The 231,143-nt window shown below is 43.8% G+C and overlaps 11 protein-coding genes and 4 long non-coding RNA genes across 20 annotated transcripts; 8 read left to right on the plus strand and 7 right to left on the minus strand.

Moving 5' to 3' along the window:
* Positions 1-2,423: 2,423 nt before the first annotated feature.
* LOC134288480 (syntaxin-19-like) lies at positions 2,424-6,177 on the minus strand. Its single transcript, XM_062853468.1, has 5 exons — positions 6,010-6,177; positions 5,011-5,106; positions 4,861-4,949; positions 3,676-3,932; positions 2,424-3,603 (listed from the first exon to the last, which is right to left on the minus strand). The coding sequence occupies exons 1-5, from the start codon at positions 6,175-6,177 to the stop codon at positions 3,095-3,097; spliced, it is 1,119 nt and encodes a 372-aa protein (XP_062709452.1). The 3' UTR covers positions 2,424-3,094.
* Positions 6,178-8,426: 2,249 nt separating this feature from the next.
* LOC134288483 (uncharacterized) lies at positions 8,427-13,772 on the plus strand. The gene is made up of 2 exons (XM_062853479.1): positions 8,427-10,916; positions 10,983-13,772. The coding sequence occupies exons 1-2, from the start codon at positions 8,427-8,429 to the stop codon at positions 13,770-13,772; spliced, it is 5,280 nt and encodes a 1,759-aa protein (XP_062709463.1).
* An 8,706-nt stretch (positions 13,773-22,478) lies between these two features.
* Positions 22,479-29,672, minus strand: LOC115264499 (syntaxin-1A-like). Its single transcript, XM_062844671.1, has 4 exons — positions 29,353-29,672; positions 29,199-29,291; positions 28,782-29,136; positions 22,479-28,583 (listed from the first exon to the last, which is right to left on the minus strand). The coding sequence occupies exons 1-4, from the start codon at positions 29,383-29,385 to the stop codon at positions 28,138-28,140; spliced, it is 927 nt and encodes a 308-aa protein (XP_062700655.1). The 5' UTR covers positions 29,386-29,672; the 3' UTR covers positions 22,479-28,137.
* A 20-nt stretch (positions 29,673-29,692) lies between these two features.
* On the minus strand, positions 29,693-61,356 carry LOC115264498 (syntaxin-4-like). Of its 3 annotated transcripts, none has more exons than XM_062844675.1 (6): positions 48,404-48,783; positions 47,540-47,620; positions 30,565-30,654; positions 30,246-30,497; positions 30,105-30,178; positions 29,693-30,049 (listed from the first exon to the last, which is right to left on the minus strand). In XM_062844675.1, the coding sequence occupies exons 3-6, from the start codon at positions 30,608-30,610 to the stop codon at positions 29,729-29,731; spliced, it is 693 nt and encodes a 230-aa protein (XP_062700659.1). In that variant the 5' UTR covers positions 30,611-30,654; positions 47,540-47,620; positions 48,404-48,783; the 3' UTR covers positions 29,693-29,728. The 3 variants fall into 3 exon arrangements, with proteins under 3 accessions (XP_062700659.1, XP_062700657.1, XP_062700658.1); XM_062844673.1 differs by having other exon boundaries at positions 30,565-30,661; positions 48,404-48,780; XM_062844674.1 differs by lacking the exons at positions 47,540-47,620; positions 48,404-48,783 and adding an exon at positions 61,242-61,356 and having other exon boundaries at positions 30,565-30,661.
* Positions 37,044-39,965, plus strand: LOC134284976 (uncharacterized). 2 transcript variants are annotated; one of them, XR_009996039.1, is made up of 4 exons: positions 37,044-39,177; positions 39,246-39,316; positions 39,374-39,461; positions 39,547-39,965. It is a non-coding gene; the product is annotated as an uncharacterized LOC134284976 (long non-coding RNA). The 2 variants fall into 2 exon arrangements; XR_009996038.1 differs by having other exon boundaries at positions 37,044-39,461.
* A 4,226-nt stretch (positions 61,357-65,582) lies between the features above and the next one.
* On the plus strand, positions 65,583-65,908 carry LOC134285037 (uncharacterized). Its single transcript, XR_009996103.1, has 2 exons — positions 65,583-65,644; positions 65,701-65,908. It is a non-coding gene; the product is annotated as an uncharacterized LOC134285037 (long non-coding RNA).
* Positions 65,909-77,129: 11,221 nt separating this feature from the next.
* LOC134285040 (uncharacterized) lies at positions 77,130-91,964 on the minus strand. Its single transcript, XR_009996105.1, has 5 exons — positions 91,670-91,964; positions 91,360-91,598; positions 90,918-91,298; positions 90,107-90,480; positions 77,130-77,291 (listed from the first exon to the last, which is right to left on the minus strand). It is a non-coding gene; the product is annotated as an uncharacterized LOC134285040 (long non-coding RNA).
* Positions 91,965-96,237: 4,273 nt separating this feature from the next.
* LOC134285041 (cell division cycle 5-like protein) lies at positions 96,238-99,274 on the minus strand. Its single transcript, XM_062844952.1, has 2 exons — positions 99,079-99,274; positions 96,238-99,002 (listed from the first exon to the last, which is right to left on the minus strand). Exons 1-2 carry the CDS (start codon positions 99,121-99,123, stop codon positions 96,342-96,344), a joined length of 2,706 nt encoding a protein of 901 aa, XP_062700936.1. The 5' UTR covers positions 99,124-99,274; the 3' UTR covers positions 96,238-96,341.
* A 7,953-nt stretch (positions 99,275-107,227) lies between these two features.
* Positions 107,228-116,592, plus strand: LOC134285042 (uncharacterized). The gene is made up of 4 exons (XR_009996106.1): positions 107,228-107,470; positions 107,545-108,018; positions 108,089-108,610; positions 116,037-116,592. It is a non-coding gene; the product is annotated as an uncharacterized LOC134285042 (long non-coding RNA).
* Positions 116,593-118,077: 1,485 nt separating this feature from the next.
* LOC115256331 (protein cramped) lies at positions 118,078-154,056 on the plus strand. 2 transcript variants are annotated; one of them, XM_062844677.1, is made up of 6 exons: positions 118,078-118,299; positions 145,587-146,224; positions 150,619-152,295; positions 152,358-152,465; positions 152,611-153,297; positions 153,424-154,056. In XM_062844677.1, the coding sequence occupies exons 2-6, from the start codon at positions 145,589-145,591 to the stop codon at positions 153,526-153,528; spliced, it is 3,213 nt and encodes a 1,070-aa protein (XP_062700661.1). In that variant the 5' UTR covers positions 118,078-118,299; positions 145,587-145,588; the 3' UTR covers positions 153,529-154,056. The 2 variants fall into 2 exon arrangements, with proteins under 2 accessions (XP_062700661.1, XP_062700662.1); XM_062844678.1 differs by lacking the exon at positions 118,078-118,299 and adding an exon at positions 145,347-145,511.
* A 110-nt stretch (positions 154,057-154,166) lies between these two features.
* On the plus strand, positions 154,167-160,201 carry LOC115257010 (uncharacterized). Its single transcript, XM_062844676.1, has 4 exons — positions 154,167-155,243; positions 155,555-156,734; positions 156,917-158,674; positions 158,735-160,201. The coding sequence occupies exons 1-4, from the start codon at positions 155,155-155,157 to the stop codon at positions 160,199-160,201; spliced, it is 4,494 nt and encodes a 1,497-aa protein (XP_062700660.1). The 5' UTR covers positions 154,167-155,154.
* A 6,691-nt stretch (positions 160,202-166,892) lies between these two features.
* On the minus strand, positions 166,893-202,185 carry LOC109406862 (activating signal cointegrator 1 complex subunit 2). Its single transcript, XM_029854673.2, has 5 exons — positions 201,996-202,185; positions 201,829-201,906; positions 201,615-201,772; positions 171,990-172,374; positions 166,893-168,484 (listed from the first exon to the last, which is right to left on the minus strand). Exons 1-5 carry the CDS (start codon positions 202,014-202,016, stop codon positions 166,961-166,963), a joined length of 2,166 nt encoding a protein of 721 aa, XP_029710533.2. The 5' UTR covers positions 202,017-202,185; the 3' UTR covers positions 166,893-166,960.
* Positions 172,585-174,560, plus strand: LOC109406863 (probable cytochrome P450 6d5). The gene is made up of 2 exons (XM_019679866.3): positions 172,585-173,331; positions 173,402-174,560. The coding sequence occupies exons 1-2, from the start codon at positions 172,708-172,710 to the stop codon at positions 174,293-174,295; spliced, it is 1,518 nt and encodes a 505-aa protein (XP_019535411.2). The 5' UTR covers positions 172,585-172,707; the 3' UTR covers positions 174,296-174,560.
* On the plus strand, positions 180,528-187,275 carry LOC115256347 (probable cytochrome P450 6d5). Of its 2 annotated transcripts, XR_009996040.1 has the most exons (3): positions 180,528-181,227; positions 181,295-185,930; positions 185,994-187,275. XR_009996040.1 is itself a non-coding variant. In XM_029854674.2 (2 exons), the coding sequence occupies exons 1-2, from the start codon at positions 180,604-180,606 to the stop codon at positions 182,186-182,188; spliced, it is 1,518 nt and encodes a 505-aa protein (XP_029710534.1). In that variant the 5' UTR covers positions 180,528-180,603; the 3' UTR covers positions 182,189-187,275. The 2 variants fall into 2 exon arrangements, 1 of the variants encoding a protein (XP_029710534.1); XM_029854674.2 differs by having other exon boundaries at positions 181,295-187,275.
* On the minus strand, positions 195,344-201,586 carry LOC134284977 (probable cytochrome P450 6d4). Its single transcript, XM_062844679.1, has one exon. It carries the CDS (start codon positions 201,266-201,268, stop codon positions 199,766-199,768), a length of 1,503 nt encoding a protein of 500 aa, XP_062700663.1. The 5' UTR covers positions 201,269-201,586; the 3' UTR covers positions 195,344-199,765.
* Positions 202,186-231,143: the final 28,958 nt, after the last annotated feature.

Below are 231,143 nucleotides of genomic sequence, written 5' to 3' on the forward strand. Positions count from 1 at the left end.
GTGCGCCCTGTCGTGTAACATCATCTGGATCTGCGATGCCTGCATGGATCTGTTCTATAAGATGCGAGATAGAATATATGCCGATGCAACAACGAGCACGACTATCGCACAACCATCCCGATCAGTTGACGACCAAATCAACGAACTCAAATGCGCTGTGACCGAAATCGCCAACACTCTCGCACACGTGATCCAAAAGCAAGATGTAGCTGCTCCGTTTCTACACTCCACTCCCGTATCATCGCATGTGCTGCTAGATGGAACTCATGAGGATGAGATGAATGAAGACCTATCGAGCCGTGCAACAGAGGAACAATCGTCGTCGCCTCTCCAACCACCTGAATATTTCTCGTTGTACCTAACAAACATTGATAAATGCGCCACCGAAAGTGATATTAGTATGATGGTATCACGTTCTTTGAATGTTCCATTAGCGTGCTGTACTGAAATAGTGAAGCTTGTTCCAAAAACCAAGAATACTAGCCTGTTAGATTTTGTGTCATTTAAAATTTTATTGAATACGAATTTGAAACCACTAGCGATGTGCCCATCAACATGGCCCAAGGGAATAAGATATAGAGAGTTTGTGAATCGAGTGAATGAAACATGGAAGCCTCAGACACGTACGTAACTGATCAAATAGTGCTCGTTTAAACTATGTAATAAATCGTTTTCATATTATGATTGTGAATTGAAAAATGCTTCTGGATGTAGTGTCTGTTTGTTATTACAATGTTATATTTTTTATTTGTAAACTGCTGTTAAAATGATATTTATGTGAGTTTTTATATTTATATGGTTAAGAGATTTGCTGTTAAATGTATACTAGTCTTAAGATATTCAATAAGACCTATAAGGGTCAGTTGGATTAAATCAAATAAATAAATAAATAAATAAATAAACTCATACAAATACTCATAAGAAACGAGATAGAAATAATGTCCATCATGGCAGTTCCCGTTTGCAAAGTAAAAACTTCTTTTGTTATTCTTTTGCCATTCCACATAAATAGCGAAAACTCAGAAAAAAATGGGTTGAAATCGGTTGAGAACTGATTCCGCAATCGTAGTCACCGCATCGACGTTTTTGGGAAAACATGATTCCGAGATAATCGCGTGTAAAGTTTCAAATATACACTGCGCGCCCGTAAGGGAGCGAGGTGCAAAACGCTATATCTTGGCTTCTACTGCTTGAATCTTTATGAAAATTTGACACAGCATTCTTAAGAACCCATACTTTGAGAATAAAGAATAAAAAATATTTCGATTTTTTGCCCGACCTCAACATATACAGCATTTGAAAGAAAAAAGTAAACATTTGCTGCTTTCCATACAAAATAGCCATTTTTGGAGGTCTATATCTTTGATGTCTATGAACCGATTGAGCTGGAATTTTGACACAGAACTAAGAATTACCTGTACTTTTGATTTCTATTAAGTTCGAGCCATTCCAAAGGAAAAAAGTACAATTTCTGTTGGTGCCATTTTTGAAATAAAAAAGTAAACAACCATGACACATTATAACTCAAAAACCAGTCGTTCAAAAAGAATGCCCTTGTGGCTCGCTTCTAGTCTTTGTAGCCCGAGAATAAACGGCCATGAGATAATTTCAAAATTATTTTTGTTTTTGAGTTATAGTGGGTCATGGTTGTTTACTTTTTTATTTCCAAAATGGCACCAACAGAAATCGTACTTACATATAAAAATTGCTCAAAACGGTAAAAAATACCGAAAAATATGTCCGCACGAATGTTTTCGACTACTGTAATCAACATCCTCATTAACTTTAATAAAACTGCCTTTAAAGGCCTGTACCAATTTTTCTAGCATAACCAATAGATGCTGTTAGTAAACAAAAAAAAAACAATTTGTTTATATTTTGCTTACACATTTTTCTAGCTCACTTCAAAAAAGTCCATTTTTTTAATGCAAACGTTATTATTGTGTGGTTTATCTACGAATGAGTGACAGCATGCACTCTAAGATGTATTCACTCAAACTATTCTTAACACTTATGTGGCCGGCAGGGTACCAGTGTACCTTTTTCGATTTCAAATCTCGATTTTTAAATGATTATTGAGATTAGGAAGTTGAAACTCTGGTAGATCTTAGAACTCGTGAATATATATCTATTTATGGTATTGACCGCATTTTAAAGTGAGGAGGGGCAAGGGGAGGGTCTCCTGCATTTTTTATTACGTGGAATGCCGGCAGGGTACCCGTGTACCCACGAAATTGAAGTGATCATATCTCCGTCAATTTATCATCTATTTTAGAAATTTTTGGCTCGTTCAACTCAGAAACTTATAATCTATCATGAAAATATTCAGTTGGACCGATCTGACCACCGTGGTTTTCGGCAAATCCAAAGTTTTGGGAACATGTCCTTATACCATATTGAAACCCACATTGTTGAGGCTTGGATGTTGGCAGATTCCAGAATGCGGCAGTGGAATACCCAAAAGGAATTTCAGATAGTTTGTGGAGAAATCACACACGAAGTTACTTGCTAAAACAACTTGATTTTAATGAACGTAAAGAGAATGCAAAAGTACAGTCTTGACGCGGTAGCGGACGACGGACGAATGCTGATGTGCGCACGAAGCAAGGCTGTAGGGGTGCGCACGCGGATGTTAGTGATAGGGTTGTGCAAAAGGCACAATGGCTGTATTTATTGTAGAGGTGAGCATTGCACCCTCCAACATTGGATACCTTAAAGTGTTTATGGTCAACCATGGCCCCACGGGAAGCGTGTTCTGAAGTCACAGCTTCAAATTCAGCGTGTTTTATGATTCCAGGCTGGTCAGATACTATTTGCTGAAGCAATTTTAGGATGTTTGGTACCGATGTTGCTACTAACCTACCGAAAATCCGGTACATTGTATTGTATAAAAACATGGGTCCAAATATCCGGATTTTTCGGCACCCACGGTAATCGGATCGGTCCAACCAAATATAATGAGTTTCTGAGGTGAATGAGCTATACAGATATATCTGTACTTCCGATTACTTAGAAAAACAGGGGGTCCATTCCTCCAAAGCTATGGATTTCTTTTCTTGCCAAATGCAACCTTTAACAAAACCTCATATTTCGTTCAAAACAAGAACTTTTTCATCGCCAAATAAATGGCAATCGCCACCAAAAAAGCCAACAGCACCAACAAGCCGCAAGTCACATCAAAGCAAAGCCACTTCCGGCCGCCCACCTTCCGGTAGTAGTAGTGAGCCTCTTTGATGTCCGCTGCTGCGGTGGCCACATGCTGGGCCGCATCCTGCACTTTAGTTTCCGCCAGATTCAGCATACTGCCGTGCTCCATCACCAGGGTCGAGAACAGCACAAACAGATCCCGCATATCGACGAGCGTTCGCTCCAGCGCCTGCAGCTCCTCGTGGCGTTCCTCGACGGCCTGGAGGGTTTCCGTTACGGTTTCCTGCCCCTCCTCTTCGACGAAGATTGTAGTGGATTTTGGGAGATGAATCTGTTCGTCTAGGGAGTGGCGTCGAGAGGGATGTTGGCTGGCATCTACGTCGTCGTAATCTGGAGTATTTTTCGGTTGTGCGATGTCGCACTGTGACGGCGTGGTAAGAGATTGATGTGATGATTCTGCGAAAAATATTAGAGAAGAAGGGCTTAGGTGGACCTCAAGTGACGAATGGGCTTGACTCTCTCACTGACCTACAGGTCTCCGCTTCCTGACCGTTTCCTCGTAATTATGCACCAACGAATGAAACCGCCAGTACGCCTCGAAGTAGGCAGTTTTCACACTCTCAAACTGAGTGCTGCGCACCAGGCTAACGAGATCATCGCTTTCTCTCGGCTCAATACTCTCCTCATCTTTCTGTTGCCTCAGGTTCTCCAAATCTGCCTGTAGTCCCTTGACAGCGTTGAATATCTTGTGGCACAGAGTTGCATTATCGCCTAGCTTTTGGCTGCCCAACTAACAATCGCAAGCCGCAAACCAGCATGCATGCTGAATTGTTGCTTTATAATAGTAATGATAGCTGAACTAAAATTATGCTGTACACATTACTGTACAAATGTTTTTTCAATTGAAAAAGTAGCCAATGTTCAACCTTTCGTATCGGTATCAACAATTATAAATTTAAACACTTTTCAAGCGTTTAATAATATTTTTATTCGACTTGCAGTTATTTCTTTACAAAATAGTTTAACAAGACCTTTTTCTGCTTCTTGTCAAGTACATGCAAAAATTAGAACATGTATCTGTACAATGTGTTTTTCACAAGTCAAATAAGCGCTTTCGTTTCATCATACTTCGACTCAGTGTACAGGATGAAAAACACGTGTTTTTTTACTGAACAGCAGCTGAATTAACGTGTTCTTCAGTTGTTAACCATAAACAGAACATTATTCACCACTGCTGAATAGGAGTCAAAGTGTAATCATTATACAAACACGGGAAGTTTATGTTTTGATTTGAGCGCGTCAATTCATCATCTCTAGGATGGCGCAGATAGGAAGGCAAGCGGCTGGCAATCGATGGGTCTCGAGTTCGAATCTTGATTTAGGTAAATGTATTTGTAGTTATTATTTCACAATAGTCGTTCATTGCATAAAGTGTCAATCATAAACTCTCGTAGAAATTGAAAATTTTTGCATTTTATTTTTTAAATCATTTTTTGCAGTAGCTGAATAACAGCCTTACTATCAGTTTGTAAAATGTTTTAAACAACAAACAGTTCAGTTGGTACATAACACTATGCTTTATTGTTTCTCCAAATTTGTGTGAACAAAACCCGAACAAAGGTTGTGCCTGAAAATTATCCAAATGTTATTCAGCACTAGCTGAATTAATTCGTCGTAAAGGTGCTTGTAAAAAGAGTAATTGTTAGTTGGGTGGCTTTGATTGATCCTTGGCCTACAAGTTCTTCCTCGATGGCCTGAACATTCTGCTGCAAGTCACCGATCCAATGGGATATTTTCGAGAACTGAAACGATCGCATTGGGATTCTATGGCTTAAACATTTCCGACTTTTCAAGCACACTCACTTGGCTGAGATCCTGAATGATTTGCTTCTGGTTGAGCAACGTTTTGTACTCATGCTGTTGGGGAAGATTCTCCAGAGATTCCACGAATTCGCGTTTCTGAAACGAAAGTCACTTCAGATAGTCCAAATCTGTAGATAACAGTATACAACTCACGAACCTACCTTAAGCAGAGAATTCAAACGATCCCGACCCATCCTGGCCAAACGCGAACCGAAATGGGCCAAAACGAGGTTAAATATGTACTTCACGCACACGCTCACGCGGCCAGCAACCGACTAAACCATAACCATGTGTGGTCGATTACCAGGAAGAATGATCCACTTATCCGGAAGATAAACTAAACAAGAAAAAAAATCACACCAAACGCCGGCAAGTAATAGAGCGCCGAAATGTAAGCTATACATAATTTGTGCTGAATGTTCTATTTTTATCTCGAACTCTTTCATATCGGAAGCGAGAGGTTGATTTTTTTCCTCGGTAAGAATGTTTTGATAGCATTTTTTTTATCTTTTCTCCAGCGGTCGCACACAGTTTGTCGAACATGGACCGATAATTTCCAATATTGGATAAAATAATACAGTCAACTCTCCACAACTTGATATCCAAGGGATCATCGAGGTATAGAATTATCGAGTTATAGAACATATGGGGGGAAAATTCTCACGACCAAAAACCTCGAAATAAAGTTTTCTTGATCTTTTAAGTTGTTTGAGCTGGAAATTGTAACTACAGAGACTTACAGGGCTGCTCCGCAGCCACAGTGGCTCCCAAATTACTCCCGGAATCAAGCTCAGTAGCATGAGACCCCTCGAGCTGGGTCTCAGGGCCGGCATGCTACTTGGTAATCGGAGGGGCTTCGCGGACTAAGTATGAACACCAAAGAAGATTCACATTCTTAAACAGTTTATTAAAAACTTCCTAGTGTGTCGTGTGGGTGTGGGTATGACAACTTGTGTGTGGCGTGTAAGCGAGACTAGGGTTTAATGGTATTCACTATACCGCTGCTGCAGACTCTTCTTCGACGCTTTGGCCCACACTACCGTGTGGCCTGCTTCCGCCGCCGGGGCAGCTCGGGATCGAAGTCATGGCAGGAATCGGCCGGTATTTGGCCGTCGGGACCAGCGGGCGTTGCTGGGGAATGTTCGGGCGGCAGGCGTCTTCCCTCATGGGCGCAATCGGCCGGCCGTGGCATGGCCACCTTGGACGGCCGAGAGGGGAACTCCTCCTTGACGTTTAAGGCCATCGGCCTGAGGAGATCGTCCGGGCTCGGACGATGGCGGATCCTTAGCAATTAGGCTCGGAAGCCATATTGACTTCCGAGCCGCCGTGTGTGACCGTTTTGTATAAACGATACGAGGTCCTATGGAATGATATGGAATGGGTTCCGTCAGGATGGTCAAATGGTTCATGTTGGACCTATTTACCTGAACGGAGGCAGTCTTCCCTTCAGCCCTTTAACCAAAGGGGGGGGGGGCGATTCAATGATCAGCCAGTTTTCACTGCATTTCACTTTCACTGGTCTATACACATGGACGCCTATTACAATTCTGGCCAATCTTCCGCATTCGAAGATGGCCGCGCCCATTGGCACTCATCTCCTAGCCGATTCCTTCCCAGCGTCAGGGCGCTGCCATAGTGACGCGTCAAGCGAAGCGTGCGCGTGTGCGAAACCCGCAAAGCAGAATATCAATAATAGGAATTCCTTTGATCGCAACGCGTTCGCGCCCGCAAACGCGTCACTATGGCAGTGCACTCAGACATCTTAGCGCTCTTTATGTGCGAGCTCTCATTTTTCCCTTTAGCAACGTTTGGTAGTTCATGGTAGCGGTATGACTTCTCGCTAGGGTGGTGTGACCTACTGTATTTATATACTAAAAACGTGAATTTTCTACAAACATTCAGTCATACACAAACAAAAACCTAAGAACTGGAACCAACCGGTTACAAAATGTTGTATACAACGATTCTACTTTTTAAATGAAAATAAATGAGCATTGTACAGTGACCCCAAAGCTGTATCTGGCTTTTTTTTATAGTTTTTAGACATTCTTTTCAATATTGTGAGCTTGGGGTGGTCCAAATAATTCTCAAGACCACAATATCAACTTTTAGTTTTTTTCATTTGAAGCAATCAAATGTTCCCTAAAGCTGAACAGCTTCTTCTTCTTCTTTGTAGCTCTACGTTCCCAATAGAACTTGGCCTGCCTCTTTACAACTTAGTGTTCTTTGAGCACTTCCACAGCAATTAATTGAAGGGCTTCTTTGCCTGCTGTAGAAGCGAGAGATCAGATAGTTCGACAGTTAGATTTCTTGAGCATCCCTACTTCTAGTTTAGAAAAATGTGTTACTCTCCAACTGGTTCGCTCTTCTCTTTATATACTCAGCTGGCTGATCGAGCCAGCTGTGTAATACATAAGCGATCAGCAGTAGGCAGAATAGGAAAAACAGCTGTTTGTAAATCAGTCTAAATAAATCGCCGCGGAGGAAACATCTCCTCTTGTTTTCGCTACTGTAATAAATCAGTTTGGTGTTCGCGTTAAATAAATGTAGTGTTTCCATTCGTAGAAGTGAATTTCTTGCAAGTGTCCGAAGAACAACCCGCGGCGGGCGCGAACATTTGGTCCTTCGAGCCGGATCAGTGGACACTTGGACACTTGAGTGCGGTTCCGTGTTAGGAACCCGGCAATCCCCAGTGCAGTGTGGGTTGCTGTTTGCCAGTGCGGTGAGCGGTGTTGTGTGAAAACGACGACGAACTATAAGTGCGCGAAAGCCGTTGCCAATTAATTTGCACGGCTCGGAAGATTGCGGAGGGCAATTTCCCGCCGGTGAACATTTATCGCGAAGAAAAGTCTGGCAGGGCCAGTGAATGCTTCCGGCGCCATCGCTGCATCAGTGGCGCAGTTCTTTGTGTGACCAGTAGCGAGTGAACCGCGGCGCCATCGCGAAGAACGGCGCACCAACGACGAGGACATTTTGGACGAGCAGGACGATCCAGAGCGCCATCGAGGAGACGGAAGAAGCCCATCGGAGGACGGACATCTTTGGGAAGTATAGTGCATGTTGGGTGGATTATTGCATGTGTGGCTTTTGGTGACAATAAATGATTGAAGTGCATGCGAGTTGCTACTTATTTTATTGGAACGTAGCCCTGAGGTGTCCGCTACGCTAGTCGTTTTTTGTCTCGGTGTTCGCTGGATTTGTCAGCTTGTTTGGTCCTCTCTGGTCGTAACCCCCCTCGCTGCTGTCTACATTGTCGTCGAGCAGTCAATCTGTCTCTCGAGGTCGCGAATTTTGTGGAACGTCGAGTCGATCGCGAGTGTTTTGGTGCAAGTGCTAGTGCTGTGCAGTGTATTATTTTGATTGATTGCGTTTTACGCAGTTAATCGCAGTGCAGTGCAGTGTTTAAATAGTTAGCAATGGCCGATCTTCGCGCCCTTGCTAAGAGTGAGCGACGTGTGCTGAATACGCTGGAAGGTCTGGAGAATTTCGCACGGAGGTACGATCCCACCCAGGACGAACCACAAATTGCAGTGCGCCTGGAATCCCTGGAGGCAATCTGCAAGGAATTTTACGCGATTCGAGAACGGATTGAGCTGCTGACGGACGAAACCGCTGAGGATGAAGATGACAAGGATTTCCGAGCGCGCGAAAAGGCCAACATGTCGGCACTTACCGAGTTCGAGGAGCGGTATTTCCGACTGAAGGCCAGTCTCACATCGAAGCGAGCTCCCCTACCACCAACCGCGACGACATCCGGGATTGGTCAACCTGGTGACCGGTCAGAATCCTCTTTTTCGAAGGTGAAGCTGCCAGAGATTCGCCTTCCGTCGTTCGGTGGGAGGATTAAGGAGTGGGTTCCGTTTCGGGACAGCTTCTGTAGCCTGATCCATGAAAACAAGCAGCTCAACGACATGGACAGGTTCAGCTATTTAAAGTCGGCTCTTTCCGGAGAAGCGTTGCAGGAGATCGAGTCCGTGGAGCTTTCAGCTGCAAACTACAGCGTGGCTTGGAAGGCGCTAGAATCTCGCTACGAGAATAAGAAGCTCATAGTGAAGGCCCACCTCGATGCTCTTTTCGCCGTGGAAGGCATGAAACGCGAGAGTTATGACGGCTTGAGCAACCTCATCAGCGGGTTCGAGAAAAACCTCCAGATGCTGCAGAAGATTGGAGAAGACACCGCTGCGTGGAGTACAGTTCTGGCGTACATGGTGTATTCCCGGCTGGATCCTGCCACGCTACGGCAGTGGGAAACGCACCATAATTCTAAAGATGTGCCATCGTACCAGAACATGCTCGCTTTCCTACGCAGCCATTGTGCCGTACTGCAATCCGTCGCACCCGTAAGTTCGAAGCCGAGCAGTTCCGATTATCGCTCATCGAAGCCATCCGTGTGCCATACCACCGTGAAACCATCGAGGAAGTTCCCATTTTGTGGAGATTCGTGGCATCCCGCCTTCGTCTGTGGAAAGTTTCAGCAGTTGCAAGTTGCGGAGCGGCTAGAAGTTGTTTCCAAGGCAAAGCTGTGCCGAAACTGTCTCAGCCTTGGCCATTGGGCCCGATACTGCGACAAGGGAACCTGTCGTCACTGCCAGCAGAAGCACCACACTCTTTTGCATGGCGCACCAATCAGATCCTCCGTTCCACAATCGCAGTCAAATCCTCCGACACAAACCAGACAACAGCCACAATCTTCGCAACCAAGACCGAACCCGAGACCACAGACATCAAACGCTACACCCAGCAACTCTCAACGACCGAGCACTCAGTCACCAGCCACCAACACTGCCACATCCACCACTCAAACACACATTGCACTCCCAGTTACTCCCACACACAACATTCTGCTCTCCACCGCCCTTGTCAGGGTTCAGGATCGTCACGGCAATACCATGCTAGCACGAGCCCTGCTGGATTCGTGTTCGCAGCACTGCCTGATGACGAAAGAGTTCTCCAGCAGAATGAATTTCTACGCGTCACCATCACTCCTCTCCGTTCAAGGAATCGGTTCGTCGATCAGCATGTCGACGAAACTCGTCAGCGCTGTAGTTCGGCCAAGGTTGGAGGACATGTCAGCATTCTCGCAAGAGATGCATTTCAACGTTCTCCCGCGGCTGACTGTTTCGCTACCGACAGCCAGTGTTAGCATCAGCGGATGGAACCTTCCCGAAGCAGCCTTTCTCGCCGATCCGCGTTTCCACGAACCAGGACCGGTAGATATCATAATCGGAGCAGAGTATTACATGGACCTGCTTCGAAGCGAGCGACACAAGGCGACCGAAGACGGTCCTACACTACAGAACACTGAGTTTGGCTGGATCGTGTCCGGCAAGATACCCGATCACCCTGTTGGTGGATCGCCATCCTTGACATTCATCTGCTCGACGAACGATCTTCAAGAACAGCTCACGAAGTTCTGGGACCTAGAGACCTGTCGAAGTCACAGCACACAGTCACTGGAAGAGTCGGCTTGTGAGGCGTATTTCAACCGTACAACCATACGAGACGAGACTGGCAGATTCATTGTGACCCTGCCGAAGAAGGAGAGTGTGATCAGTCGGCTAGGTTATTCCGAGACAACAGCGATCAAGCGACTGATGGGAATGGAGAGACGTTTCGCTACTAATCCCGAGCTGAAAGCGACGTACGCTGAGTTCATTCGGGAATACCTCGAGCTAGGGCACATGAAGGAAGTGGAAGAGGAAGCAGGAGAAGGAGTCAGGAGGTACTTTCTGCCGCACCACGCAGTTCTGAAGCCGGACAGCACGACCACGAAGCTGCGAGTGGTTTTTGATGCTTCGTGCCAGACGTCGACCGGCGTTTCCTTAAACGATGCTCTGATGGTTGGTCCCGTCGTACAGGACGACCTGTCCAGCATCTGTCTGCGGTTCCGAACACACCGGATAGCCGTGAACGCCGACATTGCCAAGATGTACCGTATGATTCGAGTCCAGCCCCGGGATTATCCGTTGTAGAGTATCAAGTGGCGGTACGATCCATCTGAACCTCTTCGTTCGTACGAGTTAATCACCGTGACGTACGGCACCTCGTCCGCTCCGTACCTGGCTACGAAATGCCTACAGCGGCTAGCGGAAGACGGAAAATCGTCGCACCCCGTCGCGTCCAAGGTCATCGAGAAGGACTTCTACGTGGACGACATGCTCACAGGAGTTGACACAGTTGACGAAGGTCGGCAGCTGGTGAAGGAAGTCATCGAGCTGTCAGATTCAGCGGGTTTCACGTTGCGGAAATGGAACTCCAACAGCGCGGAGCTTCTCGAAGTCGTCCCGGAAAACTTGCGAGATGAACGTTCCATCCTCGCGCTAGATTCCGCCGAAACAGCGATAAAAACCCTCGGTTTAGCGTGGGAACCAGCTGCAGACGTCTTCCGTTTTACCTTCCCTTCGTTCAACTGGACAGCGATGATTACGAAACGCATTGTAGTCTCCGATGTCTCGCGCCTCTTCGATCCGCTAGGTCTGGTCGGACCTGTCATCATCCAGGCCAAGATTTTTATCCAGGAGCTGTGGCTGCAGAGTTGCGGCTGGGATGACCCTCTGAGTCCCGAGTTGCAAGAGCAATGGCAGCAGTACAGACGCAATCTAGCTGGACTAGAAAACCTAACTGTTCCCCGCTGGGTAGGAACCGGCGGTCACACTACTGCCGTCGAGCTACATGGCTTCTGTGATGCGTCGAACAAGGCATACGGTGCCTGTTTCTACGTGCGAACAATCTCCGAAACGGGGGAGGTGTGTGTGAGGTTGCTGACGGCGAAATCACGAGTCGCCCCACTCGACAATTTGAAAAAGGGGAACAAGCGTCTCTCTACCCCACGGTTAGAGTTGTCGTCTGCGTTGCTGCTAGCCCACCTCTTCGAAAAGGTCGTGAGCAGCCTTGGAATACGTGCAAGGTGCTTCTTCTGGACGGACTCTACCATCGTCAAGTGTTGGCTATCGTCATCGCCGTCAAGATGGAAGCAGTTCGTTGCAAACAGGGTTTCGGAGATTCAGCATATCACGAAGGACGGCGTCTGGAATCACGTTGCTGGACTGCAGAATCCAGCGGATATTATTTCCCGCGGGATGAACCCCGTACAGCTGCAATACGAATCGCTCTGGTTCAGTGGGCCGTATTGGCTGAGTTCGGACGAGTGCAACTGGCCATCAGCCCCACCGGTCAGCGAAGACGATTTCGATCCTGTGGATCTCGAAGTCAAGAGTGTCTCTGCAGCACTTCCAGTCATCCAACCAAGCGATATCTTCAGCCTCCGATCATCGTTCAGCGACCTCCAGCGCCTCACTGCCTGGATATCACGATTCCGCTACAATTCGCAAACGGCCAACCGAAGTACGCGACGCCAAGCATCCCTCACGAAACTAGAACTCGAAGAAGCGACGAAGGTGTTGGTTCGCCTCTGCCAGCAAGAAAGCTTTCCGCAGGAGTTGGCAGACCTGACGAGCGGCAGAGAAGTTAGAGAATCGTCGAAGATCCTAGCTCTAAACCCGCAACTCGAAGACGGAATACTGTGCGTCGGCGGCCGGCTTCGTCACGCGTCAATCACGAACCGCCGCAAGCATCCGTACATCCTCGATCATCGACATCCGTTCGCTTACATCGTCGTCGCGCACTACCATCGAAAGTTGCTGCATGGCGGACAACAACTGATCATTTCGACCGTCCGAGAACGTTTCTGGCCGACAAGCGTCCGGAATCTCGTGCGGAAAGTGCTTCACGAGTGCGTGCCCTGCTTTCGAGTCAGGCCCAAGATCCAGGATCAGCTCATGGCTGACCTTCCACCGGAAAGAGTCACTCCTTGTCCACCGTTTCAGCGCGTAGGAGTCGATTACTGCGGCCCGTTTCAGGTCGCTTACCCACACCGACGTACTCGGCCAGTGAAGATCTTCGTCGCCGTTTACATCTGCCTAGTTACCAAGGCTGTACATCTGGAGCTAGCGGCAGATTTATCCGCTCAAGGATTCATTGCGACCTTGAAGCGCTTCTCCTCCCGGCGTGGCATGCCGGAGCTAATCATGTGCGACAATGGCAGAAACTTCGTTGGAGCGAGGCGTCAACTAGACGAGCTTCGTCGGCTGTTCATCAACCAGCAATTCCAGTCGGACGTAGTCAGGCAAACGAACGAGGAGCAGATGGAATTCCGCTTCATCCCAGCGCGGTCGCCAAACTTCGGCGGACTGTGGGAGTCAGCAGTCAAATCGTTTAAGCTGCTGTTCAAACGGACGATCGGCACGCGCACGCTCCTGTACGACGAGTTTGCAACGATTTTGACCCAGGCGGAAGCAGTACTGAATTCGAGACCGCTGACGCCGCTCAGTAATGACCCGGACGATTTCGAAGCGTTAACTCCCGGGCATTTCCTGATCCAGCGTCCCCTCACGGCCATTCCGGAACCAGATCTGGATGATATTCCTGAGAATCGGCTGTCAGCCTTCCAAAAGGCTCAACGGTACACACAGCAGTTGTGGAAAAACTGGTCCAAGCTTTACCTGTCGGACCTCCACAATCGGACAAAATGGACTGTACGTCGGAACAACGTTGTAGTAGGGACCATGGTGGTCCTGAAGGATGAAGAACGACCGCCTCTGAAATGGCAGCTCGGCCGGGTGACAGAGGTTCACGCTGGCGAAGACGGGAATGTGCGGGTCGTAACAGTCAAGACCAAGGACGGCAGCTACCGCAGAGCAGTGTCTAAAATCTGCGTTCTGCCCATCCGTGACAATTTTGCATCGTCGAACGGGGAGAATTAATTCTCCTCCACCGGCGGAGGTCGAATCCATCGGCCTCCGCACACCAGTTAATCACGATCGCCCCTGGCTCCGGTCATCCGGAGCAGTCTCCGACCAAGATTCCAATCGAGCCCGTCAAGCGTACCCCTGTCATTCGAGGTCTGTATAGTTTCGGTGGTGGTCAGATGTTGCATGGAATGAAGTTCATCCAGCATGAATGCTTCAGCGGCGTCCAACGCCAGCGCTCCGGCGCCCCGTTAGTCCCGTACTTTATTTGGTACCATCCTTGACTATTTTGAGGTAACCTGCAACCGCATCTGATAGAGGGCAGAAGTGCACATTTTGCCCTTGGCGTGCTACAAGTGGTCGTCATCTAGCTTGGCCAGTGAGATCGACGCTCGCAGTACGTAGCTTCGTCAAATCAGCAGCAGCCCGTAGGTAGTACCCAGAAAGTCACCGTAGCGTAAACAGTGAGAGGGATTCCGATGCCAACCGGCGTCCGCGGAGGCCACGATGGCCTCCGTTCCAGGCAAGTCCTTTCGTAATTTGGTTATAAAGGTAAAAAAGCACCCTCTCATCTGTTTCAGCGATAGCGAACATGCAACCATTCTTCATCACCGAAATGTGTCAGCCGAGCAACCGAAGTTCCGATGGCAACCCGCCATCCCAGCACGACAGTCCGTCGTCGCAGTTCCAGTCAGCAGTTCCGACGGCAGTCCCGTCCCAGCACGACAATTCGTCGTCGCAGATCCACATTCACCAGTACCGACGGCAGTTCCGTCCGAGCGCGACAATCCGTCGCCACAGATCCACAGTTCCGACGGCACATCACCGTCCCAGCGCGACAATCCGTCGTAGCAGTTTGCAGCCCAGCCTGTTTGTCCAGCGAAATTTCGTCCATCACCGTAGCACCAACCCTGATCCAACGACGGATCAACCCAGTACGAGAATGAGAGGGACATCGGTACCGTCCGGTACCCGCGGAGGCCCGTTGGCCTCCGTTTCAGGGAAGTCATTCGTTAATGTGATTATCAAGATGAAAAAGCACCCTCTCATTTCTTTCAGCATTTGTATTTCGCAATCTCCATCAACAATCACAAGATCCGACGGCATACTGCCGTCTGAGCACAACAATCCGTCGCCGCAGTTCGATAACCATCCGTATCGACAGAATTCCTGCTGTCCTGGGCGGTATTCCGTCGTCGCAGTCCAGTCAGTATCGCTTGTTTCCTTCAAAGTACTCCAGTCAGCACATCTCACGGCCATCGCCGGCAATTCGCCAAACGTCTAACGAGAAAACAGAAGCAGAACCTGAAAGAAGAATTCGTTTATCGATCAACTTGTCCATCAACAACCGATCATCCCGATGCGGAAAGGATCCATCTGTGCCACCCGGCGCACACGGAGGCCAAATTGGCCTCCGTTCAGGCAAGTCGCTTGAATTTATGATTATAAAGGTAAAAAAGCACCCTTTCATATTTTTCAGCGACTTGACCTTCGTCCAGCAGCAGACAACCCGGTCCGATCGGCGTCCAACTTTACTTACCCGATGGCAGCCCACTAAAATTCTTCAGCATCGATGAATTATCCGTCCAACGTCGTCGATTATGCCGAAATCCACTCCGTCCTCCACGTCCGATCAGCAGCACCAGTACCAGCATCAGCCTGTTGTCCATTCGTCCCGATTCAGTAGAGAAATCACTTAGGTATTTCGCACCCGACTTGCAAGATTCAGAGTAAAATCGTCATCAGTCGTCGACGCTCATCTACGAACCAAAACAACATCGCGAATGTAGGTCAAGTGTTTACAATCAACCCAGCTACAGAAACTAGGTCAGCAGTGCGACGATCAATCCTGCACCGAGTCGGCTCCAGCTATATAATATGAAATTGTTTTTATATACCACACACCGAATTGTACATAGCACATTGGTTACGATCCATCAGATCAAAACAAACTAAAATTGTATTGTTCGCCAAAGGCACATGTGTTAGAAGAGGATAGTCAATTGTAATCAGAGATTCCAAGGCGGCCGGCATATGTAGAAGCGAGAGATCAGATAGTTCGACAGTTAGATTTCTTGAGCATCCCTACTTCTAGTTTAGAAAAATGTGTTACTCTCCAACTGGTTCGCTCTTCTCTTTATATACTCAGCTGGCTGATCGAGCCAGCTGTGTAATACATAAGCGATCAGCAGTAGGCAGAATTCGCCTTGACGGAGGCTCTCTGAGAGAATTGCGCTGTGCGTGAAAACAATTTTTTTTAACATGGGAAAGGATAGGAGCTGCATTTTCAAATGCTTCTAATTCTTTATAGAAATTTTTTTAAGCAAAACGTTCTTAATGTTATCGAATGAGATTTTGATACGCTATATTATAGACATAACATTGTGATTTAAAAACATTTTGTCTAAAACCAGTTATAGTGTAGCTAATTGAAAGTATATTGCAAAACATTAACTCTTTTTTCAATCTGAAGTCCCTAAAATATTTTAGAAGCATTTGAAAATGCAGCTCCTATCCTTTCCCATGTTAAAAAAAAATGTTTTCACGCACAGAGCAATTCTCTCAAAGAGTTCCGTCAAGGCGAATAGGAAAAACAGCTGTTTGTAAATCAGTCTAAATAAATCGCCGCGGAGGAAACATCTCCTCTTGTTTTCGCTACTGTAATAAATCAGTTTGGTGTTCGCGTTAAATAAATGTAGTGTTTCCATTCGTAGAAGTGAATTTCTTGCAAGTGTCCGAAGAACAACCCGCGGCGGGCGCGAACACCTGCCATTGCATGAATTTGTATATATTGCAAAGCAAGCACAATGATGCACTATACCCAGGGCAGTCGAGAAAACTTCCTGACCGGAACGGGAATCGAACCCGCCGTCTCCGGATTGGCGATCCAAAGCCTTACTGGAAACAAAAGTAGAAAAGGACTTGATTCGAAATAACTTTTCCGAAGGAACTATAGTTTCATCTCTTATGATTCAAGAGATATTATTTAAAAAAAAACAAAGCTAGGGTGACACCTAAAAATTGTGTTTTTTTAGAAAGTGAACAACTATGACAACTATAACTCAAAAACGAAACTTATTTAGAAATAATCTCAAGGCAATCTTGTCAGGTTGCCAAGACTAAAAACGAGCCACAAGCGCATTCTCTTCGAAGTTCTGGTTTTGAGTTATAAGGATGTTGTTTACTTTTTTATTTCCAAAATGGATCCAACAGAAACTCTACTAGCTGTTTACATTCTACTATTCTGAGGTATTCAGTGGTCAGAAATAGAAGAAAACCCTGCATAATTTTTTACCTTGAAGACATAGACCTTTGATGTCTTTGGAAAAAAAAAGTTGAATATTGGCTGCTCTAAAAGTGTTCAGAACAAAGTTTTTGCGAGAAATCAACGAATAAAAAGTCATTAAAAAATCACATTTGATATCATCGTAACTTTTTTTTTTCTTTTTAAAACTATCTCTTGAATCATAAAATATAGAACTAGGGTATCGCGCCACTTGGGCGGTGGCTTCTATATTCGTCTGTTTTTCACTATAACTCAGTCAATTTTATGCCCAGCATTTAAAACACGTGTGCAGTCAAATTTAATGCCCGTTTTTTGAATTATAATAATAAAAAATACTAAAATATAAAATATGTCGAGGAAATCTGTTGAGAAAAACAAGATATGCATTGGCTTTTTACATAAAATATACGAAAATCGCGCCAAATGTATATAGGAATTTTGCACTAATTAACACAAAAAAAAAAACGTTTAAACCCGATTTAAAAAAAAATCATCAAAAAACATGTCTGTGAAAAAAAAACTACATGAAAGCTAATGTATTTTTTGATTGATTTCCGGTTGAAAAACTTGCCTGAAATTACCAGACTGCAAAAATTCAAAGAATTCAAAACATACACCGCTTCAGAGCAAATTTTAGGTCCTTTTTAACAATTTTAAGGTTCGTGTGCACTATATTGACTGTAGAACTGTCAATATTGCTCCGATTCTTGATATAATTTGACAGCCTATAATAGTTTTTTTTTTTTGGTGGAGCGGATCTGGTGTAATGGTTAGAACACTTGACTATCACGCCGAGGACCTGGGATCGAATCCCACTCCCGACAAACTCACAAAATGTGGGTTCTTCCTTCGGAAGGGAAGTAAAGTGTGGGTCCCGAGATGAACTAGCCCCGGGCTAAAAATCTCGTTAATAAAGATAAAAAAAATATAAAAAAAAATAGTTTAGGACTAAACAGTAAAATGTTTACATTAAAATTTTGAGCCATTTTGGCTGAAAACTCTTTGGAAGTTAGAAAACGTGTAACTCGCTAGCTCACGGCATCGGGGATTGGATTCTACAGGGTCGTTTAAGGACATTACTATCACACCCATACACAAGATCTGGATTATCAATCCGAGCAGGAGCAGATTACGCGGGAGCTCTGCTCACAGAGGACACCGATACGAAGGGCAGGCAAACAAGAAGCTGAAAGGGGGGGGGGGCTTACTAAGCACAACAATGATCCTAGAAGGAACGAGGCTTGAACGGTTCCTTTATGAACCCGGAAGACGACACACAACGAGAACTTGGTGAAAGGCCTAATTACTCTGGGAGGCTCTTTTCAATAATTAGCTACACTGAAGCTAGCTTTTACAAATTTATTTGTGACGTCACTCTCTTGGGTACAGGGCATGCATGCGGAGCTACAAACACTTGTCGTGGTCGGAATTTTCGGCAGTTTCGCCACCCGTGAGGTGGGTTTTGGCTATGGTTGGCCGACTCGGCCTGAACTTGTTGAAGATGGCTGGTTTAACTTACGGTTATACGGAAGATGGCGATGGCTTGGAGTGGTAGCTCGGGGATTCGCAATGGCGAACCGAGAACGCCGCACAGCTGTGGACGGGCAGGCCATTGATCTACAGGCTCAATCCGGCCATCTTGCTGCCGGAGTCACTGCTCACTCGTCCGGGAATTATAACGGTCTCTCGTTCACAGGGCTCACTCGTCCGGAAGGCACAGCACCGGAACCACTCTCAAGAAAAAGGATAAAAGAAAAAGGCCCATTGACACGAACCTTTTTCTGCTAACTTTTAACTTGTTTGTTCGTTTTTCGTTCTTATTTGTCGTTTTCGTACTTGTTTGTCTCATACTTTGTTCTTTTAACAAACTAACATTTTAACAATCACTCGGAACTACTATATTTTCGTTATAACAATTTTTAACATTTTTACAACTTTAACGACACTGATCCTCTATATTATGTCGAATTCGTTTTTGAACCTGGGTTGGAACTGGATTGGCGGAAAATGTGTAAACAAACAAACGTCAAACAAACTTTAGTACAAGCGAAACCGAAGTCGGGTTGGGGTTGAAACTGTGATCTCATCCAGTTCCAACCCAGGTTGGAACTGAATCAAAAACGAATTCGACATTAGACAATTACACACGCGCGCACTACTAATTCTTTCGAGGATCACGGCACAAAGAGAATTGTCCCCCGTCCCGGTTCCCTTTTTATTACGCGATTTAGCATAATGTTGCGTTTTAACGGTTATGCTCTTTTCTTATGCGTTTATGTTTGTCCACCCTGTTGTACATGTGGTGCCCTCTGTGAGTGAACACAACGACAACAGGGCTGTCCGGTCTTTTGCCCGAGCTCAAACTGCTCGAACTGTCTGTCACTTGGTAGGGTGTGAAGGCGGAACACGCACTCACTCGTGTTTTGCATCCAGTGAGTGTGCACGTTCCTGTATTGTAGGGGAAAAGGGAAAGAAATGGACTTGCGGTGGAGCCAGCAAGTAAATATTGGAACCAAACGGTTACAAACGTTGAATGTCTCAATACAGTTAAATCGGTTTACGTATTGCGATTTATGGACACATATACGACCACAACTTTTTAATGGTTAGATCAAATCAAATGAAACTTTCAAACGATTTTCGTACATACGTAATCCGCCTACAGAAAAAAATCATTGCAATCGGTTTAGTTTTTCTGTCCCTAGAGATAGATCTCTAACAAATATATTTTTTCGTAACTCTTTGTTTGCACAGGACTCCTAAAATCTAATTTTCTCGCGTCGGAGGTATCTCCGTCAATACTTCGCCGATTCTTTTGAAATTTTTATGGTCACACAATATACTGTTAGTGGTTAAAAAATCAGCTATTTTGATGCACGCAATCAAAAGTTATACACTATATTCCGTGACGCAATTTGATTCCGTACACCCTTTATTTAAATTTGTTCATCAATCATTTTATTATAGTAACAGAGTTTAGGGGAGTTGAATACACTTTAACATTACTTTCCTTAAAATTATACGGACAATATTTTTTTCTGAAAAAAAAATATATTTTAGCAATAATCATAAAAAATCAAAATGTTTTCGCCTTGAAAAATCAATATCCCAAATATAGGTTTCCAGGAAAAATATAAAAGTGTAGGGATGTTCAAAAATAAAAATTAGAAAAATCAAAAACCAAAATTCACAAAATTGCGAATTAAAAAATATCACCTTCCAAAACATGTTAAAATCGATTTTAAATGACGAAAAATGATATTTAGGTCAAAATAAAAAATGTGGGTATTAGAGGGTTAGATTGAAACTGATAGTTGTGAAAAAGCCACAGTTTTCATTCAAGTGCAAAGCAAGTTCTGTTCCAGCTGGAACATAATGCCAACATAAAAGAAGAGGATTCACTATGCAGGATTGAAATATTAAATGAAATAAGTAACTGAAAATATCTAATGCATCGATTTTGCGTACACATTCTATAGTGGGACTGTTATGCGTAGAATTTCAGTTGTGGGACAATTTGACTTGAATTGCTTTTCATTGAGTCCTCGAACGAAGAATGTTAATTTATGATGTTATATGAAAATATACGTATAAATAGAGCGCATGATGCAAAAAAAAGTCAAAATCGCTAAAAGGTAACATGTGACAACTATGCGTGGAAAGGTAGTGAAGCACTTTTAAAGGAACTCTCTCAAAACATTTCTGGAAAAACTCCTAGAGGAATCTCTGAGGAAGTTCCTGAAGAAATCCATGGAAAACTTCTTGAAGGATTTCTTGGAGAAAAAAAATGATCTCAGGATATATTCCTGAAAGAATCACAGTACGAATTTCTGAAGAAATTATGTACTTTTCAGGAGCTGCGGGAGGTATTCTTGAAAGAATTCATGGATGGATTCCTGAGCAAATCCGTGGATGAACTTCTATCTATTAAATTATCTTGAAATATTCCAATACAAATCACTCAAATCCTTCAAGGAATTAAAAAAAATCTGCAGTTATTCCTGAAGGCATCCCTGGAGAAATTCTAGGGTGCATCCCTGGAAAAGATAATGGAAGGATTTCTGAAATTTCTGAAGAAACCCCTGAATAAATTTTTGAAGATATCCCGGGAGGAATTCCTGGTGTAATCCCTGGAGCAAATTTCTTGGCTTTAAGAATTTATACACTGTTAGAAATAAGTATAAAGACAGAGCCGATTTCCATACAAAATAATCATGTTTAGGGATCAAAATCTCTGTTTCTAGCTATTCGATTGTGATAGAATTTTGGCTGCAACCTTAAAATAGCTAGCATTTTGACTATTTTAAAATCATGCAAACGTTTACATAGAATTTTCAGATTTAAATAAGTATAAAGACCCTTTTTGGAAATAGTGTCTTTATACTTATTTGAATCTGAAAAGTATATGTAAACGATTGTATGGATGATGATTTATAATACTATAGCCAAAATTCTTCTTATTTTATGGTTGCAGCCAAATTTCCATCACAATCCAATCGCTAGAAACAGAGATTTTGACCACTAACATGATTATTTTGTATGGAAATCTTCTTCTTCTTCTTCTTGGCGTACCGTCCCAACTGGGACAAAACCTTCTACTTAGCTGTGTTCTATGAGCACTTCCACAGTTATTAATTGAGAGCTTCCTCTGCCAAGGACCATTTTGCATGTGTATATCATACCACACGAAGATACTCTATGCCCAAGGAAGTCAAGGAAACTTACTTTACTAAATAAAAGTTCTTGGACCGACCGGGAATCGAACCTGTCACCGTTGGTCATGCTGAATACCCGTGCGCTTACCGCATCGGATTTCCTCGGGCTCCGTCTTTTTTTCTGACATCTAAAAAAATCCTTAAGCCAGAACCATACAGCGAGATGCAAAAATTAACACGGACGAAATTCTGATGCTAAAAAGCCGGACACCATTGCACAACACTTTATTGCCTCAAGCAATTTAGATGACACTATGTACTGTTATAGCCCAACGGAACCAGTTGATTCGATGATCAATTCAAACTATACTAGATATGTGCCAAGCAACGAAGAGGCCACCCTCGACGAAGTAGATGTCTTGAAAGCTCTTGAAAGTAGCAAAAATTTTAAATCTTGGATTCATTTCCACTTGAAAGTAATCGTGTGTACTCTAATCGACTTGACCAATATTAGACTGATTCATATGGGAACCTGAAGCAAGAAGCTATAATAAAAAAAATCCAAGTGATTTTAACTTATTTTTTATTTATAACAGTACAAATCTTGAAATTTTCCAAGATTTTTCACGTTTTTTGTATTCTTTACAAAGTTGTTGAGCATACTAAAATACACAATTTTCCTGAACATCGCAACTTCTTCATCTTTTAAAATGAAGAAGTTTTTGAAAAATTGTTATATTTGATGCTTGCTCGTTTGATAAGGCCTGTACTCGAAAAAAATGCACCACTGAAAAAAGTGTATAACGTTTGATTGAACGCATCCAAACAGCTGATTTTTTGAACAGTTACCGTATAGTGATGATGCCATGAAAATTTCATAAAAATCGGTGTAAAGCATTGCCAAAGATATCTCAGACGCAAAAAATGAGATACACAATGTTGTGCACCACTGTAAAAAAATGGTTTCGGCTATAACTTAACTGTTAGTTTGTAAAAACGTCTGAAAACTTGACTGTAGGTTAAGGGAAGTCGCTGCGATAGAATGAAGTGCACGTAGAGTTAGAGTGGTGGCGCAATTTCTTCTGAAATCACTTGTAATCAACGTGAATAAATCTTTGTCAACGTTACATCATGCAGTGGTTGTAAAAACATTCGCAGTGCTGGTGTCATATATCTGTTTTCACCATCAATAAACTCTACAAAACCGATTAATCTGTGCATGAAGTTATCATCTTGTGAAACCACGCCATTTTTCGAGTAGTTTTCGAAGTGCTTGATTCGAATCAGAGTGTTCGTGCATACTATGCCAACTTACGAGCATCTTCACAATAGTCATCCGAGTGATATGGCAATCTCGGAGTTAGCAGCTTTGCTACAGTCAAGGCTGGGTGATATACAACAACGCACACAGGTAGATGTGGAGTCTATCGAAGCTACTGTCAAATTGCAGATGGGCTCTTTTTTGTTCAAACGTTGCTGCGGATATCAAGAAGATGAGAGTAGAGAATGTCCAGGCCGCTAACACACTGAGAGCAGTGATCGACAACCATTCGGAATTTGTCAGGAGATCCATGGAGAGATTTCGTCGTCAAAACAATCTCATCATAACTGGGGTGCCTTATTCGAGAGGAGAGAATCTCGCTACATACTACTATGCTTGGTGCCGTGCTCTGGGTTACTCATACGACGACTACATTCATGTAGCTGTTGCTCACCGACTATCGAGAAGGACCACAACTGTTAATCGACCGACTGCTATTATTCTACGATTTGCGATTCGCACTCAGTGAGATGAGTTTTTCTCCCGTTACTTGCGAGCTTGCAACCTTTCGCTGACTAGCATCGGTTTTTCGAGCAGTAGCCGTATTTTTGACAACGAGGACCTGGGACCCGAAGAGAGGAAACTGCGATCGATGGCTGTCAAATTAAAAAAAAAACATGGAATCTTCCACTGTGTGTTCTCTCGGAACGGAATCGTCTTCGTGAAGCTATCATCAACCGATGGCTGTGACTTCCGAGGCTTCGCTGGGAAAATTCCTGGTCAGGATGAAAAACATCAATTTACCTTTCCAAAAATGTTACTCTAAATCCTTCCAATCCTCTCCGGCACTCCTATGACTCCTTCCTGAAAGTCAAATATGCCAACTAGAGTGACTGGAAGGGAGAGTGGCGTCATGTTCCAATTTTGACAGGTCTCCTGCTTGTTTGGAACAGGAATTTGTATGGATTATGTACAGATGATCGTTGTTCCAATTTTGACATTGACGCCACTCTCCCTTCCAGTCACTCTAATGCCAACGTAACGTTGATACCTTTCCAAATTATGCTTATCTGTATCCTTCCAATCCCATCAACTTATCCTATGATTCCACTTCTGAAAGTTAAATCTACACCGTTCGCTACCGTTGTTGCTGCTGTTGTTGCCTGTTGCTGCCTGCTGCTGTTTTTGCTGTTGGGATTGAAGGACGTTCATCTATTGCTGCACCATAGGTTTTCTACAAGTCATTGTACTGTATCGAAATACTGCCTTTACGTTGATTACTCTAATTTTCTTTGTTTTTCTTGCGCCACTTGTAAAATTATTAGTATGAATATTATGTTATTTTTCGAGGGGGTAGTGTTCACGATACATTTCTTTCTTGTTCAACCTAAAGTTTTTAAAACTGTTGTTAATTATTAAATTATTAAACTAATTATTAAACCTGTAACCCATATTTTCAATTCGATTATCATGACCAATACATTTCCTAAATCTTGGAAAAATGCTAAAATCTTGCCAATAAAGAAAAAGTCGAAGGAAAACTCATTGGAAAATTTGCGCCCAATAAGTATATTGCCTGGACTATCCAAAGTGTTTGAAAAACTTTTAAAAATCAGATGTGTTTCTACATTAACGAAAACAACTTATTGAGTCCGCATCAGTCTGGATACAGGCCTAAGCACAGCACAAAAACAGTGATGCTCAAAGTGGTTGACGATATCGGAATAATGCTTGACAAAGGTAATTCTGCCATATTGATGCTACTAGATTTTTCTAAGGCATTTGACACGATCTCGCATGGTATCTTATGTAGAAAACTTCAACATAACTTTGGTTTTTCATGTGATGCCGTACTCTTGATGAAGCCGTATTTATCAAATCGTTTTCAAGCTGTGCATGTTAATAACGAGTACTCTGAACTAACTTCTGTTTCATCTGGTGTACCGCAGGGATCAATCCTGGGCCCAATATTATTCTCGCTATATGTTAACGATTTGCCAAATGTTCTTAAATATTGCAAGATAGAGATTTTTGCAGATGATGTGCAGCTGTACTATGAGTTTTCAAGTTCTGATGCGGCAAATATAACAAATAATATCAATGAAGATTTAAAAAATGTGTTTAATTGGACCATGAAACACACTTTAAGATTGAACGTAAATAAAACTCACGCTTTGTTCATAACTACCAACAATACCAACGTCTCTAAGCCAGTAATTGTAATAAACGGCAATGTAATTGAATATGTTCAATCGGCGACCAGCTTAGGTTACACAATTCAATCCAGTTTAGATTGGGATCCTTTTGTACAACAGCAATGCGGTAAAGTATATGGAAAATTAAGATCTTTGCAATTGCAAACTTATTTTTTGTCAACAGAAATGAAGCTTAGCCTATTTAAAAGTCTCATATTACCTCACTTCTTGGCATGCGACTTCTTGATCATGCAGATCTCTACCATTGCACAGTGGGAAAAAATAGGTATAAAACGCGAATAAATTCAATGTCTCTGCTCGGAGTGGATGGATTCGACTGAATTTTTGACACAAACTGTAAAAATCCCTATTGTTTCAGATAAGGTGGGTGTCATTCGCCGCACGATGCTGGAAATCAGTGTATTGAGCTCGTTTTACCCCGATCTCTCTCACACACCTTTTTGAGAAAATCCTCATCTATTCCCGACTGGCGTGCAAAATAAATGCCTTATTTGACTCGTGTTTGTGTAAAAACTTCCATAGTATCGGGAATTTGACATAAGGTTGGTCCTGCTCTTATCAATTGCGTTCCATTCCGGGCAGAGATGCATGTGAAAATTCAAAGAAATAGGGAATATCGGGGTTATTTGAAGATATTTCAATGTTTAACGCCGTGCGGTGAGCCAAACCAGCTCCATTCGATACTACGGAAGTTTTAACACAAACACGAATTAAATAAACCACTTATTTTGCACTTCAGATTTTTCCAAAAAAGTGAAAGAGAGAGAGTGGGGTAAAACGGGTCCGATACACTGATTTCCAGCATCGTGCGGTGAATGACACCCACCTTATCTGAAACTATAGAGATTTTTACAGTTTGTATCAAAAATTCATTCGAATCCATCCACTCCGAGCAGAGATATTGAATTTATTCGCGTTTTATACCTATTTTTTCCCATTGTGCATTGCTTTCAATAGATTAAAAATTGCTTTAAACGCTTGTGTAAAGATCAAAAAAATTCGTCATTCATAGACACTATACTGCTAAATATAGTAAAAGCTTTTTTGTACGAGGTGTTTCTTATTGGAATACTTTGCCAAATGAATTAACTCTTATATCATCGGGGGCAGTTTTTAAGAGGAAATGTATCGAACACTTTAATTAAATTATGTATTGTAATTGTATAAATATTAGTTAATTAAAATGAATTCAAAACAGTGGCACTTTTTCTATCTAAATGAAACAATTGTAACGATTTAAAAGACGTATGTCTTATGTTACTGAATAAATGAGAATAAATAAATAAATAAATAGGTTCCCAACCTAATAAATATTAAGTGGTAAAAATATCATCAAAATCGGTTCGGCACTTTTAATTCTAGAAATCAAAACTCAAACCGCGTCAGAGAAAATTTAGGCATTTTTTAACAATGATAAGGTCCGTGTGCACTGCTTCGACTGTAGAACTGTCCATACTGCCCCGATTCTTATCAAAATTTGACAGCGTTAAACTATTATATTAAACTGTTCTCAGTCAAATTTTTAGCCATTTTGGATGAATACTTTCAAAGTTAGAACACTTTGAATGTCACAATAAAAAAAAACATGTTTGATTACCCGAGCAAAGTTTCATAATAAACGGATAACATACTGTGTTATCTGATATCAAAAATTATTAACTAAATTTGTTCTCAGTTTGGCTGAATAAACAGGCAACATAACAAACATGATAACAACCAATTATACCCATGATATCATCAAAATATCTCATTATGTTATCATGAGGGGCATCCTGATAACAACTTCTGTATATCAATTAGATTGATCTGATTGAAAACTTGTTTTGTTATCAGAGAGATATTTTCTCGGTCATTGATAACTAACTCCCGATGTTTTTGTCGATGATGATGCTTAGAGTTTGACAGGTATGGTAACATGAATTATCAAGGTAATAACACAAAAGTGTTAAATGAGTTCTGGAGCGAGCACTAGTTATCATTTTGTAATGGGGCTGTTATTCGACTTTGCTCGGGTATTGCGACATTTGGCCACATATACGACCACAACTTTTTATAGGTCCGATCAAATTGAATGAAATTACCTCAAAATGTTTCCATGTACATACTTTACTTACAGAAAAAATTTCATCGAAAACGGTTGAGTATTTTCGGCTCTAGAGCTAAAAGAGAAACAAAAAGGAATTCTTTTTTTAATCTTCGTTTGCACAACATTTGAAAAATCTCATTCTTTGCGTCTGAGATATCTTCGCCAATACTTTAACGATTTTTATGAAATTTCCATGGAATCATCTACACATACTATACAGTAACTGTTTAAAAAAAAACAGCTGTTTGGATGCGTTCAATAAAAAGTTATACACTATTTTCTGTGGTGCATTTTTTTCGAGTACAGGCCTTAACCATAATACATCACAATACTCTTATATACAAAAGTATCAATTATCTTTATAAAGCAGAAATACAGTACTTTAATAGTTCAAAGCGATTCTCTGGGCCATATTGTACCGATAGAAGGTGAATAAGTAGTTTTTGGCACAATTATCGGATCGCTTTACGGTCTTCGACAAAGTTTTTCGGTACATTCAATCATCATCGGTTACATAGTTTGGGTAAAAATTACGTTCATCATGAGAGAAAAGTTAAAAAGTATGTTTTTTTATATCCTTTACAAATTTCGAAGCGCGAAGACGTAACCAATCGTACCCAAATTTGTTCATTTTGTAGCAGTCGCTTCTTTTCTTTTGTGATTCATTCAAAAATGTGTTTATTTCACGGCTTGTGCGCTATAAATATATATTTCAAAGCATTTCTACGTACATGTTTTGATAGTAGATTGTATATCAATCAAGTACATTTAAAGGCGCTGCACGGGTTTGATTTAGCAATTTCATGTATAGTTAAGATCAATTACAAGAACTGTACTCTACTCGAATTTCTTTCTCAAAAAAATAAATAAAACAGCTCAGAATACTAATTTTTTAACCGCTATGCAAACCACAACCCCCACCAGAATCACCAAGATTACCACCAAAAACCCAGTCCCGCTGAAGCAGAGACACTTCCGCTTGGTCGCCCGCCACTGATATTCGCGAGCCGTCTTCAGCTGGACTACCGCGTTGGCCACATACCACGAGGCAGCCTGGACATTAGTCTCTGCCAAATTCAGTATGCTACCATGCTCCATCACCAGCGTCGTGAACAGAACGAACAGGTCACGCATCTCGATGAGTGACCGTTCCAACGCTAGGAGATCCTTGTGACGCTCCTCGATGGCATCCAGGGTGCTGTAGGCTTCCTCCAGGGACTTTGAGCGAAGCAGCTGGTCACAGTGGGATAGTCGTCGGTGCTGGATTGCAGATAGAAGAGGATCCGTTGCGTCAGTCGAGGGGCACTCATTTGGGATGGGTACTGAAAGGGGTAGAATGAGATGTGAGTGGGGATTGTGACAAACATCATTGATGCGTTGAGTGCCGAATGAGTACCCTGAAATTATCCATGGATCACTGTAAGGAACTCATTCGGAACTCATTCTAACAAAGAAACGGTATTGCAGCGCATATCTTCCAACTTTGTTACAGCTCTACAGTTCTGTCACCCCCAACATACCAACCAAACTACTCCGCCTGACGGTATCCTCATACCGCCGTACCACCGCGTCGTACTTCCAATACGCCTTTGTGTAGGCAGTCTTAATGCTTTCGAACTGAACACTTCGCACCCGATTCACCAGATCGTCTTCCTCACCGTCACCATCCGCTCCACATTCCCGACTTGAAACAGCCTTCTTCTTGCCATCCAGTTCCCCAGGCAATCGCTTGACAGCTCCGTAGATTCGATAGCACAGGTTGGCATTCTCCCGTAGCTTCTGGTACGCTTTGGTCCACCCTTCGCAAAAGATGTTCACCTCAATGTCCGTAATGTTCCGGTGTAGCTGACGGATCCAGCCGGCGATTTCCGAGAACTACTGATTTGAAAGATCACTGCTTATGACCTGAAAACTGCGCCTCTGTAATGCATTCTTACTTGATCAAGATCCTCCAGAATCAGATCCTGGTTGTACCTCGTCCGGAAATCATGCTCCAGAACGTATTTGTATTCCTCTACGAATTTGCTTTTCTAGAAAGAGACATTGTAGCTTGTAAAGTGGTGATTGGAAACGAAAGAACACTTGCTGGACCTCTAACAGCTCTTGGAGTCGATCCTTGACCATTGTTCGATCATATTCCAAACCTTCGCATCACTTTAGGGCTTATTCTTTACAGATTTCCCAATCATCTAGACTCACTCTTCACAAGCTCACTTCCAACTACAAACTGGGCCAAAGTCGCAAAGCGGAGCCATGGTTGTAACATGTTTTGCACAATTTCCTAATTGATGCTAATGACTAGCGATCATATCGTGTGTGGGTTTGGCAGCGAGTATGCTGGACACGGCTTTGCGATCGCTAATTCAATTTGTGAGTCTACATGTAGGCGGAATTTCTCTCAATAACGCTTAGTCTACCCGTAGGCGAACCATTCTATTGAACACTTTTACTCAGTCCTAAACCTAACCTAAAATATTATCATCAAGAGCACCAGAACGCCCAGAATTATCACGGCCCACATCAGCAACCAGGTCTTCTTCTTCAGGGCCTTCAGTTTGTACTCGCGGGCCTTCTCGAGCTGGTGCGCTCCGTGATCGGTGTTCAGCGAAGCCTGCTGCGCGTAGTACTCGATCACCTGCACCAGACTGCCCTGTTCCATGACCAGCGTTGATATCCGCACGAAAAGATCCCGAATCTCGACCAGGGACTTCTCCAGTTCGACCAACTGCGAGTGCCGCTCCATAATGTCCCGAAGTTTCTGCCGCTCCCGTTCCGTTTCCTCCAGAATCTGCAAAGAAAATCCCCATTCATTGACGGTTCTTCAAATTACCCAAAAACCTTACATTCCCCACGAACGGAGACATCTGATTGCTGGCAAGCATCTCTGCCGCTTCATCGTCCGTAATGTTGTAGCTCACTGAAAAGGCGAAAAATCCCTAAGTTAGTCCTGAACATAGCTCTGAACCCCCGTAATACCAACGGACTTGCTTTCGCTTCCATCTTCATCAGATTGACCACCTTGTTCTCGTAGTAGTTGACGAACTCCTCGTGCTCCCGGTACGCATTCAGGTAGTCGTCCTTGATCACCAGAAACTGGGTGTGCTTGATCCGGAACAGGACACTCCCCCGCCGTTCCTCTTCTTCCAGTTCCTCCTGGAGCCGCTTGATGGCGGCGTAGATCTGTTTGCACAGGCCCAGACTATGGTCCATCTTGCGCTCGACCTTTTCGCGGATCACTGGAATTGGTTTAGAATGTATGGTTTTCGGTGGGATCGAAGGCATACCTTCAGGAGAATTTCGCACCTTTGTCATTGTAGTGGAAAGATGGCGTCGAGATGGCGCTGCGCATTTCCTCTATGTTGGTCCGTATCGTGCGGATCCATTCTGTTAGTTCTGAAAACTGAAAACGGTTTTAAAAGGCTTTTTAAATGATCAATGATTATTGTTGAATTAAATATCTTAACCCTTTGAAACCCAAATGATTTATTCTGATCTGATATTTTTTTTTTCGTCGACTCGGCAAAGGCTGAGTATTGCGTGATACAGTTCCGCGTGGCACCGACAAATATATCCGATTTTCATTCCAAAGTATCATGGGACTTTCAGAAGGCTTCCACGTGGTTCAGGGATGTTTCAGAGGAGTTTCAAACAGTGTGTACGCAGTGTACCCAGAATATAGGTTTCTGATGGGTTTTAGGGCGTTTCAAGGCGATTCAGGGCGATTCAGGGCATTTCATGGAATTTAGGAGTAAGAGGGCTTGAGCTTTCAAATGAGTTCCAGTGTAGTTTCCGAGGGGCTTCAATGCATTTGAAGGTGTTACGGGTGGTTTCGTAGAGGCTTCCTGGATTTTCGGAGTGGTCTACGGGAGTTTAATTAGGTTTTAGGGAGCCTTCAAGGAAGTTTCGGGGGGTTCAGGGTCGTTTCAAGTGGCTTCTGGAATTTCTGGATGCTTTCAAGGAGGTTTCAAGAGTTTAACGGGTTTTTAGTGCAGGAGTTGGTTGGATGGTCACATTTGCCCTCTATACAAAAAAGGGCATCGACTGGAGTGCGCGAATTACAGAGGTATAACGCTTCTCAATTCAGCGTACAAAATTTTGCCCGGAATTCTGTTTAATAGGCTGAGGCTGATTGAGGAGTCCTTCGTCGACGAATATCAGGCGGGTTTTCGTGAGGGCCGATCAACGACGGATCAGATGTTCACCCTGCGTCAGATTCTCGATAAATTTCGGGAGTACAACTTGCAGACCCATCATCTGTCTATTGATTTCAAGGCGGCGTACGATTCAGTGAAGAGAAACGAGTTATGGCAGATTATTATCGAACATGGTTTTCCGGCGAAGCTGATTAGACTGATTCGTGCGACGCTTGACGGTTCGAAATCAAGTGTACGGGTTGCGGATGAAATTTCGTCATCGTTCGTAACCTTAGACGGACTGAAGCAGGGTGATGCTCTTTCGAACTTACTGTTCAACATAGCGCTGGAAGGAGCGATAAGGAGAGCTGGTGTGCAAAGGAGCGGAACCATTGTCACGAGGTCGCATATGCTCCTGGGCTTCGCGGACGATATCGACATCATCGGGATCGACCGTCGGGCCGTCGAAGAGGCGTTCATACCTTTTAAAAGGGACACTGCGAGGATTGGACTAACGATTAACACCACAAAGACCAAGTACATGATTGCTGGTGGTCAACGTCGGTCCGGCCGTGGTAGTGGTGCCGAATTGGTGCTAGGTGGTGAAAAGTTTGATGTTGTGGACGAATTTGTTTATCTTGGTACTCTAGGAACGTGCGATAATGATGTTACCCGCGAGGTGAAAATGCGGATTGCGGCTGCGAATCGGGCCTTTTTCGGTCTGCGAAACCAGCTGAAGTCCCGTAGGCTGCAAACGAAGACAAAACTCGCGTTGTATAAGACTCTTATTCTGCCGGTCGCTTTGTACGGCCATGGATGTTGAAAGAAGCACTCTAAGCAAAGACACGAAATGTGATGATTATTACTGATGATGATGTTTCCTACGTCATCACGATGACGACGGCGAGCAATGCATTTAAAGCGCGATTGACAGGTCTCCTGCTCGATTGGAATGACATTGACAGTAAATTTGGAATTCCAATTGGAACATTTCGTGTCTTTGCCTAGAGTGTCTTTACTACGAACAATACTCGGCGGTAAACTGGAGGACGGCATCTGGCGGCGTCGCATGAACCAAGTATATAAAGAGTTGGATATAGTGAAGCGAATAAAACACGGCAGGCTGCGGGGGGCTGAGCACGTAGCTCGTATGCCGGAGGAACGACAAGCTAAAACCATATTCAGCAGAGAACCAGGAAGGGGCCGTCGGCTTCGTGGTAGGCCACGCACACGTTGGCTTTTTCCAGTTGAGGAGGACCTGATGGCTCTAAACATTCAGGGTGACTGGAAGCGATTGGCCCAGGACCGAGACCAGTGGAGGCGAATACTTCATTCGGCGTAGACTCACCGCTACGAGTTGTAGCCCATCAAGTATCAAGTAAGTAAGTGGAGGAGTTTAAGGGGCTATCAGAATGCTTCAGGGATATTGCGCGCAAACCCCAAAATATTATTTGCGCCTTTGGGTTTCCGCACTGAAGACCCAGTGCCAGATACAGCGACAAAGAAACATGATAGCAGACGCCGGACAGATAGCAATCCTGATAACCAGCTGATAACTAGACATCGGTCATCCGTTAGTTGTGTGAGTGGATTGTTGTCATGCAAATAGAGCATTTTACTGATAATATGTATGTTTTAAATTATTGTTGACGAATTTCTTGCTGTGTAAGTGTGGAATTTACGCGATTTACTGTAGCGCGTAAGACTTCGCTGGAAGAAAACGTCATGCAATTGGGTTCTTTAGGGGTATCCAGATTATCTCATAATCGGATTCTCCACACTCAGATTCATTTTTGTTGTTCGGTAATTATTTTGCTGGAAAAATTCGGTAATGCGTAAAAAACACCGTTTTTCGGTAATGGAGAGTCATTTTACAAAAGTTCGGTAAGGTTATTACCGATTAGTTTGTAATTTGATACTTTGACAGCATCTTCTGTCAAATAATCTACAGTACGTACGGTAAAATTGAAAAATTACCGTATACTGTAAGAAACACTACCGAAAAGCTTGTAAATCACACCTCACTTTACCGAAGTTCCGTAAAGTTGCCAGCAACCTCAGCGAAATGTCAAACTGGTGAGAGTTGGAATTCCCATTCAGATCCCGGATTAGTGTTTTCTGAAAAATTTTATAATCTAAAAATCTCGTCACTTGAGATTTGTTATCACAATAAGCGACGCAACGTATTTGCTGAAGTAAAGTAAGTATTCATTCATGTATTTTCTCTGGCCTTCCCCCAATTAAACAACCAACATTTTGTTCCAGCTTTTTCAGGTGTCTATGAGGTGGAACAGAATGGCGACTTGCTTCGCATTCACGCTATAAATTAATGCCGAGACGAGATGAATAAAAGCGACGAAATTTGTTCATAAAAGTATTAAAATGTATCGGAAAATAAGGCGAATAAAAATATTCAAACCCTCTAGACTGCACCTTTCATTTTTACAAATACCGAAAATCTGTAAAATATCAAATAGTAAACAATGAATCACCGAAATCCTACGGTAATTTTGAAACGCAAATTACCGGAGAAATTCGGTAATCTTTGACAGCATTCGAAATAGTTATTTATGCAACGAGTTGCAAAAAGATGATTTTTTCAGCACGAGTCGTACATTTATCCAACGAGGCTTGCCGAGTTGGATAAATACGAAAAGTGCTGAAAAAATCGAGTTTTGCAACGAGTTGAATACAAAATTTTATGCAATGTTTTTTTCATTATACAACTCATTTGAGTTGCATAATGTTCATTATGCAACCCAAATGAGTTGCATAATGAACATTATGCAACTATTTTTCATAATGCATCTCATTTCAGTTGCATAATGAACCAGTCACGAAAAGTTGACCATTATGACACTGAAATGAGTTATATAAAATGAAAATTATAATACTGAATTGCATAAATGTATTTTACCGGATGTTCGGTACCCGTTTCGATTACCGGATTACGGATTACCGAATGTTCAGCTGTTGAGAATTCGGTAAAAAATTACCGAATACTGTAAAAAAATCTGAGTGTGTCCGTTGAAAAATAAGTCGAAATCCAAAATTTCATCATTTTTGGTGCCCGGGAAGTATTTTTAAAAGGCATTTAAAGTTTGTATGGAGATTTTTTTATCCACTATCGTTACTCAACCTATCAAGACGTCTTTCAATTTCGATGGGTTATGAGCCCAGCGAAACGTGGCATTGTCAGAAGATTTTCAAGCAGTTTTATTTTAACGGAAGATTTTCTGAAGAAGTAGTGAAGCTCTTTCCATGATGGTGAATCTAGAAGGCATAGAAGCTGGAAGCGGAACGAGATCGGGATCAAGCGAAGCTGGAAGCGGAACGAGATCGGGATCGCCGGGTCGCGCGGACCGCCGGAAGCAGTGTTGCCTTCACGTTGGAGAAGCTCAAAGGAAGAGAGAACTACGTGGCGTGGACGTTCTCGATGAAGTTGACCCTGATCCGGGAAGGAGCCACGGCAAGGCGAAATCGTGGATGAAGACACGAAGCAGCGGGCGTTGGCCAACACCTGTCTTAGCTTGGAGAAGACTAACTACAGCTTGGTGATGACCGCGAAGGACGCAAGGGAAGCTTGGGACCAGAAGCTCAAGAAAGCCTTTCAAGATGACGGAGTCTACCGGCGGATCGGGCGGATCAGTTTGCTGCATCAGCTTACTTCGATTCGGTTGGAAAATTTTCAAACATCCGAAGCGTACGTGGATGCCATGGTTACGACCAGTCACAAACTGGCGAAGATGAATTTTGCCGTAAGCGACGAATGGATGCCATCGTTACTGCTGATGGGGCTGCCGAAGTACTATGCTCCCATGGTAATGGGAATGGAAGCATCGGGCCAAGCTTTATCGGCCGATGCAGTCAAGTCGAAGATCCTCCAGGATGTGATGCCAAAGCAAGAACCAAGAAGCAGCAACAATAAAGGTGCGTTCTACAGCGGCGAGCAACACCAAAAAACGCCGTAGGGGCGGCGGTTCGAGCAAGGGTAAGGACGATTGCTGCTTCAAATAACCCTGGCCATTACGCTGCAAATTGTCCGGACAAGCCTGGATCTTCGAAGCGCTACAAGGCAAGGGGCGCGCAATGTGTGCAGTTTTTGCGATTGGTGATGTACAGCAGGAAGAATGGTACTTCGACTCCGGAGCAACCACCCACATGGCGCGTGTGGGAACGGGTTTTGAGGACAAGCGGGAATTGGCGTTTCAAAAAAACGGGACGGCGAACAACGGTAGCATGTGCTCGAAGGCGAAAGGAACCGTCCATTTGGAAAGCGTTGAAGGTGACGTTGCCGTACAAGATGTGCTGGAGGTACCAGATTTGGCGGCCAATCTGCTATCTGTGGGTAAAATTTGTGACAAGGACTTCAAGGTGCTGTTCACCAAGGAAGGGTGTCAATTGCTAACTCAGGACGGAGAAGTGTTCGATTCGGGCGTTGCGGAAGGAGGTTTGTATCGTCTCAACCGACGGAAAGTCAACAAGGCGTACACAGTCACCGACATGACAACGTGGCACAGGCGACTGGGGCACCTTAACAAGCAAGGTTTGAAGAAGATCCAAAAGTTGGCGGATGGAATCTAGTTCAAGAGCTCGGAGGATTTGGAGTGTGTTGCGTGTATCCACGGAAAGCACACGCGAGATTCGTTTCCCTGTAGTGACAGTCGAGCCACAAATAAGTTGGAGTTGGTGCACACGGATTTGTGTGGGCCGTTTGAAGTTCCCTCGATCGGTGGCAGCCGATACTTCATGAGTTTCATCGACGATGCGACAAGAAGAGTGGCGATGTGCATGTTGGAGATGAAAGATCAAGCACTAGAGGCATATGAAGAGTTCAAGGCTATGGCGAAACGTCAGACGGACAAGAAGCTGAACATTCTTCGCGGCGACAACGGACGTGAGTATGTCAATTCTAGATTCAAGGCCAGCATGGCTCGGGATGGGGTGCGACATCAGAAGATGTGCCCATACACTCCCGAATAAAATGGGATTGCGGAACGGATGAACCGCACCATATTGGACAGAGTACGGAGCACATGACGGAGCATGTTGAACGACGCGAATCTACCCAAGAGATTTTGGGCTGGGGCGGTCAACACAGCGGTTTACCTCATCAACCGCAGCCCAACACGAGCATTGGAAACAGAAATTATCCCTGAGGAAGCATGGACAGGCCATTTGAAGGTATTCGGAGCAACGGCAACGGTACACCAACCGAAGCCGAAGCGACGGAAGTTGGATGCGATGTCGATCAAGTGCGTTTTCATGGGATACGCTGAAGATTCAAGGGCTTCCGGGTGTACGACCCGAAAAGAGACAAGATCATCATTAGCCGTGATGTCATCATTGTCAACGAGGAACGCAGCGATTTCGGAGCCCAGGCGGATGCAGTAGAATTTTTCGAGATATTGCTGTGTGCGTTAGAGATGCAAACGTTGGCTAAATGCGCTCCAAACGCGGTAAGCAGTGTTACCAAGGGCAACTTAGCAACCATGGTCGATGTGCGTTACCATAGGTGCGGGTAAAGGAAACTAGTCGCCTCTTTCATTCCAACGGCGTTCTTATGTGAGTGACGTCAACTTTACAATTTGCAAAGTTGACGTCACTCACATAAGAACGCCATAGGAATGAAAGAGCCGACTAGTTTTCTTTTGCCGCACCTATGGTAACCCCACATCGAACCATGGTCAATATCACCGCCAACCAAGGATACAAAAGCTCCCGTTGACATCGGGTTACTTGTTAGAAAATCTTACCACATTTGGTGCTCCCGCATTTGATATTTACGTTTTGAATGCACACAGCAATAGAATTTCCAGAGAAGATTGAAGAGGGACAAACCAATCCGACCGAGCCGGAGATGATTACCTTGGATCCGATTTCGGGAGGAGCGAATACGTTGGCAGCTGGATCTGTGAGCAGTTCAGCTGACGAGTTCGTTAGCGCGGACGAAGACGATATCGACAGTGACGAAAATGTGCTCCCACCGCAATATGTAGACCCAGCTAACCCAGAGCATGAGTGTAACCGTCGGTTCCAAATTCTACTTGTAGCTCCACCACAAGATCAATTTTCCATCAAATTTTCCTTAAATTCCTTTTCCCGTTTATTATCCCAAAATATTCATGCCATAATAACACGCCCTTTTCAGATATTTCTCCCACTAACACTATCAGGGAGCAATGGCTGCACTCAGCGGCTTGATGAGTGTCAGAGCGTTTCTCCTCTTTCATGTTCCACACTGTTTTGGTGACAACATACTCGTATGCATAACAGTTTAAGCTGTCAGGCCAAAACATAACTGGGTCAATCGTTGTTCACTCACAGATGGAGCCAGCAAAAATAGGGTGCTTGTTCATATTTCCGGCATTAAAGGTGCATACAATGTAACTTCATGTTATTTGTATGGAAAATGTTAAATGTATGTTTGACTAATAGAGCTAATAAACTATAGAGGAAGAATGTCGCTAGCGACGCCACCGCTACATCTCTTGCTGGCGGAGATAGGGAGGGATATAAGTGTCAAAGCGAAAAAGTATGCAGTTTGACAGATAGATGTGGTAGCCGACGCTCGAAATAAATTCCGACAAACAAACCAATAACTTGCCGTCACAACAGGTGGTGACCATTCGCCGCAAAAGCCGTTCACAAACTGAAAAGCTGCACTCAGAATCAAACCCATCGAGGTAACATGGCACACACACCATTATCACCCTGTGCGACACTTCAGTCACACCATTCATACTTCTGTGTGTTGCCCGGGTTGCCTGAGCATGCAGCTACTCGCCTACACTAATACAGAGAAGCGCCGTCATCGTCGAGTGCGCATCATACTCGAACCGGTTCACGCAAAACTCGAAAGCAAACCGCGAGAAAGCTTTCGCTTGCTTGTCAAACTAAAAGCTCATCAGGATTGAGCGCACGGAGGGAAAGCATCGCGACATAATTGAAAACGATTCCAGTCTGCAACATTTTCTATAATCCTCACTTCATTCTCCACAATAGATACCCGACATGTTTGCGAATGAGAACAAAGGGAACACCAGCGACATTCGTCCTCTATAGTTTATTAACTCTATTGTTTGACTCAAGGTGTTTTTAAGGAAGGTGACAGCGTATAAACAGTCAGTGGATGCGGGGCGTGCGGGGAGGTGGAGGTGACAGCTGGCTAGTTTGTGTATGCTGCAGAGCGCTACAGAAGCGTCGCTGCGCTGCATCGGCCACAACATTCTCAACACGGAGAACCAATGTTCGCATATTCCCATGGCACACATAAAATGAGTAACATTCACCCAGATTTTAAAATTGGGCGTGCCTTCACATTTATGTAAAATATCTTTTTTTTTTTGTATACCAAGGTGATTTAGAAATCAAACAAGATTGCCATGCCGAAAGTATTGCAAAATATACGCTTATGTGGGTGACAAACTGATTTTCAATTTGGGTAAGTCTTGCACACTCTATGCGTGCCATGAAATTTGGCCGATTGTAGTGCTGTGTAAGTTAAGCGTGAATGGTTTTTGTGGGGTTGCTACGTTGCTAAGGCCCAAAGTTTTTGCTTGCCATCATATTAGTGAAAACAAATCAAACACAAACTTGCCAGCTGTCTTTCGGTTTTCCAATATGGCGGATTGTAGAATCTGACATATTGGATTACCTTCCTTTTACTTATCTTGGTTTGACTCGTCTATAAAAAGCTCAGAGCTTCCTCTCTGAGTTTCTTTTTTTCGATCGTGATCTTCGAACAGAGTTGTAGTGCGCGCGTGTGTAGATTGTAAAGTTTGTATGTTAATTGTTAAAATTTGAATATGGTGAAAGTTTTATTATTCAGTGTTGTCTCTTTTGTCTTAGGTCGAAATAATTGTTAGTAACGATTAGTGCATTTAATGTTATTCGGAACAAATCATGCAAATATTAGTACGGTTAGTGACTAGAAAGTTGTTAGAAAGAACTTAAAGCTAATTTGTTATTTTCTACAGTTACTATTATGCTAAAAGCGAAACACGAACAAACAGCACAACGAAGAATTGAAAAGTGTGTGAGTGTGAAGAAACTATATAGAAAAAGGTAAATTCTTAAGTTTATTGTTATAGTACGGCAATTTATAGGGCTTTGCATAGTGACGTCATGAGGTGCTAATAAGTGTGGTTAGGTCCGTCAATTGGGCCTTTTTCTCTGTATTTTTACTCTACCGCCGACAGAAGATCCCCGGGAACTACTTTCCCGGAAGTGTATGCCAATCAACGATCGGAAACTGGGTTTCGTGACAAGAAACTGCGTCCCGTCGCGAGGTGATGTTCCATTCCACCAACGACCATCTGTGTTCGCCAGCGCGCCGATAGGAGTCGCCATTGCCATCCATCGGTCCCGCCAGCGTTTGCCGCCATCGCTATCCGCCGGAACGCCTGGCGTTTCCCGTGAGCAACATCAGCTATGGCCGCCGGTAAAGTCGAACGGCTACCGAGCGCCTACCAATGAAGATCCGGATCAAGAAAAACCACTAGCATGCAAGTAGCCCTATTGTGTGACGTCACCACTAAATAAACTATTGTAATATGTAAATTGCCTCAATGTTAGCTAATTCATTTAGAACGCAGCCCTGGGTAGTGACTTTTTCACCATTTTGTGTTTTCCGCCTTGTTCCGGACTCATAACGGAGTCTTCAAGCCTCGCTGTTCCCATGATCCTATCAAGCACGACCCTGAGAATCCCATATTCCCTGAGCTAACGAGTTACATGAGTCAAGGCGCAGCGGCCGGGAGCGCCGATACCCAGGCAAGTATAGTGATTACGTTTCGTATAGCACACATACTCGCCAAAACGTTTCCCAACAGACCAACTCGATCCATGAGATAAGCGATCCAACTTCGTACAATGAGGCATTGAAGCGACCAGACCGGGACCTATGGATAGAAGCTATGCGGCAGGGGATCGAAGATCAAGAGGCCAAAGGAACGTGGGAGCTTCAAGAACTTCCCAAAGAGCGGAAGGCCATCCGGAATAAACGGGTGTTTACAACCAAACGAGGCGTTGATGGACAGATCGAGCGGTACAAGACCTGCATGGTTGTCATGGGTCAAGGTTGTTAATCGATAAATTATCGTTATCGTCGTTAGCGATAATTGTGTTTAACGTTATCGCTCACTGCGATGATAAACTTTCGCAAGATTCATCGGCGCTCGATAATTCAACGTAAGTTAACTGCAGTTAACTTAGGGAAGTTTCAATCATAGCAATCTTAGGTGAAAATCTTTGGCAGCAGCTTACATAGGTCCAATAATTCGAAAGTTAAAGTTGTGCTTTCCATCGCAGATAATGAACCTTCGGGAATTATGATAGCTTTGCCAAGGATTCCAACGGGAATCGCCCCAGGGATTTTTAGAAATATTTTGCCAGAAATTCTATCGGGAAATTCGGAATAATGGATTGAACCGGGAATTCTTCGTCATCCCAGGGTAATCTAGAATTTCCTCAAGATTTCTATCGGTAATCTCTGGATTTCGTCGACTGATGAACATGGTTACAATATAGATTTTTTTCTCCAGGCGTTAACATTGGTACATAGCTAATCATGGTGATCAATAATACCACAGACAATACATACACTTTGGTTATACACACGGTACAGGGCAGTCAGTTTAATGACTCCAATGTATTTTTTTTTCACTCAGCTGTCAACAACCAGCGATTCAACGCATTGTTTATCGTTATCGAGGAATTATCGAAAAACTTACGCTCCAGTCGTGAGGTACTCAACAATTCGGAATGGAATTTTACATGACATGTATGATTTTACGATGCATTTTTTCAGTGACGTTCGATTTGTGAAAAAAACTACCTTTATGTCAAAGACTTTTACCTTGCTTTTACCTCCATTTTTATGATTCTCCAAACACTTTTTTTGCCTTGGAGATTCAGTCCTTTACCGAGGAATGTGGTAGGATGTTCTAAACGATCGTTTTGGTTCATACTTTATTCTAACTGGTTGGTCTGTTGGAAGTACCTTTGTTTCCCGGTCTGCCAGTTCAGTTGTTCTATGATCTGGTCATTGGTTCTATGGTAATTAGCCCTGACCATGCGAGGTTAGTGCGCATTCATTCGTTTTTCTTTGGTCCTGCGCGCGGCGTCGATTCGATATCTACCGACCATCAACCATCCATATGTGTCCACTGTGATTTCACATTACTTTATGTCCTGGGACTGGAAACGAAATAACACTTAGTAGCCTTACTCTAACTGGCTCTAATCTAGCTCAAACTGGAACTTTTCCGGAGCCGTGCGAGTTCAGGGGTCAAAAACGAACAAATTAATCCTGCGCGGCCATTGCCAATTTTGACATGTTTATTGAGTAACTGGCTGTCCCGGCAGACGTCGTACTGCCTGCCTACTCTGTTTTTTGACATACAGCTCCGTAGAGAAATGCCCCGCAACTTAATTTGTATGGGAGCCTCCTCTCTAAAATAAAAACTCTCATTTTTGGTTAACACCTTGGTTAACACCCATGCCGCACTTTTTAGTAAACATCCATGCCGCACAATGACTGTGTTGCAAACACACATTTTTTAAAATTGCTCGTACGCTCACATTTTTGCAAAATATCAATATTTTTCGGTATTTGAAGGCGGTTTATAAACCCAGTGAGGTTGCCATGTCGAAATTATTGCAAAATACATGCTCATGTGAGCGTACGAGCAATTTTAAAAAATGTGTGTTTCCAACCCGAATAAAACGGTATTATACACCAATTGTACAGGTAATCATTTTCAAATTATTCGTGTTATCATAAACCGGATTATACATCAATGATACAATCAATCATATCAACGATATCAGTTATCATACTTGGACTTTTAATGATAGACCGAATAGGTTGTTAAGTATCGTTACCATTCAAATATGCCTTTTTTCTCGAACAAAAATTTTGTGGAATTATTCGTCCTATAATCACTTTATCATTAACTCGATGATACAGTGAATGATCAAAACAAAATGGAAATATTTCATCAAATCTGTTTTACCGACATGAAAAAATTACACCCCTGCGGTCTTCGTCAGATTCTGACATTTTCACTGTACGGTGAGTCGTTGTTAGTTTTTTTTTGTTTGTAATTAGTTGCAACGGGAATCGGGCTGCTGTTACCGGGATCGTGTTATTGTCCATCGCGCGACGTTCGAGGCCATATGCTGTAGGTGCTCGCGAGTGTTTAAAAGACATTTTTGTTTCGATCCGTAAGTTGCCGCTCAACTGTGAGTTCACAAGTTAAAAGCACCGATTCTAGCGAGATGAAACGTCTGCGGGGATATTTAAAATCAGCAGGAGCTAGATCGGAAGATTCGCGCAAGGTGGTTCCTGGCCTGCAAATAGTCTGCACTCTAATTGAACTCAAGGATTTGGAACGGTGCGATTGCGCTATTTACAAGTAAGTGCTGCAAAAGGTGCTTGATACCAAACGGGAGGCGAGATAGGAGGAACATCGCAATGTATACCGATGTCGATATACTACACCACGTCCAAGCATCTCCCACAAATCGTGGTCATAGTGCAGCGTAAATCCCCGCGGTTGTACCGGATTTCAGAGTAGATAATAAGGTACGAGCGCAGTTAATAGTAAACTAAGCCGTATTTGCGAAAAAATAATAAAAAAAAAGACGTCGGTGAAGTCATCTATCAAAACTAAATTATTGAATACTATTCCTGTATCATAGAATGTATCGTTATCATTGATACTATGATACTTAAAAGGTATTGCATGGTCCTTAATTTACAACTCCAATCATACAATCATATCGTTATTATTACGTGTATTGTTATCTTTCCCCTTACAGACATCTTATAATATGAACGATTCCATGCATTGTAAAAATCTATTCGGGAACACAGTCATTGTGCGGCATGGATGTTTACTAAAAATGTGCAGGCCGAACACATTTTTGAGCGTAGCCGATTTTGCGTGTCCCTTTCCAGTGGGGGGAGGGTTCTCACACTATGCTACACTGAAAGACGGCTTGCGGTAATGACCAGCATAAAAATGTTTTCAAATTTACCATGACAAAACGTGATCATCGACCTACACACGCTTCTTGTGTGAGTTTTGTTTCCTCTTATTTCAACCGGTTCGATAGCCTTGTGGTAGCGTGTGAGCCTGGTGATCTCAAGGTTCTTGGTTCGAATCCGGCTGCCAACAGAAACTTTTTTTAATTGTAAATCGGGTCCATGGTACAATTGAAAACATTATTCTGTTGAAATGAAACGAAACTCAGTCTGCACGAATTTAGTGGCGTTGTGTATTTAAATTGACCCTGCAAAATAGTAATTTCAACCGCAATCCGTCTTTCAGTGTAAGAACCTTCCCCGGCCCCAAACGCCCCTGCATACAAAATTTCGCGCCGGTCGATTCAGTAGTTTCCGAATCCATAAGGGTCAGACAGACAGACAGACAGAAATTCATTTTTATATATCGACAGTGATTTTTCATTAGGGCGTAACTGACATTATCGATTTCTCTTCATCGATCCTCTCTTTGTGTTATTACAGAATGTGTGTTGATTTTTCTAAAGATTTTTTAGTTGAAATCCGTAGGGGACGGCTACATCTCGCTATAGGAACAAGGAGCATAATGATTCAGTTTGTCTTGATCAAGTTATTAGCAAAAGAGAGAGTCGACGAAGAGAAATCGATCAAGTCAGTTAGGCCCTTATGAAAAATCATTGTCGATATATAGACTAGCTGACCCGGCAAACCTTGTATTGCCCATTTAAAATATGTTGGTGTAGTTTTTTTTTGACAATTATCTACCGCATTTAATATTAATTTTATTTTGTTGTTTTTAAAATTCTTCGCTTCTTATGCATATTTTAGTAATGTCACTTTTTTTAAATAGATTAGTTGATTTTCCCAACTTTTTCTACATCTAAACATAGCCACCCTGAAATCGAATTGAACCGTGCAAAACTCTTGCCGATCGTTTTAATATTTCATCGACTACAAAGGGTATGTAACGTCGTGTATGTATAACAGAACAGAACTTGATTTTTACCAGAGAATTTCACAGTTTGTGTTTGAATTTCCCGAACAAATTTTATCTATGGTTTCATTTTTGTTAAGAGAAGGCCACCCTTTCATAACAGTGTAGTGTGAAAGAATAGCCTATTTTTAAAAGAAGGAAAATCTAAGATGAGCAGCTTGATTACCAACCTTTACTCTTTATCAATGTAACTTAAAGTGACAAATCTCCCATAGTGTTAACCTTGGCGTTAACAATTCGATCGCTAAATATAGATCTTTGATGAAAAGAAGTAAACATTTCGGATGTAATTTTTAGTAGTTTCGTCTGTTTCATTTCTGGAGCTCGATACGACCTGCTTTTGTCGATATAAAATTCGATCAGTTTATTTTAGTTATTGTAGCAATATGGAAGATATTTTGGAGACTTTTAATGCTGAAACGGAAAGCCTGTTTTTGGAGGATTCTGCTGTATGCATCAACTTTGTTCAATTTCAACGGTTTTCGCTATACTAAGCGAATCCAACTGATCGAATTTTTAATCGAAAAAAGCACATACGACCTATTCAAATCGAGCTCCAGATTTGTGTTCCTTTGGGGAGGGGTTTCACACTATTTAAGAAACATTTCTTGCCTTCATAAACCTCCACATGCCAAATTTGGTTCCCTTTGCTTGATTGATTCCCGAGTAATGAAAAAATGTCTTGTATGGATGCTCTTCTTTCCAGAAGAGGCAAGGTTTTCACATAGACTTAACTTCAAGATATTTTTTTCAGGAATAAAACAGTTCGCTCCCACAGTTTATTCGACTGTGTTTCGTAAAATGGCTCATTCTTTATTATGCCATCTAACATAACCTCAAAATATTTGACAGTTCTCAGGTCATTTTGACAGATCTTAAATGAGCACGGTAAAGACAAAAAATATTGTCTACTTGCCGACCTGGTTGCCGTCATCTTTTTGCTCATGTTACATCCGTTAAATGACTGGAACCGTCACAAAATTTGAAGGTTAAGTTTCGAGGTGTAATAAAGAATATCGTAATCAAGATTGCGGTATTTTCTTATTTATATATTTGAACGTCACATATCAACCTGAATGGAGTTCAGGTTTACACCTTCTCTGCACCAGGTCGGGCTACGGACATCAATTTAGTTCCTAAGGTTTCATGACGTGTGACCGCTGTCCTTTGGTGATGGTGTTATGATAGCAGTCGTTAGTCTCCCAGGTTCGGCTTAGATCTTGTTGGTCCTTTCAACCTACCTTGCTTTTGCAAAGTTTAATCTTTTACTGATTTGCACCATTCTACAGAAGTTCTTTTTTATGAAAGCTCAAAACATGCGTAAGAAAATCTCTCATATCGTACCTAAACAAATTGAGTGAAGGATATAATTTTCCATTGCTCTTTGAATTCTCAATGATATCCTACCAGAAGGTTTTGCAGAAGTTTTGCGAGGAATTTCTCCTTCAGGATTTTTTCTGAGAGTTTTTCTGTAGGACGAACTGTTTAAGGAATTGCTGGAAGAACCTCCATTAAAGAATCTAGAGTTCGGAGAGGCATACCTGAGGAAACCTCCTGCATATCTCGTGAAATATTTTATTCAACTGATTCCGACTATCATTTCTTCGCAAGCAACACAGATTTCCGCATAGTTTGCTCTTCCGCTAAAGTCTTGTTATTGAACAGGTAAGTAGTTCCCGTAGCTTGTTTGTTCAGTAGGGTTGTATGCCAATTTTTTGTGAAGCTAGTTTAACATTACACCCCCATTACCTACTAAGGAATTAACGTGATATTTCCAGCAATGATAACAATATTCGTCCAGTGTTTTACAAATTCACTATGGTCGCTTCCACTATGTACTGCTCTTCGGCCTCACACCATCCACCCCTGGTATCCAGCCCCTTTTATTAACCAATGAGTGCAGTCGATCTATTCCAGGGAAGCGATCATCGGTGCGACAAAGCCGCAAAGCAGCAAACCATACCCCAAGCATACATCCGCCATTCGACATGCGTATGCTATAAAATGTTCAATGTTGTTACCGGCGGGTAACATTAGTCTTAAAGAAACCCTTGAAGAAACCCGTATTTGACTGCAGGAAAGTAGGGAAATATTTGTCCAGATAGCGTAATTTCCCAACGGTCAATTCAGAGCGCTACGCCTAGAGTGACAGTGAAGCGCATCGCGTATGAATGGTAAAAATAAGAATATTCTATTATTCCCCAGGTAAAAATGGGTGCTTGAGTATGGTGGGTGGCAACCTCTTCTGAATTCCTACTGAGTGTGGGCGGAAGTAGAGGCACGATCGGCACACGAAATCGGCTAGGGGAGATGCCCGACCGTACAAAAATCAAGCTATCTGTTTACCGGTTACCATTCGCAGGGATCGTTGTTGCCCTGTAGAAGCAGACCGGCGCGAGTAATCTACCGTCCGGCCACCAGATCCGGGTTTTCCGGGTGTAGAAATCCTCATCTCGCGTGGGTCAGAAACCTGCCGGTTGGTGGCAGCCCTCTTTAGCCAGTTGCCCAGCCCCCGGTCCTCCCGGGCCTGTTTCCTCGGGACGAAGTCGGCACACCACGGGAGTTAGAAAACCACGGCCTTCCTGGCCAGCCACCGCCGTGTTTGCCCCACCGTTGTCTTCTTAGGCAAACATTCAATTGGCAATTCAAATTTGACAATTGTTGAGGTCACTGGAGCACCGCACGCTAGATTGGTTTTGTTACTTTTGAGTGTTGAGCTTTTCTCTCAGCTCATTTCTGTTTTATTTGTATGGGAGTCCCCTTTCCAAAGATCCTAGGTGTCTCACACTATGCTAAGAACCTTCCCCGGCCCCAAACCCACCTGCCTTCAAAATTTCACGCCGATCGGTTCAGTAGTTTCCGAATCCATAAGGGTCAGACAGACAGACAGACAGACAGAAATTCATTTTTATATATTAGAAGATAGATTAAACAAAGGATGTTTACAAATTAGAACCACCAGTAGATGGCGCGCAGGTGGGCATGTTTGGGTGGGCGTAAAGGGGTGGATCTTCCACCCCTGACTAAAGAAAGCATCACACCAAATAGTCAATCAGTTAATTTGGAAATATTCATAGAGACTCACAAACCAGTTTCAATAAAAATGATTGTTGAACTCACCTTTTCCAGATTGCAGAAAATTTCCTCCTGCGACTTGGATGGTACCATATCCAGGTTGACATCGCTGGTGTATTTTCTTTTCTAAAAAAAAAAATGCATTCACACTGTCAGCCGAAACATCCTTCAACCATATGCGCGATCACATTAAGTTTCCCTGTCCATGTAGCGCATGATTCATCGAGCATACATATTTGAAACTGGAATCCCCCGTTCATTCTGGTACCTGTTCGACACCGATCGCGATCGGTGTGATTTCCCAGCAGCATCTTTATGATCAGTCAGTACTTAGTGCAGAGAAACATCGCGCGTTCGTCTACCTTGGTCTTGTTCTGATTATCACATGAGGCTCCAACAACTCGCGGCGATTCATGGTCTTTTTATGTGTAACTGTACAAACAGGTAACTTTGATCCTGCTTGAGGTCTTACCAGATGTTTTCACTCAATTTACAATATTTCTTTAATCTTGGAAAACAAATGAGTCTAGGCAAGTTTACTTGTCTTTCATGTCTTAATATCAGGGTAAAAAACTATGAAAAGAATTCAAAACTTCCCCACCTCACGGTATCCACGGGTAATAGTGAAGTGGACAAGTTCCAGTTTGCACTGCGCTACTAAAAGCGTTGCACTCTTCAATGTCCGCGAGCGCGAGAGACTGGCTGAACTGAACTGAATGTAATTGACACTAATTGGTTCGGTCAATACGTAATCCGTGCCGCCGCCGCTAGCCGAATAAGTAAGTACAAGTCTACTGCTGTGCTGATATCAAAGCCTTCAGAACGATTTGAATCGCAAATCAACACCGACCGCGACCAGACCAGACAGAATGAAAGGGAAATTCACTCTCCCTCCAGAACGGCACTTACACTTTTCAACTCGCTCAGACGATCTTTCACCATGGTATTATTCGGCCCTTTTGAGCTATCCGCGCAAGGTTCAGGTTTAATCACTGCTTCCTCGCGATTTGACTAATTGTCTAGGAACATCCCCCGGGATCACAGTAGGCCACCGCTCGTTATTTGCGTTTCTCACACACGTTACCCTCAGTAGGCGATGATGACACTCACCACCGCCGCTACAATCTTATCAATCAGGTTGGTGTTTCGCGATAAAAAGATTAATCAGACACAGCACCGACACGCTGCGCTGGGCCCATAACGTATATGGAAGCAACTAACGCGGAAAATATGTGAGCAGTTTGTGGTTTGAAATAATACTGCCGTCGCCGCGTGAGTCGGCTGGTATCGTTCACGTTGCGCTGCGAGTTGTGTAGCGAGAGCGCGTCGTGGAGATCAGATTTAAGGCTTAACAAACCGCGGAGAAACCGCAATATCGTGGATTCTCTATGCGCTCGCTCAGGAGCGTTGTATTCGGGGTACGGTCACAAGGTGTGATTAATCCACCTAGGGATATAAGCACGAATGTCTGAGGAGCCTAAAACTTTGGGTTTTTGCTGATTGATCCACCTAGTGGACAATTTTGCATTTATTTTTATTCATCAACATTTTTTTCTTTATTAACGAGATTTTTAACGCGAGGCTAGTGTGAATATCGCGTAACTCACCGGAACGATCTGTTCCCAGCCATCTTAGCAAACTACAGTAGAATCACTTGGCATGATACGGGACCACGCGATGCAGACGACTTGCTCCGCCAAAGCTCCACTCCTCAATGAGGCAGCATCACACTGACCACGACGGCGCCGTCGTCATGATGCTTGCTGTCACTGATGCCTGCTAGGGGAAAGACACGCAAGGGAGATGTCACTAATCTTTGTTCACACCCCACAGCTAGTTCAACTCGAGGCCCACGGCCTTACTTTCCTTCCGAAGGAAGAACCCACAATTTGTAAGTTTGTCGGGGGTGGGATTCGATCCCAAGTCCTCTACGTGATAGTCATGTGTTCCAACCATCCCACCAGATCAACAATGTCAACGACATAATACTCGGTTTGCGGCTGCCGCTGCTCTCCATCCTCTGTCACGCTCAACGTTCGCCAGATCACGCTCCACCTGGTCCGCCCATCGTGCACTCTGCGCCAGTGATCCGTATAGTACATTTTTTTCACTATTGTCGCAATGCTTTTGCCGTCATGGCTAATGCTGCATACTACCGTCACACACTACATTCATGCTGCATTCGATTCATGAATGTTATTTGCCATGAATGTAGCATTTGGCACCATGATTGTAACACAAATTAAGATGATGGGAGTATGAAATGACAGTTTTGCAATGTAGACCTGAAGTTCCAGTGGTTCCAAAAACTGCGAAAGAGACATGCGGATAACTCGAGGTAGAACTCGAGAACCGGAAGTGTGAAATTTCTGAGCAGGTTTCAGGGGCGTTTTCATAGGTTCTGGGAGGATTTCGGGGGTTTCGAAAGTTCACAGGTGCGTTACATGGGGTTCGAGGGGGTTTTAGGGGGATTTCGGAGGCATTACCATTTTCGGCGGATCTCAGAGACGTTACATAGGCGTTTTCGGGGGTTTAGGAGGGTCTCAGGTGCTCTCTGGGACCTCCAGTAACCCCTATAATGCCCCCAAAAACCCCAAGCGATATCTTAAATACCAAAGTGGCGTAGGATTTCGGATTCCGACATCAACTCAGTGAGCCAGGTGCGAAAATATTCACATGGCATGAGCCTTTTTGATTTATTATACGTGGGCTGTAACTCTTCAGTTGGGAGCCACTGAATTTTGTTCCACTGCTCCATTGGTGGTTATAACCCTATATACGACCCTCGGAACGCACAATCCGAAAATCAATGTCTCCATTTCCTCACACTTTCGGTTATTTAGTTATCCGCATGTCTTTTTCGCAGTTTTCGGAACCACTGGGATTTCATCAGTTCACTCAATTTGACAATCCACTACATTTTTTGCCGTGATTGAAAAAATGTCACAGTCACCTATGAATGTTTCATCTGGTCATGCGTGAATGTTTTTGTTGCATGATAGTCAACCTCATACACCCATGATTATCATGCAAACAACAGTTTTTGACAGTACATTTTGGATCACTGTGCGCTCAACGTCTTCTTGTGCCGGATCACCGGATCAGTAACCGAACAGCAACATGCCCTGCCCACAGTATCCTTCCGGCTTTGGCTACCTTCTAGATGCTGTATTCGCCGTAGAGTATAGCGAGCTCGTGGTTCATCCTTCTCCGCCACACACCGTTCTCCTGCACGCCGCCAAAGACCGTCCCTAGCACTCGTCGCTTGAATACTCCAAGTGCTTGCAAGTCCTTTTCGAGCAAGGTCTAAGTCTTATGTTCGTAGAGAACCACCGGTCTTATAAGCGTCTTTTATATGGTACATTTGGTGCGGGGTGAACTTTTTTAAATCGCAGCTTCTTCTGGAGTCCGTAGTAGGGCCAACTTCCACTGATGATGCGCCTTCGGATTTCACGACTCACATTGTTGCCAGCCGTCAGTAAGGATCCACGGTAGACGAATTCCTCCACCACCTCGAAGGTATCCCCGTCTATCGTGACATTACTACCTAGAGTCTAAACGGATCCGGTCGTGTTCGGTTCCACCTACCAACATGTAATTTGTTTTTGACGCATTCACTACCAGTCCGAACTTTGCTGCAGGCGTGTGTACAGCTTTGCTACCGTGACAAATGTTCTGGCGATAGTGTTCACCTCAACCGCAAAGCACACAAATTGGCCAGATTTCGTGAAAATCGTACCCCGATTTTTGAGCCAGACTCGTCGCATTACACCTTCCAGAGAAACGTTGAAGTCCCCAGCGTGCTTCGAATGAACTGGATAGCTCACCAGAAACCCTTACGCAGTTTTACAAACCCTCCGTTGTTGCTATAATCAGTCAAGTCAGCTTCCCAGAAAAGCCGTTTTCGTCCATGATTTTTCATAGCTCTGTGTGGTCGATACTGTCGTATGCCGCCTTAAAGTCGATGAACAGGTGATGCGTTGGGACCTGGTATTCACGTCATTTCTGGAGTATTTGCCGTACGATAAAGATCTGATCCATTGTCGACCGGTCATCGATTAACCCGGGAGCGGTCGCGTCGTGTACTGAGTACACGCACCACGAAAAAAGTACGCTTGTGGTACACAGTGTAAGCGTGGTGTCGCCGAGGTTAGTTGAAAACGCGACTGCTCGAGGGTTAAGCCGGCTCGATAACTTCCCATGAATTAATTTGTTTTAGGTGACAGACGACTGAAGATGATCTGGGATACCACTTTATAGGGAGCATTCAAAATGATGATCGCTCTGAAGTTCTCACATTCCAAATGGCCACCTTTCTTGTGAATGGAGCAGATTACCCCTTCCTTCCACTCCTCCGGTAGCTATTCGGTTTCCCAGATCCTGACTATCAACCGGTGCAGACAGGTGACCAACTTTTCTGGGCCCATCTTCATGAGCTCAGCTGCGATACCATTCTTACCAACTGCTTTGTTGGTTTGAGCTGTTGAATGGCATCCTTAACTTCCCTCAGCGTGGAAGTTGGCTCATTTCCGTCTTCTGTAGCGTAGTCGTTGGTGGAGGCGACTGTCCGTCCAGTGTAAAAACCTGGATGAGATTACCGATGCAAAGGAGCTTGCAGTCGCCCTCAAGCAGAAGTGCGAGGTAGATGCACCAAGTGCATCGATCCGTCTTCGGTAAGGCCCGACAGGCTCGCAGATCGCCACGATCAAGCTCCCAGTAGGACGGGGCAGCAGGGACGGTAGTCCAAGGGGCTGACGACCCCCCCCCCCCCCCCCCCCTTCTGCGAGTCAGCCGTGTAGTGCCGGCTAAGAATAGACTACTAACCCCAATTCAAGGTGTGAAGCGGCCCGTGCCAAGGAATGAGTGATCGAGGGGGTGAAAAAGATGCTCGATCGTTAACGGAGCATGCGGGGTACCTGTCTCTGGTACCACAGTACTCTGTCCCTTACCGCGTTAATGCAGGGCTCTGGCGAGGCGGACCTCTTTTCCCATGCTACTCGTGGGATTCAAACATGATGTCAAAAACAAATTAAAAAGAAGGTACTGCAGTAGGTAGTGGAAGTGAGGAGGTCAACCCCTTCGCAAAGAGTGGGTTGTCGAGATATGGATGGGCTCTCTGCATTGGAGGTGGCTGCGCGGCAGCTTACTTATGCGTCCTCGAAGTCGAACATCAGTAAGGACCTACAGCAGGCCCTGATGAGACTTCGAAAGTCTTGAACGGCAGCTATGCAGGAGCATGCTGCGGCAGCGGCAGTGCCCGCGGAGGGGAAGGTGTCGACGTCTACCCAGACGGAGGCCTTCGCCTTCGAGGGTAGCCCGAAGAGAGTGGTGGAAGTGAGTGCTTACGATAAGCACTCGCAGAAGCGCGTGAGGCAACCATCAGGAGATGAGCTCCCTGGTGCTGCTCGCAAGGCTAGGCGGTTAATAACCCCGAAAGCCGGCAGCAATGCTGGTAAGTCGGACCCCAGCCAGGCGTCCCGGAAAGCTGGGAAGGGTGGGTCTGATAAGGCTGCCCGTATAAAAAATACAATACAAAAACCAAACATTGTATTGTAACAGTACTATTTAGAACCATATTTTTACAATACAAATAATGGTAAAAAATAGCAATACAAAAACAATACAATGTAACGTTGCAACCATACAGTAAATTGTAAATTAGATTTTTACAATATGTTATACGGGTTGTTAAGTATCGTAACAATACAAAAAACGATTTCTTTTCATACAAATATTTTTGCAAAACCATACATTTTATTGTAAATGAATTGCTGTGAATTTTGATACGTGGGTTCAAATATACCGTACACTGTATGGTATATGTATGGTTTCATATAATAAAATGTACAGGGATTGTATTGTTTTGAATTGTAATTTCAATACTGGCTGTACATTACATTGAATGGTTTACAAATGGTTCTCTTTTGTTATGTTATATTGTTTTACATAACATAAATCGTACTATGTTACGTTTGTAATTTTGCTCCCGTTAATAGCATCTGAAACCTCCCACGAGCCTGAACATAAAGTGAAATAGAGCAATCTTTGAGCGTTCGGACTAGAAACTATCAAGTTCAACATAATTAAACTGTGCTTTGGAAATTTTTCAATGCGGCTAGAATGACTCTTCAAATATAGGATCATCTACGTCAAAGTGTGGGTAATCTCTAATTGCATTAGCAGTTGAAGCTTAGGCTCCCATGCCCCACCAGCCAGATAACTGGGTTTAGCAAACTAACCATTATTTGTGGCAACACTTTGAGCGGCATGATGGAACTTTGCCGAGCGCGCTAAGTGTTATTAGACCACTAATGTAGTTGCATGAAGTGGGTGATGAGGTACAAAAGTGACATTACAGCGTACTTAACCGTTATTGCAACATTTGAGGCACCCGTTCCACTGAAGCTTGGAATACATAACAAACGTTTGCGTCGAATTATACAGTTAACTCCAATGTTGACTCATTGGAAAACTGATAAGTTTGACTCAAATATAAACTCTGTATTCTAGGCTCGAAGACGAACATATATAAGAAGGCTTTTCAGTGTCTAGTTCGTACGCTAAAAATGGCTCTATATCAAAGATAAATTTCATCAATCGCAATCATCGCAATTGAAACGATTGTGGTCAAAGAAGGCAAGAGAGAAAATTCCCCTAAATGGAAATAGATAGGGATACAGATCGTGTTGAATCTCATTCATTAATTCACGATAATCTTACCTATGGGGCTTTGCGTATTGAACACATTCGCATTCCTTTCCTCACACTGTACATACCTAATCCGCCTTAACTTTTGGACCAAAATGTTGCTTTAATTGTCGTTGACCGGTGTCCAGCAGTAGTTCTTTTGGCACTTATTATAAAATTTAATGCAACATAAGTTGGGTTTTAAACGTTATTTAACTTTCTTTCTTGCTTTTACTTTACGGCAAAAAGTCACGAACATCAACAAAACAAAGCACGGAAAAAATCTAAAATTGAAAACAAAACTAAAAATGCACGGAAAAAAATATTCTGGAAATATGAATGGTTCAAACGTAAGAAAAACAGTAAAGTATATTGTTACATAAAAAGCTGATGTAAATGTATAGTAGCTACAGTACGCAACGATTTTTTCGAACCTTAGAATTACAATACATTTTATTGTAGCTGATACAATGTATGGTACACGAATGGTTTTCACCATATATCATATTGTTGATTTTTATCCGGGTGGCCCGTCCCGGGTGGAAGGGAACAGGGGGCTGCGACCACTAGTTGGTACTCAGCAACCACAGGCCAGGGTAGGCCAGGGGGAGGACCCCCTCTGGACCAAGGTCGAGAAAAAGAAGAGGAAGAAGAAGACGCCGCAGGAGGCTCAGGAGGTTAGGGATGCCAGGCCTAAGAGAAGGTGTAGGAGGGTAGGTGCCAGGCGAGAGAAGGGCGACGCACTCGTCATCAAGACTGACCAGTCGAAGTACTCGGAGGTCTTGAAGGCGATGCGGAGCGATGCAAAGCTCGTGGATCTGGGAGCCGACGTGCGCAGTATAAGACGTACTCGTACGGGTGAAATGATCCTCGAGCTAAAGCGCGATAAGGAGCGCAAGGGCACCGCCTACAAAAGTTTGACGAACGAGGTCCTTGGCGCTGGGGTAGAGGTGAGGGCTCTCACCGAGGAGGTGACTCTGAAGGTCAAAAATCTAGATGAGATCACTGATGCGGAAGAGCTCGTCACGGCACTGCGGCTACAGTGTGAGGTGCAGGTGGCCACCGCAGCCGTTCGGCTACGGAAGGGCCCGGCAGGGACACAAATAGCATTGGTTCAGCTACCTGTGGCGGACGTGAACAAGTCCGTTAAGGTAGGGAAGCTAAAGGTGGGATGGTCAGTATGCCAACTGACCCTGCATGAGCCACCGGATGCTTGCTTCAGATGCCTGGAACCAGGGCACAAGTCGTGGGACTGCAAAGGCCCCGACAGGAGTAAGCTGTGTAGGAGATGCGGCGCCGAAGGCCATAAGGCACAAGGCTGCACGAAGCCACCTATGTGTCTGATCTGTTCCGGGAAATCCGTGAACTGCAGACACCCAACGGGTGGTCCAAGGTGCCCGGCCTTCCGAAGGGCCGCAGCGAACAAATCACAGTGCAGGTAACACAGCTGAACCTGAACCACTGTGATGCAGCTCAGCAGCTGCTTTGTCAGGCAGTTTCTGAGTGGGGGACGGATATCGCCATCATAGCGGACCCATACAAAGTACCCGCCGGCAACGGTAATTGGGTCGTGGATGGGTCTGGAAAAATGGCGGCGATATGGACGACGGGTAAATACCCTGACCAGAAGTTGGTGTCTACCACCTACGAGGGTTTCGTGGTCGCCAAAATTAGTGGGGTCTTCTTCTGTAGCTGCTATGCCCCTCCACGATGATCGATCGAGCAGTTCACGCAGATGCTTGACTGTATGACGACCGTGTTGATAGGGCGAAAGCCGGTGGTAATAGCGGGTGACTTCAATGCCTGGGCCGTAGAATGGGGAAGCCGTTTAACGAACGAGCGGGGTCAAACTCTGCTGAGGCACTGGCCATGCTTGATGTCGATTTGGCAAATGTTGGTACTAAAAGTACCTACAGCCGAAATGGAACGGAGTCAATCATTGACGTAACATTTTGTAGTCCTGGCCTAACAAGTAGTTCGAACTGGAGGGTAGACGACGGCTACACTTACAGCGACCACCTGGCGGTTCGCTACAGTATCGACTACAACAGCAGGCAGCGGGTAGAGGAAGAGGCGGCCAGGCCAAGGCCAAGCCCTCGTAGGTGGAAGACATCATACTTCGAAGACGAGGCATTTAAGGAGGCGCTCCGCCGTGAGCGAAACTTACTCGGTCTAAGCGGGGAAGGGGTGGTAGCGGTGCTCTCGCGTGCGTGCGATGCAACCATGCCTACTTAGGCAAGTCCGCCCTATAAATGGGAGACCACCGGCTTACTGGTGGACTCAAACGATTGCGGACCTGCGCTGCGCCTGCCTACGGGCTAGACGGCGGATGCAGCGAGCACAAACTGAAGGGGAGCGAAACGAACGACGGGCGGTGTTCGCCGCTGCCAAGTTCGCGCTGAAGACCGAGATAAGGGCAAGCAAAAAGGCCTGCTATGATGGTCTCTGTCAGAATGCCAATGCGAATCCGTGGAGGGATGCCTACAGGATCATGATGGCCAAGGCATGAGGTGCAATGGCTCAAACAGAGCAATCTCCAGAGATGCTGGAGGGGATCATCGAGGGACTCTTTCCGCGTCATGGTCCTAGTCTATGACTTACTTTCGTAGGACCGCTGGGGACTGGGGCTGACGATAAGAGGAGGGTCACTGATGAGGAACTTGCGGGGATTGCAAAATCCCTTAGCGTTGGTAAGGCCCCAGGTCCGAATGGAGTTCCAAACCTGGCCTTAAAAGTTGCCATGGCAGAAGCTCCCGAGATATTCAGTTCTGCTATGTAGAATTGCCTGGACGAGAGAGTCTTCCCAGAGGTTTGGAAGAGGTAGAGCCTGGTTCTATTGCCACAGGCGGGGAAACCACCCGGACACCCGTCGGCATACAGGCCAATATGCTTGATCGACACGGCGGGGAAGGTGCTCGAGAAGATCATCCTCAACAGACTGTTGAGGAACACCGAGGGTGCAGATAGTCTCTCGAGCAATCAGTTTGGCTTCCGGAAGGGGAGGTCGACCGTAGACGCTATCTTGTCGGTCACAAAGACCGCCGAGATAGCGCTCCAGCGTAAGAGGAGGGGAATTCGTTACTGTGCGGTAGTGACCCTGGACGTGAGGAACGCGTTCAATAGTGCCAGTTGGGCTGCTATTGCCGATGCGCTCCTGCGTTTGGGAATACCCGAATACCTGTACAAGATTCTCGGAAGTTACTTCCAGAATCGAGTACTGGTCTACGACACGAAGGAGGGTCGGAGTCGGAAGTGCTTTCACATAACCTCAGGAGTCCCGCAAGGTTCCATCCTGGGTCCGGTGTTATGGAATGTCATGTACGACGAGGTGTTGAGGTTACAGTTCCCAGTGGGAGTCGGCTTTGCCGACGACATTACGCTCGAGGTCTACGGTGAATCGATCGAAGAAGTGGAATTGACTGCTGGCCACTCGATCGCAGTTGTGGAGGAGTGGATGAGCTCCAGGAAACTGGAATTGGCTCACTACAAAACTGAGGTGGTGGTTGTTAACAACCGGAAGTCGGAGCTGCAAGCGGTGATCAGTGTGGGTGACTGCACGATTACCTCAAAGCGCTCCGTCAAACACTTGGGGGTGGTGATTGACGATCAGCTCACCTTTGGTAGCCACGTTGATTATGCCTCTAAGAGAGCCTCCACAGCTATTGTTGCACTGTCCCGGATGATGTCCAATAGCTCTGCGGTGTATGCCAGTAAGCGTAAGCTTCTGGCTAGTGTCGCCTCGTCCATACTAAGGTATGGCGGCCAGGCTTGGGGCAAGGCGCTTACCGAGCCAGTTACCGAGGTAAGCTGGAAAGTACTTATAGGCTGATGTGCTTGAGGGTTGCGAGCGCGTACCGTACCGTGTCACACGATGCGCTCTGCGTCATCACTGGTATGGTGCCTATTGGCATTCTTATCGGGGAGGACATAGAATGCTTCGAGATGCGCGGCACAAGAGGCATTCGCAGGACTGCCAGACTGACCTCTATGGTCAAATGGCAGCGTGCGTGGGACAGTTCCACCAAAGGAAGGTGGACCCATAGGTTGGTTCCAAGGGTAGATAGGCGCCATGGGGAAGTAACATTCCACCTGACTCAGGTCCTTTCGGGCCATCGCTGCTTCCGACAGTATCTACACCGCTTCGGTCATGTGGGTTCTCCCGAATGTCCGGTTTGCGCTGGTTTAGAGGAAACGGCGGTTCGTGTGCTCGCGTTTTCGCACAATGCGAGACTGCATGCTTGCCACATGCGGGGAGGACACAACTCCGGCCAATCTTGTCCAGCCTATGTGTTTCATCGGCTATCACCCACATCGTCTTGGAACTAAAGAGGAGGCGGTGCGTGGACTCGAGGGATGACTAGTTCAGACGGTATACAAGAGGTGGTCCAAGGGTTTGGAGTCGGCTTCGTAGGTCAAACCAGTGCTCTGCGGTCGAAATCGTCCCTTACAGCGATTAAGTGGCCGCGGGGAGAGCATTCTGGTAGCGTTGCTGTCGTGGCGTCGGGCTACTGGGTTGGATCCAAGTCCGCAGTTGGAAAGAGGTCCGTGGAAAGGGCCCGGGCAGGTGGAGGCCCTACTGTCAGCAACCTTCTGGTGCAGCTGATAGGGCCTGAAGGGTAGTAATACCCTTGACTTCAGCATGTCAAATCGCGTTGCACGTAGGCATAATTTCTTGATGCCTGCAAAAAAGTTGGGCGCGGGCGTGGTGGTCGACCCTGCCCGCCTTTCGAGGACAAAGGGAGTGGCGAGGACCACTCGGGAAACTGGCTAAGCGCCAGCATGATATCTTGGTGGACTCCCCAAAGCGAGTCATCGATGTTCGTTGCTGCAGGCTACGCAGCTAAGCTTGAGGGTGCGATATGCATTAGCCCCTCTCTGAAGCAATGCCTTCTTGGTGGTTCCGGAGAGATGAAGGGTTTGGCGGCAATAGGAATGCTGTTAAGCGGGTCGGGAAAGAGGTAGTCCTGGCGTGTAGAAGACGATCCCCAACTCCACACTACCTAGACCTCCCTGTCTAGGTGTCTGTTGAGCAGATTATCCTCCCATTTCTTAGAGAACAAAACAAATGAGGAGCTAGATTGAGCTCGCCCTGATCTGACAACGCTATCTCTAAGATTCTGAGTAGCATCAGTCACTCTGTCGCACTGGATTCGATCGTCGGTACCGTACATTGTTGACGACGGAACACACTTGACATATAAGTGCCATCTGTCAATGACCATTTTGAAAATGTACTTATATAGTGTGGCGGGCACGAGTATAATTTATGTCCCAGATAGTCAATTAAATTTTCATTACGAAGTTTTTGAACCGACAAGAAAACGAACCTGTGACCTTGCATTGCCGTGCTGAATACCCGCGCGTTAACCGCTTCGACTATAGGGCCCTCTCATATCGCCCATCATCGGCCCCTCTTACAAGCTTACGTGTATTACCGCAGCTCCAGCTCTCTAGTTTGTAACACACCCCCTGCAGTGCAAAAGCATACAGAACTCATGATCTTTCAGTATACCGTATGCGTGAAAATGTTTGCACCATCGTTAAATAACGTTCCAGTTTTACTTGTGAATACAATATATTGGTTTTCTTTGCAGGTATTTAAGCTATAACTCATGTCATAGTAGACTGTGAATAAAAAATGTTGATTTTCTTAGTTTGACACTTGCACAATTACTAAAGTTGCAATCTACTCGTTATTTGCCCACGCGCTAATTTCGAAAAGTGGCTTTTCAGTCACCGTGGGAGTGTCACAGTCAAAAATCAAAATTTTTGAGATTTTTTTTTATTTTGACATTGCTTAGTAGTGTAGACATTAACACACAAACGAAATTTAATATAACTATTGATTCTGGAATTTGCAACGGCATCGATAGAAAACATGCTTTCGTCGGAAAACGAAAAAAACGGATGTTGCGTTCGGGCAAATTCAAAACTTTCTTACATGGCGCAACTCGTAGCTCCCGGATGCCATTGGTATTCATGTAAGTTTTTTTTTCTATAGTCGAAGGATCATGAAGGACCCCGTAATTTTCCTTTTCGATCTTTCGTGCCGTTAAGTCGCTGATTTCGCGTTTCTTTGCCATTTTTCTCATTTAGCGCCCATAATTCGCTCAAATCTTCTTTTTGATGGCAGCGATTGCCTTCGTAATCCATGCAAACCTTGGACGACCAGTGGACATCTTCGGGAATAGTTGCCCTTGCTTTTTTTTGGTCTAAGATAGTTTTACGGTCCGTCTGAACACTCCTGAAATGTCTTTTTTGACATTTGCGCGTGGACAAATCACGACTACCGCTGCCACCTCTTCATGGTGCAAATTTTAAACTTAAGAAATCGGATTTTTTTACCCGCAGCCTACTATGATATGAGTTAGAGCTCACGTGCATGCAAAAAAAACCAAGACATTGTGTGTGCAGGTGATATGGGAACCTTATTTGTGCGATGGTGCAAACATTATCACGCATACGGTACGGGTGTTTCCAATGAAGTTGGGAAACAGCAATTCCACGCACCGAGTTTCCACGTTCAAGTCTCTTTTTGACACTGGGATCGTCGCCATTGGTTCCAATCCTTATTGTCTTGCATCTTGAAAACCTATCAAATCATCCTCAAGTTTCTGTAATTTTAAATCGTCAATTAGCAAAAACTTAGCATTGTTTAGGAATAAAAATCTGGTGTTGCTGAACGAAGCTGTATTTCATAGCGACCCCGTTGGCAGTCAACAAGTAGAATGATTTTGCGTTCTTCGAATTGATTGCCGTCAATCGATTCGTGCACGACTCGAATCACTCCAATCGGTACAGACGGAAAGTACAGACGTACTCAAACAAGGTCCAGATGACACAGCAGCATCCCATGCATCTTAATGAAAGTTAATTGGCTTGAAACGAGTGGTGTAGAGTATGGTTGTGTAAAGTAACGTACATATAGGTACACAACGGTGTGCTCTTGTCCAAACTATTTATTGAATGATTCACAAAAAGACGTCACAAAACAAGCGAGTACCTATACCAAATTTAGGCTAAATGTACACATGAAACAAATTTGAAGTCAAACACCTACGCGCGTGCTCTGCTCACGCAACCTTTCGGAAGTGGGCGACACACACATTCGATTTCCTAGCAGAGCAGCGCTTCGAACTGTATTATCATTATGACACGTTATCACTGTTATCACATTTGCGTGGTAGTACCACACTATACTAGTGCTATCATGGAGCGTACCTTCAATTTTGGGATTCGTCATGGCCAAGAGCAATCCGTTGGGGTTGAGAGAGATAACAGAGATTGAGAGAGGAGCATCAAATTGATTGTGGTTTTATCGTTTCGGGCTGTGATTATTGAAAGGCATTGGATTCAGTGCATCGCATTATAGTTATTTATCTCCGATCGTTTCAAGGAATATCTGGAGGTATGCTATGACAAAATCCTGAAGAAATCCTTAGAAAAATCATTTTATTTACCGTCGTGCGGGGCTTCTTTATACACTTTTTAATGGTTTTTCAACTTTATGACATTATAACTCCCAGAGTAGTGAATGTATTTCCACAATTTTTACACATAATAATTGTGAGTATGTATGTAGGATGCATGCAAAATTTGAACTAAATCCATCCATAAACAAAAAAGTTGTCCATACATCAATCGGAGACATATCATATAGAACCAGAGGGGGGCTACTTTGGACATTCATAATTAAAACAAAACTGCAGTTATAATTCCGGGTTTATTTAGAATACTACTTTGTACCAATACTGTTGTATACTATATCATACATTATTTCAAAATATATATGCGTTTTTAGGTGGTTCTGTGCTACCTTTGGTTTTATGAGCAGCGTGATATTTTAATATAGACTAAAAGGCTGTCTGGGGGCCATCATTCCATTATTTAGGTGAAACGGTCATTTATATTGTGTATCCATTCAAATATTCGATTGTATATGCTACGTCGATACTTCTTGCACGAATTGAGCAACCCTTTGAAATTTATGAACTGCAGAAACAATGCTTACAGAGCAAATGTTCTGATACGTTATGTATATTTTTATGATTCATTCGATGTTTTTTCGCCTCCTGACAAGCAATAAAGAGTTTGTTTGAAAAACAATTTCAACCAAATGAAGGGGAAAATATTGCGTCATAATAGTCCCAAAGACATCAAACAGATTTGAACGATATTTCAAATTCAAAAAATCCATATTCAAAAGTGTCCAAAGTAGCCCCGTATTTCAAAAGTAGCCCCGCACGACGGTATTTATTTTTTTTTTAAATTTTTTGTATGCTTCGCTTCGACACGTTCTGCAAAACACCCCCTCTCCCCAAAAGCGTGACGTAATTTGTGCAAAGACCCCTTGCGAACACTAGTTCTGCAGGGTTGTTGTCCGGCATTCTCACTACATCATGCCCTGCCCATCGTATTCCGTTCCAGCTTTTGCCGCCTTCCAGATGCTAGGTACGCCGTAGAGTGCAGCGAGCTCGTGTTTAATCCTTCGCCGCCACACACCGTTCTCTGCCACACCACCAAAGATGGTCCTAAGCACACGACGCTCGAGTGCTTGACTATCCAGATCTCGTGCCCGTAGAGAACCACCGGTCTCATCAGCGTACTACTTGCTTGTACAAGGTATATTTGGTTCGTGGGTGAATCTTTTTCGACCGCAGGTTCTTGTGGGGTCCGACTTCCACTGATGATGCGCCTTCGTATTTCACGGCTAACATTGCATTGTTGTCTGCCGTTAAAAAGGCAAGCCTCCGTTAAGAGACCCCCGTCTTAATCCCTGCATATTTCGGCTCGTGGCACGAAGCCGATGCGGGGTGTATTGGGCTTCTTGTACAACTTCCATGTTTCTTGATAACGGAATAGCAGTTCTATTTCCTCGCACTCCGCATCTTCTAGGTGGCGCTTTTTCTTCCGAAAGAAACGGGTCTGCTGTTTCTGCTTCTGTTTGTATCGTACCAAGTTCTGCCGGGTTCCATGCTGCAGCATTACCGCATGCGCTGCATTCTTCTCCTCCAAAGTAGCTCCGCACTCCTCGTCGAAACATTCGTTCCGTCGCAGGCCCTGGTCTGGAAACGCTGCATCAAGATTCTGCGTATATGCCGAGGCGTCATGCGGTTGCTTCAGTCGCTCAAGGTTGTACCATGGCGGTCGCCGCCCAGTACCGTACATTGTTGATGACGGAAAGTTTTGTGTACAGTTAGACCATCACCACACCCTAAACATTTTTGACAGATAACCAGCAAATTTTGCTGGTTTTTGACATGCTGAATGCATTCAGCAATACAGATTGCTGAATTTCAGCAAAATTTTCTGAAATATCCAGCAATTTGTGCTGATAGGGCACCAAGTTTTGCTGGATTCCAGCAAAATATTGCTGAAAATTCAGCAATTCGTATTGCTGGTTTTTGACATGCTGTAAGCGTTTAGTGTGCAGGTAGTGGTCAGAGTCGATGTGAGCGCCACGTCGATAATGTTGGAGAAGTGCCGTCCGTCAATCAGAATGTGGTCGATTTGCGATTCCGTCAGCTGTGGTGATCTCCAGGTGCAACGATAAGGGATGCTGTGTTGGAAAAAAGGTGCTACGTATGGCCATGTTTTTGGAGGCGGCGAAATCGGTGAGTCGTAGGCCGTTTTCGTGCGTCTGCTGGTGGACGCTGAGCTTTCCAATCGTCGGTCTGAATTTGATTTTTTTAAAAGAATGCCTACAAATTTTGACAGTATTTTTGTAGAAATCCTTAGAAGAATTCTTGAAGGTTCAATAGGGAATGAATTGTTGAAGATTCATAAAAAAAAAGTGAAAAAGATGAAAAAAAAAATCCTTCAATTTTTTTGGAGAAATTTTTTTTTCAGAAGTTTGTAACAAGAAAAATACATTCAGAACACTACAAATGCATCGTGTCCCACGTTGAGTGGGAATACTACAAATGCATTTTTATTTTTTGTTTTCATTTCAGGTCCACATTTGGCACCAAATAAAATGGAACCCTACAAATGCACTAAATACAACACAAATTACTAACATGCAACACTTAACATAAATTATGTCCAGTTATTCGAATGGATAACGAAGTCCGAACCCAGGATGACGAGGTTTCATAAGTGTTCTTGGTCCATCAGTCATCCTAGAATTTCATTTTGTTTGGCAGTTCGCCTTTTAGTTTGCAGCATCCGTTGCTGCATTCATAGCTTGTTTTGGTCTAGGAATTACTTATCCTAAGGGGCACCCCGATTAGGGCTACAATACTAGACCGTCTACATTTTGATGTCCGTGCTAGGGGACGATTTGCGCGTCTTGAACTTGATCGTTGCCCAAAACGGTCTGAGCACTATAAATGCTAATCAAATACTAAGGACAGATTCACAAACCAGAGTATAATATATAGCACAAACTAATAAAACGTTCACAAATAAATACAAACGTAATGCACTCCATTCAATAATCAAAGAATTTCCCATGAATCAGTGATTGCGAATCATGGAAAATTCTTAAAACTACTTACAAACGTAACAAGCTCCTGAAGGAAATCTAAGAATGATGCTTGAAAGAATGTGTACTTAAGAAGAGCGTCCAACATAGCTCTGGTAAGCTAGCACAACTCGCCAGTGAGGCGCTGCGCATGATGCTCGAAATCCTGGGACTAAGTGAAGTCTGTTGGCCTAACTTTGGAGAACCCAAGGTACCGTCGGGACAGGTATTGTTATATTTCGGCATTCGAGGCGACAACGCTCCCCGACACTGAGGAGTTGGTTTCCTACTTAGCGCCCAGGCACAGGCGGCGCTTATCTAGTGGGAGCAAATTAATGAAAGAATCAGTACTGCCAGATTCAGAAAACGGGTTCGCAACCTCACAATAATGCAAACTTACGCACCCACCGATGCTGCCAAGCCACAGGACCAGGGATGCCAGATGATGTTTTGAAAAATCTGTATCACTCTTTTCAAAAATCTGTATCCCATACAAAATTTGGGAGAAAAATCTGTATCCCATACAAAAATAAAATATCCTCTCTTGCTCAAAAATCTGTATTTAATATAAAACGCAATCTGTACGGATGCTCAAAAATCTGTATAATACAGATAAATCTGTACACACTTAAAACTGATTCTTGAGCTCGGCAGAAAAAATTGCTGATTTCAAACGGCAACTCCAGATTTTGCTGATATTTCAGCAAACCACACGTTTTTGCTGAGATTGTCCAAAATGGTTTACCGAAATATCAGCAAATTGTTCGAAACCTAGAAAAACTGACAGCATTTTTTGCTGATCCAATCGGTAAACACAGATTTCACTGAAATCAGCAAACGAGATTACCGAAAAATCAGCATTCACCTCATCCATTGCCGAATTTCGGTAAAAGAACTGTCAGATTTGCAGCCACCTGTCTGCTAAAACAAAGACCAAAACAAATCAGTGTTACGTGATGATGAAGGTGCTCTTCCAAACGATTAAAAAGTGAAAATATGTAAGATCTTTCTGTAAGTAATTATTGCAATCATTTTCACATTCAATCTATTACAGGATAGCAAATGCACCTATATGATGCTGTCCTTCGAGGAGGTGTTCGCATCTGGGGAGCTGTTCAATTGTTGGTTGGAGCGAACCTGCAAGCAATCCTGACATGGAGCGAAAAAAACATGAACGCTTCAGGCAACAAATCAATTATGTTTTATTACAATTCTACGGAAACTTTGGATAATTTGCAAGAATAAATCTTTTATATACTGTCTTCTCATGTGTCTTCATAATCTTCATTTTTTTTAATTTTTCTCATTCAACAACAAAAACAAAACAAATTGCCGAGATTCAGCAAATCCAATCCTACTGAAAATTATTTTGCCGAGGTTCAGCAAATAAATTTGCTGAGATTCTCGGCAAAAAATTGAGAGCTGTCATTTTTGTGATTGCCGAATTTCCGGCAAATCTGTTTTTTGCTGAGATGTTTGCCGATCACTCGGCGGTGCCAATCTCGGCAATCGGTTTGCCGAGATTCAGCGAAAAAAAATTAGTGTGTATTAGGGTGCCAATGGAATGTATGGGAAAAATTTGACCATCGAATTTCAAAAACGGGTGTGGCTCAAAAGTTTCGTCTCCTCAAAAAAAGTCCCCATGCAAAATTTCAGCTCAATCGGACTTCGCTAAGGGGTGGCCCAAAGCGGTCAAAGTTTGGCTGTTTTGAAACACGAAAAATATCCATAGGTAGGTATACATGAAAATTTCGAAATCGAAATTTTTTTTTTGATGCCAAATGCCTTAAAAGTGCATGAAACGTCGAGATTTGGTGTTATCTCAAAAAAAAATTTTTGAAAAAAATTGACTTTTTGGACTTTGAAAATTTTTGAGTTGGGGGAGTGAAATGAATTTGAAATGGAGGATTTGAATTTAGTTGCTGAAATATTCATAGCAATAGTACTGGAACATGCCTTATATCATCGTTGGCAACTGCTAGCATATTATATATCATATATCGTTAGGGTGGTTCACTTATTTTGCATTAGGGTGGTCCTTTTTTGTAGAAAAATTTAAAAAATAAGATAATAGTATTAAAAAATCTCTTATATACCTGTAAGTCATATTCAATGTTGAATATATATAATATTTCATTAGGGTGGCTCATTTATTTTTAATTGGGGTGGTTCTTTGAGATGAAAATCAAGAACAAAAAAATATTTCCAGAAAATTTGCCAGTCATATTTTTGTATAGTTTTAAACCATGATCCTTTATTGGCATGTAACACTTTGTTAAGATATTCCTAGACCAACATGTGGAAAGGGCGTAACAACCATTGCGAATTTCTGCTTCTCCTGTCCCTCCCGGGCGTATCCCCAATTATTCATGAAATCTTTTATTTTTATTTTTTAATTTTGAATCATTTTTTTTGGGTGCTTCACTTATTTTGCATAAGGGTGGTCCTTTTTGTAGAAAAATTAATAAAAAAAAAAAACGATAATAGTATTTGTATTTGTATTGTATTTTCCGTTAGGGTAGTTTTTTTTTGGAAATTAAGATCAAAAAATAGTTCCAGAAAATTCAACCAGGTAATATTTTTCGTATAGCTTCAAGCCATGATTTCCTACAAATCTTTCGGTGACTTATTATAGATAATAAGATATTCTCTAATTATTATCTCTCCTCTCGTTCTATTTCATTAATCACGGCATCAATATAGTGAATAAAACCGATTTCTATCTACAGAATTAAATATTGTGGTACGGACTACCAAAGAAATTTATTTACTAGAGAGGTTCATCTCATTGTAAGATTTTGAAAAGTTTTGTGAGACTTAATTCAAAAATTCGAGTAAACATTTATTCAGCTGTTTCTATGAGGAAGAAGAGTTTAGTTTGAAGAATAAAACTGTTTGTTGAACTCCTAAGATGGGGAATTTTTTCATTAATGCGGTATTTGCAGATCTAATTTACTTTTGCAATGGTCATGGCCAAGTATGTCCGTACTGAGCGGATGAAATTTATGCTCTTTTGATTTACCCCACCAAAATTATCGTATTCATGCAATCTTCCTATCTTAACTGATAGAAGGATGTTGAAATAATTTAAATGTATTTTCGAACTGTCAAAAAACCTCAACGCAGTTCCGCACGGAGCGTTAAAATTCACCCGAGTGAAATTCTCTCCGTGTGCTTTCTGGAACTATTTCCTATTAGTTAAGATAGGAAGATTTCATAAATACGATTATTTCGGTGGTGTAAATCAATAGAGCATAATTTTCATACGCTCAGTGCGAACAAGCCTGGTCGTAGTAAAAATGACGTAACGAAAGAGTGGGAACGGTTTTGTGATGTTTACTAAATTCATGCTGATAGGTTTTTGGTACATTACATCGAATATATGTTCTTAAATTACATCTGATTTTTTGAACTTTTGTTTTCATTTTCTTTTTTGCTATTCCTCTGCGTAATATCAGTTTCCAACAAGGATTCCGGAAGAGAGAGAGCACATAATAGTTCTTTTGTGTGCTGACTGCCTTGTACAAATGAGTGCAGTTCAAGTGAAGAAATGTCGTTTGATTCGATTATGGATTTACCAGACACATTTTTTGATTATATGATATCAAAATATGGTTGAAAAGATATTGCGATTACTATCCAAAAACTGCAGATGTTTATGTACTGCTTTGGCAACTTCTTCGTCAACAGCCTTGTCGATTTTGAGCGATCCTATCAAACATGTTTGTGCCTATGAACTTCTGACATTAAATTCGTATGTCGAACATACCATTTCGGTTGGTTATCCGAAAAACATCAACATTCGAGTTGATTTTATCAAATTAAGGTCATTGTTTACAGAAATTGCAGCACACGAAGACAGAAACCAGTTTTTCAATATATTTTTACAATGAATACGATAAATCGTACTAACTTTTATTGCGCTAGCTTAGGTAACGCAAAAGTGTGTCGGTAAAGGAACATTTTTAGTGAATAAATATTTTTTCCCATCTATCTCGTATTATGGAAAGCAGTGATCATAGAGGTCTTTCTTTTGTCATCGTGTGTTTAATTCCAACGTTAAATTATTGTATGTTTTTGTTCGTCCCATCACGTTAGAGTTTAGGTTCACTCACCACTTCGGTATGCTATATGGTAATCTTGTAGCTAAGGTATATTTTGTTTAGATAGATAGAAAGCAACCTACTGTTGTTCTTTCCCCAGTAACGTAACTGTGTTTTCGGAAATGAAGCAGCCCAAGGCCAAGAATTTTTTTAGAAAAGATAAACAAAAAACTTTTGTTGCACATCATCATCGCCTATCAAGCTGTCATAATTTGGATACGTTTAAAATCAGTTTATTATTCCTTATTTTCAACCATAATAAAAATCTGGACCAACATTTGTGTTGCGGAACAACCATTGCAAACGCTTACTTTTCTCGTCCATCCTAGGCGTATCTCAATATTTTATGCAAACTTTTCCCATTAACAGATAGAGGAGAGTCAGCTCTATCTGTTACTGGTAAAATAATCCAGGGACATGAGAAGCAGAAATTCGCAATGGTTGTTACGCCCTTTCCACATGTTGGTCTAGGAACATCTAAACAAAGTGTTACATGCCAATAAAGGATCATGGTTTTAAACTATACAAAAATATGACTGGTAAATTTTCTGGAAATATTTTTTTGTTCTTAATTTCCATCTCAAAGAACCACGCTAATTAAAAATAAATGAGCCAACCTATTGAAATATTATATATATTCAACATTGAAGATGACTTACAGTTATATAAGAGATTTTTTAATACTATTATCTTATTTTTTTATTTTTTTCTACAAAAAGGACCACCCTAATGCAAAATAAGTGAACCACCCTAACGATATAAGATATATAATATGCTAGCAGTTGCCAACGATGATATAAGACATGTTCCAGTACTATTGCTATGAATATTTCAGCAACTAAATTCAAATCCTCCATTTCAAATTCATTTCACTCTCCCAACTCAAAAATTTTCTAAGTCCAAAAAGTCAATTTTTTTCAAAAAATTTTTTTTTGAGATAACACCAAATCTCGACGTTTCATGCACTTTTAAGGCATTTGGCATCAAAAAAAAAATTTCGATTTCGAAATTTTCATGTATCCCTACCTATGGATATTTTTCGTGTTTCAAAACAGCCAAACTTTGACCGCTTTGGGCCACCCCTTAGCGAAGTCCGATTGAGCTGAAATTTTGCATGGGGACTATTTTTGAGGAGACGAAACTTTTGAACCACACCCGTTTTTGAAATTCGAAAATTCGATTTTCATTGGCACCCTAGTGTGTATATATGGCAACCCTGCACAGGACATAGGAGAACTTCTACAGTCATGTATAAAGTTCCAAAAGGCGACATCAGGATCTGCATAGGCGACTTCAACGCGAAGATCGGCTCCGACAACACGAACTATGAACGTGTCATGGGATGTCATGGTCTTGGAGAAATGAGCGAAAACGGTGAGCCATCACCTTCTAATCGGCGAAATCCAGCAATGCGTTGCTCGGACCAGCTGCAGGAGGACAGACTCGGACGACGATTCAACACACGCCGACTAGAAGATCCAGTTGTGAAGAGATCGTTCGTTGACGAACTTGCAGAAGAAGAGCAGTGGACGGCCATCAAGATTGCCTTTATTGAAACCAGCGAGAATAACCCGGGTGAGCTGTGCACCAGGCGAAAAGAGTGGATGACTGATGCAACCTGGCGGAAGATTGAATAGTGCAAAGAAGCAAAGGCCGTGATAGAACGGGCATGAACCAGAGTAGCCAAATACGAGTCCCGTCAACGGTATTCGACTCTAGAAAAAAAAAAGTCAAACGCTGCTGCAGACGGGACAAGCGAGCGTGGGTGGACTCCCTGACTGACGAAGGGGAGAAAGCCGCCACAACCGGCGATATCCGCCTCCTCTACGATATCTCCCGACGCCTGTGTGGGGCAAGGATGAATCCAAATGCCGTCCAGACGCCGACCAGTTGTTGGAGTTCGTGAAGCAGTGCCTGACGGACGAGTACCACCGACGGGTTGAGAAGCGGCAAAGCGTGTCCGAGGAGCGCCACGACCGGGTGCTGAACGTGCGAAACAGACAAAATGAAAGAGTGAGGCAGCGAGTTTGCTACACCTTCCGGAAAAGAATGTGCTCTACGTTCCGGAGCTGTACTGCGGACTGCTGTCGTTTCGGAAGTTGGTACGGCAGGGGCTCAAAGTGTCCTTCGTGGAGTCCAGCCAGGTGCCAAATTGTGAATGCCAACGGGAGAGTCGAAGCGGTCGCGGATCTTCGTGGTGAGCTGTAGGCCCTGAGAGTGGAGAGCGGCAACCGCCGGAAAAATACAGCTGGGCATCACGTTGAGGAGTTTCCTGAAGAAGAATTTTATGATTGTAATGACGAGGGACACCGATACTAAGTGTTAAGAACTTTGTGACTCTATGACTACTTGACAAACTCAACAGAATTTCGAGAACGTAAATGGAGGTGGGTCGGCCACACACGCCACACACTACGAAAGGGCGGAGACGAAATCTGCAAACAAGCGCTGGATTGGAATCCGGCAGGACATCGCAACAGAGGCAGACACAGGGGATGGTGGCGACGAAGCCTCAACAAGAAAATTAAGGAAGTCGACAGGAATCTGACCTGGACCTAAGTCAAGGCTTTACACTTCACACGTTTCCATTTGTTATTTTAAGGGATCTTGAAGACATACTAAAAGAATTCTTTAAGGAAACGGTCTCTGGAGAAATGCCTTAAAGATTACTTGGTAGAATTCCTGAAGGAGTTCTTGATCCTTGACGAAATTCTTGAAGGAAGTTCTGGATGAATACTTGAAAAAAAAAATACTTGATGAAATTTTAAAGAAATTTCTTCCAAAATTTCGTGGAGAAATTTTGAATGATTTTTTCTTGGTGATATTGCCAAGGGAATCTTTGGAGGAACTCCTAAAATAATCCTTGGAAGTATTTCTGAGAAAATCCTAACAGAGACTGAAGGAATTCCCATAGAACTTCTTGGAGGAATTTCTAATGTTGTCGTTTGATAAAACTCGAGAAGAATAATTGGAGGAATTTCTAAAGGAGCCAATGCAAGAATTTCTGATGAATTTCTAGGAATTTTTTGAAGATATCTTTGAAGAAGCTCCCAGATGAATCATTGAAAAATTTCGTCAAGGAATCCAGCTCTCCACGCTCACCATAATGGCGGATGCTCTAAAAAAAATGACAGTACTTGTGCCCCGCACTGAACTGAAATTTTAAGAAAACAATCTCAGCAAACTTTGGAATCCAGAGAAAAAAATGATCTGCTGTCAAAACATAAAAATTGCTTTGGAAAGAGTTTGCCAGGGTTTATAATTTACTAGCTGACCCGGCAAACCTTGTATTGCCCATTTCATTTGTGACTCTACGACACTTTAGATTGGTTTAGTTGAGATGGTTTTGAATTTCTTTTCTTCTCATAAAACTTTTCTCAGTTTTCTGATTTTCTTAACACAGTCACCTTGCAAACAAATTGAACAATTTAAAAATCTTGTTGATCATTTCATTCGTTTATTAGTTATAAAAGGCACGCAATCTTCCTTTTGGGAATTTGTTCCCATTTGTTTTCATAATCCCACAGAATTTCAAACTTCTATTAGAACATGCTTCTTACCTGAGAAACACCGTTCATGCTTTATTTACCTTCATTAATAATGTTAATTTTGGTCGAATTTTTATGTGAAGGTTCACTGTTTCGTAACAGTGTAATGAAAAAGAACAGCCTATTTTTAAAAAAAGGAAAAATCTCAGATGTACTATGCAGTTTGGTTGCAACCAACTCTTCATCAGCGTAGCTTGAAGGGAAAAACCTACCATAGAGGTAACAGTTCAACTGCCATAGGCTACACAACGATGCTACTCGAAGCAAAATCTTTGATTAAAAGAAGGACACATTTCTGTTGTCATTTTCAGCAGTTGAACCAAAAAAAAATGCAACAGAGTGACTTGAAAGAACAGCCTGTTACTAAAAGAAGGAAAAATCTCGGATGAAGTGAGCAGTATTAGCAGTATGTCCTGTGTGACAATGAGGGCATGTTGATAATTCGGCCTGATGGCCTTTTGGTTCAATGGCCATTCAGCCTAGTGTCCGTTCGGGATATTGTGCATTCAGCCGGACACCATTGCCAAACTATGTCTTTCCCCCTTCCACGATGGATTATGCAGAGGTTCCCAAACTTTTTGCTATCGCGGCGCCTTTTGACATTTCCAAAAATGTCGCGGCGCACCTATATATTTTTGCAAAGGATTTTAATCGCAGCTTCCAGTTCACATTTTCAAATGCGTGCAAACCTGTCACTGCCATGTTTTCTAGAAATCCAAATATAATTTGGTTTTCAAAAATATTTTTTTTTTATGAATTTCCCTAAAGATTTCATAAATATTTATAAAGTTTCAAAAGTCATATTGTTTTTTTTTTGTAGATTTATAAAAATATGACAAAAACTTTAGATGTACATCTAAAAAAACGCTGATTCCTAAAATATCAGCGAAAAACATTAAAACTGATGCAAAACTTTGAAATTTTCAGAAGAATTAATATTTTTTTTAGAATCTGTCGGGACGGCTAGTGATGGGTCATTTCGTCGCTTACGTGCAAAGAGGCACAACCAAAAAAAAATGCGATTTTTCAGAACAATCTTTTGTTTTCTATTAGGACTTCCGAAGCACTAGTTCACTTATTTAATTTGTCATTAGTCATAAATGGACGTTGTGAACTAGTAGCAAATTAAAATCAAATTAAATTAAAATTAACGAAGAAAAAAGATATAAAAATATAAATGGACTAACTATGATCATTATGTATTGATAAAGACCCGAAGGACTATCTGTTCTATTTGATTTGAATGATTATTTTTGAACGACTGTTGAAAAAGTTGAATAATTTTGAGTCACGCCTTAAATGCACAATATTGATAAAAATGTCTATATCTTGCGTTCCTTAACCAATTTCGGAACGAGTTTTTGTGAGATAAAAGATAACATAGTTTTCCGTCATTTGCTATCAAAACCTCAAATATGACAAATTTTGAGCTGTACCCTTCTTGCACAAAACCGACAATAGGTACATATCGCTGAAGTGATGTTAGCAAAAAACGTCATTCCGCAAAGTTTGCGACAGCATGAAGACCGGGAGACTGACAGTAATTATTCTGGACAGTGTTGCATTTGAACGCGATCAATTTGCGTTCAAGTTCAAATTCGGCACGCTGTGCTCAAACATATTTGATCATTGTTCAGTTCAAAATTTGGAACGCGAGTGAGCTCGAAATTGAACGCAGCTTGAACAAATAGCGAGAACTGCACCCGTAGAATGCTAACATGTTACCCTGGTACCCGCTTAACTGAAATAGTCATATTTTTGCCATTTTTTCGCCAATTCCAGCAATTTTGGGCTTATTTGATTCAGAAACTCACCTTCTATTGAGAGGGGAACCGTCCGGTCACGCGTGGATTACGTAAAATCCGGATTTCAGCGCAGAATCTTAATCCTTAATGCCCGATGCCACAATGTTCCAGGTCTTTATGACGCATTTTCCCATGCCAAAACGTCCAAGTATGCAACAGATGCGTCACAAAGTACTAGGGAAGCAGGCACATAGGATTTGATGACGCATCCAAGCCTTTGGAAGTTATTTCGCATAAAAACGCGTCATGAGTATATTAGAGGGCCATGTTCCATGCAATCTGAATTTTCCGGAACCCTTGGCGACCGGACCGGTTTATTTGCATGACATATCTACAGAAAAGTGCATAAGAACATTGAGCCGAATGGGGATCTGAACGGGCGCTCTTGAGCAGTGAAAAGCTCTGACACGCAAGTTCAATGTTTACTGCGTTCGCGTTCAAAAAACTGAACGCGTTCAGTTTATATTTGGCTCGCGTTCAGTTCAAATGCAACACTGATTCTGGAAAGAACTTTAATAAGGTTCTTGGAATATTTACTTTGAATTACAAACTAGAATCGAAAACCTAGCTGAAGCATAAGAAGTCGAAAAATAATTCAAAAATCTTTACGAAAATTCTCAGTTCTCTGGATATTTTATAATGTGGTGAAAATCGAAATGTTTGAAGAAGATACCAAAACTGTCATAGAGCAATCGAAGCCTTTAGGAAAGATTTTGGAAAAATACCGTGAAGTGACCAGGGTTCCTGATTCCGACTTTTTATCTTCATTCACATTCGAAACCAGTCAGCAGCGAACGGTTGTCGCTTTTGTTTGTGTGCCTGCTTGTCAGCGACGATAGTAAACATCGGCGAACGGTGGGAAGTCACACTTGGCAATAAGGCAATCCATGAGACAGATGCGATCAGCTGATTTTTTTGTTTACCATGTATTTTTGACATCCGATGATTGGGGTGACAGTTGAACACAAAAGAATTTGTTAAGCACCGACGACACTTGATGAAACTTTGTAAGTTGTACTCACACTGTGTTTACACTTTTGGTTGTCACCCCCCATCGCGAAATGTCACCATGGATTGCCTTATTATTCATTCGTCCTCAGGGTACGGCCAGAGTGGACGCGTCACGCGACGCGACGCGGATTTCCCATACGATTTGACAGCTCCATATTATTGATTGTTATTCCTTTGCGTGCCAATTTTCGCGTCGCGCCGCGTGCCGCGTTCACTCTGGCCGGCACCTCACTCGCATCGCAAGCGATCAACCGGCGATGCGATTCGTGAGTGATATAGGCCTTTTCAGTTGACAGGTCCGTGTATGCCACTGTTTACAACTGCAGAACAAAGGCGCAAACGCTGAACTGTCATTTTCATAGAAGAACTGTCAAAGACCCGAAAAAACAGCTGATTTAAGACGTCAAATGAAAAGGCCCATTGTGCATACGTTTTGTTCATGTTTTCGAATAATATTTATTATTTTCTTTGCTAATCTAGCATTTCAACAACAATGCACTAAAAATGTATGCATTTCATGCAGAATTTCTCATCTAATTATGATAATAGCCGCTTCGATCGCTCTTCGTCATTCTTCACCATTCACCATTCTTCATTCGCTACCGATCCAAACTGCGAACGAACAGCATCGAATAGCAACGTCAAGCAACTTACGCATCGCATCCCACTCCCCTCACCAGTGTGTTTGATCACGACAACTTGTTTGCTGCATCTTTCTCGATTTGCTTCAGCGAAGAGGAGTGAATATGAATGGAATGATGCGAATATACGGATCCTTGGAAGTGACACAAGTTTTACTAATTAAAAAAAACAACAGGACAGGACTTGGGATAGAAGTTTCGCGTTTTGAGTTTGTTCTTTTTGTATCGGCTGTAGATCCTGCGGCGCACCTGAGAAAGGTTCACGGCGCACCAGGGCGCCGCGGCGCACAGTTTGGGAAGTACTGGATTATGGACATTTTTAGCCATCAAAAACCTCCAGATGCTAAATTTGTTTTGTGTTTTACTGCTCATGTTATGCTGTACTTTGTTTGTTTTAATAGGGAATGGTCCTGTGAGATGTAGAGGGGTGCGAACACGACTTTTGAAACATGTCTTGTTTTCAAAAGGCAGCTATATTATCGCTCAATTGAAAATTAGAAATTAGCAAAACAATTGATCAAAATCGCCTAACACTTATATGAGAGAAGCAATAAAAATTGAGGTGATAATCCGCCACGTTTTAAGCAAATAGATGTTTTGTGTGACCTGCCAAATCGAGTTGATTTCCCGACGATTTAGATAATCGGCTGGATACCCGTGACGACCCTTGAACCACGATCGAGAACGGATTCAGGATTTTGTCAGGCGTCATATTTCGGTGCCCTCCTAAATCTCGTGACCAGCAATCACGACCAGCTGCTCCAGTGGTCAGTGTACACCGACGGGCGATCGGGACAGAGTCCCAAGCAATCGTCGTACACAGCAAAAAAAGTTGTTGAATATTACATCGAAATCGCTGCAACCAGGTCGTTACATCGATTGATTAATATTACACAGCCCGATGTACTCGACGGCTGTTGATGTAATAAACAGATCCGATGTAATTATTGCGATGTAATTTATTCGACGTACACGGTACGATGTAATCCTTGCAATGTACCTAAGGAAACGATGTAAACGCTTGCCAATTCTCCTGAATGGATGATTAAATTGAATTTCATCTTTTTTCGACGAAAAAATTTGTGTAGCTGAAAAACCACTAGGGCCTGTCCATAAACTACGTAGACTCTAAGGGGGGAGGGGGGGGGGGTCTGGCCAAAGTCTACGCTCCATACAAATTTCGAAATTTTTGTATGGACAAAAGTCTACGAGGGGGGAGGGGGGGGTCTGAGATGACCCAAAAAAAGTCTACGTAGTTTATGGACAGCGCCCTAGGTTTTTTAAGATACACAAAATTTAAGTCGAAATAGGATCAAATACAATTTAATCAGCCATTCAGGAGGAAAATCAGAAAAAGTATATTATAGAGGGAAATTTTATTTGTATTGTAGAATTTTTTTTATAAAATTTAATTAACTTATAATAATGATTATTATATAATAATTCAAGTTGGTTCTGCGGGCACAAAGTAGCTAGGGCGACCATTCTGACGGCAGTGGTGAATAAAGTACCGCTTGAAGACAGCGGCGTCGTCATTCTGAAATATACAAATATTCATTAGTAATCATTAGCATTAATAATTGTTTGATTAAATTCGGAATGAATAGCTAATTTTGTAGAAATTAGTCAAAGCAAAAGAAAGATGTTTTCCTAGTGTAATCTCGGTGCCTGTTTTGCTAGGAAATCAATCGTGCCAGTTGTTGCTCAATATGCTCAAAGAGCATTAAATTAGGCAAGGAATCATAATTACCCACACTTTTTGCGCCATTTCATTGCAGAAACGAAGAATTTACCTTCTCACCATACTAAAATTTAGCTCATTACTACAAATCTAGTATAGTTTACCAATTGGTCCTATTTTTCTAGGAGCACTTCCCAGAGCTCTTCGCTGATTCATCCAAGAATTCCAAGATTATTCCTTCCTCGGATATTTATGTAGGAGGTCTTCGGGAATTCCTCAAGTAGTTCTTCGGGAAGTCCTGCACGAGTTCCGCGGGAATTCTTCCAGGAGTTCCTCGGGAATTCCTCCAGGAGTTGCTCGGGAGTTCCTCGGGAATACCTCCAGGAACTCCTCGGTAGTATATCCAGGAGTTCCTCGGTAATTCATCCAGGAGTTTCAAGGATATTCCTTCAGAAGTTCCCCGGGAAATTTCCCAGGAGTTCCTCGGGAATTTCTCCAGGGGTTCCTCGGTAATTTCTCGGAGAATTTCTCCAAGAGCTCCTCAGGAATTCGTCCAGAAGTTATTCAGGGATTAATCCTGGAGTTCTAAGGCTATTCCTTTCCCGGGAATATATGCATGAGTTCATCCAGGAAGTCCTGCAGGACTTCGGGAAATCCTCCAGGAGTTCTTCGGCAATTCCTGCAGGTGTTCATCGGGAGTTGTTGCAGAAATTTCTTGTAAATTCTTGCAGGAGTTACTCAAGAATGTCTCCAGGAGTGCCTCGGAGTTCCGAGAAACTGTTGCTCGGAAATTCCACCAGGAGTACCTCGGGAATTTCTTCAGGAGTTCCTGGGGAGCTTCTCCAGCAGTTCCACTGGAATTCGTTCAAGAGCTCCTCGGAAATTCCTCAAGGAGTTTTTAGGGAATTTCTTCAGGGGTTCCTCGGAAATTTCTCGGGAGTTACCTTAGGATTTTCTCGGGAATTCTTTCAAGAGTTCCTCGAGAATATCTCCAGGAGTTCCTCCTCAAGTTACTCGAGAGTTCCTCGAAAATTTCTCTACGAGATCCCCGAAAAATTCCTCCAGTAGCTCCTCGGAAATGCGTCCAGTTTTTCTTGGGAATTCTACGGCAGTATTCCCAGGAGTTCCGCGGTAATTCATCCAGGAGTTTCAAGGATATTCCATCAGGAGTTCCCTAGGAATTTCTCCAGGAGTTCCTCGGGGATTCCTCTAGGGATTCCTCGGAAATTCTCCAGGAGCTCCCCAAATATATCTGCAGGAGTTCTTCGGGAATATCTCCAGAAGTTCCTTGTGAATTCCTCCAGGAGTTCCTTGAAAATTTCTACGGGAGCTCCTTAGGTATTTCTCAAGAATTTCATCTCGAACATTCATCCAGGAGTTCCTAGGATTTTTTCACCATAAGTTCCTCTGAAATTACTCCAGGAATTCCTCGGAAATTCCTAAAGTAGTGCCTCCTGAGGAACTCCTGAATCAATTCCCGAGGAACTTCAGAAGAAATCCCCGAGGAACTCCTGAAGGAATTTCCAAGAAATTCTTGGAGGAATTTCCGAGGAATTCCTTAAGAAATCCCCGAGGAGCTTCTGGAGCAATTCTCAAGGAACTTATGGAGATATTCCTGAGGAACTGCTGGAGAAATTTCTGAGGTACTCCTGGAATTCCCGAGGAACTCCTGAAGGAATTCCCGAGGAACTCCTGAAGGAATTCCCGAGGAACTCCTGAAGGAATTCCCGAGGAACTCCTGAAGGAATTCCCGAGGAACTCCTGAAGGAATTCCCAAGGAACTCCTGAAGGAATTCCCAAGGAACTCCTGAAGGAATTCCTGAAGGAATTCCCGAGGAACTCCTGAAGGAATTCCCGAGTAACTCCTGAAGGAATTCCCGGGGAACTCCTGAAGGAATTCCCGAGGAACTCCTGAAGGAATTCCCGAGGAACTCCTGAAGGAATTCCCGAGGAACTCCTGAAGGAATTCCCGAGGAACTCCTGAAGGAATTCCCGAGGAACTCCTGAAGGAATTCCCGAGGAACTCCTGAAGGAATTCCCGAGGAACTCCTGAAGGAATTCCCGAGGAACTCCTGAAGGAATTCCCGAGGAACTCCTGAAGGAATTCCCGAGGAACTCCTGAAGGAATTCCCGAGGAACTCCTGAAGGAATTCCCGAGGAACTCCTGAAGGAATTTTCGAGGAACTCCTGAAGGAATTCCCGAGGAACTCCTGAAGGAATTCCCGAGGAACTCCTGAAGGAATTCCCGAGGAACTCCTGAAGGAATTCCCGAGGAACTCCTGAAGGAATTCCCGAGGAACTCCTGAAGGAATTCCCGAGGAACTCCTGAAGGAATTCCCGAGGAACTCCTGAAGGAATTCCCGAGGAACTCCTGAAGGAATTCCCGAGAAACTCCTGAAGGAATTCCAGAGGAACTCCTGAAGGAATTCCCGAGGAACTCCTGAAGGAATTCCCGAGGAACTCCTGAAGGAATTCCCGAGGAACTCCTGAAGGAATTCCCGAGGAACTCCTGAAGGAATTCCCGAGGAACTCCTGAAGGAATTTCCGAGGAACTCCTGAAGGAATTCCCGAGGAACTCCTGAAGGAATTCCCGAGGAACTCCTGAAGGAATTCCCGAGGAACTCCTGAAGATATTCCCGAGGAACTCCTGAAGGAATTCCCGAGGAACTCCTGAAGGAATTCCCGAGGAACTCCTGAAGGAATTCCCGAGGAACTCCTGAAGGAATTCCCGAGGAACTCCTGAAGGAATTCCCGAGGAACTCCTGAATGAATTCCCGAGGAACTCCTGAAGGAATTCCCGAGGAACTCCTGAAGGAATTCCCGAGGAACTCCTGAAGGAATTCCCGAGGAACTCCTGAAGGAATTCCCGAGGAACTCCTGAAGGAATTCCCGAGGAACTCCTGAAGGAATTCCCGAGGAACTCCTGAAGGAATTCCCGAGGAACTCCTGAAGGAATTCCCGAGGAACTCCTGAAGGAATTCCCGAGGAACTCCTGAAGGAATTCCCGAGGAACTCCTGAAGGAATTCCCGAGGAACTCCTGAAGGAATTCCCGAGGAACTCCTGAAGGAATTCCCGAGGAACTCCTGAAGGAATTCCCGAGGAACTCCTGAAGGAATTTCCGAGGAACTCCTGAAGGAATTCCCGAGGAACTCCTGAAGGAATTCCCAAGGAACTCCTGAAGGAATTCCCAAGGAACTCCTGAAGGAATTCCTGAAGGAATTCCCGAGGAACTCCTGAAGGAATTCCCGAGTAACTCCTGAAGGAATTCCCGGGGAACTCCTGAAGGAATTCCCGAGGAACTCCTGAAGGAATTCCCGAGGAACTCCTGAAGGAATTCCCGAGGAACTCCTGAAGGAATTCCCGAGGAACTCCTGAAGGAATTCCCGAGGAACTCCTGAAGGAATTCCCGAGGAACTCCTGAAGGAATTCCCGAGGAACTCCTGAAGGAATTCCCGAGGAACTCCTGAAGGAATTCCCGAGGAACTCCTGAAGGAATTCCCGAGGAACTCCTGAAGGAATTCCCGAGGAACTCCTGAAGGAATTCCCGAGGAACTCCTGAAGGAATTTTCGAGGAACTCCTGAAGGAATTCCCGAGGAACTCCTGAAGGAATTCCCGAGGAACTCCTGAAGGAATTCCCGAGGAACTCCTGAAGGAATTCCCGAGGAACTCCTGAAGGAATTCCCGAGGAACTCCTGAAGGAATTCCCGAGGAACTCCTGAAGGAATTCCCGAGGAACTCCTGAAGGAATTCCCGAGGAACTCCTGAAGGAATTCCCGAGAAACTCCTGAAGGAATTCCAGAGGAACTTCTGAAGGAATTCCCGAGGAACTCCTGAAGGAATTCCCGAGGAACTCCTGAAGGAATTCCCGAGGAACTCCTGAAGGAATTCCCGAGGAACTCCTGAAGGAATTCCCGAGGAACTCCTGAAGGAATTTCCGAGGAACTCCTGAAGGAATTCCCGAGGAACTCCTGAAGGAATTCCCGAGGAACTCCTGAAGGAATTCCCGAGGAACTCCTGAAGATATTCCCGAGGAACTCCTGAAGGAATTCCCGAGGAACTCCTGAAGGAATTCCCGAGGAACTCCTGAAGGAATTCCCGAGGAACTCCTGAAGGAATTCCCGAGGAACTCCTGAAGGAATTCCCGAGGAACTCCTGAATGAATTCCCGAGGAACTCCTGAAGGAATTCCCGAGGAACTCCTGAAGGAATTCCCGAGGAACTCCTGAAGGAATTCCCGAGGAACTCCTGAAGGAATTCCCGAGGAACTCCTGAAGGAATTCCCGAGGAACTCCTGAAGGAATTCCCGAGGAACTCCTGAAGGAATTCCCGAGGAACTCCTGAAGGAATTCCCGAGGAACTCCTGAAGGAATTCCCGAGGAACTCCTGAAGGAATTCCCGAGGAACTCCTGAAGGAATTCCCGAGGAACTCCTGAAGGAATTCCCGAGGAACTCCTGAAGGAATTCCCGAGGAACTCCTGAAGGAATTCCCGAGGAACTCCTGAAGGAATTCCCGAGGAACTCCTGAAGAAATTCCCGAGGAACTCCTGAAGGAATTCCCGAGAAATCCCTTGGAAGAATTCCCGAGGAAATAGCGGAGGAATATCCGAGGAACTCCTGGAGATATTTCCGAGGGACTCCTGGAGGAATTCCACAGGAACTTTTGGAAAAATCCCCGATAAACTCCTGGAGGAATTCCCGAGGAACTTCAGGAGGAATCTCCGAGGAGCTCCTAGAGGAATTCCCGAGGAACTCATGAATGAATCCTCGAGGAAATTCTAGAGAAATTCTTGAGGAACTCCCGGATAAATTTCCAAGGAACTCCTGGAGGAATTTCCGAGGAAGAATTCCCGAGTAACTTCTGGAGATATTCCCGAAGAACTCCTGTTGATATTTCCGGGGAACTCCTGAAGGAATTCTCGAGGTACTTCTGATGATATTCCAGAAAAACTTCTGGAAGAATCCCCGAGGAGCTTCTGGAGCAATTCCTGAGGAACTCTTGAAGCAATTTCGGATGAACTTCAGGAGGAATTCCCGAGGAACTCCTAGAGGAATTTTCGAGGAACTCCTGGAGGAACTCCCGAGGAACTCCTAGAGGAATGCCCGAGGATCTCTTATGAAAATTCCCGAGGAACTCTTGGAGGGATTCAAAAGAACACCAAGAGGAAATTCAGTAAGAATTCCCGAGGAACTCCTGAAGGAATATCCGAGGAACTCCAGGAGGAATCTCCGAGGAGCTCCTGAAGGAATTCCCGAGGAACTTATGGAAAAATCCTAGAGGAAATTCTACAGAAATTCCTGAGGAACTCCCGGAGAAATTTCTAAGGAACTCCTGGAGGAATTTCCGAGAAACTCCAGAAAGAATTCCCGAGGAACTTCTGGAGATATTCCCGAAGAACTCCTGCAGATATTTCCGGGGAACTCCTGGAGGAATTCTCGAGGTACTTCTGATGATATTCCCGAAAAACTTCTGGAGGATTCCCCGAGGAGCTTTTGGAGCAATTCCTGAGGAACTCCTGAAGCAGTTTCGGAGGAACTCCTAGAGGAATTCCCGAGGAACTCTTAGAGGAATTCCCGAGGAACTCCTAGAGGAATTTCAGGGGAACTCTTGGAGCAACTTGGAACTGATAGAAAAATTTCTGAGGAACTCCTGGAGGAATTCAGAGGAACACCAAGAAAAATTCCCGAGGAACTTCAGAAGGAATTGCCGAGGAACGAATTCCCAAAGAACTCTAGGAGGAATTTCAGAGGAACTCCTGGTTAAATTTCCGAGGAACTTCAGGAGGAATTCCCGAGGAACTCCTGAAATAATTCCCGAGGAACTCTTGGAGGAATTACAGAAAGCTCTTGGAGGAATTCCTGAGGAACTCCTGGAAGAATTCCCGAGGAACTCCTAGAGGAATTCCCGAGGAATTCTTGAAGGAATTCCCGAGGAACTCCTTGAGGAATTCAGAGGAACACCAAGAGGAATTCCCAAAGAACTTCAGGAAGAATTCCCGAGGAACTCTTAGAGAAATTCCCGAGGAACTCTTGGAGGAATTCCCGAGGAACTCCTTGAGGGATTCAGAAGATCCCAAAGAAATTCAGGAAGAATTCCCGAGGAACTCCTGGAGGAATTTCAGAGGAACTCTTGATGAAAAATTCCTAGGAACTCCTAGATGAATCCTCGAGGAAATTCTTGAGAAATTCGTGAGGAGCTCCTGGAAAAATTTTCAAGGAACTCCAGGAGGAATTCGCGAGGAACTTCTGGAGATATTCCCGAAGAACTGCTGCAGATATTTCTGGGGAGCTCCCTAGAGGAATCCCCGTGGAGCTTCTGGAGCAATTCCTGACGAACTCCTGAAGCAATTCCCGAGGAACTCCAGGAGGAATTCCCAAGGAACTTCAGAGGAACACTGGGAGCAACTTGGAACTGCTGTAGGAATTTCTGATGAACTCCTAGAGGAATTCAGAGGATCACCAGGAGAAATTCCCGAGGAACTTCAGAAGGAATTGCCGGGGAACGAATTCCCAATGAACTGTTGGAGGAATTTCCAAGGAACTCCTGGAGAAAAAAAAATCCCGGGAACTCCTGGATGAATCCTCGAGGAAATTCTAGATACATTCTTGAGGAACTTCAGAGGAGTTCCCGAAAAACACTTGGTGAAAAATTCCTAGGAACTCCTAAATGAATCCTCGAGAAAATTCTTGAGAAAATCCTGGGGAGCTCCCGGAGAAATTTTCAAGGATCTCCTGGACGAATTCCCGTAGAACTGCTGATATTTTTGGGGAGCTCCTGGAGAAAATCCCGAGGAACTCCTGAATGAATCCTTGATGAGCTCCTGGAGCAATTCTCGAGTAACTCCTCAAGCAATTCTGGAGGAACTCCAGAAGGAATTTCCGAGGAACTCCTGGAACATCTTGGAACTGATGGAAGAATTTCCGATGAACTTCAGAAGGAATTGCCGATGATCGAATTCCCAATGCACTGTTGGAGGAATATCAGAGGAACTCTTGGAGGAATTTTTGAGGAACTCCTTGAGGTATTCCCGAAGAACTCCTGCAGATATTTGCAGATATTTCCGGGGAACTCCTGGAGGAATTCTCGAGGTACTTCTGATGATATTCCCGAAAAAATCTGGAGGAATTTCTGAGAAACTCGTGGAAGGATTCTCGAGAAATTCCAGGAGGAATTTCCGAGGAATTCCTGGAGGAATTTGCGAGGAACTCCTTGGAGAAATTATCGAGGAAGTAGTGGAGGAATATCCGAGGAACTCCTGGAGATATTTCCAAGAAACTCCTGGAGGAATAACTAAGTAAGTCCCGGAGGAATTTCCGAGGAACTCCTGGAGCAATTTGAAACTGCTGGAGGAATTTCTGAGGAACTCCCGGAGGAATTCAGAGGAACACCAGGAGAAATTCTTGGGGAACTTCAGGAGGAATTATCGAGGAACTCCTGGAAGAATTCCCGATGAACTGCTGGAGGAATTCCCGACGATCTCTTGGAGGAATTTCAAAGGAACTCTTGAAGGCATTCCCGAGGAATTCCCGAGGAACTCCAGGAGGAATTCCCGAGGAACTTCAGAGGAACACTGGGAGCAACTTGGAACTGCTGTAGGAATTTCTGAGGAACTCCTAGAGGAATTCAGAGGAACACCAGGATAAATTCCCGAGGAACTTCAGAAGGCATTGCCGAGGAACGAATTCCCAATGAACTGTTGGAGGAATTTAAGAGGAACTCTTGGAGGAATTTTCGAGGAACTCCTGGAGAAAAAAAATCCCGGGAACTCCTGGATGAATCCTCGAGGAAATTCTAGATACATTCTTGAGGAACTTCAGAGGAGTTCTCGAGAAAATTCTTGAGAAATTCCTGAGGAGCTCCCGGAGACATTTTCAAGGATCTCCTGGAGGAATTCCCAAGGAACTCCTGGAGATATTCCCGAAGAACTGCTGATATTTTTATGGAGCTCCTGGAGAAATTCCCGAGGAACTCCTGAAGGAATCCTTGATGAGCTCCTGGAGCGATTCTCGAGTAACTCCTGAAGAAATTCTTGAAGAACTCCAGAAGGAATTTCCGAAGAACTCCTGGAACATCTTGGAACTGATGGAAGAATTTCCGAGGAATTTCAGAAGGAATTGCCGATAAACGAATTTCCAATGAACTGTTGGAGGAATATCAGAGGAACTTGAAGGAATTTTCGAGGAACTCCTGGAGGTATTGCCGAAGAACCCCTGCATATATTTGCAGATAATTCCGGGGAACTTCTGGAGGAATTCTCGAGGTACTTCTGATGATATTCCTGAAAAAAATCTGGAGGAATTTCTGAGAAACTCGTGGAAGGATTCTCGAGAAATTCCAGGAGGAATTTCCGAGGAATTCCTGGAGGAATTTGCGAGGAACTCCTTGGAGAAATTATCGAGGAAGTAGTGGAGGGATATCCGAGGAACTCCTGGAGATATTTCCAAGAAACTCCTGGAGGAATAACTAAGTAAGTAAGTCCTGGGCGAATTTCCGAGGAACTCCTGGAGCAATTTGGAACTGCTGGAGGAATTTCTGAGGAACTCCCGGAGGAATTCAGAGGAACACCAGGAGAAATTCTCGGGGAACTTCAGGAGGAATTACCGAGGAACTCCTGGAAGAATTCCCGATGAACTGCTGGAGGAATTCCCGACGATCTCTTGGAGGAATTTCAGAGGAACTCTTGAAGGAATTTCCGAGGAACTCCTGGAGAAATTCGCGAGGAATCGCTTGGAAGAATCCCCGAGGAAATAGTGGAGGAATATCCGAGGACTCCTGGAGATATTTTCGGGGAACTCCTGGAGGAATTCCAGAGGAACTTCTAGAGAAATCCCCAAGGAGTTCCTGAAGGAATATCCGAGGAGCTCCTAGAGGAAATCCCGAGGAACTCATGGATGAATTCTCGAGGAAATTCTAGATAAATTCCTGAGGAACTCGCGGAGAAATTTCCAAGTAACTCCTGGAGGAATTTCCGAGGAACTCCAGAGAGAATTCCCGAGGAACTTCTGGAGATATTCCCGAAGAACTCCTGAAGATATTTCCGGGGAACTCCTGGAGGAATTCTCGAGGTACTTCTGATATTTCCGAAAAACTTCTGGAGGAATTTCTGAGAAACTCGTGGAAGGATTCCCGAGAAATTCCAGGAGGAATTTCTGAGGAACTCCTGGAGAAATTCTCGAGGAATTAGTGGAAGGAAGAATATCCGAGAAACTCCTGGATATATTTCCAGGAAACTCCTGGAGGAATTTCCGAGGAACTCCTGGAGAAATTTGGAACTGCTGGAGGAATTTCTGAGAAACTAATGGAGGAACTCCCGGAGGAATTCAGAGGAACACCAGGAGAAATCCCCGAGGAACTTCAGGAGCAATTCCCGAGGAACTCCTGGAAGAATTCCCGATGAACTCCTGGAGGAATTCCCAAAGATCTCCTGAAGGAATTTCAAAGGAACTCCTGGAGATATTTCCGAGGAACTCCTGGAGGAATTCCAGAGAAACTTCTGGAGAAATCCCCGATTAACTCCTGGAGGAATTTCCGAGGAACTTCAGGAGGAATCCCAGAGGAGTTCCTGGAGGAATCTCCGAGGAGCTCTTAGAGGAATTCCCGAGGAACTCATGGATGAATCCTCGAGGAAATTCTAGAGAAATTCCAGAGGAACTCCCGGAGAAATTTCCAAGGAACTCCTGAAGGAATTTTCGAGGAACTCCAGAAAGAATTCCTGAGGAACTTCTGGAGATATTCCCGAATAACTCCTGCAGATATTTCCGGGGAACTCCGGGAGAAATTCTCGAGGTACTCCTGATGATATTCCCGAAAAACTTCTGGAGGAATTTCTGAGAAACTCGTGGAAGGATTTCCGAGAAATTCCAGGAGGAATTTCCTAGGAAGTCCTGGAGGAGTTTGCTAGGAACTCCTTGGAGAAATTCTCGAGGAACTAGTGGAGGAATATCCGAGGAACTCCTGGAAATATTTCCAGGAAACTCCTGGAGGAATTTCCGAGGAATTCCTGGAGCAAATTGGAACTGCTGGAGGAATTTCTGAGGAACTCATGGAGGAACTCCGGGTGAATTCCCGATGAACTCCTGGAGGAATTTCCGAGGAACTGCTGGAGGAATTCGCAAGGAATCCCTTGGGAGAATTCCCGAGGAAATAGTGGAGGAATACCTGGATATATTTCCGGGGAACTCCTGGAGGAATTCCAGAGGAACTTCTGGAGAAATCCCCGATAAACTCCTGGAGGAATCTCCAAGGAGCTCCTAGAGGAATACCCGAGGAACGTCTGGAGAAATAGAGGAATATCCTGGAGGGATTTTACATAAATGCTTCAGGATTTGGGGAAATACTATTAGGAATTTCCGAAATAACTATTGAGACATTTTGAGAGAATTCTTGAATACATCTTCAGGAAAATTCTAGAGGAATTCTACCACAAATTCTGAATGAATTATTGGTGATCCTCTATAGGAATTCTCATGGAACTCCTTGTAGTATTCCTAAAGGAATTCCAGTGAAACCGCTGAGACAATTCATTGGGATTATCTGATCTGGATGAATTTCCGTGAACCGCTGAAGGAGTTCCTGAATAACTGCTGGAGGGATTCCCGGGAAACGAAGAATTTTTGGGGAATCATTGAAGAAAATTCAGGGTACCTTCTGGAAGGGATTTCCAAGAAACTCTTGAATGAATTTCTTGGGAATTGTCGGAAGGATTTCCCGGGGAACATCTAAAGGCATCGTCGGGAAAGTCCTGGTTGATTCCCAGGCAAATCTTGGAAGAATTTCTGTGAAACTCCTCGGAGAATTCTAAGTGAAAATCCCGGAGGAATGGAAGATGCTGGAGAAAATTCCCATAACTCCAGAAGGGAATCCCGTGGAACTTATTCCTGGAGAATTTCCTGATAAACGGCTGAAATAATTCCCGAGAAAATGCTGCAGTTAAAGATGCGGTTGTTTCCAATCGTACTCCAAAGGTTCCCGTTGAGCGTGACACGAAATTTGTGTTTCATCAATGGATCAGAGTGAACGCTGCATTTTTCTTGAAACTCCCAGGTCACTGCAGCCTGCCCATAACTGCATAACAGTCACATTCGGCAAAAGTAGGCATTGGAGAAAATGGAGCCCAGAGTTTGCCACTTGCGCTAGTATTGGGAAGGATCGAAATTTCAAAAAATTGCCAAAAATTCTAAATTAATTCATTTGCAATGAAATCTTCTACAGCTTTTCTTGTATGCTGGGTGAATAGTTAAAAAAAAAATAGATCAAAAAATGAATGATGGTACGCTATGAGGCCAATGTGTATTCGCAGTGTGACTGTTATGCGGTTACATTCGTGAATATTTGATAATGAGACAAAACGACTTGGTATTTTTTTCACATTTTGTAGAACAAACTTGTAAAGTTCGTTTGGGAGGACGAAAGTACTGATGATTTGTAGATGATCCCCGTTATTAACTCAATATTGACAAAAACTGCAAATGTTACAAATATGCAGTTATGGGCAGTGCACTACACCGATTTCAACGGAAGCTGAGCTATAGAGCAACCATGGAAAAGAGAAAGCTAATATGTATGGTAAGGGGGGGCAGGATGGGTCACCTAAGAAATGGATCCCTGTAACTTTCTAAATACAAAGCGAATTTCTCTGTTTTCTACCACGACTCTCAAATACACTAGTCAGCTATGATATAAGATGATAAAAAGGTAATAAAGTTTTAAACCTGTGTCTTGACAAACAATTTTCAAAACATGACCCATCTTGCCCCACCTCAATCTGACGGGGGCAAGATGGGTCAGCTAACAGAAAACTCGATTTTTCTCCAACAAGAAATACTATATTCTCTATTTTTTCTCTATTTGTCTAAGCTTCAATACAAACAGATTACATAAAGGTAGTGATGAAACATATCGGTAGTTTATTCTAAGAACTAGAACATTTTTGTTCAGGCAGTCGTAAACGGACTTTAAAAGTCAATGTTTTTTGTATGAAAGTTTTAAAATTATGTACACAAATTTTCAGCGCTCTCATCGCCGCCATAATGTATGTCAATGAATAGACTTTCAATGAAAAATAAAACATTTTCAAATACTATGCAAACCTGCCGAAAATTAAGGGTGACCCATCTTGCCCCGCCTACACATTACACGTAGTTATATGGAATGTATAGCATAAGGAGTATAACGAAAAAACATTTTATTTTTTTCTGTGCAAGGAACTTAAAGAAATTCGAAATGAATATATCACTTTTTTGTGGATCCACGTTGGTCATCTGGCAAAATTATTGAAACATTAAAAAAAATATACAGTACGCTTAAAAACGGTACTGACCCATCTTGCCCCCTGACCCATCTTGCCCCCACATACCATATGTAACAATGTAACTTAGGAAATTATAGAACACTGAGCTGAACGAATAGGCTTTGTCCTAGGGGTTGTTAGGCCCGAGATTAGGCCAGATAAAAAATAATAGTCTTTTCTTGACGCTTATTATTTATATGGTAAATTAGCATATTGCATATTAGCATAAAGTGCATTATGCATCACAATTGCAATAACACCACCTCTCTTGCTCGCTGAAAATGGTGAATGTATCGATTTATGTATTACCTATGTAGGTCAATTTTAATCCAGTGGTAAAATCACTTTGGAATGACTTGCACTCTCAGACTTGCACCATTTACCTGCAAAGCACCTCGCCTTTCGAAGCATTCTCCATCCTACATTATCTCGCCTACGGCCAACGTATCAGCAGCGAAGGCTGGTGGACATCCGGTTCAGATCTTTCACTCCCGACAGGACCTCAGCGATTCCATTACCACTGATGTTTACTTCTAGCTCTTGCTACCTCCCGGCGTTTTGTCCTTCGACGCCTTTTCAATGGCACTTTTCCGCCTCTTGTCCGCTGCTGTGGAGGATTTTCGATCTTTTGGACTTTTTGCCCGACGGAGGACGACACTTTTGCCCGATGAAGCCGGAATATTTTCTCGCGTTGCAGTGGCTGATCTTCTTCTCGGGACTTTTGCTTCCGAAAATGTTTGAAGGTTAGTTCCTCGACCTGTAATAAGGGAAATATATTTTAAATTCACAAATAACTTCCCATTGTAATGTTCGTGTTTTACACTAAAGGAGAAAACCAGCAAGGGCGGACACACGCGAGCGGACTTGATACGGGGTTTGAGTTTCACTAGAGGTTTGAGGTTATCACACTATATCTCGGGTATATCTTTCGGAGCTGTAGTAGACTTACGTCTTACTCGTACGGTGTCTGGAATCAAAAGGAACCCGACAGTCGCCGGTCTGTTTATTGACAGCTATTAGCTATAATTATTTGACGTAAGTCAAATACACTGCTATCTGCATTAACGCATAATTCGTTACAATTAACTGATTTAGTTTTATAGCAAATGCACTTCTAAAATATACATTTCAGAGGACATATCACCATATAAGAAAGAAAATTCATTCACTACAATAAAAAACTATTTAACTTACCGATTTGATGTCCTCGATTGCGAACAACCCGACCGACAGTTTGACTCGCACGGGTGATTGATGAAACGCGTGAGGTTCTCCTTGGGACACGTATCGATTGTCAGCTCGGAATCCACCGTAAGGAAACAGTCGAGGAAAGTGTTCTCATCATTCTTGGCCACTTTTGATGTAACCTTCACGCCTGTCTCTCATTGCTGATCGCCTCACCAACGTACTCGATCAAACTGTCCATGCCGGATGTACTCCTGTGCCACCAGTTCCCAGCCCTTCTGTTATCCGCCGGACAGCCAACACGGGATACTGTCTCTTCTCAAAACATTGTTCCTGACAGCTCTCACCATTTACATTCCGGCCCGGATGGCTCGTTGTTTGTTGCTCTTTCTGAAAGTAGCAATGATTGAGTGTTAATTTTCGCTCAACCGGGTACCAAATCCCAACTTACCATTTCTTCCTCAGCTTGATAGGGTTCCTCCAGCGGAGCACACTTTTGCAATGTCCGGAAGTTGCTGTATTGTGATATCATCGGCTAAGAGAGCAACTTTGGGATTTACTGGAACCTGGAACGCTTAATTTGAAAGGAGAAAGCGAAATCTTTCCGGGTGACAGCCGGACTGCCCCCCGTGATCATCCGCTTGGATTCCAATTCCTGCGCTCGTCGGGAGGAGAATGCTTTTTCGCCACCTGTAAATTTGTTCAAAAAGATTATATTAGATATGTTTTGTACAATAAACTTACCAAAATTGCCAAAATACCTCTCAAAAGTAGAAAAAACAGCAGCCACTCTGAGATAAAACAAAAACAATATGGCTACTTGATCGCGAGACTGCGGCCGGTGACAGCAGTGTTGCGAGACTTAATATTGCATCGCAAACATTTGCGATATCACATCGGTTTTGTGTAATCGTACACAACGTTGTCACAACCAGTTGGTTGCAGCTGTTTCTGTGTAATATTCACATTTGCTCGATGTGAATATTACACAAACTCAACGGAAAGGAAAATCGTTATTGTTTTTTTGCGTAATGTTGAGACAGATGTAATTGTGCGCAAAATCGGTGTGATTGTGCATCTGAAAAAAGTGATTACATCGGTTTTCTGCTACATCAGTCCCATTACATCGAGGCGGATTACATTATTTTTTGCTGTGTACCTCAGGCGCTTAGCCGCAGCAGGCCGTTTTCCGGCCGGTCCTCGCCACCATCTCGTTCCGTTTCGGACCAACATCCGGGCAATTCCACGTGCCCGATGCCCCTGGCCTCCAGCGCCCGGCCACCCCGTGAACATCTCTTCATGCCGGAGCCATCCCCATATCAGCCATTCGTTCAGTGCTCGGTCGTCGAAAGCCGGCCATTTTGGAACCAAAGTGCGGGCAATTCCACGTGCCCGAAGCCCCACCAGCTTGGCCTGGTCATCCGTTTCCGGTCACCTCGAGGACGTTTCCTCCGGTCGAAGTCATCACCATTTCGGCCAAACGTTTTCCGCCCGGCCGTCGAAAGCTGGCCATTTCGGACCAAAGCACGGGCAGTGGCGGGGAGCAGTCCAGACTCGAAGAAATGCAGTCGGGCGGCCGAAGAAAGCAGCCCCAGCTACCACTGACTGTCGTTGCCCCGCCGACCGCCTCTGAAGATTCCATCCTGCCTCCGAAGCCACCAGTTCGATACGCCCTGTGACCCGGAGCCAGAAGAGGCCGTGAGACCCACCCTGGAGGCTGCCGTCGGCTCAGACCAGCAGCCTGGGTATTTGGTTTGTTAATGGGGCACGTTTGGTGTAGTACTAGATTTGTAGTAATGAGCTGAATTTTAGTATGTTGAGAAGGTAAATTCTCCATTTCTGCAATAAAATGGTACAAAAAGCGTGGGTATTATGATTCTTTGCCTAATTTGATGCTGTTTGAGCAAAACTTTGGGTAACTGTGTTGTTTAAGTTGCGAGAAATGGAGAAAACAACAACACAGTTACCCAAAGTTTTGCTCAAACAGCATCAAATTAGGCAAGGAATCATAATACCCACGCTTTTTGTACCATTTTATTGCAGAAACGGAGAATTTACCTTCTCACCATACTAAAATTCAGCTCATTACTACAAATCTAGTACGTCACTGTTCGTCTCCTATTCCCTCCGAAACCGAGCCGATAGGTTCCGGGGCCAAAAATAAGGGTGCGGTGGGCAAACATTGAATTGCCAATTGAAATTTGACAATTGTTGGGCGCATCGCAGCACCGCACTCTAGATTGGTTTTGTTTGCGACCGTGTTGAACTTCTCACTCAGCTCATTTCCGGTTCATTTCTTTGGGAGCACCCCTTTCCAGCGACCGGAGGAGTCTCACACTATGCTAAGAACCTTCCCCGGCCCCAAAAGTACCCACATACAAAGTTTCACGCCGATCGGTTCAGTAGTTTCCGAATCCATAAGGGTCAGACAGACAGACAGACAGACAGAAATTCATTTTTATATATATAGATAATTACTTTTTGAAAATTTGCTTTATATTTTAGGTTCAGGAAGCTAGGAAAACTAATTGGATACCTTTACGGACTGTTGTCCTCGGATCCCTTCATTGGTGTTAATTTATAAGACTTGGCCGTGACAACCCAACTTACTGAATGGATGCTCGAGAGAAAGAATCACTTGAATGAGTCTTACTTGCCTGTCTAGTGTATCTACGATATAGGGCACTGCATTGTTTTGATTTTGTATGGGATTTTGACGTTTCTTGGCCTTGTTGTTTACAAATTTTCTGTAAGAGTGAAAGAGAATTTCATGCAGTCCCCTATAGAGAAATGCATGTTACTTTGCTGGCCTGCTTACTCTCACCGAAGATTTGACGTTTGAGCGGAGCGACACCGCTCAAATGTAAACATTTTCTGTGAGATAAAGCAGGCCAGCATAAAATCGTGCAGAGGCTCATAGTCCGCATCGTTTAGAAAAATCCAGACAGGAATAACTAACAGAAAAATAACCAGGTCACAATAACCCCTTCTGTCTCCCGTATCTGTGTGTAACTCTTTATTACAGGCAGGCTCCCAGCACCATAAGCAAATTCCCACGTATCCCATCGTTTTCTTTAAGGAATAAGCAGTACCACCATTATCGGGATTTTTTACTAGATGCTCCAAATGTAGTTTTGTCAGGGAAACTAAGAAAATCGGTATGCCTAAGAAAGTTTCATTAATTCAGAAGCCGCAGGTCTGAAATGTAACTGTGGGAGTCAGGTGAAGTTTTTATAAGGCATAACAATAAGGCATTTTATGAGACGTTTCGAATCAGCTGATTTTGGAGTGTTTACCAGTTTTGAGGTTAAACCGGTGGGCCCATTTATTTACGTTTCTACTAGCATAACATGTGATACAGCCCCATCAATCAAACGGAGCACATTTCTCTGCAAAAAATTCACCGATCCGCCCACTATAATCAATACCCGTAGACCGCAGGGATGTTTTCTCGTCTGCTAGTGACATCGTGCAGCTCGGGGGACCGAAACATGCCACATTAGAAACCGAAACATCTCTGCCAGTAAAGAATTGATTGGTGCTTACCACATGTTATGCTACTTTTCACGAAAACAAAAACATCAAATGTAAACAATAACAATGAGCGGCCCACCGAAAAAACGTCTCGTAAAATAGCTTATATACGCAGAGCCTTAAGGTGAAGATATGACGAAGCCACAGGCAAAAGTTTCAAGAGCACAAATCTGAAGAACCACGTGTCGGTTTGCACTGAAAAGTTGATCGATTGGTTACCCGCTGGTGGTGACCAATCGATCAACTTTTCAGAGCAAACCGTCCAATGGTTCTTCAGATTTGTGCTTTTGAAAATTTTGCCTGTGGCTTCGTCATATGTTCACCTTAAGGCGCTGTCCATAAACTACGTAGACTTCTTTTGGCCATCTCAGACCCCCCCCCCTCCCCCACCGTAGACTTTTTTACATACAAAAATTTTGAAATTTGTATGGGCCGTAGACTTTGACCAGACCCCCCCCCCCTCCCCCCATAAGAGTCTACGTAGTTTATGGACAGGCCCTAAGGGCTATGTTCATTCCATCGGGCCGGATCCCGGGCATCTATGTCTTTTCAACGATATTATGTATGGCGTGCTTCTCACCACGTCACGTTATGCCGCGGACAGGCCTCGACCTGGCAAGCTAGAAGCACGTCATAATATCGTTGGAAGGATACTGACGTCCGGAGCCCAGCCCGTTCCTGGCCGGATTGATTCTTCTACACGAGCAGTGCGTATAACCTGTGTTGGTCACAAGTCGGTCGAGTTTCTCGGGTCACGATTTGTGATGCTGCAGCTGCTAAGACTCCGACTCCATGAATAGTTGAGATAATTTTGCCCAATACTCCGAAAAGGACCTACGCAAGGAATATTCCGTGAAGGTACTCTACAATCCTGAATCCTGATCCTAAAATATAAAATAAATATTAAATGGAAAACGTGAAACAACTTTTTTGGAAGCAATTTTCATCTTTTGACAGCTGAAAGTTTTTCTCTGGATTTCTAAGTTTGCTGAGATTGTTTTCTCATAATTTCAGTTCAGTGCATGGGGCACAAGTACTGTCAAAGTTTTTAGAGCATCCGCCATTATGGCAAGCGTGGAGGAGTTCCTGAATTCATTTCTGAAGGAACGCAAAGATGACTTCTTGGAGAAATGCTTGGCGAAATCGTTGATTTTTGAAAGATTAGAATTATGATAGAATCCTTGGAAAAATCGCTAAGCGAATTCTTGAAGAAATTTTAAAATAATCTTTGGATAATTCACAAGAATATTTTTTGAAAAGGGAATTCTTGAAAAAAAAAATCCTGAAGAATCCTGGTTGTAATTCGTGAAGAAATCTTAGAGGAATCTAATGGAATCCTTGCCTTGCATTAGTCTTGCGATACTTATTTGCCATACCTTCTGCTGAGAGGCGCTGGATATTGAAACGCAACGGTCGCTGAATCCTTGAGTTCACCCAAGATGATAACCGTTCTCGATTCTTACTGACAACGATATAGATAGCAGAGTCGATGTTTGGTCCTCTGAAGGTCCTCACATGAATGACATCACATACGAGAAGTGTCGGCCGTCCACCAGGACAAAGTCTATTTGATGCCATTTGGATGTATCCAGGTGTGCTCAAGAATGTCTTTGCGTGCAAAGTAAGTGCTGGTGCTTGTGATGGCCATCCCTCTAGCTGCAGCGAAAGTCACTAAACTCAGGCTGTTGTTTGCGAATTATTGCCAAGATCCTGAGAGATACCAAAGGAAAACTTCTGTACGGCACAATTGCCAAAGAATAAACTGGAGATTTCACAAAAAATAACTCATTCTGTATTATCCTAATGAAGATTTTATGATCGTAGCACTATTACTAAGTAACTGTTACAAATAGTCGATAATTATAGATTTTAGTTGTAGCATGCCTCCACTTCACGCCCTTACTCTTGTTCCTCATCATCCCTTTGGCAGTCCATCGGTTCCCCATCCTCTTGAGGCTGCTCATCCTGCTCCTCCGGTTGCTGTTCCACTTCTTCCTCCTGCTGCTGCTGTTCCCTCTCCTCGGCAGCTTCCTTCGGCACGGCTTCCTCCTGCTGGGGCTGCTGTTCCTCCGCTACAACCTCATCCACCACCTCCTCCTTCTTACCGTTCTGCATCCTCTGGGGTTGCTGCTCGTGTCTCTGCCGGCGCTGTCGCTGCTGTGGTTGCGGCTGTTGAACCTGCTGCGTCGGTCCCAACTCGTCCCTAAACAGCTCCCGAAATTCCTCGGTCAGTTGTGCGTAGCGTTTTTGAAGTGCCTTCTCACGTTCGGTTTGACGCATTACGTCCTCGGTGAGCGACTCGAGGCGCTTGGGAATGGCCAGATCCTCCTGGGACGCGAGGAATTTGAACGTGGATAGGGCCAGGTTGTTCTGCTCGATCTGCTCGTTGGTGTCCTGGAACTGCTTCACGAGAGCCTGGGCGCGTGCTTGGTAGCCTCCGGTAAGAATTTTGAGTTTCTTTTCGATTTTGCCGCATCGTTTGGCCTCCTTGGCCATGTGCTTGCGGTTGATTTCGAGCCGTTTCTCGGCCGATTCGATGCGGTCCTTTTTGCTGGCCAGATTGGCACGGGTATAGCGGTTCTGGCTGGGAAGGTAGAGGACCTGGGAGAGGCATTCCTGCCAGACTTGGGTGTAGCTTTCCAGGGAGAGGTCACCGTGAGCCATTCCGCCCTTGACGACACCCATTTCCTCTTTGAGGAGGTCTTTGGCGGCGTCCAGGTCCGATTCGTCAATGTCACCGTACGGGTGCTGCTCCAGATAGGCCAGATGCTGGGCCAGGGGGTTCTTTTTGACGGGTGGAGCTTGTGGGTTGACCACTGGATTGCGGATGGCGTCGTAGTTGAGTATTTTGACCATTTCCTGCTTGACCAACTCTTCGGCGCGTTGGAGTTCGGTCAGGCCGTGCATTTCGTTGGAGGGACGAAGGACAGTCATGTTGATATCCAGGGGTCTCGGGAGTTCTCGTTGGATGACCTGTGAGCGAAGGGACAGCTCCTTGGCGTCCCGGGCGCGTTGCTCTTGCTTACGGAGGGCATCAACATCGGCTTGATCCGCCACCCATGGTTCCCCTCCGGTGCCATCGTCCGCCAGTTCGTCCGTTTCGTTGTCCGGGACCACGATTTCGTAGTCGTTCCTTGGAGTTGGCAGGGAAGCAAGTCCTTCTTTCAGAGATGACTTGAGCTGCTTTTGGTAGTTCTTGTAGGCAGCCGGGGTTTCCGTCACGGACATTGTTTCCTCTGCGTTGATGTTCAACTTGTCTCGGACAAAGTTGGGGGTCGCTCCCGGCTGGGCTGGAGTAGCTCCAACCGGAACCAATGCTCCGGAGCCCGGAGTTAGGAATCCTGCTGGGGTGGCAGCTCCATCTGGGCCACGAGTCGATCTAAAAGGAGTGGCCAGCACCGTATTGGGCGTGGCAACGACTAGACTCTGAGGAAGAGCCCCGGAGAAATCCGACTGGGTCAAAGGAGTATTTGCTCCGCCCTTCAGGGGCGTGTCCACGTGTGTCAGCGCCATCATGTTCTGAGCTTCCTGCAGAATGCGATCCGTCACCGGAGCAGGAGTCCTGGGAGTAGCCGCCACCTGAGGAGTTATACTGTAATCTGCCAGCAGGGCATCCGTCGTTTCCACCCCCGATTCCGAAGCCACTTCCTTGGCAATCTCACTGGCCCGCCCCAACTTCACGACCTGCTGCAACTCCTGATCCGAAATCTGCGGTTCCGGCAGCACCAGCTTGGAGCGTTTCTTCGCCGGTTCTTGATTCTGCAGCATCGCCAACGGAACATCGTTCTCCTTCTTTTGCTTCAGCTTCTCTTTATCCTTTTTACGCTCCCTGGCTTCCTTCTCCGTCCTCAACTCCCCGTCCAACTGCTGCTGTCTCAAGCTCGAGAAATCCGCCGCAATCGGAACCACAAATTCCTCCGAAGTATCGTAGAATCCCGGCGCCGGAGTCTTCTCGAACGGAACTTCCGAGTTATAGTCAATCCCTTTCAACTTCCGCTTCCGGTTCCCCAATCCAATTCCCGCAGCTCTCAACTCCCTCCTCTTCTGCAGCGCGGCCAACCTCCTCGCCTCCTCCAGCTGCTTCTCCCGCGCCTTCCTCTTGGCCTTCTTACCCTGCGTATTGGCCAACCTAGCTCTCGCCTCCGACAGCATCTCCAGCTCGTCCTCGTCCATATCCTTCGGATCCGGCCGCGCAGGCTTCGTCTCCGGATTCGGGTCGATCTCGCCCGGCTTCAGCTTCCTCGGATCGTCCATCGACCCGTCCTCTCCTTCCTCTTTCCGCTGCGCCTGGTCCAGTAAGTACTCATACCGCTCCAAGCACTGCGCCGCTGTCCGCCCGATGATCGGCGCAATCGTTCGCCACTGCGTCGGCATCAGCTTCGCCAGATGCAGCAGCTTCTCATCCTCCTCCCGGGACCACTCGGTCTTCTTGATGCTCGGATCCAGCCACTCGTACCACCGGGCCTTGCACTGCTTGGCCGACTTCCGGTGCAGCAGCGAGGCAATTCGCGACCATTGGTTCTTGCCATATTTCATCACCGCCGCCTTGAGGATTTCATCCTGCGGAGAAAAGAAAATCGATTTTCATCATGATCATCTGCATCCAAACGATTGCGAGTGCCGGCGGCACACTTACCTCGGTGTTGCGCCAAACACCACCCTTTATCATAATTCGCGGCATGGTGCGTGTTGTTCAATCACTTTTTCCACTATTTCAAAACCGATTTCTTTACGTTTTCGCCACTTTTTCCACGGAAATTCAAAGAAATTTTCCTCCGCCCAACACGACATGCGAGGAAAAACGCAAAAACACGGTTTGTTTTGAGGATGGAACTGTCAAAGTTGGAGTGCGGGGTTGAGTGCGTGTGCCCGAGGGCAATTTGTGCCCAAAAAGGATGAAACGTCAGCCAATGTTCATTTCTTTAAAAATCCTTCCAGGATGAATTTTGTGACTTTCAGATGCGCGCACACTAGGCAAAATTATGCTCGAAATGGCAAAAAATTGAATGCCGGAATAATACACTCAGGAAAATCGACTTGTAGACTTGTAGACTCGAAGCACAGAGAAACAGACGTCACACTCTACTCGCGGTCCATCGATCACCTTTTTAACAGTGGATTCAAATATTTGGTAGTTGGTCGATTGGCCACTCGCGGCGCTCACATCGTTTTTGCTCCTGTTTGACGTTTGCTCACTACCGCCATCTAGTGGTTGCTCGACCAAGCACAGCATGATTAGTATTTGGCGATTACGTTTTCGTGACGACGTTTTTAACTGAAATTTGTTCCAAGAGTTACGTCTGTTTCTCTGTGCTCGAAGTATACTTGGCCGGGCCAGTGGAAGTTGGGATGAATTTTAAACGTTGAGAAAAAATATATACGCTTTTGGTCAACCAGAACAGAAGCATGCAACGTTTTGGTCGTAGCCAAGGTTTTTTTGGTTTTTTTTCACCAAAAACAAAAAGCGAGGCAAAACAATTTTGGTTTTGTGATGCCAGCGGAATTCTTTCTGGAACCTCACGATTTTTTTCTCGGATACCTTCTGGAACTTTTACTGGGATTCCCTCGTCTGCTCTTCCTGGAATGTCACGGAGTTCCTTCGCGGATTCTTCCAAAAGTTGGTTCTGTGATTCTTCCACACTGAAGAACAAGAGAACCCAAAATTGAGTATTTTTAAACTCACTTTTGAGTTCTTTTTTGCAACCCCTTTCATTCGCTCCCTTTATTGTTGTCAGAGAGTGAATAGCAAAACAACCCAACTTTGAGAGTTCGATGCGGGAAGCCAAAATTGAGTAAGTGACATACTACCGAAAGTTGAGTAATTTTAACTGACGGTTGAGTAAAAAGAACTTCGGCTATAAGTAGTTTGGCCGTATACGCCTAAATGCAAACTACCTACCTCAACATCGACTCCATCAACTCAAAATTGGCTTCCCGCACGCAACCTCGAAGTTGGGTGGAATGAACTCACTTTTGGGTACTTTTGTTTCTCCGTGCAAGCTCGCTTCCAAGCATTCTTTCATGAATTTCTCCAGGTGTTCTTTCTAAAATTCGTCGAAGAGTTCCTTCTCCAATATCTCCAGGAACTCTTTCTCGGTATCCTTTAGAATTCCTGTGATTTCTTCAGAAGTTCCTTCTGGAATGTCTTGAGATTTATCCCCAAATTTCTCATGATTCTTTTTCGAGTTGTTTTCGGGATTAATCTCCGATGAAACATCTGAATAAATCCCAGAGGGCATCTCAGAAGCAACTTTTGGAGGAATTCCCGGAAGACACTCCTAGAAAATCGGAGTAGGAATTCCTAGGAGAATCTCTAAGAGGGAACTCGTGGAGGTATCGAAGAGGAAATTACAGAAAGAACACACCTGACAGAATTGTGATTGGCCCAAATTGGACTGCTTGCCTCTAGACCTGCCTGTAAGATTCTTGAATTCTTGCCGCTGCGAATATTTATCATGATTTGATCATGATGAATTCTAGGAGCGGTCCGAGGAGCGGTCTTAGTGGAGGAATTTCGGCACATGAAGAAATTCCGATGTGAATATCTCGAGGAATTCCGAAGGTCTGGGACAATCTCCGTTAAAATTCCTTTTAGGGGAATTATTACAAAAAGTGCTCAGCGCTAAGAATAATCGATGAATAAATTCCGCTTGCAGGAATCTTCGGAAGAGGACATCCAAGGGGAAGACATCTTCGAAGGAATTGCTAAGAAATCAATCACCTTTGGAATTACTTTGGGGAAATATACGAGAAATTCCTCTCGGGTGAATCTCTGCAGATACTCTTCTTGCTTGGAGCATTTTCCGGGGTGATTCCTCTCTTTTGAACTGGGAAACTCTTCCTCCAGCATTATAACCAGCAACCTTTGCAAAAGCTCCACACAATGGTTAATTTACTACTTTTAATCCTCCACACCAGGGGGTTGGAAACTCTGACACCTTGTGTTAAACACCCATTTCGCACTCCAAAAACACCTTCGAACACCTTTCAAATGTTCCACCATGATTATTTTTTATTTTCTTGGCATCACTGTTCTGCCGATGTTTACATTTCCAAACAACGTTTGCGTCGCCGTCGTCGCTGTGCGGAGCGGACCAGGCAGCAACCAGAAAGCTGAGAACCGAGTACAGGCAGCAGCGGAGGACCAGGTACGTTTTCAGTGAAGAGCTCCGAACCTCCGAGCTTGACGGAGTCGATACAGTATATAAATGAAATCCTGTCCAACCACCATGGACCGCGTATCGGATGACGAGAACCGACAAGTGGAGGGTGATTCTCATTGTGGTTACTCTATTACAGAACGGCCAGAGGGTGAAGAACCGAAGGGACGAACGCTAAAGTCCACCTCCGCATTGGAATCTTCACTTCCAACAAACCGTCCCGGCTGCTCCCTCGCCACCACAGCAACCGAAGCCAATGATGAAGGTGATCCATTTCCAGACTCTCAGCGTCGCCGGTGCATCGTATTCACAAAGAAATGAAGCAAGATAATCAGTGATGAAGGAGCGGAGATCCTGGATCCTGACTGGGCCAATCATCGTTGTGGAACCGTTTTGCAAGTGGTGGCAGAAGGGGCGCTAAAAATGAAGGAAGTAGTCTACCGGAAGCGACAACGAAGGGGACGATGCGAATAGTAGTCACTTTGAGGAAAGGCGGCCTTCGATATTTGAACAGGTTCTTGTTTTAGCACAACATTAGAGTTAGTTGGCTGTTGTAAACGCGGATATCAAATATCTGTTGGAACCGACATGGACGAGTGAATCTCGTTATAACCCCGTATTTATAAAAAAAATCGATGAGAGACCATAACCGTAGACAAGGCGAATTCCATTTGTATCAAATGGAACGATGATTGCGGTTATTAGTATAAAGTGAACATTTCAGGGAAGCAAAATATAGAATAATATTATGTATTTTTGATTGAAACCTGGATTGAAATATAACGAAACATCAGATTTTATCTATATATATAAAAATGAGTTTGAAGTCTCTTTGAGGCAACAAAACTCACGAACGGGTGAACCGATCAGGATGACTTATGCAGGGTTTGATTCGTATTCATGGTGGCTGTGTTTATATGCAAAAAAGGTTACGAAAAACATTTAAAAAGGTATGAAAATTGTGAAAATACTGATTTTTAATGAACCGGAAAGAAAACCAATCTAGAAAGCGGTGCTTAAATGAGCTCAGAAGCTGTCAAACCACCAGAAGATTGGCAAGACAAAGTTTGCCGGGACAGCTAGTTCCAAATAAAAACCATTGTGAGATTTCTATACTCTACGGACAGATTGGTGGTGGCTTTTCCGTGCCTGGTGGATAAGCACCCGCTGATCGGATGCGTTTCAAACCAATTCATCTCAAGCTCCTTCGTCATCGGTTTCCTCTTATAGCACAAACTCAAATGAGTTTGTGGTAGTACCACTTACCAAAGAGGCTCTTGTCAGGTCGCGCCGGTTCTCCGGATGTGCCAGTTCAAGTGTTGACTGTAGTACGGTAGTACAGTACTTCATGGTTTGTTCCGGTGGGAATCGCACACTTTATGATACATACTCCTCTGGATCATTATGCGACGATGATGACATAGGCGGAGGCTGAATTCGCTTCGTAGGAGAACGCATGGTTCCTCTTGACCATTTTTATCTAGGAACCATCACCTTTACAGCTGGAACGTTCGGGCCAGTTCATGATCGCTGCTCAGCTCACCAAATCCTGTCAGCATCCACATCCAATCGAAGGTTAGAGAATCTGGAACATAGGTGTTCTTCTTCAAGTTTTTTTACGGCGATGCAGGCGCTGGTTATATTCCATTTGGCGGGTTCAGAAGCTGCAGATATTGTTTTACAGAATTAGGTACCGCTTCTTTTTCAGACCTCCGAAAATTTCTTTTATTTTTGTGGTAATCAGATTCTCTCTGATGGATTTCGCATTTTTTTACAAGCAATGCAGCAGTGCTGCCAGAAATATTGGAAAAGAAGAAAAAGTTTGACGTCTCGCAAAGATATGTCAAAGTCGCTGTCAAACACACAGAAACACCCAAAAACACCCGAGGAACACCGTTCGACACAATTCAAGGTGTCAGAGTTTCCAACCCCCTGGTTTCGGTACGTTGTCATTCGTTCCACAAATTTTTCCCGGGGTCAAAAAGACCTTCATGACGTTCTAGAAATTGTGTTCATCTTAAAGTAAATAAACAACAACTGCTCGTTATCTTGGTTACGAAATTCCTGAATTATTTGTTTGCTTTGATGAAGTGGCGAAAAAGATGAGTGAAGGCGCCGCTTCAAGCGAAATGAGGTACAGTAGACGTTCGGTCGGTGCAAACGGTTTAACCACAGACAAACAGACGTAACACTCTGATAACTCCCATCGTACACCTATTTAACGGTCTATTTTAAAATTTGATAGTTGGCCAACTGCCCACCCGTGACGCTCGCATCGTTTTTGTTCGAGTTTGACGTTTGCCCACTACCGCCACCTAGTTGATGGTTGGCCAAACTCAGTCCTTTTAGCATTGGGCGAACATGTTTCCGTGACTATAATTTGAATCTGAAAATGTTCGTAGTGTTACGTCTGTTTGTCTGTGGTTTAACTGCAATGCTTTTTAACTGCAAGTCCGGTAAGTGCAACAAATTTGCAGTTATCGCACCGCTAACCGTCAAAAATGTGCGCCAGGTTAGCCCAAATGAAGAGCCGGATGAACTTTACGGTCATTTAACGTCAATTGATGTGTTGTTGACGTCTGTCAGGCGTTGCAGTTATCGAATTTTGTTCGCTAAGTGAAACGTAAACATGTTGCAGTTAGCGAACGTCTACTGTACAGGCGAATTTACTGGGGGAGCAAGTGGCGTCATAAATTGAACTGGATTTATTCCTTAGATTAACATCTTGAAATTAAATCTATGGTTTGACTTTCCCCCCAAGAAACGTCAAAATGCGAACCAGTCGGTTGTGTCCGCTGTCGCCATTATCGCTCGCGGATAGGTGGATTGTAGGTACATAAATACAGTAGGTATTTCGACAATTCCAAGGTGAGTGTGTGGAGCAGGGGGTTGGAAACTCTGACACCTTGAATTGTGTCGAACGGTGTTCCTCGGGTGTTTTTGGGTGTTTCTGTGTGTTTGACAGCGACTTTGACATATCTTTGCGAGACGTCAAACTTTTTCTTCTTTTCCAATATTTCTGGCAGCACTGCTGCATTGCTTGTAAAAAAATGCGAAATCCATCAGAGAGAATCTGATTACCACAAAAATAAAAGAAATTTTCGGAGGTCTGAAAAAGAAGCGGTACCTAATTCTGTAAAACAATATCTGCAGCTTCTGAACCCGCCAAATGGAATATAACCAGCGCCTGCATCGCCGTAAAAAAACTTGAAGAAGAACACCTATGTTCCAGATTCTCTAACCTTCGATTGGATGTGGATGCTGACAGGATTTGGTGAGCTGAGCAGCGATCATGAACTGGCCCGAACGTTCCAGCTGTAAAGGTGATGGTTCCTAGATAAAAATGGTCAAGAGGAACCATGCGTTCTCCTACGAAGCGAATTCAGCCTCCGCCTATGTCATCATCGTCGCATAATGATCCAGAGGAGTATGTATCATAAAGTGTGCGATTCCCACCGGAACAAACCATGAAGTACTGTACTACCGTACTACAGTCAACACTTGAACTGGCACATCCGGAGAACCGGCGCGACCTGACAAGAGCCTCTTTGGTAAGTGGTACTACCACAAACTCATTTGAGTTTGTGCTATAAGAGGAAACCGATGACGAAGGAGCTTGAGATGAATTGGTTTGAAACGCATCCGATCAGCGGGTGCTTATCCACCAGGCACGGAAAAGCCACCACCAATCTGTCCGTAGAGTATAGAAATCTCACAATGGTTTTTATTTGGAATAAAATCTGATGTTTCGTTATATTTCAATCCAGGTTTCAATCAAAAATACATAATATTATTCTATATTTTGCTTCCCTGAAATGTTCACTTTATACTAATAACCGCAATCATCGTTCCATTTGATACAAATGGAATTCGCCTTGTCTACGGTTATGGTCTCTCATCGATTTTTTTTATAAATACGGGGTTATAACGAGATTCACTCGTCCATGTCGGTTCCAACAGATATTTGATATCCGCGTTTACAACAGCCAACTAACTCTAATGTTGTGCTAAAACAAGAACCTGTTCAAATATCGAAGGCCGCCTTTCCTCAAAGTGACTACTATTCGCATCGTCCCCTTCGTTGTCGCTTCCGGTCGTGCTTCCGGTAGACTACTTCCTTCATTTTTAGCGCCCCTTCTGCCACCACTTGCAAAACGGTTCCACAACGATGATTGGCCCAGTCAGGATCCAGGATCTCCGCTCCTTCATCACTGATTATCTTGCTTCATTTCTTTGTGAATACGATGCACCGGCGACGCTGAGAGTCTGGAAATGGATCACCTTCATCATTGGCTTCGGTTGCTGTGGTGGCGAGGGAGCAGCCGGGACGGTTTGTTGGAAGTGAAGATTCCAATGCGGAGGTGGACTTTAGCGTTCGTCCCTTCGGTTCTTCACCCTCTGGCCGTTCTGTAATAGAGTAACCACAATGAGAATCACCCTCCACTTGTCGGTTCTCGTCATCCGATACGCGGTCCATGGTGGTTGGACAGGATTTCATTTATATACTGTATCGACTCCGTCAAGCTCGGAGGTTCGGAGCTCTTCACTGAAAACGTACCTGGTCCTCCGCTGCTGCCTGTACTCGGTTCTCAGCTTTCTGGTTGCTGCCTGGTCCGCTCCGCACAGCGACGACGGCGACGCAAACGTTGTTTGGAAATGTAAACATCGGCAGAACAGTGATGCCAAGAAAATAAAAAATAATCATGGTGGAACATTTGAAAGGTGTTCGAAGGTGTTTTTGGAGTGCGAAATGGGTGTTTAACACAAGGTGTCAGAGTTTCCAACCCCCTGACCGAAACCTTCGGATTGGATGCAAGCGGGGGCATCACGCAGTGGTATCGGTGCACTCTTCCGGCACGGGGCGCGATGTCGGGCATTAACAGCCCTGACTGTACGAATTCCGAAGCAAGGGCTTTAACCGAGAGCTCAGGTGAAATCGGGGAAGATGCAACGCCGTGACGCACCTGAGAAACAACTATTAAAATCTGCCTAGTAGAGGAGCTTTGATGGTGCTTTGATATCGCCTCCCCCACATCTTCCTTGGTGATCGACAAATTGCCGGTCAGCAGATATAGATTCAGATATTTTCCAAGCGAATGCGGCTGACAAGACGGCTGTATAGTTGCTACACCCGAGCTGGCAACATAGGCAGCATAAAAGAAACGTCAGACTGGATCAAAACAAACGACACCAACCGAGAGAGAGCATCTCTCGCACGTGTTGCTCCTACGGTAAACTTGTCAACCCAATTTGTCAGTTTGGCTGCTGTCTCGCTCTTCAATCGAACGGCGATTCGAACGACGATTTTCAGGAACGACGGTTCCGATTTGTCGTGTTCAGTTAGCAAATCCACGCACAATATTATAAAATTAATACTTTCGCCAAAAAAAACTAATTTGAACAAACTCCAAAACTTATGTAACTCTTTTGATGTGGATGAATTTTCAACTAGCAAATAAGGAGCGTCAAAAGCGCCGCCTTCTTGTGTGCATTCAAAAATTATGTACTGGGGGATTGGGGTCATTGAAAATTGATGAAACTGGCGTCATGGGCGAAGTGCCATTCGCATATTGATTGTTGGTCAAACCGATTGCGATCCCCAAAAAAATTCAAAATCCGAATCGGTTAGTTAAGGCTTGTTTACAGTTCGGAAAATTTGCCACGGGATTTGCGCGCGGGATTTGGCACGGGAATCAACACGGGAAATTTTTCCGCCGACTGTTCTCCTCATCTCTCCACAAATAACTTTGACGTTTGTTTACGTGTTTACATCGGTCCCAGAAAAAATGTTTTCTCTAATCGGTCCAGAATGTTTTTCGTTTTTTTGGTGCTGCAATTGATCATTCGTCGTTCAATAGTTATTCAAAAGTAAGTAATTTTTATAAAAGTTATCGGTTTATATAAAAAAGGGCGTTAAATTAACATTTTGAAGTGCATTTCAGGTGTGCCATCCGCCTTCTGCATCTTAAGTTACTGCTGCTCAAACCACCAAAACCCGCACCTGACCGTCCGGAACTGCGGCATGCTGAATAATTCGATTGAAAGCGGTCGCCAAAAATGCTTCGTCCCAGGAGGACAAGGGAAAGTAACGGCACAGCTCGGCTTGTGCTCAGCGGATCGCTGAAATAAATAAACATCGATCAACTCTGGGTCATCGAGCAGCGGCGCACCAAGGCTTCGCTCCAAAAGGCTTGTTTTTACGTTCCCGAAGACGCAATTGCATTGCCGGATACGCCCATTGGGGGTCCGCATCTACTACACTACTTTTCTGTCGGATCCACCCTTGGAGCACGGAAAACAGCGAACATTGGACGACGCAAGCAGAACCATTGCTCGGAGACTACACGGCGTCAGAACCACGGAAGGTGTTAGTTCAATTTCTAAAGCAGTCCGCAACAAAATTTCTAGAGGAATTGGTAAGTATCTTACAGCTTCCCCCAATCTGCTTATATGGTTTAAGATAGGCATTCTTTTTGCTTCTTTTAGCTTTAATTTAAACTTTAATTACTTCCATCGGTTTCGGATCCAAGATCGGCGCCGGCAGACTACGTGACGGGTAGCACAGATGGCTGCCCACGATATGACGACGGCGCACCATGATTCGAGCAAGCTCCAACGGTCGCTGTCGTTTCGTTCCAACGGTATCCCGAAACGTCCCGAAACGCATGGAATTTCACTGGTGCGTGTGAAACCGGCTTTCGACCGACTCAATTGACGACATTATCGAATTGATTAAATGCCCCTCCAAACGGCGGACTATTTTGCACGATGCCCTGAACAAAATGATATCCAGGAAACCCGCTGACAAAGCTGTCGAAAAAAAGTTGACTGAAAAATATTGACGAGTTTCAACGGGACTACGATGTGACCATGCCCAACCGGTTCGAATATGCAGGCCGATAGTATGCACAACAAGGACACGGGATGTTCCCCAGCGGAACTAGCTTTTTATATGGAACTAGCATCGCGACAAAACGATCCAGATGCTCTATAAATCGACTTGTGATGGTGAGTAGTTTAATATACCTTTCCTATTTACAATATACTCATTATTCGTGTAAGCATGTGATGTATTATAAATATGCGCTTCTAGCTAATCCAATCTAAAAGATTGAGGATCCCTCTTGGGATTGTTCCTGGAGTTCTTTTTGGGGGTTCCTGCAGGAGATTCCTATGGTGATTCCTCAAGTAGTTCCCTCTGGAGATTTCTGCAGGAGCTCCCTTTGGGGATTCGTACAGTAGTTTTTTCTGTAGTTTCCTCGTAGAGTTCATTCTAGGGTTTCCTCCAGGAGATCGTTTCTGGGATTGCTCCTAGAGTATATTGTAGGGGTTTCTCCTCAGTTTTATAATATCTACGAGATCATTGTAGGGATGCTTCCTGGAATTCCTCTAAGGATTCCGCAAGAAGCTCTTCCTGGGCATTCACTCAGGAGTTTGTTTAGATTAGAGGATGCATTCAAGAATTCTTCTGGATATTCTTCCAAGTGTTTTGTTTTTTTCTGGAGATTCCCCCAGGAGTTCCCTTCCTGTTCCCTTAGTCTAAATTAAGGATCTATGTAATGCTTCTATATTTGTGTAATAATAAATTTTGTCATACTTATCCTTTACAAATTACAAATATTAAACTGTTCTTTTCTTCAATTTAGATTTTTTTTCTTTACTTAATTTATTACCAATGCAAAGATTTAAACTCCATAAATATTGTAGTATTGATTTTCCAGTACTGAAAGTGCCGGTACTATAGATGATTCAGTACCGTTATTTTCGGTACCAAAATGTGTACTACCGACCGGTATTTCGGTGCCGGTATTACCGGTACTACATCCCCAATGCCAATGGAGTAGTACGACATGCACTAAGGATACGGGTATTGCCACAAAAGATCTAAATACTGGTCGCAGTGGCTCACCTGAACAGAAAAAAAGCTGTTCCCTCTGCGGATTTGTCTAGAAGTTCCCTATGCATGTTCGTCCAGGAGTGCCTTTTAGAGATTCCTCCAGGGGTTCCCTTTAAAGATTTTTCTAGGAGTTCACTCTAGCGATTCCTCCAGGAGTTTCCTTTGAAATTTCTGCAGGAGCTCCCTTAGGGGATCCGTACAGTAGTTCTTTCTGAAGATTCCTCCTAAAGTTCAATGTAGGGGTTCCCCCAAGTGTTCATTTCTGGGATTCCTCCAGGAGTTTCCTCTGGGGATTTTTTCTGGTGATTCCTTCAGGAGTTCCTTCCTGAGATTCCTGCTAGAGTTTATTATAGGGATTCATCCTAGGAATTCCTACCAGAGTTCCTTTTCATGATTCCTCCAGGAGTTCCCTCTAGGGATTCCACCAGAAGCTCTTATGGGAATTCAATCAGGAGTTTGTTTGGGGGATGCATCCAGGAGTTCTCGTGGATATTGATCCAAAAGGATTTTTTTTTGGAGATTCCGTCAGAAGTTCCCTCTGGGAATTCCTCATGGAGTTCATTCAAGGGATTTTCTCCTGGAGTTCATTTTGAGGATTTCTCGAAGAGTTACCTCAAGCAGTTTCCTCGTCCAGAAGTGTCTCCAGGATATCCTTCTAAGGAATCCTCCAGAAAATCTTCCTGAGGAATCCTCAAGGAATTTCTTCCGAGAAATCCTCCAAAAATTCCTCCAGGAATCCCTGCCGAGAATTTCTCCGGGAATTCCTCAGGATTCCATCCAGGATTCGTCTTAAAATTCCTCCCAGAAGCCTAGCTGAGTATTCCTCCAGGAATTCCTCTGAGGATTTTTCCAGAAATTCCTGCTGATGATTCCTCCAGGAATTCCTCCTGAAGATTCCTCCTGGAATTCATTAGAATTCCCTGCTGAGGATTTTTCCAAGAAGACCTCCAAGAATTCCTGCAGAGGATTCCAACAGGAATTCCTCATGAGAATTTTTCAAGGAATTCTTCCTGAGGATTCCCTCAGGAATAACTCAGGATTCCCTGCTGAGAATTCTTCCCAAGAATGCCTCCTGAGGATTCCATCTGGATTCTGCTGAGAAATATTCTAGGTAATCCTTAAGGATTCCTCTAAGAATTCCCTCGAGGATTTTTCCAGGAATTTCTGCAGAGTATTCCTCCAGGAATTCCCCAGAGAATTCCTCCAGGAGTTCCTGCTGAGGTTCAACCAGGAATCTTGCTGAGGAATCCTCCAGGATTTCCTCCAGGAATTCTTCCTGAGGATTCCTCGAGATTTCTTACTAAGGATTCCTCCCAAGAATTCCTCCTGGGGATTCCTTCAGGAATGCCTCAGGATTCCCTGCTGAGGATTCTTTCCAAGAATTCCTCCTGAGGATTCCTTCAGGGTTTCCTGCTGAGAATTCTTCCAGGAATTTCTGCTGAGGAATCCTCTAGGAATTCCATCATGATTCCTCCAAGAATTCCTTCACGAAATCTTGCTTAGTAATCGTCCAGGAATTCCCCAGTGGATTCCTCCAGGAGTTCCTGCTGAGGTTTCACCAGGAATTCCTGCTGAGGATTCCTCCAGGATTTCCTGTTGAGAATTCCTCCAGGAATTTCTGCTGAAAAATCCTCTAGGAATTCTTCCAAGATTCCCTGCTGAGGATTCCTTCAGAAATTCCTCCTGAGGATTGGTCAGGATTTCCTACTGAGGATTCCTCCCCAGAATTTCTCCTAACTATTGTTCCAGGATTCCCTGCTGAGGATTCCTCCAGGAATTTCTGCTGAGGATTCCTCCAGGAATTTCTGCTGAAAAATCCTCTAGGAATTCTTCCAGGATTCCCTGCTGAGGATGCCTCTAAGAATTCCTGCTGAGTATTTCTCCAGGAATTTCTCCTGAGGATTCCTCTAAGAAGTGCTGCTGAGTATTCCTCCGGGAATTCCAACTGAGGGTTGCTCAGAATTTCCTACTGAGGATTCTTCCAGGAATTCCTGCTGAGGTTTTTTCCAGGAATTCCTCCTAAGGATTCCACCAGGAATTCCTCCTTAAGATTCCTCAAGGAATTCCTTATGATTTCCTGCTGAGGATTCCTCCAAGAATTCCTCCCGAAGATTCTCCAGAAATACCCCCTGAAGATTCCTCCTGGTATTCCTGCTGAGGACTGCTCCAGGAATTTGTGCTGAGGATTCCTACAGAAATTCCTGCTGAGTTTCTACATGGAATGCCTTCTGAGGTTTCGTCGAGGGTTTCTCTAGGAATTCTTCCAGGATTGTCTGCTCAAAATTCCTCTAGGAATTTCTTCAGGAGTTCTTATTGAGGATTCCTCCAGTAAATCCTGATGAGTGTTCTTCCAGAGGATTTCTCAAGGTTTCCTACTAAGGATTCCTGCAGGATTCCTCTAGAAATTCTTCCAGAATTCCCTGCTGAGGATTCCTCCAGGCATTACTCCTGAGGATTGCTCCAGGAATTTATCCTAAGTATTCCTCCAGAAATTCTTCCTGATCCTTAAATGATTGAGGTGGAGATCTGGGGATTCGTACAATCGTATTCAAAAGATTCCTCCAAGAGTTCATTTCTGGGATTATTCCAGGAGTTCACTTCAAGGATTTCTTGTGGTGATTCCATTTGGGATTGTCCCTAGAGTTTATTGTAGGTATTCCTCCTACGAGATCATTGTAGGGATTCTTCCTGGAGTTCTTTTTGAGGATTACTCCAAAAGTTTCCTCTCACAGCAAAAAAAAAAACTGTGGAATATTACATCGAAATCGCTGCAACCAAGTCGTTACATCGATCGATTAATATTACACAGCCCGATGTACACGCCGGCATTTGATGTAATACACAGATCCGATCTAATTATCGCGATGTAATAAATTCACGATGTAATAGAAGCGATGTTAAATAAAATAATCCAAAAGCTCCCCAATGGTTTCTATAATTTCCAATATTTTCTATAATCTTAGAATACATCCCAGATGACTGGGAATTTCCGAGAATCTTTGGAGATTCTCAGGAATTATTTAAATATATTCCGTGATGCTACAGATTTCTATGAATGATTGAGAATATTTTCTATAATTTCTAGAATACATCCCAGATGACTGGGAATTTCTGAGAATCTTTAGGGATTCTCAGGAATAATTTAAATATATTCCGTGATGCTACAGATTTCTATGAAGGATTGAGAATATTTTCTATAGTTTCCAGAATACATCCCAGATGACTGGGAATTTCTGAGAATCTTTAGGGATTCTCAGGAATAATTTAAGTATATTCCGTGATGCTACAGATTTCTATGAATGATTGAGAATATTTTCTATAATTTCTAGAATACATCCCAGATGACTGGGAATTTCTGAGAATCTTTGGGGATTCTCAGGAATAATTTAAATATATTCCGTGATGCTACAGAATATTTTCTATAGTCTCTAGAATACATCCCAGATGACTGGGAATTTCTGAGAATCTTTAGGGATTCTCAGGAATAATTTAAATATATTCCGTGATGCTACAGAATATTTTCTATAGTTTCTAGAATACATCCCAGATGACTGGGAATTTCCGAGAATCTTTAGGGATTCTTAGGAATTATAAACTCCTGGAGGAATCCCTGAAGGAACTCCTGGAGGAATCCCGAAAGAAGTTTTTGGAGGAATTTTTGTAATTAATCTTGGAAGAATCCCTGAAGGAACCCCTGGAGGATTCCCTGAACGCACTCCTGGAGGAATCCCTGAAGGAACTTCTGGAGGAATCCCTGAAGGAACTCCTGGAGGAATCCCTGAAGGAATCCCTGAAGGAACTCCTGGAGGAATTCCTAAAGGAACTCCTGGAGGAATCCCTTAAGGAACTCCTGGAGGAATCCCTGAAGGAACTCCTGGAGGAATCCCTGAAGGAACTCCTGGAGGAATCCCTGAAGGAACACTTGGAGGAATCCCTGAAGGAACTCCTGGAGGAATCCCTGAAGGAACTCCTGGAGTTCTGAAGGAACTCCTTGAGGAATCCCTTAAGGAACTCCTGGAGGAATCCCTGAAGGAACTCCTGGAGGAATCCCTGAAGGAACTCCTGGAGGAATCCCTGAAGGAACTCCTGGAGGAATCCCTGAAGGAACTCCTGGAGGAATTCCTGAAGGAACTCCTGGAGCCCTGAAGGAACTCCTTGAGGAATCCCTGAAGGAACTCCTGGAGGAATCCCTGAAGGAACTCCTGGAGGAATCCCTGAAGGAACTCCTGGAGGAATCCCTAAAGGAACTCCTGGAGGAATTCCTGCAGGAACTCCTGGAGGAATCCCTGAAGGAACTCCTGGAGGAATCCCTGAAGGAACTCCTGGAGGAATCCCTGATAGAACTCCTGGAGGAATCCCGAAAGAAGTTTCTGGAGGAATTTTTGTAATAAATCTTGGAAGAATCCCTGAAGGAACCCCTGGAGGATTCCCTGGACGCACTCCTGGAGGAATCCCTGAAGGAACTCCTGGAGGAATCTCTGAAGGAACTCTTGGAGGGATCCCTGAAGGAACTTCTGGAGGAATCCCTGAAGGAACTCCTGGAGGAATCCTTGAAGGAACTTCTGGAGGAATCCCTGAAGGAGCACCTGGAGGAATCCCTGAAGGAACTCCTGGAGGAATCCCTGAAGGAACTCCTGGAGGAATCCATGAAGGAACTTTTGGGATAATCCCTGAAGGAACTCCTGAAGGAATCCCTATAGCAACTCCTGGAGGAATCCCTGAAGGAACTCTTGGAGGAATCCCTGAAGGAACTTCTGGAGGAATCCCTGAAGGAACTCCTGGAGGAATCCCTGAAGGAACTCCTGGAGGAATCCCTGAAGGAACTCCTGGAGGAATCCCTGAAGGAACTCCTGGAGGAATCTCTGAAGGAACTCCTGGAGGAATCCCTGAAGGAACTCCTGGAGGAATCCCTGAAGGAACTCCTGGAGGAATCCCTGAAGGAACTCCTGGAGGAATCCCTGAAGGAACTCCTGGAGGAATCCCTGAAGGAACTCCTGGAGGAATCCCTGAAGGAACTCCTGGAGGAATCCCTGAAGGAACTCCTGGAGGAATCCCTGAAGGAACTCCTGGAGGAATCCCTGAAGGAACTCCTGGAGGAATCCCTAAAGGAACTCCTGGAGGAATCCCTGAAGGAGCTCTTGGGGGAATCCCTGAAGGAACTCCTGGAAGAATCCCTGAAGGAACTCCTGGAGGAATCCCTGAAGGAATCCCTGATAGAACTCCTGGAGGAATCCCGAAAGAAGTTTCTGGAGGAATTTTTGTAATTAATCTTGGAAGAATCCCTGAAGGAACCCCTGGAGGATTCCCTGAACGCACTCCTGGAGGAATTCCTGAAGGAACTCCTGGAGGAATCCCTGAAGGAACTCTTAGAGGAATCCCTGAAGGAACTCCTGGAGGAATCCCTGAAGGAACTTCTGGAGGAATCCCTGAAGGAACACCTGGAGGAATCCCTGAAGGAACTACTGGAGGAATCCATGATGGAACTCCTGGAGGAATCCCTGAAGGAACTCCTGGAGGCTGAAGGAACTCCTGGGGGAATCCCTGAAGGAACTCCTGGAAGAATCCCTGAAGGAACTCCTGGAGGAATCCCTAAAGGAACTCCTGGAGGAATCCCTAAAGGAACTCCTGGAGGAATCCCTGAAGGAACTCCTGGGGGAATCCCTGAAGGAACTCCTGGAAGAATCCCTGAAGAAACTCCTGGAGGAATCCCTGAAGGAATCCCTGACAGAACTCCTGGAGGAATCCCGAAAGAAGTTTCTGGGGGAATTTTTGTAATGAATCTTGGAAGAATCCCTGAAGGAACCCCTGGAGGATTCCCTGAACGCACTCCTGGAGGAATCCCTGAAGGAAGTCTTGGAGGAATCCCTGAAGGAACTCCTGGAGGAATCCCTGAAGGAACTTCTGGAGGAATCCCTGAAGGAACTCCTGGAGGAATCCCTGAAGGAATCCCTGATAGAACTCCTGGAGGAATCCCGAAAGAAGTTTCTGGAGGAATTTTTGTAATAAATCTTGGAAGAATCCCTGAAGGAACCCCTGGAGGATTCCCTGAACGCACTCCTGGAGGAATCCCTGAAGGAACTCCTGGAGGAATCCCTGAAGGAACTCTTGGAGGAATCCCTGAAGGAACTCCTGGAGGAATCCCTGAAGGAACTTCTGGAGGAATCCCTGAAGGAACACCTGGAGGAATCCCTGAAGGAACTCCTGGAGGAATCCATGAAGGAACTTTTGGGAGAATCCCTGAAGGAACTCCTGAAGGAATTCCTATAGCAACTCCTGGAGGAATCCCTGAAGGAACACCTGAACTGAAATTCCTTTCACAGGAATTTCTGAAAAATATGCATGAGTAAAATTCCAAAAACACAAGGAACTTGCGGAGAGAAATGTTCGGGAGGAATCCCTATATAAAAATCCTTAATCAGATTACCCGTTAAACTTAGTTATAAAAACCCCTTAGAGGAACTTTTACAAAAAAAAATCATTTGAAGGAATTGCATAGTATTAATTAAAATAATACTAATGAATGTTCGTATATTTCAGCCGCCGTCTTCGAGTGATATAAAAAAGATTCACCCCTGCATCAAATACACCATGTTCAGGACTCTGATGGACTGGTGGTATTCTACGGGCACGAGATCTGGAATATGCTCAAGGAAGATAGCAAGTGTCCGAGCATCGGGTGCTTAGAACCATCTTTGGCGGTGTGCAGGAGAACGATGTGTGGCGGCGAAGGATGAGCCACGAGCTCACTGCACTCTACGGCGAATCTAGCATCCGGAAGGTGGCAAAAGCTGGAATGAAACGATGGGCAGGGCATGTTTTGAGAATGCCGGACAACAAGCCTACAAAGCTGGTTCGCAAGAGATCCGTATAGTACAAGGAGACCTGGAGGGTAGCATGCAAGATCAGGTGCAGAACGATCTGGCTAATGTAGAACGCGGCCGATGATTGAGCAAATGTGTGCAAATCGAGTGTTGTGGCGAGGAATTGTTGAATCAGTTTTATTGTAATATGTAATACTAAACAAATAAAGGAATGCTATGAAAAATGACCAAAACTGCTGTAACTCCTCAACGAACTTTTTCAGAAAGGCCTTTTACAACTTCTAGAGAAATTTCCAGGAGAATCAATACAAAATACTAGGAGGAACTCCTGAAAAAATACAGGTGAAATCCCAGAATAAACTTCCCAAGAGGAAAATCTAGGGAAAAATGCCCAGGACTCCTAAAGATAAATCCCTACCCGGTCAACCAGTGAAAGATTTTCGATGGCGATCGCTATCGATTAGATATAGAACTATGAAGAATATCGGAATCTGGTTGATATGGAAGGAAGAATTTCTTGAAAAACTAGAACTTCTCAGAATCCTCAGAAAGAGCATTCAGGAGGAACCTATGGAAAAATCAGACCCCAGCAGGTACTCCAGCAAAAATCCCCAGGAATAACTCCTTTGAAAAAAAAAAAAAACAAAGTGAAATACTTAGAAGAAACTAGGAAAAAATTGACGAATATTGGCAGGCAGAACTCCTGGAGAAAAATACCCTAGAATTATTCCTATTGGTAACTTCTGGAGTAAATTCCTAAGGAACAGCTTCCGAAGAAAAAACGTACGATGGGACTTTTGGAAATAAATCATAAGGGAATCTTAAAAAAAAATCACTAGGAAGAACTAAAAAAAACTCCCAGAAATCCCGAAAAAACAGTACACTCATGATCGTAGAAAATATGGATAAGGAACTATAGTTCTAGTATTTCTTACAAATAGACGAAATTCTTAGCAAAAAGGGTAAAACACAATTTAATTGGATGTCCAAAAACAGCGATTCAACCATTCTTAGCGCACTTCAACTTTGTAGCGACCTCGGTAGCGACTCAAACAGATCAAAATGCGCGCGGAAACAATTCGAAGTGAATTCTTTCCGCCGGGAAAAATGTGTGTAGAGATTTTTTCCCTTTCCGCGCCAAAATCCGTGGCCGGGTTTACACTTCGGGAAAATTGACATCCATGTTTTCCGCCGCGGAATTTGAAATTCCGCGCTCCATTTAAAACACACAGGGGACCAAATCCCGTGACACGTTTTCCGAACTGTAAACCAGCCTTTATGCCCGCCGCCGCCATTACCGCTCGCGGATAGTGCTCGTCAAACTCAAAAGTGCTTAAAAGTCAAATGGGACAGTTATGCGAGTGTGTCCGTTTTATTTCAGCATAATTTTGACAATAATGAATCAAAGTTTGAGCGATGCTCATTGTTCGTTGGTTTTTTTTTTCAAAATCCGGGATATCGTAAAAATTTATTTTAATTTTACTTGCCCACTGGATTTTGACCACTTTTTTCCATTTTAACAGCAGAGTGCATCATGTTCATCCTTCCAGTCAGACTGTGGGCGCACATCGCGAATTTTCCCGTTAGATGAAGCGAGCAAGAGAATGCACTCCTCTTCGTTGGAGCGACTGGGACGCCACCAACAACAGGTTCATTTGCGGCGGCGCCGCCTTCGACGAATGACTTTTGTTGTTGTTTGCTGACTGACAGTCGTCACGCACAGTGTGTCAAAGCCCGACGAAAATATTGACACCCCGCCGTATTTAGTCAGTGCCCGTAGTGGAGTTGAGCGCGATTTATTTATCTCGCATCGTTCGTTCCACAACCAAAGAGGAGTGTCCGCCGCGAATTTCCGTTCGTCCGTTCATTGGTGGTGTGAATTTCTGTGTGGATTTTCTTTGGGAAACGATAGGTACGTGTCAGGAAGTGTACCCGCGAGTGTTCTAGAGCAGATCTCCAATCTGGATCCGGATTCGCAGGTGAGTGCACGAAGATTTGCGGGGAATTTTAAAAATAACTCCCGATGAATCTCGTTTCACTCTGGTGGTGGCCGAGGGCAAAAATGACGGGGCAAAGAACTCTGGGTACCGCCATTTTAGTGAAAAAATTAGGTCGTAAATTTAAGATTTTCTGCGGGAAAATTTCCGTTCTTAAGGCGGTGGAAAGTGTAAATTTCCGAGGAAATTTGAAAATAGTTTATGTGAGCGCAAAGTTGCGCCTAATTTGGTTCTGTTCGATGAAGAAATACTTCGAAATTATAGAACGTGAAAAATTCCTATACAACAAACAGAGATAGCTGTACACTTTCCTTGCCTCAGAAAATAATTCGATTCATAAATGAAAATCCCTAAGATTATGTAAGATTTGGTACTAAAATTTTAATAGAACCATCGTTTTCTAAACTGTTCTATCGAAAAAGTCGCAAAAATCGACCGTTTTTAGGAAAACTTGACGAAAATCCCCGCTATGTCGTCGTAGCAATCTGAGAAAATTTTCCCAACAGCAGTAGGCTGCGGATCTAGAGTCTTCTGACTACCAAAAAGTGAATGCCTTCTTGGATTTGTACGTGATTTATTACCTACTTTGGAAGATTACTAGATCAGTACTAATTGCATAATTCTTCCCTTCGTCGATCGGAACTCGTTTTGAACCGGACAATTTCATCTCGAGTTCCCGATCGCCGCCCATCGACTTCCCGTCCTTTCTTTTTTTAATTTTAGACAAGTGGCGTAAAAGTGACCTGGAATGCACTTGCCACGACGACGGCCATTTTTCCTTATTGGGTCTGGTTTTTCTGAATTTTATGAAAGTAGACGGACTTCCGAGATGGATTAGAAACGGATATTCTTCCGATTGATGCGACCGAATGACCGACGGTGGGCGGATGGGCGCGACCTCCGTATCAATGTGTGCAATTAACAACAATTCCATCGAGTCTGGTTGTCTCTTTGTTTGTTTGCTTCCAGGGGGCAATTAGCATTCTAAACAAGCAGGTACCTAGCTAGCGTAGGTGCAGTTTAATGCAGGTTGCTGCTTAGGGAATGCTTTTGTTTAGTTATAATGTGCAATTGGCTACCTGGTTCAGCTTGCATAATTAAAGGGTACGCTTCTGGCAATTGACAAACGAACATATCGGAGGTCAATGTACTTTATGAGTCAAACACTGAAGCTTTAAGGGTGTGTCCACAACTAATATTTTATTTGTTTCAAAATTGTTTAATATTAGATCACTAAATATCAGTACTAGCTTACCTCGATAGTACGTACCCTCGTTAGTACGTACATTTTTCCTCGATAGTACGTACATCAACATTTAGTTATGTTTTTATTTTCACAAATAAATAAAATAAAGTTCAAATTATTAGTAGACGTATAGTAGAGACTCCTATACTATAAATTTGTGTTATGCAGATTCTTATGACACTGTTTAATAAAAGTTTTAAGATTTAGCAAAAGTGAAGGAATGAGAGTCTCACGTGTATAAAACTATTGAACTATTATTCTATTCGCTTTACATAGACAGTTTTTAACTTGGTTGGACAACCCAACTAACATTTTCAGTGCTATACCCAACTAACATTTAATGTGAATGTAAACGCCAACAAAGCTTCCTCAATACGGCTTGACGCTGAGTTACTGTGTTGTACATATAGACGGAAGCATCTATACAAGCCCTATACCAATGAATCTGGCGAACTTAATCAACATGTACATGCTGTGCGATCAGCTTCTATGCCATCAAGTCATAGCTTTGTTCTCGGCTCTTATGTAACACACTAACTGTATAACATCTTGAGAAGGCACTTTTTCAGCCTTATGCCAGCTGTTATATAATAGTTATACGACTACCCCAAATTATTCGATTAAATATAATTTTAGGTTATGATACCTCCCGTTACGCTATTCATGTGTAAATGGAAGCATTGCTTTTAAAATTAGAACAATTAAAGTACCTGCCGCTACTTGGAATCGAACTCCCGATCTCCGTATCCACTGGTCCCGATGATGTCCTTGCTGCCACGCTGTTATATATAAATAGCATAGAAAATAGCCCGTTTTGTTTTAAGTCAGACAAGGCTTTGCAATTGTGCCGCAAAAATGCTTATCTAACTTCATCTAGCTGAAAAAGCATATGAAACGTCAAATGCAATAGACTGTGGCATAGAAGCTGATCGCACAGAATGTACATGATGTTGATTAAGTTCGCCAGATTCATTGGTATAGAGCTTGCATAAATGCTGCCGTCTACATGTACAACACAGTAACTCAGCGTCAAGTCGTATTGAGGAATTCCTCATAATGTTTACATTCAACAAGCTATGTGGTTGCGCTAACAGTTGCTTCACCCCAGCTACTAGTTGAAAGAATGATCTATAAAAAGCTACAAAGCGCTGCTGATTTGCGTATTTGGCAACATTACACAACGTACTGTATAAATGCAGCTGTTTCATTGGTGGGGACTCTTATTCGATTGGCATATCTTCCGGCAACTCTTCCGGAGTTGGATTAGAGTGCAATAAAAGCAACCTAAATGATTTCACAAAACCGAGATGGATAGCTGTAAAGTATTTGTGTTGCAGCTGTATATCCCGCTTGCAGTTTGTTTTGGCAATAATGTTTACATCCGACAAGCCGTGTTGATATACCAACAGTTTGTTTATTACAGCTTCAAGCTGTAATGATATCGTATAACGAGCTTCAAAGCGTTGTTGTTTTGTGATTTCGGCAACATCACAAAGTGTACTGTATAGTAGCAGATGTTGTATTGGTGGGGACTCCTATTCGATTAGTTTGAATGTTTACATCTTCCGGGAAATCTTCCGGAGTTGGTTTATAGTGCAGTAGAGGCAGACCCAGTGACAAGTGATTGATTTCAGAAAACTGAACTGAGTAGTTGTATGGTATTTGTATTGCAGCTGTGTATTAGCTTATGGTTTATATTTGAGTAGCTTCCTTTTTATTCAGCGTTGATTGCTTGAATTCGACTGTTATGCAGCAGAAAGCAAATGACTGAAGCTTATAGCACTGAAAATGTTAGTTGGGTAAGCTTCACCCAACTAACATTTTCAGTGCTATAAGCTTCAGTCATTTGCTTTCTGCTGCATAACAGTCGAATTCAAGCAATCAACGCTGAATAAAAAGGAAGCTACTCAAATATAAACCATAAGCTAATACACAGCTGCAATACAAATACCATACAACTACTCAGTTCAGTTTTCTGAAATCAATCACTTGTCACTGGGTCTGCCTCTACTGCACTATAAACCAACTCCGGAAGATTTCCCGGAAGATGTAAACATTCAAACTAATCGAATAGGAGTCCCCACCAATACAACATCTGCTACTATACAGTACACTTTGTGATGTTGCCGAAATCACAAAACAACAACGCTTTGAAGCTCGTTATACGATATCATTACAGCTTGAAGCTGTAATAAACAAACTGTTGGTATATCAACACGGCTTGTCGGATGTAAACATTATTGCCAAAACAAACTGCAAGCGGGATATACAGCTGCAACACAAATACTTTACAGCTATCCATCTCGGTTTTGTGAAATCATTTAGGTTGCTTTTATTGCACTCTAATCCAACTCCGGAAGAGTTGCCGGAAGATATGCCAATCGAATAAGAGTCCCCACCAATGAAACAGCTGCATTTATACAGTACGTTGTGTAATGTTGCCAAATACGCAAATCAGCAGCGCTTTGTAGCTTTTTATAGATCATTCTTTCAACTAGTAGCTGGGGTGAAGCAACTGTTAGCGCAACCACATAGCTTGTTGAATGTAAACATTATGAGGAATTCCTCAATACGACTTGACGCTGAGTTACTGTGTTGTACATGTAGACGGCAGCATTTATGCAAGCTCTATACCAATGAATCTGGCGAACTTAATCAACATCATGTACATTCTGTGCGATCAGCTTCTATGCCACAGTCTATTGCATTTGACGTTTCATATGCTTTTTCAGCTAGATGAAGTTAGATAAGCATTTTTGCGGCACAATTGCAAAGCCTTGTCTGACTTAAAACAAAACGGGCTATTTTCTATGCTATTTATATATAACAGCGTGGCAGCAAGGACATCATCGGGACCAGTGGATACGGAGATCGGGAGTTCGATTCCAAGTAGCGGCAGGTACTTTAATTGTTCTAATTTTAAAAGCAATGCTTCCATTTACACATGAATAGCGTAACGGGAGGTATCATAACCTAAAATTATATTTAATCGAATAATTTGGGGTAGTCGTATAACTATTATATAACAGCTGGCATAAGGCTGAAAAAGTGCCTTCTCAAGATGTTATACAGTTAGTGTGTTACATAAGAGCCGAGAACAAAGCTATGACTTGATGGCATAGAAGCTGATCGCACAGCATGTACATGTTGATTAAGTTCGCCAGATTCATTGGTATAGGGCTTGTATAGATGCTTCCGTCTATATGTACAACACAGTAACTCAGCGTCAAGCCGTATTGAGGAAGCTTTGTTGGCGTTTACATTCACATTAAATGTTAGTTGGGAAGCCTGGCAGTGAATAGTGGTATTTATTAGTTATTATTATTTATTTTAACTTTTAATTTTGAAAGAGGGAAAAACTCCTTTGAGTGATTTCCTTTCATCATTGAAATCTTTCTCAAAGAGGCACAAAACCTCTTTATCTTTTCAAAAACATTACAATAATAACTTAAAACTAAAGGCTCAAACGGCAATGAACCATAGCAGAGCTACTGGTATTTATTAGTTATAATATCTTCTTTCTGGCGTTACATCCCAACTGGGACAGCCTATTTCTCAGCCTAGTATTCTATAAGTACTTCCACAGTTATAAAGTGAAGGCTTTCTTTAACAATAGATCGTTCTTCCAAAATGAAATAAGTCGGATTCTTTTTGTGTGGTAATAAAAACACAATTTCTCGGCGAAGAATGCTCTCCAGTAAATATATAAACTAAATACAAAAGCTTGCTTATCCAAACCATTGATTTCAGTTCACTATTTCACAATTAGTTCACAATTTTCTTCCATTTTCTAACAATTTACGTTTTTTTACGATACGTATGAAATACCGAAAGGGCTGTATTTTCGACAGTTCTGGACCACCACTCTCCCATGAGCTTGTGGTGAAAGTTTGAACAACCGTGGGTATCATGGCATTAATCTATGGTACCATAGTCAACAGATTGAATCGATGTTGTCGCGTCACCACTCGTCTATCATGAGCATGAGCATGATTGACCGCCCGCGGTTGCTTCTCTGTTATTGCAAGGACAGCTGCATTTACACAAAGAACCAACAGCTGATGCTAGGGATTAGCCTCATCCTCAGTGTGTAAATGCTGGTGTCCCAATACTTTTCAATAAGCAATACCGGAGCAATACCAGCGCCGGCCGCGTCAGAATGCAGGTCAATTAAGGATAGGGAAGGAAATGATGACGTGAAACTCGCTTAGGCCAATAACCGAGGAGTTCTCTGCGTTACTACGAGAAATCACTAGGAGTTTGGACAGGGGAAAGGAAGATGTGTTAAGGATTTCGTTTTGGTAAATGGTTGCAATCAACCGATCGATTTTTGTTTTGTTTCGCGATAAACGATGTCCTTTTCTGGACGGTTAAGTGCCCCACACAATGCATACGTTTGCGTGTGCGTGACAGTAGTTTGACACATTTCCCATGGGAAAACTGTCAAAAAAACGCAAACCTCGACGGAACGGACGCTATGTGTTCCAGGCATTACATAATGGTGAGCGCAATCAATTATCTATGCTGCGAAATTCACTCCAGAAGAGAGTGGCAGATGGATTCACAGCAATGAACAACACACTACTAAATACCCACGCACCGGTTGTGTCGTTTCCGCGCGATGCAATACCAAACGCGATTGAATCACAAGTGTATTAACAAAATTGCACGCGATAAATAAATCAGAAGGATCTTACCACATGGTCCCCTGTCTATCCTTTACCTTTCCTCTCTTTTTAAAGAATGAATTGGCCAAATTCTACTGGTAACAGACAGTGTCCGCGATTTTCTCGAATGCTCCACCTCAAGTTCACCTTCATTACTTCTCATCTTAGCTGGTCTTCTTCTCACTCCCAACGAAATCTACACTTTCACTTTTTCTCTCTGAAAAACACTGGCAGCCGTTCTGCATGAACCGGATCAAAATTCTTGAAAGGCAATCTTGTTCACAAATTCCAATAAAAATATAAAATCAACTTTATTTTAAATTTTCAGAAATGACAGAAGAAATTCTGGAGCACGAAAAAATAACACATCCACTTTCAACACGGCTTACTTTGATTCCTCAGTGTTGATTCTTTACAAAATTTGGTGAAAAAGTACATTTAAGCCAGTATGACACGGTTTGACCAATGCCAAATATTTGACCACTTTTGACAGTTAAATTTTGACCAAGGTGTACCGCGCAAACAAAAATATTTGTCACTCGAAAAACGAATAGGGACAAACAGAGCCAAACAACTTGCCAAAATTTATCTGTCAAAAGTGGTCAAATATTTGGCGTCTGGGCAAAGCGTGTACTAGCACCTTTAGTAGAGAGTGGGAAGGTCGCCTGATTCCGTGGTAGGTCACCATTCACCGTGGTAGTAGGTACCCATTCACCGTGCAGAAACCTGTCGTTGACTACGGAGAGGTGTATTTTCCGGTGGTACGATACGCAACGATTTATTATCTCATGGCGTTGGCGGTGAAGTTTGACCTCGATATGAACCAGATGGACGTGGTAACTGCCTTCTTGGCGAGCGAACTTGGCGACGAGGATTACAAGGATGGGATCATTCATTTGCAAAGAGTTACATTTACTTGCTACTATCTCAGTTGAGAAGTTTGCTATCAAAAAACAATGTATGGATGACTTTTACCTTGTAGTTTTATCTGAAAGTTTGCCGAATAACATAAGTGTCGCACACACATGCCAAAATCGTGAGCGAGCAGTGAAGGCAACTCTCCATGCGATGAATGTTAATTGCATTCACGCCGTGGAGAGTTGCCTTCACAGCTTGCTCACGACCTTGGAATGCGTGTGCGACCCTAAGGGCAACTTCACTGGTGGTCCAAATCCTTGTTTTGTTCCAAATTTTTGGACCAAACCAAAAATTGAGCTTGCACCGGTGTTGTAAATTTTGTTTTAAAAATGTTTTATACCATTTTTCTGATCTATTTTTTTGGAACTGACATAAATTTTGTTTCAATTTTGTCTCGATTTGGAACAAATTCTTGCCTGTTCCAAATCCTTTTTGACAGCTCAGTTTGTTTTCAGATTGTTTGTTTGTCACCAGTTCGCAGCTGTTCGCGAAAAAAAACAACGAATTTTCCAACGAATTCCGGAATCCTGAAGTGCCCGCGGAGGATCCCGCCGCATACAGTCATAGATTTTTGGAGGTACACATCGCCGGACCCATCTGGAGCGAGTATTTGCGGATTGAAATTTGTGGCAGATAAAAGGATCCGTGTCCCGACGAGCTACAGCGGCTACAACGATTGAGCAAAGGAGATGCTACCGGATCACCGGATTCATAGTTACCCCCAACTCCGAGTTGCGTATCGGAACAACAGAAGCAGCTTCAGGAGTCAAACCGCCTGAAGAGTTTATTTTTGCCGCATTGCTGCGATGCTGTAAAAATATTGGACTGACCGGGCGCTGCAGAAATGCTGGACGCACTCCGTCGGAGTGAAAGGAATTAGCTGGAATCCAAGCTGGAACCACGATTAATGTGTCACGATGGTAACTGACATCCCTTCAGCAGATTAATTAAGAATGTCTGTAGGGATTTTTTAAAGAATTTCTGCAATATCTACTAGAAATCCTGCGAAATCTACTGCCAAGATTTCTTGCTTCAGGAGTTCCATCTGAAATTCCTACAGAAAGGCATTGCCGGACAACTTTTACCAGAATTACCTTAAAGATCCCTCCCGAAGAACGCTGGGGATTTGTTCAAAAATTACATGTGAAAATTCTTCTATGAATTGTCTTGTGGGATTCCGCCAGATATTGCATTTGGGAATTCCATTAGGGTAGAATTCTCTAAGGGTATTCAACCACAAATTCTCTGGGCATTTTACAAGAAATTCTCTCTGAGGATTCTTCCTAGGAGTTTCCTCTTGGATTTCTACAGGAGTTCCCACCGGGGATTCCACCAGGCAACGGCGTTGCCAGCTTTTTATTTTTCTTGCTCACTCTCCTGACCAACACGAGAAATACCTAGCGGGATGAAACCAGGGGCGAATGGCCCATCTCTCCATTCTTCTATTTCTCATGTTTGTTTAGGGAAGTAATCTAGAAATGAAAAAAGCTGACTGAGCCGTTGCCACCAGGAAATTCCCACCAAAGATTCCACCAGGAGTTCCCACCGGAAATTCCTCCCGCAGCTCATCCGGGAATTCCCTTGGAATTCCACCAAGAGTAGCTCCAAGATTCCTGGAATTCCTCCAGGAGCTCCTCCGGGAAAACTTCCAGGAGATTCTTCGGGAATTCCTACAGAAGTTCCTCCGGGAATTCCAAACAAAATTCCCACAGGAGTTCCTCCGGGAATTTCTCCAGAAGTTCCTCAGGGAATTCCTCTAGGTGTTCCTCCAGGAATTTCTCTAGGAGGTACTCCGGGAATTCTTCCAGAAGTTCCTTCGGGGATTCCTCCGGGAATTCCTTTGGAAGTTCCTGCGGGAATTTATTTATTTATTTATTTATTTATTTACACTAAGTCAACAGGTAATACAAGTCACCCCAATGACACTTATCTTACACTTACAGACTGACGCGGTACCTTACATAATTCACGTTTAAAACTACACTTATTTGTCTTACGAGAAGCATTAAAATCAAAAACAGAATAACATTTATTGAACACACGGGACATGCTACGAATCGGTTCGTGTTGACCGTAATTAGTCCTAGCTGAAGGAAGACGTAAAAATGAGTGTGTTCGCAGATTCCGGCGGCGTGCGTTGATGTTTAGCATGCTCAAGAGTGATGGGCAGTCAATATTGCCCTGCAGGAGGTCTCCGACAAAGCATGCTTGAGCAACATTGCGCCTTGCAGCGAGAGGTTCTAAATGTATGAGTTGGCAACGGCTCTCATAACTCGGTAGGTCATGCTGATTCCTCCACCTGAGGTGGCGTAAGGCAAAACGAATAAACTTTCGCTGGATTCGCTCAATTCGCTGTACGCTGTTTTCGTAGTAGGGGGCCCAAACGACAGCCGAATATTCCAGAATAGGACGTACAATTGAGCAGTATAACGATTTCAAGCAGTAAACGTCCTTGAACTTCTTGGCAAAGCGGAAAAGGAAGCCGAGCTGCGACGATGCTTTCCCCACGGCATAAGCAACGTGGTCCTTGAATGTCATTTTGGAGTCAAGGAGAATCCCCAGGTCCTTCACTGTCGATACACGATGCAAATGTACTCCTGCCAAAGCGTACTCGTAACGGAAGGTTGTTTTCTTGCGGCTAAACGAAATGACAGAGCACTTCGACACATTTAGGGACATTCGATTAACAGAACACCAACCAGCAAAAGCTTCCAGTTGTTGCTGCAAAAAAACGGCATCTCGGGGTTCCGCAATAGTGGAGTACAGCTTCAAATCGTCGGCATATGAGAGCTTCATGCAGTTGAGGATCGAATTGACATCATTCATATATAGCAGAAACAGAAATGGACCGAGGTGACTGCCTTGCGGTACGCCGGATGATACTGGAAACGGGGAAGAAACATGATCACCAACTTTCACGTGCATACTACGACCGATTAAATAGGAGCGAAGCCAGATAAGGAAGCTGTTGTTCATTCCCAATTTCTCGAATTTGGCGAGTGCGATTTGGTGGTTCATTTTGTCAAAAGCGGCGGAAAGGTCCGTGTAGATTGCGTCCACTTGATGACCATTTTCTATCTGTCGTATCAAATGCGAAGTGAAACACGTCAGGTTTGTGGTCGTTGAGCGTTTGGGCATGAATCCGTGCTGGTCCAGCGAAACATGATGAGAAAAACGCTGTACCAACTGTTGTAGAACTATTTTCTCCATGAGCTTAGAGATGGCACTCAAGGAAGCTATTCCCCGGTAGTTTGAAACGGTCCTCTTGCAACCTTTCTTAAAAACGGGAAAAACATATGACTGCTTCCAGCAATCCGGAAAAACGCCAGTTGACATGGAAAGATTGAACACGCAGGACATCGGAGTAGCAAGCGAGTTCATACAACGTTTGATGACTAGCGGAGGAATGCCATCCGGACCGCATCCTGTGGATGATTTAAGCTCTTTACCAGCAGCAATGACCGTATCATTAGTGAAATCAAAACGCAGTGCGGCTGAAGGAAGGCTTGGGACGTTCCGGGTGGCGTTGTTTATGTCCTGCAGGTCAAGGTGTTCATCAACGAAGACACTACTGAATTGAGAGCGAAACAAATCGGCAATTGCGGCGGTAGTATCAGCTTCATGTAATCCATTAGTCATCGTAGAGGGTAATCCAGTTTCCTTCCGTTGATCGTTCACGTGTCGCCAAAAACTCTTGGGATTCGATTTGAGGTTGCTTTGTAGGCGGTCTAGGTGAGCATTGTAGAGGCGATCATTAAGTTGCTTATAAGTCGTGTTTGCTTCTAGGTAACATGATCTTGTAGAATCCGTGCGAAATTTGCTGTGACGTCTCAGGGCTGCCTGCTTCATTCTTTTCAGGTTTTTGAGGTCTGCATTTGACCAAGCGGGTTTTACCGGCTCACGTTTAAGCTTTTTGGGAACGAACTGGTCAATAGCATATAGCAAAACGCTGGACAAGGTGCTAGCAGCGAGGTTTACGTCCGAATTACTCAAAATTCCGCTCCAATCGACATGAGCAAGGAAACTATCCATTTCGTCGAAGTTTGCTCTGCTGAAATCATACATGACGCTTTCAGAAGTATCGTGGAAGCAACGATATGGTTTTCTTTCCAAATTAATCAACAGTGGGAGGTGATGCCTTCCGATTTTGACGAGCGGTGCAGGAGCTTGCGTGACCATGCAGTCAACGATCAACTCGTTACTCACAAAGCATAAATCAAGTGACCGATTATTCTCGTTTTCTACTCCGACCATCTGTCTGAGCCCAGCGGTGCAATATGCATCAAGCAGCTCGCGTGAAGGTTCGCCAAGAGAAGATCGAGAAGAACATGGAAAGAAAGCCCCAAGGGGATTTCGCTGCCAGGAAATCGTGCTCATGTTGAAATCACCGAGGATGACCACATTATCCCTAGGAGCCATTTGCGAGACAACCCAGTTGAGTGAATCGATGTGACTCTTTATCAAAGATATGTCATTCACTCGATCGGGGGGAATGTACACTAGACAAACATACATTTCTGCGTCGACAGTAGAAATTGCGACCCACAGCTGTTCAACCGACGAGCAATTCGGAGGGTTGATCAAACGGGACCTGAACCCAGAGCGCACCGCCAGTAATACACCGCCCCCGATGCTCTTGTTGCTATTTGACGGCGATCGGTCCTGTCGGTATACGACGAAAGAGTCGTCGAACAGCTGATTAGAGATGGTATCATCGTTCAGCCATGTTTCGGTGAGGGCGTAGACATCGTAGCTCCCGTCACTAAGAGCCAGCTGATACTCGGCGATAGAGCTGTTGATACCACCAACATTTTGGTAATACCAAACGACGTTAGAGGAAGCAGCTGCCACATTAGCATCACGGGGCGAGGACCTACGAATCGAAGACTCTTCAGGACGAGAATTGCTGCTATGGATGTTATACATGCCTTGGTTGGCAGATTGGAAGACCCCATCTCCAGCACTAGACTCAGGGCCGGGACGACTTGGATGGCAGGAACGAGTAGACAGCGGCATGTTATCGTCGACAGCAAAAGGCGCGACTGAGCTAGGTGGATCCGGGGCTTCCGTACTGCTTAGTGTCGTGCGTCCCGGGTCAGGTGGCGGTATGCTTGAGGAATAGTGCGTCGGCGATGTGATGTGCGTTGGACTCGACGATGACTTTCTACGAGCGATAATGCCCGCCGAAGAATACAAACTGGAAACGGAATGGCGATCAGGTACGGAGAGGTTTGCGTATTGAAGGTACTTGCCTGTGGAAGGAGGTTGGAGGACCTCGACTGCAGACTCAACAACAGGACCACGACGGCTTCGATGTTCGCTGGCAGCAGAAGGCAGGACTGAGTCGAGCTGCAGCGGGTCCCCCATAGTGCTTTCTAACAGGCGTCGTGGTGTCCTTGGTCCATCACGCTGGATTCCTCCATGGCAGAGAAACCGCTGGTTGAAGGGTTGGCTACTCTCGCATCGGTTCGAATCGGTGTCGGTTGTGGTTTCCAAAAATTTTCATTCGTTCGTGTGTCCTGGAACTCGCGAAAAACAATTCCTCTCGGCCAGGTTGAAGAAGACAAAGCTTTCTGCTTGACATTCTCGCACAGCCCAACTTTAAATGAGATGAACGATAAAGTGCTCACGTCACGGCCTTTGGCTACGAGGCGGACAACATCGACGTCATCCGTGCCCAATCGACGAGACGCCAAAGCTTTCACTTGTTCCGTAGTCACATCGCGGGAAATGCGGGAGAGATAGAGCCAAAATTTTTGGCTGGGTGGTCTGACAGCAAAATTATCGAAAGACGGTGACAGAGAATCTGACGTCCCGGGCAAAGCGGCCGGCGGCTGCGGTCTATCAGACTTTCCAAACAGTCGACGGCGTCTAGTAGAGATGACAGCCGAAGCGGAAAACTTCGATGATCTAGGGGTCATAGAGCTGGAATTGATGAGCTTCGAAAAATTCGAATTTATTTCGTTTTTCAATTCCATCAATATCTCCTGCTTCAAGCTTGCGACTATTTCATTGTGAGCAGTAAGCACGCTCTTTTGACCCGATTCATAAGCTGCGCGAACAGAATCTCTCATACGGATGTCATTCATTAGAATTGAGCACGCCTTGCACATCCAAAACACCTGGTCATTTGTCATCACCTCAGTGAAAGCAGGCGAGTCGATGCTGCAGCAAGCAGGATGAAACTTTTCTTTGCAAAAACCACGGCATGTAACATGCGCGTCGGTGATTTCTGTGGCACAAGAGTTGCAGATCGAAGGCATGCTTAATTGCGCGCAGCGGTGGTGAATTCACTTTGAGATTCGCCTGCGGGTATGCAGTAGTGGAGGTCGACGAGTCGTATGCAAGAAATTCTTACGCAAGCGGCGGTACGGTCGTATAGGGCGAGGGGCGTTGAGGTAGCAGAACGGGATAATGTTGTTGTACCGGAGAAATGTTTAGTGCTGTGATATGGGCACTATTGATAATAAATCAATTGACACTCACTGTAACACGCGACTAAACACATTAACAAATACGAAACAAAGGTGCACAATAATTTGGGACAAAGGCGACAAATCGAAAAACGAATTAAAAAACCGCGACGGTGAGATTGCAACAAGCCAATATGACAGTGATGCCAGAACTGTGGTTCCTCCAAGAGTTCTCTCGGGAATCCTTCCAGGAGTTACTTCAGGGTTTCGGAAATTCATCCAGAATTTCCTCCAGGATTCCTGGTATTCCTCCAAGAGTTTCTCCGGGAAAACTTTCAGGAGATTCTCCGGAAATTCATCCAGGAGTTCCTCCGGGAATTTCTCTAGGAGGTACTACGGGAATTCTTCCAGAAGTTCCTTCGGGGATCCCTCCAGGAGTTCCTCCGGAAATTTCTTTGGAAATTCCTCCGAGAATTCCTCCAGCAGCTCATCCGGGAATTCCTCCGGGAATCCTTCCAGAAGTTACTCCAGGATTCCTGGTATTCCTCCAGGAGTATCTCTGGAAATTCCTCCAGGAGTTCCTCCGGAAAAACTTCCAGAAGATTCTCCGGGAACTCCTACAGAAGTTCCTCCAGGAATTCCTTACAATATTCCTACAGGAGTTCCTCCGGGAATTCCTCCAGAAGTTCCTCAAGGAATTCCTCCAGGAGTTTCTCCTAAAATTTCTCCAAAAGTCACTGAGGGATTCCTCCCTGGAGTTCCTCCAAGAATTCCTTCAAGAGTTCTTCCAGGAATCCTTCCAGGAGTTACTTTAGGATTTCTGAAAATCATCCAGAAATTCCTCCAGGATTCCTGGTATTCCTCCAAGAGGCTCTCTGGGAATTCCTCCAGGAGTTCCTCCGGGAATCCTTCCAGAAGTTACTCCAGGATTCCTGGTATTCTTCCAGGAGTTTCTCTGGGAATTCCTCCTGGAGTTCCTCCGGCAAAACTTCCAGGAGATTCTCCGGGAATTCCCGCAGAAGTTCCTCCGGGAATTCCTAAAAAAATCCCAAAGGGGTTCCTCCGGGAGTTTCTCCGGAAATTCCTCCAGAAATTCCTCAGGGAATTCCTCTAGAAGTTCCTCCGGGAATTTCTCTAGGAGGTACTCCGGGAATTTCTGTAGGAGGTACTCCGAGAATTCCTCCAGAAGTTTCTTCGGGGATTTCTCCAGGAGTTCCTCCGGGAATTCCTTTGGAAGTTCCTCCGGGAATTTTTCCAAGAGTTCCTCCGAGAATTCCTCCAAGAGTTCCTCCGGGAATTCTTCCAGAAGTTACTCCAGGATTCCTGGCATTCATCAAGGAGTTTCTCCTAAAATTTCTCCAAAAATCACTCCGGGATTCCTCCCAGGAGTTACTCCGGGAATTCCTCCAAGATTTTTTTTCCGGGAATACTTCCAGGAGTTACTTCAGGATTTCTGAAATTCATCCAAAAGTTTCTCCAGGATTCCTGGTATTCCTCCAGGAGTTTCTCTGGAAATTCCTCCGGGAAAACTTCCAGAAGATTCTCCGGGAATTCCTACAGAAGTTCCTCCAGGAATTCCTAACAAAATTCCTAGAGATGTTCCTCCGGGAGTTTCTCCGGGAATTCCTCCAGAAGTTCCTCAGGGAATTTCTCTAGGAGGTACTCCGGGAATTCCTCCAGAAGTTCCTTCGGGGATTCCTCAAGGAGTTCCTACGGGAATTCCTCTGGAAGTTCCTCCGGGAATTCCTCCAAGAGTTCATCCGGGAATTCTTCCAGAAGTTACTCCAGGATTCCTGGCATTCCTCATAGAATTTTTCCAAAAGTCACTCCGGGATTTCTCCCAGGAGTTCCTCCGGGAATTCCTCCAAGAGTTCTTCCGGGAATCCTTCCAGGAGTTACTTCAGAATTTCTGAAATTCATCCAGAAGTTCCTCCAGGATTCCTGGTATACCTCCAGGAGTTTCTCTGGGGATTCCTCCAGGAGTTCCTCCGGGAAAACTTCCAGGGGATTCTCCGGGAATTCCTAACAAAATTTCTACAGGAGTTTCTCCAGGAATTCCTCCAGAAGTTCGTCAGGGAATTCCTCTAGGATTTCCTCCGGGAATTTTTCAAGGAGGTACTCCGGAAATTCCTCCAGAAGTCCCTCCGGGAATTCCTTTGGAAGTTCCTCCAGGAATTCCTTTGGAAGTTCCTCCGGGAATTCCTTTGGAAGTTCCTCTGAGAATTCCTCCAAGAGTTCCTCCGGAAAACCTTCCAGAAGTTACTCCAGGATTCCTGGCATTCCAGGAGCTCCACCTTAAATTTCTCCAAAAGTCACTCCGGGATGCCTCCCAGGAGTTTCTCCGGGAATTCCTCCAAGAGTTCTTCCGGGATTCCTCCAGGTGTTTCTTCAGGAATTCCTCCAGGAGATTCTTCGGGGTTCTTCCGGAAATCCTGCCAGGAGTTCCTCCAGGATTCCTGGAGTAAATGCAGGAGTTTCTCAAGATTGTTGGAATTCCTCCAGGAGTTCCTCCGGGAATTCCTCCAGGAGTTTCACCGGGAATCCCAACAGAAGATCCTCCGGGATATCCTCCAGGAGTTCCTCAGGGAATTCCTACAGGAGTTCCTCCCAGAGTTCTTCCTGCAATCCTCCCAGGATTTACACCAGGACTCCTGAAATTCATTCAGATGTTCCTCCAGAATTTCTGATGTTTCTCCAGGAATTACCCCAGGAATTACTCCAGGAGATTCTTCGGGAATTTCTACAGGACTTCTTCCGGAAATCCTGCAGGATTCCTGGAGTCGATGCAGGAGTTCCTTCAAGATTCTTGGAATTCCTCCAGGGGTTGCTCTGGGAATTCCTCCAGGAATTCCCCCAGGAGCTTCTCCGAGAATTTCAACAGAAGTTTCACGGGAATACCTCCAAAAGTATCTCTTGAAAAACCTCCAGAATTTTCTTTAGATATTCCTCCAAGAGTAGTTACAGGTTCCTCCGGGAAAACTTCCAGGAGATTCTCCGGGAATTCCTACAGAAGTTCCTCCGGGAATTCCTCCAGAAGTTCATCAGGGAATTCCACCGGAAGTTCCTCTCGGAGTTCCTCCAGGACCTTCTCCAGGATTTCCTTCAGGAGTTCCTCCGGGAATTCATCCAAGAGTTCCACCAGCATTCCTGGAATACCTCCAGTAGTTCCTCTAGAATTCCTGGTATTCCTCCAGGAGTTTTTCCGGAAATTTCTTCAAATATCACTCCGGGATTCCTCCCAGGAGTTGCTCCGGGAATTCCTACAGAAGTTCCTTCAGGAACTCCTCCCAGGAGCTCCTCAGGGAATTCCTCCGGGAGCTGCTCCAGGACTTACTCCGGGAATTCTTTCAGGAACTCCTCCGGGAATTCCTTCAGGAGTTTCTCCGGGAATTCCTCCAGTAGTTATCCCAGAATTCCTGGTATTCCTCCAGGAGTTTATCCGGGAATTTCTTCAAAAGTCACTCCGGGATTCCTACCAGGAGTTCCTCCGGGAATTCCTACAGAAGTTTCTCCGAGAATCCTTCCAAGAGTTACTCCAGGATTCCTGAAATTCATCCAGAACTTCCTACAGGATTCCTGGAATTTCTCAAGGAGTTCCTCCGCGAATTCCTACAGAAGTTCCTCTGGGAATTCCTCCAGAAGTTCTTCCGGGAATTCCTCTGGAAGTTCATCCGGCAATTACTTCAGGAGTTCCTCCGGGAATTTCTTCAGAACCTCCTCCGGAAATTCCTTCAGGAGTTTCTCCGGGAATTCCAACAGAAGATCCTCCGGGAATTCCTCAAGAAGTTCCCCAGGGAATTCCTCCAGGAGTTATACCGGGAATTTTTCCAAAAATTCCTCTAAGAGTTTCTCTGGGAATTACTCCAGGAATTCTTCCGGAAAAATTCCGGGAAAAATCCAGGAGTTCCTCCTAAAATTGCTCCAAAAGTCACTCCAGGATTTCGTCCAGGAGTTCCTCCAGGGATTCTTCTAAAGTTTTTCCGGGAATTCCTACAGGTGAGTTCTTTGGGGAATACCTCCAGGAATTTATCCGAAAATTTCTACAGGAGGGTCTCCTGGAACTCCTCCAGAAGTTCCTAAGATGATTTTTCCAGGCATGCTTAAAAGAACTCCTTCAGGAGCTTCTCAGGGAATTCCTTCAAGAGTTCCTTCGGAAATTTCTCCATGAATTCCTCCGAGAATTCAGAAAACTCTTTGAGGAACATCCAGTCCTTCAGGAATTCCTCCAGGAGTTTCTCCGGGAATTTCTCTAGGAGTTTCTAAGAGGATTCTTTCGGGCATTCTTAAGAGAATGCCTTCACAAGCTTCTCCGGGAATTCCTTCGGAAATTCCTCCAAAACTCTTAAAGGAACATCTGTTGGGATTGCCGGAGGATTTCTCCGAGGAACTTCATGAAGAAGTCCGTCAAGAACTCCTTGTGGAATTCTCGAATGAGCTCCTGGAGGAATTCCTGGAAGAACTCCTGAAAGAATTCTCAAAGAAACTCGTGCAAAAATCTCCGGAAAAACTCCTGTAAAAAATCCAGGAGGAACTCCTGGAAGAATTCCTGGAGGATCTTTGTGAGAATTAATGGAGGAACGCCTAAGCAAATTTCCGCAAAAAATGGAAATATTTCCGTATGAGATTTCTTGGAGGAACTCATAGAATAATACCCGGAAAAATGACTGAAGGAACTCCTGGAGGAATTTCCTGAGGAGCTCCTGGAGGAATTCCCGGAAAAAGTCCTGGAAGAACTCCTAGATAAATTATAGAAGTAACTCCTGGAAGACTCCTGGAGGAATTTCTTGAAGAATTTCTGGAGAAATCCCCAGAACAACTCTTGGAGGAATTAACGAAGGAATTCTTATAAAGGAATTTCCGGAGGAACTCCAGGAACTCTTGAAGGAATTCTCGGAGTAACTTTTAGAGGAATCACCGGAAGATCTCCGGAGGAATTCCCGGAGGAACTTCTGAGAGAATTCCCAAATAAACTCCTGCAGAAATTTTCACGGGAATTCGTGGAAAAATTCCCCGAAAAACTCCTACAAGAATTCTTAGAGAAACTCCTGAATGGAAGAATTCCCGGAGAAACTCTTGGTGGTACTCCTGGAGAGACTTTTACAGGAATTCTGAAAGAATTCCCGGAGAAATCCCAAAATAAATCTCCGGAGTCACTCCTGGGAGGATTCCCGGAGACATTCCTGGAAGGAAACTGCTGCAGAAATCCACGGAGGAACTTCTGGAAGAATAACTGAAAAAAAATCGTGGAGAACTTCCTGGAATTCTTAAAGGAATTCTTGCTGAAATCTCCGGAAGAACTTCTAGAGAAATTCTTGGGGAAACCCCTGTAAGAATCCCCGGAATAAAACTCTTGGAACAATTCCAGGAGGAACTCCTGGAGAAACTCGTGGAAGAATGCCTGGAGGATCTTTAGTAAGAATTTTTGGAAGAACCCCTGGAGATTTGTTGGACGAACTCTTGGAGAATTCCTGGAAAAAATCTCGGAAGAAATCTTAGGAGAATTTCCGGAGAATTCCCTAAGGAACTCCTGTCTAAAGGAACTGCTAGAGGAATTCACGGAGGAATTACTGGAAGAACTCCTGGGGTATTCTCGGAAAAACCCCTAGAGGAATTGTCGAAGGAATTCCTGGAGAATTTCCTAGAGGGGTGCTACGTGCTAGAGCAGGTCCTGGAGCAACTCCCAGAAGAACTGCTAAAAGAACTCCTGCAAGAATTCTCAAAGAAACTCCTGCAGAAATCTCAGGAGTAACTCCTGGAAAAATTTCTTCTGGGAGGAATTCTTGGAAGAATTCTCGATGAATTTCTTGCTCGTATTCTCGGCGAAACTACTGAAAGAATTTCCAAAGAAACCTTTAGAGGATGTCTAGAGAAAAACAAAATCAAAGAATCAAATCCTCGGAGTCTGCAGGAAGAATTATGAGAATATAAGAATTCCTGGAGAAACTTCTGGAAGAATTCTCAGAAGAACTCCTGAAAGAATTCCCTGAGATATTCCTAGAAGAATTCTCGAAGAAACTCCTCTGGGAATATCTCCTGAAAAAATGACGGAGGAACTCCTGGAAGAATTCCTGCAGAAATATTCGAAAGAACTTCTGGGCGAATTCTTGGAGAAACCACTGAAAGAATTCCCGGAACAACTCTTGGAGAAAATCCCGGAGGAACTCTTTGAGAATACCTGGAGAAACTCGTGGAAGATTTCTCGGAGGATCTTCTATAAGAATTGTGGAGCGGACCTGGTGTGGTGGTTAGAACACAATACTATCACGCCTAGGACTTGGAATCGAATCCCACTCCCGACATACTCACAAAATGTGGGTTTTTCCTTCGGAAGGGAAGTAAAGTGTGGGTCCCGAGATGAACTAGCCTAGGGTTAAAAATCTCGTTAATACAGACAAAAAAACTATAAGAATTCTTGGAGAAAACCTTGAAAAAAAAACCCGGAGAAACCCCTGAAAGAATTCCCGGAGGAATTCCTGGAGAATTCTTGAAGGAACTTCTAGAGGAATTCCCGAAAGAACTCCTAGAGGAATTCCCGGAGGAACTCCTTGAGAATACCTGGAGAAACTCGTGGAAAATATCCCAGAGGATCTACTGTAAGAATTCCTAGTGGAAGGATCTGGTGAGATTACCGGAGGAACTTCTAAAAGAATTCTCAAAGAAACTCCTGCAGAAATCTCCGAAGGAACTCCTGGAAATATTCTCCGGGGAACTCCTGGAAGAATTATCGGAGAAGTTCTTGGTGGTACTCCTGGAGGAATTTGCGGATCAACTTTTATAGAAACTCTCGAAAAAATCCCAAGGGAACTCCTGCAGAAATCTCCGGAAAAAACTCCTGGAAGAACTCTTGGAAGGATTCTAGGAGATATTCCTCGAAGAATTCACAAGGAAACTGCTGAAATCGCCGGAGGAACTTCTGGAAGAACTCCCGGAGGAACTTTCAACTTTTTTCGGGAGTTTTTTTTATGGAATTCTTCCAGAATATGTACGAAATCTCCCGAGTGGTTCTTACGGTACTCCTCCAGGAGTTTCTTTGGAAATTCCCTAGGAAATTCCCTAAGAACTCCAGAAGAAATTTCCCAAAGAATTCTTGAAGAAATTTTCAAACAACTTCTGGAATAAGTCTCGAAGAGTTCCTCGAGAAATTTTTGAAGAATGCTATATTCCCGGAAGGAACTCCTGGAAAAAATAGAAAAAAAAACATCCTGATGGATTCCCAGACGGAACTCCAGGTTAATTCCCAAAAGAGATACCAGGTGCATTCCTGGAACGACCTCCCCAGTGGGAAAGCCTGGAAGAACTCAAACTGGGAACTCCTGAGAGAAATCCCAAGCCAGAACTCCTGAAAGAATCCCCAGCAGTAACTTCTAGAGGAATCCCTAGCGGGACTGGAATTCTTGGACAAATCATCAGAGGGAACTTCTACAGAAATTCTTGGTGGGAACCGTTGGTGAATTTCCGGAAGAAACTCCCCAGCGAGAACTCCAGGAGGCATTCTCAGCAAGAGCTCCTTGAAAAATCCCCAGCAAAACTCCTGAAGGAATCACCAGCGGGGATTCCTGGAGGAATACCCGGTGGGACCTTCTGGTAAAATTTTCAGCGGGATCTCTTGGAGGCATCCTCAGCGGGAACTCCTGAAGAAATCCCCAGCGCGATCTCCTGGAAGGGGAGCTTCTGGAGATATCCTCAGTGGTAGTTCCTGTATTTACGGTGGGAGTGCTGGAGGATTCCTCTTTGTGGAAGTTCCCGGTTGTTTATTTCTAGAGGAGTCCCCGATGGAAACTCCTTGATAAATTCCCGGTGGGATCTTCTGGAACAATCTTCAGCGGGAACTCCTGGAGGAATCCCCATAGGGAAGTTCTGGAGGAATCCTCGGTGGGAACTCCTGGTGTATTTCCGAAAAAAAAAACTGCTGGAGAACCCCCTAGCGATAGTTCTTGGAAAAATCCCCAGCGGAAACTCCTTGAGGAATCCCCGGTGGGTGTTTCTGGAAGGATTTCACGATGGGAGTTGCTGGAATAATCGTCTGTGGAAGTTCCTGTAGATCATCCAAAAATCCTCTGGCAATTTTATGCACCACCAATAAACAAATAAATACTCCTGGGGAATTGTCCAGCATTCCTTACTGGGGTATCCTTCTGGGGAATTCTCTAGCAATTCCAACAGTATCTCCCGAGAATCGCTCCATCCAAGTATTTGCTGGCAATTTCTGCCACCACTGCTTCTTCCGGGAAATCTTCCTGCAGATCATGCCACAGATTTCTTCCGCAATTTCTTTGGAGAAACCTTCCAATCATTCCTTACGAGGAATTCTCCAGTAGTTCCTCTCAGGGAATGCAGGATTATTCTGAAAATACACAAAATATTAGCACCCGCCGCAACGTCCTCAATAAATTTGCTGTCTGTTATTGTTTACACTAAAATAGACCAAAAAAATAGAACAATCGGTGCGTTCGCGCGCAGTTTGGTCTATTTTCTTTGGTCTATTTAATTTGGAACGGTCCAAAATTGGTATAAATTTAGACCAAAAAATGGACCACCAGTGAAGTTGCCCTTATGATATTCGGCAAACTTTCAGATAAAATTATAAGGCAAAAGTCATCCATACATTGTGTTTTGGTAGCATGCTTCTGAACTGAGATAGTAGCAAGTGAATGTAACTCTTTGCAAATGAATGATCCCATCCTTGTAATCCTCGTCGCCAAGTTCGCTCTCCAAGAAGGCAGTTACCATGTCCATAGGCCTTGACAGCGCCGCAGTGCTGCCGCCTGGCGGGAGTCGTATGGCAAACGTGAGAAAAAACGAGACAAAACACGTTTGTTTATACTTCTTCACGCACACGATGACAGATACAAATGGGATTTCCCATTGGAGTGAGTGCATTTTTGCTGCCGTCAGAGCCAATCTGGTTCATATCGAGGTCAAACTTCACCGCCAACCAGGGTACAAAATGTTCAAAGTCATTGACTGAAAACAGCTCGCATTTGATTATTCCTGCACTCAATATTCAAAACAAACATTTTCATTTTCGCTCTTCCTCTTCACACAGTCAGTCATTTCGTGGTCATTGAATATAAAGCCGATCGAGAAACATCTTCAAAATTACCGACGTTTATGGCTACGATTCCCACCAAAAACACTCCTCGACAATCAAATTAGACAAGATCTGTGTAAAGCACCATCAAATGTAATCGAAACGTTAATATTTTATCAGTAATTTAACACTTTGTAACTTGTTTACAAATATTCATTGACTTTCATTCAGTTGACAAACGAATATCGAGCAGCTGACTATGAATATGCAGGCAAGTGAATGAAAATTGCCGCCCGGTGAACTTCAGCGTGTCTGCTCAAAAATTTTGCGCACTGCCGCCAACGCCATGAGATAATAAATCGTTGCGTATCGTACCACCGGAAAATACACCTCTCCGTAGTCAACGACAGGTTTCTGCGAACAGCCTTTGACCACTAGTCTTGCCTTGTACCGCTGTACGCTTCCATCGGAACCTCGCTTGATCGTGGATACCCACTTGTTACGAATTGCCTTACGTCTTTCGGGAAGATCGGTCATCGTCCATGTTCGAGTCAGGCCCAACGAAGCGATTTCTCCCTTCCTCGCTTGGATCCACAGGTCCCGATCAAGTCGCCGCATGACCTCGTTATAGGTTTGTGGGTTGTCCTCCATAGCACCACCGACGATCGATGGAAGAGATTGCTGGGAAGAAAGAACATCGCCAGAAAAGGAACCGTAACTAATGTAATCACTATACTTGCCTGGACAAGTGCGCTCCCGACCGCTGCGCCTCAATCCTTGTTGGCTTTCTTCAACTGGTCTTCTTAGTTGCGGTGGGAGCGCGTCGCTGCAAGCATCTTCGCATTACAATTTCTTCTGTGAACAGCTCCATGAATTCGACTTGATCATTTTCTTGAACGCAAGCGGCTGTGCTATTGCTAACACCTTCGTTGACCACAACAACGTCTCTGCTTATCAGGAAACACTTCCGATCCAGATCATACACACGGTGGCCCTTGGTATCTTCACAGTATCCAACAAATATACCTTTTACGGCCTTCGAATCGAACTTCCTACGCTTGACCTTCGGGACGTTGACCATCACATTCGATCCAAAAATCTTCAAATGCTTCAAGTTTGGTATCCTTCCCGTCCACATTTCTTCTGGGGTTTTTCCTCCAATGGACTTGGTTGGAGAACGGTTCACCAGGTACGCTGCCAACGGCACCGCTTCTGCCTAAAACTCTTTCTTCAAATACGCCGTGTCTATTGAACCGAGCTTTCTCCACCAATGGTAGACGGACTTGGTTGCCTTACAAACACGTCACGCACTCCGCCAATGCGGATTGCGATGCCACAGCTCGATGCCGTGGGCCAGAAACGTCCTTTCCGGCTGGACCAGACGAAATAGTCCACTTTCCTCAACTCCAGAAACTACCAGTTAGCCATCCTCGTCTAAAACTGCACACTTATCTGCCGAGAAAACAACGTGTGGCCTCATTTGCACATAGCACTCACCGATAACAGGTTCGATGGTAAGTCTGTGATCTTCAACACGCCGTGGACATTAATCAAACCATCTTCACTACGCAGGCTAACGGGCATTTGGCAGCGAAATGGCCTTGCTTTCCGCAGTTGAAACACGCCTTCTCTGCCTTCGGTTTCTTCTCTGGCTTTTTTCGAGTTACCCGCATACGTGCTTCGCTCCGTCCCGCAAGTGTACAGAGCCCCGTTATCTCTGCATGTCTTCGACCCTTTTTCCATCTTGACATATTGTAGGATCTTCACCTTTTTACCGACATGTAGCAACGTTAGTTTCGCTCCAGAAGCCTCCAAGTCGATGATCATGGGCTCATAATATTCCGGCAGTCCTATCACCAATAGCACCACCTTCGGCACCACTAACCAATCGTCGATAGCTTGTGGCTGGTACTCATCAGCTCGTTTACATAATATTTAACGCTTGAACAGTTCACGAGCCGGATCGAAGTGAGTTTGCGCAGGAGTCCTATCTTCCGGATCAAGCCAGAGTCTTGAAAAACTTCGACCCGCTTCTTCCAAGTTTCAGCTGGATCGACCGCATCTTAAACCAGGCTATAGTTATAGCTTTCCAAGCTGAGGCAAATTATCGCCAGCGCTCGCACCTTGAGATCGGTTGCAACGATTTCTCTTTCAGCTGGTTCCACGGCACTCCAGCTGCCTTCTCGGATCAGTATCATCCGCATCGCGAAGACCCAAGTCGAAAAATGTTCACGCCCCTTCAGCTTCTCAATGGCCGGGCAATGGATCCCGTCGTAACACGAACGTTTCCTGCTTTAGTTCGACTTCCATTTCTGCCGCCGTCTTGAATTCCGGAACTTCCTCCATTCGAATTCATCTCGATTTCATAACTCTTCTACTTCTTTCCTGTTACGGACTGGGCCAATAACCTTTTGCTCTGTGCGGCCTATAGTGTCGTGCGCCACCTTGAAGTCGATGAACAGGAGATGTGTTGGGACCTGGTATTCACGGAATTTCTGGAGGATTTTCCATACGGTGAAAATCTGATCCGTTGTCCATTGGCCGTCGATGAAGCCCCGGCTGGCTTATTTACTTGCTACGAACTCATTCGTGTTAGGGACAGACGACGGAAGATGATCTGAGATAGCCCTTTGTATAGGAAGCATTCAAAATGGTGATCGCTCTGAAGTTCTCACATTCCAAATGATCACCTTTCTTGTGAATGGGACAGATTACACCTTCTTTCCACTCTTCCGCTGTCCATAACTGCATATTTGTAACATTTGCATTTCTTGCTGGTATTGACGCAATACCGGGGATGGTCACCAAATTACGATTATCAGAATAACATTTTAAAGTTTGTTCTATTTAAGATTTATGAAATAAATTCCAAGTCATGTTGTCTCATTGTCAAATGTAACCGCATAGCAGTCACACTAGGGGAAAAGGCAGACTTCAAAGCGTGTCATCATTCTAATTAAGGTCTAACTAATTTTCCTGTTATTGGTCCAGCATAAATACAAGAAATGCTTTAGAAGATTTTATTGCTGAACGATTGATTTCAAATATTATGGGAATTTTTTTAAATTCCGGTCATTTTCCATACTAGCGAGAGTTGCAACCTTTGGGTTCCATTTTCTCCAATGCCTTGTCGAATGTTACTGTTATGTGGTTATGGGCAATCCAGTAGCTGTTCGGTTTCCCAAATCCTGACAATCATCCGGTACAGGCAGGTGGGCAACTTTTCTAGGTCCACCTTGATGAGTTCAGCTGCGATATCATCCTTACCAGCTGCTTTGCTGGTTTTGAGCTGGTGAATGGCATCCTTAACTTCCCTCAGCGTGGATGGTGATCCATGCTCAAAACATCATCGTACAGTTTCCGAGCCCGAGTTTTTACATAATCCGCCCGAATAAGGTAAAAGCTGTTTACTTTTCCATTGAATTCTTCCAGTTGGCGCCAGCAGCGAAAAGTGTGGACAAGAACTTTTATAGCATCTAGTTTGCAGCGCTGACAGCACGGCGGCGACACCATCGTTTGTATTCAATCCATCAGCTGTGGTGCTCTCGGTTCTCAACTTTCTCAAATTCTCACCGCAGGCTCACGGAAGAATGGTAGTCGAGAGCTGTCAAATCGTATGGAAAATCGCGAAAAACATTAATTATTGGAAAACGGGAGAGTTTTGTGAAAAGTGAGTGAACTGAAATCGACAATGGTTTAGCTTGGCAACTTTTTGTGTTTAGTTCGCGTTCTGGAATACTTTCTTCGCTGAGAAAATTCGATTTTACTACCACACTAAAAAGAGCCATCTGTTGTATTTTCAGTTTGGAATATCGATCTATTACATGTGCACAATCATGGATGATGAAACGTATGTCAAATTGGACTATAAAGCACTTCCAGGCGCACAGTTTGTCACTGTGAAGCAAGGCATGGATGTTCCGAATTCGGAGAAATCGATTTTTTGCGAAAAATTTGGTAAAATGTGTAAATGTGGCAAACAATTTGTCAAAGTGGTATGAAATCGTCACCTTTCTTCACCGTCCCAAGTATGAACGTCGAAATATACCGGAAGGAATGTCTCCACAAATTAATTCTGCCACTCATCTGAAAGCACAAAGGTGCTAGTTTCCTTTGGCCGGATTTGGCATTCTGTCAATATGCGCGTGACACCTTTGACTGGTATGAAGAAAGCAATGTCCAATTTGTGGAAAAGGCAATGAGTGAGAAAGGGAAACTACGGAAAAATGATAGAGGAACAGATGAAGTGATCAAATCCAAGAAAAACCATCGACGGAACGTTTGTCCAAAACCTTATGAAGAACACCAAGAAGAAGGTGCGAGAGCTGGCAAGATCCACGAAAAATTAAATATAAAATGATATCATCGGCTTTTCTGATGGTCAATAAACAATGTAATTGAATTTAATTTACAAAATAAATAAAACATTTTCAAATACAGCAATTTTCAGGTGTACTCATAATTAACGCGACGTCTCCACTAGACAGAAATGTCTTGCCTTTTTTCCGGACAGATATGTCAAGACAGAAATGTTCGCTCGCTGTCTGCAAGGAGAGTAGCGGTGTTGAACATTTCTGGAGCGTTTACTCTTTCTGGCAGCAAAAAGGCAAGACATTTCTGTCTAGTGGAGACGTGAGGTAACGAAACAGTCCTTAGCTAAATTTTAAAAAAATAAGATTTTTATATATTTTTTTCATTGAAAAAAAAAACAACAATTTTAAAATTACAGTAAAAATTTCAGCTCAATCGGAGAAATGGTTACGGAGAATGTGATGCATGAAGGGAGTAACTTCGCTTAAAAATAGAACAAAAATCGATTTCAAATCGCCAACCTTGTATGGAAAGCTGAAAAAATCTCCGCTCTACTGTAACTTTTTTACTTCACATTTACGAACTCAGGGCATGATTCTACGTTCTAGGTACACTAAAAATGATCATTAGTTTACTGTAAACTAGTCTTATTTATTTATTCTTTTTAATTTTTGTTATTTCAGAAATGGACAATTATGTTACGATAGCCAGCGCTAACAACATCATCAACGCCAACCACAAAAGTGACTCAAAAATCATAAATGTCGAACCGAAACCTCCGCCCATCGTAGAACAGTCTCCTGGTGATCCAGAAGATCTCCAACCCTCAGTTCCTTCATGCTCCGTCGAAACGCATCCCACTCCAACCCCAAAGCCCCACTGCCCATCGGCGTCGAAACCGCCCCTCCCGCACAAACTGATCGATCCCAGCCTGCAGCAGATCCCGACGGAGGAACTGCTCGGATCGGTGACGACGTTTTACCCGAGCGGCGACGCCGAGTGTGGCCATGCCCTGCGAACCAGTGCCCGGGTCATTCACAAGATGCGAATGGATTCCATCCGGGGTACGACGCCACCTCCGTCGGACAGGAAGGACGGCGCAAATGGTCCGGCGGGTGGAAAAGGGGGAGCCGGCGGCGGGGCCGGATGTCAATCGAAAACCCCGAACCAGCAGAAACCGGTCCGGGTGGTTTGGGGCAACCAGGACAAGAATCTGTTCTTCGAAGCACTGAACGAGTGCGGAAAGGATTTCGAAGGGATTGTGAACTACCTGAACACGAAAAAGCGCCGGAAGGAGGGAAACAACGATATGGTGTTCAAGGTGAGTGGGGGGAGGTTAGCCGTGGGTGGTGCTTTGGTGTTTTTTGGGCTTAAGGTCCACTTATTGAACGTCCAGTCTTCGAGCGGATGCTGTCGCTTAGTTCGTGAGAATAGGTTTTGCTCCTAGGGGTTTTTGATGAAGCCAATAATGGGATTTACTGGAGGTTTCAGGGGGCCTTGAAGGAGAGGTATTAGGGCGGTCCAAAGCATTGCTAAAAGGTTTCAGAAACTCTCAGAGAAATTAAAGATGATTAAGCAGTTCTAAGGCCATTTCAGTGGCGTTTAAAGATGGAGATTCGAGTAATTTTAGAGGGATTACATGGGTTCCAGAGATATTTCAAAGGGTTTCAGGGCATTTAAGGAAGTTACTGGAGATTCTAGACGCATTTCAAAGAGTCACTGGTGGTTTCATGGGGTATTAGGGGGATTCAGCGTGTTCAATGTGGATTTCAGAGAGTTTCGAAGTGGTTTCAATGGATTTCAGGGGCGTTAAAGAGACTCCATCACCTTTTCATGAACTTATGGATAGTTTTGATATCTCCCGGGCCTCTAGAGCCCCTTTAAACACCTTGAAACGTCTTGGCACGCCCCTGAAACTTAGGAGAATTCTGGAATGCCACTGAAACACCTGAATTCCTGAATCCACTTGAAACGACCCTGAATCTCAAAGAAATAACCTTGACACTTCACTAAACCATATGAAAACATGAAACCAAGACACACACCTAAAATATCCCATAAATCCCCTGATATGTCAGTGGAATCCTTCCGAAACCCCATGGAAGCTTATTAGGACCTCCTGAAACACCTAGGAAACCACCTCTCCACCAATTCTCTTGAAACGCCTCTAAAACCCCAGAAAACGTCTTACTCCCCTATTCCTTTGATCTCACTGATCCCCTCAACCCCCTAGCGTTAGGCTCCAGGAAACTCCCCCGGAACGCCTTTGAAACTTTCTGAAATCCCCCGGAACCCATAGGAAGCCCTTCCTGAGATCCTTTATTGAACCCCTTCTGACCCCGCGCAGATGTTTTTCGGATTTCCTTATTTGCTGTCTCCCTTCTAACATCCCAATGAACCTAAAGAAATGCACCTGTAACTCCTTGAAAACCCCTGATACGTTCCTGAAACTCTCTGCAAGCTTCTTAAGACTTCTTGGAATACTTCGGAAACTATCTGGATTCTCCTGAATTGCTTCTGTGGTTTCGTAACCACCTGGGCCCTCTTCGAAACCCCTGACGCCCCTCTAAGTCCCATAATTTCTCCGAAAACCCTTGTAATATCTCCTGAACTTCTTCATGGGATTCTTCCAGCAGCTCCAGGACTTCCTCAAGCAATTCCTCCTGCGATTCTTCTAGTAATTTCCCCTAGGAATCTTTCAAAAACTCAGTGATCCTTCCATGATAATCTCTACTAGTCATTTAAAGAATTTCTTTAAATATTCCTTCAAGTTTTTCTTCAAGAAGCTTGCCTTAGAATTTCACCAGGCATTCTTGATATAGTTTCTCTAGGAATTCGCACTATTATATCTCCGACAATTCTACTAGGGAGTCCTCCGGGTATATTTAGGGATTGCTTTACGAATCTTCCTGTCATTAGTCAAGATTTCCTTCCTTTTCCTGGTGTTGTTTCACGAGTTCCTTAAGAGATTTTATTCAGGGATTCCTTCAGAAATTCCTCATGGGACTCCTCCAGGAACTCCTCCTGGCCTTTCTCTAGGAATTCTAGCTATGATTTCTCATGCAATTTCTGCTATGATTCTACCAGCAATTCTTACTGAAATACCTCCAGGAATTCTTCTAAGGATTTCTGGAAGGATTTCTTAAGGAATTCTTGCTGAGATCAAGGCAATCTTTCTGAGAATCTTCCAGAAGTTCATCTGGTGATCCTTCCAGGAATTCTTTCAGAGCTTTTATCCAGGAATTTCTCCAGAAATTCCTCCAGGAGCTTCTCTTGATCTTCCTCCAGGAATTCCAGCTGGAATTCTTCAAGCAATTCCTCCTGCAGTTCTTCCAGCATTTCTTGCTAGGACTCCTCCAGAAATTTAAACTTTGGTACTTCCAGTAATAGTTCTAGAGATTTTTCCAGAGATTTCTTCTGACATTATTGCTGGAATTCTTCCAGACAATCTTCCTAGGATTCCTCTACAAATTCCTCCTGCGTTTCCTTCAGAGACTCCTCTACCAATTCTTCCAGGGATTCCTTTAGGTATTTCTTCAACAAGCTTCTTTTAGGATTCCACCAGGCATTCCTAGTTTAGTTTCTCTAGAGATTCCTCCTCAAGCAATTCTTTCCAGGATTTTACTAGAAATTCGTACTATGATACCTTCCCAAATTCTTCCTAGGGATTACTTCAGAAATTCTGGCTGGAATTATTCAAGGAAACCTTCCTTGGATTTCTCTAGAAATGCCTCCTGCGATCCCTTCAGGGACTCCTTTACAAATTCTTCCAGGGATTTCTTTAAGAATTCTGCCAGGCATTCCTGGTTTGGTTTCTTCAGAAACTTCTGTAGAGATTTCTCGAGTAATTCCTTCTAGGATTTTACTAGAAATTCGTACTGCGATACCTCCCCAAATTCTTCCTAGGGATTACTCCAGGGGAATTATTCAAGCAAATCTTCCTGGGATTCTTCCAGAAGTTTCTTCAGAAATTTCATCCAGGGATTTCTCCAGAAATTCCTCATGAGATTCCTCCAGGAGCTTCTCTTGACCTTCCTCCAGGAATTCCAGCTGAGATTTCTCAAGCAATTCCTGCTGTGGCTCTACCAGCAATTCCTTCTAGGACTCCTCCAGAAAATCTTATTGTAATACCTCCAGGAATTCTTCTAGGAATTCCTTCAGTAACTCTTGCTGGGATTATTCAAGGAAATCTTGCTGGGATTCTTCCAGAAGTTCCTCCGGTGATTCCTCCAGGAAATTCTTCAGAGGGATTCCTCCAGCAACTCCTCTTGACCTTTCTTCAGTAACTTAAGCTGGGATTTCTCAAGCAATTCCTCTTGCAGTTCTTCCAGCAATTCTTACCAGAACCCTTCCAAAAATTCTAACTGTCATACCTCCAAGGATTCATCTAATCTAGAAATTTCTACTGAAAATCTTGCCGGGATTCTTCTAGAAATTTCTTCGGCGTTCCTTCTATGGAATTCTTCAAGGATTTATCCAAGAATTCGCCCATGAATTCCTCTAGAAATTTATCATGCATTTCCTCCAGCATCTTCTCTTGGCCTTCCTCCAGGAATTCCAGCTGGAAGAATGGCAAAAAAAAAACTAAGATCCTGAGAGATATCACAGAAGAAATTCCAAGAGAAATGCTTGGAGAAAGTGCTGGAGGAATCTCTGTATGAATTTCTAGAAAAAATCCATCATTATTGCCTGAAGGAATGCTAAGAGAAGTTGCATAAGAAATGCCTGCAGGTATCCATAGATGAATATCTGAAGAAATTTCAAGATACGATAGAGGTATCCACGGAGGAGTCCCTGAAGAAATCGCAAGTGGAAGTATTTCGGATAAGCAAATTTGAGGTGTCGTATGATGCATACCGGAAGGTGTAAAGAAGATTCTAGGGGGTTTCAGAGAAATTACTGTCGATTTTAAGGCCTTTGAAGGTTTCAGAAGCGTTCATGAGGTTTCAGGGAGATTACGAATGATTTTAGGGGCTTTGATGGTTTCAGAAGCGTTTAAGGGGTTTCAGGGGAAATCAGAGGGTTTCAGTGGCGCTTTACAGGATTCCAGGAAGATTTCAGAGGGTTTCAAGCTATTGCAGGGATATTTAAGGAGGACTTCAGGAGATTCCAGACGCATTTCAGTGGGTTACCGGGGGTTTCCTGAAACTTCAGGAGGCTTCAAAGGCGTTTCAAGGAGTTTCACGGCCATTTTATGAGAGTTTCAGGGAACCCCGACACGACCCTGAACCTCACAGGAACGTCCTTAAAATTACCCTGAAACCACATGAAACCTGTGCAGTACCTCTGAAACTCCTGAAAGCCCCTAAAATATACCAGACTTCCTAAAAAACGACCATAAATTCCCCTCAAACGCCCCTAGAACCACTCTGATCTTCTGAAGCTCCCATGGACGCCCCTGAAAATCCCTCTAAAATCACCTTAATTCTCCTGAAACACTTTCAGTTACCTCCTAAAACGTCCTTTGTAACCCCATGATGTCCCGAGGCTCCTGAAACTTTTTTAAACACTTCTGTAAGTTCTTTGAAACTCTTCTCTTTGAAACCCTCTGAAATCTCTCCGGAACCCATTAAAAATCGTTCCTGTGACCCCTTTAGGGTCCCCTAGTTCGCTCATTTGCTTTTGGTTCCCCTTACTTTTCCTTATTTAAGCAGGGCGTAATAAAAGTGAAGGGTTTAGTGTAATGTTGTGTTTTATTTCCCAATGCTCTCTTAGGTAAAAGACGTCCGGCATCTGTACTACCAGTTCAACCAGAAGGTCAGCAAGTATCTGCACTTCTCGGACGAGGTCAAGAAGGAAGCCCAGGAGCTCTACGGACTGATCAACTACGGCGAGATGCGCAAGAAGGTCCCCTTTCAGAACAAAAAATACTTCCACAAACTGAAGGACTTGGTCTACAAGGGAACGGTTATCATTCGTGAAAAAGGTCGTAACATTAGGATTAAGACTCCTTCGTGCCGGGCGCTAAGGAAGCTGAATCAACTGGAGGAGTGGCAGGAGGAAATTCGGTTACCTCCGCGGGTGGACGTGTTCATGAAACCGGCCACGGTCGGAGCGTGGGGTCGGGTGCAGACGTTGGCGCAGAATCCTCGGGTGAGAATCTCCGTAACGTTGCAGAAGAGGGTATCGACGTTGCTGCAGCTGCTGCAAGCCAAGTGGCGCCATCAGGACGTTCGGCTGATGGAGCGAGTGTCGAGCTTGAAGACCACCAATATGGTGGCTTCGTCGAAGATAGCCCGGCAGAAGGCGGGCCATGAACTGGAGCTGTGCACTAGGATGGCGGTTGAAACGGCGGACGACGAAGGATTGAAGATTATGCGTTTGACGCCGTCGAAGGACGCCGTTATTCATAGGCCCATGGTGAATTTGACGGAGTTTTTGAGCAGTTACAGTATCTGCTTGAACTCGTACGAACAGAGGATCGGAGCGAAGGTCCGAGGGGAAGCGTTGTGTGCGGAAAAGCTCAACAGTGTCAAGGAGAAGATGGCGGCGAATTCGAAGAGGCAACGGCATGACAGCAATTCGGAGAAGCACAGCCCAGACGGCAAGAAGGTTAAGAGCGAGATGAAAGAGATTAAAGACGAGAAGGCGTTGGATGGTAGTGTGGTTACTAGTTTGTCGGAAGCGCTTAAATCGCCCAACGCCTCCTGCGAATTGATGGAAACTTCAAAAGAAATCGACGGAAGTGACTGCGAAAGTCATCCGATGGTCGCAGAAGGTCCCGATCTGAAGAGTCCGGAATCAGACGACAGCATCAAACTGACAGGGGTTTGTAGAATCAAGCAGGAGCAGGATTCTGGACACGGAGACAATTCGAACGACGGAATCCTCTCGGAATCCGAACAACCAAAGCAAGTCAAGGTAGAAGAACAAGCGAGTGGCATGGAATCTTCAACGAATCACGAAGATCTCATCAAAACGACGGTGAAACGAAAAGAACCAAGAGAGAAATGTGGCAAGCGAAAGGATTCGAAAGCGGGGGCCGCCGGAGCAATGAACAATTTGCACTTCCGACCGATGATCTCCGAGGAAACGATTCAGAAGATTCGCGAAGGCTGGACCGTTCAGAGCGTGGGGGACATCACAGTTGGAGATCTGTACATAATGTTCGGAGAGGAGAACAAACTTCATCTGGAGTATATGTGGGAGATGCCTAAGGAACCGAAAGTCGAGGTGGCGATCGCGACGGAGAATACCGATACCGTGGATGGGGTGCAGCTCGTGGAACAGGCGCAGTATGGCACCGAGGGAGGTTTGGCAACCGTGCTGAGCAACAACTTCGTGATGAACCTGAGCGGTCGCCTGAGGCAGCTGCTTCAGCTCGCACATCTGAACGAAAAAACTGGCAAACGGCGGTGCCCTTGTGGACACGTTTGCGATCGGCGCAATAAGGTAAGTCGGTTGAGATGGCGACGTTGAGGAATGATTCCCTGAACTTGTGTTTTCTTTCGCAGATCGCCGATTCGTTGAACAGTGCTGCCATCTTGAACGATCAGCTGCTGTTCAAGCAACCGATGGTACCAACCCGGACCAATCCAGGAGCCACTCTGGCAAATTGTAACGTAAGTTTCAATGGGACGGGCTGGAGGGCGATTCTCAGGATGATTCTCAGTTGTTATTGAAGGGCTTATGCTCTACTCATTCCAATTATAAGACGTCATAAAAGAGTGTTATATTGTTGTTTCTCGAAACGGCCATCACTTTCAGGTTCTCCCATCTCCACACATGCGCTACAAACAATCCCGCTGGTGGCGCATGCGCGTCAACCGCCACCAGCTACCCTCGCAAAGACTGATGCTCTCGAACGGTACCCCACCATATCTGCAACCGAATCGACTGAACCTCAACAACAACGTGTATGCCAACGCTTCCAAAACGACCAACGGAAGTCACCCGCCAGCCACAGTTTCTCCATCGTCTCAGCCTCGTGCGTCTTCCTCTTCCTCCGCTACTGCCAACAGTGGTAGCAGTGCCTCCAAAGGTGCCACCGTCTCTGCCGACGACGATCAACTCACCCAACTGCTGGAGGACAAAATCACCAGAATCAGCGGTTCTGGCTCCACTTCCGGTTCATCCAAATCCACGCCCTCGGACGCAACGCGCGTGCCACCAATCGACGACGGCAGCTGTCTGAGTCTGTTTGACATTTCGTTGCCTTCGACGTCGTCTACTATGATGGCCGATCTGATGATGGGTAGTGGGGCGTCGTCCTCGGCCACAACGGTCGGTGAGAATAACAGTATTTCGGCCAGCCGGATCTTGAGGGAATCACCCGTGGATGGGAAGTTGATCGAAACCGACATCAACGACATTTCGTTGAGCAGCTTTCTGGGACACCTGGACGCCGTGTACGAAAGCCAAACACCGGCCTCCACAAGGAAACGAGCATCCGATGTGAGTATAATCATTTTGGGTGGAAATGACCCATTTTCTGTCAGATTGACACGTGTCCTAAGATCTGCCGAAACATTTGTACATCGGATAATGTGCAACTAAAGTTCCATTTTCTCTGACCCACAGCAAATGAACATCAGTATTATCAGCGAATCGAGTGTGGACTACATCGCCCGGTTCGAGGACATCGCTGCCGAACTGCGAGCCCAGCAGGAACAGGACTCCGCATAGGAGCCTTCCTTTTCTACAGGGATTTTCGGGATCCAACCCAGTATATCGTAAACACACACACACACACACACACACATATTTACTCTTATACACCCACACACGAGTTAGGGACGCCCAGTCTTACGCGTACACGCAGATTGAGTCGCATATATACGTAGCAGCAGTAATGTTAACGCTTCCAGTTTTATTATCCTTATACCTTGCCGAAGAAGGAGATTTTCCTTTTTTCGAACACACTTTGATTATGCTGTACTTCGTTATTTATATATACCTAGGTAACCCAGCACAAATATTGTCTCGAACTGAAATTATTTTAGTTGGACGGACGAAAGTCGCGTTGTTCAACGCAAAGCTTTATGACGATTCTTGTTCTCCTTATCGTTAGGATACGTAACGTCTCTCATTCGCGATACTTTATAGGTTTACCACACTTGATATTAGATGGAGAGTGATTATTTAACGTTGATACGATTTTTTTTGACTCGAAAATATATATTATAATCTCGTTTCGCTATAGTGGACACTGAAGATGGTATACGTTCTATTGATGGTAGCTGGTAATTTCACATTTCCACAGTTCAATTTTGTATCTTGGAACAAAAACCTCTTTTCTGGTTACCACTTATTGCTTCAGACATTTTCCCGTTTCAAATTTACCCATATATTGTGTGAGTCACAGGCTTAAACTCCTTCTTGAATTTTGGTCCGCCATCTTGGATTCTTTGGTCTCGAGTTAGTGAACTGCCGACAGGATGGAAATTCGTCAACCATTACAAAGGTAACAACAAATCGGCTTGATATCATATGTCTCATTATAGGAGGCTGTTCAGCTTCATATTTGGCCACTTTCAATGGTCAAGAGATTATACGAAGGCTTCGTGGTTCCCAAAATCAATGGAGTCTTCGTGTGCAGTTGCTATGCACCTCCAAGGTGGTCGGATGAAGAGTACAACAGGATACTGGATGCACTCACGAACAGGCTGGTCGGGCAGAAGCCGGTAGTTATCAGAGGCGATTTCAACGCTTGGGCCGTGGAATGGGTAGTAGGCTCACCAATGCAAGAGGGTACTGTAGCATAAGATAGCGGTGCGCCAGAATAAATGTATAAACGATTAAATTTGATGTTTCAATGAGATTCCAATAGAAAGATGAAAAATACCCAGTCGAAAAGGGAAAGGCGGAGTTATTTTCCCGTAATACTTCTTCTTCGTTGTGGTTTTTCCGCCGTTGCATTTCATTTGGTGTTCCCCTTCGCTACTTCCCCTATGTTGATTCTGATTGGCTGTCGCATTGACTGCAAATCTTAGCCTGCTTCACCTATATAAAGTGAGGCTATCGCTCGGACGGGCTCATTATACAGTCGAACGCTGAAGACGACACAGCATCATCGCGACATAACAGCAGCAGCAGCAAAAGCAAACACATCCCGGAATTTTCCTGCACCGGCTCGCGTGAGGCAGCACAGCAGAATCATCGCGGCGAAACAGTGCCCGCGCCGACGACGCGACAGGAGCAGTAACTCAAACCGAACGAGCAGAGCAGTAGTAGCCCGCCAGATAGCTACATTTTGTAGTATTAACTGCCTGGCAAAACAGCAACGATCCGCCGACGGCAGCAGGCTTGAGAATGCTGGGCAACGGTAGTCCTAGCGGAACGTCCGGCTTCGACAATGGCGCAGCTGGTAGCGGTGCCGAGTCTCCGGAGCACGTTTTAAGGTGAGTTATTTAGAAGTGAAATTGTGGAATCATTTCAGGAATCCTGGAAAAATTAACAGATTAATCTTGTGACCCCGATAGGAAAGGCGGGAGTCAAAACTAATTATGGACCCCGATTGGAAAGGCGGGTGTCACGAAATGCATACGCCCCGATTGAAAAGGCGGGAGTTGTGAGTTTGGGCCCCGATAGAAAAGGCGGGAGCCAGTTGAATCGATTTGAATTGAAATCCGATTGAATCGGCGGGTTTCCAAAAAAAAAAAAAAAAAAGAATTGAGCAAAAGGAAACTAATAAGATTTTTTTTTGCAACAGGATTTCCAGACCGACGAAAACACAACTCAGAGCAGAGTTGAAGGCAGTGAAGGCAGAATTAGAAAGGACCCGAATGGAAAAGGAAGAACTGAGTCGCATCTTAGCGAGTATGGACGATGACGAAAACGAGTTCGGTGAGGCTAGGACCAGCACGATGCGTGAAGACTGCAGTCCCGAACCACGTGAAACTCCAGTCACAGCAAATGAGACGTTGCTGCTGACGATGACAAACATGTCACTGAGCAGCCTCAACATTCCCGAATGCGTACCAACTGCAGGCGAGACTGAACTTAACAAACGCGATTACGACCACTGGAAGAACGTTGTGAACGCATCGCTGAACCTCATCCAAGCAGTCGATGAATCGGTTAAGATGGATTTGTTCCGCATCAAAGCAGGGCCACTGCTACTCGAGCTGCTGGAAGGAACTACAACGCAGCCAGGAATGCCAAATGAGGAACAATCACCATACTCGAACGCAATAGCTCGGCTGGATGCCCATTTCGGTTCGCGTGCGTACATGTTGTCGCAACGGAACAAGTTGGCTAACATGGTTCAGAAAGGTGGTGAGCCAAACATTCAGTTCGTGAAAAGAGTGGCGGCGGCAGCGAAACTCTGCACGTATAAAACAGATGAGGAATTCGAAGCTGTTTCTCGCACATTGACCAGGGGATCAACCGATGGTCGCGTGAGGACTCTCGCATGTCGGGTGTTGACCGACGGAGGCTCCCTAAATGAACTGATCGATCAAGTGCGCTTACGGGAAGTGGAATTAGACAACGAAAAGGACTACCAGAGACTGCATCAGCAGCGATCTGCAACCGTGGCAGCAATCTCACGCCATCCGGATGAACTGGTTCAGCGTCGACATGGTCCAACGGCACCATCCAGAGGATACAACGGCGGTCGTGGAAGAACTTTTGCTGGCCGTGATCCAACGAGAAATCAGAGATTCCCTCAATCATGCTGGAGATGTTTGAGCACATACCACGCAGCAGAAGCCTGTTTCCACGCTGACAAGGTTTGTCGCAGGTGCAACCGGCGGGGACATATTGCCCGAGCTTGTTCAACTCAGGTGAAACAGGAACCGCGTAAACGGCGCTGGGAAGGAGAGGAGCAAGAGCCTCCTACAAAGATTGCGTTGGTCCAAAAAGTGGAAGACGATGTGGAAGACGTTAAGGTAACCGAAGCTGATAACGTTTGAGATATCCTAGCTGTAACTTGAACTATACTTATGATTTTTTTTTTGTTGAATTTGAATTAAAATTTGTTGAATTTGATACGACATTGAATAAACAAAACCGTTTAAAAGAAAACACGTGATTAACATAATACATTGTTTTACGAAAATGAACTTTACAGATGGCAGAAGTCTCAAAAATCGACGAACGGAGCATTGACAAAATCGGATCAGACGTAAAAGAAGATAGGGCTGCATACGTTGAGGCGTGTGTGGCTGGCATTAAGGTCCAATTCTTCATTGACTCCGGTGCACAGGTCAACACAATAACGTCGGAGTCTTTCAACGTCATTCTTCAGGACAAAACTGCAAAACAAAACTTGTACGAGCTTACGTATGGATCAGATAAACCTCTACGGGCGTATGCATCACCGGGAAACATCGATGTGGTTGCAACCTTCTCGGCGGAACTTTTTGTGTCAGACGAACGCCCAGTAACTATCGAAAAGTTTTACGTGGTGCGTGAATCAAGGGCGCTTTTGGGATTCAATACCGCCATCCGTTACAGTTTGTTGGCAGTAGGCCTAGATGTACCTGTTAACAGAGATACAGTCCCAGATTGGCGATGTGAATTTGCGGTACATAGCGTAGAAACGGCCTCTCAATTCCCCAAATTCAATGTTCCTGCGGTGAAGCTAAGCTATGATACTTCTATAGCACCATCGAGAAATGTTTACACACACATTCCGGCCGCATTCAAGGAACTGACTAGGCAAAAGCTGAAGGACCTGCAGGATACTGGTATCATCGAGAAAGTTACCTCCCAAATGGATAGAAGTTTCTGCTCTTCCTTGTTGGTAATTCCAAAAGGAAAATCGGACATCAGACTTGTTGTTGATCTTCGTGGTCCTAACAAGTGTATCAACAGAACGCCTTTTAGGATGCCGACATTCGAATCGATCCTGTTACAGCTGCATGGAGCCAAGTTCTTCTCAACGATCGATTTAAGGAATGCATTCTTTCACATTGAACTCGATGAGAGTTCAAGGCATCTCACGAACTTTTTCGCCGGCGAAGCACTCTACAGATGCTGCCGATTACCCTTCGGACTTACGAATGCGCCGGATATCTTTCAGGAGGTGATGGAAACGGTGATTCTCACAGAATGCGAAGGAACTGTCAATTATCTCGATGACGTAATGGTGTTCGGGAAAACGAAAGAGGAACATGATCGAAACCTCGGAAAAGTACTGAAACGACTTGAAGACCATAATGTGAGAATCAACAATGAGAAATGTGCCTTTGGAAAGGAATCAGTCAGATTCCTGGGCTTCCAAGTATCGGACGAAGGTTGGCAAGTCGAAAATGAGAAAATCGGAGCAATCAAGGATGCACGCAGGCCCGAGTCTACTGCAGAGGTGAAAAGTTTCTTGGGACTTGTTACTTTTATCGACAGATTCATTCCCCGGAGGGCTGACAAGACACGTCACTTACGAGATCTATCTAAGTCGCAGGAATTTTACTGGAATCAGGACCTAGAAGACGAGTTTCAGTATCTAAAGTCTGAGGCATGGAAGCAAATCAAAACCTTGGGATATTTCAAGCGTGATGACGAAACAGAGCTATTTGTGGATGCTTCCCCTTATGGACTAGGGGCAGTTCTAGTCCAATATGACGCTGAGTCCAAACCTCGAATCATCTCTTGTGCATCGAAAGCGTTGACACCAGCTGAGAAGAAATACCCACAAACCCAGAAGGAAGCTCTGGCAATGGTGTGGGGCGTAGAGCGATTCTCGATTTATCTCATGAACACAGCTTTCGTCATTCGAACGGATGCGGAGTCAAATGAATTTATTTTCGGTGGTTTGCACAGAATCGGCAAGAGAGCCGTTTCACGAGCCGAAGCGTGGGCACTGCGACTTCAGCCTTATAACTTTAAGGTATGTAAATAGTTCAATGATATAGCAGGACTAACATTTAATTGTGTATGTTGTATGCAGGTTGTACGGGTACCAGGTGAAATGAACATGGCCGATGCGCTATCTCGATTAGTGTCAGAGTCACAACCAACGGAATCGTTCGATGAGTCCAACGAGAAACATCTACTGTACTTTCTGGACACTGGTACAATGGAATTCACCTGGGAGGACATCGAGTTTGAAGCCGAGAAAGACGATGAGCAAATTATGGTTCGTGAGGCAATCAGGAATGATTACTGGGATAGAAGTCTGAAGCGATACGAATCGGAGGCGAAGAATTTGCGTATCCTTGGCAGCCTTATCTTTTTGAACGACAGAGTGATACTCCCCTACGCCCTTCGCGAAAGAGCGCTGAACTCGGCTCACCAAGGGCATATGGGCATTGCGTCAATGAAGAAAGTGTTGAGAACTTATTTTTGGTGGCCATCCATGGCCAAGCAGGTAGACACGTTCGTGAAAGGCTGTGAAACATGTTTCCGTCTGTCCAGGAAAAACCCGCCGATCCCACTAACCAGTCGTGAGCTACCCGATGGCCCATGGGAAATCCTTCAGCTGGACTTCTTCACATTCAACGGCTGTGGTTCTGGTGAATTTCTCGTTGTGGTGGATACTTATTCGCGGTATCTACATGTCATAGAAATGAAGACCACGGATGCCGATAGCACCAACGCAGCTCTGAGCAGGATCTTTGAGACATGGGGATATCCGCTTGCTCTCCACAGTGACAACGGTCCGCCTTTCCAAAGCGAAAAATTTGTCAAGACCTGGGAGGATAGAGGAGTAAGAATCAGAAAATCAATTCCCCTAAGCGCTCAATCGAATGGAGCTGTGGAACGGCAGAATAAGGGATTGAAGGACGCATTGACCGCTGCCAAGCTAGATAACGTCAGCTGGCGAGGAGCCTTGGAAAGGTACTTGCACATGCATAACAAGGTGCGACCATTATCACGCCTTGGTATCACACCGTTTGAACTGCTCGTAGGCTGGAGATTCAGAGGAACCTTTCCATTTTTATGGGAAACCTTGCCGACCGACCAAGTTGACCGGACGGATGTTCGCGAGAAGGACGCTGTAACTAAGCTAGACAGTAAACACTATGCAGATTCCCATCGAGGAGCCGAGGAATCCAGTATTTCTGTCGGTGATAGGGTTCTTCTGGCGCAAAATTCAAAGCAGAAAGGTGAACCGACGTTTTCAGGAGATCGTTACACTGTTTTGACGCGAGATGGAGCAAAAGTCGTAGTCCAGAGTGACAGAGGCGTACAGTATTCGAGAAATGTACAGGACGTGAAGAAAATTCCTATTATGCTGCGCGGGAATAGTAACACAGATTCAGCAAGTACACCCGATTTTCCTCCTGAAACGGAATTCCCTGATGTTTCCACGGAGTCCATGCCAGAACATGTAGCTGAACCAGCTAGACCGAAACGTATAAGACAGAAACCTTTCCATTTCAATGATATGATTTTGTATTGCATTTATGATTGAAGAGTACAGATGCAGGGTATTGTAGCATAAGATAGCGGTGCGCCAGAATAAATGTATAAACGATTAAATTTGATGTTTCAATGAGATTCCAATAGAAAGATGAAAAATACCCAGTCGAAAAGGGAAAGGCGGAGTTATTTTCCCGTAATACTTCTTCTTCGTTGTGGTTTTTCCGCCGTTGCATTTCATTTGGTGTTCCCCTTCGCTACTTCCCCTATGTTGATTCTGATTGGCTGTCGCATTGACTGCAAATCTTAGCCTGCTTCACCTATATAAAGTGAGGCTATCGCTCGGACGGGCTCATTATACAGTCGAACGCTGAAGACGACACAGCATCATCGCGACATAACAGCAGCAGCAGCAAAAGCAAACACATCCCGGAATTTTCCTGCACCGGCTCGCGTGAGGCAGCACAGCAGAATCATCGCGGCGAAACAGTGCCCGCGCCGACGACGCGACAGGAGCAGTAACTCAAACCGAACGAGCAGAGCAGTAGTAGCCCGCCAGATAGCTACATTTTGTAGTATTAACTGCCTGGCAAAACAGCAACGATCCGCCGACGGCAGCAGGCTTGAGAATGCTGGGCAACGGTAGTCCTAGCGGAACGTCCGGCTTCGACAGGTACAACGGGTACAACCTACTGGAAGCCCTGGCGATGCTGGATGTGAGGCTTTGCAACAATGGTATGGCCAGCACATTCCGCAGAGACGGCCGTGAATTCATAATCGATGTTACGTTCTGTAGTCCGTCGCTAACGGAAGACATGAATTGGAGAGTCAGTGAGAAATACTGCCACAGCGATCACCAGGCGATCCTCTACAGCATTGGCCGGCGAGCCTCTACTTGGACGAGGAGAACGTGGACATGCGAGCGAAGGTGGAAGATAAAAGACTTCGAAAAGGAGGTCTTTGTCGAGGCACTACGAACATACGGCGGTGCAAACCTTGATGCAGGTAAACTAACAGAAGCAATGGTTACGGCATGCGACGTAGCAATGCCGAGGAAGATACAGCCCAGAAACGGAAGACTATCAGCGTACTGGTGGAATGCCACCCTTATCACCCTCCGCGGTGCTTGCCTCCGTGCTACGAGAAACGCCCAGAGGGCCAGAAATGATGCTGAAAGAGAAGAAAGATGAACCGTGTTTTGGGAAGCTCGAGACGCTCCTAGGGGCGATTTCTTCACCTCGGCTTAACCGGTAAGCCAGGCTTACCCATAGAGTTAAACTAGGTTTAACGCTTAAGCCATGGTGAAAAAAATCGGCCCTTAAACGTGAGGTAAATTCACCTTCAGCTGAGTAAGTCGGAATGCTACAAAGAGTTGTGTCGAGAAGCCGATGTCAATCCTTGGGGCAACGCGTCCCGAATCGTGATAGCGAAGATCAAAGGTCCAGCAATGCCCGAGAAGATCGTGAAAGGTCTATGTCTACACCATGACCCAACGTTTTGCCAGCCTACACCATACGCAGAGAGTGAAGTCGAACCCACCGAAGGTGCTCAGATATCCAATGCAGAGCTACGGGTAATCGCGAAGGGACTCAAGATCAGGAAAGCTCCCGGTCGGGATGGGATCCCCAATGTAGCGGTTAGAATGACGATATTGGCGTTTCCAGATATGATTAGGACGGCGCTACAAAAATGCCTGGATGAGGGCTATTTCCCAGACAGATAGAATGTTTAGAAGATGGTGCTGATACCGAAACCAGGAAAGCCGCCGGGCGACCCAGGATCGTATAGACCGATATGCCTGCTGGACACCCTAGGAAAACTATTAGAGAAGATCATCCTTAACAGGTTGACAGGATACGCCGAAAGTGAGAGGGGGCTGTCAGCGAGGCAGTTCGGATTCCGTGGGGGAAAATCGACGGTGCGGATGCGATTCGGGTAGTCATGGTCATAGTCGATTCATAGTCCAAGAAGAAGCGAAGAGGTGATCGATTCTGCGCTGTGGTAACAATAGACATCAAGAACGCGTTTAGCACTTATCGCCGTAGCGCTGTGCGGGTTCCCGATTATCTGTCCTAATCGGGATGGATTTAATGGAGCTACTTCCAGAACAGGGTACTCGTGTATTAGATCAACAAAAAGCGGAGGTCTAATAGGAGTGACGGCAGATGTTCCACAAGAATCGATACTCGGTCCAACGCTTTGGAATGCCATGTACAACGGCGTATTATCATTCAAACTTCCGAAAGAAGTCATTGTAGGCTTCGCAGACGACGTCGTGTTGACGGTAGTACGAGAGACGCTTGAAGAAGTGGAAACGCTGGCGACGAAGTCAATGGCCATTGTTGAAAGATGGATGACTAGAGTAAAGCTTCAGATTGCCCATCACAAAACGGAAGTACTTCTGGTCAGCAACTGTAAAGCAGTCCAAAGAATGGAGATCGTAGTTGGAGAGCACGTAAGCATCAAAGCGCGCTTTGAAGCACCTAGGAGTGATGGGCGATGATCGGCTCAGCTTTAAAGAGCACGTCGACTACGCCTGTGGAAAGGCAACGAAGGTTGTCAACGCTATATCGACGATCATGCCGAACGTCGGAGTACTACGAAGTAGTAAGTGTGGTCTTCTGGCATGTGTAGTTGACTCAATACTCAGGTATGGTGCCCCAGCATGGCCAGAAGCGCTGAGTACGAAGTGGACTCGAACAGTGCTAAAGAGAGCATTCCCACTCATGGCCACACGGGTCGCGAGCGCGTACAGAACCATTTCGACGGAGGCAGTATGTGTTATCGTGGGAATGATGCCCATTTGCATCACCATAGCAGAGGACATGGAATGCCACTAGCGCAGAAGTATCAGGAACGTTGGGGTATTGTAAGAGCGGATTTATTGGCTAATTGGCAGCAAGAGTGGGACAATGCGGTGAATTCACTGGCTAATTCCTAGCGTGTTACCATGGGTAAATAAGAAGCATGGTGTGGTTAACTTCCATCAGACGCAGTTTCTGTCTGGCCATGGCTGCTCCAGAAAGTACCTGCGTCGGATTGGGCACGCTCCCTCGCCTCTCTGCCCGGAGTGTGTTATGGTGGAGGAGACACCGAAACACGTCGTTTTCGAATGTCCCAGATTCGAGGAAATTCCCGTTTTCCTGCGCTGTCACGCTGTCACGTCAACAATATTGTCGATGAGATGTGTCGCGACGAAGACACGTGGAATGATGTCGACAGAGCAGTAACGAGGATGCTGTCCGCGCTGCTGAGGAAGTGACGCGAAGACCAGAGAGCGCCGGAACGCGATCCGGGTAGGCATGACAAATTCTCTGGTGGAAAACAGGCTCAGTAGAAGATTCCTGACTAGCATTGATCGGCTCTGATCACGACCTCATGAAGTTCCGTGAAAACTTTATCATGGCCTCTCTGTCCACATAGAAAACCATGAGATCAATACACGACTACTTACGACGAATGGAGATACTGGCTCGGAGGGGGAACCTTAAAGCATTGAAGAAGGTAACAACACCTACATCAACGGCAAAGGTGCGATGAATCCGTTCGCAAGAAGCGATCTGACGAGTTTGCCGACAGTGCAGAACCAGCAGACACAACAAGAGCAGCTGGAGCAACAGGAACTGCACGGCCAGCAAAAGCGAAGAAGTAGCTGTGTGACCAACAGTAGCGCGAGCAAGAACAGAGTGAGAAGGAAACAGTAACGGCAGTAGACCTAATCAGGAGACGTTTAAAATCACACAAGAAGCGCACGTTATGCAAGGGCAAGGCCATTAAGGACCTCGTGGCTAAAATCCATGTAGCCTCAAAGAATGAGCGGCGACTAAAAACATACTGGCGGCAGCGCTACTCCATCAGACGAAAATCGGAACAGCTTCTGCTATCGGCACCAAGACAAATGAAAAGTCATTGCGGACGTATAGCGATAGACGGTGGAAATAATGGTACCCTCTGGCGTGAGATTCGGAAAAGGAAGGACAGAAGCGGTAAAGATATCATCAAAACGCAAAAACCTATCAGGAAGAGGAAGTAACGTGAAGCGTCACCGACGAGCTAGCCAACCAGTAATCGTAATATTTAACTAGCGAAGATATGTACGATGCTGAAGTCTTGCGGGTCATGAGACGAACACGCAACTCCAGCAGTTTGGCGCAGACGCTCAGCATCTAACTCAGCATACAAAGAGCTTATGAAGAGAGTAATGAGTGAAAAGATGCAAATGAAAGCCATGTGTTCCGATGTGATGATCCAATGTAAGGATTTGGACGAGATCGCCACCAAATAGAAAGTGATCATCGCCATGAGGAAGCTATGCAATTGGTTCCAGTAGACTCAGCCAACGAAGCGGAAACTACCAACAGCGTTGAAGTTGGTTGCTCAATATGCCCACTGGTTCTCTCACCGACCGGATGGATACTGCAGGTGTCTGGCATATGGCCACGTGGAGCGAATCTGTAAAGGAATCGATAGTAGGAAGCTGCGCAGATGGTGCGGCCAAGAAGCTCATAAGACGCAAGACTGTAACAACGAGCTAAGGTGTCTGTGCTAACAAAATTCGCAATAAAAACACACGCCGAGAGGCTCTAGATATCCGGTCTTTAAGCAGAGAAGAGTTACTAAACCACAGTGGAGGTAACTTAACTATACTAAACCTCAACCTCTGTGACACAGTACAACAATTGCTGTGACAATCCGTATGAGGATTTATGTGTTATGTGGCTATCCTTTTTGAATCGTATCGTATGCCAGCCGGAACCGGTAACTGGATTTTTTTGTGTGTAGCTGGTGTGAGCGTGCGACACAACCATGTCAATAAAAATCGAGCCGAATCACAGACGTCGCCATTCATACTTGTGAAATGAGGCAATTCGCGACCTCTAGGAATAAAAGCTTCAAAGCCAGGACGCGAATGCAAAAAGCTAGAACGACGACGAGAGAAAAGTACAAAGGGACGAAGGATGAAAAAACAGCGCAAACTGGAAAGTCATCGCTGTAGCGCTGCATGAGATCAAGGTTTCTGACAACTTCTGTAGGATTTTAAGTAGCTACTTCAATAACTGGACCCTTGGTCGCAATGCAATTGCAGGGCAGAAGAACGTTCCGATAAGTGCGAGCTTCCTACAGAAGCAGAGATGTAGCAGAACTGTACTGCCCCCACTCGCAAAACAGTCCCATATGAATAGGAAACCCAGCAAAGATGGGACTGTTATGCGAGTGGGGGCAGTGTAGATAGTTGCTGTGGAAGCAGTATTGCAGGGCCAACATTGGTGAGTACATGGTGAGCTCATTTCATGTTACTAATTTAATATCCTGCTTGGCATAATTCCCTACTGGAACGATTGGAACAGAGACAATAGTCCTGTTCAACGACGTAGGTTGAACTTGCTCGAAGTTGCTGCATCCCGCTCTTACCCGTTTGATGACAAATTGGTAAGAGCAAGATGCAGCAACTTCGAGCAAGTCCAACCTGCGTTGTTGAACACGACTAATATCTCTGTGTTCTGGAACACTTAACTGATAGGTACTTAATTTTCTTTATCAATTCGCAATCTACCAATTCGTACATCATGTGGCAAGCACAAAAAACGCTGTACACTATGAAGTCAAGTAAATTTTCATTGCGGAATGATCCCAGATAACTCCAGCATGGTCTTGCTGTATAGCCATAAGTTTACCACATCGACCAAATCGTCCAAACCACGAACCAATATATTGATGAGTAGACCCTATATATACAGGGTGTTAGGTTCCTGAGTGTAAACTTTTTAATGGGTGATAGAGGACCATAAATGGTGAAAAAGTTGTTCTACGCATATGGTCAAATCTCAACCGTCACGCAGTTATTGAACTCCCCATGTTTTTGACTCTTATTGCCTAAATTGGCTATAACTTTAAAATGGTCAAACTCATCGCAGTTTTTTATGCTTATTCGAAAGATTATTGAATTTTCTATCAAGTGGCATCTTTTAACCGATGGGTTTAGTTAAATAACTAAGATTTCTAGAGAAAATAGCTTAAATGTTGTGAGTTTTAATTTGTTTTTGTTAATTATCTTTGAAAAATGCGTATTAATTTAAAATTCTTTCTTAGGCAAAGGTGTGCCCCCTGTTCCACTCTACAATTCATTCTTTGACATCAAACTTCTATCTCTGATCGTTTTCTTGCAATTTTGATTTAAACGTCGCATTTCAGATCATAAATTTGCAATCGTCATGGTAAACACTTTTTTGCGCACTGTGCCGCACATTTAAATCAAAATTACAAGAAAACAATAAGAGTTAGAAGTTTGGCGTCAAAGAACGAATTGTAGAGTGGAACAGGGGCCACAACTTTGCCTAAGAAAGAATTTTAAATTATTACGCATGTTTCAAAGATAGTTAACGTAAACAAATTAAAACACGCTACTTTTAGCTATTTTGATCTTGAAAACTTAGTTATTTAACTAAACCCTTCGATTCAAAGATGTCATTTGATAGAAAATTTAATAATCTTTCGAATAAGCATAAAAAACTGCGATAAGTTTGACCATTTTAAAGTTATAGCCAATTTAGGCAATAAGAGTGAAAAACATGGGGAGTTCAATAACTGCATAACGGTTGAGATTTGACCATATGCGTAGAACAATTTTTTTTCACCATTTATGGTCCTTTATCACCCATTAAAAAGTTTGCACTCAGGAACCTAACACCCTGTATAAATGCTTTCTTTTCCGTTCATGGAATTGATTTGCCCCGAATGACATATTATGATAAATACCCACATTCATGTATTCATGATACTTATCTTAGCAATCCTCCAACCCGCAACCGCCTTAGCTCGGGATCATTCCTTTGTTCCTCTTGAACGTCGCTCCCTGCTTCCTGTTGTGGTTGGCCCGACTGGACTTGTTCTCGTTCTTATGCTTGCGATTTATCAGCACATCCTTCTCCTGACCCTGTCCCTTGGCCTTACCCACAACATCCCTGTTTTGACCGCTAGGTTGACCGCCGCCGCCACCGCCTCCCCTAGCCTGATGCTTACTTCGCCACCTCTCCTCTGCACGCTGACGAAGCACCTCCGGATTTTCGCAGAAATCAAGCGGCTTCTTCCCACCTCCACTGACCGCCGGTCCTCCTCGCTGCACCGCCTCGTCCTCTTCCTCGTCTTCGTCATCATCCAGCTCGTCCACCAGTGCGTTTCTCATCTGCGCCGACAGTCGAATCGTCTTCGATTCGCTATCAGCCATCGCATCGTAGCTATCGTCGTACTCGTCATCGTACTCATCGCACACATTCGAATACTCCTGATAGCGATCCTTCATCTCCTTCACGTGACTCTTGTCGTCCAGCAGCTCCTTCAAGTTCTTCGGCTGACCGGGCATTCCCTTGCCCTTCTTCATCACGCCCTTGATCTTGTCGTGAACCAGCACGTCGAACTCGTCCCCATCGTAGATGTTCAACCGCTCGATGCCCGTCTCCAGATAGAAGTTGTCCAACTTATCCGGCGGAATGTACGGCTCAGTGGGATCTGCTTCGGCCAAATCCGGTGGAAGATTCCCCTCCAACACGGCGGCGATTGCCTGTTCCACATCCTCGTATCGAGCCAGGATCTTCCGCACGTAGCCATCGCCCAGATCCGGTAGAATATCCAGGACCTTCCGAACGTTGGCTTCGATTTGCTGCTCCGGGGTCAGTTCCAGTTTGGCGGATGTTCCGCTGGGACCCGGTTCCACTTCTTCCGCGACTCCTCCGACCGCTTCTCCGAAACTCTCGTCCTCCTCGGGGAATTCACCACTACCGTCATGACCATTGGTCATCCCGTTCTCCCCACTGCAGTAGGCATTCTGAACGAAGTCCAGTTTGAAGCTGTCCACGCCCTGACAGGCCTGCTTGAGGATATCCAGGTCCCGTTCCACCGGATAGTGTCGTTGATAGTCGCGCACAAAAACCGGATCCGACAGGCACTCGGTCAGTATGCAGAGGAACTTGTCGGCCGGCAGAAGGCTCGCCTCCGGCTTCTCGAGGATAGTTTCCAGCTGAAGGTTGACAATGGCACGGAACGCGGCCAGCAGTTCCATGCGGGCCGCATTCAAGTGGACGAGGTACGGCGAATCGTTGTCCATGGCGAAGATGTTCTTGTACAGCAGGACCAGGGTGTTGTCGTAGAAGTTGGAGATGGATTGCTCGAGGCCAAGGTCGGTGCAGGTTGCGCGAACTTCGGGATAGACTTCGACCAGCAGGGAGAGAGAGCTGCAGCAGTCCAGGACGTAGATGGCCAAATCGTTGAGGGTGCTGGAGGTGGTTGCGTTGCCATCGATACGATCCGTTTCGATACGCTGCTGGATGATTTTGAATGTCTGGAATGGGAGAGGGGAAGAGAAATTCTGATAAAGCTAAACGTCAAAGTCCATCAGATGAACTCAGTTAGTTTCATTAGTTCAAACTTCTTAAGAATTCATTCGAAGGAGACCTACTTTCAACGAAAGCATCGACAATGTTTGCAAGTGATTATCCGGCAGTATCCGTCAAGATAGCGTATGGTCGATTACAAGCCGAGTTGTTTGCATGACAGAACCTCGGATATTCTTTCAAACACTATCTCAGGAATCTCTAGATCCTCAGCAATGGCAGCTGAACGGACTGAAAATCCTTTCCACTCGAGTTTATCCCCGCTCTTCTTATTACACCCTTATTACAATGTTGAACAGCAAGCACGAAAGACCATCACCTGGCCGTAATGCTCTGCGAGATTCGAAGGGACTCTAGTGTCCCTGATACTCCAACTACGCACATCACTCGATCCATCGTCGCTTATGGTTCAATTTCAACAATCCTTCGAACGGTTCTGATTAAATTTCAACAGTCCTTCGAACGCTTCTGGTCCAATTTCACAAATCCTTCGAACGCTTCTGGTATAATTTCCACAACCCTTCGAACGCGTCTGGTTCAATTTCAACAATCCTTCGAACGCTTTTGGTCCAATTTCAACAATCCTTCGAACGCTTCTGATTCAATTTCGACAATCCTTCGAACGCTTCCGGTTCAATTTCAACAATCCTTTTAACACTTCTGGTTCAATTTCAACAACCCTTCGAACGCCTCTGGTTCAAGTTCAACAATCCTTCGAACGCTTCTGGTTCAATTTCTACAATCCTTCGAACGCTTTTGGTCCAATTTCAACAATCCTTTGAACGCTTCTGGTTCATTTTCAACAATCCTTTAAACGCTTCTGGTTCAATTTCAACAATCCTTCGAACGCTTCTGGTTCAATCTCAACAATGCTTCGATCGCTTCTGGTTCAATTACAACTGTCCTTCGAACGCTCCTGGTTCAATTTCAACAATCCTTTGAACGCTTCTGGTTCAATTTCAACAATCCTTCGAATGCTTTTGGTTCAATTTCAACAATCCTTCGAACGCTTCTGGTCGAATTTCAACAATACTTCGAACGCTTTTGATCCGATTTCAACAATCCTTCAAACGATTCCAATTCAATTTCAACAATCCTTCGAACGCTTTTGGTCTAATTTCAACAATCCTTCGAACGCTTCTGGTTCAATTTCAACAATCCTTCGAACGCTTCTGGTTCAATTTCAACAATCCTTCGAACGCTTCTGCTTTAATTTCATCAATCCTTCGAACGCTTCTGGTTCAATTTCAATAATCCTTCGAACGCTTCTAATTTAATTTCAATAATCCTTCGAACGCTTCTGGTTCAATATCAACAGTCCTTCGAATGCTTCGGATTCAATTTCAACAATCCTTCGAACGCATCTGGCCCAATTTTAACAATCCTTCGAACGCTTCTGGTCCAATTTCAACAATCCTTCGAACGCTTCTGGTTCAATTTCAACAATCCTTCGAACGCTTCTGCTTTAATTTCATCAATCCTTCGAACGCTTCTGGTTCAATTTCAATAATCCTTCAAACGCTTTTGGTTCAATTTAAACAATCCTTCGAACGCTTTTGGTTCGATTTCAACGATCCTTCGATAGCTTGTGATTCAATTTCAACAATCCTCCGAACACTTCTGGTTCAATCTCAACAGTCCTTCGAACGCTTCTGGTTCAATTTCAACAATCCTTTGAACGCTTTTGGTTCGATTTCAACGATCCTTTGAAAGCTTCTGATTCAATTTCAACAATCCGTCGAACGCTTCTGATTCAATTTCAACATTTCTTCGAACGCTTCTGATTTAATTTAAACAAACATTCTAACGCTTCTCGTTCAATTTCAACAATCCTTCGAACGCTTCTGGTCCAATTTCAACAATCCTTCGAATGCTTCTGGTTCAATTTCAACAATCTCTCAAAAGCTTTTGGTTAAATTTCAACAATCCTTCGAACGCTTCTGGTCCAATTTCAACAATCCCTCGAACGCTTCTGATCGAATTTCAACAATCTTCCGGATGCTTCTGGTTCAATTTCAACAATCCTTCGAACGCTTCTGATTCAATTTAAACAAACATTCTAACGCTTCTCGTTCAATTTCAACAATCCTTCGAACGCTTCTGGTTCAATTTCAACAATCCTTTAAACGCTTCTGGTCCAATTCCAACAATCCTTCGATTCGATCGCTTCTGGTCCAATTTCAACAGTCCTTCAAACGCTTTTGGTTCAATTTCAACAATCCTTCGAACGCTTCTGGTTCAATTTCAACAATCCTTCGAACGCTTCTAATTCAATTTCAACAATCCTTCGAACGCTATTTGTTCAATATCAACAGTCCTTCGAACGCTTCGGATTCAATTTCAACAATCCTTCGAACGCTTCTGGTTCAATTTCAACAATCCTTCGAACGCTTCTAATTCAATTACAACAATACTTCGAACGCTTTTGGTTTAGTTTCAACAATTTTTCGAACGCTTCTGGTCCGATTTCAACAGTCCTTCAAACGCTTCTGATTCAATTTCAACAATCCTTCGAACGCTTCTGGTTCAATTTCAACAATCCTTCGAACGCTTCCAGTCCGATTCCAACAATCTTTCGAACGCTTCTGGTTCAATTTCAACAATCCTTCGAATGCTTCTAATTCAATTACAACAATCCTTCGCACGCTTTTGGTTTAGTTTCAACAATTTTTCGAACGCTTCTGGTCCGATTTCAACAGTCCTTCAAACGCTTCTGATTCAATTTCAACAATCCTTCAAACGCTTCTGGCTCAATTTCAACAATCCTTCGAACGCTTCCAGTCCAATTCCAACAATCTTTCGAATGCTTCTGGTTCAATTTTAACAACCCTTGAACGCTTCTGGTCTAATTTCAACAATCCTTCAAACGCTTCTGGCTCAATTTCAACAATCCTTCGAACGCTTCTAATTCAATTTCGACAATCCTTCAAACGCTTTTGGTTCAATTTCAACAATCCTTCGAACGCTTCTAATTTAATTTCAATAATCCTTCGAACGCTTCTGGTTCAATATCAACAGTCCTTCGAATGCTTCGGATTCAATTTCAACAATCCTTCGAACGCATCTGGCCCAATTTTAACAATCCTTCGAACGCTTCTGGTTCAATATCAACAGTCCTTTGAACGCTTCTGATTCAATTTCAACAATCCTTCGATCGCTTCTGGTCCAATTTCAACAGTCCTTCAAACGCTTCTGGTCCAATTTCAGCAATCCTTCGAAAGCTTCTGGTTCAATTTCAACAATCCTTCGAACGCTCTTAGTTCAATTTCAACAATCCTTCGAACGCTTCTGGTCCAATTTCAACAATCCTTCGAACACTTCTGGTCCAATTTCAACAATCCTTCGAACGCTTTTGATTCAATTTCAACACCCCTTCGAACGCTTCCAGTTCAATTACTTTGTGGTGTGGTGTAGTTGTGTACGAATTGATATTACAGGATAGAAAATACTTACACTCTGCAAATACTGCAGCCCAACCCGCAGGTCTTGCTGGAACTTCGGCTGCAGCTTGAAGATGGTCTGCAGCATCAACCCGAGCACGGCCTTATTGTCGCGACCGTAGATCGGCAGCAGATCGAAGATCAGCGGAATCGACACGAGGAAGTGCTTGTACAGAAGCTCTCCCAGAAACTCCCGTCCGATCCAGCAGCGATCCGACTCCCGTTGGGTTATCATCCGGCAGATGACCTGCAGGGTGCAACGATGCGCGGCCGAATACAGAGGGAACACCTTGGCTGACGAGCGGACCACCCCGATCAGGTAGTACGGAACGGCATTTTGCGTGAACGAGATGACGGCCTCGACGGCACCCGGGTTGTGAATTAGGGTGGACCAGAATCTGAAATGGAATAATGAAATTGGGATGTTTAAGTATTGGAGAGTTGTTGTATTTCGTATAGTTCTGGATATTCCAAAAGATGTTTTGAACGATTATTCAATCGCAAACAATCATGACCATTGACTTTTTTTTATGTAGATAACAACATACATTTAGCGGTTACGACCGGCATAACACTTGTTTACACGGAAATTTTATCGCCACCTTCCGTTATCTGAGGCGAGTGATTTTCAATTATTTTATCTTCGCGCCGAAACCCATTCATCGTGATTAGGTTAAAAATTCGGTTCCCTTATCATGATCCGCGATTTGAGTTGAGCTATCAGTACTAAAATGACACCGCTTTCGATAGGAGTGGCACTGCTGTGCGTGGCCGCATACGTGCTCTTGAACTACATCTTCGGCTACTGGAAACGGCGAGGAGTTCGACAGCTGACTCCGTACTTCCCGTTCGGGAACTTCGCGGGCGTCTTCCTCGGCAAGGCGTCCTTCCCGAAAGTCTGCGAGAACCTCTACGAACGCAGCAAACAATGGCGCCTGCTCGGTGGATACGTCCTGCTGCGACCTGTGATATTGGTTAACGACCCTCAGCTAGTCAAGGACATCATGGTGAAGGACTTCCAGCACTTTCACGATCGGGGACCGCACGTGGACGAAGTCAACGACCCCCTGAGTGGACATCTCTTCTCGCTGGCAGGCGAAAAGTGGAAGATCCTCCGGGCCAAGTTGACTCCGACGTTCACCAGCGGACGGCTGAAGGGCATGTTCCAGACCCTGGTCGATACGGGTGTAGTCCTGCAGGACTACATCCAGAAGTACGCCGAGGGTGAAGACGTCGTGGAAATCCGGGAAATTCTAGCCCGCTACAATACGGACAATATTGCGTCGGTGGCGTTCGGCATCAAGATCGATTCGATTAACAACCCCAACGAACCGTTCCGCCAGATTGGGCGTAAGGTATGTAGGCGTGCGACTGATAACAGTCTAGGTTGATTCTAATTCGTTATCTAACTCGGACATTTTTAAGGTTTTCGAGCCAAACTTCCGAAACAACATGCGCGGACTGATAACGTTCATGACGCCGAAGCTCAACCAGTACTTGAAAATTAAGTCCGTTGACGACGATGTGGAGCGCTTCATCATGCGAGTCGTCCAAGAAACGTTGGAAGGCCGCGAGAAGAACAACATCGTACGCAAGGACATGATGCAGCTGCTGCTGCAGCTGCGCAACACTGGAACCGTATCGGTCGACGAACGCTGGGACGTCGAAACAACCGCCAAGTTGAAGAAGCTCTCAATCGGAGAGGTCGCCGCGCAAGCGCACGTATTCTTCCTGGCCGGATTTGAGACATCCTCAACGACCATGTCGTTCTGCCTGTACGAACTGGCCAAGCATCCGGACATCCAACGCAAGGTTCAGGCAGAAATCGACTCAGTCACTGGTCTCCACGATGGTAAACTGAGCTACGACAACATCAACGAGATGCGCTACCTGGAGTGCTGTATCGACGAAACCCTCCGCAAGTATCCTCCCGTTCCGGTGCTGAACCGCGAGTGCACCCAGGACTACAAGGTCCCCGGCATGGACTTCACCATCGAAAAGGGAACGGCCGTCATACTCCAGATTGCTGGGTTGCAACACGATCCGCAGTACTATCCGGACCCGATGCAGTTCAAACCGGAACGGTTCCAGGATCCGGAGATCCGGAACAAACCGTACGCTCCGTTCGGTGACGGGCCAAGGGTTTGCATCGGGATGCGAATGGGTAAGATACAGACCAAGGTGGGTCTGTCGCTGCTGTTGTCGAAGTTTAACTTCGAGCTGTTTGGCCACGAGGAAGAGGAACTGGTGATGGATCCGAACAATTTCGTTCTGACGCCAGTGGATGGCATCAATTTGAAGGTTAGCTGTCGCGAGTAGCTGGGAATGGTAGGAGCTCGAATGCTTTTTAGGATTAGTTCTTAGAAATACATCAAATTACTTATATTGATAGTGTGACACAATATTTGTCTATATTTCGGTATATTTTTTGAAGACGTCACACCCCATGATACTAGAAGCATACTGTACGCCTTACATCTATTTAGACCATTCGTGGATGAGTTTGAACTTTACTTCAATAAATTTTCCGACTCAGAAGTCTTAACCACAAAAATAGTTCAATAAAAAAAACTTTGGAAACACAAATACACCGTTCCCGCACCCTTTCTGGATATGGTGTATGCTATTCGTCATCTTCACCTCTATTTGTAATCAAAATGAAGCACATCATTCACCGTTTTGAAAGAAGAGCTAAAGTTTCAAGATCCAAAATGAAAAAAAAAAAACTGTACCACCGGATCATTATGACAGAGAACAAGCAGATGACGGAGCAAAACGCTCCGGTTTTCAAGAGAGTGCATCCATTCGGTCATCAAGCAACACGGAATTTATCATAGAATCTCTTACATCCAATATCAAGGAATTCGTCTACGAGCCCGAAATTGGCCTTGGTTTTAGGAAATACGATGACCTCTCCGTCAAGGAACCAGCAAGAAGAGAGACCATTTGGACGATGCAGCTAACGTTCGGTTGTTGTTGCGAAGCTTCAGCGTAACGGTCCATAACAAGTACGTCAACTTTGTCCTCCCGAAGCACCCTCGAGATTTGATTTCTAAAATTTGCTGGTTCAGACATAGCGTGTGATGGCCTTTGGGTGACACTCAGATCGATGCGTGACTCTACTTTCAATTCAAATGCTCAGCCCTCCAACAAGTGACGAAGTTCATCAAGCATGTGTTGCCTTTCAAACTCATCAATACAACAACACCAAAATTTTTGAAATGCTTCCAGCACGCCAAAAATCAGCAAAAGAAATTGCTGAATTTCAGCAACATTTTTGCTGTATTGCAGCACAACTTTGCTGATCAACTGTCAAAATTGCTGGATGGTTCAGCAAATTGAAAAATAATTGCTGATACTCAGTAATTTGTATTGCTGAATGCAATCAGCACGCCAAAAATCAGCAAAGTTTGCTGATTACCAGCAAAAATTTTTTGCAGTGACATACGTTCTTCGCTCATCGAGCCGCACTATTAGTAATAAAGAACTGCATCATGATGTCTAACTGTTTGGTCATTCCGGAGCGCTAAAATCTAAGCTAACGCATTTTAAAATTGGCTTCCTATGCTTCCCCATGCTAAAAAAACGGTGCTTCACGCATACAGTAAACTTTTTCCAGATGGCAGCAGCGTACCTTCGAACTCTTGAAGGCAACCCAGCCTTCGAAGATTGCGTGCACGAACATAAAACAGTCTTGATTGAACCACCAATCTGTACAGACGGCCAGACGGAAAGATGCGTTGATCACGATCCACTCAAATTCGTATGCTGGACGGCAAGACTCCATTGCAGCTGATGCTTGGTCGAACAAGAGGACAGCTCAACGTGAAAACAGTTCGAAACATGAGGTGAGGACAGTTAAATTGAAAGCATGAAGTGAAGTGGCTACATAGGACTCCATAGGGGTGACAAGGTCTACAGCACCAATAACAAGTGGCAGTGAATTCTCGGCGTTACTATTGAAACTATGGGTCGAACCAACCATAACAGGATGGACGAGAGAAGCTTATAGGGCCGCATTTACATCATCTCAAGCTCCTCTTCCAATGAAACATCACGACGGTGGCATTCTATCTTCTTAATAGAGTCAAGTGGGACTGATCTGAAACAACGGATGAGCTGATGTCGGCATTGCCATCCGTCCCATAAAGTCGTAGGAAGGCTTTCATATACTTTTCAGACCAGTACCCAGCTTAGAAAACTTACTGGGAGGAAGTAGGTTCAGATGAACACTTGATAGACTTGATTAGCGCTGATCCGGCTCTAAGTTCAGTCTCCATAAGGGCCTGTCATGGGGCCTGTTCGATCTCGCCTCATTGTCGGCGTCATCTCTGGCTTATTGGTTCCAACGCAAGCATGTGCTGTGCAGAGATCGTGTCATTCATTGTTCTGTTGATCACCGCAAGCCCTATTATCACTATCCAGCCATCGGCGAAGACTTCAACGCCTAAGTGGTCGAATGGAGCAGCAGCTGGGTTCTACTGGAATCTATGGCCAGGTTGACCGTGGATCTCACGGACGTAGACGACAAAAAATACCTCCACTAGGAATGGTGCAGAGTCCATCATCGGTGTGACCTTTTGGAGTCCGGATCCGAACTCAGACTTCGCGCATCGTACCTAAGGTCTTGCAGGAGGATGCACAAAGTTCGCACTGATGAGGGTAGAACGGAGCGATGTGAGGTATACAGGGCGGCTAAACTGATGCCTACAGGATAGTCATGACCAAAATGAAGGGCACGTAGCACCCCAGAACGCTTACCAGAGATGCTGCAGAAGATCGTGCAAACGTTGTATCTGCACCACTACCATGAGCTACCGTGCCTCATGGTCAAACCGGCTAAAGCGTAGTCGCTCGAGGTGAACAAGGCACCAGGTCCAGACAGTTGCCATTAAGGCGGCCATCGAGGCTTACCCTGACATGTCCAAAATGTCTATGCAGATGTGCCTGAACAGATACGAATTACCGAGGAGGTGGAAAAGACAAAGACAGGTTCTACTGCCCAAGCACGGGAAGCTATCTGGTGACCCGTCACCAGGTCTGTAATCAGTCTACTGCACACTGGTGGGAAGCTGTTGCCGGTCTATACCGAGAGGCCAGAAGAATCTGGGCTCTCGGATAACCAGTTCGGTTTCCGGAAGGGTCGATCGGGGGTTAGTTCAGCGATCAAAATGGTCCAAATAGCGCACCTAAAGAATCTAATCCACTACTGCGGGGTCGTAACGCTAGACATGAAGAACGCGTTCAACAGTGTCAGCTGGGTCGCCATCGAGAACGCCACACGCAACTTAGGTGTCCCGGATAGCCTACGGCGGATACTGTAGAGCTACTTTCAGAACAGGGTGCTCCTCTACGACACCGACAACTTCTGTCCGGTCATGGGTTTTTAGGCGGTATTTGCATAAACTTCCGAGTGCACAAACTCCGATGATACTACTGCGGAGCCCCACTATTGGAATATCCACGCTTCGTCTAGTCTAGTCTAGTCTACACATACACAGCCATTCATTGAAAGAATACTGGAAAATGATAGAATCGACTTGGAATATCCACGCTTTGTTGGACAAAAGTCGAGTATGTAGTGACAATTCATTCAGGAGTTGCTCCATGTGGTTGCTCTTCAATTCCCTTATGAATGGCATCCAGGAGTTCCTTCTGGGATTTCTTCTTTTGAGTATTTCTCCTTTTTAAATTTCCCCTGGATTTACTTCTAAGATTCCTCAAGCGTTTTTTTTGCTAAAGAAACACGTAAGGAATTCCTTAGGGAGCTCCTTCAGAGATTCTTCATGCAGTTTTTTCAGGGTTTGGTCAGAAGTTTTATCTGGAACTCTTCCAAGAGTTCTGTCTAGGATTATTCCAGGAACTCTGTTCGGGATTTTTTCCGTGCTTTCTCCGGGAATTCCTTCTTAGATTCCTCAAGGAGTCCTCAAGGGAATTCTTCCAGAAGTTCTACCAGGGATTCCAGGGAGATTGACATCCAAGAACAGAAGGAGAGTTGAATTTATGAAAGACGGACCTGGTTAGGGTGGCGCTTTGAATCCAGTTTAGCATTAGTATGCTATTGCTAATGCATTGAGCAAGTCACACAAATTGGTACAGTCCCAGACCGCTGTTAAGAGAATTGTCTCCTTCCTGTCCATTATCAAATCACAGAAAATTCCGGGGCTCGAAAGGAAAAAGACAAACTACTCATAACAATCGCGAATTATCTGGAGATCAATTTACAAGCACTTTTCGAGGCAAAATTTGCAACACCACCCGTTTCTCAGTTTGGCCGGCCATAATCAAAACAACGCGGAGCAAAGAAAACACGTCACAGTTTCGAAAACGCAGCCGCTTGCGCGCACAGCCTACTACGATCTCCATGGCGCTTCGAATCCGGTTTGACTTTCTATTGAATGAACTTTGCCTTCCAATACTTCAAGTTTTTTCGACAGAACGATAGGTATGATATGTTCCCGGTATTGGACTTCAAAATTTATACATAGAATAAAGTATATTGTATTGGTTCCTTCAAGACAGTGTTGTATTTGCATAATTGGCATCGCTGCCTTAATGGCACTGGTGAAATTTTCTAAATCTTTGACGTTTATGATTTGGACCTGTAGCAACACTGTTATTTGTGGAGAAACAAGCAACGAGTTTCTGGAGAAAATCCTGGGTGAATATCAGAAGGGATTCTTGGAGGAATCTCGGAACGAATGCCTTGAGGAGCTATGGTTGAACTCAAAAGAAAACCCTGAAGGAATTTTACTTAGAAGAAACCTCGGCAGGAATCTCAAAATGATTAAAGGAAGGACTCCCAGAAGAAACTCCTGGATGTATCTTAGAAAAAAACTCTGAAGTAATCGCTGGAAAAACTACTGGATGAATCTTAGAATGAATTCCTGGAGAAAACTGAAGAAGCATTCCTGGAGAGGTTTTGGATGGAATTCCTGGAATAATCCCGGAAGGAATTCCTGGGAGTGTCTCGTTCAAAAGCTCCTCCGAAGGAATCCCGGAAGGGTGAAACTTCTGGAGAAATTCCGAGCAAATGAGAATACCAACAGCATAATATAATAACAGCAAAATACTATCAAGCCGAGGACCTGGGATCGAATCCTATTCCCATTCATTGGGGGTTCTCAAAAAAATGATATTCTATCTAAAAGTTCTCCATGAGTTCTTTCTAAGCTTCCTCCTGGAGTTTGTTGATGAGTTCTTCCAGAAGTTCCTTCAGGGCTTTCTTGTTTTTCGAAAATCCCTCCAGGTATTTCAATCGGATTTTATATACGGGAAATGTCATTTGATGGATGTATCCCATCGTACCCAACTGAAACTGAAAAAAGCAGGTACATGGTAAAAGCACTTGACTTCGCCATCGATAGGCCCACTGTAGCCTTGTCTGTTTGACATAACTCCACTGCTGTCACAATGTTAATGATCATATACGGTGGCGCCTCTATTTAAATGCGGTGAACGCTGGAAAATTTGGCTTAATTGATCCATTCTATCTTGGAATTCTGTCTTGGAACAATTGGTTTTTTCATGAATTTATTCTGGATTTCCTTCTGGAAATGCCTTCTATGGATTTCGCCAGATTCTTTTATGGGTTTCTCCTGAGGATTTCTTCAGGAATTCCTTCACAAGTTCCTCCAGGAGTTTCAACAGAAGTTTAGTCTGGATTCCTTTGAGAGATCCTACTGAAATTTGACGTAATGATTTCTTCAGAAACTTCTAGAGGATTCCCACTAGAAGAAACTCCTGCGGAATTTCTAGAACAAATTTCTGAAAGTTTCCTATAAGGAACTCAGGAGGTACTCATGAATTATTTACAAAAAAAGCTCCTGAAATGTTCCTGGAAGATTCCGAAAAAGAAACTTCTGAAGAATTCCTACATAAACTCCCGGCGGATTTTCAAAGACACGGCTGAGGACTCCCAGAAAGAACTTCTGGACGATTTCTAGAAAAAAAAACTTCAGTAAGATGTTCGAAAGGAACATCTTGACCACTTTCTGAAGGAACCCATGGAACGAAACGAAACGAATATTGTGAAACATATGAAATACGGCAGACTTCGATGGGCTGGTTACGTAGTGCGAATGTAGTGTGGAAACAATAATGGCTATAAACAACATTCAGCAAGGACCCAGTAGTGGTCAGCGACTTTGTGGACGGCCGCTGTCAACATGCGGTCAAAGAAGACCCAGGTACCCTGGACGTTCAGGAAGCTCTACTATACACTACCACCGTAAGGTAAGTGTAATTAGACGGGTATGAAGAAACTTTATTCCTAGGGAAGTCAAGAAAATAATCAGGACCTTTTAGAGAATCGAGGCCATATGCAACTGTCAACGATATCATTTGCCAGTTAAAACTATATACCGACTAAACTACGGGTCAGAAACGAGAGTAGAAACTAGGGCGTATCCACTAAGCGCAATAAACACCTTAAAAAACAATAAAGAAGCCGTCACTTTCTTCTGATGAACCTAATTTGATTAGTTACTACGCCGCTGAGCAATACTGTATCTCAAAAAATAGTCCCGTTATCTGAACCGTGATTTGCAGAACACTTTATCTCCGTCGAACCATTTTCGGAAACCTTTATCTGCATCAACGAAGAGGGTCAATCTACCAGTATCAAAATGACACCGCTCTCGATTGGACTGGCCCTCTTCTGCCTAGGCGCTTTCGCGTTCCTGCAGTACATCTTCGGCTACTGGAATCGGCGTGGTGTTCCCCAGCTGACCCCCTTCTTCCCGTTCGGGAACTTTTCGGACCTGTTCCTCGGCAAGGCATCCTTCCCGAAGGTGTGCGAAACGCTGTACGAACGCACCAAGCAATGGCGTCTACTTGGAGGATACATTCTACTGAGACCAATTCTGTTGGTTAACGATCCCCAGTTGGCCAAGGACATCATGGTACGGGACTTCCAACATTTTCACGACCGTGGAACCCACGTGGACGAAGCCAACGACCCCCTGAGTGGACATCTGTTTTCGTTGGCCGGAGAAAAGTGGAAGCATCTTCGTGCGAAACTGACTCCGACGTTTACCAGTGGACGCCTGAAAGGCATGTTCCAGACCTTGGTCGATACAGGCGAAGTCTTGCAGGACTACATGCTGAAGTGTGCCAAAAATGAAGAAGTTGTGGAGATCCGTGATGTCCTAGCTCGATACAATACGGACAACATTGCATCGGTGGCGTTCGGCATTCAGATCGATTCGATTAACAACCCCAACGAACCATTCCGCCAGATTGGAAGAAAGGTAGGTGTGCGACTGATAAGTGTCTCAGCTGATTGCGAACCGTTATCTGAAACAGCTATATTTTTAGTTTTTTGAATCAAACTTCCGAAACAACATGCGCATAATGATAACTTTCATGGTACCGAAGCTTAGCAAGTACTTGAAGATTAAGTCCGTGGACGCCGAAGTGGAGCAGTTCATCCTAGGTATGGCTCGAGAGACGCTGGAATACCGCGAGAAGAACGGAGTTGTGCGGAAGGACATGATGCAACTGCTAATACAGCTGCGCAACACAGGAACCGTATCGGTTGACGAACGCTGGGACGTCGAAACAACCACCAAGTACAAGAAGCTTTCGATTGGAGAGGTTGCTGCGCAAGCGCACGTATTCTTCCTGGCCGGTTTCGAGACATCCTCATCGACCATGTCCTTCTGTCTGTACGAACTGGCCAAGAATCCGGAAATCCAACGCAAGGTTCAGGCGGAAATCGATTCCGTAACTGCACTGCACGAAGGCAAAGTGACCTACGACAGCATCAACGAGATGCGCTACCTGGAGTGCTGTATCGACGAAACCCTCCGCAAGTACCCTCCGGTTCCAGTTCTAAACCGCGAGTGTACCCAAGAGTACAAGGTCCCCGATTCCGACATCACTATCGAAAAGGGCACGGCCGTCATACTGCAGATCTCGGCGATGCATCACGATCCACAGTACTATCCGGATCCGATGCGGTTCGATCCGGACCGGTTCCTCGATCCGGAAATGAAAAGCAAACCGTACGCTCCGTTCGGCGATGGACCGAGAATTTGCATTGGGCTGCGGATGGGTAAGATACAGACCAAGGTTGGGCTGTCGTTGATGTTGATGAAGTTCAACTTTGAACTGTCCGGCCACGAGGAACCCGAGCTGGTGATGAGTCCGAACACCTTCTTGCAAACGCCCGTGGACGGTATCAATTTGAAGGTTAGTTGTCGGAAGTAGAGTTTTAGGTGTACATGTACAGGAAATAAAATACATAAAAAGAAGTTTTTTCCAGAAAAACCTCAGACTGAAGAATGCCGAAATTCCTCTCAGGATTTCTACCGAAATTTTATACAGCACTTTGCTTTGAATTTCTTCCGAGATTCTTCCTTGGATTTCTACCGCAATTACTTCTTCAAATTCCTTTTGCAGATTTTTTTTTTACAGAATTCTTTCCTCAATGCTTCCCGGAGTCCTTCTTTAATTTGTCTAGGAAATTGCCAGAGTTTTATTTATGGATTTCTCCAGGAGTTTTTCACAGGATCTCTGCAAGAATATCTTTCGGAACATCTTTCAGGAGATATTCCGCTATGCTCTTAGAGTTTCTCGCGGGATTCTTTCCAAAGAAGCTTCTACAGGTTATGCCATTTGTTTTCAGGAATTTCTCTTAGTGGTTTTCCGGGATAGCTTCCAATAATTTCTCCTGGGATTTTTGGGAGATTTCTGCAGAAGTTCTTCCAAGGACTTCTTCAAGATAATTTTCCGGGATTTCTTCTCCCATTGTGACCCAGACTGTGGAAACGTAGAAGATCAATTGAGCGCCACCAAGAACACCAAGCTACGCAATCATGGAATGTCCACAGTCAAACAGAAGTCTCACTCTATTCACTTCTCTTCGTTATCCTTTTTGACGGTTAGTTCAAATATTTTGTTAGTTCAAATGTTTGTAGGTTTTTGCTCCTGTTTGACGTTTGCTAACTACCGCCACCTACTGAGTGGTTTATGCGTAGCACAGCTTGGTTAGCATTGGGCGATTATGTTTTCGTGACGATGATTTTTATCGCAATTTGTCCCAAGTGATACGTCTGTTTGTCTGTGGAATGTCAGTAAGTCACATATTACACCTGGAGGAAGATAGAGAGACGAGGGAAAGTCAAAACCGCGATAGAGCGAGCCCGTCAGCGCTATTCGGTTCTCGAGAAGGAAGTGAAACGCTCCTGTAGATGGGACAAAAGAGGGTAGACGGACTATCTACGATGTCTCCTGTCGCCTTAGTGGGATTGAATGCAGCGATGCCCGTCCGGATAGTTTTTGGCCGAACCGGCAGACTAGTTGAAACGCTGGTTTGATAACTTTGAAAACCTTTTTCAAGTCTCGGCCAATCAACACCTCTGCATGATCCGCCAAGGGTCCTTTCTCGACATTTCTAAGAATTAAGTTTCTTCATACCTGTATAAGAACACTTATCTTACTGTAGTAGAGCCCCTCGAACGCTCAGGGTTCCTAGCCCAAGTAACAATTTAAGTTTTGTTCGGCTCTACAAGAGATCTTTATGACCAATTTTATAAAACTTGCAATAAAACTGAATCATACATCAAAACCTCTTGATAACCTCTTTAAGAGCATCTTCCGGCTAAGTGGACTACTCTCGGAGAGGTTTTGCAAACCGCATTAAGAGTAGCAATAAACCCGTTTTAAAACCTAGTTGAAAAATTTCCCATTTTCGATTGTTGTTGTTTTTTTTTTTCAACAAAAACAATGACAGCTCAAGATGCAGAGAAGCTTCTTCGATGGCACGTAAAGTTCAGGGGGATACACTGCCATGAATCGCAAGTCAGTCCCATATGTAAAATGTAGGCATTGAGAAAATGGCCTCTGAAGTTTTCAAATTCGATTTCTATGTGAAACTCGAAAAAATCGCCATGAATTGCAAACTTCTGCGATCATCACGAAACATTAACATATTGTTTCAAACGTGACAACGTAGCAGTGAAAAATATAAAACTGGGTAAAATAGTGTTAGGTTTTGTACTAGAGGGTGGACAAGTTCGTAATGAGACTGACTTGCGATTACATTTTATTATGGGACAATCTGACTTGGTGTTGTTTTTAAATTTTACTGAACAAACTATATATTTTTTTGCACGCAGCTGGAAGATCATCCGAAGACAGCTCGAAAACGCCCATTAACTCATTTTTGCCCAAAATGCAGATGGGACTGACTTGCGATTCACGGCAGTACATCACTCGTAAGTAGAAAGCAATCATTTCAAAGTAATATTTAAGTAGTTATTGTGCCGGTAGGCTTATGCGCATTCGAATTTACCGTGAATATTGGGGTTGCAGAATCATAAAATTGATGCGCTTCGAAAATACTGAATAATATCATCTTGAAATGAAATAAATCAATTTGTGAATTTAGTAAAACTATCTCGAATAAACGTCGCCATTTGGGTGTCTCCAGGTGTGCTTGTGGATATTCTTGCGTGCAAAGTGGGTGCTACTAATGGACATCCCTCTGACAGCAGCAAAATTTACTAATCTTAGGCCGTAAAATTATCCCAACTAACATTTCCAGCGCTGTAAGCTTCAGTTATTTGGTTTCTGTTGTGTAACAATCGTATTGAAACAGTCAACGCTGAATAAAAAGGAAGCTAGTCAAATATAAATCATAATCTAATATACGGCTGCAACACAAGCACCATACAACTACCAAACTCAGTTATTTTTTTTTTTTTTTTCAAAACAATCATTTGTCACTTGGGCTGCCTTTATTGCACTCTATTCCAACTTCGGGAAATTTCCCGGATGATGTGAAAACTTGAACAAATCGAATAGGAGACTCCACTAACAAAACAGCTGCTACTAAACAATGCAATTCTTGATACTGACAAATCCACAAACCAGCAGCGCTTTTAGGGCCGTTATGCGATATCATTACAGCTAGAAGCTGTAATAAAGAAACTGTTGGTAAATACCATGGCTTGACGACCAAACGCATAGTAATCTACACTATCGAACATAGTTAGCTTGAATACACATGTTGTGTTTGTTAGAACTAATTTTACGTTTTGATTCTACTATACCATGTTTAGTCACAGCAGATACCGTTGTTATGACTTGGTCATGATTGTCGTGACGCTGACTCGATTTCGGACTAATTTCGATAATCCGTTAAAGAATATCAAAATCGGAAAGCAATTTGCCGATCCGCCGAATTTTTCGCGCACTCTATAAAATTAGGTCCGATCGTTCTAACATTGGTCAACAGAATGGTCTTTCAATACCGCCACAACTACCGTAAACCTTACTCGATGCTCTTTGCCGAAAAGCGCTCTCGATGTCGATTTATTTAGATTTCCGAGAGAAACTTTCAGTGGCCCGTTCGGCTAACCTACTTCGTAGTTTCTTCCACTCAAAAATACAGGTTGGGCACCTAAAGGAATCTACACATCCACACGCGCACATCAACGAACCTCATCGCTTCTCACATGCTTTTTTTTCAAACTGTCGCGCTCAATCGGCACTGCACTGGCACTCTATACAAATTGAACTCTCATCTACTTTTCGCGCCTCTCAATCTCTCGCGTTGTCTAGCCGAAGCATCAATCCGCCTCGTGAGCTAGTCGTTCGTTCGCGATCCGAACGAAGTCTCCCTGTCGAACACGTTGCTCTCCGTAGAGAGAGTCTACCTCGGCGACCATCCTTCTTCTACGTAGTTGCTTTCGTTTGCTGTTTTCTGATCGTTCCGTTTCCATTATGAATATTTTATAGCAGCTGCGGCTTGACACCAAGCACGCTAAATCTAAACTAGCTAATTTCATTTATTTTATTTACCCTGCAACATTTATCTCCTACAATGATGACATTTCACAATATTATACAGAAGTTGGCAGAAATTGGTTCTGTAGAAATTGTTTCTATAATTTAAATTATTTTTGTGGTGCAGAGAAAGTATTTCTATGTAAAATTAGGCGACATGGTAAGTTCGTCCTCTTGTTCGTCCTTTTCTGAATAAAGAAACTAGATAAAAAATCGTGTACAGCATCCCCAACAAATCCTCCGGGCTCGAAACCTCTCACGGTCACCATTTATGCCGGTATCGACAGCGTTACCGGTGTCGAAGCTCATTGAGAATAAAAAAAATGAAAATTCTAACAAACTGAGGAAAATAAACATGATGCAGTGATGACGAGGAATCCAATGCTGACACCGATTTGTTTAATTAGTGATCACTGATGTCGTTGTTGGTCCCGGTGAATCAACCTCCAGAGCCCCCTGTACCAGAAACCCGCATCCACCATAGAAAATTCGGGAGTTGTTCAAACTATTCCTTCCCTGGAGCCAACCCAGCCGAAGAACAAAAATGATCCGCAAGCAAACCGAACGTCACGTCAGTAAATTGGAAGCTACATCAGATCCAGGTATCAAATGAATTGCGAACATCCAGACGTGCTATCATTACAGAATCCTCTGACAAGAATTGTTCTGAATATCTCTTTCCGTCTGCAGTAACAACCTCGGTAACAACTTCTACAAACTCCACATCCGCTTCAGCAGTGCAATTTCCGAACAACGTCGACTAACCCCAACTGGTCATCCCGCAGGAATTTTATCTGAGTCGCTACGCTACGCCAGGCCCAGGTTTTACGCAGCTCCGCCTCTTCCGTAAGTCAACAATTCTCATAGAAATTACAATATTGGAAAGTTCGTCTGAGATGCTCCCGTGATATTTTCAAATAAGTTGCTTATTGTATTTATGACATGTATTTTACTAGAGTAAAGGCAATAAAACGAATTAAATTAAAATGTTTCTTAAATTTTAAAATGTAACCAAAACAAAAACATACCCCAATGATACCATGTTCATGGTAATTATAACCATATTGCTATAGTTAAACACACCATGCTGCTTATTACGCACATAGTTAAATGAACCATGAAAAGTGATTCAAGAGTACCATGAAACGTAAACAAAAAGTGGCATGGTAATTTCAAACCCGTACATGGTAGTTTCAAGCATGAATCATGGTCTACCAAAATCAAGTGGTAAAGTTGTCTTAATTTAAACCTCGATCTGGTCGCCGTTACCATGTCTGTTTTTTCAGTGTAGGATAAAATGATCCTGAAAAGAAAACCGCGGTAGAATTAGTTTGCGCGAAGAAAGACTGAAGCCCTGCAGCAGAGATTCCGGCCGCAAACTGACAAGAATAATGAATTCCGAAAAAAAAGTTAATTAAGAGCTAGTGATGAGAAGAAATAAGCGAATTATACAAAATGGATTGCGGGAATAAGTGTGCCAATAAAATAAAGCAGGTTTAAATGTGTGTAAGTGATTTTTCATTTTTTAATAAACACTCGGAAGTTCTGTACAAAGATATTCAAAAGTTCCTTTGAAATCACATTTGTTCATTAGTTCTTTGGAGAATTATTACCCTAGTTCTTTTGGGATTCCTTCTAGAAACGCTGTGAAGAGTTAAAGAATTCCTCCTGGAGCTGCTTAAGTAACTTTTTAAGAAGGTCCGTTAGAAATTCTATCAGAAAATCCGAGTAGGATTCCTCCAGGAGTTTATTTATGGGAATCACGATGGGACTATTTTCCAGAAGTACCTAGTGAAATAATAAGAATTATTCTTTCGGGGTTTTTTTTTATCTGGGATTTCTCCAGATCTAGAATTCCTCAGGAACTCTTAGGATTTCTGCAGTACATAATTCCTTCTGCGATTCCTAAAGAAGCTCCTTCTAGGATTTCTGCAGAAGTTTGTTCTGGGATTTCTCCACGAATTCCATCTGGTATTTTTCCAGATTCCAATATACCTCCATAAATTCCTTGTGAGATTTCTTGAATCCCTTCTGAGATTCCTCCAGGCATACTTCTAGGATTTCTTCAGGAATTTATTCTGGGATTTCTCTAGAAATTTCTTCTGGGATTTCTCCAAGAATTCTTTCTGCGATGCATCCAGGAATACCTTCTAAAATTTCGTGCTGAAAATCTCTTTAACAAAGATAATATCTGAATTTATTCCTGGAATACCCTCTAGAATTTCATCTGGAATTTCCCCACAAATGCCTTATGGGATTCCTCTAGGACTTCCTTCTAGGAATTCCTTCTAGGATTTTTCCACGAGTTCCTTCTAGAATCCTCGATGAATCTCTTCTAGTTTTTCTCTATCAATTTACTCTGGGATATCTCCAGGAATTCTTTCTAGAGTTCTCGCAGGTATTTCTTCCAGGAAGTTGTCTTAGGATTTTATCAAAGTATTTAGACTGCGATTTCTACAAGAATTCCTTCCGGGATTCATTCAGCATTTACGGAATTCCCCTAAGAATTTCTTCTAAAATTTATCTGCAAATTATTTCTCTTGTGGGATTCCTTCTAGGATTGTTCTGTGAATTTATTCTGCGATTTCTCCAGGAACTTATTCTGTGACCAGGAATCCCTTCTGGGATTTCTGCACGATTTTTTTTCTGGGATTCCCTTTAAATTAATTCTGGAAGTTCTCCACGAATTCCTTCTGGAATTTAACGCCTTTTGGGGTTTTTCCAGGGATTTATTCTGGAATTCCTTCTAGGATTCTCCCAGAAATTTCTTCCGCGATTCTTTCAGGAGTTCCTTCCGGCATTCCTCTAGGTATTATTTTCGAGATTCTTCCAGGAGGTCCTCTTTCGATTAATCTAGGAAATTAGACTGCGATTTCTCCTGAAATTTCCGGGATTACTCCTTGAATTCTTACCGGAATTCCACTAATAATTCTATGCGAGATCTCTATCCCTCCAGGGATTTCTTCTATTTTTTATTATTTTTATTACTTTTTCATTAAGACATATTGTCAGATGAAACATATAGATAAACATAAACATTATTTCTCCAGGAATTTATTGCAACATTTTCACAAGAATTATTTCTGTGATTTCTTCAGGATTTTCTTCTAGGAGTTCCAGTATTTCTCCAACTATTCATTCTGCTACTGCTCCAGAAATTCGTTCGGGAAGTTCTCCACAAATTATTTCTGGGATTCTGCAGCAATTCGATCTAGAATTACTCAACCAATTTCTTCTGGGATTTCTCCAGGAATTCTCTCTAGGATTCCTCCTGGAATTTCTTCAGGAATACCATCCAGGATTTCTCCAGGAATTTATTGTGCGATTTTTTCAGGAATTTATTCTGGGATTCTTCTAGGATTTTTTTCTGGGATTTCTCTGCAGTTTCCTTCTGAGATTCTTCCAAGAATTCATTTTAGAATTTCTCCACGTTAGGTATTCCTTCAGGAATTCTTTTTAGGATTCCTCCAGGAATTTATTCTGGTATTTCTTCCGGAATTCCTTCTTGGATTTCTCCAGGAATCCCTTTTGGAATTAGTCCAGGAATTTCTTCTAGAATTTCTCCTGGAATTTATTCTGAAATTTCTTCAGGAATAACTTTGGGAATTCTTCACGTATTACTTCTGGGATTTCTCCAGGAATTTATTCTAGGATTTCTAAAATTGTTCGATTTATTCTGGGATTTGTCAAGCAATTCTTTTTGTAACTTCTCCACGATTTGCTTCTGGGATTCCTTCACGAACTCCTAGGATTTCCCCAGGATTTTTTTCTGGAACTTTGCAGGAATTCTTTTTGAGATTCCTCCACAAATTCCTTCGGAAAATTCTCCCAAAAAATTCTTCTGGGATTCCTTCAGTAATTCGTTGTTGTATTCCTCCAGGAATACAATACTCTAGTAATTCCTTCTTAGATTTCTCTAGGAATCCCTTCTGGAATTCGTCCGGATATTTCTTCAAGGACTTCTTCAAAAATTTATTCTGAGATATCTCCAGGAATAGCATCTGGGATTTCTTCACATATTGCTTCTGACGTTCATCCAGAATTTTCTACTAGGATTTCTAGAATTTTACAATTTATTCTGGGATTTGTCGAGCAATTCTTTGAGTAATTTTCTCCACGATTTTTTTCTAGGATTGCTCTAAGAATTTATTCTGGAATTTCTCCAGGTATTCCTTCTAGGATTCCTACAGGAAATGCTTATGGGAATCATGCAGAAATTCCTTCTGGGATTGCAGGATTGGGAATGGGTGTTGTGTTATTTCAGGAATTCCTTATAGTATTTCTTCAGCAATTTGTTCTGGAATTTCTTCAAATATTCTTTCTGGGATATCTTCAGTAAGTCATTCTGGGATTATCTCAGAAATTGCTGCTTGGATTCCTCTAGGAATATGCTCTGAGATTCATGCAGGAATTATTTTTGGAATTTCTTCGCGAATTCTTCTGGTTCCTCCCGGAGTTCATTCGGAGATTCTTCCAGGATTTCCTTTAAGGATACCCTCAGGAATTCTTTAGGGATTCCTCCAGGAACCCCTTCAGGGATTCCTCCTGGAATTCCTTCAGGGATTGTTTCCGGAATTTTTTCAGGGATTCCTCCAGAAATTCCTCCAGTAATTACTTTGGGGATTGCTTCAAAAATTCCTTCGTAGATTGCTCCAGAAATTCCTTCAGGGAGTTCTGCAGGAATTCATTCTGGTTTTTTCTCCAAGAATTCTTCCGGGGATTCCTCCAGAAATTGTTCCGGGGATTTTTCCAGAAATTCTTCCGGGGATTCCTTTAGGAATTCTTCCGGAAATTCTTCCAGGAATTCCTCCGGCGATTCCTTCAGGTTTTCCTCCAGGAGTTTCTCCGCGGATTCCCCCAGGAGGTCCACCGGGGCTTCCTCCAGGAGTTCCTCCACGAATTCCTCCAGGAACTGCTCTGAGGATTCCTCCAGGAGTTCCCCCGAGGATTCCTTCAGGAGTTCCTCCGAGAATTCCTTTAGGAGTTCCTCTGGAGATTCCTTCAGAAGTTCCACTGGGGAATCCTTTAGGAGTTCCTTCAGGGATTCCTCCAGGTACTCTTTACGGAATTCCTCCAGCAATTTCTCCAGGAATTCTTTAACGAATTCCTTCAGCAATTTCTCCAGAAGTTACTCCATGAATTCTTCCAAAAATTCCACCAGAAATTCCTTCAGTAATATTTTCAGGAATGCCTCCAGAAATTCTTCTAGAAATTTTACCAGGTAATTCTCCAGGAATTCTTCCAATATTTCCTCAAGCAATTCCTTCAGGAATTCTTTAAAGGGTTCCTCCAGGAAATTCTTCGGGGCTTCCACAATGAATTCCTTCGAGGATTCCTCCAGGAATTACTGCGGGGATTCATCCGGGAATTGTTTCAGAAATTTTTCCAGGAGTTTTGCAGGACTCCTTCGAGGATTCTTCTAGAAATTCCTACTGGGACTCCTCCAGGAATTCTTCCTATTCAAGAATTACTTCAAGGATTCCTCCAAGAAGTCCTTTAAGAATTACTCTGGGATCTACTCTATGAATTCCTCTGGGGATTTTTCCAGCAATTTTTACAGGAATTTCTCCAGAAACTCTTTCATGAATTCTTACCGGAATTACTCTTTCAAAAATTCTTCCAGGAATTTATCCAAAAACTTCCAGAAATTATTCATGGAATTTCTCCTGGTACTCTTCCAGAAATTTCTCCTAGAATTCTTCCAAGAATTCCTCCTAGAATTCTTCCAAGAATTCCTCGAGGAATTCTTCCAGGAATTGTTTCGGGAATTCCTTCAGAAAATGTTCCAGGTATTCCTCCAGGATTTCTTCAACCAATTTCTACAGAAATTCTTACAGGAGTTTCTCCAGAAATTTTTCCAATAGTTCCAGTAATTCCTCCCGTAAAATTTCCAGGATTTTTTTAAATTCCTTAAGAAATTCTACCAGAAACTTTTCAAATGTTTCTTCCAGGAATTCCTCTAAGGATTCCTTATGGAATTCCTCCGGGTTTTTTTTCCAGGAATTCCTCCAGGAATTCCTCCGGGGATTCCTCCAGAAATTCCTCCGGGCATTTCTCCAGGAAATCTTCCTGGAATTCCTCCGGGGATTCCTCCAGGAATTCCTCCGGCAATTCCTCGAGGGATTCCTCCGTGGATTCCTCCAGGAATTCCTCCGGGGATTCCACCAGGAATTCCTCCAGGGATTCCTCCAGGAATTCCTCAGTGGATTCATCCAGGAATTCCTCAGGGGATTCCTCTAGGAATTTCTCCGGGGATTATTCCTGGAATTCTTCCGGGATTTCCTCCAGGAATTCCTCCGGGAATTCTTCCAGGAATTCCTCCGGGGATTCCTCTAGAAATTCCTCCGGGCATTTCTCCAGGAAATCCTCCTGGAATTCCTCCGGGGATTCCTCCAGGAATTCCTCCGGGAATTCCTCCGGGCATTTCTCCAGGAAATCCTCCAGGAATTCCTCCGGGGATTCCACCAGGAATTCCTCCGGGGATTCCTCCAGGAATTCCTCAGTGGATTCATCCAGGAATTCCTCCGGGGATTCCTCCAGGAATTCCTCCGGGGATTCCTCCAGGAATTCCTCCGGGGATTCCTCCAGGAATTCCTCCAGGAATTCCTCCGGGGATTTTTCCAGCAATTCCTCCAGGAAAGTTCCTCCTGGGATTCCTCCAGAAATTCCTCCGGGGATTCCTCCGGGGATTTCTCCAGCAATTCCTCCAGGAAAGTTCCTCCTGGGATTCCTCCAGAAATTCCTCCAAGAATTCCTCCAGGAATTCCTTCGGGGATTCCTCCAGGAATCCCTCTGGGGACTCCTCCAGGAATTCCTCCGGGGATTCCTTTAGGAATTTCTCCCGGAATTCCCCCGGGGATTTCTTTAGGAATTCCTTTCGGGATTCCTCCGGGAATTCCGTCGGGGTTCCTTCAAGAATTCCTCCAGCAATACCAGGAATTCTTCCGGGGAATTCCTGGTGGAATCCTTGCAGAAACTCCTGGATGAAATATTGGAAGAATTATTGCAAGATTTTCCGGAGTAATCCAGGAGGAATTCTTTGAAGAATTCCTTGAGTATTTCCTGGATAAATTGGAATTCATGCAAAGGAATTCGTGCAAATTCATGCAAAGGAATTCGTTAGAGAATTACTGGAGAAATTGCTGGTGGAATTCCTTGAAGAGTTTCTGGAGGAATCCTTGGAAAAAATCCTGAACGAGTCCCTGGAGGAATCTCCGCAGGAATTCCTGGAGAAGTCCCCGGAAGAATTCTTGAAGGAATTCCTGGAAAAATACCCGCATTTCATAAATTCCTGGAGGCATCCTCGGAGAAATCCCCGGAAGTATTTCTGGAGGAATACCTGGAGGAATCATTTGAAACATTTCTGGAAGAATTTCTTAAGGAATTTTAAAAAGAAATCCTGGAGTTTTTACGGGAAGAATTCTTGGAGGAATTCCTGGAAGAAATTATTGGAAAAAAAATCTAGAGAAACTCCTGTAAGAATTCCTGTAGAAATTGGTTGAAGAAATCCTGGAGAAATACCTGGAACATTTTCTGAAGGAATTCCTGGAAGAATTGCTCGAGGAAGTCTTGGAAGAATTCTAGGAGGAATTCCTGGAAGAGTACCAGGAGAAATTCCATGAATAATTTCTGGAAGTTTTTGGATAAATTCCTGGAAGAATTTTTAAAAGAGTAATTCCGGTAAGAATTCATGAAAGAGTTTCTGGAGAAATTCCTGTAAAAATTGCTCGAAAACCCCCCAGAGGAATTCATAGAGTAGATCCCAGAGTAATTCTTGAAGGACTTCTTGGAGGAATCCTTGAAGTAATTCTTGAATAGGAAGAATTCCTGGAGGAGTCCCAGAAGGTATTTTTAGAAGAATCCTCGAAGGAGTCCTGCAAAACTCCTGGAAAAATTTCCGAAACAATTCCCGGATGAATTCCCGCAGTAATTCTTGGAGGAATCCTCGAAAGAATTAATTATGGAAGCCCCAGAGAATTTCCTGGAGGAACCCTTTAAAGAATTCCTGTTGGAATTCCTGGAGAAAATATTGGAAGAATTCCTGGAGAATTACCAAGTAATATTTCTAGAAGAATTCCTGGAGGCATTCCTGAAATTATTACTGAAGGAATTCCTGATGGAATTTTTGGAAGAATTCATGGAGTAATTTCTGGAGAAATTGCTGAAGGAATTCGTTAAAGAATTCCTGGAGGAATTCCGTGAAGAGTTCCTGCAGGTATTCCTGGAGGAATCCCCGGAGGAATTCCTGGAAAAATCCCTGGAGGAATCCCCGAAGGAACTCCAAAAGAAATCCCCAGAGGACCTCCTGAAGGAATCCCCAGACCAACTCCAGGAGGAATTCCCGGAGGAACTCCAGGAGGAATCCCCGGAGGAACTCCTGGAGGAATCCCCAGAGCAACTCCTGGAGGAATCCCCGGAGGAATTCCAGGAGGATTTCCTGGAGAAATGCCCGGAGGAATTTCTGGAGGAATTCCCGGAGGAATTCCTGGAGCAATTCCCGGAGGAATTCCTAGAGGAATCCCCTGAGGAATTCCTGGATGAATCCACTGAGGAATTCCTGGAGGAATTCCCGGAGGAATTCCTGGAGGAATTCCCGGAGAAATTCCTGGAGGAATTCCCGGAGGAATTCCTGGAGGAATTCTCGGAGGAATTCCTGGAGGAATTCCCGGAGGAATTCCTGGAGGAATTCCCGGAGGAATTCCTGGAGGAATCCCTGGAGGAATTCCCGGAGAAATTCCCGGAGGAATTCCTGGAGGAATTCCTGGAGGAATTCCCGGAGGAATTCCTGGAGGAATCCCTGGAGGAATTCCTAGAGGAATCCCCTGAGGAATTCCTGGATGAATCCACTGAGGAATTCCTGGATGAATCCACTGTGGAATTCCTGGAGGAATTCCCGGAGGAATTCCTGGAGGAATTCCCGGAGAAATTCCCGGAGGAATTCCTGGAGGAATTCCTGGAGGAATTCCCGGAGGAATTCCTGGAGGAATCCCTGGAGGAATTCCTAGAGGAATCCCCTGAGGAATTCCTGGATGAATCCACTGAGGAATTCCTGGAGGAATTCCCGGAGGAATTTCTGGAAGAATTCCCGGAGGAATCCCCGGAGGAACTCCCGGAGGAATCCCCGGAGGAATTCCAGGAGGAATTCCTGGAGGAATTCCAGGAGGAATTCCTGGAGGAATTCCAGGAGGAATTCCTGGAGGAATTCCCGGAGGAATTCCTGGAGGAATTCCTGGAGGAATTCCCGGAGGAATTCCTGGAGGAATTCCCGGAGGAATCCCCGGAGGAATTCCAGGAGGATTTCCTGGAGAAATGCCCGAAGGAATTCCTGGAGGAATTTCCGGAGGAATTCCTGGAGGAATTCCCGGAGGAATTCCTGGAGGAATCCCTGGAGGAATTCCTAGAGGAATCCCCTGAGGAATTCCTGGATGAATCCACTGAGGAATTCCTGGGGGAATCCCCGGAGGAATTCCTGGAGGAATTCCCTGAGGAATTCTCGGAGGCATTCCCGGAGGAATTCCTGGAGGAATTCCCGGAGGAATTCCTGGAGGAATTCCCGCAGGAATTCTAGGAGGATTTCCTGGAGAAATGCCCGAAGGAATTCCTGGAGGAATCCCTGGAGGAATTCCCGGAGGAATCCCTGGAGGAATTGCTGGAGGAATTCCTGGAGGAATCCCTGGAGGTATTCCTGGAGGAATCCCTGGAGGAATTCCTGGAGGAATCCCTGGAGGAATTCCTGGAGCAATTCCCGGAGGAATTCCTGGAGCGATTCCCGGAGGAATTCCTGGAGCAATTCCCGGAGGAATTCCTGGAGCAATTCCCGGAGGAATTCCTGGAGGAATTTTCGGAGGAATTCCTGGAGAAATACCAGGAAGAATTCCTGGAGGAACTCCCGGAGGAATTCCTGGAGGAATCTCCGAATGAATTCCGGGAGGAATCTCCGAATGAATTCCGGGAGGAATCAGAAAGAATTCGTGAAGAAATTCCAAAAAGAATTACTGCATGAATCGCAAAGCATATTCCTAGAGGAATCCAAGCAGCAATTTCTAAGATGATCCCAGAATGACTTACTGAAGATGTCCCAGAGAAATTCCTGAAGAAATCCCCGGAGGAATTTCGGAAGGAATCCCCGGAGGAATTCCTGGAGGAATCTCCGGAGGAATTCCCGGAGGAATCCCAGAGGAATTCCTGGAGGAATCCTCCGAGATATTCCTGGAGGAATCCTCCGAGATATTCCTGGAGGAATCCCCGGGAGGAATTCATGCAGGATTCCCTGGAAGAAATATCTGGAGGTATTCCTGTTAGGATTTCTGGAGGAATGGCTGGAAGAATTTCCAAAGAAATTCCCGGAGGATTTTTAGGAAGAACTACTGGAAATATTACTGGAGGATTTTTTTTATGTAATCCCTGGAGGAATCCCCGGAGGAATAGGCGAAGAACTTACTGAAGCTGTGCTCGGAGAAATTCATGGAGGAATTTACGTTGAAATCCCCTCAGGAATTAATAGAGGATTTTCTGGAGCAGTCCTCGAAGGAATTCCTGGAGGAATGCATGGATGACTTCTTGGAGGTATTTCGGGATGTATTCCTGGAGGAATTGCTTGAGGAACCCCCGGAGAAATTTCTGATGAAATTCCTAGAGGAATACTCGTAGGAATTCCTCGAGGGATCCCTGGAGGTGTTTTCGAAAGGATTCCCGGAGAAATCCCTGAAGATATTGCTGGAGTAAATCCCCTGCCAAATCACTAAGAACTACCACCGAATCGCATTTTTTCCTGGGAATTTGTAGCTTATATTTGAGCAAACTTTAGATACATTTTCGCAGCTATTTTCCGCGGCTGGTAATCCATCTATTTTCACCCCGTAATCCCGATGGATTTTTTCTTGGGAAATTGTCAGCTTCCACTCGAACTTGACCAACTGCATCACAATTCCAAATGATCCGACCTCGTCACAGGCAAGGGAACTGGTGTATATGTCCGCCACCGTATGCACCACCAGCTGGAAATCATATAACCTTTCTTCCGGTTGCGGAATAGAACCAGTTTGTCCGGCCGGAATATCAACGGGTCACAATGCTGGTTCTAGTCAATGCTGGTCAATCTTCCACTGTGCTGCGTTCCAGACCAAGTCAGTCTGAGCTGAGCGTAGATTCATTGTTGATAAACAAAATTGGTAAACAAGTTGTTTCGTCGATTTTTTTCTTCTTTTTTCTCTCTCAAGATCGACTGTCAAAATTACTTTGGTAAAAATGCTGTTTTTTCCTTGACCTCATTTCTTGCCATCTGAGTACTAGGCTTAAAACTCAAACGCACACCTTTTCCCGTCATTGAGTTTCCTGAGTTTGGTAGTCCTTTCTCTTTTTGGCCTATGCCATTTTTTTCCTTTTCATTCATCTACCTCATGATGAATCAAGGTATTTACATATTCTAAGGTAGTCTTAGATGTCAAAACTGGCTGAGCGGCCATTATTTTTTCACCGTGAGAAATTCTGAAAACAAACACCCCCCCTCAGCAAATTCCTTTGTAATTTGGCTTCCTCTGCTTTTCCCCACAAACTAAACGACCTGCTTAACCTTCCATTATATAAAAACCTTGATGATGAATCACGATGTCGACATCGGGAACGAAGCAAGCGCACGCTGCGCACGCACACAACTTAGCGTTACCATCATTATCATCAATGCCATTCTACTACTGACCGAAGCCACGCTCAACATATACTAATCAGTTACATAGCACAACACCTAATTCTCTACAGGTATGTGCATCAGCACCCTTTTCGACCTGATGCAAAACGCCCTTCAGGTAGTTGAGGGTTGGTGTCACCAATATGGCCTTTCGGTAAATCCGAGTAAAACATCTATTGTTATTTTTACGGAAAGGCGAAACCGTAATGGCGTTCGACCTTTGCGTCTCTTTGATTCTGAAATCGATGTGACTGAACAGGTACAGTACGTTGGAGTCATTCTTGATTCCAAGCTTTCCTGGACACCTCACATTGAGTTCACAATCAAGAAAGCTTGTATGGCCTTCGGGTAATGCCGGCGAACCTTTGGTACAGCTTGGGGTCTAAAACCTAAGTATATCAAATGGATTTACACAACTGTGGTTCGTCCAATATTGGCGTATGGATGTCTTGTGTGGTGGCAAAAGGGCGAAGTGAGAACGGTCCAATCAAAATTAGGCCATCTCCGAAGGATGTGCTTAATGGCGATGTCTGGAGCGTTCTCATCAACTCCTACGGCAGCGCTCGAAGTTCTCGTTGACGTTGCCCCACTACACATCCATCTCAAAAAAGAAGCACTTTCTTGCACTTACCGTCTATGGGTACTCGGTATATTAGAGGAAACTCCTGTGAACCGCAGTTCAACACACACCTCGTTGTTTCCACTTTTGGTGAATTGGGACAAAGTTGTCCTTGTCCCAAGTGATCTTACAATTGCTTGTAATTTTCTATATAGGACATTTTCCACGAAATTCCCTTCCCGGGAAGAGTGGACATCTGGTTATCTGGAGAGAAGTATTTCAGACGGCATGTATGTTACACTGATGGCTCCCTTCTCGAAGGTCGGGCAGGTGCTGGTGTTTATTCTAGAGAGCTAAGGCTGCATCAGTCTTATTCACTTGGTAGACACTGCACCGTTTTTCAGACCGAAATCTTTGCTCTTATGTGCGGAGTGCAATCAGCACTTCAGCAGCACGTAATGGGCAAGGTAATATACTTCTGTTCAGTTAGCCAGGCTGCTATTAAAGCACTTGCTTCGGCCAACTCCAGGTAGAAAATAGTTATCGCTTGTCGAACTCAAATCGAGGAGCTGAATTCAACAAACGCTGTTCACCTGGCCATTCTTCCATCGCTGGAAATGAATTGGCTGATGAGTTAGCTCGCACTGTAGCATCACATGACTTCATTGGCCCTGAGTCAGCTATTCCGGTATCCAAGTGTTGGGTAAAGCTTCAGATTGACACCTGGCCTGCCACTCAGCACAAACAATACTGGAATAGTTTGGAGTCGTGTCGTCAAACAAAATTGTATTGCACTGAGCCATCTCCAAAGGTGGCGAAGTATCTAACAAATCTGTCTAAGCATAATTGCAGCATGCTGGTCAAAGCGTTGACTTACCACTGCCGACTCAGTTATCACATGGCGAATATTCAGCAAACTGATTTATTTGTATGTGATAGCTGTGAATTCGATTATGGAACTTCGTATCATTTGATATGTAACTGTCCAGTTTTTGCGCAACTGCGTTTCCGAGTACTCGGAAAACACTTATTAAGTGAAACTGACTTCAGAAACCTGAATCTTCAGGACGTTCTGCTGTTCTTGACCCGCTGTGGTAAAGAGCTATAGGCTTTCTTTACGCTTTATGCGTTATTACAGTGCCCTTTTCAGGGCGCTGTTTGAACCCATTGTGGTATGCTTTTGCGTGTATGACGATCCTATTCCCTTACCTGTCCTTTCCCCTGTCCTATCATTTTTCCTTCCTTTCTCCGTCAGGTAAATGATGAATAGGCGATGGCACAAATTTCCCAAATGGAGGAGAACGTGCCTCTAGAGCCGACCTACTGATACCTGATTTGTGGCTTTTCAGTCCGATTGTGACATAAAAAACAACCTACAGGCTACATAAATTCAGGTCGACCAAGCGTTGACTGGGACCCAGTAGGACATTATGGCAGAGGCAGGGGTTCATTGCGGCGCAGCCTCATTTAAGACGCACGAGAAGTCGATGCTGATTCAACCTGACACATGTTAAGGCGATAGCGTATAATCGCCTTAGATGCGGATCTTTTACGTCAACCCTCGTCACCACCGAATCTTGGAAGTAAGCAAGTTATAACTTAGAGACTAGTTACAGTTAAAGCAAGTTATAGTCCATATACAGTATACAGCAATGACATTCCTTTATTTCGCTCTAAACAATTAAGTAATTAAAGAACAGCTCCTTTATTCTGATGCGGTGATCGACTTATCGGACACTTCTTGCGTTATTCAATCGCTCCGACCCCTATATCTAACGTTCATGTTGAAACTTCCCTGCGGAGAGATGGTGAAATGCATGGGATCGATCGGCGCCTCTCGATGCTGGTCCTCGGGGTCCGATAGGGTAAAGTTGAACATCGAGAGTAGATGAACCAGCGCTATCTTGACGTTCATTTTGCCCATCCGTTGTCCGATGCAGGAACGGGGTCCTTCGCCGAAGGGGAAGTAAGGCGTCCGACGGATGTCGTCCGGATCGTTGAAGCGTTCAGGGATGAATGCGTTTGGATGCGGGAAGAACTCCGCATCTCGCTGGAGGGCGTAGATTGGAATAAGGACGAGGGTTCCTTTCTTGATGGTGACTTGGGAGCTCGGGATCAAGTAGTCTTCGGTGCAAATTCGGTGCAGGTATGCCAGGGCTGGAAACTTGCGCATGGTTTCGTTTACGCAGTTGTCCAGGTATTTCATGCTGAGCAGACTGTCGTAAGTGATGGAACCGTTATGAAGATGGAGAGATTCGTCGATTTCCTGTTGAAGCCGGCGTTGAATATCCTGATTTTTGGCAAGTTCATAAAGACAGAAGGCAGCCGACGATGAACTAGTTTCCATTCCGGCCAAGAGAAATGTAAAGACCGTGACTGCCAAATCGGTCATGGTGAACTTCTGGGAGTCATCCCGGTTTTCGTTGTTCACGATTTTAAGCAACGACTGAAGGACGTCTCTTCGTGAAAACCCAGTGTTTTCTCGAAACTCTACGGTCTGACGAACAACTTCCATGAAGAAGTCCTGAACAATCTGATCCACCAGCCGAGTCCGGGTGAATTTCAGAACACTTGGAACCAAAAAGCCGCCCGTCCACCGAAGTACATTCTTGGCGCTGGATTCCACAGTACTGCAGGCTACTCTGTAGAATTGTTCTTCCGGGTGGTTCACGGAATCTAACTCCATCCCGAACGCCACCGAAGCAATCATGTCAACCGAATACCTCAGAAACAAACTGGCCAGATCCACCGGCTCTCCACCATCTGCATACTTTTTCATATGATCCTGAAGCTTCAATCCACCAGCCAGCTGCGTCTGGAAGATTTCCTCAATTTTCAACGGCGTAAAAGCGGGAGCTATTTGGTGCCGCACATGGTGCCACCGTTCTCCATCCAGTGCAAAAAGATGACCGCTGAAGGGATCCCGCTTCTCGTCCACGTAGATGCCCCTATCGCCAAAGTGATGGAAGTCCCGGGACAAGATGTCACGCGCCACAACAAAATCGTTCACGAGCAGTGCCGGGCGGAATAGAATGTACAGGCCCAGCAGTGGGTGGTCATTTTTCGTTCGCTCGTAGACGTCCTGGAGGTGGTTGACGAATTTGGCGCGACCTCGCAGAACCGGACCGAAATCTCCGAAGGCGAACGATGGTTTCCGTTGTGGAATACCGCGACGTTTCCAGTACCGGTAGTGGTGGTGCAACAAAAGATAGGCGCAGGAGATGAAGACTAGGACGAATAGGAACAGCAGCATGGCGGATCGCCTCTATAACGACTTCTGTCTTGGTCAGGATGAGGTGCAACGAAAGCTTTGATCGCGAATGTAGAGAACCTCAGTGTTGCGAATCTTCTTCAGCTGATAAGGACAAATATAGCTGAACATTTCATTGATAACAGTCAGTGAAAGTGGGTTACTCATAATATATGCGTTGATTTGAATGCAGTTCAGTGGACTCAATGAGTTAAAGCGATTCTAGATAATGTTTCTTATTTGACTGCCTCGGAATAAGTAAAATTTTGCGGACAATTAATTAGAATTACCCTGAAGGCAATCGTCCAACCTTTAAAGCTTTAGAGCAAAAATTGTTAGGCGTACTCACCGGAAATGTTCCAGCCCGAGCAGCCACTCCATATCCTTGACGAACCACTCGGTTTCGCTGACCCATTGATCCAAAGGAGCACCTTCCTCAACCAACCCGTTTCGCATCGGGAAGGCTGCGTACCGGGTGAAGCAGCGCGATTCCTTCCATTTCTCGTGCTAGAAAAAGGCGAAGATTAGAATCAAACTCCCAGCGGAATACAGAAGATACCAACCAAAGCGGGAAGCTTCCGCTTCACTCCGTCTTCGTCAAACGATAGCAGCAGCTCGTTCAACGGGAGGTTCTTTTCGTTCTGTGCGTGAAACAAACGAAGGGTTTGCACCATAATGCGTAAGTAAACATTGCCCGTACCGAAGGAAGATTTTTTCGATCGCGACTTACCTCAAATGTTACGAACACCATGGCGAATTCTTTCTGCCTTTCAACAAATTTTCAACTTTCACAGTCTACTGCATTGAACTGCGTATCAAAACTAAACCGATATTACCGACTTTTCATGAAAATTGCACTGAAAATGTGGAAAAATCACTCGCAAGCGGTTTTCGCTGCGAAAAATAAGAATAATTTTGTCAACATCAGCAATCAGCTGTACTGGTCTGAGAACTGTCAACCACTACACGATAAACGCCGAACGCATCAAAAGCGAGTAAAAACCAAAGACGCGGTTTCTTTCTTTTTTGCACCGGGACAGCAACGAGGGGTTCATCCGTTCATCAACCGGAATCAGCAAATAATCGGATCTCGGAACCAACTGAGTTTTTAAATTTTAAAAAATGTATTGTAATTTGTGTTTGCTCTGTATGCTCTCCGCCGTACGCGATCCGAAATTCCCCCGGTGGTTGTCGGTTCCTCTGGGTAGTGGTCCTCCGTGCACAGTGTTGGATTCAGTGCAATTTCCAACAAGTTATGGGCCCAGCTAGCGGCAAGACGCTGTGAAATCCGGAGCAACAATGAGCAATCTTGAGTAACTCTTTTTTTCTCGAATCCTTTCAGAAACGTCTCTATAGAGACCGAGATAGAGACTATATACAGAGCGGGAAATCGGGCAAGGGTGCTCGATTTTCCACTGGTATCAGGCAACACTACGGGAAAACCAGAGAGATCCAGAGCTATCCAGAGGAATTCTGAACAATTACTTCGATAACAGTTACTCTCACTATATCCACTGACAAACAGACGTAACACCTAGAACAATTTTCGTGAAAATCCATCGTCCAGTTCACACTACCATCACCTGGTGGAAATGTTTCACGAAACACTGCGTTGTGCAATATCATCAACAGAAGGCGCTAGTGTGAAATGTCAAACTCAAACAAAATCGATGTACGCGACTCTGGTTGTGAAATCCACAACTATGAAAATTTCAAATGATCGTTAAAAGCGTGGTCGATGGAAGTGTTACGTCTGTTTGTCTGTGCTATATCTGTCTTGCTCCTAGTTCTCTGGCTACATGACACGTGCAAAGTGGCGGATCACTTCCAAACAACTGAATCGAAAATGCGTTTTGATAAAAATGCGTTACAAAATCCTCTAATGCGTTGAAAAATGCACAGATATGCATGGCGAATTATTCACGTTTTTGGAGTTTTAATACATATTGTCGTCGTGGTTGAATCCCGAAGTTTCCCCACACGCGACAATCGAGTTTCTCCAAATCCATGCGTGAAACCTAACGTCGGACATAGTGCGCTGGGCAGCTGATCTGGCCCTATCCGCATATCCGCGAGCGGTAATGGCGGCGGCAGGCACAAATAACCGGTTCGAATTTTGACGTTTCGTGGGGATGCGGGCATCTCCTAATCTCCTACCAACATATTCACCACTGTAAATCTAAATAGGTCCACTCTCTTCCATTCTCCGGGTATCCCAATATCACCTATCAAAACCTCTACCTGCACGAACCGTTCACCGAAATCACTTTCGCTTTCTAGCTTGATCTGCTCCTCTTGATGTGTTCATGGCCTAGCCAGCAGTTAATGCATTATTCACACCAAGCTGAAGTTCGCAGTTAACTCAGAGGGATTGCAGGGTTGTAGTCTGAGAGGGATCGGATGATTCTGCTTCCCAACACCCCGTATGAACTCTAACGAAAAGAAACGAGGGGCTTTTACCAGCGAGCTGTCACGTCCCGTCCCAGGCTTCGATAAGAGATTCAAGACCATATTCAGATACTACGATGAACGAGCTACCGAGAATAAGCCATCCCGAATAAAAATTTACATTAGCCTGACGTTAAATTTCGATGTATACATCAACATCAAGGTTTGATGTACTTCTGATGTTGAACATTAGAAAACATTACGATTCAGATGTGTTTATGCAAGGTAACATAATGTATACATCAGGAAATTAAACGTTTTTCTGATGTCAAGCAAATAATCCGAAACATCAAAATCTGACGTTTTCAAATGTTTTTTGATGTGCAAAAAACATAAAACTCTAACGATTTTCTTTTGTATGTTGATGTAAAATAACAATAGATTTGGACGTTTTCAGATGTTTCATGATGTGCAAAAACATTAGATTCAAACGTTTTGTTATGTAGATGTAAAAAACATTAGAATTATTCGTTATATTGATGCAAATAGGGTCCTAAAATTAAAGACGAAATCTCGCTTATATTGAATAATACGATCAAGCATGGTATTCTAATCGAAATTGTACTTTACTCGAACTTGAAAAACAAAGGAATAATGATAAAATTCGAAATAAGTAAAATGGTAAATAGTTCTACTTTGACATTTGAGGTCTACCTTGTGTGACTGAGCTCGACATTTTTCGCACTGAGATTTCAAAAATGTTCCTATCTGACATACACGGTGAAAAAAAATTACTCAAAGTATGTGTTATAAGCTAGGGACGAGACAAAAGGCTAAAAAAATAAAAATTATATATTTTCAACTACGGTTAATAAAAACGTCAAAAGTTGAGTAAATATGTACTCTTGAACCATATATTGTGGTTTAAAACAAGAAACTCGATAGGACTTTAGGAGCCTATTGAGACATCGGATTTAGATGTTTTCAGATGTTTTATGGTGTGCAAATACATTAGATTCAAACGTATTTCTGATGTATGTTGATGTAAAAAACATCAGATTCAGACGTTTCCTGATGTATGTTGACGTAAATTCAGACATTAATTTAAAATGTTTTTAAATGTTTTATGATGTGCAAATAGATTAGATTCAAACGTATTTCTGATGTATGTTGATGAAAAAACATTAGATTCAGACGTTTTCTTACGTTCTTTGATGTACATAACCATTTGATACCAAGATGGATACTCATATTTGCAAAAAACAAACGTGTTCTAATGTTCTAGATTACATACCACAGTTATATGTATTGCGATTGATATATATTGATAGATTGAAGTCATATTCTTAAATACTCGTTTTCCTTTCGATTGTCCGTCTCTAGGTCCGTCTAGAATGTCTTAGTAATGCATACATTTTGATCATAGCAGTAGCTCCCGTGCCCCATCAGTCAGTTAACTGACCTCAGCTTACCTAACATCATATGTGGCAACTCTTTAAGCGACATATTGGAACTAGTGCCGAGAACGCGAAGAGTCGTTAGACCACTGATGTAGGCGCCAAATCATGGGTGACGAATTTTACGGCGTGCTTGATCAAATTTGTAGCATTTCAGACATTCTATTGGACAACAAGAGAAATTCGAATAGTTAATAACAACTTCTCATCAATACACCTATTGTCTACACCTCTACCTACTTAGCACTGAACCTACTTCTGACATTATGTTCATCGTACATGGTACACTTAAAAGATGTATATTTTCCTAATTCCGTCCTGGATTCCGGTCGCACTTGCGGCATACCGTGCGGGAACAAACGTTCAAGCCGTACGCAAGTAAAATCACTACTTCCATTGATATGATGCCTCAAACAATCTGATTCGACGTGGATTGATGCTTACAGCTGAAAAAGAAAGCGGAACATGATGAATTTTACTTAAAAACTTACCGTAGGTACTTACTAGTCGTGATCAAAATTCTTTCCACTAAAATTTCCCTCACTGATGACACGTGTTTTATGACAGTTTGACAGATGCACTTTTTCCGAATCTCGGCAAAGCAAACCTTTTGCCGATTACAGTGGCAAAACAAAATGTAAAATTTCGGAGAATTTCTGAATGTTTTACCGGCCAGGTTCGTTAATTTGAATTACCGAGATCAAATCTTACGACTAACGATTAACGATTACGATTTCTAGAAAACGCAGCGAAAGTAATGTAGTAATTGATCTAATCGTGGAGCACAGTATTCCCTTATCTTCTTCTTCTTCTTGGCGTAACGTCCTCACTGGGACAAAGCCTGCTTCTCAGCTTAGTGTTCTATGAGCACTTCCACAGTTATTAACTGAGAGCTTCCTCTGCCAATCACCATTTTGCATGTGTATCCACTTATCCGCGAGCGGTAATGGCGGCGGCGGGCACAACCAACCGATTCGAATTTTGACGTTTCGTGGGGATCGCAATCGGTTGGCGCCACCGATCGATGGGTGAAGGGGTGAGGAGGGGAATGAAACTATTTTGACTTTCCCCCAAGAAACGTCAAATTCCGAACCGGTTGGATATGCCCGCCGCCGCCATTACCGATCGCGGATAAGTGGATATCGTGTGGCAGGCACGAAGATACTCTATGCCCAAGAAAGTCAAGGAAATTTCCTTTACGAAAAAATCCTGGACCGACCGGGAATCGAACCCGTCACCCTCACCATGGTCATGCTGAATACCCGTGCGTTTACCGCCTCGGCTATATGGGCCCTTATCTAGAGAATTTAAATTAGAATTGTTTTCCTAAATACTCAGGCCTCAAAGTCTGATACAAACATCAAAATATCCTTTATCTCTGTCAAAAGTTTGAGAAGTGGGTTTTAATCACTCTAAATCTTCAAAATATGTTTGGGATTGTTCTGGTATAATCAACGTTTTCTCCAGCCGAAATCAATTTGCGTAGAATAGCTGATCGATATGACTACTCGGAGACGCTTGTATCGACAATATGCTAAATTCGTTAAACATATTTAGCAAGCACTTTTCATTGTTAGAAAATCTATGGCAGTTTTCAGAAATACTCCGAGGTTATGATCTGTCTTGAGAATTGCTCTAGACTCACGACATATATTCTAACCAGTTCCTGAAATTACTTCAATAATTTTAATCAATTGTTAATCCGTATTGTTTTCATGTGAAAGAATTCCCGGAGAAATCCTGGAGAATACCTGTAGGAATGCCTGGAGGAATTCCTGGAAGAATTTTTGAAAGTATACCTGGAGGAGTTCTTGGAGGAATCCCTGGAGAAATTCATGGATGGTTTCCTGGAGCAATCCCTGAAGATTTCTTTCAAGGGATTTCTAGAGTCGGAAGTTTTCATTCCAAATTTGCTTGAAAAAATATGAAATTTAACTTTTCTGTCTGTTTAGGATAATAAATCGTTTGTCACAACATGAGGCACACCGCTCCTATTATGGAGGTAAAATTTAATTTTTGTTTCTAATGCTGCGGTATCCCATTGAGTTCATATGAGATATTGGAGGATATAAACACTAGTGAATCAATAAGAACACAGCAGCAAACATATAAAGGATTTTTTTTAATAAATCTTAAGCACACAAATGGTGCAATCTCATAATTTAAGAATAATAAATCAATTGAAAATGCCTTTTCGTAATAAAAAAAAGTGCTCAATTACCATCCGCAACATAAAGTACTACCATACCTAGGGTACTACCACAACGAAGGGAACGATTGTCCTACTACTTGGGGTAGGATGCTGTGCTGGAGAGAGCTGAAGAGTACATTTTCCTTCACAGAGTTTCTCAGAATTTCTCTGGATTGCTCCTGTTTTTACTTCGGTGTTGCCTGATTTATCGCAAAGTCAAAGCAATGTTGCCCGATATCTCGCTCTTCTTGCAGTTTTAGGCCTGATTTTAGGGATGTTTTTCAACAAATTTCGTCGATCATTGGTGAAAAGAGTTACGCAGCATTTTGTCCCTAGTCCTACTCTAACAAAAATGCTGCAGGAATTCTTGGACAGCTTCTAAACGAATTCCCGTGGTATTCATGGGGAACCTATGGAGGCATTCCCAGGAAATTTCTGCTTGTATTCTCTAGGACTCATAAATAAATGACACATTCCAGCGTAACGGGACACCGCGAGGAACTAACTTTCGTGAACAAATGACGTCTGCAATCGAATGCAATGTTCATGACCATATGGTTTAACAGGTTTTATAACAAGCTTATTAGATGTACTTCCTGATGCAATACTTGTTCAGTTGATCAGTTGATCATAAATTGGTGCTAGTTTATTATACTCAAGTGGCCGTGCAATATCCGGAACCATTCCGGCGATATTCCGGATTGTACTGGGGTCAGGGGGTTGTCAAAATGGCTAAAAGTGATTATTTCGAGTGTTGTTGTGTTTGAACCATCGATTTTCAGCGAATTTTTGTTGCGAACAGTGAAACACAGCTGCTGTAACTAGATTGAAATAAGTTGGCCCATCCGAATCCCCGTGACAGGTTCCGAGGGGCCTCATTGGGGACACTTCTGGTTTTCAACCTAAACATACCGTGCGACATATCAATCTTTATGATTTCGAATGACTGAGTCAGAAACGATAGACTGAAGTATATATCAACTAATTTGGCCACCCCGGAACATATAGCACAGGTTCCACAGGGATGTTATCGGGGCCATTTCTGGTTTGCAACCAAAACATGCCGAGTGACGTGTCCATCTTCATGATTTCGAAAGAATGGGATAGAAAAAAATGACTTACATAAGTATGTATCAACTAATATGGCCGTTCCGTAACATCTGGAGCAGATTCCGCGGGGGCCTCTGAAACACAATAACACACACGAAATAATCACTTTTAGCCATTTGGCAAAACAGATCCCTTCCCCACCCCCTGACAGCAGTACAACCCGGAATATCTCCGAAATGGTTCCGGATAATTCTTCATTACACCAACATAGCTAGCCATGAAAATGTTTGACAATTCACGAGTCATTTTGACAGACCCAACACATGCACGAAAAAGACGGATAATGTGTTCTACTTTATCGATCTTGCTGCCGTCCTGTTCATGCTCATGTTACAACTGTCAAAATGACCTGAGAATTGTCAGTCATTTTGAGGTTAGGTTCGTTGGTGTAATAAAGAATAGGGAAAGAGGGGCATAACGCCCCGGCTAAGCATATGTGGTCATAAACCTCAAATGATGCTTATTTTAAGGTCGTATTCTGCCTTGGAGAACAGTTTACTCCTTTACCTAAGAGACTTCAACTTTTGGCCCGCGTGCCCACCAAATTTCCCATTCAAATAAGCAATTCAAAAAAGTGTTACTCTTTAGGTGCCGGAAAACTGCAGGAGGCAAAACGCCCGCGGGCATTTCCCGCTTTGACTTGTTATGAAATACCAAGGGGCTCCATCGAACTCTTCCCCGCAGCAAATGAAGGAGTAGGAGGCGCATGGTAGTTTCATGGGTTGATTCCATTAATCAGCGAGCAATGTCTTAATTTCTGTGCGCTGCAAATTAGGAAATCTTTCCAAATGTGGAAAGTCGTCGTTTTTCACGCTTTTCTTTCGACAATAGCAGCCGTTCTTGTGCTTAACCTGCTTAGTTTGAGTTCTAGTTTGCCTGCATCTAACGGAAACCTCCACAATATGATGAAATCGCGTGAAGGCGTTTTGTCCCCGGGGGCGTTATGCCCGCAGTTCCCCTACATAACCACTTGAGTGTAATAAATAAGCACCAATTTATGATCGATCGAGAGCGACTTCGAAAAAATCGGAAGAAAATTGACGATATGCCGTATTTTGAAAATAAGTTATGGGGGGTCGGGTACGTGAAGTTTGATTGTATCTCCAAAACTATGGCTGTGCGACGTATCTACCTTTGCGATTTTTCCACATTCTACATTGTAATAATACGAAGAAGATTTAATGATATCTATAGTACATTCCTCCAACACAGTCTTTTCAAGCATATGTCACATGTTGCTTTAATCCTTTATTTGAAGGCTCATGCACCTTGGGAATAAAGGAACCAATTTTATTTGAAATAAGTTTTTCATTTTAAAGGGGATTTTTCTTTTATACTATGTTAGTTTTGGGGAACCGTTAAACTCGCGGTTTGGTCGAGGTTAGAGAAAACAATGTTTTATTTTGGTAGCGATAGGATTATGGGGGCTTTCCGTTGATATTTCGCTAACGACAACCAGTAACAATACAAACAAACGGATTTAGAGAATGTGGTGGGTGACAACCATATTTATTCACAGTTCTGCTCTATATACCCTCCGACTACACCAGGCCTACTACAAGTCGTCTAATCTACCACATCTCCTTTTGTTGCAAGTTGTGAAGCCTTTGTTTTAATATATGTAGCGCAGCTAGACCAAAAACTTGATGGCTTCAATGATATTCATCCAGGTGTTAATACGCTCCTCCATAAGTGGATCGCATCGGAAACATTGATTGTAAACTCCTTCATCACGATCGGCAGAGTATTGGCAGAATACCATTACTTTCTGGTTCTTTTCTCGTCATCACGCAAACGAATCCTCCTCCTATTTTGTAGATGCCATACGGATCTTTTCTGGAATTCTGAATGTTTTGAGGCTCCTCGAAATTTAAGTTACGCTGCTTTGTACTGCATTCTCAGAAAACTTCCAAATCCTTTTGTTAAATGTCGTTCTCGTTATAGCATAATTCCTCGAATTTGTATTTTCATCATATCACATTTAGCATTGATCAAAATCTCCATCATCTTATTCGAAAGCTATGATTCCCAACTCGTTCTCTATCGGATTGCTGAAAACTGTTTAAAACAACATTATTCTGCCTTTTCCGAGCCAACACGTCGCCAGCGAGTTGCTCGTTAAGGACTTTGAGACCTCTTTGCCTCCTCCGGACCAACGCCTCTCTGCGTTGTCCGTTAAGGACTTTGTTATTGCCTCCTCCGGACCAACGTGTTGGCAGCACGTTGTCCGTTAAGGACTTTGATAGAGTTACCTTCTCCGAGCCAACGCGTCGGTAACGTGTTGCTCGTTAAGGATTTTGATATTTTTTCGTGCCTTCTCTGGACCAACGTGCTAGCAGCACTTTGTCCGTTAAGGGCTTTGATTTCTGCTGCCTTTTCCGAGCCAACACGTCGCCAGCGAGTTGCTCGTTAAGGACTTTGATACACTTTGCCTTCTCCGGCTTCGCCGCGTTGTCCGTTAAGGACTTTATTATTGCCTTGTCCGAATCAACGTGTTGGCAGCACGTTGTCCGTTAAGGACTTTGATTTTTGTTTTATTCATATTTACCTATCACCGAGCTACAAACCGTGACCACAGGCAGTTCGAAGTGCGCAAACACGTGAACAAAGTTTCCAAGCTTTGTCGAAAATACTCGACAATATTTTGTCTTGTACACTGCTGATTTGATGCTGGTATTGTTATTCTTGGATTGATATTGCACAGCTCTCCTGGTAAAATAACCTGCGGGGCCTCCGCCCAGCAAAAGCCTTATTCCGGGCAGTACTAGCAACCTGCAACTGTACTTCTCCATTCATCTTGAAGTTTTCCTCCATTAAAAAGGGCGCCAGAAATGTTCATGACGATGGGCCACTTCACTTTTGCCAATAGCACACCATCCAGTTGAAAGATTTCTAGAACATCATTAACTCAGAAAATTTTAATTCGAGGAATTATGCTATAACGAGAACGACATTTAACAAAAGGATTTGGAAGTTTTCTGAGTTAATGATGTTCTGTTGATCGATGTCTGATATTTGTTGCATTTGATGGGGCAAATTAGGACTGGTTGGACTAGCCAATGGGCTACGAGAGCTAGTGCGCGGTGGTGGAGGTGGAGGTACTCGCTTACTGTTGACTTTCGATAGTAATTCGGCGTTACGCTCTGGAACTGGTGGCTTTCCAACCGGGCGAATGGGTTGTGGTGGACTGGTATCTGTATCCGAACCACTTGGGTACGAATGCAAACGTCTAAGTCCTACGTTAGTCGAAATTGTATCTGGATAGAGTTGTGCTTGAGCCATTTTCGTAGTTACTGTGCTTTGTATAGCTTGTGAGCTATCATCTGAAGTAGAATCATCAGGACGGATCTCATTTGATCCGTTTGGTGGTTTGGCAAATGTTTGCAGTTCGTCTAGTAGAGCGTCGAGGGCGTTTTCTGGCGCAATTCCCCCGTTGATAGAGACCGACCCCAACCTGGGACTTGGGACTGGCTTATTAGGATTCGGTGGCCCTTCTGATGACCTCACTGGAGGAGCGTATTAACACCTGGATGAATATCATTGAAGCCATCAAGTTTTTGGTCTAGCTGCGCTACATATATTAAAACAAAGGCTTCACAACTTGCAACAAAAGGAGATGTGGTAGATTAGACGACTTGTAGTAGGCCTGGTGTAGTCGGAGGGTATATAGAGCAGAACTGTGAATAAATATGGTTGTCACCCACCACAAATGTTTTTTTTTTTTTTTTTTTTTTTTTTTTACAATGCTAATAACAACAGGATGTAATTTTATTGGACCTGTGGTGAGTGACAACCATATTTATTCACAGTTCTGCTCTATATACCCTCCGACTACACCAGGCCTACTACAAGTCGTCTAATCTACCACAGAGAAGAAAAAAAAAGGTTGACAACCAAAACGACAAGAGGGAGGTCGCTAGACTTTTAATCAATGGTTACTGAAAGCAGCATCGATTTGCTGCATCCGACCGACCCAAGCGAGCAAACGACAAGAAAAATGCGGCGTCTTGACTCTGACTCTGACTGGCATCTTCACCGCGATTCACACACAAACTGTTGCGGATCCATACCTATCCACACGGGGAAAGATGACACGTACACAAACCGACGACAGCGCGAGCAAACGGAGCAAACGACAAGAAAAAAGCGTTGCACAAATGCACGTTTTCACTTGTTTGACTTTTGAGCGGCGTCATGTTATTAAGCTGGCTAATGAAACAAGTTCATTTTCTGTAAACACGGCACCGCTCAAACGTCAAATTATTAAGCTGAATCCATTTTGATGATAGAGAAATCAATGTGATGTTTAATTCTAATGTAACATTACTTTCATCTGTCGTTTGATGTATGCTGATGTTCCAAGATTTCGAGTGGGGAATTCTTGACATTAGTATGAAGTATAATTCTAATCAAGGTTGCAACCATTCATTTGCAAAAAAATACATTCATTTGCTATTATCTCAGTTCAGAAGCATGCTATCGAAAAGCAATGTATGGATGAATTGAACCTTGTAGTTTTATCTGAAAGTTCGCCGAATAGCATTAGGGTCGCACACACATACAAAAGTCGTGAGCAAGCTGTGAAGGCAACTCTCCACGCGGTGAATATAAATTTTATTCACGCTGTGGAAAGTTGCCTTCACAGCTCACTCACGACTTTGGAATGCGTTTGCGACCCCAATGTTATTCGGCAAACTTTCAGATAAAACTACAAGGTTAAATTCATCCATACTTTGTTTTGACGTAAACTACGTCTTACGGGAAGTACTGGGTGTAAAATGAAAATCTAAAATTTTGCGACCGTCACGAAAAATTGATAGGTTTTGAGCGCTAATAACTCAGCCGTTTCACGACCGATTTTCGGAATTTTTGCACCGATCGATCAGAAATTTATCTACGCGTTGAAATAATTATAGCTAACTATTGAATTTCAACAGCAAACTATTGAAAATTTGGGAAAAGTGAACCCATGTTTTATCCAGCCAATCACGTGCGAGCACAGGTTTGCGATTTTTCGTCGAGCATCACCCAGTATAAAAGATTACTGCTTCTTCCCATCTTCCTCCATTCTGCATCGACTCTTCGAGGGGAACGCATCGGAGGAGAACAGCCCAGTACCTCCGTTTGCATTTTTGCTGCTCTCAGTTTACTTCCACATGCCGAGCACGGTGGTTGCCGACGGTCGCGCGTCGTCGTGCCTGACACGGTACGAGTGGAGCTGCTGACCAGTCCAGAGGGGAACGCATCGGAGGAGAGTCAAGTTTCTCCGTTTGCGCTCAGTATTCTTTGACATGCCGAGCGCGGTGGTAGCTGTTGGCGGTTGTGCCGCAACTTGTGCGTGCGTCTTCGCGTCGGAGTGCGCGGCGGCACGAGTGGACCTGACGACCACATCAGAGTTGGACCACAGAGCAGTTTCTCCGTTTGCATGTTCGCTCAGTATTCTGCGACATGCGGAGCGCGGTGGCTGTCGACGGTTGTGCGTCGTCGTGCGCGGCGTGCGGTGGTAAAATTGGAGCGGCCAGCCGCATGAGGACTTTTCATCGTCGGATGGGAATGATGTAAATCAAAACAGCCCTTCTGAGGGCTACAAAACTGCCCCACAAGAGAGAACGGATAATTTTCCAGGTTACGGTTTCAAGTGAAATTACTATGAGATAGCTGTTATAAATGAAATGAACAGAATTTGTACGACTTGATTGAAAATTTGTTCAATTTCTTCAACCTAGAAAAATGGTTACTTTGATGAAGAAAATGAGCATTGTTAAACAGTGTTGCCAAATTTGATTGAATAAGTACTTTAACCGTTTAAAATGTGCAATACTTAACCATGATATTAAATTATTATTTTTATAAGTATTAAGCTTTTAATAAATCTAGTCCGCCAATTTGCAAAAGTATGATTTGCATATTAAAATGAATTTGATGAACATTAATCAAACCAATATTGCAAATAAATCCTATGGCATCACTGATTCTTACCCCTCTCTAATCGAACCAACCACGTTCGAGAGGGGAAAACGAACCGCCTTGCCGTATAAAAGCAAACTGCTTCTTCCCATTTTCTCTTATTCTTTGCCAACTCTTTGACGAAAACGCATCAGCGGAGCGCTCAGTTCACTTCCTTCAGTATGCTTTGGCAAGCCGATCGCGATGGTCGAAGGCGGTTGCGCGCGCGTGCGTCCGCTTTCGCATCGTCACGTATTGCACAGCATCGCCTCGCAAACCCACCATCGGAGTCAACGCCACCATCGCCGTACTGGATTTCGCAATCATAACTACCGAATTTCACCTTTAGTAAGCAAATAAATTGAAACAGCCCTTATGAGGGCTACAATTCTATATTTTGTGCAAGAGTTGATTCCGAATTAAGTGAAGACATGCAAATGCCGACATTTTAAAAACATCTACTACGCGAGTGCGGTAAAATTGCATGAAATGGGGTGCTTACGCTACCACGGCACTGGAAATCTAAAATTTTACGACGATCACCTAATTATGTCAGATTTTGCACGCTAATAACTCAGCCATTAATAGTATTATTTCCAAATATTTCATATTAATCGTTTGGAAATGTATGTACGTACCATTTATGACAAATAATCAAATTTATTGATTTTCAACAGCAAACTATTGAAAATTTGGGAAAAGTAAGCCGATGTTTTAACCAGCCGATTGCGTGCGAGCACATTTTTGCGTTTTGCCGTCCAGTTAAATTCTTCTCATCTTCCATCATTCGTTCATGACCTTTCTAGGGGATTGCATTGAAGGAGGGCTAGCCAGTTTCTCCGTTTGCGTTTGCCAATGTTCCTCCACAAGAATGAACCGAATAATTTTCTAAGGAAGACGAAGCGCTGGGTCACAAATAATGTCAAAATCGGCACAGTCTCAAAGCCGGAGTAGCGGAGTAGTGGAAATATAATTGCTTCTTGTAGCATCCATGATACACTCCATATAAATTTACAAATGCGAGTTGATCGGAAATTTCCAATAATTTTCTTAAACTTAGAGAAATTGCAAGTTTAATGAAGAAATGAAGATTATTTCTCAACCAAATTTCAATCAAATCAATTCAAATCAATTAAAAATCAAAACTCTCTGTGCCCATTTTTGCCGAAAAATCTGGAAGAAAGCTACTACGATTAAAAGAAATTCTTTGATAAATAATAATATATAGGCAATTCCAGTCATCAAATTAGCAAAAGCTTAATGATTTGCATTTTTGATTGATCTGTTTGATTGCAAAGTAAGCTGTATGGCATTACTGATTCTTACCCTTCGTCAAACTAATTCTTCTTCTATCAAACCAATTCTTCTACTTCTTCTTCTTCTTATGGACGTCCCAAAACAAAGTCTCGTCGCTGTTCTGACTTTTGTTGCCAAAACAATGAAATTTGTTGAACTCACGTGCAATAATTTGACTAAATTATGGTTCGAACAGCTTTTTCAAGGGCTTTATCAATTTTCTGAAAGAGTAAATGGCAGATTTTCCGATAAAGTGATGCTGGTCACATAAGTGTCAAAACTGCCGAATTTTGAAACCTACTATAATATACTAAACAAAATGCAACAGCATTGTGCGGAAATTAAACCGTGTCTTTTCATCTGGTCGTGTCTCTGAATCTAGCGAGTGCGCTTTCTTCTTGCGCTACCATTAACGCAGTGTATAGGATTTCCGCCGGCTTCGCTTAGGCTTCAAACTGTGGATAACTGACACTGAGAAAGATTACAAGTGGTAGTCGATACGCGTATCTGTCAATGGATAAGCAAAATAGGGCGGAATTAAAAGGTACAAAACTTATTACACTCATTTGAAGAGGGTATTCTGCTTAGAGAGTTCGAAAAGTCGGTACAAGTTCAAACACTATTTTGTAATTATTTCCAATACCGGAATTCTCAAACTTGTAGAATTTACCTTGTTTCTTATGATATGATTATTTTTATTGATTCAAACTATTGATTCCACCAATAACAAACTGCTTTACGTAGTTTACGTCATGCGGTTGTGTCTTGTACACGCCCCTCTAATTTTTTCGATAGCATGCTTCTGAACTGAGATAATAGCAAATGAATGTAAATTTTTGCAAATGAATGGTTGCAACCTTGATTCTAATGTAACGTTTTATTCTGGTGTCGTTACATGTTTTCTGATGTTCCATCCTCAGGATACATGAGGATGACTTTCTTCAAAGTCCCTGATAAAAATTTCCAATAGAATCACCATAAACTACCATTAAATAATGATAAATTTGACTGTTCAACAACAAATTATATTGTGTACTTATTTTCCTGCTGAAAATGCTCTACTGAAACTACAATACGTGAACAATAAAATCTATGGCACTAGAGATTTCAATAATAAAAACACTATAAATTGTATGGTAGTTGACTCAATTTGCTCCAGAAAATTTGGATTTTTTTATGGTAAAGATACATAACAACCTCCATTTTCTATTGTAAAAGTGACATTTACAATACATGCTATGGTGGAAAACAATAGAGTCTGTTGTTACTCTATCGTTTTAAACAATTGAATTAATGGAAACTACCATTCATTTCAGCGTATTGTAACAATACATTCTGTTGTATCTCTATGATCTTTTTTATCAGGGGTAACAATGGTGCAAGAAAATGAAAACTTCCCCCGAAAAACTCGAACGATAAAATGATAAATATCACAGATCAGTTAATTTCCTACTGAATATCATCTCAAACGTGCCAGAGTGCCAATCAAACGCCGGAGGGCAGGACACTGTATAGGATGCTAAATTTTTAATTAAAATTTAATGCTATCGCCGCGCCGGTCGATAGGGGTTTCACTCGACAAACGGTCACCATCATGAACGAACGGAACGAACTACCTGTGGTTCGACGCAAACTTTCACGACGTGCTTCCATGCCTTGAAAATGTCTAACGGGCGAATTGTTTTTGATTATGCGCTACTATATCGAGTTGACCGCTCGATAAGCAATTTACCTTTTCCCTCGACAAACCGTCTGCGCCAGAGCCAGAGGGATGAGCTGGAATGGGTGAACCAGGTGCCACAACAGTGAAGATACAGAAGCGTGCAGCCGCAGAATTCCCTGGCAGACAGGAACATGGCTCTCTGGAGCGCGAGCGTGGGCCCCAAACGGCGGTAGTTAGTGTCTCAAATGCATATAAATTGCCATTTGCTGGCAGCGCGAGTTATCTCGCGCCTGGCCGCCGCCGCCTGGTGGGGGTTGGTTGTAGCGTTTATGCTTTGCCACGGGGGACGATTCATGGTTAAATTTATGATTTCATTTAATGGAGAAACCATGCTGCGCGCTGCAGCAGTCAGTGGGGCTGATGCGGAAAATAATGGCTCCTGCTCGCGGCGCGACAAGGAAAAAAAAAAGACGGCTACATGTTGCTTTTTTCCTGTGGAATGCAAAAAGGAAAAGTTGTATGCTATGGAAATGTGGAAATATGGGAAATATAGCTTGGTTTTTAATGTTGTAATTTGAACAAAAATGTCTAGGAGCCATATGAGCATATAGCATGAGTATGCCTGGATGACCTTGCACGAATTGTAATCCGTAGTTGCTATATTGCGAACAATAGAAATTTCACACGGAACCAACAAATCTCAACAAACAAAGCTTTGGAGTACTTTATCTGGTTTACCGCTTTCAGTGTGCATCTTCAAGAGTTCCGAACTTTGTTTAGTCAATAACATCGCCGGCCACGTGCTTACGATCATCGAGGAAGGGAAGGGATGTTAGTATCAAGGGGAATGACACACCCTTTTATAATCGGAAAATCCGCATTTATCTGTTCCTAACCGTCGCTAACCGCTGCTAACAGAGCGGCAGTTAGACGCGGCTCTCAAACTTTGAAGATGCACATCTCGAGTTCTACTGCATTAAATAGGCTGAAAATTTGATGTATGTTTACATGTGATGAACAATCGACTAAATTTCCAGTTAGATCAGTCCTCTGGAGCTGGAGATTTGCATACCCGGTTAAAAACTAACCATAGGGTATGTGGTGAAAACCATTCCTGTACCATACAGTGTACCAGCTACAATATAGTGTATTGTAATGGAATGGTTTGCTAAAAGCTGTGCACATTGTAGCTACTATACACTTACATCCGATCTTTATGTAACAATATATTATACTGTTTTTCTTACGTTTGAACCATTCACTTTTCCGAAACAATCTTTTTCCGTGCATTTTTAATTATTTATTCAGTTTTAGATTTTTCCGTGCTTTGTTTTGTTGATGTTCGTGACTTTTTTGTTGCAAAAGAAAAGAAAGAGAAAAAAGTGAATAAGTTGAAACATCAATTTAAAGTCAATAAAATGTTTAAATAAGAGGTAAACTAGGGTTCATAAGGGCTGCAGATCCAAGAGATATGGCGGGCTAGATATGTAGAGTGCGATGAGAGGAATAGTAGGAAAGTAGGTTAACCCGGAAAGACAGGTCAGATTACCGTAAATCAGTGGATGAGTTCAACACTATTCTTTCTGTATTTGCATTTAGGGGAGTTTTCTCCCCTTCTCTCATGTGAACTTGCTTTGTACCACTACCGAATTAAATGCGATTTATCTTTGAGGTAGAACCATTTTTAACATATGGACTGGACTGGACACTGAAACGACTTATGATATAAGTTCATCTTCGCTGTTTAACCTAACTTATAGTCGAATCGAACTTGACAATTTTCTCATGAGTTTCTATGTACATATTTCAAAGTTCAGTCAAACTGGAGTCTCAATATTGCAATAACGGTTAAGCACGCTGTAATGATACTTATATACCTCGTCACCCACTTCATGCAACTACATTACACAGCGCAATATTTTTCTGTCTCAAGAGCAAACGTATGTGTCTCCGAAGGATTTTGGGCCGCTGAATCCGAATTCCGGCTCAGATTTGCTCCAACACGTCACAATTTTGAGCTATACCTTAATTTATAGGGCAAAATATGCGATTTTGGGCTTTTTTGACTGCAAGCCATTAAGCTTGGAAATATTTTTTTTAAGCAATCAAAAGGTTAATTGGTCAATTAACACCTAAATTAACGACTCATGCAAAATATTTCGTTTTACCAAATCAAATTTGATAGATTTAAGCATTTTATGTTAGTATGAAAACTTGCATGCAACTTTTGGAGGATGACTTGTATGGGAAAAATCGTACCTAACATAAATCGCTTAAAACTATCAAATTGGATTTGGTAAAACGAAATATTTTGCATGAGTCATTAATTTAGATGTTAATTGACCAATTAACCTTTTGATTGCTTAAAAAAAATATTTCCTTGCTTAATGGCTTGCAGTCAAAAAAGCTCAAAATCGCATATTTTGCCCAATAAATTGAGGTAAAGCTCAAAATTGTGACGTGTTAGAGCAAATCTGAGCTCGGATTCGGATTTAGCGGCCCAAAATCCTTCGGAGACACATAAGTTTGCTCTTAGGACAGACAAAAAGTTAATTTTTGTTACGCTGTGTCTAATAACACTTAGCGCGCTCGGCATAGTTCCATCAAGCCGCTCAAAGCGTTGCCACAAAAAATGCTTAGTTTGCAAAACCCAGTTATCTGGCTGGTGGGACATGGGAGCCTAAGCTGCAACTGTTAATGCAATCAGAGACTACTCAGACTTAGACGAGTTTAGGTTTGTTTGGCTAGAACTGCCATGACCGAAGGAACATGGCGAGATAATATAACATTATATGGTTTATGTAATGTAAAACAATACAACATAACAAAAGAGAACGATTCCTGAACCATTTGATTAAATGTATAGCCAGTAGTGAAATTACAATTAAAAACAATACATTTACGGTACATTTTATTGTTTGAAACTATACATGTACCATACAATGTACGGTATATTAAAGCCCACGTATCAGTATTTCAAACAATTCAATTACAATAAAATATATGGTTTTGCAAAAAAATATATATATGCATATATGCAGAAAAATATTTTTTTGTATTGTTACGATACTTAACCTGTATAATATATTGTAAAAATCTTATTTACAATTCACTGTATGGTGTCTACATTACATCTTATTGTTTTTGTAATTTTTATTTTTACAGTGGTGTCTATTGTAAAAATATGGTTCTAAATAGTATTGTTACAGTACAACGTTCGGTTTTTCTACTGTATTTTTTATTTGGGTAGTTAAAGTATCGAGGGTTCTGATGATGAAAGAGACGGAAGATAGCAAAACTATCACGGCGTCCTGTATCACCTTAACGACGATTAGCAACGGATAAATGCAGATTTTTCCGGTTAGCAAAGGATGTGTCATTCCCCCTGGTTAGTATAATGTGTGTGGTAATGAGATTTGTATTGTCATTTGTATGTCTAATATATCTGTGACGTTTTGGTTGTCTATTTGTCTATGGAAATTTCACTGTAAATAAGCTCATAATAAATATATAATAAGGCATTTTATGAGACGTTTCAAATCAGCTGTTTTTTTTTAGTGTTAACCAGTTTTGAAGTACTACCAGTGGGCCTAAAGACACTATATGCAAAGACACGAAATGTTCCAATTGGAATTCCAAATTTGCTGTCAATGTCATTCCAATCGAGCAGGAGACCTGTCAAACGCGCTTTAAAAGCATTGCTCGACAGCATCATCGTCATGACGCGACAATCATCATCAACAGCAACAATCATCAGATTTCGTGTCTTTAGCATACAGTGTCTTTAGGTGATTCCAACGGCGATTCCAAAAACGACGGGTTTGATTCGTCGTGTTCAGTTAGCAAATCCACGTACAATACATGAATTGAATAATAGAGTCATAGCTGAGTAATAGCTGGATAATGGTGTCAATGGCTGAGCACAATGACAGCTGAGTATTGGTCTGAAGTATGACTTGTTTTGTAAAGTCCACATCGCTTCTTCAGCCTTAATACAGACTTAGTTCAACTTATGTTCTTGACTATTCAGACACAACAAGTAATGCTCTTGTTTTCGAGGATATGAATACAGTTGTGTGTGGTGTATGTGCTAAGGTGAGTGACTATAAATCAGGAGTTCGAGTTTAATTCTCAGTCTTCCCACAGATTAATCTATACATGGTAAAAAAAGGCTCACGAAAGTGTTATTCTTTTATTTTTACACAATTATTAAATTTAATTGATAACTGATTAAGCACACATCAAACCTTAAATCAGCCTTCTAATGAACCTCAGATCAGGTAAAGGTTGAATAAAATCACCAAAATTAGTTGTTTAGGAGCTGAATAAACGATTGTTCCTATTGTGCTCAGCTTTTGATCAAATGAAGGCTGATTTAAAATCTTTAAAATAGTTGGAGAAACGTTTGTACAGCATCAAATTGTTACCAGGGCGTCTACCCCCGTTAGTTTGACCGCTTCTAATCTGGAAACTTTTTAATTTGTTCAAACTCAAAATGGTTCAAACGCCATTCTGCTCATGTAACGGGGTGATTAAAAATTAACCCCGTTGGTTTGCATGAGGTGTCACTCAAACCAACGGGGGTAGACGGTATAAGTTAAATGCTTCATTACTTGACAGGTGTTGAATAAAAGTTATCTTGCATTATAGCTATACTAAAATGCGACAGATTTAGGGTAATGATGTAATGCTTGTGGTTACTTCCCAAACATCATTGCTGAACAATAGATGAACAATCTGCTCTAAGGCTTAATTAAAAAAAAAATGGGCTCCATATTTAAGCTCATAAGCTGATAAGCTGATACTCAGCTATTCAGTTGGGTTGGATTGTTTTCGACAACATTCCTGTGAGGTGAAGTCGGGCTGGGTAGGTCAACTTGGTCAGTGACCGATGTCAACAATCGATAGGTATTCCAAGAAATTATATAGCCGGTACGTGACTTTATTGCTCAGGTAGATAAGATATCTAGCTAAATTGAAAGCTAACTGTGAATGCGCAAATCGATCCAGAAGCTTTTCGTGATGAAGGCACTCCTCAATTCAATGCAAATCCTCGTGTACGTGCCACACGATAAATGTATGCGCAAATAGTTATGTGCCCTATACATGTAGCAGGCTCTGTCCCACTGGGAACGTAATTCCAATCAAGAAGATAAGAAGAAAACAGATGCATTTAAATAAGATTAGATAACCCAAGACATCGCATTAATTTCGTTTTCGTTCTTGATTCTGTTCCAACCTGGGTTCAGATCACAGTTGCAACTCCAACACGACTGAGGTTCGCTAGTGCCGAAATTTGAATTACGTTTGCTTTCTTAGAACATTTTTCACCGATCCTGTTCCAAACCAGGTTCAAGCACGAATTCGACATTAGTGACATATTTGGCAAGAATCAGTTAGTGTTCAGACTGTTGCTAAGAAGAACGAAGAACGTTTATTTGGTGCTTCATAGAAAAAAAACTGGTGGAGAACTTAGCCGATTGCCATTCGGACACGACGTAGGAAAGTGTTGAAACTAAACAATATTACATGTAAGTATCAAGCAGCTCAAAAGAACCAAAAAATGTCTATCACAGCGTTGTCATTCATATTTTACGACCGATAGACCGATAAAGATAGAGTTTTTCTGTCAAAGAAACATTTTTAGAGAACAAGTTCGTGCGTGTTTTGTAGAAGAACTTTTTTAACAGAAGTTTTGTTTTCATATTAAAATCATCAAAAATGTCTGGAAAAAAGCAATTTTTCGTCATATTTTGCAATCTTTTGAAAATTTGAGCCTTCTAAACTATTTTTACTATTTTTAAGTTCACGTTCAAGAGACTAAGAAAGTAGAAGTTATTAGCTTTCAATTCGTGCATTGAAAAAGTTTGTACGATTGCTAGTTTAGTAGATATAGGGTTTCAAAGATAGGCAAAATTGAAAAATTTGAAATGTGATTAACTCATTTAGCAGTGGTTTCTGACACTATGTTCCATGGGAACTTTTTCATCTCTCATCAAGACCTTCATTCATTCATTTATTTAGTTAACATAAAATTCATGATAATACTGATTCAACAATTTGCCGCCATAATGCTCGATTTGCAGCTGCAGCTCTCCAACGTCGGTCACGCCCAACACTCGCCAGATAACGCTCCACCTGGTCCGCCCATCGTGCTCTCTGCGCTCCACGCCTTCTTGTACCAACCGGATGGTTAGCAAACACCAACTTTGCAGGGTTGTTGTCCGGCATTCTTGCAACATGCCCTGCCCATCGTATCCTTCCGGCTTTGGCCACTTTCTGGATGCTGGGTTCGCCGTAAAGTGCAGCGAGCTCGTGGTTCATCCTTCTCCGCCACACACCGTTCTCCTGCACACCGCCGAAGATCGTCCTTAGCATCCGTCGCTCGAAAACTCCTAGTGCTTGCAGGTCCTCCTCGAGCATCGTCCATGTCTCGTGTCCGTAGAGAACCACCGGTCTTATTAACGTCTTGTACATGGTACATTTGGTGCGGGGGTGAATCTTTTTTGACCGCAGTTTCTTCTGGAGCCCATAGTAGGCACGACTTCCACTGATGATGCGCCTTCGTATTTCACGGCTCACGTTATTGTCAGCCGTTAGCAAGGAACCGAGGTAGACGAATTCTTCTACCACCTCGAAAGTATCCCCGTCTATCGTAACATTGCTGCCAAGGCTTGTCCTGTCTCGCTCAGTCCCACCCGAGGTCCCACCTACCAGCATGTACTTTGTCTTAGCCGCATTCACCACCAGTCCGACCTTTGCTGCTTCACGTTTCAGGCGGGTGTACTGTTCTACCACCGTTCCAAGTGTTCTAGCAATAATATCCATGTCATCCGCAAAACCGACAAATTGGCTGGATTTCGTGAAGATCGTACCCCGGCTGTTGAGCCCGGCTCGTCGCATAACACCTTCCAGGGCGATGTTGAATAGTAGGCAGGAAAGTCCATCACCTTGTCGTAGTCCCCGTCGAGATTCAAATGAACTGGATAGTTCACCCGAAATCCTTACGCTGTTCTGCACACCGTCCATCGTTGCTCTTAACAGTCTAGTCAGCTTCCCGGGAAAGCTGTTCTCGTCCATAATTTTCCATAGCTCTGTGCGGTCGATACTGTCGTATGCCGCTTTGAAGTCGATGAACAGGTGATGCGTTGGGACCTGGTATTCACGGCATTTCTGGAGGATTTGCCGTACGGTGAAGATCTGGTCCGTTGTCCACCGGCCGTCGATGAAACCGGCTTGGTAACTTCCCACGAACTCATTTACTTAAGGTGAAAGACGACGGAAGATGATCTGGGATAGCACTTTGTAGGCGGCATTCAAAATGGTGATCGCTCGAAAGTTCTCACACATTAACTTGTCGCTTTTCTTGTGGATGGGACAGATTATCCCTTCCTTCCACTCCTCCGGTAGCTGTTCGGTTTCCCAGATCTTGACTACTAACTGGTGCAGACAGGTGGCCAACTTTTCCGGGCCCATCTTGATGAGTTCTGCTGCGATACCATCCTTACCAGCCGCTTTGTTGTTTTTGAGCTGGTGGATGGCATCCTTAACTTCCCTCAGCGTGGGAGTTGGTTCGTTCCCTCCTCTGCTGCACCAACATAGTCATTTCCTCCGCTGCCTTGGTCCTCCGTGCCTACATTCTCTTCGCCATTCAGGTGCTGATCGAAGTGCTGCTTCCACCTTTCGATCACCTCACGTTTGTCCGTCAGGAGGCTCCCGTCCTTATCCCTGCATATTTCGGCTTGCGGCACGTAGCCTTTGCGGGACGCGTTGAGCTTCTGATAGAACTTGCGTGTTTCCTGTGAACGGCACAGCAGTTCCATTTCCTCGCACTCCGCTTCTTCCAGGCGGCGCTTTTTCTCCCGGAAGAGACGGGTCTGCTGCTTCCGCTTCTGTCTGTATCGCTCCACATTCTGTCGGGTTCCATGCTGCAGCATTACCGCCCGCGCTGCATCCTTCTCCTCCAGAACCGCTCTGCACTCCTCGTCGAGCCAATCGTTTCGTCGACTCCGTTCTACGTACCCGATAGTGCTCTCGGCTGCGTTGTTGATGGCTGCTTTGACTGTACTCCAGCAGTCCTCTAGAGGGGCCACATCGAGCACACCCTCGTCCGGCAACGCTGCCTCGAGATTCTGCGCGTATGCGGTGGCGACATTCGGTTGCTTCAGTCGCTCTAGATCGTACCGGGACGGTCGCCGGTAATGTACGTTGTTAATAACGGAGAGTTTTGGGCGCAGTTTAACCATCACCAGATAGTGATCTGAGTCGATATTAGCGCCACGATAGGTCCTGACGTCGATAATGTCGGAGAAGTGCCGTCCATCAATCAGAACGTGGTCGATTTGCGATTCCGTTTGTTGTGGTGATCTCCAGGTGTAACGATACGGGAGACTGTGCTGGAAGAAGGTGCTATGAATGGCCATGTTCTTGGAGGCGGCGAAATCGATGAGGCGTAGGCCATTTTCGTTCGTCAGCTGGTGGGCGCTGAACTTTCCAATCGTCGGTCTGAATTCCTCCTCCTGGCCTACCTGAGCGTTTAGATCCCCTATGATGATCTTGACGTCGTGGTTTGGGTAGCGGTCGTACTCGCGTTCGAGCTGCGCGTAAAATGCGTCTTTGTCATCATCAGTGCTTCCGGAGTGTGGGCTGTGCACGTTTATTATGCTAATGTTGAAGATTCGGCCCTTGATCCTCAACCTGCACATTCTTTCGTCGATCGGCCACCAACCGATCACGCGCCTCTGCATGTCGCCCATCACTATAAAAGCTGTTCCCAGCTCACGTGTGTTGCCGCAACTCTGGTAGATGGTATGATTACCTCTAAACGTTCGCACCAAAGATCCTGTCCAGCACACCTCCTGCAGCGCTACGATTCCGAACCCGCGGTCCTGCAGTATATCGGCGAGTATGCGGGTGCTATCGGTCCTAAAAATATCCAAAACCCGAAACCAAACACCCTGTTTAAAATTTATTTATATATACATACATAAATATATTGTAAAAGTGACATTTACAATACATGCTATGGTGGAAAACCATAAGGTCTGTTGTTACTCAATCGTTTTAAACAATTGAAATAATGGTGTAAATACCATTCATGCCACCGTGTTGTAACAATACATTCTGTTGTATCTCTATGATCTTTTTTATCAGGGTGGGTTGATGCGTCGTGAGCGTCGTGAGTGATACTGAAACGGTGTCCGGCCATTTGGCCGAATGTCGTTTGGCAGAATGCCATCTGGCCGAAAGGATCGTTTGGCAATTTCTAATTTTAGTTTAAACAATTTTTAATTTTACCATTGAGGAATTGGTTGGCGTTGAACATGTGTTTTTTGCGCAGAGATTTTTCCTTTTTTGAATCATAGGCTGTTTTTGCCGAGTTATATTAATGTGGAGAGCATGCTGGCATGCTCATTTGAGTTCATCATTTATTCTTCGGCCAAATGACCCTTTCGGCCAATTATCATTCGACCAAATGACCCGGAACCCACTGATACAAAAAAAGTCTCAAAAACTGATACAAAAAAATGTCAATGATTTCATACATTTGTCCTACCCACACAATCGGACTTGATCGCGCCTCTAAAAACTCCCATGCTGCGTACCTTTCTCAACCGCTATCTTGTCGCGTACTTCTTTAGTCTTTGCGTAGTCACTTATAATCCTTTTCATGCCACATAGGCAATAGATACTTAGTTTCCGCTTCCATGTTGCGCATCTGTTACAAGATTACTTGCCCTGGTACAAAGTGTAAACTAACAACTTCTGCTCTCATGTTGCGTCGCCAATAGGCCTTGACGGCGCCGCAGTGCTGCCGCCTAGCGGGAGTCGTATGGCGAACGTGAGAAAAAACGAGACAAAACACGTTTGGTTATACTTCTTCACGCACACGATGACAGATACAAATGGGATTTCCCATTGGAGTGAGTGCATTTTTGCTGCCGTCAGAGCCAATTGAATTTTCATTCAAATCCGCTTCCATGCTGCGTATCATTTACGCTTACATGTCGCAAAGCCAGTTGGATTTTCCATACAAGTCCGCTTCCAAGTCGCGTAGCACCCAGGGGGAATGACACTTCCTTTGCTAATCGAAAAAATCTGCATTTATCCGTTGCTAACTGTCGTAAACCGCGTCTAAATGCTGCTGAGTTACCAGTGGTTAGCGATGGTTAGGAACGGATAAATACGGATTTTCCGGTTAGAAATGTCATTCCCCTTGATAGCACCAATCAAATCTATTCCACACTGATTGATATGTGAATTCTCAATATCCATCAGTTTTTAATGATACAAGCTCCAGCTGCAGCCCAAGGAACAAACACTTTTATATTTACCTGACGATATCTGTCGTGAATAGAGACTGATTATTAAGTGATCTGAAAATATATATTATTCGATATGCACGAATATGAAAACATTATTAGTTTTAGATATGCGTGCATAGATGTCGTCTGAAAAGCCTTAAGACCCGATGTGAGGCGGGGAAAACAAATCCCGACAATCGTCAAAATGAACTTACGTGGGGTTGAAACAAAAATCCTCAGTTTTGTGACGAATTCTGTGTGGGCCGGTCGACATCTTTGTAGTTCAATTAGTTTGTTTAGCATGAATAGTTTATTAATTTACTACACAGTACACACTTAGAAAAAATGACGGATTACGGTAAAATTTTACCGTAATCTCAACAGCTGAACGTACGGTAAAAAGTTCGGTGATTTTTCAAACCACCGAACGTACTGCGAATCTCAGGAAAATGCATCTGTCAAAATTACCGGAACGTTCGGTACTTTTTACAAATTTACCGTAAAAATCGCAGAACGTTCGGTATGTTTGTTTACAAATGCATTCTCAATATCACTGAACGTACGGTAAATTTTCCTGCAGTTACAGAAATGATTATCTTTTATTATTCCAATATCTTGTGCTTTTGATATACTGTACGTTATTCTCCTCAATAATCGTTTCAATACTTCTTTAACTGATCAAAATTTGCCTCTTCCTGTAAGTAAATTATTGTGCAGAATTTGTTGTTGAGCGTACTGCTGTACCTTGTTCTCTAACTTGTTCCACAGTTCTTGGCAAGATGGCCCCCTCATTAGCAAAAAAATGGCACTATCAAGGGCACTTTATCCAGTGTTAGGCAACCATAAGTCAAAATGCCCCTCCTGACCATACCCGATACATTTTATATTCAAAGACTTCAGAAGTGATTACTCAAGAACTCACTTGAATCGCATAAACATTAAGTGGCATTCAATAGGTTATAAAGCGCTTTTTACTCGAATTCCTGAGACTTCCAGTTAAGCCGAAAAGTTTCATTTTTTATTGTCCGTTTTTTTTAAATATCCAATTTAACTAGCCATTTGACTAGCATGGTACTTAACAGGTTAGTGGTTAGCAACTGCTCTGAATATGTCGTCTAGCTTCAACGAATGCTTTAACTGTAATTTTGACGTCCTATCTTGCGAACTACCAAGACAGTTTGATGTTAATTTTCACACATTGATGTTAATTTTCTTGAAGTTACATTTTTAGTCTTGTAAGAGAGGACAAAGCATTAGTTAAATCATGTCTTCATGTTAATTTGGTTGCAAGAGCCAACCCTTTTTACGTCTCGTAGACTTATTATACTTTACTGAGCAATGATAACTTCAATATATATCACCTGAGGTGGGTCCACAACAATCTCAGTATCTGTTCAGTTATATTCGCATTTGGAACATATTCAAATACTTTTTTGTTCCTGTTTTTCTAGTCACGCTCAGCCTAAAGTTTAGCTTTGTCTTTCGCCTTCTCAGCTGCCACTTAATTGGTGTGAAATTTCATTTTTAATGGTTAACTATAAAGCCCAGATTGGAGTTCAAGAGAAATCGCTCAAGAAACTTCTAGAACGATTCCTGGCAGAAACATTCTACGGTGACTGCCATTTGAACTGTCATTTCTTCGCAACTGCGTACTGCGATCGAAGAAAAAACGGTTTCTTAAGCGATTCAGCCAAGGAATTTCCCATGCATCAAGATTGGCCGAGAAATTCATTCTGATCTGCAAACAACCCTTAAATCTGCGTTGGCTGGTAATCTGTTTCTTACGAAATTTACGACACTGTTGCGTTTTTAGTACTTTAATTTTTAATAACACAATTCGCCTTTTAGGGCTCTACAAAGAATCGACTATATCTGCCTTGCAGGTCTTACTGCCTTCAACGGCATTTCCACCTTCAACGGCTTTTTCCGCCTTCAACAGCTTTTCATTCTCCGACGGATCTTTCTGCCATCGAGTTTTACGCCTAGTCGGCTCTTCTGCCTATAACATTTTTTCTTCTTTCCGCCTTCAACGGCTTTTCTATCTGTAATCCTTTCCGCCTTTTACGGCTATTTCAAGAATGTCGCCTTCATTAGCTTTTATCGCCTTCATTGGCTTTCATCGCCTTCACTGGCTTTTAATAGCAACGGCAAAATTTGATTTCAAAATATTGTTTCACCTCTACGCCTTCCTCGGCCATCCGGTTAACAAATCAATACTTCATTCATCATTCAGCATTTAAGTCTAGATTTAGGAGAACAACCTCATTCAACGAGTATCGATATCACAATCAACAAAACTTAGAATTTTTCACAGTTCTTTATTTCTTTATCTGACAATAGTGATTGTCATCGATTTAAACTAAACAATACCGATCACCATCAAAATCTCTCACAGGTTGATCATTGTCATTAATCGAAGATACAAATAGATTGTTTGATTCATATTGAACAGTTAGTACACAATATTTACCTTTTTGATTCCAATGTTGAAATTCAATTACAAGTCATCACCTGGAGGTCATCACCACTCTGCATGCACCACACACACACACACACACACACACACACACACACACACACACACACACACACACACACACACACACACACACACACACACACACACACACACACACACACACACACACACACACACACACACACACACACACACACACACACACACACACACACACACACACACACACACACACACACACACACACACACACACACACACACACACACACACACACACACACACACACACACACACACACACACACACACACACACACACACACACACACACACCACTCGTCTCTTTCTTTTTCCAAAGACAACACTTCCCGAACCGAAATTAAACTAATTTCACATGCACTGTTCACCGTTCTCGTCGCCAATGTGAGAATCTTTCTCTGTAATGATTATTCAACAACTGTATTCATTATTTGTATACACTTTATTACCGATACTTCAATATTACATACAATGATTCACACTCCAGACAACAATAACAACATCTCAACATATAACAGATACTCAATGTAAACATACACGCTAAACGTAATACAGTAATACAATAATTTATTATGTGCACACCACAAGGTACCACAAAAACAAAGGTACATATAATTCGATAAGGTATGCACTGTTTCTCTTCGCCGTTTTGCCTTCGCCGCACCATAGACATCGGGAAAGATATCGCACTTTCCATAATTTCGACTTCGACCTTACCGTTGAGGTCGAAATGCGTATCTGTCATAAGATGGAAATACTGAGTTGGAATTAAAAGGAACAGTACTTTACTCGATTTCCTTACGTAAAAGTTTTTTTTTTACACAACCGATTTAGCTCTGTTTACTCAAAATTGAGTAATGCGCAGGAGATTTAATGTTGAGTTGATGCACTCGAGCAAGAGTTGGGCTCTGTCGCTAATCTTTCTTTGAAAACAATAAAGAAACCGCATGAAAAAGGAGATGAAAGAGAACTCAAAAATGATTTTTTCGAACTGCACTTACTT

This window comes from Aedes albopictus, chromosome 1 (assembly GCF_035046485.1).
Source record: "Aedes albopictus strain Foshan chromosome 1, AalbF5, whole genome shotgun sequence".
NCBI lineage: Eukaryota > Metazoa > Arthropoda > Insecta > Diptera > Culicidae > Aedes > Aedes albopictus.

Coding starts and splice junctions, on each gene's coding strand:
- LOC134288480 (XM_062853468.1), bottom strand. CDS start 6,177: ATGAGGGAAGACGCCTGCCGCCCGAACATTCCCCAGCAACGCCCGCTG. Junction 3,933..4,860: donor GGCCAAGGATCAATCAAAGC/CACCCAACTAAC, acceptor TTGTTAGTTGGG/CAGCCAAAAGCTAGGCGATA. Junction 3,604..3,675: donor CAGGAAGCGGAGACCTGTAG/GTCAGTGAGAGA, acceptor TATTTTTCGCAG/AATCATCACATCAATCTCTT.
- LOC134288483 (XM_062853479.1), top strand. CDS start 8,427: ATGGCCGATCTTCGCGCCCTTGCTAAGAGTGAGCGACGTGTGCTGAAT. Junction 10,917..10,982: donor TCCGAACACACCGGATAGCC/GTGAACGCCGAC, acceptor TATCCGTTGTAG/AGTATCAAGTGGCGGTACGA.
- LOC115264499 (XM_062844671.1), bottom strand. CDS start 29,385: ATGGTCAAGGATCGACTCCAAGAGCTGTTAGAG. Junction 29,137..29,198: donor TTCTGGAGGATCTTGATCAA/GTAAGAATGCAT, acceptor TCAAATCAGTAG/TTCTCGGAAATCGCCGGCTG. Junction 28,584..28,781: donor CAGGCGGAGTAGTTTGGTTG/GTATGTTGGGGG, acceptor TACCCCTTTCAG/TACCCATCCCAAATGAGTGC.
- LOC115264498 (XM_062844673.1), bottom strand. CDS start 48,436: ATGGTGAAAGATCGTCTGAGCGAGTTGAAAAGT. Junction 30,179..30,245: donor GAAGATGGAAGCGAAAGCAA/GTCCGTTGGTAT, acceptor TCGCCTTTTCAG/TGAGCTACAACATTACGGAC. Junction 30,050..30,104: donor TGTCTCCGTTCGTGGGGAAT/GTAAGGTTTTTG, acceptor TTTTCTTTGCAG/ATTCTGGAGGAAACGGAACG.
- LOC134285041 (XM_062844952.1), bottom strand. CDS start 99,123: ATGCCGCGAATTATGATAAAGGGTGGTGTTTGGCGCAACACCGAG. Junction 99,003..99,078: donor GTGTTTGGCGCAACACCGAG/GTAAGTGTGCCG, acceptor TTTTCTCCGCAG/GATGAAATCCTCAAGGCGGC.
- LOC115256331 (XM_062844677.1), top strand. CDS start 145,589: ATGGACAATTATGTTACGATAGCCAGCGCTAACAACATCATCAACGCC. Junction 152,466..152,610: donor CCACTCTGGCAAATTGTAAC/GTAAGTTTCAAT, acceptor CATCACTTTCAG/GTTCTCCCATCTCCACACAT. Junction 153,298..153,423: donor CAAGGAAACGAGCATCCGAT/GTGAGTATAATC, acceptor TCTGACCCACAG/CAAATGAACATCAGTATTAT.
- LOC115257010 (XM_062844676.1), top strand. CDS start 155,155: ATGCTGGGCAACGGTAGTCCTAGCGGAACGTCCGGCTTCGACAATGGC. Junction 155,244..155,554: donor TCTCCGGAGCACGTTTTAAG/GTGAGTTATTTA, acceptor TTTTTGCAACAG/GATTTCCAGACCGACGAAAA. Junction 156,735..156,916: donor ACGATGTGGAAGACGTTAAG/GTAACCGAAGCT, acceptor TGAACTTTACAG/ATGGCAGAAGTCTCAAAAAT.
- LOC109406863 (XM_019679866.3), top strand. CDS start 172,708: ATGACACCGCTTTCGATAGGAGTGGCACTGCTGTGCGTGGCCGCATAC. Junction 173,332..173,401: donor TCCGCCAGATTGGGCGTAAG/GTATGTAGGCGT, acceptor GACATTTTTAAG/GTTTTCGAGCCAAACTTCCG.
- LOC115256347 (XM_029854674.2), top strand. CDS start 180,604: ATGACACCGCTCTCGATTGGACTGGCCCTCTTCTGCCTAGGCGCTTTC. Junction 181,228..181,294: donor TCCGCCAGATTGGAAGAAAG/GTAGGTGTGCGA, acceptor CTATATTTTTAG/TTTTTTGAATCAAACTTCCG.
- LOC134284977 (XM_062844679.1), bottom strand. CDS start 201,268: ATGCTGCTGTTCCTATTCGTCCTAGTCTTCATCTCCTGCGCCTATCTT.
- LOC109406862 (XM_029854673.2), bottom strand. CDS start 202,016: ATGGTGTTCGTAACATTTGAG. Junction 201,907..201,995: donor TGGTGTTCGTAACATTTGAG/GTAAGTCGCGAT, acceptor TTTCACGCACAG/AACGAAAAGAACCTCCCGTT. Junction 172,375..201,614: donor CTCGGGCTGGAACATTTCCG/GTGAGTACGCCT, acceptor ATTCCATTTCAG/ATTCTGGTCCACCCTAATTC.